We start from the raw sequence: 288358 nt of genomic DNA on the forward strand, positions 1-288358 counted from the left end.
ACTAAGATTAGTTATAAATGTTTTTATAAATCAGTCTGCTGAAGAAACGGTCAAGTGGTTTCGATCATTACTGAATTTCTCTGACAGGGTCTGCATTGCGGTTATATACTTGATGCTCCTTTAAACCACCATTTAGTCTTTACTTCACCTTTTCTGACCCTGCATCATGATATTAGTGTGCACAACAAACATGTGTATATACTAATGCTAACATGATATAATGTAAACCATATTTAAAATTGATTTTAGATATTTGCAAAGATAGATCATTTAAAACCGTTGTATGACATCCTTAGGTATAAGTTAAACCAGTTTCAAAAACACTTAAAAGATATCAACTTAGGAGAGTATTATAATCCAAATGTCATCTATGTTAGGGTTTCAAGCAGATCTGAAGCAAATATGAACTAACAATTATATGCAGATTTAAATACAAAAGATAAAGAAATAAAATAGGACACAGATAACACAGAGATTTAATGTGGTTCACCCAGAATGGGTTACATCCACCATACACAATCGTCCAGTCTTTCTTATTATCCAGCAAAAATAGTACATCAACCTTACAATGCCTTAAGCATCCCAGCCGCTTATAACATGCATTTTTAGGGAAACAAACAAAGTCGGCCTTTTTAGGGTTTTATTACAATGTCAGTTTTCATCAACGAAAAAACGATAATTTTTTTTTTCTCGGGGGCTACCGCCCCCGAACTCCTGCCTGGGGTTCGGCCCGGCCCTGGACCTCGGCAAGGATACGTGCTGAGTGTATAGTACTTTTTTGATCAGTCACCACATTTCAACAATCTAATCATAAGACCTAGGCAAGGTATTATATCAAAATTCTATCAAAATAGAGTCGTTATTTAGGCTCATCACTTACTATTTGAGACTAAACTAAAATCAGCAGAAGAAGAATGCAATGATCAAAACTGGATAAAGGAAATGAGAGAAGAGATAGATGAAATTGAGAAGAATCAAACATGTGAATTAGTTCGCAGACCAATAGACAAGAATGTAATTGGAACAAAATGGGTATTCTGGAACAAGTTGAATGAGGATGGAAAAGTTCTAAGAAATAAAGTAAGGTTGATTTGCAAAGGTTACACATAGGTTGAAGGTATTGACTTTGAGGATACCTATGCCCCAGTTGCCGAGATGGAGGCAATCAAGATGTTTCTTGCTTTTGCAACTTTTAAGGATTTTAAGGTTTATCAGATGGATGTAAAATTAACATTTTTGAATGGAGATTTGAAAGAAGAAGTTTACATTGAACAACAAGATGATTTAAGTTGAAAAATGATTAGAACATTTTTTGCAGATATAAAAGACCCTGCATGGATTGAAACAAGCTCCTAGAGCTTGGTATGGAAGGCTAGATAAGTATTTAATTGATCAAGGTTTTTTGAAGGGATTTGCTAACAGTAATTTATATTTCACAGCCGATTCAAGTAAAACCTCAATTGTTGTAGTTTATGTTGATGATATAATATTTGGAGGAAATGAAGGCATGTGCAGAAAGTTTGCTAATGAGATGTAGAAGGAATTTGAGATGCCTATGATCGGTGAGTTAATTTTCTTTCTTGGTTTGCAAGTAAATCAAAATAAAAAATGACATTTTCATTTCTCAGTCGAAATACATTAAGTAATTGTTGAAGAAGTTTGGGTTGGAGAATTCTAAATTGGTGTGTACACCTACGACCATCAGATGCAAGTTAACAAAAGATGATAAATCCCCTAAAGCTAATGCAAATCAATATAGATCAATGATTGGAGGACTGTTATACTTGATTGCTACCATACCGGATATCATGTATGTATTTTGTTTGGCAGCTAGATTTCACACTAACTCTTTGTCGGATTTTACAACACAATTTGTCTCAAATTTCCCTTTTTTTTAATCTTGCCTGCATTCGTCAGAATTTTGACAACAATAGTGTTTGTCGGAAGTCCTCATCAAAATTCCGATGAAAAAGGGATATGTTTTAAAAAAAATTTAATGTTTGTGCCTTCATTATACCTGGGAACGATGCAAAAATTGGGAGGAGGTAGGCACATGATGAGCATTTTTGAAAGTTTTTGAGATTGGGTAAGTTATGATCTCTTTCCATTGCCATTGTGTTATCTATTTTTTCACTACAAATCTGATTTACATTTTGTAGGTTCAGGGAATTCCAAGTGTCGACCCGGGTTTGATTCAAGCTTTAGACAGTTCACCATTGTTTTTCTCCTGGATTTCATTATACGTATACATTCTCAAATTATTTTCTACATATTAAAAACCCCAAATACTTTTTGCACAAAATAGTATGAACATTGAGAGGGATTTTTCCTGTACACGATCGAGCTCTGCATGGTCTGTAATCCTTGATTCACAATATTCTTATATAATCCTAAAAGAGTGAAATAATGAAAGATTTTACATTGAAAACTACCAACTCATGGAAGACTATACCATATACCATTATCCCCACAATCCCCTCAAGCAGCACCAACACAACTATCAAATAACTTGAAGAACCTTAGCAACACCATAAATCTATATACCCCCCATCCTAATACATACATGGACCATACATAATTAAAATGTAATTACATAAGATACAAGATGGTAGCCGTTTGATTACCCAGATCTACCAATTTTTCTATACTTGCATCTGACAACCAATTTTCCTTAGTATTCATCATCATCCTAAAGGGAGCCAAGTCACGATTGATTACCTTGATTCGGAATACCTCCCAAGACTCGGCCATGAATTTTTCTTTCCTCTTTCTCTCCACATTCAACCTTTCAATCTCCTCTTTCTCAGCTTCATGATCTTCTTCTTCATCTGAAAAGAAAACTGTAGGGTTAAAGTTGACACTCAGAATACTAGACCATTCCTCCTCCAGTTCCATAACAACACTCCCAACAACATCTACATTGACTTCTCTGACAAAGCCAACAATTTGATCAATGCATTTTTCCTTCGAGGCGAGGATGTCCACTGAAATTGTAAACACTGCTTCATACACATAACTGTCATAGCAATGCCTATTTCCAATCAGTACCTCCACCACCAACTCCCTAATTGCATCCTGTCCCTCCACATCAATGTCAAAAAGCCTTTCGCATTATTCATCCATCATTTCCTCCCTGCACATACAACTCAAACCAAAATAATGACCCATTCTAAAGCCAGCTTCGTTAAGCTCCATAGTCAAGAAACATTGCCCCACCTGCCTTAAATAGACTTTCTTACCACTAAAAGTTTCCTAGGAAATTCATAGATATCTAATCCTTATTCAAATCCAACCCCTCCCCCAAGAAACCATGATCTATGTCTAGATCGGGTTGATTTCACCCCATAGCCAAAGAATCCACTTTAGTCTCATCCTCAGATTTTCTCAGGATCTTCTTACAACGAATCTAATTGTTGTACATTCTAGTCGATACAAATTGTACTGCTCCCTTTGGAAATTCATCTCTTCCAGTTGCAAGAGATGATAACACCAACGCATGGGATGAACAAGACACCCATTCTAACAAAAGCTGCTACCTATATCTTATCCCAACAAAGCCCTTTGGTACCATTACTGCTACAAAGGCCAAGATGCTATTTGTATATGGTGAAAATGGATAACAATAATAAAAATATTGAAAGGCTAAATGAATTCAACCACCAAACCCTAGCCTAACAATCAACAAAGATCCACCATAACATATGAAGATTACCTAAGACAATGCAAATCAAATGAAATCACAAAGATTATACCATCACATGTCCAATAGGGTTTTGATCTCCATTCTTCCTATCTCCATTGATCTTGCTTGATATATTTGCTCTCAGATTTTATGTGCACAAGATCTCAACAAAGAACGGAATGTGGTTGCAAGTAGGATCATAGTATAGTCAAGTCCTTAAGATCAATGATTAGCATGCATAGAATGATTAGGAATGAATGATTAGAATGCATAGAATGATTAGGGTGATTGATTAGAATGCATAGAACGATTAGGGTTTGATAATGAAGGAAGCATCTCCTTATATAGAAGACACTATATGAAATGGAGGGATAAGATTGAGAGGTGTAAAAGGAGGTTGGCTATGATTAGAGGGTAGGTAAAAGAAATAATAAAATAATGAAAGGGGTAGGTAGTGTATGAATTAAGAGATGAATGACATGTGTCATGGGTAGAAAAGGTTAATGAATTAATTAAATAAATAAAGATTTATTTAATTAATAGAAGAAGTGGGATCAATTAAATAAATAAGATATTTATTTAATTTAGGAAAAGGATAATTTAAATAAATAAATGTATTTATTTAAATGAGAAATAAGGCTAGAAGAGGATAAATGAATTAATTAAATAAATAAAGATTTATTTAATTAATAGAAGAATTAAGCTTAGATAATTAAATAAATAAAATATTTATTTAATTAGACATGACAATTTTAGGTGTCTACACTATCAATATTGCTTGCTCTAAAAGGAATCTTGATGCACACTCGATTATCCAATTCCTTTCTCTACTGGAGTCTCTGCATCCCTAAAAAGAATATTCATGAAATATTGATCCAAATCGATGCTATTGTCAATTATCTAATCCAAAACTGCTTTGACCCCCTTATTTGCAAGCCAATCTGCCACCCTGTTGCCTTCTCTATATGTGTGTTGCATCCTATAATCCACTAAAGAACTCAATAGTTGTTTAATCCTGTGAGTCGACATCTAAAGTCTCCAATTAGGAAAACATCCTTTTGAAATCAAATTTCAATTACATTTATTTATAGGGGTAAATGCTCATCGTATGAGCTGCATCTAGAAAATTATAGATTCTCAATAAACTCTCTCTTGGAGGGGATATGAACAATAGTTGATAGAGCATATGATTGAAGTCCTATCTCCGTATACGTGGATGTTCACTCCACTGTAAACAATGAAGACTAATACAAATTTGTCAATCATTGAATAGATTTTCTTGCATGAGAAGTTACAATTTCAAGATCAATTTTTAACTATAGTTTTTGTGACAGAGATTTTACAAACAAGAGAAAGGATAATCACATTAGTTTCAATGAATATGACTACATAACTATAAACATATATATGCATGTGTGGTGCCACAATTTTTGAATAGTAGTAAAAGCACATCTTTGGGGAATACCAAGGAACTTTAATGTCATCTTGAAAATGTTTCATACATCTGTAATCTCAAAATTTGAAGAAGTGCTTATAATATCTTCTTCTTGTCTCTTTTTACACATAACAATTAATCTCCCTTTATAGAGAGTCAAATAGTTTGACACTGAAGGGACATGCCATTTCGAAAACACAACTAACTAACTGACAAACAACTATTGAATTCTTAACATAAACAAATTAAATAAACCAAGATGATGGATGTAATCATCACTACAGGAATATTGGAATTCGTTGGTCCATTTCCTCATGGCATTCTCCAGCGTGTAAGCCCAACCAACCACGTATCTCACAAAGGGTGCCATGTCTCCATTTTCATCAACTCACACCCTTGACCTGTCTAGGAATCCAATCAAATTTCCTCGATGGGTATTTCTCTTTTGAGTTGGATCAACATTAAACTCTTTTTACAAAAATATTTATTCTGGTGGCAGCAAGGAGGTTTCCTCAGGCACTTTCTGTCATGTGATTTTGGTAAGAAAACTTTTGTAGCTTCATTCCAAGGGTGATACAAAGGCTTGATGATGACAAATTTAGGTGGTGAAAATTTTGGTCATAACATGACCATCTATGGGTCCTTATTGGATTAAACAAGTGACAAAGGTGCCCCTGCACCACCTAGTTCAGACACTCCTATTCATAAGAATTTCCTACAATTGCAAAATAAAACTGGAATGAAGATCTATCATCTTGTCACTGACTTATTTCTCAAGCTTGTAATAAAAAAGGGAAGGTTACCGAATTCATTTCTACATGACCTTATTAGGTTACCTATTACATCTTCTAAGTGGCCTTATTAGGAGCTTACAAACATATTTCATTCTCAAACCCTTAATAACCATTAAACCCCAATAATGTCAAATAATGATATAAATATGTTTGCAAAGATAAAAAATGGAATGGTGAGTCAATGTAATCAGTTTTGATATCAATATAACATGGTTTTCTGCTCATTTTTCATGTTTTTGACAGTATAACAGTCTGATCACTTGAGTTTTCTATGTTAATACCTTGAATTTTTGGTTTATATTCTATTTTATTTGATGTGTCACTGAACAAACTTCAATTTGGTTTTTATTCTATTCAAATCCATCATTGTTTAGGCAAGATATTCAAGTTTTTGTCCAAATTACAAACCCTCGATCTAGGGTATCCAGTGACTGGTAAAAAACATAACAACTTTTGTTTTCACATGCATTAAGTTCCCAAATTTGGTAGTATAGAGCTGAAGGATGTGTACAATATGTGTTTAAGCTTGCAAGAGACCATGTACAGATTGGCACGTGTGTTGGTGGATGAAGATGACTAAAAAATCTATCTCTGACTGAGACAAAGCAGTGAAGTGGTAGTTTGATAAAGGTTTTGTGCATGCAGGTTGCTTGGAAGGGAAAGTGGTGGTTTGGAGAGATGTAATAGTGACTATTGAATGTGTCCAAGCATTTAAAAGGGTAAGGGACACTTGTTTAGGGTTGTGTTGGGTGACTGTCTCAGATAAAGGTATGACTGTCACAACTGACAGTGAATTCTTGTGTTGGAACTTAAGTTGCAGTCAAAGGTTGGATTGTTAGGTTGCATTGGGGAATAGTATTGAGTTGTGTTGAAGGTCTATTAATATGTGTGAGGATTCAAGAGTCCTAAGGTGTAAGGGTTTGTTTCAAACCAAGATTTGTTAAGGGTTGTTGAATTCTCAAGGTGAAAGTTTACGGGACAGTCACAACCATATAAGTTGTTTAATGTGTTGACAGAGGTTTGAAGTTGTTAATAAGCCATTGTGAGTGCTTTGGAGTATGGGGGTGGTTTGGTTGTGTGTAGGTGAGTCTAGGTTGTTACCACAAGAAGTGGAGCCTAGTTGTCAATACAAGATTGTTGAGTTGTCAATATGAAGGATGCTGTCATAGGAATGGGTATGTGTTCAAACAAAAGTTGTAGACCAGAGTATGTTATGACCAATAAGAGCATTGTTTGTGAGATCAAGTTTGGAGTGAAAGGTTAGCTAAGGGTGTTGAGGCCTAATTCATGAAGGCTTGACCATAGTGGTCATTTGAAGAAGCAAAGAGATTGTGAGTGAGTTATTAATGATGGTGGATCTTAGAGATAGGTCCTGATTGTGAGTTTGAAGGTGTTGTTACCAAACAAAGTTGGAACAATGAAGTGTTTCATTGAAATTGTTAAGAGGGACATGATGGTTCCTCATCATCACATGACCCTCCTTGTGTTCCTTTGGGGTTTAGGTGCTCTTGCACCACTTGTGACCTCTATTTCAAGAGTACAAGTTCTCCACCACTAGGCCAACTCAAGCTGTCTTCGAACTCATGCATTGCTACTACTTTGTAGGCATTGATATCATTGTTTCATAACATAGTAAACTATCAATATATATGCATCCATATTATCTTGGTTTATTTCTAACTTTGGGAGTCATGGTTGTTTATGGTGAAAATGGATACAACAATATAATATTGAAAGACTAAATGAATTCAACCACAAAACCCTAGCCTAACAACAACAAAGATCCACCATAACATATGAAGATTACCTAAGACAATGCAAATCAAATGAAATCACAAAGATTATAACATCACATGTCCAATAGGGTTTGAATCTCCATTCTTCCCATCTCCATTGGTCTTGCTTGATATATTTGCTCTCAGATTTTGTGTGCACAAGAGCTCAACAAAGAACGAAAATGTGGTTGCAAGTAGGATCGCATATGTTTAAAAGCGTAGTGTAGTCCAATAATCCACGAGGGTTTGATAACGAAGGAAGCATCTCCTTATATAGAAGACACTATATGAAATGGAGGGATAAGATTGAGAGGTGTAAAAGAGGTCGGCTATGATTAGAGGGTAGGTAAAGAAAATAATAAAATAATGAGAAGGTAGGTAGTGTAGGAATTAAGAGATGAATGACATGTGTCATAAGTAGAAAAGGTTAATGAATTAATTAAATAAATAAAGATTTATTTAATTAATAGAAGAAGTGAGATCAATTAAATAAATAAGATATTTATTTAATTTAGGAAAAAGGGTAATTTAAATAAATAAAAGTATTTATTTAAATGAGAAATAAGGCTAGAAGAGGATAAATGAATTAATTAAATAAATAAAGATTTATTTAATTAATAGAAGAAATAGGCTTAAAATAATTAAATAAATAAAAATATTTATTTAATTAGACTGGACAATTTTAGGTGTCTACATTTTGCCCCTCTTTGAGACAATGCGGCTTGTCACGTTGTTTCAAATAAGATAATATGAACTGATACAAAGTTGCCCCAAGATGGGAAAGATATGCCCCCTCGAGAGATTGGATGAAAAAATGTTTGAAAAGATTGCAGACAATCTTTCAATAAGAAAGAATGGCTAGAAAGGATTGACCGGATAGAGTGACAGAGTCACAGGATAATGAAGACTGACTCGGGAAATGAGGGCTAGGATAGTCTATAAGATTAGACCATGAGGGAAATATATCCTCATTGTCATCCACACATCTAAGAGATCAGAGTGCAGAGCAAGATAGAGTAGTAGCAATCAGCAGCGATGGCAATGGTTCACAGATTTGACTGCGTTCACCGATTTCAAAGGCCAGCAGAGGCAGGAGAGCTGGTAAGTACCACAAAACCTCCTTGTACTTTGTTGCATTTATTATTGTCATTAATGCATGCTAGATAGGGTAATAAATGCGCTCTAGGATAGGGTCCAAAAAAATGTCAAAAACATCCAGGCGCATTTGCGTTGGTGCCAAGCGCATCTATGCTCGCTAGGTGCGTCTGCGTTGGTGCCAGGCGCGTCTATGTTAGGAAAAATGTCTATGCAGAATGCGGTCGCATCTGTGTCATGTAGGCATGTTTGTGAAATTTAAGCACGTCTGTGGAAGGTAGGCGCGTCTGTGCTGAGCATAGGCACGTCTATGTTTTTTAGGCACGTCTGTGATAGAAAGGCACGTTTATGCAGTCTCTAAGTGCGTTTGTGTCCAAAAAAATGTGAATTTGTGTTTTCTAGGTCAAATCAGTAGTTCTGTGATGAACATACGCTGTCGATTAGATAAGCTGCTGAGAGGATACACTCAAGCAGGTCCTCTAGGGAAAACTAGGATAGCAAATAGGGCTAGAATTGACAATTCTGTGATAGAACATACATTGCCAATTAGGAAACTACTCAAGAGGATTCACTCAAGCAAAAGCCCTAGGATAGGATAGATCAAAGGCACTTTGTGATGAACAGTGAGTACCAAGACATAGTACTTTGTGATGAATAGGGAGTACCAATAGGAGCAGCACTTTGTGATGAACAGTGAGTGCAAACATGAGCAGCACTTTGTGATGAACGGGGAGTGCAAAAACACATAGTACTTTGTGATGAACAGGGAGTACCACTAGGATAGATAGCAACACTTTGTGATGAATAGTGAGTGTCACTAGGATAGAGCATCATATGTACATAGATAAAAAGTAGCATTTTGTGATGAACAGTGAATGCCACTATGACTGACATGATTGATTTGATTGACTGCAGGAGTATCTACCCATGCTAGAGTCACGGGAGAGATTCCCATCGATTCAGAGGTTGCGACCTGAGTTGACAGCTGAGGACCGAGCTGCGATTGAGGCTATGGGATTGAGACATATTCTGTATATGCCTGAGTTTCGGGTGAACATGGGATTGCTGACTGCACTAGCAGAGAGGTGGCACTCTGAGACTTGCACTTTTCATTTCCCGATGGGGGAGATGATAGTCACCCTGGAGGATGTATATAGGATACTACAGATACCGATTGATGGGGAGATGATTTTGTACGATCGAGATGGAGATAGGGATGCCCTGAGATGAGTGTTCCAGGATCCGGCATTGGAGATGAGGGCTGGACATGTTGCTTGGGATACCATGGCAGGGACAGGGTTAGCGCTACCAACGGTACTGGGAGGAGTGATTAGTGGGTTCTTGTGTCCAGACAGAGTGACACGAGGTTTGGTTGTGGGCTGGAGAGGTGCAGTCAAGACACTGGTGACTCAACACAGCAGATATGTCTGGGGATCGTGTGTGCTGGCACATTTATATTATGAGCTGCATCAGTTTGTGTACCACGGATCAGTGGGATTGGGCTGCGGAGTGACATTGCTATAGGTGTGGGCCTATGAGCATCTGCCAGTGACACAGTCGATACACTTCAGGGGTAGGGGCCATGGATGCAGTTTTGTGCATTTATACGATATGATCACCTCGTAGCCACGGATTGGCAGGTTGGAGTACTGGCGGTGGGCTATAGATGAGATTGATATGGTTATATGGAGGCCATACCTGGGATGTGAGCAGTGGGAGGATGATGCAGTAGAGCTACCCTACACCTTCTGGAGCAGGTATCTAATTTTGCGGATGCCCTATGTACTAGAGAGGCAGCTGGTTGACAGGGTTGGCAGATAGTTTGGCAGGATCCAGCGGATGCCACGGGGTTCAGGCATGTATGCGCGGACGGTCAGGGATCAAGTGCACTTTGGGCCATTGCTATCATATGATCAGGTCATTACACAGCTAGTGGAGATGATGCCCTTACCCTGGGATATGTGGCCAGAGATTGAGGATGCCGACATGGATGCAGAGTACACAACGTATTGGGCTGAGCATCCATTCCCATGCCTGACAGATCCAGGAGAGCCGTTAGACAGAGATGGTGGTGGGGATGGTGATGATGATGGAGATGATGGGGGTAGAGGCTGACGGAGGAGGCGGGGTGCAGTTGGAGAGAGGAGGGTGGCACCACGGAGGGAGGGTGGAGAGGACAGACAGGCTCAGATTGTGAGGGGTCATGGTGGATTGCTGCTACAAGTGCCAGCAACATAGGGTCCCAGACAAGTGCAGGGACAGGGACAGAGGCAAGTATAGGTATAGCCACCGGTACAGGCACAGGCATAGGGACAGGCACAGGGGGAGCCACAAGCAGAGGGGGCTAAGGAGGAGGAGGATGAGCTGGTTGAGCTAAGGGAGATCTGTCAGGGATAGGAAGATGAGATCCAGGAGCTGGAGAGGGAGAGGGATAGACTCAGGAGGTGGCTCAAAGATACTGAGCGGGAGCGGGACCAGGCCATTCAGCGCTATACAGAGGCTGAGACAACACTGAGGGCTGGGAGGCAGGCAGTAGAGGACACAGGGGCTGGATATGCCTATGTGCTATGGGTAGGAGAGGAGATAGGCTACTAGCAGGATCTATATTATGGTGCAGTGCCACCAGATCAACGGGCGAGGAGCTTCCATAGACCATCGTAGACAGTGACAACTACAGGAGGGAGCCAGAGGAGACATGCATCTAGCGGTGGGGTTATGGGTCCTCCACCACCAGAAGATAGAGGGGACAGGAGGGATGATCTTGAGGCGGGTCCTTCTAGAGCTCAGATTCCATCGAGGCTAGGTGGCTCCGAGGGAGGGAGTTCATCATAGTCATAGAGGGCTCCCTATGTATCATTATTGTACCATTTTGTATTATGATGTAGACACCTTTGGGTGATTGTAGCCATATGATTTTGACATCATTGTATCATGACACTTTATATATATATATATATATATATATATATATATATATATGAGATGATTCATCTTTGCGACAGCTATATGCATGTGTACCTATGTGATGAGATGTTCTTATGTGATGCTTATGATATGGATGTAAATACGTATATGATGCAATATTTTTGTTCTTTTATGTTTTTTTAATATTATGCCAATGCAAATAAATATGATAATGCAAATGATTATTTATATGATGAAAATGTAAAATGTGCTAATATGTGTTGTGTGTGGGATGTAATGCAATTGCGATATCTATATGTATGTATGAAATGCTTATATGTGGGAATGCAGGTGCAACTACATGAAATGCAAATATTTTTGGTGTGTCATTATACTCAATCATGTGATAGCAGGCTACGCGGACTCGAGAAGGACAATGGAAGTCAATCAAGAAATGGGAATGGAAGATAGAAGATATGAAAGTGAAAGAGCTTCTTGCACGTTATCATCATTGAGCTTTATTATGGCAAGTAGGTTATGACAATCGAGGCATATGTTCGACCCAGAAAGTCATTGTACCCATTTGCATGGAGATAAGACAGTTGCAAACAAGGAATGCCCCAGTTCATACTAGACTCTCAGTGTCCTCATATCCTTGGACAAGTCATAGCATTACTAAGAGACAATCCACAGACAGCAAAAGAAAAATAGGTGACGATACCCCATCCTCGCCTTTCTAGTCAAAGACATCTTGGAGATAAAATATCTAGTCAGAGACATCCTAGAAAAGCTAAAAGACATGTCACCAAAAAGATAAAATCAAAAGAAAATAAAGACTCGACACCAACATCCAATGTATTCCTCAAGTTTAGTGTCTCTTGTCACTTGTATAAGTCTTATTTGATTGTGGTCACAATGTTTACTTTCACAAAAATGATAGATAGCACTGAACCATATGTTGTCTGAGTCTGTTGAAAGATTTGATTTGTTGAAGTCCATTGTTGTTGTTGTGTCTCATCTGAAATTGTCTGAATCCATGAAACTAATACTTTATTGCAGAGAAAGTGAAAATTTATTGTGGATTGGCAATGCAAGTGTTGCTTTATTGCGGATTGTGTGTGGATAGACTGAAGAAAACTAGAAGAAACTGTACTCTGAACATATGATGCTCTTAGTTCCACACCCATCACTAGACGTAGGATTAGCCTTAGCCACAGATAGGATCTGATTTATTATGGAGGGAAAAGGGTGAAAAGGAAGATTATTATGAATGGCTAACCAATCTTAGGTAGATCTGTATATGGTGAAAATGGATAACAATAATAACGATATTGAAAGGCTAAATGAATTCAACCACAAAATCCTAGCCTAACAACAACAAAGATCCACCATAACATATGAAGATTACCTAAGACAATGCAAATCAAATGAAATCACAAAGATTATACCATCACATGTCCAATAGGGTTTGGATCTCCATTCTTCCTATCTCCATTGATCTTGTTTGATGTATTTGCTCTCAGATTTTATGTGCACAAGAGCTCAACAAAGAACGGAATGTGGTTGCAAGTAGGATCGCATATGCCAAGTAGTCAATTGATCAAGTAGTTAGATTGATTAGAATGATTGATTAGGGTTGGTAATGAAGGAAGCATCTCCTTATATAGAAAACACTATATGAAATGGAGGGATAAGATTGAGAGGTGTAAAAGGAGGTCGGCTATGATTAGAGGGTAGGTAAAAGAAATAATAAAATAATGAAAGGGGTAGGTAGTGTATGAATTAAGAGATGAATGACATGTGTCATGGGTAGAAAAGGTTAATGAATTAATTAAATAAATAAAGATTTATTTAATTAATAGGAGTGAGATCAATTAAATAAATAAGATATTTATTTAATTTAGGAAAAAGATAATTTAAATAAATAAATGTATTTATTTAAATGAGAAGGCTAGAAGAGAACAAATGAATTAATTAAATAAATAAAGATTTATTTAATTGATAGAAGAATTAGGCTTAGATAATTAAATGAATAAAATATTTATTTAATTAGACTGGACAATTTTGGGTGTCTACAAGATCAATAACAAGCCATGATGGGAATGGGTAAGTTTATTATGAATGAATAGCCCGTGAGTGTGTGCAAAGTGAAAGGATGAATTTGAATCCTGAAGGAGGGAGGAGCAATGTCTCTACACATGGTGCCGGTGACCCGGTTTTCACCATGGTACTTGCCCAGGGCGCCACCGAAGTGGTTTTCACCGTTGGACGGAATTATTTCTCTTTACTTTTTTTTATTTTTCAATGTTTTTTGTGTCACAAGGCACTTGTTTGCCAGGTTTTCACCAAGTAACGATTTTTTATTTTTTATGATTTTTTTTGTATTTTTTGAATTAGGATATTCTAAAGAGCTATGTGTAAAACCTGCGAAGGTGCATGTTGTTGATAGGATCCTCTAAAGGTTCACCCTTGATGGTTGAGAGCTGATATGCACCAGATCCATATGTTGTTGTAATGATGTAAGGACCAAGCCAGTTTGGTTCCAACTTGCCCTTCTTCTCTCTGTCTTGCTGATTTTTGGAGTTTTCTCTGAGAACCAAATCACCTACCTCAAATGTGTGAGGCTTGACTTTATGATTGTAGCTATGACTCATTCGTTGTTGATAAGCCTTGAGATGATTAAAAGCAGTTTGTCTTCGTTCATCCAATAGTTCAAGTTCTTCTAAGCGAGAGACTCTGTAGTCTTCATCACTGATAATGTTTCGTAATGAGACTCGTAAAGAGGGTACCTTGACCTCAATAGGCAAGATAGCTTTAGTTCCGTAGACAAGTGAATAGGGTGTAGCTCCTGTAGGTGTGCAGACACTTGTGTGTTAGGCCCAAAGTGCGGGATTAAGTTGGATATACCAATTACGGCCAGCGTCGTCGACTGTCTTTTTTAAGATTTTAAGGATTGTTTTATTAGTCACCTCAGCTTGACCATTACCTTGAGGGTAATAAGGTGTGGAGAAATGATGGGAAATATGGAAGCGATCACAGAGTTCACAAACATCCTGATTTTTTAAGGGACGCCCGTTATCGGTGATAATAGAAATAGGAATACCGTATCGACAAATGATTTAGTTGAGAATGAACGTAGCAATCTATTTTCCAGTGACTTGCATGAGAGGCATGAATTCAATCTATTTTGTGAAATACTTGGTGGCAGTGATAATGAATTTATGACCGTTGGAGGATGGAGGGTGAATCTTGCCTATGAGATCGAGTCCCCACTGACAAAAGGGCCAAGGAGTCACAATTGGTTGAAGTTCTTGTGCTGGTGCATGGATGAGGTCTCCATGAAGTTGACATTGCTTACATTTCTTGACAAACTGATATGAATCTTTTTCCATATTGGGCCAGTAATATCCAGTCCTGATAAGTTTCTTGGCTAAGGTAGGACCACTAGAATGTGGACCACATATCCCTTCATGTACTTCACGTAATGCAATTTGAGCTTCGTCACTTTCTAAACATCTAAGAAGAGTGCCATCTAGACCTCGACGGTATAGGATGTCGGCTAAAATGATGTATCGAGAAGATTGGCGAACGAAAGTGCGATGTTGGTTATTGGATAGATCAGGAGGTAGGGTATTATCACGAAGGTATGTGAAAATGGAACCATATAACTGGGATTCGGGACCGACGACACATATCATCTCAGTAGGAGTGATTTCATACGAAGGGACCAAAAGGTTATCCACCAAGAACTCATAGCGGGTCTCATTCGGAGGTAGATCGATCAGTGAAGCAATTGTAGCCATGGCATCTGCGGCTCGATTCTACTCTCTTGGTATCTGCTCAAAGTCTATCTTTGTGAATGTTGTTTCAGGTCATCCACCATTCTTTTGTAAGGCATTAATTTCTCATCCTTTGTTTGGTAATCATCAATTGCTTGACGGATTACAAGTTGAGAGTCCCCAAAAACACGAAGTTCCTGGATCTTCCACTGAACTGCTATTCGTAATCTAGTTGTTAATGCCTCATATTCCACTATGTTATTAGTGTAGGGAAATGATAATCGATATGATTTTGGTATAGAATCCCCTTGAGGAGTTATGAAGAGGATGCCAGCGCCTACCCCATGCTGTGTGTATGAGCCGTCAAAGTAAAGTTGCCACGACTTTGCGTGTGACACTGTGAAAATGGATTCATCTAGAAATTTTGAAATTAGAGGAACATCATCTATCATGGGGGCATCTGCTAACTGATATGTGATAGCTTGTCCTTTTATTGTTTTTCTGTCCACATACTCGATGTCGAATTCACTCAGGATCATTACCCATTTGGCTAGTCGCCCAGTAAGCGTTGCTTTATTGAGAAGGTATTTCAATAGATCGATCCTTGCAACCAACTTAGTCTTATGAGTTAGCATGTAATGTCATAATTTATGTGGAGCAAAGACCACGGAGAGACATGCACGCTCAATTGGTGTGTAGTTTAGCTCATATCCTACTAATGTGCAACTGATATAGTATTGCCTTTTCTTTGCCTTTAGCAACTTGTTGTGCTAAGAGTGCCCCCAGTGCTGTTGAAGTAGTTGATATGTATAGTAATAAAGGCTGATCTAGAACTGGTGGCATCAAAACTGGCGGATTCAGAAGATAATCTTTGAGTATCTGGAAAGCCTATTGGTAGTTATCATTCCATTTGAATTTGATGTTTTTATGTAGCAAGTGCTGAAAAGGATTACACTTATCTGCAAGTTGTGCTATGAATCTTCGTATGGGCTAGAGTCTCCCTTGTAAAGATCGAAGCTGACTGATGTTTCGTGGTGGTTGCGTCTCTAGGATGGCTTTGACTTTTGTTGGATCAGCTTCGATTCCTCTTTTTGATACAATGAATCCTAGGAGCTTCCCGGAGGTTACTCCAAAGACACATTTCTTGGGGTTTAATCTTATTTTGTATTTTTCCAACTGATCAAAGACGATTGAAAGTACATCCAGATGTGATTCTTTGTCGAGTGATTTACCCAAGAGGTCATCAACATAATCTTCCACAGTAACGTGCATGAGATCATGAAAGATAGTAGTCATGGCTCTTTGATATGTAGCACCTGCATTTTTTAGCCCGAAGGGCATGACATTCCAGCAGAAGGTTCCCCAAGGACAAGTAAATGCCATTTTGTGTTGATCCTCAGACACGATCTTTATTTGATTATAACCAGAGAATCCATCCATCAAAGATAACATCGCATGACCTGCTGTGAGATCAACAATCAAGTCAATATTTGGTAATGGAAAGTTATCCTTAGGACAAGCTTTGTTGATGTCTCTGAAATCTGTACATATTCTGATACTACGATTTGGTTTACTGATAGGCACTAAGTTGGAGATCCATTCAGGATAATCAATTGGGCGTATGAATCCGACATCCAATAATTTCTCAAGTTCTTCTTTGACTAGTAATACCACTTGTGGCTGCATCTTTCTTAATTTCTATTTCATTGGTTTTGCCCTCGGTTTAACTGTCAAATGATGCATTACCAAATCCGGATCCAATCCAGGCATATCAACGTATGACCATGCAAAGTTGATTTGTCGTTCTTTGAAGAAACTTATGAATTTTGACCTTTTTGACTCTGTCAAAGATTGGGCCAGGAATATGTTGTGTGGAACCTCTTCCGTACCAATATTGGTTTTGATAGTCTCCTCTACCAACATGGATGACTTTTCCTCATATGATGTTGGGAGAATGTCAAGCCTTCCATCTTCGGGTGCCTCAGAGAGGTTTTCACCCTCAGATACATCCTTTCTTTTTACTTTTTTGAGGTCAGATAGTGCCATAGTGTGGTTTTCGCCATAAGACCCTTGGTTTGTTTTTATTTTTATATTTTTCGACTAGAAGGCCTGACACCCTCACCGAAATATGCCACGCTATTGAGTTCTATAGTGTATCCCACTTTATGGTCCCCAGGGGGAAGATCATCTCGTATGCTAAGATAGTCAATAAAAGCTTCATCATTTTGGAATGTGTCAAACTATACAGGTCCTTCATGATCCCAGTCAATAAGTTGATGGTGAACAAGGGGAAGGCCTTTGATGTCTTTGAAGTTAGTGGGGCTAAGAGTGAAGATGCAGTTATATTCAGGTATGTCGAGGCATTTATCAAGGTCATCATTGGCACTCTCCTCATCAGTCTCGATCGTGAAAGAATCCAAATTATCATCACTAGTAGCGCATTCTGGGATAGGTGTTCTCATTCTATGTGATTTCGACCTAGAACCTAGAGACAAAGACTATATGGGTTCCTCTGGAGTTGTTTCTTGACCAACTTTGAATTTCCTATTAAATTTCTCTTCTTCTATTGGTTCATCTGGCTCTCAAAATGTCTTGGTGAGCTCATAGTCACTAGAGGATTTGTCTAAACCCCATTCCCATTCATTGGAGTCTGTGGAATAGCGATTTTCTTGTTGAATTTTGGTATCTTTGATTTGTAATGCTTCTTCTATCTTTTGAGTCACGAAACCAAGTCCCTTTGAGCGTTCCTTTTTGAATGTCAATTCAGGTTGTAAAGGTTCAATGATGCCTTCCTTTCTTAACCCAAGAGGGCTTTTGCCATCATGCCCAAATTTTTGTAGAATCTTGAACCCTTTGCCATACTTCTCACATGGTAAACTGATGTGATCTTGTGTATCATTTTCAAGGTCTTTGTAAAGCATTTTGTATAAGTCTTCTTCTTCCAGTTCACCCCATTTTTGGAAGATAGTAGGGTCCCATTTGAGTATAATGATAGATACCTGCTTATTAGGATGTGGTCTTCCATATTCTTTTGGTGAATTCATGCCTTGTTGTAAGTACATGGTCTGATTCAAAGTGTATTCGCCCATGCCTTTGTCCTAGAATTTGCCTTTAAGTTCACCTTGTTTTGATGTCGAAGGTTTTAATGACTCGGGATCAATATATACAGAAGAAGGAACAGCTTCGCGATTACTGGGAATGATGGTCTCAGTTTTTGGTCTCAAGTTATTGCAATATATGAATGGATTAGGATCACCATTAACTTTTATCTCAACTCCATTGTGAGGAAACTTGATGCATTGGTGATATGTAGATGGGACTACCCTCATTTCATGAATCCAAGGACGTCCTAGCAATATGTTGTATGTGAGATCAAGATCAAGTACTTGACAAACCACATCCTTTGTAACTGGCCCAACTCTGAGAGGTAAGGTGACTGTGCCCTTGGATGAATGCTCTTCATCATCATATGCTTTTATGGTGATTTTGTTTGTAGAATCCATAGCTTTGTCGGAATATCCCAATTGTTTAATAGTGCTCAATGTACAAATGTTTAGACCTGCTCCTTCATCTATCAGAACTCGTTTGATTCTATGTTTGTGTATGAAGGCTTCAATGTGTAATGGTGCATTATGTGGCTAACTTACGGAGGTGTCGTAAACTTCTGTGAATGTAAGACAGTGTGGAATGAAAAGGTATCCCACCATGGCTTGAAAATGGTCCATGTTTAGATTAGTAGGAATGACAGTGTCTCTCAAGATTTTGTCCAGAATAGCTTTATGTGCAAGGGATATGCGCAAGAGTTCAAGTATGGAGATGAGCGCGGGTGTCTTCCCTAACTGTTCTACAAGGTCATACTCAGGTTTGGTTGATGAGGAAGCGGTGTTTTTAGCTAGAGCACCTTGCAAAGTGAATTTACCTCGGTGGGTTGTAACATGAAATTCAAAGGTAGGTTCAAAAGAAGATCCAACACCTTTCAGAATGATCTTTGGTCTCTAGGTAGAATTCTCAGAGGTTTTGTCCTTGATGATAATGGTAGAGACATAATCATCCATTGAAATGTGATTGATAGTTGAATCATAGTTATAAGATGCTTTGGTATAGTTGGTTTGGTCATCTGTGGCTTTAGCTTTTCCCTTGTCATGCTTTGGGAATGGTTCCTTAAACATTTTGTGTTCTTGATTGGATGAGTGTCCTTCAATCTCAATGTCACCTCTATCAATGAGGTCTTGTATGATGTTCTTCAGTCGATGACTCTTATGAAATTCACAATACTCATCATCATTCCACCAATTTGGTTTCACCTTTGGCTCATATGGAGGAAAATTTGGAATTGTGATTACCTTGTTTGCCACTAGCTTTTTGAAAATTGACTCAAGTGGTTCTCCCAATGGAGTGTACTTCCTTCTTGATTTAGAAGTTGTTTGAGTATTCACCTGATTTGATTTGGAAAAAATGAATTTGGGTCGCACTGTATTGGCATCAACAATACCATCATTGACTGTATTCTTGTTTTTATTCCAAAATCTTGGCTTATCTTTTCCTTTAAAGTCATCTTTGTTTTCCTTGAATATCTTAATGACTCCTTGTTCAATTAGGACCTTTTCTGTCGCTAAGACTTTTTCAATGACGTCCTTGAAGGTGGACAAACAAGCTTTCCTTAGATCATAACCAATGTCTTTGTTAACATTTTGGGTGAACATCTCTACCATTTGTTTTTGTGGAATTTCACAAGAGCATCTTCTAGCTAGATTCCTCCATCTTTGTAAAAATGATGCAAAAGACTCTCCCTCTTTTTGCTTGGTGTTGCACAAAGTAGTGACTGATATGTCTGTCTCTATATTGTAGGAGAAATGTTGAATAAATGCCTCTGCTAAGTCACCCCATGACTTAATTTCAGGTGGAAGTTGGGAGAACCATTCCATAGCTTGATCGCCTAGGCTCCATGGGAATAATCTCATCAAATATGTCTCTTCTGCTGCTACATCAATGCAAGCTATGAAAAACTATCTTATGTGTGCCTTAGGATCCCCTTTTCCTCTATACTTATCAAACTTAGGCATCACAAAGTGTGTAGGAAAAGGAGGCATTGGAACGCTTTTGTCAAATGGATAAGGACATATGTCTCTCATTGTGTATGTTGGCTTCGGTGTATTTATGTCCTCCATTTTCTTTTGCAAGTCCCTGATTTGTTGCTCCAAATTGCTCTTAGGTGGAGATCAGCTTCTTGGACCATACCCCATGCTTGAGGCACCAATTGGAGGAGGAGCATGTTTCATATATGGATGATATTGATCATACACATGTTCATATGGAGGAGGTCTATAATGATGTTGCGTATATGGACCACTTGGTATAGCTTCATGTTGAGGAACGAAATATCTGCTTTGTCCATGTATACCATACTCTACATGCATGTCATGAGTTTGTTCTAGTGTGTTGTCCCCAAATTTGACGTGGGGTTTCCTTGTGTCCAAATTTTGAGCATGCCTTTGGATATCCAATTGCTTTGGTGGTTGATCCTTAGCATTGATACGTGATTGAGCATATTTCTCTACATAAGACTTCCATAATGGTCTGCGAAGGTGAGTATCATATGCTTGACCATGTGTGTATGGGACCTCTGGTTTTTGAAACAAAGATGATGGTGATTCAGGAACCATATGTGGTCCTCTATTGCCTCCACTATTAGGACTCCTTTGATCCATGTTGGAGTGAGGTTGTTGCAAAGGTCAATTTTCCATTATTTGAGACATGTCAAAATCATGAGGTATCTTGGCTCCACTTTGTGCCATCATTTGTAAGAAGTATTGTCTATCCCTCCTCATTATTTCCTTAACCAATCGATTGAAACGGGGATCCATAATGGATTCCTCCACATCTGCTAAATGTACTAAAAAGTTGTCCATATTGTCATTGTGTGTATCATTGTTGTTTGTAGTGTCCATGTCCTCAACATTTGGAATGTTTCTATAGGCATCCATGTCAGGTAATGTAGTATGATCAGAGTTGAAAAAGATATCATTGTCATACTCATAAGAACTCATGTTTGCGGACTCTTGAGCCTCTTTAGTTTCTCTCCTAGATTTTTGAAGACGGGTTTCAACCATGAACTAGGTATTGACCAAGATGTGTGAGACTAGATGAAAATGGAAAGATATGAAAGACCAAGAGTTGGATGGAATGTAAATGAATCTGAGGTTTACTTGCAATGACCAAAGTGTAAGACCAAGTATGTATGTAGTAGAGTAGGTGTGGCTTCCAGAGAGATGATAGTTTCTCTTGATGAGGTAAGTTGACCTTGACTCTAAGTAAGACCAAATGAGACCCAAAGGTGATAGACCTTGATGAGGGACCACTTAGCAAAATGTTGTTGTATGTAGTGTGTTGACAAAGTATGACGAGGACAAGCAAGTGACCTTTTGACTCAAGTTTAGACAAATGTGAATGTAATGTAAGGTGTAAAGCAATGATGGACTATGTGAGACCCAAAGACAGGTTGAATGCTAGATGAAAACCTAAAGAAATAACCTAGGAAGCTCAAGAATTCTGAAACTGACTGTGTTTGTTTGCTGGATTGTAAAAGTTTTTCAATACTGAACACAGACGCGTCTGTATACTACACAGACGCGATTTCCTGACACAGACGTGGTTTTGTTTAACACATACGTGTTTTTGAGATTTTTGTAAAAAGCAATGTTGATTCTGGAAACACAGACGCGTTTCTGCCCTTCACAGACATGGTTATAAGACACAGACGCTATTATGTCAGACATAGACACGGTTCTGCAAAATTTGTGCAATTTTTTTCCAATCTGTGAAGTTGTTTTGTTGTGACCAAATCTGACTGTTTGACTATTTTTCGTGACAAGAAGACACGGTGTTGATGAGGACTCAATGTTTGCAAGTGTCTAGACTCAAAAATATGACTCAAAGGAAGTGTGATGTTTGATGTAAAATTGTTTTGCATACACTTGAAGACACAAAAGACACAATGTTTTGTTGTTTGGTCTTGAATGTTTGATTGTTCAAAATAAGACAAGCACAATTCTTATGGCTGGCCAAGACAATAGTTGTTGATCCCACATTGGGTTTTGCCCCTGAGGCTATGCTATTCAGAGCAGATGCTTAGATGCTTGACCTCACTGGCTCCACCCTTAGTACTCACTTCTCAGGTCAGCCAAGCATCAGTCCCATGAAAACTCCTCGTGGTGAACTTTGTATCTCTACTAAGAACCGTATGTGTGTGGGCCGCTACCAGAGGTCCAACCTCCTGCCCCAACAACTAGAAGGATTTGGGCTTCTAAAACAAAAAGGTGCTAGTAAGGGCATCCACTCGTGTGGCCATACATGCGGCACTTTCAACTCTGTAAATACAAAAGGCTCCCAGCCTGTAGGGGTTACGCCCTACAAATGATCAAATAAATTTGATCAAACAAGTTTATGGGGAGACATAGTGTCGGTATGAACTAATCAACACACGTTATTCATAGTTTTCACCATGAATACAGTTATTTATAGTGGTTTGGAAGAAGATGGCTTTTCTTTTGCTACCACTTGGGTCGTTCTCTCCTCACTAGTAGTCCTAATGACCACACAGGGAGACAGGCCCTCTAAAGATTAAACAAAAAGAGCCTATTGCTCAAGACACAAAAGACAATGATTCAATTTTAATGCACCAATTGAAGTGTTTGCTAATCTATGAAAACAAGGCATACAATAAAAATAAAAATAAAAACCCTTGCCAAGGACCTGCAACAAAGATTTATTAGTAGTTTGGATTGTTTGAAATAATCACCCCTTCCTGCAAGCACACAAGTTAGGTAAATTTTAGATCCAAAAGACTTTGTGAAAATAGGGGTCTTCAACAAAATGATTTTGCTTTCAAGACAAGCTGCACCAATTTCATTAGCTAGATCTGAAGATGTTAGCTCAAAATAAACCAGATCTAATAAAACTGAATGACTAAAAACCGAATCAATAAAACTCCAAAAATGAAATCAATGCACACAGACATAGTTACCCCAAACACAGATGCAACTCTTTGACGCAGACACACTTTTGTGAAACATAGATACGGTTTCAGAATGTAAACGCGGCTTATGGGCAAAAATGCGCCTAAAAACACCAAAGATGCAGTTTTCAGAATCTGCACAAAAAAATAAATATTGTCGAGGATGTAGACGCAATCCAAGATGTCGCAAATGCGATAGAAAACCAAAAACGCAATCCGAAAGTATGCAGACGCGAAAATACCAAAATGTCATCGAAAATGTCAGATCTGCAACTTCAAAATACAATATCTGCAACAAGGATGTTAAATGCAAAAGGGACAAGGGTCCCACTGGGCGTGCCAAAATTTTAACGGTGAAAATGGATACAACAATATAATATTGAAAGACTAAATGAATTCAACCACAAAACCCTAGCCTAACAACAACAAAGATCCACCATAACATATGAAGATTACCTAAGACAATGCAAACCAAATGAAATCACAAAAATTATACCATCACATGTCCAATAGGGTTTGAATCTCCATTCTTCCTATCTCCATTGATCTTGCTTGATATATTTGCTCTCAGATTTTGTGTGCACAAGAGCTCAACAAAGAACGGAAATGTGGTTGCAAGTAGGATCGCATATGTTTAAAAGCGTAGTGTAGTCCAGTAATCCACGGGGGTTTGATAATGAAGGAAGCATCTCCTTATATAGAAGACACTATATGAAATGGAGGGATAAGATTGAGAGGTGTAAAAGAGGTCGGCTATGATTAGAGGTTAGGTAAAGAAAATAATAAAATAATGAGAAGGTAGGTAGTGTAGGAATTAAGAGATGAATGACGTGTCATAAGTAGAAAAGGTTAATGAATTAATTAAATAAATAAAGATTTATTTAATTAATAGAAGAAGTGAGATCAATTAAATAAATAAGATATTTATTTAATTTAGGAAAAAGGGTAATTTAAATATATAAAAGTATTTATTTAAATGAGAAATAAGGCTAGAAGAGGATAAATGAATTAATTAAATAAATAAAGATTTATTTAATTAATAGAAGAATTAGGCTTAAAATAATTAAATAAATAAAAATATTTATTTAATTAGACTAGACAATTTTAGGTGTCTACAATGGTGTTAAGTATTAATGGTGTCACTGTCCTCATACTATAGTGGTCACTACTTTGATCTTATCAGAGTGCTTTGACATTGTTGTAATATAACTGTTGCTCTTGTGATCAATCAATGACTGTTGTTCATGATGATAGTGATGCCTCCTGTTCTGGTCATGCCTAGGACAAAATATATACCTATTCTTTAAGTTTTTTTATTAGCGTGAAATTGGCATTATGTTTATCTCCACAAAACCTTGAATTAATTGTCCCTAGGACGTCCCCGCACCAGGTACTTGGATTACTTGAGTACTATGTTACTATGTTGAATGTTCAATGGTTTTGGTTCATTTTGCAATTTTTCTATGTTTAAGTATTTCAATTTGGTATATTATACTAAAACATCATTTCATAACTAACATTTCAAGTTCTTTATAACTATTTCTAAGAAGACTTCCGTACTTGCGACATTGTTTTGTTTAGTTTGTGAAGGTTATAGACTGAAGTTTCCATAGCCTAATTTTTTTGCCTGTGAAGAAAGATCATGTTAGATAATATCAACAAAGAACAAAATAAGGAGACAATTTCTAGATTGTGGTCTATCTTGAAAAGAAAAGGTGATGGAAAATGTTATTGTCCCTCCAAAAACTGTAAGGGCTTAAAGACTGGAAGAGTTCTAATCACAACAACCTGAGAAACATTGTAGGCAACATGGTCACATTGAAGGGGGGCATGATTATCGTCCATTGGTTAGTTGTTTATTATATCATTTTAACAATTTATATACATAACAAATCACTTGATGATGAGATCATGATCATGGTTTATTTATGTCGATCATTTTTAGAGTGCCCTAGGGCACATGATATGGACTGCCACAACTCAGAGAATGTGGTTTTCCAAGTGGAGGAACATGGAGGTGTGAATATCAAAGCTGAAGATAATGATCCTATGGAAGAAGATGATCATGCGGCAGAAAACATAATTGAAGATGATGAAACAAATACATTGATCCACGACACATTTAGTGCTAGCGCAACTAATCATGATGATCAAGATGACTTTGATGTTGTTCATGATGTACCTCTACTTGAGAAGGCATACGAGCCCCTTTACGAAGGCTCCCAAACAAATCTTCTCTCTATTGTATTGTTGTTGGTGAACTTGAAGGTTATGAACAATTTATCCAACATAACAATCTCAGGTATGTTAAGGTATGTCATATATGTCATCTTTTTTCATCTATTTTTGTTGTTATTTCATTATAGTTAATAAAGGGTGAAACATGCACCATTAAGATTCTTTATATTAACAAATTATATTTTGGTTGTAGATTGATAGATGAGTTTTTCTTACCACCATAAAATATTCTACCTCATACCGAGAATCGTTTCCCATTATGAAAGATATTGGAATGGAGTATCAAGCAATAGATTCATGTCCCAATGATCATATTATATATCATAAACAACATGAATTTGCAATAGAATGCCCTGGATGTCATATGAGTAGATATCAAACATATCAAATAACAAATAAGGTGCCTCACAAGGTTGTTTGTTATATTCCCATTATTCCACATTTGTAACGATTATATAGGTGTGAAAGCTTGGCGTAATTTATGGATTACCATGCACGCAATAGAAGTTTAGATGACATTATTCAAATGCCTGTAGATGGTTCTACATTTATGCACATAGATGAAAAGTGGCCACACTTTAAAGAAGAACCTTGTAATCTCATGCTTTCATTAGCAGCGGACGGTGTCAATCCATTTGGAGAGCTGAGATCTACTTACTCAGCATGGCCTGTTTTTGTTATCAACAATAACATTCATCCATGGATGTCAATAAAGAGGGAGCACATAATGCTGGCAATGATTGTTCCAGGTATTTTTCATTTAATAGTCATCTACATTAAATTATAAATATTGCCGCAAAATGGTCATAATAATTATGTAATGTTTTTGTTCATTCAACTAGGTAAGTACCAAGTTAAAGATATGAATGTATATATTGAGCCTCTTATCGATGAGTTGCTGGAGTTATGGAATGGTGTCACTATGTATGACATCTCTAGACCAATAGGATAAAGACAATTTCAATTCCATGCAATGCTTGTATGGACAATTCATGATGCCCCGGGGCTAACACATTTTTGTGGTATGTTATAGTGTTCAACTTGTGCATAATTATAAATATAAAAATTATCATATTTAATCCAATTATACATGATCTTGTAGGTCTTAAAACAAAGGGAAAATTTGCATGTCCAGTTTGTGGTCCAAAGATGAAATCTCGTCATTCAAAAAGTTTAGGAAAACAAGTGTTTGATGAGTATAGGCACTTCCTCCAAAAAAATCATGAGTATCAAAATACTGAAAAATATATTTTCAATGGGAAAGAAGAGACTACATCAAAGCCACGAAGAATGACACATTCCCTATGGAAGTTGGAATATAATAGAATTAATCATCAAGGTAATGTCATTCCATCTAATGGTTTATATTTGGAATTTATATTTTTACATTGTGTTTTGTTTACTAATGATGTAATTGATGATGATTGTTGTTGTTAACTTTTTAAACTTATATGCCTCATGAAGGTCGTCAAGGCATTAATGACCACCTTCCAAAGGGACTAAAAATTTATCCTAGACAATTTAGTAGGTTGCCCTACTACAAGAAGCTACAAATTGTGCATTTGTTTGATACTATGCATATTGGAAAGAATATAACAGAGACATTATGGAAAATTATGGATGGAAGGTGTGACAAAGAAAAAAATGTCAAAATTTGTAGTGACATTCAAGAATCCAATCATGCAATGAAAAATGTCATTCAATCAAATAGTGATGGAGACCAGATTAATATAAGTGACCTTCCTTGGTTATTAATGGAGCAACAAAGCAATTCTATAAAAGAAGTCATACGAAATTTTTTATTTCTCACAAGATTTGCTACGAACATAAACAATCTCATAACAAAAAAAAGTGAATTTGGGCCAAGGATGAAAATGCATGATTGGCATACCTTCATTAAGGTGATTCATGTTCTTGTGTATTTATTATATATTTGTATACTGCATGTACTTTTCATTGTATTATGTTAGAAAACAATGAAAAATATCATTTTATAATTGTTGCAGTATGTTCTACCTCTATCTCTCCTAGACCAATTCGACAATAATGTCAAGCAAGTTATATATGATCTTAGAAAATACATGAGGTAAGTAGTAATATTTGTTCAATTTATTTTATAAATATTATATTTGCAATTTTTTTTACTTGTTATGTAATATATTATATATTATTTTTGATAATATGATGAAACTATAAAGATCTGGTCAACTACTGAGAGGGGGAGTGAATAAATAGATAGAAAATAAACTTGAACTTTCACCAAACAAACTTTCAACTATGAATCAACTCATAAAGTATATCGATTTAGTCACTCAAACAAATTTGCAACTGCATTGTTAAAATTTACCAGTTGTCCTAATACTCAGTGACACAATGCACTAGATCTTGAAACTTAAATACCATTTGACAAAACCTTAAACCACTTCGCTAATACCAGTAAAAACATGTTTCAGATCATTTCTGGTCATTCAAATATATCTATATAGATTTACCAGTCATTCAAATCAACCATATCAAAAACACATCCACAAAATCATTCACCATTTGACACAATGATTTTTCACATGGAAACCCAAATGAGAAAAACCACAGTGGGGATGAATACCCACAAGTTTTTTGAACTCTTCTGAAGTTCAGCCTATTAGGAGCCAAGCCTTATTAGAAGCTTATATAATAATGTCTTGTTAGGATCAGATCTGGTTAAGGACCACCTGGTTAAGGGATTGACTACAAATACCTTGTTAAAGGTAACCTCATTGGAGGATTTCAAATACAAGCTAATGGATCACCTAGTTAGAGGAGTTTAACAACAAGCCTATTAAATCTTACCCGATTAAGGGATTTAATTATTGTAATGGTTAGAGAACAACAAGTTCTTGGCTGATATGGAAATAGCACTTCCTTGCTGAATCAATTCCTTCATCGCTCCTATCTGCCTTCACATCATTCTGTAGAGGCACCTCCTGGTTTGACAACAATCACTTCCACACTTAACCAAATTGCCAACACTTCATTGAAACAAATCATCGACCTTATAAGCAAATACATTAGGTCGGTAACACAACAAAAACCCTACAAATCTCATAGAGATTACAAACATATTAGTTCAATCTTGACCGTTAGATTACATGCAATCAACATTACATTCTTCTAGGCATCTATAACCGCTCCTGGATCACTGTACATTGAATCCTATAACACATCACATGTTTTTCACTTCATGGTATGCATTTGATCATTCCCAAGATAAACGGTTATCTCGTACGTGCCAAATCCATTTTAAAACTCATCACGTGCAACATGCTTACGTGGCATCTTCATCACCGATTGTCATTTGGTCATAGATCATCACAACCAATCTCCAAAATTCATCGGTTAGGGTTCTTCTTCTCAACTGGTTAGGGTTACCAGTTGATCTTCACTCCATCAACAACAGCTGCTTTACTGCATCATTATCGATACCAATACTTGTTTCATTACCAGTTACAATTGACATCAATGACAACACTATACTTTTCCAATGCAATCTTCATGCAATGCCAACAATTTTGTAAAAGCTCATTAATATATTTGCGTCTTGAATCTCTTGTAGGTGGTTTTCATCTAAAGAAATTCATAAGAAGATATAAAATATTGGAAGAGAAAAATTCCTCGTCTAATGTGTGGGATGCAAAAGTGTCTACCTTCAACTTTTTTCAATGCACAAGAACACTACCTCATACACCAAGTTGAGGATATTGAATTGTGTGGACTTGTACACACAAGGTCAATGTGGATGGTTGAGAGGCACTTGAAATTTTTTAAGTCTTTGGTTTGACAAAGAGCACATCCTGAGGGTTCTATTGTAGTTAATTTATTTTATATATATTGCAGTTGCTTGAGAGTGAGATGCACTACATTTGTATGTTGCAAACAATCTTGATTGGATGATGGTATGGATTCAATGATATCAACAATCTGGTTGCGCATTAACATGGGAAGGTGTGTCTTCATCGGTTAAAGAAGCTCACTGTAATGGAGATTCTAGTGTTACACAAAGGTAAATTGATTTAGCATATGGTTTAAGAGAAAAACATGTACGTATAAATATATTATTTACCCAGATTATTTATTTTTTCCCAATTGTAATGATGTACATGCTATATATGTTTGACATTTTGCAGGTGAAACACCACAAGGATATGTGGTGCAATGGTCATAAATTTCACATAAAAAAGTTGGATGACACAAAGAAAACTTGTGATTCTGGAATAAGTGCAATATTTCACGTGACTAATTTTTTTGTCTAGAAGCAACATACATCCTCGAGTCTCTGAAAATCGATACTATGAGATTTTGGATGATATACTTGAGTGTGACTTTAGGTCCTTCAAATTAGTTCTTTTCATCATCAAATGGTATAGGCTATGATTGGATGAAAATGATCCCGACAAAATTGTTATTGAACATGATAATGGATTTACAATGGTTAATACAAGGTCATTTGACCGAGCTAGAAATGAGCCCTATGTTCTTCCAAGCCAATGTGAGCAGGTATTTTACTCAGAGGTTCCTCATAAACCGGGTTGGTCATTTTTTGTTAGACATGATCCAAGAGGAAGGCCAATAAAGTATAATGTGATGGAAGAAGAAGATACCAAAGAAGTAGAAGATAATGTAGATGATGATCATGATCGATAGTTAGTTGATAATGTTCCTGACGGAAATGTTCATGAAGAAGAAGAAGAAGATGATGATGATGATGATGCTACTGATGATGATGATGATGATGATGATGATGATGATGATGATGATGATGATGATGATGCTACTGTTGATGATGATGATGATGATAATTATGGTGATGATGATGAGTTGGATGAAGAAAAAGATTAATGACATGAATGAAATGTATTGGTATGTGATTAGTATATTATCTAATGCCACCTGTAGGAGATGGAGATAGATAGAGTGTCGACTAGCCCTCATTTTGTGTGACATTTTTTGAAGTTTGTGTTTATTTATTGAATGTGGATTGTTTATTAGCTATGTGATGGATGGTGATTTATGATACATATGTGATAGATTACAACATGTTTATGATGATGCATATGTTTCTATTATTACTCATATATTTAATGTATTTATTGTTTATCAAATTATAAATGTAATGGTTATGATGCTTAATTGTTGGTGTTGATTACATGTATATATTTTATGTGATTCTGTCATCCTTGGTGGAAACTAGTAATTGACTACAGACATCGTCAACCCTTTTGTTGAGGATCTTGCACTTTCTAGATAAACGAAAGGTAAGGAATTAAAAAATATACAATGATTATGATGTCTGCATATTGTTCATGTTGTCTACTATGTAATTTTTAGCATATGTATCATGTAATGCTTATGATGCTTGATTGTTGGGGGTGATTACATGTATATATTTTGTGTGATTCTATCATTCTTGGTGGAAATAGGTAATTGACTACATACATCATCAACCCTTTTTTTGAGGACCCTGCACTTTCTAGATAAACAAAAGGTAAGGAATTAAAAAATATACAATGATTATGATGTTTGCATATTGTTCATGTTGTCTACTATGTAATTTTTAGCATACGTATCATGTAATGCTTATGATGCTCAATTGTTGGGGCTGATTACATGTATATATTTTGTGTGATTTCGTCATCCTTAGTGGAAACAGGTAATTGACTACAGACATCATCAACCCTTTTGTTAAGGACCCTGCACTTTCTAGATAAACGAAAGGTAAGGGAAAAAAATACAATGATTATGATGTCTGCATAGTGTTCATGTTGTCTGCTACGTGATTTTTAGCATACGTATCATGTAATTTTTAGCTAACATAAGATAAATGAATTACATATGCAGGAACCTAAACCCTTTTGACGAGGATCCTGCATAGTGTCATGGATCGACAGGTATAAGTCAATACACCCTATAGAAACCATTTATAAATTTCTTGCTTTCTCTTTATTAGCCACCTTTTGTCTCAAATGCACTTTATATTCTTCTAACTTGTAATTATAATAAAAAATCTCCACACAAGGATTTAAGATAACAACCACTTATTTTAAATGGTTATAACATAGAACTAATTTAAAAATAAAGAATCCACAACACAATTGAAAATAAGAAAACTAGGTTTCTTTGTATTATCTTGAAAATAAAGTCTTTTGAATTGAAACATAGAGATATACTTCAAAACTTTTTTCTGTAGCTATCTATTTCTATCTTCCAAAACTTGTTCTCATCAAATGATTACATTGAATATTATATAATATGCCAAAGGGTCATCCCTTTGATTGAAGTCTTTTGAGAATAGATGAAACCTACAAATAATCATCTAGTTAAGCATAAATGCACATTAGTTAAATGTGCTATATACTTCTCATTGTATCTAGTATCACAATCATGGATTGTGTCTCAAGCTTCCACCTCCATCAGGACCATGCTTTCCATGAAGTCCGCCACCTTATGAACATTTTGGTCTTTATCCACTTTCAGTGCACTTTTGAGTATATATTGACATTCACAGATCCATGCCATTTTCTCTTTCTGCTCTCCATATTTGTTGAGTAGGGATGGAATATTATTTGTGCTATAATGGAGGAAGGCTTATCCTTCTACTCTTAAATTTCTTAGGTATTCTTTGTGAGTTTTCATCAAATCCTCATAGTTTTGTATTACATCAGGCTGTGCTTCATCTCCATTTTGTAACTCCTGGGATCTCTCATGCAATCGCTTATCCAACCATTCATGTTCTTGAATAACAGTGTGGTTCTTGTTGTATATGTCCTAGTACTTATCAATCCATGTCATCATATTAGTGAACCTTCTTTGAATCAGTACTGACATGGTTTCATTTTGTGTCATTTTCAAGTGAGCCTGCAGTTGATAGTTTTCATCTTTCAATTTACCAATCTTGGTCTGGGGCTATGAGCTCTCACCCTGCATCAACAATATTTATGTCCCCTTTTGTTTTAACATTTCTTTCAAATGATCAACCTACATTCTCATCCTGAAAATTTCAAACTTGTTTGATTGATTCTCCTTCACCAAGAATTGAATCTGCACCTTGTTCAATTTGGCTATATTTACTCCCAAATTTGCTGTCATTATGGGATATGTCTCACCAACTTGTAAGGTCATGATGTGTCTGAAATATTTTTGAGTATCAATAACCATAGGTTTCTTACTTGGGGGATACATTGTCCATATTTGGATATAAAGTTTGTCAGGGGTATATAGTGATCCCATGTACACTTGGGTCACACCCTTAGGAGACAATTTGTGCTTGGCATCAATATCATGAAGAAAACTATCAAATATTAGGGCTGAATTCATATCCCATCCAGGAAAGATCAAAACATGTGCATCTTTGAAAAGCTTTCTTCCTCTTTGAGGGGTCTTCAGGGCCATTTCTTGTGCTACTTCATTTTCTAAGGTGGCTGATAATTGTTTTTCATTCGAGGCATTGACCTCATCAACACTCTCCTTGATTTATTTTTCTTTTATTGTATACAAGAATGACATAAATTCAGGAGAAGTTATAAAATCATCATCAGATATAAAAGTATCACAGGCCAATTGCCTTGGATCATCGTCTATTGAGATTCCTTCATTAGGATCCCTAACAAGTGACACATGTTCTTCAATCAATATCTTGGATAATTATTCAAATGAAAGCTCATCTTCTTTTGACTCATCCTCCTCCTCTGAAGATGATATATCTACAGTCTTCTTCTCCCTATCCTTTTGTTCAACATCTCTATTATGATCATCAATAGTCATTTCAGCGTCCTCCTCATCTAGATTCCTTATTAAATCATCCCTTAAATATGGGATGTGTTCATAATCACCCAATCTTTGCTTCTTCCTCACTAAATGAATATACCCTTTCGGGTCAAAGTTTTTCCTTGGAGCACCCAATTTCATGTTATAATGGAATAATTTGTTCCATGTGAGCTCCTGCCCCTCTCTCCCATTCACAACAAACTTGCCAACATATAGAGTCCCAGGCAGAAAGGATTGCTTATCATATGAAACGAAATGCATATAATTTGATTCTCCCATTTGCCTTGTGATCTCTAGATAAGCTATTCTGTTAGGAATCATTTTAGGCAGCAATAGTGGGGCACCCTCAAAGTTGTAAACCCTTATCATGGTTACATCAGAGAAGAACTACCAATCTCCCCAATTGTGTTTAACAGTATTTGGTACTCCAAAATCTACAGGCCTTAAGAATCTCTTTATATCTTTTGAAAGTGCGAAGTTGCAAGGGTAATTATAAAACCTGTAAAGTGTTTTAACAAAATAATCTTCAAAATGATTGTAATTTGACCTGACAAATCTGCAATCCCATATTGAAGTCCATAATTGGACTGGCAGAGAATGGTTGTCATCATCATATCTTCTTATCTTCATTTCATCAGGCCATAGACCCATCTCTTGCCCATAGAACAACACCATATGCATGAGCAGGGAATAGTGTGCAAAATGAATCTTTGAAGAGTCCTTCTGGATGGCTGTAAGTCCCATCACAAGTTTCTCTGCTACGAATGTGGCAAAATCAAACTCTCTGGCCTTTTGGGATTGAATGTCTTCCACAATAATCATGGATTTGACTCTCGTAAAGTATGCAGTATTCAACCCTAATACCTTACCAATTGAGTAATATGTGTATTTAAAATAATCCTTAAACAAGTTTACATGAAATGCCAAACCTTCCCCTCTTTCCAATGGTACCTTAGGATTTAGAAAATGAAAAGGTAACATCCACCCAACATAAGTGGTATCCAATCTTTTGTATTATTTCAACAAATTACCAAGGATGATAGGATGATCGTAAACTCTAGGCAAATAAAAAACCTTAAAAATTGCCTCTCGCGATACGAAGAAGCATCGGTTCTCGTCCCAAATGCATATTTCCCTTTTGTTTGGATCAAAGTTCTGTGCTAGCAACTTCAGGAGATCAACATTAACATACACATTTGGAACCACAAGTTTTCCCAGACTCAACTTCCATGGATTGCAAATGGGCTTTTTTTTCATGTCTGTGATAGTGAAACAAAAATAACTCATATCCCCTAACAGTTGTGTATACATCTCCTACATCAACATAATTATCTTCTAATTTCCACTATGTGGACCTCTTAGGTTTAGGGGTGGAACCTGACAATTGATCCAATAGGTCCTGATTTAGTTTTTTGTCCTCCCCCTTGGTTTTCAGACTTGTTTCATCTATTTTTTGTTTCTTTCCTTTACCCTTGCTTGTTTCCCCTCTTTCTCTCTTTGCAGAACCACTAGAGCTTTCAATTTTATAAACAATTCAACAGATTATTTGAAACAATCACAGGGGAATCGATCAAAGCACTTACTTTCTGCCTTCTATTGTATCTTCATCCTGCCTTAATGTCATTTTCAAGATCCTGTAATTCTAGGTGCAACGTCCTTCTATATATATTTCTTAGAGAATGTCATTCCTATAACAATAAACATGTCTTAATTCTGCAAATCAATGTGCTATCTCTTCAAAATTTGAATTTTTCTGATGATGTCTGACATTGGCTTTACTCCTTCCATCACTGTTCTAAATTTGGCACCTTCCTGACAATTTAGTCACTATAGATAAATATGGCTACATTAGTAATTGTCTACCTTTTGCGTCATTTCAACTTGAGCTATACCGACAAGTAACTGTTAACTTATTTTTTGATCTTCAGCTATTTATGTCGATAATGTCTTGAACGATGCCCATCAGTATTACTTTTAGTATCGGCATATCCAAAGATTGCTTTCCCAACTTTATGTCATTCCGATAAGGGTCTTATTTATTTTCTCCCTATCTCTGATCTCTTGCTAAATCAGGATAGTTCTCCCAACATCACTCCATTGATCAGGATAACTTCATCTATTGGGACATTGCTGATGCGTTATTTTGACTTTGCAAGCTATCCCGAACATCTCCTAGATTATGTTCATCGACATTACTTTCATTATAGGTGAAGCAAAAAGGTGTTCTCTTGTCTTCAAAAGTTATACTGGTAGAGGTTTTATCCTTGAATTCGTCATGATTCATCCTGACATGTGTATCCCAGTTCATGGTATGTTATCGGAGTAACTAATCGGACTAAGCTTCTTCAATGTTTATGTTTTTGGTTTGCAGACTTCTTTATCGAAATAGTTTTCCCGATATTACTTTATTCCCTGACTATTGGAATAGTTTCACTAGTCAGGATGTTCTTGATAGGTTACTCCGACCTAATAAGTTATTCCAATGAGCTTCAAAACTTTCTTCCATCAGGATGGTTTACACTGTCTGGATAGTCATCTGCTCCTACCCCGATGTTACATATTATTTCGATGGGCCCTGTATTTTTAAGTGATCCCTAGATGTGTATTGGGATAACCTTACTCTGTCGGCATTGTGAAATATTGCTATTCCACCCTTAGTAATTATTCTGATATAGATATCAATGTTTGCGCTCGGTATAGCTATGTCGATAACTATGTCCAACATTGACTTATCAGATCGGGTTAACTATCCCGATATAAAATGCTGCTTAATGTGGGTTATTTTGCTGATCTTTCTTAGGTCTACTAGGGATGATTTTAGGACATTGTGGTTACAGTATGTGAGGTTTTGTATTGAGTAAAAGAAAACTTATGTAGCTTCAACCTTTTGCCATGTTAAATATAAAATCTTTGTGATGACAAACATGCTAGGGGTATTAGGTGTTATTACTGGATTTTGTTATTAAGTTTTTTTGCTAATTCTTTTGGTTTCATTTCGCTAATTTTTTTTTATATTTAATCTTTTGTCATAGGGCGACATTCATCTGACACATACAGCGATGTAGCTCCCAACCCTTCTACTCAGCAAGTAAACCTCATTGTAATTGTACAAATTAGATATAAGAAAAATGTTATATTATTATGTTCTTTTTTTTATGGTTTTGGATTAATTTTGATAATGTTACTAATATTCTTGTCACAAATAGATGTTCGGGAAAGGCACCTGCATAACTTGATGACATCTATACAAAGCTGGACTCACTATTATGCGATGATGACATCTCATATTCCACAAACCTTGTCGAAATGATGAGAAAGATCCAAAAAAAAAATTAATAGAGAAATTCTTGCTTTGACATACCAAGTCCCTCAAAATGATGCAATAAAAGAGAGGGCACAACAATTGATGCAAAGAGCACAAAAATTGGAAGTAAGAAGTAATGAAATCTTTAATTATAACATAAGTTCAAAAATGGTTTATATTTTATACTCTTTTTATGTCATGAACTAAAATACGCACGTGTTGTTTTTATAGGAAATATTGCATCCTCATCGAGCTGGTGGCCATGATTAGGGTACTCTAGGTAGTTCAAGTGATGACCATGTTCCATACATTAAAATTACTTTGATGCTCTGATATATCCTTTATGTGTTCCCATTCTCCTTGTTATCAAAGATGTGACTACCATCACTTGTGTTTTGATATCTTTTCAGACCATATGTTTCCTCTTTTACCGATCATAGAACTATTCATTCTTCATAACAACCCCAATACTTCTTTTTTAACTAAGGTCTTTGTCTTGAATATTGATCTCTACTATTTTGATAGCATGATTCCTCTCATTGATGCAGAGACACCAAAGATTTATCACTTGGATCCTAATATGATACATTCAACCTTCCAATATAGGCTGCATTTCAGAGGCATTCTAAACCAATATCATGGAACTACCAACCTTCCAAGGATCCAAACTGATCCAATCTACCCTTTCAACATGTTCATCAACAATTTCAATATATATAAGAGGCACAATTCAAGTAGAAACTCTTCTAGATACACCAAGTGGATGGGTTTGAGACATCTAACAAGATTAATGTTTTGTATATTTAATGTATTGTATATTTAAAGTATATTTAATGTATATTTAATGTTTTGTATATTTAATATGTATTATTCTTCAGGTGATGCCCATGTTCATGTGCAAACACCGCCTCACCAAAGGCTATCATCCCCACCTATATTTCCAAATGCAATGTCGAAAACACACATCATACTGACCCCTGAGTTGGGAGATCCCTCTTTTGCTCTCTCTTTTGTTATGTGTTTATTTCCCTTGTAGTGTTCTTTCTTGGTGGCATTTCATAGTGGATTCATTTTCTATAGCATGACATGTACATGATGATGTAGAGGCCACTAGTGGTGATACCATAACAACATTTCCTAGATCTTCCTGTATTGCTAGTACAAGAACGTTGCTGGTCACATTTGTGGTGACCGAAGATTTGCTTCCCATAAAGATAGAGAAGGTTCCAAGTACTTAAAATTATTATTATATATAGTCTAATTGTAATTTACTTATTGATCACTCATTTTGGACTAATCATTCCATGATTTGTTTGTAGGAAATGCTATTTTTTATAAAAATCTTAATGAAATTACATTGGAGATCTTTGAGCCCACCATACGTAAACGGTGGAATGAACAAGAAAAAAGGTTAAAAGATGAACTCATAAACTGTTTGGTTGGGTTCTTCAGAAATGACACATTTGAGAAAAGCAAGGTCCTTGACCAAGCTGGCAAACATCTAAAGTATGTGAGGGACCAATATAGGACACATTTAGAGAAGAACAAAAAGTTCAAACATCCCCCATGATTCCAAAGAGGGAGTGGAAGGACCTTATTTTGGATGCAAAGGAGAGAGTTGCAAGGAAAAAAGAAAATACACCACCAGGCAGAAGAAGGTATGTGATACTATTAAGAATGTAATTATATACTGATTACTCTTTATATTTATATAATCTAACATGTTTCAAACTTTTCATAGACCGCTCAACACATCAAAGGCAACTAAGGATAGACTAGAAAAGAATGGGCAACATAAACTCGGCTCTGGTGGGTCATATGAAAGTTGCCGCACAAATTGTAAGTATCAATAAATGAAATATCGCATCGAAATAATAAATTGCAAATAATTTTTTTTAATCATTAAATAATACAAGCAAAATTCATGATATTAAGAAAAAATGCAGGGTTCTGAATTCAATAGAGTGCCCATAGAAGATGACATGAAAATTGCCTTCCAGCAAGGCTATGGAGCCATGGTTGGACGCCTAAGAGAATTGAGTGGGAAAACACAAGATTCAAATGCATATGTCACACAAGTAAATAAGCTAAATGAAAATGATTTAAAATTGAATACTTGAGCAATAATCTATTCGATGTTAATTTCCAACATAATGTGACTATATTTGTTTTAAATAATCAAGCAATCATAACAATGCGCATGACATTGGAATGTAGCCTAGATAGGGTGTAACACAACCTGCACGTTATGAAGGTTGTGGTATGCATCCTGGTACTAGAGGTATTCGTGTGCTAAACAATTTTTTTTATGTAATGATTAATATAATTAAACATCTTTAATTGAAATTGATGTAGTAACTAATGTAACCTTTTTTAATTTTATTTTAGAGCATGTAGACCATGGTGACCAAGTTGAGCATGATCTAGGTAGACAACATCAGGAACGTGATGGGACCCCACCAGGTAAAAAGAACCATTGGTATTCCTTTAAACAAATTTAATTGCAATTGGTGTATTGATTAATGTAACCTTTCGTGTTTAACACCAGAGGATTTAGAGGGTGTTCAGGATGTTGAGGATGAGGCTAGACAAAATGATCAGGAAGATGATGTGTCCCCATCAGGTTAAGAGCACCCTTGCAATTTTGTTTTGATTAATGAAATACTTGTAACAATAATAATAAAACTCATGATTTTAACCCATTTCTTTGTTATTGCAGCGGACCCCCCTTTGCATACACATCCTCATCGTGAGTACAAGACTAGGCATACATTAACTAGATCACGAGTAGAGGGTAGAAGAACTGAAGAGGGGACAAATGATGAAATCAACGATGGTCCAAGTAGTCTTTACCTCCAAGATTCAAAAATAAAGAAAAAAATGATTGTAATCTTATTATATGTTAACAACTGGATTTTATGTGTTAATGAATGTTAATGAATAATATGTGTTAATGAATATTGATGAATGTTAAGTGTTAATGAATGTTATGTGTTAATATTGAATGTTAGGTGATAATGAATGAATGTTATGTTTCATTAATGGATGAAATAATGTTAGACATTAACGGGGAATTTAGAGTGATATTAGGGCGGGGGGGGAAGGGGCCAAATGAGCTTCCACCTTCACGTGGTTGGCCCTATTAAGTAGAGAATATTAAACTATTATTGAAACAAAGAGAAGCTCAATAAGGTAACACACTTTTCAATATTTCATATGCTCCACTATTATTCTTATTGATGCTAAGCATCTTGTTTGCAGGTTACATATTCAGTGTTGCAGGTTGTGAACATGCTTCTATGAGACAATTCCCCATTACAAGTGAATGCATGCCTCATTGGTTTTGTGAGTTTATTTTGTTCTAGAATAGAGACACTTCCTTTGTTCCTTCCTTAACATTTGTTCATTTTGTTTTAGAATAAACACACTACCTCATTGGGATCTGTGCCAAGCTCTAACTCTCCATTGGACATTCATTCTCATAAAATGGAGTCTACTTATTGTAAGGTAAGTACATTTTTAAAATTATGTATGAACATGGATAACAAGTGTTGGGCCAGATACTAAATCACTATTTAAAATCTATATTGCATATAATGAAAGTATAAATGCTTCCTAGGTAACCTGATAAATGAAGATTTGGTGGGATGGAGATCATGATATATGTGTTTGGTCAACCCCTCTCTCTTCTCCTTTATTACCTCAGATAGTATATTTTATCAAGTATGTCTTCTGTATTGGAAACTTTTGCTTTAGCCTATGTATTTTTGTCTCATCGTTCATCTGTAGGTTGCTTGCTTTGTACCCAAACCCTTCTTTGACTGATCATTCATGTTCCCTATGACAACAAACTATTTCTTCTCACTACCAACTCAATCTAGGATTCATTTTATATCTTTATGATCTCTTCAAACACTTATCACTCATTCTAAGCCTCATCAAAACCTAAACAACTCTAACTCAAATCAAGTTTAATGTGTTTGATAAGGTCTCTAAGGTCTAAGGTGTCAAAAGCACAAAAAGTGGGAAAAAGTTGTAAAAAGTGCAAAAATGCAACTTTGATTTTTGCAAATGTTGCATATGAGTTCTTAGCCATTGGTTGAAAAGGGAGTGGTTAAAGTTTGTAACTGTCATATGGGCCTATAAATGCCTAAAGTTGGTCGAGATTGAGTAGAGAAGGTGATGTAGAGTGACCAATGGTTCTTCAAGTACTCTTAGGGTTTCTTTATGATACAAATCATCATGGGATTCCATCCAAGTGTCTTAGGAACCAACTGAGCCAATTCTTCATTTCAACATATCAATCATTCATTAGAGGCATTTCCCACATAAAAACACTCCTTAAGCATGGAATATGTTGGATCTCAAATCAACAAATTGGATATGTTCTGAGTAAATGCCAACACCTATCTTCAAACTCTCCAATTGATCTAGCCAACTTGTGGAGTGAACCAATTAAATTGCTAACTCCCTCACTTTAGGCTCTGCAGGACCTAGGCGGGTATACCTACTCACTAGTTGTTTCTTTTCACTAATTCTTTTTATAACAGATTCAATGTTTCACTTTGGTTTTCTCCATATCTCAGAATGGCATAAGGTCCCAAAATAGAGTGCTACTAATGAGTTCAAGATTGTTGTTGTAGAAGTTATTCGATCTTTATGCTTGAAGTCTATATATTCTTACATAATTTGTCTTATTTGTGTTATCTACTAACCTTCATATTGATCTCAATTTATTCCCTACTCTCTATCTACTGAAAGTAAAGTATTATTTTGAGTAAATAATTGAGTAATGATCAATGCCTATCCTTCTATTGGGTCGCAAAGTCTATGTCTTCCAGGATCCCACATATAACTCCTATGTGATAGTTTTTTAAATCCACCCTTCCAATGGATCTATCAATTTTCCAGCTCCCAAGTGTTTATAATTTGACTTCTTCCACTACAATTCGCTTAAATGAGTTTAACTTTCCTTCTGAAAGACCAATTAAGCAAGAAATATAAGGAACAATTATGTTTCACATACAATCTTGTTTTTTCAAATTAAAAATGAAAGCAACCAATTTTCCACACTGAGAAATTTTTAAAGCAACCTTATCTATTCCAGATAATAACATAAGAGAATAGGTTACTGAAACAACATTTATCCACAACACATGTAGAGGAAATGCAGATGCTTGTACTGATTAAAATTACATAAGTTGCAGAATAGTGGAAGCTCAGTTGCCCATTGTTACCAATCTATTAGTTCTCTCCTCAATCAACTAGTTATCTTTCGCATTCATCATCCTCCAAAAAGGAGGCAAATCACTATTGATAACCCCAATCTGAAAGGACCCCAAGATTCATCCAAAAAATTATCCTGCCTCTTTCTCTCCTCTTTCCGTCTTTCAATCTCCACATCATCAACATCAGAATATTCTTAGAAATCTGAAAAAATAACTGCAGGGTTAAAATAAACATTCAGAACACTAGCCCATTCCTTGTCCAATTCCATAACCGCACTACCAACAACATCTATATCAACATCTCTGATGAAGCCAACAAGTAGCTCAACACACTTCTCCTTGGAAGCAAGAATGTCAACCAAAATCGTGAGCATTACTTCGTACACATATCCGTTGCACCAATCTCTATCTCTGCTAAGTACCTCCTCCACCAGCCCCCTAATTGCCTCTTGTCCCTCCTCCATGTCAATATCAAATAATCTCTCACATTTCACTTCCAGTGTTTCCTCTCTACATAAGCAGCTTAGCCCAAAATAATGACCCATTGTTTGAATCTGCGATGATCCTCTCCTCTGTCAAAAAATTTAACATACACCTACCTAAAATAGCCTACCTTCCCCTAGAAGTTTCCAAAAATTTCAAGGATTTCTATGAATAATTCAAATCCGACTCCTTCCCAAAAAATTAGAACATCTCAGTGCTGCCAGAAAAACCACTTTAGTCCCATCCTAAATCTATTCAATATCTAAATTCTGCAAACTTCAATCGATGAGTTATACTGTCATGGCACTTTGTACCAATTCCCTCCTATTATATGACATAATTTACTAGTTTCTTCTGGGTGCAATATTTGTCAAGTACATCCATGTACTATGGACAAAAACCAATCAATGAACCATGAACTCTGCTGCTAAATCCAAACAACGATCATTCAATCTTGTTCTGAGGGAATTTTGAGAATGCCATCACCCTACAGGTTGTTTTGTGCATATTCCTACATCTTGTAAACTTACCTTATTGGGCTCCTGGGCTACTGGTTGTGAGTGTCCATGGACAATTCTAGTTCTAGTTATATTACTCTTGAGGAACCAACTAGTGGTGTTCCTTGAGATATTTTATGGTAGATCTAGTCAAGTACAAGTTTTATGTACCTTTGGATTTACAATGTTATAAGACCTATGTCAGGGTGGTGTATTTAATGTATACTTGCTTTTATGTTATAGGAGGCCAATATAAAACAACAACCAAAGGATAATTTTTCTGTTTTCCTGCATTTAAGGTTTTCATGCGTATTTCCATTCTAAGACTAGTCTATTTTTGAGATGCTTCAGTATTATAGAGTTTGTGTCCTCTATATCCTTTGAGATGGATTTAGTATTGATAAAAAAGTTTGTTTTTCATGTTGTTTGCAGGTTACATATTCAGTGTTACATCAAAGCTTGGCGAATTAATTCATTCAAAGGGAGTCAAATTTGGTATATATTGTGATGCTGGCATAAAATCCTAGGATCATTGTAGCTTCCATATAATATTGATTGTCTATGACTATCTTTATGTTTCTTTCAATCATCTCCATATCATCATAATCCAATGGAGATGCACTTCTGACTTGTTACGATGATCATCATTGCCTTGATGGTGTATTCTTCATCTTGAATTCTATCTTTCTAATGATATGACTTGTATTCGAATGTATTGGCTAATGGTATGGAAGAAGTTACTTCTTGATGAATCATTTATTAATCTCTTTAATCTTTAGTGTGATGGATATCTTCAAGGCCTTATCTTTAAGATCTTCCTTCCTTTAGGCATTCCATTAATATGATGGAGACACATGATATTCTATCTTGGTGGTGATCATCTCTTGGGTTCAACCCTTATTTACCTTATGAAATCATCTTATTTATAAGACTCGATCGTTTCCTCAGTTATTATTCTCTTACTAATATTTAGTTATATTTACTTCTAACAAAATTTACCAACTCCTAAATGCTAATGGTGTCCAAGGACTGTCACTCCTTGTCCACAAATGTACCTTATTACTTTAGTGGGAATAGTTCAAGAATGGGGATATTACACAGCTCTTGTATTTCACATGGCATTTCATTCAATGCATCAAAATCCTATAGTTGACCTACATCCCATATATATAGGGAAGTCAACCTGCATCAAAAAAAATCTATTTTTTTTTTTAAATGTTGGGGAATGTCGGAATTTCGACGAACACCACAAGACAACCGATGAGGTTGCCATACCTGTGACCTTCTTGTCATCGCAGTTTTCATCGGATTTCTGATGCACACAACCATTTATGCGACGAGGATACCATAGCTGCGACGACAAAAATGTCAAAAAAAGAGGAGATGTCCTACATCTCATCGCTGCACACACGTCAAAATTCCAATGTCTTCTTCTTGAAAAAAGAGGAGGGTGTCCTACATCTCATCATTGTACACACATCATAATTCCAATGTCTCCTCGTCAAAAAAACATGCCACTACTTCATAGAAATTTCCAACGTGGAGAAGTCGGATTTACGACATGCAACCCGTAGTTGGAATTTTTGATGAAAAAATAGCGATGAGGATTTTCTCCTGATGTCGTCGGAATTCTGGTGTTTTGTTGTCTAAACTCTGATGAACGCTCATCGGAAAACAGCCCCAAATGTACTAGTGTCAGTAATAATCAAAAGAATCACATGTTATGAAAGTAAAAACAATTTTCAGATATTTAAAAGGACATAAGAGTTTGTTTTGTGGTATCCAAGAAATTCAGATTTCTCTCTAACAACTTATACTGATGTAGATTGGGCAAGAAGTGTTGATGACAGCAAAAGTACAAGTGGTGGAGCATTCTTTCTTGGCTCCCTATTGGTTGCTTGGTCAAGCAAGAAGTAGAATTCGGTGTCTTTATCTACAACTGAAGCAAGATATATTGCAACATCTTCATGTTGCACACAAACTCTTTGGATGAAGTAGGCCTTGAAGGATATTGGTGTAATATTCAATGAACCCATCTCAATTATGTGTGATAACACTAGTGCAATAAACATTTTTAAGGATCCAATACAATATTACAGAACAAAGCATATATCTATTCAGTATCACTTCTTGAGGGAAAAAGTGTTGGATAATGAAGTAAAGCTTGAGTATGTACCTACAAAAGAGAAAATTGCAAATATCTTCACAAAGGAATTGTGTAAAGATACTTCTAAGTATTTTCGGCAGAAGTTAGGGGTATTACCCCTTCCTAACTTGAACTAATGTACATTTGGATGTGCATTGGTCCAGTGAACAACTTGCATATTATTATCTAGACTAATGCTTGGGTGCTTCCTCTTAGGAGGAGTAGGAGTGAGTTTCATAAGGGAGTTATACCGACCTTTATCATTATTGTCAAAAGGGGAGAGATGCAAAGATGTGTTGAGATTTTGATTTGATGATGTAGAGAGAATTATGTGTTTGTTGTTGATGAATGTTGCCATCAATGACAGAGGGGGAGGTCATTGCAAATGTGTTGATGATGTTTTTCATTAATGGTTATCATTGATGTCAAAATATGAGTTGGTGACTCCGAAGATGTGGTGATCCTGAAGACGTGTTCCCAGAATCTTTGGTGCTCCGGAAGATATGTTACAGTTGATATTTTGTTTGTTTGTGTTGATGGTAATCTTGATTTCTCTATTAACGGATATGGTATTGATCGATTATATTCATGAGTTTCTTGGTTCCATTCTTATTTATGTGTGTTGGGTAGTTTGTTTTGGGTCCAAATTAAGTCCAAAATTCAAGGATGAGTAACGATATTTGTGTAGCGTATGAGTCATGTTTTGCGTTTGGAATTTGTGATGGATGTAATGTGTTGATCTAACCATTAATGCATGGTGTGGTATGGTCTACTTCTCATTCCTACCCACCACCTAAATGTTTAGTGTTGACCTATTTCAAATCTTTGTCTTGGCCGACTTAGAAGATTATATTTCTCAAAGACAATATAAATATGTGGATGATTTGAATGTATCACATATGGAAGATGTGCAAGATCAAAATGGAAAAATCCAATTGATGTTAATAATTGAAGTGTGTTGGTGTTGAGGCACTGGAAATAGTTTCGATATTGCAGATTGTGTTACAGTGGTGGATTATCCTTTCTCTCTTCTTCCTTCAACAATGAACCTTTTCTGGGTAGTGAGCTCTCATGCAGTGAGCATTTTGGCAGTGAGCCACCTTTTGTAAAAATCACCATAACCAGTGTTATATATTGAGAACTAACATTCTTCGTGGTTTTTCCCTTCTTGGGTTTTCCAAATCATATTTGGTGTTCATTGTGTGATATGTTTTGTGTATATTCTTTCAAGTTATATCTGCTTTAATTAATTCGGTTAGTTATTCCAGATCTGAGAAAGTACTGAAGTTAAATTTATTAACAACTGATTCACCCCCCTCTTAGTTGCCTGAATATTTAACAAATAATACAAAGGCTATAGTTGCAATTGTCACTTGTTTGAATGGTGCAGTATTTAGCAAATTTATAGGCACAAAGTTAGCTAAAGAAATCTAGGAAAAGTTGAAGAGTGTATTTGAAGGTGATGAAAAGACAAAGCAAGCCAAGATTACAAATCTAAAGCACAAGTTTGAGAATGTGAGAATGTTTGATGATGAAAACATTGAATGAAGGATTTATTCACCATGTGAGTGAAATTATAAATGCTCCTAGAGGTGTTGGTAGAATGCTAGAAGAAAGTGAAGTTGTAAGAAAGATAAGGGAAACATTACCCAAAATCTATAAAGCCAAGAAGTATGTTATTGAGGAAATTACATTGTGGATCAGCTCCTTAATTCACTCTCTACCTTTGAGATTGTTGTATTGGATGACATAAAAAAGGAAAGGAAAGAAGTAACATTCAAAATTACAAAGAAGCCTTAAGAAGAACCAAAAGATAATGAAGACATGTATGAGATTGAAGAAAACTTTGTGAGAAGATTGAATAGAGGAATTGGAAAGTAAAAAGGTAAGTTACCCCTAAAATGTTTTAATTATGGAAGAATTGATCATTATGCTTCTAGATGCATGTTTAAAGGGGATTATGGTGGAAGACCTAATGATAATAACAAAGGAAAGGAGAACTACAAAGGTAATAATAGAAATATGAGAAGAGATGATAAAGATCAACAAAAGAAGAGTTTTTTGTTCAATGAAGACCTACTCATCTAAAGAAGAAGATGGTGATAACACAAATGAAGAATCTTTGTTCTTGGATATATAAGAAGAGAATATTGAGTAGTCCAAAAGTTTGGGTGTAAGGAACAATGAGAAACCAGTAAGTGTGAAGATTGCACTACATGCAAAAGTGGAACCAAAAGCGTGGATCATTGACTTCAAATGCTCAAATAGTATAACCGGTGATAGAGATAAGTTTATTAACTATAGCATCATAAATTATCATAGGCCAATTTACACCTCATGCTTGTGCCCCTACTTTAGCACGTCTCCTCCCCAAACCTTGATTTTGGTCCCTGATTGAGGAGGACCAGGGCACTACCAGTGCCTTGGTCCTAGACCAGAGTGCCCAACGCCCTCATTCCCCTCTTTGGGGTCCAATTTTAAAGGAGGGGGTGAGACCCATCTCTTCAACAGGAAATGAAGTTTGTGGCTCAATATGATCATTGGAGGTTGGCCCAATTAGTACTTTGACTTAGATCATCATATATTTAGACATTTGATCAACTTAATTTCATCCTAGGCATTCTATGACTATGAATTCGACCTAAAGAATTCAAGCATTGAAGTATTCATCATCAAGCATTTCGAGAGGTCTTCAATGCTTCATATTCTTCATTCAAGCATTGTCGAGAAAGTTACAACATTCATAAGAAAGCATATGTGTGATTAGGGTTTTTTCATGTTCATGCCATTTCATAAAACATATGTGATTACATTCAAGAAGCAAAGCATCAATATCAGTCATTGCAGATCTGAGGTCCATTATTTATTTTAGTATTTTCAATATTGCATTCAAGGTTAATTCCTAAATTGGGGGTTGACTTAGGAAAACCCCTATTTCCAACCTATTTACCCTTCTTTATGTGCGTAGGAAGCAGGTATGGAGCTGTGATCTTCAAGATAAGCTTTATTAATAGAGACAAATCGATCCACCATTGGAGTGTGAAAGGTGCAAAGGACCAAAGTGACCATCACACTGGTCTCAATAAATCAGGATCTCCTTCTAGGAACATGTCTGAGTCCTCTTAAAATCCTCAAATCCATGTTTGTGGCTCGATTCAACGACTGTAGCTCACTGTATGTGCATAGTTACATCAATTCCAACACATTTTCCCTAATTTTATCATCTTCAATAAATTAAATTCAACTCAAGGGAAAGAAGAGACACACCCAAACCCCTTGGAATTAGATCAACACTTAGACCTATTAGGTTTAGATTTATCTAATTCCTATCTTTCCCTAATGAAATGGTCCCCAAGTCATAAATTAGCGGCTTTCATACATCTAATGATGGAAACCCTAATTTTTCACCATTACATTTTGGTGAACCTGTTGTCTTACACCTTTATTTTTAATTTATATTCTTAGACCTGAGTATTTATGCAATTTAAAATTCAAATTTACATTTATAAGTTTAATTTCCAATTGAATTTAAAAAAATTAGAGGTTAAATTCACAAAACCATAATTTTTAAATTATAAAATTGAGCTTGTAGATTGTTTAAATTGCATTAATTATTCCAGATTTGATTTAGAAACATTTCAAAATTCAAATTCAAATTCATAGATATCATTTTAATCAAATTACATAAATTTAGAGGTTTAATTCATAAAAACCCTAATTTATTTTGATTAATTTGATTTGTGGGTTGCCTCATTTTTCAAATTAATTTTCAGATATGATTTTAAATATTAATAATGACACTTAATAGATCTATTTTATTATCTATTTCACATATGATTTCTTTTCTTTTCACTTATATTTATAACAATCATGTTTTGGATAATGGCTTCTTTCACTTTGCATTGCATCTTTTCATTCATAGCACTTTGGAATATTGCATTTTTAGAATGTCCAAATTTCTTCCTTTCAAACAACTAGATCTCAAAGCTTTCATTTATAGTGTATGTTGTTTTATTGTGATATTTTTAAGAAAATGCATTGCATATATAGATGGCATTAAAGCTTTTGTAGATTGTAATCCTAGAGATGTTCATGGAAAACCTAATACGTGTACCTCTCCTAGGGTATCTAATGTGACTGAAGAACAAGCTAATATTCCTACCACTAATCTCTCTAATGGAGAGAAATCATTGAAGAGAAAAATGACACCATCTTCTTCTCATACACATACCTTAGCACAAGGGGGGCAATATCAAAATATTGGTGTTTCTATATCTCTAGATCCTCCTTATTCTCCTAGAGCCTATCTCAGTCATTGAAAAATTTGTAGAGAAGATGATGTTATGCATTTTATTCATGACCTATCTCCCAAAATAACATTAAGCAAAGATGATGCCTTAGACGATAAGGATCGTCATTCCCAATCTACCAAAGAGGATATGCATAATGACAAAAAGGAAAATCCCCCTCCACAAGATATTTCTTCTTCATCTACTTGTCCCTTTGTTCCTTCAACACACTTACACTACAAATTTCAGGGAAAATTATTATAATGTTCCTATTTTTCAATTAAAATATTCTTACAGGAGTGGCTTTAACATTATATCGGAACAAAGTTTTAGAGGATGAGGACTTGAAAAATTTGAACAAGGAATTAGAGTCATTATAAACCCTCCTACACAAATTAGCACAGACGGCCTAGAACATTATCATAATTCTCCTATGGATTATCTCTTTAGGATTCAAGACTTCAAAGATCATCTTGCAAGATGATAAACTTTTCGTTCAACTAAAAGTGTTGCTTCTTTGAAAGCTCCTTTTTTCTCATATCACCAAACTAATGATCACACTACCAATGATTGTCATGATTTTCAAAATGAAGTGCAAGGAATCATTGATAGAGGCATAGTTAAAATCATAGATGACAATCCTTCTTCTTCTAACAATCTTAATTCTACATCACAAGAGACAAATCCTATTCCTATTGATGATCAAGAAAGGTTAACAACTAGAATCTTTTGGACAAGTAGTATGACGAGAATGTTCTTTTTCCTTTTGTAAAGTTCAGCAAAAAGCACAAAGAAGGTGATGAGCATTGTCTCTTTCATCGTAGCTATTGTCATTATCTTGTAAAATGTAAAGCATTTAAGGAATTTGTTCAAGAACAATTTGATAAGGCTCAAATAAACTTTCAACTAATATTGCTCTCCTTTTTTTGGTGAGAAATTAGTGCCTTAGCAACCTTCTCACTCTCCATGTTCCTCCTTACCCTATGACACAAGTAGTTAACTTAATTAGGGGCTCTTTGTCATAAGACTTGATTCTTTTTCAATTTCAAACATCTTGGGGCAGAAACATGGTTCATTCTTGCCTGTATACTTTGGGGGCAAGAACCTTTATCCTTTTATTTCTCCTTAAAGTATCACTATTCCCTTTAGGGGTTTCATTTTCATATTTTTGATATCCTTTCTTGCATGAAATGGTATGTCTCTTATGATAAATATCTCCTTGGGGGAGTTGGTGATCTTCATTCTATTATTTCTCTCTTTCTCTTTGAAGATTACCTCTTCTTTAGAGTTGCATTTTACATATATTAATGTATTTTCTTGCATGGAATATTGCTTCATATGAGTAAATTGTGCATTTTATTATGTCTAATCTCTCCTTAGAGGCAATGTAATTCTTCTCACTGTCCTTACACTTGGGGGGAAATGATTTCTTTTCCTTCCTCTCATTTCTAAGGTTCCACTTTTCCTTTGTTAAGTAGTGTTTTCTAATGATTTGATGTCATTCCTTATTGTAGTTTTTTTTCTCAAGGATTCTCTCTTATGTAAGAGGTGTATGTCCTTGGCTATAACCTCTTTTTTACTTGGAAATGCACATCCTATTATAAGATTACCCCTCACATTGGGTCAAAATTGTGTCATCCTTCATCAAGAATCCATTTCACCTAGTAATAGGGGGAAGGTATGCATTCTTGTTCTCCTTCCCTTCCTTTGGTAGAAGATGTTATGTTTGTTTTAAAAACCCCTCTTAGAGGTAGATGTATTTTGAGCAAAGATCTCTTCTCCTCCAAGGATCCATTTTACACTTGTTGCAAGATTTCTCTTTTTCAATTATCTTATCCTTTCTTGAAGAGTATTCCCTCTTTATCTTGGATTAATGACATTGTTGCCTAAAGGATATCTCCTTGGTGCTGAAGGCGGGTATCCTTGTTCTTAGCTTCCTTATGACATCAACATAGGGCTATGATGACATTTTAAGGGGGGGCACCCATATTGCCCTCTTTGTACCATATTGTACTATGTTTTTGCATGTCATTTTTGTGTGTCTAAATGGGGTGTTCATTCTTGAAACTAGAGAAATCAATCTCTTATATGAGATGCTTCATGCCCAAAACCAGATGTTGCATTTAATATGTGTATTAGACGAGATGCACATTCCCAAAACTAGAGAAAACAAACTCTTACACAAGATGTCCTCGAAACCAGACATGTATCTATCTTAAACGTGGTTACACATTCTTGAAACCAGAGAAAATAGACTCTTAAATTAAATATTCCCAAACCTAGACATTCGCCCCTTGGAATTTACATTTACATTATATGTCTTAAATAGGTTGAAGCACACTCAAAACTAGAGGAAACAGACTCTTATACGAGGTGCTATACACTTCAAACCATACATCACTTGCACACATGCATGAGGATGAGTGGAACTAGTAAAATGCAACTAAACTATTCCTACTCTCCTCCCCAACATGGTTTAACTAGAAAAACATATTTGGGGGCAAGTATCCATGTACTTTCTCATCATTCTTCTCATGGATCACACAAAAAACACATCTAGCATGAATCCATGCTCTATCTTTCCTTCTTTTCATGAACTCATATCTTTTCTATTGATGGTTCATGGATGATGCATGCTTTGCTCTTTTATATGATTAGTTGTGTTCTTGAGATGGCATTTTTCAAGAATGATATTAGTTGTTAAGACATTTTGGTATCGAGGTCTCTTTGGCTAGTTGAATTGAGGTCTTGTTTTTGGTTTTTAGCTTTTGTGTTGAGTGTCTTTTGTCATTTTATCTTTGTTTGTCTTTTGTTTGTCTTTTGTTTCCTTTTTTGATTATGTCTTGTCTTGTGTGCCCTTGCATGCATTTGAGTGAGTTAAGATCCTAAGATTGGGGGCTTGGTTCCTCAAAATTAGTGATGTCTTATAGTCCTTGTGATTGTGCTCCTCTCCTTCCCATATATTTTTCATCTACTTTATGGTGAGTATTTGCATAGTCTCATACTCTCGTTAAAGTGAGGGCTAAATGTAGTGTTGTAAATTGCCATTGGACCAATTTACAACTCATTCTTGTGCCCCTACTTTAGCACGTCTCCCCCTCACCTCCTATTTAGGTTTGTTCAGTGCCTTAACTCTAGGTTTGATGCCTCATGCACCTACCAAATGATTCTCTAGAGGTGTGTCCTCCTCCCTAGGTCTTGACTTTGGTCCCTAATTGAGGAGGACAAGTGCACCACGAGCGTCTTGGTCCCCCTCTTTGGGGCCCAATTTTCAAGGAGGGGTGAGACCCATCTCTTCGATGAGAAATAAAATTGGTGGCTCAATATGATCGTTGGAGGTTGGCCTAATCGATAAATTGACCTAGATCGTCATATATAAATACATTTGATCAGCTTAATTTCATCCTATGCATTCTATGACTCCATGCATTTGACCTAAAGCATTCAAGCATTGAAGTATTCATCATTAAGCATTTCCAGAGGTCTTCAAGGCTACATATTCTTCATATAATCATTGAGGCGCAAGTTACAACATTCGTATGCAACCATGTGTGTGTGATTAGGGTTTTGTCATGTTCATGCCATTGCATACAATATATATGATTACATTCAAAAAGCAAAGCATCATTATCAATCATTGCAGATCTGAGGTATATCCTTCTATTATTTATTTCAGTATTTGCAATATTTCATTCAAAGTTAATTCTTAAACTGGGGTTTACTTAGGAAAACCCCTATTTCCAACCTATTTCCCCATCTTTCTTTGTGTAGGAAGTAGGTATAGAGATATAATCTTCAGGTTAAGCTTTATTTATAGAGACGAATCGATCCCTCATTGGAGTGTGAAAAGTGTGGAGGACTAGAACGACTGTCACACTAGTCTCGACAAATCAAGAGCTCCTTCTAGGAACATGTCTGAATCCTCTTACAATCCTTAGATCTAGGTTCATGGCTCGATCTCTCGATTGTAGCTCACTGTATGTGGCTTGATCTCTCGACTGTAGCTCACTGTATGTGCATCTTCAATAAATCAAATTCAACTCAAGGGAAAGAAGAGGCACACCTAAACTCCATGGAAATCGATCAACAATTAGACCTCTTAAGTTTAGATCTATCTAATTCTTATCTTTCCATAATGTAATGGTCCCCAGGTCATAAATTAATGGTTTCCATACATCTAATGGTGGAAACCCTATTTTTTCACCATTACATTAACCTTGAGAAATACGATGGTGGAATAGTTAAGTTTGTAGGAGAGGAAATTGCACCTATTTGTGGAAAAGGAAGCATCTATATTGATGGTAAGCAAAAAACTGATGATGTTTATCTGTTGAGTGTGAGTCATATGTGTAGTAAATTTTATAAGGTCATATTTCATGGAGCCATATGTCAAATTAGAAAGGAGGGTCTGAAGGACTTGTTACGAAAAGTATTAGGATTAATGAAAATTATACCATGTGAGGGATAATAGTGGAGACAGTTTTTTGTTGGCACAAAGAAGTGAATGTTGGTTGTGGCACAAAAGAATGGAACATATCAACTTTGATAATATGGTTTAGATTAGCTCCAATTATTTTTTTATGGATTTACCAAGGATTATCAAAATGTTAATACTGTGTGTAGGGAATGTCAATTGGGAAAACAAACAAAGAGAAAATTCAGAAATGAGTATGCTGATGAATAATGATGAACATCAGATACCCCAACTAGTACTGAGAGGGGGGAGTGAATTAGTACAGATAAAAACTCTCCCAACAACTTATCTAGCTAAAAAATACCAACTAATTATCACCATTACTGAACTTAACCATGGCAATACCAGTTAAACATAGTAAGACACCAGACACCATAAATTGATAAGTTTGAACACTTCAGATACGATCAATAATTGACATCAAATTCACCCATAAACATATGCATGTGGCATACTAGAAATACGACAACCTATTAATTCTGCATGCATAATCTTTCAACCAAATACTTCATAAACATCACATGAAAAATGCATAACACATAACACACATATTTTTCACGTGGAAACCCAAATGGGAAAAACCATGATGGGGATGAATACCCACAAGCTTGTTTTTTAACTCTTTTGAAGCTCTCCCTGTTAGGAGCCTAGTCCAGTTAAAGACTTTACAATAAGGTTCTGCTAGGAACCGATCCTGTTAGAGATCACCTGGTTAAAGGATGGCTATATACCCTGTTAAAGGTTGAAATCCTGTTAAAGGTTACCTCGCTAGAGGATTTAAAGAACTCAATGATCTTGAGTCACCTGGTTACAGGTTTTACAATAAGCCTGTTAAAGCTAACTGGTAAAGGGATTTTCCAACTGTTGAAATGGTTAGAAGACAACAGGTAAAACTCTGATCAGATAACAACACTACATGCCAAAGCAGATCCTTTTCATTTCCTCTACTCTGTAACCACACTCTGTAGTTTTCCACTCATTGGTCTGGCAAGTATCTCATCACTCGGCTACACACACACAACATTTGCCAACAACTTTACAATAACAAACATCATCGACCTTATAGATAATAGTTAGGTTAGTAGCATAAACCCTAAACCCTAAGCATCTTGGGTTTACAACACAGGCAGTCCAATCCTGACCGTCCAAACACATTGCATAGAGTATTACAATTTCAAACAGATCACAAGACAATTTGCATCATTCATTCTTCACCGCACATGGGAATCAATAACCCATCATGCTTTCTTCTCATACCACTAAGAAGAATGATCATTCCCGAGGTAGACTTCAAACGCAGTCGATCTTCTCATGCAAGATCCTTCATGCACACAAGGCTGACGTGGCACCTCGATCTCATTCACATCTCTTAGCTAACTCATCACAGAGTATCATCGATTGCATCGCACAAGCTGGATCGCCAAACCGATAACCATAGAGCTGAGACTACCAACTGGTAGTCACACTAAGTGAAACCCTGACATCGGTTCACTACATCTCTTCATGCCTCTTCATACTAGTTCACTTGAACTTATTGACATCAATGACAACATACATTATCATCATATCAACATGCCTGTTCATCATATGCCAATGATATCCAAAAATCTCCCCCTTTGGCATTGATGGCATTACTCAATGTAGCATTGCAATTAAAAACATCATAGACCAGTGTATCAGCATCATCAGATATCTTCTACTCCACACATCAGATATCTTCTCCCCGTACATCAGATATATTCTCCCTATACATCAGATATCTTCTCCCCCTTTCAAAACAATGCCAAAGTGGAGACACAAGCTTTCAAAATCTAATATGTTGCTCCCCCTAAGGAGTAACATCCTTCAACACACCAATCTTGAAAGATTTGTCACTGTAGTACTTGACTGATGCCAAGAACACAACTTTAGTTGACTTCATGAAGGGGCAGAACCCCTAATTCACCTCTCAAATAGGTAAATGTAGTCTTTGATACAGGCTTAGTGAATATGTCTGCTAGCTGCTCCTTACTGGAAACATGTTGTAGTACATCCTCCTTATTCTAAACTTTCTCTCTCAAGAAGTGATATTAAGTTCAATGTGCTTAGTTCTAGCATGCAATACTAGGTTCTTGGAAATATTTATTGCACTTGTGTTATCACAAAATATATTCATCGGTTCGGATACAGGTACTTTGAAACCTTCCAATACATGCTTCATCCAAATTGCTTGAGTGTAGTTTATAAATGCTGCCACATATTTTGCTTCATCTGTAGACTAAGAAATACAACTCTGCTTCTTACTTGTCCATGATACTAATCTTCCTTTGAGAAAGAATGCTCCACCGGTTGTGCTCTTTCAGTCATCCACATTACCTCCCCAATCGACATCAATATATACCTTGAGATTATAGTCACCATTATATGGATACCACAATCCATAATCAACTGTTCCTTTCAGATATCTAAGAATCCTTTTGACAGCTACCAAGTGGGATTCTCTTGGACATTTCTGAAAATGAGCTACTATGCCTACTGCATGAGCAATATGTGGTCTGCTACGCACCACATAGTGTAGCTTACCGATCATTGACCGATACTCTTTTTCATTCACCAGTGCTGAATCATCTTCCTTGGTTAGTTTACAGCTAGTCACCATCAGTGTACCAACCAGTTTGCTTTCCTCCATACCAAAAGTCTTAAATACCTCTTTGACATACTTGGACTGGGTAATAAAGATACCCTCTTTCATTTGTTGAATCTGTAAATCAATGAAGAACTTTATCTCTCTTATTAAAGACATCTCCAACTCTTTCTTCATTTCATCTACAAACGCATGACTCATTTTATCATCTCCTCCAAAGATTATGTCATCCACAAACACTTCACAGATCAGAATCTGATCACCTTCTGATTTCAAGTAGATGTTGCTATCTTCACTTGTTCTCTGAAATCCAATATTCATAAGATGAGAGTGTAGTCTTTCATACCATGCCCTAGGTGCTTGTTTTAGTCCATATAGGGCTTTGTGTAATCTACACACCATGTCACTATCTTCTGATAAGGCAAACCCTTCTGGTTGCTCTATATACACTTCCTTTTCTAGGATTCCATTAAGAAAAGAAGACTTCACATCCATCTGATAAACCTTAAATGCTGCAAATGCAAGTAGCATTTGAACACCTTCTAGTCTAGCCACAAGAGCAAAGGTTTCTCCATAGTCTTCTCCCTCCTCCTGAGTGTATCCCTTGCATACAAGCCTAGCCTTGTTCCTTACAATTGTTCCTTCTTCATTCAACTTATTCCTGAAGACCCATTTGGTACCAATGACATTTTTATGTTCTAGTCTGGGCACCAAAGATCATGTCGCATTATTTTCTATCTGGTCTAGCCCCTCTTCCATTGCTTTAATCTAGTCTTCATCTGTAAGAGCTTCTCTGGAAGTCTTGGGGGTTCAAATTCAGAAATCATGCAAGAGTTCTCCTTCACTTTTCTTCTTGTGAGTATCCCTGCATCTTTATCTCCTATGATTTGCTTGGGATCATGATGCAGCTTCACATATCTAGGAATGATTCTAGCCTGATCTGCTAGCTTTTCTTCTTCTCTCACTACAACTTCTATCAATACAGGAACACTGAGATCTTTACAAGTTTCTTTCTTAATCGGTTCCCAGAAGGCTATACCTGGTTCATCTTCCACTTCTTCACTGCATGTTTCCTCAGGTTCCTCAGGGGATTCATCAACCCTGACATTGATACTTTCAACAATTTTCTAAGTTCTATTGTTGTAGTACTTGAGAGCTTTGCTCTTAGTGGAATATCCCAGAAATATTCCTTCATCACATTTTGCATCAAATTTGCTCAAATGATCACCTCTCTTGATATAGAACTTACTACCAAACACTTTAAAGTAACTCACAGTGGGAGTTTTCCTGGTCCAATACTCATAAGGGGTTTTATCTTTTCCTTTCTTGATGAGTACCCGATTCATAGTACAGACTGCAATGCTCACTGCTTCTCTCCAAAAAGTGTGAGCAACCTTTCCTTGGATCAGTATTGTTCAAGCTACTTCAACTACAATCCTGTTATTTCTTTCTGCTATGCCATTATGTTGTCGTGCCCTTGGGTAAGACAACTGCCTCTTGATACCGTTATCTTTACAGTACTTATTGAATTCATCAGAAGTGAATTCTCCTTGATCAGTTCTCAGGCATTTTATATTTTTACCACTTTCTTTCTCTACTAATGCTCTAAACGCTTTGAATTTTCCAAATGCTTCAGACTTATCTTTCAAGAATGTAATCCACATCATTCTTGAGCAGTCATCAGTAAGAATCATAAAATACCTATCTCCTTGAATACTTCTAGTTTTCATAGGACCACACAAATCAGTATGCACAAGATCAAGTAAATTTTCTGCTGAGAAAGACTTGCCTTTAAAAGTTGAGGAAGACATCTTCCCAAGTTGACATTCTCTGCACAAAGAATTCTCAGGTTTGTTCAGCAAAGGTAATCCTCTTACCGCCTTGATCTTACCAGCTTTAACAATGTTGTCAAAGTTCATATGATAGATTCTCCTATGTCATATCCAACTATCATCAAACTTAGCCATTAGACACTGACTTATCTTGGCATTCAACTATAATGGGTTACCTCTGGTCTGCTTACCAATCGCAATAACTTCACTACTCTTCCCAATTATATTGCAAATTCCACCATTGAATTTCAGAACTAATCCTTTGTCATTCAGCTAAGCAACACTCAACAGGTTATGCTTAAGACCTTCTACACAGTAGACATCATCTGCACTGCTCTTTCCATTCAGTGAGATGGATCCTTTACCTTTCACCAAGCATGGTGCATCATTTCCAAATCTGACAACACCTCCATCATATTCCTTCAGAGACAAAAATTTTCTCTGGTCGCCAGTCATGTGATGAGAACAACCACTATCAATTATCCACTCATTGGAGTTGTCAATGCGAGAGACAAGTTCTTTCTTGTCAGACACTTCTTCCTTTACTACTACAAACACTACGTCTTCATTTTCTTCATCATCTAATTCTTCATCAGTAGCACCTTTATCCACAACAACTAGACAATTTCTTATGTTTCCTCCTTTATACTTTCTAAACCTCTCCAGTTTATCCTTATTGTCATTGTTAGGACAATTAACAGCTATATGTCCTATCTTGTTGCAGGAAAAAAATTTCAAAGGAATTTTTCCTCTATACTTTCCAGTTCCCTTCAGAAGTCTTTTAGCAAGAAGAGCTTCGAACTCCATCAGAATCTCTTCATCATCCATATCTCTGCATTGTCTAGATTCATAACTGGTACTAGTTTCTTTTCTTTTTTTGGATGGTACAATAGATGCTTTAAAGGCTGACTTAGTCTTCTAAACACAACCATCATAGCTATTCAACTCATATGCAGTTAACTTTGCAATAATAGAATCTAAGAATACCTTGGTTTTATCAATAGACCTTAGTTCCTGGATAGCAACAACTCTGATTGTATAGATTGGTAACAATGATCTAAGGACTTTACTAACAACAATAGTATCATCAATAGTTCCACCAGCGCTTTTGATATCACCAACCACAGTCTTAATCCTAATGCCATACTGTTGAATGGTCTCACCTTCAACCATCCTCATATCCTCAAATTTACCTCTAAGGCTTTCTTCCTTAGCTTTCTTTACATGCTCATCACCACCATAGATGTTTTCCAGTGCATCCCATACATCCTTAAGTGTGTCCTTGTCTTGTACATCAATAAACTCAATGTCGGATAGGCTGTTGATAAGAGCTTCCATGACTTGCCCATTTTCCTAGATCTCTCTCTTTTGATCATCAGTCAGAGTGCCAGTGGGAGTAACATAGGCATTCTCAACATAGCTCCAGTGTTGAGCACCCATACTCTTGATGCAAATCTTCATTTTGTCCTTCCATATCTTAAAGTTATCTCTATTGAACTTAGGACCTTCCCTCTTCATCATTATAGTAGGACTTTTTACCTCAAGCGGTTAAGCTTATATCACCGAGGACCTGGAGGCGCTCTGATACCAATTGATGAATAATGATGAACAATAGATACCCCAATCAGTACTGAGAGGGGGGGGATGAATCAGTACAGATAAAAACTCTCCCAACAACTTATCTAGCTAAAGCAATACCAACTGGTTATCACCATTACTAAACTTAACCATGGCAATACCGGTTAAACATAGGAAGACACCAGACACCATAAACTGATAAGTCTGAACACTTCAGATACAATCAATACTTGACATCAACTTTACCCATAAACATATGCATGTGGTATACTAGAAATACCACAACCTATTAACTCTGCATGCATAATATTTCAACCAAATACTGCATAAACATCACATGAAAAATGCATAACACATAACACACAAATTTTTCATGTGGAAACCCAAATGGGAAAAACCACGGTGGGGATGAATACCCACAAGCTTGTTTTTTAACTCTTTTGAAGCTCACCCTATTAGGAGCCAAGTCCGGTTAAAGACTTTACAATAAGTTTCTGCTAGGAACCGATCCTGTTAGAGATCAACCGGTTAAGGGATGGCTATATACCCTGTTAAAGGTTGAAACCCTGTTAAAGGTTACCTCGCTAGAGGATTTAAAGAACTCAATGATCTTGAGTCACCTGGTTACAGGTTTTACAATAAGCCTGTTAAAGCTACCCGGTAAAGGGATTTTCCAATTGTTGAAATGCTTAGAAGACAACAGGTAAAACTCTGATCAGATAACAACACAACATGCCAAGGCAAATCCTTTTCATTTCCTCTACTCTGCAATCACACTCTGCAATTTTCCACTCATTGGTCCAGAAAGTATCTCATCACTCAGATACACACACACAACATTTGCCAACAACTTTACAATAACAAACATCATCGACCTTATAGACAATAGTTAGCTCGGTAGCATAAACCCTAAACCCTAAGCATCTTAGGTTTACAACACAGGCGGTCCAATCCTGACCATCCAAACACATTGCATAGAGTATTAAAATTTCAAACAGATCACAAGACAATCTGCATTGTTCATTCTTCACCACACATGGGAATTATTAACCCATCACGCTTTCTTCTCATACCACTAAGAAGAATGATCATTCCCAAGGTAGACTTCAAACGCAGTCGATCTTCTCATGCAAGATCCTTCACGCTCACAAGCCTGAAGTGACACCTCGATCTCATTCACATCTCCTAGCTAGCTCATCACAGAGTATCATCGGTTGCATCCTACACGCTGGATCGCCAAACTGATAACCATAGAGCTGAGACTACCAACCGGTAGTCACACTAAGTGAAACCCTAACACCGGTTCACTACATCTCTTCATGCCTCTTCATACCGGTTCACTTGAACTTATTGACATCAATGACAACATACATTATCATCATATCAAAATGTCAGTTCATCATATGCCAATGATATCCAACATATGCTACTTCATAGCCTTTGGAGTTAATTCATACAAATCTATGTGGAGCTACAAGGACAAGAGGACTAAGAGGAGGAAGGATTTTTATTTTACTTATTAACGATTTCTCTAGAATGACATGAGTTACTTTCTTGAGGGAAAAGTTTGAAGCATTAATTAGATTTAAAGTATTCAAATCAATGGTTGAGAATAAAATAGATGGTCTAATCAAATGTCTAATGATAGATATAGGAGGAGAGTACACATCAAATGAATTTGATAATTTTTGTGAAGAAAATGGTATCAGGAGATAATTTTCTGCTCCGAGAACTCAACAAAATGGTGTAGTTGAAAGGAAAAATAGGACTATTGTCGAAGTGGCTAGAACTATGTTGAAAGATGTTAACCTACCTAATGTGTATTGGAAATAAGTTGTGCATACTATTGTTTATCTTCCTAACACATTACAAATCAGAGTAAATAACACAGACACCTTATGAGCTCTGTAATGGAAGAGCTCCTACAATTATGTACTTTAGATTATTTGGAAGCAAGTGCTACATTTAGAGAGATGATGAATATCTAGGAAAGTTTGATGCAAGATAAAGTGAAGGAATATTTTTAAGATATTATACAAATAGTAAGGCTTATCGATGTTATAATAAGAGGCTACAAAATATTGTAGAAACTACAAATGTGATTTTAAAAAAAAAATAGAATTAGACTAAGGTTGCATCTAAACCTAAGACTGAGATATTAATTATGTCGGTTGCTCCATTAAAGAAAGTTGATCTGAAAAAGGAGGAAACTAATATAAAAGAACAAGAACCTAAGATAACTCCTAAAACACTAGCAAAGTATGTACGAAAGAATCACTCATAAGATCAGATTATTGGAGATAAAAGTAAATATGTTCAAATAAGAAGACTTGCAAAATCCAGTGAACAAGAAAATTACTATTTCCTATCTCAAGTTGAGCCAAAGACCTCTGTGGAAGCTAATAAAGATGAGAGCTGGATAAAAGCAATGGAAGAAGAGCTAAGTCAAATAGAAAAGAATTAGACATGAGAACTAGTACCTAGAGCCATGGACAAAAATATGATAAGAACCAAGTGGGTGTTCTGGAACATGTTGAATGAAGATGGAAAAGTCACTAGAAACAAGACATGATTGGTCTACAAAGGTTATTTACAACTTGAAGGGATAGATTTTGAGGAGACATTTTCTCTAGTAGCAAGGATGGAAGAGATGAGGATGTTTCTCACATTTGCAGCTCACAAAAACTTTAAAGGTATATCAGATGGATGTTAAGTCATCTTTCTTGATTGGAGAACTTGATAAAAATTATACATTAAACAACTGGATAGGTTCAAGTTGTCAAAGATCCAAATATGGTTTGCAAATTGAAGAAGGCTTTGCATGGACTCAAAAAAGATCCTAGAGCTTGGTATGCAAGGTTAGATAGGTATTTGTTGCAACAAAACTTCAAAAAAGGTACTACAAATCTTAAATCTTTACTTTAAATTTGAAAGTGATAAACTATTTATTATTATTGTATATGTTGATGATATCATATTTGAAGGAGATGATAATATATGTATAAAGTTTGAAAAAGAGATGCAAAAGGAATTTGAAATGTCTATGATAGGTGAACTATCATTTTTCCTTCATCTACAAGTTACTCAATTAGAAAAGGGCATTTTTATATCTTAGGCCAAATATATCAAGGAGATGTTGAAGACATTAGGTATGGAGAATTCTAAACCATTGCAACCCCCATGGATACTAGTTGTAAGTTAAGCAAGGATGATGGATCTCTGGATGTTGATCAAAAGAGGTATATATCTACAATTGGAGGATTGTTGTATTTGATAGCTTCAAGAGTAGATATTGTGCAAGATGTTTGTTTGGTGGCTAGATATCATGTTTGTCCTAAGAAATCACATGATCAAATAGTGAAGAGGATATTTAGATATTTGAAAGGGACTTCGGATTCTGGGTTATGGTATAATAAGGCAGATGATTTCACACTAAAAGCATATACAAATGTTGATTGACCCAAATGTGTAGATGACAAAAGAAGTACAAGTGGTGGTGCATTTTTTCTTGGGAGATAGATTTGTCTCTTGGTTGAGTAAGAAACATGATTTAATATTATTAACTATTGTAGAGGCAGGATACATTGTAGTAGGATCTTGCTATACTCAGCTCATGTACTAGATGAAAAAGCCTCTAAAATATATCAAGGTAGTGTATAATGAATAAATTCTTATTTTGTGTGGTAATTCAAGTGTTATTAACATTTCAAAGAATTTGATAATGCAATCAAGGATTAAACATATTGCAACTGGTATTATTTCTTAAGAGAGAAGGTTGCAGAAAAGAAAGTTAGATTGGAGTTTTACCTACTAAAGATAGATTGGAGATATCTTTACTAAGGCGTTGGAGAAGGATACCTTTGAGAATCTCTAACAAAAGCTGGGGTCATTTGCTCTCCTTTTAAAAAACTAGACGCATTCAGACAGTGTATCTATCCAAGGGGAGTTCTAAAGTTCATCTTTCTCTCATAGATTGACGTGGAGACTTCTCTTAGAGGAGTAGTGAGTATTGCAGTTATTAGAGATTATCAATAAGGGAGAAAATGAATTTAACAATGTGCCCTTCATCTTTGATGTCAAAGGAGAAGAGAGATATAGATTGGGAGAAATATTGGAGAGACATTAGTTGTATGTGTCTGCTCTTTGTTGTTGGTGGTGTTGTCATCAATGACAAAGGGGGAGAATGTTATAAACTTGAGTTGTTGTGGTGTGTTTGTCATTAATGTCAACTTGTCTTATGTTGTCATTGATGTCACTTTGTTTTGTAGATGGTTAGGAAGTGAGTGGCCTGGTATTGTTGAGTGGACTGGTGATGATGTTGAGGTGTTTTTAAAAGGTTGGTGTAGTGGAAGTTTCAATATGTAGGAAAGAGTATTTAATATCCCAATGGAAGAATGTTTTGCTTTATTCTTGTATGTGAAGATTATGTGTTGTGGTTGTAGATATAATGTTTCATTTCATGTATATTGTACTATCAACTTTGCAGGTCCTCTTGCTTCGATGGTAGATTTAGTAGTTTTCACTTTTGATAGTAAGGTTGTTTGTCAGAATTGGTCCGAAGAATGCTTTGTGGATTTCAAATATGTGGATTCAACTAATATGGTTTGGAGGAAATGCTTATGTGGTTTGGTTTGTGTTCCATCTCAATTTTCAGGTGATGATTTGATTGGCAAGTAGAGTCATGATGTTCCTAAGTTCAACGTTGTTAGCTATTCTAGTTTCTAGTTGACTGTGGTGATGTAACCTACTTGGATAATATTCTTTTGGTTCAGATTTTCTTTGGAGAATGAGTTTGATTAGTGTTTTGGGTCTCACCATGGCATGTATAGATTTGCATTGTGTAATTTGCATTGAACATAAGTTTTGGATCGATTACTTAATGTGCTTTAAATTTTATCTACATGTTTCATTTGATGTTGATCTTAGAGGATGTGTTAGTGTGTGCAGTTCACTGGAATCACTTGGAAATGATGTATTGTGATGTTTTTGGGTCCTCTCTATCTTGTGGAGTGGACCAAAATAGGTATTTTAGGCCGAGGTGGCCAAATTTATGTAATATTATTTATTTTATTTGTGGCGAACCTAGTCAAGGGTTTGATGATCAATATTGTAAATAAAGGAGTGTAGATGTATGAGGGAAGGTATGGAATGCCTGTGAATTGACAAGTAGTGGATGCGAACAATTTGCAAGTAGATTTGATGTAAGATATGTGTGAAAGTCAGTTGTGAAGAGCTTTGATGATGATATCTTCAATGTGACAGTGTTCTGAGACAGTATTTGATGTTACATGTGTTTGTCATGATATTGATCACTTGAAACAGTGGTTCAATTACAATTACATCATCAAAAGATCTTATTCTTTTCAATTCAGCTATTCCATTTCTTTGTCGAAAGATAGTGAGTCCCTTGGTAGTTTTCTATATGTTGCTATGACACAATGAATCTTAGTTCTACAAGTAATTTGTACCTTGCCCTAAGGTTGTGCACTTTATTTTTGCAAGTCGCCTCAAGAGCAATGGGTTCCAAAGGCAACATTGTAACACATTATATTCATATTGTGGGTGTGATTCTCACCGTGATTTTTCCCTACTTAGGGTTTTCCATGTAAATTTGGTGTTCATGTGTGTGTTGTGTGTTGTGTATTGTGTGTTGTGTGTTGTGTGTTGTGTGTTGTGATTTCATGATTTTTTAGTGTTGTAATTATATAATTGTGGTTTGAACTTTAAAGATAAAAAATTAAGTATTTTGAGGTCTGAATTGATTCACCCCCCAATCCTATGGTGTGTTCAACAAGGGTCCTTGTAGATTTGGTATATTCCACATACTTTTTGAAGTATTTTTAATGTGGATTTTAAGGAACACTAGTTTTGTGTTAGATTAGATGAGGTGGAAGCGAGATTGCTAAAATTAACATAGGATGTGGATGTAGTGTAAATAAATTTAAGAAGCTTCAAAAGTTTACAAAATGTGGGATTTGTTGTATTGTCTTTCAACATTTTTTATTGAAAGGTGTGAAATCAATAATTATAATCACTTATACACCATTGAATGAGAACTTGACATATTGGTGGCAAGTGGATGGGATGGCTTTCATAGTTTGGATCCATGGTTGGTCTAAAAATAGATTATAAGGAAGGTCTAGGTTTAACACAACATAAGATTTGTTGCAATAGGAATCTTACCTTAATAGGATCAACATTGTCATATACTTTGATGTAAATATCTTATAAATTGAATGGTTCTACCATATAACCCAATTTCTATACCAACTAGAGTGTACAATGTTTAGGCTAGACTTATTATCTATTACCAAATGCTTGATTTTTTTCTTGAATATGATAATTCCAATGTCAAGGGGTGATTGTGTGAAGGGTTGATGGAAATAATACCACTAATATTGAAGGTGGTCTATTGGTATATGGAGAGGTGGTTGATAAGGGCTTGGAAGTGTGATGGGTCAATGCCATTAAGAACTTGAGATTCTTTAAGGATTTGTTTCAACATTTTCTCATGTGTAGGAGATGTGCAAAAGATTTCAATGATTGAGATTTGAGTGGATGTTCACTCAAGGTGATCAATGAGGTCGTTTTCTTTTTTAAATTAGTTAGATTGGAGCCTTGGATGGTGACTCTATTATGTCATGTAGTTAGCAGAGTCGAAGGATTTGATTTTGATAAAACGAACTTGTTCATTGGATTGCTTGAAATGGCCAATGAGAGAATCATATTTATGAGTGGTTTTATGATTGTGGACATTATGGGTAAAAGAGTTGTGAACTAATTTTTTCTTATTAGAGGTATGTTATTGACTATCTTTAAGGAATAGAGTTTGGTTTATCCCAATGTCTTGATTAGGAGATGAGTTATATGATCCTTGGATCTCAATTTGGCCTCAATCAATAAATTCTTGTATATAATGTTTAATCTCATGCATTTTCGCATGACATGACCTTTGATTCTATGGTAGTCATTATCCATCCTCCTTGTATCAGGAGGGTTTTGGTTGGTTCTTGTTGGAATTTGCATGAAGATTACATTAATGAAATGTTATGTTGTCATTGATGTCAATTAACCGGTAATGATGTTGTAATGATATTGTTATAATATTGTTTTGCAACTAGTAGGGAGAGATAGTAAAGGGAACTGCAACCAGTAAGTGAGTTTGTGGAGGAAACCAGTATTGCTTATGAAATGGAAAGATGAACCAGTAAACCCTACCTATTGATATGCTAAACCCTAACCGATGAAGTTTGGTGAATCAGTTGTATTGGTTTATGATCTAATGGTGAGCAGTAATGATTATGGCATGTATGCATGTTGTATGAGAAGAGTTTCAAATGGGTTTTGATGTCAAGAGATAATGGTTTTTATCTTGGGAATGAGCCAGTTTATTGCATGTAATGTAAACTACGTGATGAGTTATAGTGTTTGATGAAGCGGTGATCAAGGAGTGGTCGAGGTTATCTTAAATGATGTGCAGTGATTGTTATGTAATCCAACGGTCATACTTGAATCGATTTTTTTGTAATATCTATGAGATAATTAGGTTTGTGATGTGTTACCAACCTATTGTTTTGTTTATAAGGTCGATGAGTTGTTTTGTTGTATTGTTGGCAATTTTTGGTTGAATGTAAGAGTGATTAGTTGCCGAACCAGGAGATGTATCTCCAATATGTGTAAAGGCAGATAGGAGCATGAAAAGGATCTGAACAATCAAGTGTAGTACTATTCAAATAGATCAACAAACCCCTGTTATTTTTTAACAATTACAATAGTCAAATCCCCTAACCGGGTAAGCTCTAACAAGCTTAGTGTTATCTAAATCCTCTAACCAAGTGGTCCATTAGCTTGGATTTCAAATCATGTACCAAGGTTACTCCTAATAGGGTATTAGTTCTAATAGGGCATTATAGTCAATCCCTTAACTGGGTGCTCCCTAACAAGATTTGTTCTTAAAAGGACTTTTTGTAAAGCTTTAACAGGCTAGGCTCCTAACAGGGTGAACTTCAGAAGAGTTCAAAATACTTGTGGGTATTCATCCCCATCTTGGTTTTTCCCATTTGGGTTTCCACGTCAAAATCATCGTGTCAAGTGGTGAATATATTTGTGTTTATGTTTGATATATTTGATTAACAGCTAAATCCACTTAGATATGATATGATGACCGACAACAATCTGAAATGAGCTTTTACTTTGGTCTATAAAGTATTTAGATATTTTGGTTAAAAGGTTTTGATAGTTTTAGAGTTGCTTTACTATTATTCTATTATGACAGTCAACCGGTTTAACTTGTCAATAATATTGCATTTGAAGTTCAGTGTTTAAACCAGTTAGTTTAGAGTTTTCTTTGAGAGGTTGATTTTGAGTTTGGTGAAAGTCTATACAGTTTTTTATCTACTGATTCACCCCCCCTCTCAGTAGTTGATTGGATCCTTATTGATTCATCATACCATCAATTGGTATCAGAGCATTTAAGGTCCTCTAAGGTCTAAGCCTAACAGCTTGAGGTAAAGATCTTGAAGAACATGATGAAGAAAGACGGTCCGAAGTTTAATAGAGAAAACTACAGGATATGGAGTGATAGAATGAAAATCTATATCAAGAGTCTAGGAAGTCAATACTAGGAACATGTTGGTACTCAATATGTTATACCCAGTGGGATTATGACTGATGATCAGAAGAAAGAGCAACAAGAAAATAATCAAGCATTGGAGGCCATTATCAGTTCTTTGTCTGATGTAGAGTATGTTGATGTCCATGGTCTGGAGACTTATTATGAGGTATGGAGGAAAATTGAAGAGATCTATAGTGGTGATGTGCATGTGAAGATTGCCAAAGAAGAGAGTCTGAGAGGAAAATTTGATGACATGCGGATGGCTGAAGGTGAGAATATACAATAGTATGGTCAGAGGGTCAAAGAGATGGTGAGATCAAGAGTGTTGGTGGTAAAGTGGAAGATGCCACAGCGGTTAGTAAGGTGTTGAGAACCCTTCTACCGGTCTACGCTATCCGAGTTGCAGCCATTCAGGAGCTAAAGTCTATTGATAAAACTAAGGTAACCCTTGACTCCATCATTGGTAATCTTACTACATTTGAATTAAATGGTTATGATGGTAGTGTTCAGAAATTTGAATCTACATTTAGAGCTTTAGTTTCTAGCCCATCTATTAGGAAAAGTAGAGATGTTAGCCATAGTTATGAATCTAGATCCAGCTAAGAAGTTGATGATGAAGACAGTCTGGTTGAGCTTGAATCATTGTTGGTCAAGTGGTTTCCCAGAGGTACCGGTAAGTATAGAGGTAAATTATCTTTGAAATGCTTTGCATGTAACAAGATTGGACACATTGCAACTAACTATCCTAATGGTGATAATGAGCACAAGTGTAAGAAGTTCAAGAAGTACAAAGGAAAAGGCAAAAGAGATTGTCTCATTGCAGTTGATGGTGGTATCACTGATGAGGAATCTGAGGGAGATGCTAATGAAGGCATTGTTTTTGTAGCCACTAAAGAGGACACATCTGATCAAAAGGCATTAGTTTCTCACATGGATAATTCTAATGATTGGATCATTGATAGTATTTTTTCACACCACATGACCGGTGACTGGAGTAAATTTCTTACTTTGAAGAAGTTTGATGGAGGAGTTGTGAGATTTGGAAATGATTCACCCTGCATGGTAAAAGGAAAGGGAACTATATCTTTTAATGGAAAAAGAAGTGCAGATGATGTCTACTGGGTTGAAGGATTAAAGCATAATCTTTTGAGTGTTGCACAACTCAATGACAAAGGTTCTCCATTGGAATTTAAGAATGGAATGTGGAAAATCTATGGGAGCAAAGGTGAACTAATTGCAACCAACAAGCAAACTAAAGGTAACCCGTTTCACCTAAATCCTAAAGTCAACAATTGTTTAATTGCTAAAATAGATGATAGTTGGCTTTGGCATAGGAGATTTTGTCAGATAAATTTTAATAACATTGTCAAAGTGAGTAAGTCCAAGTCAGTGAGAGGTTTGCAACAGTTGGACAAACCGGTTAATGCTCTATGTAAAGAATGCCAGTTGGGAAAGATGACCCTCAAATTTTAAGAGAAAATCTTTTTTAGCAGAACATTTGTCAAATCTGGTTCATACAGATCTTTGTGGACCCATAAGGACTAAAAGTATTCAAGGTGACAAATATTCTATGATCTTCACTGATGATTGATCAAGAATAATGTGGGTCACATTCCTGAAGGATAAGTCAGAAGATTTTGGTAAGTTGAAGGCATTAAGGGCCTTAGTTGAAAAGGAAAGTGGTAAGAAGATAAAGTGTATGAGGACTGATCAAGGTGGTGAATTCACTTATGAGGAATTCACTAGATATTGTGAAGAAAATGGTATCAAAAGGCAGCTTTCTACACCAAGGACACCATAGCAAAATGGTATTGCAAAGAGGAACAACCGGTCACTTGTTGAAGCCACTAGAACAATGTTGATACAAGAAGGTGTGGCAAAAACTTTCTGGAGAGAAACTGTCAGCACAACTGTTTACACTATAAACCAGATACTGGTAAAAAGAGGTAAGGATAAAACTCCTTATGAATACTGGTATGGTAGATCACCTAATGTCAGTTATTTTAAGATATTTGGTAGTAAATGTTTTATTAAGAGAGGTGACTATGTTAGAAAGTTTGAGGCTAAAAGTGATGAAGGCATATTTCTTGGTTACTCCACCAAGAGTAAGGCCTACAAATGTTACAACAACCGAACACAGAGAATCAGTGAAAGTGTTGATGTTCGAGTGGATGAGTATCCTGAAGTCTTAGGGGAAACCAGTGTGGAGAAAAAGGAAGAAGATCCTTGCATTCTGTTTTTGGAACTAGAACCAGTGAAACCTGAAACTGGTAAAGAGAATGTTGTAGTACCAGTTCAATCGGAACATGTAGATTCAGAAGAAGATGTTGATAATGAAGAAGAAGAACTTGAAGATAATTATCATATTATTCCAAGGTATGTGAGACTCAATCATAATCCTGACCAGATTATTGGAGATAAGGATGCTGGAGTGTTAACCAAAAGAATAATTAGAGAGAATTCTTGCATGATCTCCACTATTGAGCCTAGAACTGCTAAGGAAGCATTTGGAGATGATCACTGGATCAAAGCTATGGAGGAGGAGCTTGATCAAATTGAGAAGAACAACACATGGACCCTAGTACCTAGACCGATGAATAAAAATATGATAGGTACTAAATGGGTATTCGGGAATAAACTGAATGAAGATGGAGTAGTAGTCCGAAACAAAGCTAAATTGGTATGCAAAGGTTATGCACAGGAAGAAAGAGAAGACTATGGTGAGAGTTTTGCACCAGTTGCTAGACTGGAAGGTTTCAGGACTTTACTTGCTTTTGCAGCACATAAGGGATTCAAAGTATATCATATGGATGTGAAGTCAGCATTTCTAAGTGGAATACTGGAAGAAGTATACATTGAGTAGCCAGATGGTTATGCTTTGACTGATGAAAAGGATATGGTGTGTAAATTGCACAAGGCACTATATAGTTTTAAGAAAGCATCGAGAGCATGGTATGAAAGGTTACATTCACACCTGATGAAAATAGGTTTTCAGAGAACCAGTGAAGACAACAACATATATCTCAAATCTGAAGGAGGTAAGATACTCGTTAGTGAAGTGTTTGTAGATGATATCATATTTGGAGGCAATGATGACATGAGTGATGACTTTGCAAATGAGATGATAAATGAATTTGAAATGTCTCTAGTGGGAGAGATAAAATTCTTCATAGGTTTGCAAATCCAGCAGATGAAGAGTCGTATTTTTATCACACAGTCTAAGTATGTGAAAGAGGTATTGAAGAGATTTGGAATGAGTGATTGTAAACCAATTGGGACACCAATGGTTATAGGTTGTAAATTGTCTAAGGAGGATGAAGCCACATATGTTGATGAAAAGGAGTACAGGTCAATGATAGGGAAATTGCATTATGGTGTTCACAGCAAACCGAATATTGCTCATGCAGTTGGTCTAGTTGCCAGATTTCAAAAGAATCCAAAAGAAACACATTTGATAGCAACCAAGAGAATATTCAGATATTTGAAAGGTACTATTGACTATGGTTTATGGTATCCATATGAAGGTAACTTTGATTTGAAGGTTTATACGGATGCAGATTGGGCAGGTAATGTTGATGATAGGAAGAGCACAACCAGTGGTGCATTCTTTCTTGGAGGAAGACTTGTATCTTGGAGTAGAAAGAAGCAGAGTTGTATATCTCAGTCTACTACTGAAGCTGAGTATGTTGCAGCTTATATGAATTGTACCCAAGCTATCTAGATGAAACACATTCTGGAAGGATTCAAGCTGAAGTTTATAGAACCGATAAAGATCTTATGCGACAACACTAGTGCCATAAATATTTCAAAGAACCCGGTGATGCATGCTAGAAACAAGCATATTGAATTGAAGTATCATTTCTTGAGTGAAAAAGTGCAGAGTAAAGATGTGATATTGGATCATGTTTCTACCAAGGAGCAGCTTGCAGATATCTTTACTAAACCTCTGCCTAAGACTACTTTTGAGTATCTTAGAAGTCAGCTAGGGGTCGTACCCCTACATGAAGTCAATTGAGCATGATGTGGAATACATTAGTCCCAAAGCTACTTGCAGAATTTTATAGCAGGATTGGTGTAGGAGTGGAAGTTATTCCACGGGGGGAGCATCAAGTTGCAGGTTGATGATGTTGAACAATGAAGTTTGACATTGCATGTTTTACTTTCACTTTGGCATTGTTGTCAAAGGGGGAGAAGAACTATAAGACTATGAGGAGAATTGTATGATTGTAATAAAATGTAAACCAAGATTCCTATACACATCATCACAATCAAGGGTATTGATACTTGTATTGTCATCAATGCCAAAGGGGGAGATTGTTGACATTTGCATGAAGATTGCATTAATGAAATGTTATGTTGTCATTGATGTCAAGTAACCGGTAATGATATTGTTATAATATTGTTTTGCAACTGATAAGAAGAGATAGTAAAGGGAACTGCAACCGGTAAGTGATTTTATGGAGGAAACTGGTATTGCTTATGAAATGGAGAGATGAACCGGTAAACCCTACCTGTTGATATGCTAAACCCTGACCGATGAAGTTTGGTGAATCGGTTGTATTGGTTTAAGTTCTAATGGTGAGAGGTAATGATTATGGCACGTATGCATGTTGTATGAGAAGAGTTTCAAATGGTTTTTGGTGTGAAGAGATAATGGTTTTTGTCTTGGGAATGAGCTAGTTCATTGCATGTAATGGAAACCGAGTAATGAGTTACAGTGTTCGATGAAACGGTGATCAAGGAGCGGTCGAGGTTATCTTGAATGATGTGCAGTGATTGTTATGTAATCTAACGATCATACTTGAACCGATTTGTTTGTAATCTCTATGAGATAATTAGGTTTGTGATGTGTTACCAACCTATTGTTTTGTTTATAAGGTCGATGAGTTGTTTTGTTGTAGTGTTGGCAATTTTTGGTTGAATATAAGAGTGATTGGTTGTCGAACCAGGAGATGTATCTGCAGTATGTGTAAAGGTAGATAGGAGCATGAGAAGGATCTGAAAAAGAAAGTGTAGTATTATTCAAACAGATCAGCAAAGCCCTGTTGTTTTCTAACAATTACAATAGTCAAATCCCCTAATCGGGTAAGATCTAACAAGCTTAGTGTTATCTAAATCCTATAACTAGGTGGTCCATTAGATTGGATTTGAAATCCTTTACCGAGGTTACTCCTAATAGGGTATTGCTTCTAATAGGGCATTATAGTCAATCCCTTAATCGGGTGGTCCCTAATAGGATTTGTTCTTAGCAAGACTTTTTGTAAAGCTTTAACAGGCTAGGTTCCTAACAGGGTGAACTTCAGAAGAGTTCAGAATACTTGTGGGTATTCATCCCCACCATGGTTTTTCCCATTTGGGTTTCCACGTCAAAATCATTGTGTCAAGTGGTGAATTTTTTTGTGGTTATGTTTGATATATTTGCTTAACAACTAAATCCACTTAGATATGATATGATGACCGACAACAATATGAAATGAGCTTTTACTTTGGTCAATAAATTATTTAGATATTTTGGTTAAAAGGTTTTGAGAGTTTCAGAGTTGTTTTACTATTATTCTGTTATGACAGTCAATCGGTTTAACTTGTCAATAATATTGCATTTTAAGTTCAGTGTTTAAACCAGTCAGTTTAGAGTTTGCTTTGAGAGGTTGATTTTGAGTTTGGTGAAAGTCTATACAGATTTTTTATCTACTGATTCACACCCCCCCCCTCTGAGTAGTTGACCGGATCCTTATTGATTCATCATACCATCAGTTCTTGTGAGGGGACATTATACAATATTGTTTGTGAAAGGCCACCACAATAATTTCCACTATTTGAGTGAATTGTCTCATATTTTTTGGTTTAGATGGCTCAGAGGGAATAGTGGCAAAAGGGTGGGATCCAATTGTCAACTACATTTTAGTTTTTGCTAAAAAAGTTGGGTTTATCATTAGAGAATTTTAATTTCTTGTTTTGATTTTGGTCTTTGGAATAAAATTTGATTAATCCCTTAGCAATAAGGGTTTTCTCAATGTGATTCCCCTCTCAATTAATTCATCAAATGTGATTATAGATTGTACATAGTGGAATGTGATTTCCAAATTAATTTTAGAAACAAATACATGTACTAGTTATTTCTCCAAAATCAACCAAGGTTGTAAACTAGCCAAATCTCTCTACCATTGAAGGAATGAATGAGAAGCTTTCCCTTGTTTTTTGTTTAGACTTTCAAAGGTCTATCATAGTTAGTTCATTTTTCATGTTATAGGAAATGTTGTTTCAATTTTTTTGTAAGGTCACCAAAGGTGGTGATAAAACCTTTGGGTTGGCATAAGAACCCTTATAATGTTTGTTCTCTTAAGCTACAAGAGAGAAGACAAATAAATTACATCTTTGTAAGCCACTTCTTTGCTAACAATTAGGAATTATGTGATGTGTTCCCTAGTGTCATCCTTCCCTTTGTACTTATCACATATTGGATTTCAAAGAAGTGGGAACAAAATTTGTGAGATGGAGAATTAAAAAAGATACCAACATAGTTCATCAAATGTATATGGTTTATGATGCATTTTTTCTTGTAGTTCTTTGACAACATTCTTCATGGCTTGTTTCTCAAGGTTAGAAGATATGCTCGAAGGTGATGGTGGAGGACAACAATTGTGTTGATGGATGTGATGTTGGATCTAGTAGTTCTTTAAGAAGGTAAAATGTTGATTTTTGCTTGTGCTACCTAATGTCTAAGATTGTCATGTTAGAAGTCAAAACCTAAGAGGTTGGCGGATCAGAAATTAGGATGGAGATATATTCTACTTGGGAAAAATAGTATGTATCTCTAGTAAGAGGTCAATGGTGGGGGCAACTTGACTAGTTAATGGAGGATTTTCAAAACCATTTTGATAAGATGTTCATGTCATATATTGGATTGATTCCTCTTGGGTGTTCTCTCTTTTAATGATTAATGATAAAGGACTACTTGGTTTGGGATGTGGTGTTACGATTAGAAAAAAGGGTTGGTATGGTCATGGATTTGATCTATAGTATCATTACTAGTGGGTAGATGTTTTTCAAGGGAACAATCATGATCAAGGGGATCAAGGTGCACTATATTGTTTAGGTTGGAGAAGTCATAGTCATGTGGTAATTTAGCCCCTTACTAAAAAAGGATATAGCCTTAAGTAGCCTTTTGGTTGACTTTTTTTGGGATAATATGGGTAGATGAATTGGATGAATCATAAGATTTAGACTATGAAACATTTCAAACTTTAAATCTTAAGGATGTTTATAAATTGATTGGATTTTGGAACCCATCAATAGTTGTAAGTTTCCCATGATAAATTTGGGCCTTTAGGATGATTAAGGGTTCCAAGGATGAATTTTAGGCCCTAGGGATGATTAAGGATCCTAAGGATAGATAGATGCTTTCATTTACGGAAACCAAAAGAAAAATTTAAAATGTCCAGGAATTTCCTTTAACATGGAGTTTGGATGGAGATGGACAAGTTGGAGTGGGACTTGTTTGTTGTTTGGGATGAATTTAGTTTGATGATGTTGTTGGATTTAGATTGATTTGGATGGTAGTTGTGGACTATGGATCCAAGGATTAAATTCGGTTTGATGTTCGAAGGATAGCTTAAGTTTAGGAGGGATTGGATATTAAATGTTCTAGAAATAAACTAAAGTTTTGTGAAAATAGATGGGTGGTGATTAGGACAAAAGCTTTAGGGATTGGTTTATTTTGTGATGGTGGATAAGCTTGGATTTGGATGGGAGATAAGATTTGATTTAGTAATTTAGAAGTAGATTAAGAATCAGATTGAATTAACTTGAATTGTAAGATATTGACTAAGGTTAGAGGAGTTGCATTTTTATTTGAGTATGGATAACAATTAAAATTGGATTTGGATGGCTAAGTTTAATTTGATTTTGAAATTGGACTTAGGGTTGGGGAAATTGTATTTATTTGGATGGGTAATTAAAACAAAAGCTTCATGATTTGTTTGATTTTGGATTGGATTTGGATCGGGATTATGGTTTGATTTGGCGATTTGGGAGTGACTTAAGGTTTGTATTAGATTAACTTGGTTTGAATGGGAGATTAGGCTTGACTTAATGGTCAGCTCGAATGGATTAAGGTTTAATTTGGATATAGGTCATGGAATAAGGTTGGAAGGATTGGATTTTTGGTTTGAGTATGGATATGGACTACATTTAGAAGGAGACAAGTTCATTTGGTTGGGAGACTAAAGTCAAGACAATTGATGGAAGGATGAAACAGATTGGGGCTAAGTGTAGGTGAACGTCTCAAGGATGGATTTAGGTAGGGTTATTTTATGACTAGATTTCACTTTAAATGTTGCTTAGGAGTACCACTTTAGATGTGTATTTTCAAAAGTTGGTTTGGCTTAAGGCTTTAAATCAAGTATAAGTTTAACATAATAACATGTAGGTAGATCAACAATCCTAAATTAATCACATAAAGCGCATGTGAGTATAAAGCCACCAATATGCCTTGTCTTGGCATAATGTATACGGTTTATGTTTTGGAACTAACCACTTTTGATCACCCAAAATCACTCAAAAATTACAATTGGGAGGATACACGGCCTATACATCCATTTCAAGAGGCACAAAGTGAGTATCTTCCTAAAATAATCTATGTTCGACACATCATACTCAACCTTGACCAAAAGTCTTTGCTAGGCTAAACAAGGCTCTCTAGGGGTATCCTTGAAATGCTATAAGGGTATGTTAATCCATGTCTATGAAATAGAGTGTTGTATAAGGCATGTGATTGCTCACTTTACCCTAGTCAACAAGCCAAAATGGACCAATGACAACTCCTCCTTTAAGGTACCACTTTTATTTCCCTCCTTTATATACCTCATCAAATCTTGTGGTTGAGGTCATCACCTATGATGATGAAATCCTTAAACAGGCCTCTTAAAAAAAGTAGTTCTTATTTTTTATCCCCAAGATCACTTTAAGGTGTGAGCCAAGAGCATATAAAAATGCTACTTTGAGATAAAAGACATGCCTTTATTTTAAATCACAAAGCTAAATGTCTAATAAAGCAAGCAAATAAATTATTTTTATCCTTAAATCGAAATACTTGACCAAACATGCATATGAACAAACACACACAAAAAAGAAAAGGTTTGATGAAATCAACTTTGTATATTGAATCTCCATGAAACTCATTGATAGTTTGAATAATATCTTTGACCAACATAAATGCTTGCAAACTTTTAAACTACGAGGATGAGATCATAGGCATAGAGACATTCATCTTATTAGTCAAAAATTTATATTTGCAAATGATTTAGAAAATAAAGATTTAGACCATTTTAATCACTTAAATTCAAAGAATTAGACAAGTCAAACTCAAAGATTTAAACAATTTATATTAAAAAAATTGAGCAATTGATTCTAACATTTAAACAAATTGCATTTAAAGTTTTAGATGATTGTCACCCAACAAATTTAATAACTTAAACTCAACATGTAAAATGATTTTCATTCAGCAAAAATAGATGATTACACATAGGAAAACATAATTTTCGCTGAAAAATCAAATTGGAAACATAAATAATTTTTTTTTTTGCTATTATTGGCTCTTGATCTTTATGCTTACTCAAAAGATGTTAAAGGGGTGAAAGAGAATAGACATACAGTGAGCTCAAATGCAATAGCTTACATGGTGATCTTTAGTCTTTGCGTGCTTCACATAGAATCAATAAAGTCACACAACATTCCACATTAGTAGTAAACAAATAAGACCTCCTTCATGTTGTGCAATAATCATCCATCTTACATCGATTCCTTAAGCCTACAATAACGTTATACTAAGCATTGTTATGCACCTTGTTATAGCTTGCCAAAATTCCTCGGGTTTTAAGTCTATTTTGTGTTTTCAAAGTTTAAAATTCTTTATGCCCTAAACCCTTAAGCCTTTTCTTGGCTATGTGTTATGTTTTCTCACTGACCGGCTATCCTCAATTACCATTTGCATTAGTCACAACTTAAGCCTTTCAAGCCATCATCATGATCAACACCTTGGGCCTAGGAAATGCCCATTTCCTAGTTATCCAATGTTTCCTAAGTCCTGTGTCTTTGAGTTTTCACCATTGATGTCCCCTTGTCCCCTAAGTGGCCTCTTATTCCTAGTAATCAAAATAAGTCTTCACGTACGTTATATCATGGAGATTAGGATTGGCAAGACTAGTAGTGCCCAATAATACCCTAAAAAATATGTTCCTAAGAAGAAGATCATCTATACTAGAAAAGGAAAACCAGTTATTTAACTGACGAGGGAATACATTTGTAAAGTTTCCAATCTTGAACCTTATGCTCAAATGCCAATTGATATGGGATCATTCATTGGGGAATATGAAAGGTTACAATATGATTATAGGGTTAAGTGGGCTCCCTAGTAACAGGCCAAAGGTAAATGATAAACATCCTAAATTCAAAGACGCTAATAAAGAGCCTTTCAGTTATGACATGTTAGAAGATTATTTGCCAAGTCCTTGGATTTGATGCCAAGGTTTTCATGCCAATAAATCTTATGGTGTTGACAATAGATGTCCAAAGTTGGGACAATAATAGGCATTTTGACTATGTCTCTTCCTTGGAGAAAAGCATCAAGAAGGCCATGGGGGATGTGAATAAAGATAATTCCATTGTGCATTTTAAGTGGTATTCCCTGATGTGTCATATCTTACTATTCAGATGTATGGAGTTGAAGGTATGGAAGCCCTCCGTTGAGGTTGAGAGTATTGGATAAGCAACAAAAGTGGCCCCTGGTCCGAATGGGCATACCTTTGGGACAATTGTTGCCCTCAGGCTAATTATTTGTATTTTGAAGAACTCTTTGCCAAAGAGGTTTACAGAGGTCTTGACGTTATATCATGGATATTAGGATTGGCAAGACTAGTAGTGTCCAATAATACCCTAAAAAATATGTTCCTAAGAAGAAGATCATCTATACTAGAAAAGAAAAACCAGTTATTTAACTGACGAGGGAATACATTTGTAAAGTTTCCAATCTTGAACCTTATGCTCAAATGCCAATTGATATGGGATCATTCATTGGGGAATATGAAAGGTTACAATATGATTATAGGGTTAAGTGGGCTCCCTAGTAACAGGCCAAAGGTAAATGATAAACATCCTAAATTCAAAGACGCTAATAAAGAGCCTTTCAGTTATGACATGTTAGAAGATTATTTGCCAAGTCCTTGGATTTGATGCCAAGGTTTTCATGCCTATAAATCTTATGGTTGACAATAGATGTCCAAAGTTGGGACAATAATAGGCATTTTGACTATGTCTCTTCCTTGGAGAAAAGCATCAAGAAGGCCATGGGGGATGTGAATAAAGATAATTCCATTGTGCATTTTAAGTGGTATTCCCTGATGTGTCATATCTTACTGTTCAGATGTATGGAGTTGAAGGTATGGAAGCCCTCCGTTGAGGTTGAGAGTATTGGATAAGCAACAAAAGTGGCCCCTGGTCCAAGAATGGGCATACCTTTGGGACAATTGTTGCCCTCAGGCTAATTATTTGTATTTTGAAGAACTCTTTGCCAAAGAGGTTTACAGAGGTCTTGACGTTATATCATGGAGATTAGGATTGGCAAGACTAGTAGTGCCCAATAATACCCTAAAAAATATGTTCCTAAGAAGAAGATCATCTATACTAGAAAAGGAAAACTAGTTATTTAACTGACGAGGGAATACATTTGTAAAGTTTCCAATCGAGAACCTTATGCTCAAATGCCAATTGATATGGGATCATTCATTGGGGAATATGAAAGGTTACAATATGATTATAGGGTTAAGTGGGCTCCCTAGTAACAGGCCAAAGGTAAATGATAAACATCCTAAATTCAAAGATGCTAATAAAGAGCCTTTCAGTTATGACATGTTAGAAGATTATTTGCCAAGTCCTTGGATTTGATGCCAAGGTTTTCATGCCTATAAATCTTATGGTTGACAATAGATGTCCAAAGTTGGGACAATAATAGGCATTTTGACTATGTCTCTTCCTTGGAGAAAAGCATCAAGAAGGCCATGGGGGATGTGAATAAAGATAATTCCATTGTGCATTTTAAGTGGTATTCCTTGATGTGTCATATCTTACTGTTCAGATGTATGGAGTTGAAGGTATGGAAGCCCTCCGTTGAGGTTGAGAGTATTGGATAAGCAACAAAAGTGGCCCCTGGTCCAAGAATGGGCATACCTTTGGGACAATTGTTGCCCTCAGGCTAATTATTTGTATTTTGAAGAACTCTTTGCCAAAGAGGTTTACAGAGGTCTTGACGTTATATCATGGAGATTAGGATTGGCAAGACTAGTAGTGCCCAATAATACCCTAAAAAATATGTTCCTAAGAATAAGATCATCTATACTAGAAAAGGAAAACTAGTTATTTAACTGACGAGGGAACACATTTGTAAAGTTTCCAATCGAGAACCTTATGCTCAAATGCCAATTGATATGGGATCATTCATTGGGGAATATGAAAGGTTACAATATGATTATAGGGTTAAGTGGGCTCCATAGTAACAGGCCAAAGGTAAATGATAAACATCCTAAATTCAAAGACGCTAATAAAGAGCCTTTCAGTTATGACATGTTAGAAGATTATTTGCCAAGTCCTTGGATTTGATGCCAAGGTTTTCATGCCAATAAATCTTATGGTGTTGACAATAGATGTCCAAAGTTGGGACAATAATAGGCATTTTGACTATGTCTCTTCCTTGGAGAAAAGCATCAAGAAGGCCATGGGGGATGTGAATAAAGATAATTCCATTGTGCATTTTAAGTGGTATTCCCTGATGTGTCATATCTTACTGTTCAGATGTATGGAGTTGAAGGTATGGAAGCCCTCCGCTGAGGTTGAGAGTATTGGATAAGCAACAAAAGTGGCCCCTGGTCCAAGAATGGGCATACCTTTGGGGCAATTGTTGCCCTCAGGCTAATTATTTGTATTTTGAAGAACTCTTTGCCAAAGAGGTTTACAGAGGTCTTGACGACTCGTCAAATTGGAGACTGTATAAGATAGTGATGATATTCTTGAGGCCATTAGATATGCAACCAAATTTTAACAAAAACCATAATTGGGGAGATTGCTACATCTTTCAAGGTGTCACCATTATCAAAGTTTATGGATTTGAGGGTGCCATTATGGAAATTGTGTGGCAGATGAATAAATAAGACAATATGCATTTCAGAAAGGATAAGAAGGGTTCTTTTGTTTCTTTCTACTCTTACCTTTTGTGATTTTCAAGTCACCTCCAAGGAGGGTTTTGAGCTCATTAAGTCAAAGTTCAACTTGCCATTGGGCAGAGGAAGAATGTTTGACCTAGAGCATTTTATATATGATGCCAAATTAGCCAACAAATTTGAGGCCTATGGGCATGGATTCTCTCTTCCTAAAGAATTGATAAGAAATTGTATTGGTGAGACCCAAGTGGAGGGGAAGATGTGACTATATGAAATGATTCTAGTGGTGGAAAAGATATGGAAGTAGACCTCTCCTATGAAGGAGCTTTCTTGGATATTGAGGATCTAGTCGAGAAGGTTAGAGTGATTTATTAAATGAAGCAAGATTGCTATCTAATGTGCCTAGAAGAGGTCCCAATGCTCCTCCTGCTTCTGCCCCCTCCACATTAGGACAAGCTACGAGGACAAAGATCCTAAGGTGTATCACACCTCTTAATTAGTTATCTCCTTAGCCCTCTCATTAGAGGTTATGCAAGTTCCCAAATTTGTAGAGGCAAAACCTCTAATGGGTAAATTGATAATTAGTTTTAAGACTTCAAACCACCTCTCAAATGATGTAAGGATATCGGCTAGTGCCATATTTATGGATGATAATACCTTCATCACTACTTGAGAATTCAAAGACTTTGTTTACAAAGTCAAAGGTGAAGAAATTCCAAAGAAGGTGAGAGAAATCACCCTTGAAAATAAACAGCATGCAATTGTTGACTTCGAAAAAGAATTTAGACAAGAGATGGAAGGAATGACTCAAGAGTGGTTGTATGCTATTTTACCTGGATGAGAGATATCCTCTGCCATTACTTTTGACATAATCGAAATGCATGAGGGGATTGATTTGAAGATCAATGAAGAAAGAGAACCAAATATACTTTGGATCAGCATTTGATCCAAATACAAATGCCTTGGTCATTTGGGCCATTTCTCCAATAAAAAACAAGCCATTGGTTATTGAGGACCCCAACAAAATAGTAAGAAATCTTGTGGTACACAATTTAGAAGACACCAGTCTTATTGAAGCAGCTAGTTTGACAACACATTCAACCATGTTCACAAAGACAATAATAAGAAAAATGGTGGCTGAGAATAAGAGATTGACTAGAGAAATCTTGTCATTGAATGAAAGGTTCAGTGTTGCTATAGGTGCTATGCCTTTCAATATCACTCCCATTGCCCTCAAGAGAGGAAAGGAGATTGCATAAAGAATTAAATGAGAGTAGAGATAGGGAGGAGAAGCTCATTGAAGAATTGAAGCAGTGAAAGCTTAACTTAGTCACAAGCTTATTAGACAATAATATAAAAAAGGTAAAGGTGTTTCTTGACAAGATTTAGGAAATTAAAATGCATTGAGAAGCAAGTTCATTAAGCACATATGAGTATACATGAAATTTAAGTGCTAGAACAATAATGTATGATCAAAGTTTTTGATTTTCTTTTAAAAGCAATCATGTTTTGATTCAGATTCTTTGAAGCATATTACAAAAATTTGTGGTACCTTTGAGACTATTAACGAGATGAGTGTGAATCACAAAAAGTTTTATGATTTCATTATTAGGGAGTCGAATCTTTTTTAAAGAATGTAAAGTCTCCTCATGCCACAATTCTTGAAAGAAGATGGCACCATGAAGAGAAAAGTAGAATGGAAAGAAGATTTCTCACAAATCACCACTTCTATGGTTTTGGCTGTCAACAAAAATGGCAAGAGTATGATAGAGAATTTGAACAAAAATTTGGATGAGCTCTCAATGTTGGAATATGAAATGATGACAATTAATGCATCCATTGATCTATGTAGTAATAAGGACTTTAATGAGCATATAGAAAATATTAATAAATTATTGCCTCCGGACAATTGAGCAAAGAAAGCAAATGCAAATCTGATTTGCATTTAAGTTTGTCATTTTGCAGATCTTTTGTCATGTCATCAACTCACGGGTACCAACAATTTTGGGAAAGGAAATGAGATCAAATGAAAATGTGTTTGATTTGCATTTCAATCGATCCTCCCATTGGAATTACACGTCATCTTGGCAGTCATGTGCTTCCTTCATGTAGTTGCACCAATTTTGCTTTAACCGATATTAGTTTAGAATATGGATCATCACCCTTGAAAACTGTGCTTGTTTTTGCAACTCCAACATTCCTTAAGTGGTGCTAAGTTTGTTTTGTCTCTTGTGCTTCAAACATGCCTTTGGCATATTTGAATGTTTGTCAAATGAACACATGACACTTGTACATGGCTCGATGCTTGTTGCTCATTTATTCTATAAAAGGGATTTCAAGGCCATTTCAAAGGGTTCTAAATTTCATATTTTGATTGGGCAGTATTGGTACAGTGTTCAGTTTAGAGTCTTACAATAGAATTTCAAATTGTAATTATTTAAATTCATAAAGCAAATGTCAAACTACTTTCTAAATATCAATAGAAGCATTGCAATTTTTCTCCATATTGTACATTCGAATTCATATGAATACAATGTATCAAATATATTTTGAATTTGTCACTATAGTGCTCTTGTAGTTGTGTTATTTGTTTATAGCTATCTTTCAAGGAAATAATCAAAATGCTTTAATTGATTCACTGTGAATTTGAATGCATGATTTGGATCTATAAGAAGGATTTTATAATAGCATAAGAGGATTCATTAATGTAAGGCATTAACGTGTATGGTTTGAGTTAATTTGTTAGATGAATACTTTTATTCTTTGTGATCTGACTCTATTACCCTAGATTAGGCATCACCCTATTGAGTTACTCAACTCTTGGTTCATAAACAATTTAAAAGGGAAAATCCATTTTAATTTCCTTCTTATTTTAGGAGTAGATCGGGTTTCAACTTGTTCTCAATCATTGGTAATAGTCTAATTTTCGAGAATGAAGCTAATTTGAAAGAAATTACATATTTCCTTCATATATTTTTATTGAGAACCCATTTGCTTTTTGCAATATCAAGTTAAAACATGTTAAAATCTTTAGATATTGTCAACTAATACACCCCTGGGTTTTCCATAGCCTGAAGTGTTGAAGATAACAATCTTGTGAATGTTACTTGTCAATTGGCCACCAATCCAAGAGCTTTATCATTGAACTTGGCTAATTCAGAGTTTCTTGGGCAATTAGTTGGAACAACCAACACACCTCACTTTGGATCTTCTCCATTGCACAGATTACCATTACACTAAGTTTTGCTATGTACCTTGCTTTGGATCTTTTTCATCACACATGATTTTTGCAATAGTACCACCATTGCAAAAAATAGAGAAAAAAATAAACAAAAAACATTTGGTACCACCACCAACCTTATAGAGCACAGTAAACAGAAAGAAATGATAAAAACAAAGACTTGTAAACAATTAATAATTAAGTAGCTTCTCCTCTGCAAATGAAAAATGTTTTTTTCAATAAAAATGTATCTTCTCAACAACTGGTTAGAGGTAAAATGCATCCAAACACAAGCAAACTAACAATGAAATAAGGACGGTGTTTTTTTCAAAAACTTGCAAAAAGGAGACGGATTAATCAACTAGTAACTAAGCTGTTTTTAAGTCAACAATGCTAGACTATCTGTTATTTTTTTGTCTACAAAAGGCTTATTATTGGGACTCCATGTAACTCCAGTATGTAGGAGACACCTGATTGTGCTTCAAATATGCAGCAAAATGTTAAGGAGGAATTAATTAGGCTACTCAATTGATTAAGCATGTATTAATATATTGATTGATTAAACGAATTGGAAGCTAAAATTAATTAATTAATTTTAAGGTGTAACAAGGAATTAATTAATGATTAATTGTTTAAATTTATTGATGATGAATGGTTAACTGTTAGAGTGTATAAATAGCTATTAATTAATGCACAGGAAATTAGTACAAAAAAATAGAAGTGAATTTGGGGTGTCTTCACCCACAAACACGGCAAGAGTTTACAATGATAGGTCCATTAACTTGACAGTGTTAAACTATAGAAAGAGACGGATAAAGAGTTGAAATTATTCTCAACCATTCGCCTAAGGCAAAGAATATTGAAGATGGAGATAAGGGTCCTTGTAGGGCTCTTCTATCATATCCTCAAAATACCAAGTTTACATATTTTGATTAAGACCCACTCCAATGTATTTCAAGCAAGGTATAGGTGCTTGACCCCCAAACTCTTCATGCTTGGAGGAAAACAGCATGCCAAGAGTCATAATGCTTTTAATATCAAGCCCAAAAGCCACATTAATTTGGTATTACAGGAGGCAATGTGATAAGTTATATAATTATGCAACAGCAGAATAAAGACAATTTCCAAAAAAAATCTTTGAGCACAAAGCTGCACTTTCCAAAAACCAAATTGAGGTCAATTTAGGCAGCACACCTAATTTCTAACATGAAGTGGATATCAACATTAAATTTGCCAATCCAAATGCTTGAAACTAATTTTATTGTTTAAAATTTGCAGAAGCAAGCTTAATCAAACAGAAGGAAGGCTGTGAAATCTTAAAGAAGTGCTATGACTCATTGGGAAAATAGAAGACTGCAGAAAGAGTTAGCATGACTAAGATCTGTTAGGCCATGGTGGCAAACATCCAATTGCCTCTGGCAACTCTAAGCATGTGTCCTTGTCAAAACAAGGATCCTGGGAATATATAAGAATGAGAAAAGGCACCCATAAGAGAATCGATGTGTAAAAATTTTCTGCAAGCAAGAGGTCAAAGGCATGGGACAGCTGGTGCACACTCTTTTCTGTTTGAATGTGTATATGTATACACACACACACACACACACGTGTAAGGTGCAGATTAAATAGCCAACAATAATATTGTATTCTATTCCAGCACTCTGATGATTTTCCGGCAGCATTCTACCAGTAATGAGCCTATTGCCTAAAAATGCATATATGTTCAAACACTTCAAAAGAATATCCAATCAAACAACAAACAAAAATCACTGAAGAGCATCCTGGACACATAATCACGTAACTTGGCAATATACATAAAGGGAGATGAAGACCCCAGTATGGATCTACAGAACTGAATTACACCAGCCTTGACAGAAAGAAAACTAATCTGCTTTACTACAATAAGATAATTGTAAAAGTACCTTAAAATGTGATTTACAGAGACCCATCCATAAACTACAACAGCTTTACTAATCACATTTTGGCGTTTCGCCTCTCCAGAAAATATTGATAGCATTTTATCAAGGCTTGGCATCATGATGGTTGTCTGGTTACAAAGAAGATAGCTGCAACTAGAACCCTTTTCAATTCTCATCTCTTTTCACTTTAACCCTAGGCTAACATCCACAATGTGGTATTGTGATTTTTAGCAATGTTTTAGAGACCACTGTGGTATTTATTGAAAAAAACATAAATACAAAAAAAATTCAGAAATCCAATCTATATCAGACTTCAGTTCACCATGACATCAGAAGTGCCAAACTCCTCCAAAGAATTCCCTACAGTCAGATTAAAGAAACTCTCAAGTACAAGTCATACAAATGAAAATCACAACAATCATATCTCCATTCTATCTTTGTATGCCCAAAATCTAGTACAACTTACAGTGGCATATGAACTGAACATCTTGATTCCTCCCGATTCTCCCAGCATCTTCTCCACTTGGAATACAGCGAGGGTGTCTTCAGCAATGCTCAACTCAGTTTTGAGACAAGGCCCAGAAACCTATAACCATAAAATCAAAAGCATCAGTATGACACACAAATTTAAGTTACCCGTAATGTAAACCTATTTGTGACCACAGCTTTTTTTGTATAATCTTGTAGAATCAAATCATAGAACCATAAATAAAAGAAACTTGAGGTACTATTTTAAGGGAGGTACCCCAAAATATAGGAAGGCTTAGTTGAAAAGAAACCAGGACATCTGTCTGGAGATCTTCATTTTGTATGATGCATATTTTCATTTTATATTTATCAACACCATAAAATTTTGATCCAATAAAGAAAATTGAAGTATTCATTCTGTCCATTGAGCATATCAGGCATCTACCTACTACAAATCCATGGCAGATAATCTGTGTCGACCTCGCAAGCACCTTTGTTGACCACATACCACATATTATGATTATTTTTAGCTCTAGCAAAAATGACATGTACGTTGGAAGCCAAACATGGTCTCTCTTTGAACATCATACTATGCAACCATAAGTTGAAAGCCTCCTCTAATTGAGCAAATCTCTTCAAAAAAATTCTCACTCAAAGCTGCTTCCTTCCGAGAACAGAGACATGATCAAGCACTTGGTTGCATGGCAGGGAAGGCTATCATCTCCCCATCTCCCAGCCCGACCTTCAAATTGGCCATCTCCAGACACAGTCCTGTCCCAACCAAGGAAGAATTTCTCAAGTTTTTGTATTATCAGGGTCAGAGATCAGACTCCAAGCCATCCTTCCTTGCAGGAAAGGAAAATGTCGGTTACTTGAAAATGGAATAGGCTAGTAGAGTAACTTTCACAAGAAGTTGAAAAACACCTTTGGTTTCTCAAGGAAAAGATTCTCATCTGCAGATATATCGGGGCATATCCTACACTGAAAAACCTAAAATTTTGGATTAATGAGTAATGCACATCTGCTGGATCACTGAACATCCTGAAGATGTCTACGCTGTATTTCATAACTGTTCTTCCTTCCAAAGATGGGAAGCATGCAACTTTCCAGAGTGGAAAATGGCTCATAAATAAGGCAGGGTTATTTCAGAAGCCTCAAACCTATCTTCTAACTCAATAGATAACCTTCAAAGAATGGTCCATAAGTGAACTAGGCTCTGTTACAACCCTGCAGAAATTTCTAGGAAAACATGTAAAATTCAGAATCTGGGCCAACCTGATCTTTTAGCTTAAGCAGGGCTGACCTGATTTGATTCAAAACACTTCAAGTGTTCATGTATTCAAAAACTTAGGACTTGTCTTTTTTCCCACAATCATCCTTTACAGCATTCGAAGAGCAGAGTAAATAAGCAATGAACAGCAGGGATTAGGGCCGACTAGTATGCAATCCAGCACAGTATTAGTGCCAGAACCCTTCAAAATGCCGTCAAGTTTCAGAACTTGGGTCATAGCCTTTTTTCTATGGTCATTATAATATTCTAAGGACTGGTGAAGTTACCTATGAGTTGGAGTTGTCAAAGGGAAGTAAGCTTCATAATGTGTTCCCTGTATCTTGTCTCAAAAAGGTACTTGTAAACATATTGTACCATCAGAAAAGTTACCTCTGATGAGTCTTTTTACTGCATTTTAATTAGCCATTTGATCTTTACTTCCTCTAAGACTGTTGAACTTTTACATGAACTACATAATACTTTCCCAAGTTTATGATATTAATTTGGATCAAAGAAGTCTTGTGGCGCTTTGGGATTTCAGTCCTTCAGAAGTGCCCTCAAGATTCAAAGCAAACAATTATTTCAGAATCACAGATGGCATTGATGCCTCTTATTGCTATTTTTAGCAAATCTCTATCTGGGATCGTGTTCAATTTCTGCACAAGGATGAGGACCTATTTTTAGCCCTGTTTTATTTTATTAGTCTTTAGGCGTAGTGTTGCTGTAAACTTCATTTCTTTCTGTTATTTTAGCACTTTCAGATTAATCTAAACTCAGAAAATCAGAATTTAATTACTAATTAAATTGATTAGATGAAGGGTTTGTAAATTTCCAGATTTAAGCATAACGAAGAAAAGAACAAAATAAGCACAAGACAAGGTTACCCTGGGAAAACCTCCTAGGAGGAAAAACCCAGCCAAAAGATCCTCAGATCTGATTATGAATTATGTTCATATGAAGGTTACAACACTTATCTCAAGTACTTGAAGGTGTTTGATAATGTCTTCCACAAGACTGCACTTTCACAAGCATCAAGTAGTCACATCTGCACCTTTAACCCTTCCAACAGCAATCAGGTCCAAACCCTAGGTTGGTAATGAAGTCTGTTCTTTGATTGACTGCAACTTCAGTTTTCTCTCCTTCAACACCAGTGCGCTCTTCACATGAATGAATTTCACAGTTTAATTGGCAGAAGTAGTTCGCTGATGTAACTGAGGTATTTCGCTGTGATGGCAGATCTAATACACTTCCTTTAGCTCGCAATGGCAGACATATATTTATTCCTCCTTAACTCGCAAATGGCAGACATATATTTCGCATAGGATCAAAATGAATAATGAATGTGTATGATTGAGGTGGGAAGCATCTTTATTTATATGGTGCATTGTTCATATATGTCGGCTTATACTTGAGTCGGCTTTATCCTTTAATTTACATTGTTTTCCTTTAATCCGAAATGCATTGATTATGGGGTTGGACCTTTGCATGTGGCGTGGAGTAGCGTGGGGGTTCTTAAGGATGTGCCATGAAGTATAGGGCCCAGCCCTACACGCTAGAGAAGGGACCAGACCCTTAGGCGGATTCCAATGTTGCCTAAGGCAATTGGAATCCGCCATCCCTAATTACAACCAACACTTTCCAGTTTAGCTTATAGAGCATTTGCATCATGAAACGATGATTTTGGGATAATTATTATTTTTAATCCTGAAGTATTTATTCTTTGTAACTTATAAATAAGTCCTCTGAGCACATGACATCAAGAATGATAATTGATGCTGCCAAAGCATCATTTCATTGTTTACTGTGTCTACATTTAATGTTTTGAAAATTCCATCAAATAAATTGAGAGCAGATTGTAACGAGTCAAGCTTTGTATTATCAATTATGACATTGTCTGCTTAAGTTGTCGCTTTGTATACAACATAGCTATTTCTTTCTTGAAATCATATGTAGATGATCCAGTTATTATTCCTTGAAACCTTGTTTGCAACGGATTATTGATCTTTGATTAAGCTAGTAGCAATTCATTGTGTTTGTTTGTAATTGGATAGTTTGTTTTCATTCTTAGATTTGAAAATCTCACTTGCAAGTAATGTGTTAGTCTAGCGACTGTATCCAAGGCAAAAGCAGGCTACTTAAAGATACAACTTTAGGAATTTCCTATGCATGGACCACCCGAGAAAACTAAATATCGATTGTAAATAGCCTAAGACAAGCATATATTATTCAGATTAGGTTAGTTTTTGTTACGATGAGCTTCTCCTTTAAATTTGAGGAATATTTCTACCACACACATGGTTTTTTTTGTCACACTTTAAAATGCTAACAGCTTTGGAAAGAAATGAGCCACTTTCAAATCAAAAACACAAACTAGAAACAATAAGTGAAAAGGTATGCTTTTCATAAGTTGTCCAATGCCAACATAAAATTAAAAATAAATGGTTCCTTAAGTGAAAAAGAGCACTCCACTCCACTCCACTCCACTGAGTGGGCAATGTCAAGTGAAAATTAAAACAAATAGTGGACATGTAGTGTACTGGAGCACTCCTCATTAAAAGATTTCCAACTCAACTGAAAATCAAAACATATAATGGGACACTTAGTTGCACTCCTTTGCATTGAATGGACAAATTACATGCAAAAGAAATCAGGAAGGCGTCAAAGCTATGTCTTCATTAGAAAGCTTTGGATGTTTATCTTCTTCCATTTTTTCCAAGCTCCATTGAAGACACTTTTTGTTCACTTTCAGCAAGGTTTTCAGCTAATTCATAGCAGGTTTTCAAGTGCTCTGCCTTTGGTCAATGACAGCACATTATTTGGCAGTCATTTGCAGCAGTTACCATGTGTGTTCACTCATCACATATACAGCAGTTTGATAGGATATTCAATGTCACATCATTGCCTTCACTCTTCATTCAAGGCATTTAAAAAATCAATAGTCTAGTTTGCATCAAAGGAGAACAGGAGATGACGATCATATAGTCTAGTTTGCACCAAAGGAGAACAAGAGATGACCATCATGCCTCGTTTTAATATATTTCAAAGGTCAGGTTTGACCGGATCTCAAGCTTCAGTTCACTGTGTTGTATGTTTTCAAAAGCAGTGAGGGAGTCCAAGCACATTCTTGGGAAAGGATCAGAGTCAAGTCCCCAACCTAGTATAGTAATAATGGTGTTTTCAAAAGATTCATTGTGATCAAAATGAGGAAATTGCATCTGAATCATTAAGAAAGGAGATTACCATCAAACGAGATTTAGTCATTGCTATTTTATAGAAGAGAGCTATTCTTAGATAGCCTTCTACAAGGTTTATCATAGGACATGATATCCTTAGTCAAAGTTAGCTGAGGATTTTGTATTTTGAGTTTGCTTTGATTGCAAATTTGCAAGAAAAAAAAATTTAGCATAGGAACTTCAATATGCTCTTTGTTTATCTTTAATAAATTGCATGCAAAACCTTTGTTAAAAATATTTAAATTAAGTGCTTTATGCACTTTGATTTTTGGAATCGAATGGTAATATTATGCCTACTTGCTACCAGAATGATTGTCCATGCTCCTTGCTCTATCTTATGTATTGACATAGCATATTGAATAGAAAATACTGATTGTTACAGGCATTGTATTGCACTTTTTCATTAATGTGGGTATTCCAACTTTGCAGGCAACTTCCATAATTCAATAATTTAATTTATTAGGCCTTGTCTACTGTTATCAATCTAATTCAATCCTCGTGTTGCACTCCTTTTTTATCTTTTGTTTTAGCCAAAATGAGTGAGAATGCGGTTAGCTATCACAGATAAAGTCGTTTGCATCTGTCAAAAAGATATAAAATCTCTCGTTCATTTGTAGAAGCATTGATTAGCCTTGTGCCCATACCTTAGAGCCAAAAGATATACAATTTCTTTAGTTTTTTTGCATTGCATGCCCAAATTCTAAAAATTTAATTTGTACATATTGTAAAAATCTGAAATCATTTCCTTAAGTTCTAGGGTTTAGTTTATTTTTTCTGTTACAACTTATCTTCCCCTTCTAATATAAAGAAAGGTTTATCCTTGCATGTAATTCTGTTTTGTGTTGTATTGAAAGGAACAAACTAAAATGCTAGCATGAGCAAACCCCTTCTAGAAGAAAACAATTCCCCTCTACAGATTCTCATCGTCCTTCAGATTTTACCAACGGCACTGCTAATTGGGATGATAACATTTGGCACAACAGCATCCCCCTAGTTTCAGCTTACATTTGCAATCTAAGCATATCAAACAACATTTTGTTACATGTAGTTACTTCCTGACCTTCATAACTTAATTAGCATTCTCAATTTAATATAATGCCTTTTCCAAATTAACATCAGGGATAGGTAAAAGGGTTTCATCATCATTGCTTTAGTTCCTCTTACTGCACTGTGTCTCAAACTCCCCTATCTGTTTACTCAACCTCCTTTTAAGTTCCTCATCCTTATAGTTGGATGGAATCTACTTACTTCATTTGGGGAGATTTTGAATTCTTTCAACACATTAGAAACTTGAAAACAATCTCCAATAGCAGACACCTCAAAATGGAAAACAAAAAATGAAGGTTAGGAACCTTAATTAATAGTTTATTTTATCAATAAATTTCACAAACTTGTATTGAAAAGGTAAAAATACATCAACAAAATTCTAGAAAGCTTTTGTAAAACGATAATTGGTGAAACAATGACAAGTAGGAGGAGAGGTCCTACCCAATGGAGCGACTAAGGTTTGGGAAATAGAAGATGATTCTCAGTCATTGGTTTTCTTATTTGGTTGTTACTATATGGATTTGCTCCATTCTTAAGATCCTCAAGTTGGAGCCTCATTAAATTCTTATCCAAATAAATCTTATTCAAAATTCAGAGGAGTTGTTTCTTGGCCATCAAAACTCGTAGATAACTTATGGTAGGGAAGACCAGACCACCATGGAATAAATCCAAGGTCACAAACACTCTATTGAGTGTGATGCCTTTCAAGTGCTGGGTTACATATGTGAATGGTGGATCATCTTGCCATGGATTAGTTGGCTTAGTTGCAATTCATCATATGAATTGTGCTTAGCCTTTTTTCTAGCAAAGTTTTTGTCAAATCAAAGTACAATCATGCCTTGAGTAGTTCATAACCTTTATAATTGGAAATGTTTTCAATAAATTCTATGCCCAAAGTCTTTTAAGTACTTTTATACAAGTTATTTAAGGGATGTGATTTAAAAAACAAAATGACAACATGGACATTTTATTTTATTTTTTTATTTTTTGCTCGTCCTTAAAAAAGTCTTTGATTAAATTTACCCAAAAAATTGTGAGACTCTTCCATTTACACATCTAAAAAACTGAGTAAATTAGTAATATTGTGAAGCATTATGATATTGTTATGAGCCATTTTTGACTCTCAATGCCTTTTAATATCTTTGGAAGTACAAATGGATCTTGCAGGGATTTGTTATATCCATAACTTTGCTTGCCATCTACATTGATGAGTCTAAGGAGTTCTAGGTAGACTAATGTTGGTTATTCTACACATAAGCATGTTCTGCATTGAAAACATGTTTTTAACCAATCACTAAATATTCTGCTGAGATATTAAACCATCACCATGCAAATGAGTAGTTATCATTATACTAAACTTCATGCAGGAGTTCGATAAACTATCAAAACCTACTATGGCCTTTCAAACTTTGGCTGATTTTTTATGTACTCACAGCCTTCAACAACTATCCAATGACTGCTATAATGGATTCATGGTGCCAAATCTTTTGTAGCAGACAGAGAGATCCAGTCTTCTACAATAGAGGATATACAGTGAATGCAATATATGCTACACAGCAGACCATTGGCAAAGAACAGTAATAAAAGACAGGCTACATCATTATCTAAAACTCTATTCAATAAATATTGCCTCTGAAAACATACCTCTCTATCAATATGACAAAATATAAAACATGGCATTTGAAATGTGGTTTGCTTGGCACGGTGTAATGTCCCTTTTTGGGATATTCCTTATTTTTGCCCTAAAACAATAATTCCAACTTAAGATAAGACTTGCATTATACTTTTAAACCGAGTTACTGGGTTCGGCCCTCCTATGCCCCGTGCCTAGACTGGATCCGTGCGGGTTTGGGTTCGCACTTGGGTACGTATTGGGTGTGCCCCAGGGGCCCCAGGTTCTTTGTGGGTCCATGTGTGCGAAACCACAGAGAACCTGAGGCACACCCAGGCCACACCTGGGCGAACCCAAGTGCGAACCCGAGCAAATCCAGGAGTGCTACCGGCAAGTCACCTAAAAGTGACTTAAAAACACCTCTTTTTTGCCTTTTTTAAAATAAAACCGTAATCCACCACCCTATAACATCATTTCAACCTATAATATGCTCATTTTCTCATTCATTCTCTCTTGTTTTCATTTTGGCATTTTGAAGGGCAGGTGATTATTTTCGAAGGAGATTGTTCATGGAATGCTTGAGGAAGGAGAAGAGCTTGCACAAAGAAGATTCAAGCATCTAAGGTAAGCATTTCACCCTATTATTTGGTCTTTTAACGATTTTTTTCAAGTTTTTGATGAATTTTTTAAGTTTTTAGAAAAAGATAAACAAGTTCTACTATTTTTTATAATGTTTTTTCATACTTTCATTAGCTTTTACGTTATAATCTTGCATTTTTTAATTTTTTTCTAATTTAAAAATGTTTAATTTCTTATAATAGCAAAAAATCAAAATGGCAACAAGTTCAAGTTCAGTGGGTAGCGGTTACAAGACTCAAAACCAGAAGTTCAAAGTTGACAAGTTTCTCAGTAGACTTGCCATTGAAACAAATTGCAGACCCTTGATAAAACCTAACTTTGGATTTTTTTTTCTATCATTTTTGTCTTCAATAATTTGGATCTCAGTGACATGAATTGGTTGTTGAGTGATTGAAGGATTTATCAATGGTTGGTTAAAAACGATAAAATTATGAATAATGGCATGAAATTGTAAAGATGAAGATCTCTATGGATAGATTGTGTCATTTATATTGATGGGCTGTTCTATTACTCATTGTTCAATTGTGTCCTTATAATATTTGATATTAAAGAATGATTGTGATTTTCCTTGGTTGAGATCTTGGATATGAGGAAGCGGTTATGATGCTTAACTTAGAAGGTAGTTCTGTAAAGTTCTAATGCCAAAGACTAACAAGATGAGAGAGGGGGGGGGTGAATCATACAAACTTAATCCTCTTTAAAATCAACAGATTCAACCTCAGTAACTTATACTTCAGCAATATAACCAAAAACTACTAAACATGCAAACTCATAAACACATAATCATCATAACACATATAACACCAGATTTAACGTGGAAACCCAAATAGGGAAAAACCACTGTGGGATTTCGGACCCACTAAGAAATATACTCTTCTAGAGTATGCTCGGTTAAAAGCAAATCCTGTTAAAGATTACAAACACATTGCTAGATGTGACCCGATTAAGGGATTTCCCTCAGATCTGTTAGGATCTTCACTTTGTTAGAAGTGACCTTGTCAAAGGATTTCAAACACTCATTTAGAATGTTACCTTGCTAAAGGGTTTACAAATAAGACTGTTAAGTCCACTCGGTTAAGAGATTTTATGTCACTTACAAAATAACAGTGATAAAAATATATCTGCAACTTCACATCTAAAATGCTAAAGCAGATTCTATTTGCTCAAAACAATCTTGTCATAGGACTTATCTTGTCCCTCTAATGGGCTCCCTATTTTGTTATTCAAACAAGTCTTCAAGCTTCTGTGCTCGGTAATCACTATGTAGCATCCCTGTGCTTACACTTGCCCGCATACATTGTTTATCAACAATTCCTTATTTATAAACAATTTGCTAACCGCTTAATCTCCTTGATCACATTTCCCATGATCAATCTTAGCCATCAGATCTTCGATCTTGAATAGGTTCAATGTATCCTTCGATCTGAAAACGTTTTACCTCGCCTTGGAACTTGTATATCTTCCTAGGAACTTGTGCTAGGTTATTGCGGTTCAATCTACGCTGTAGATCTTCCTCCTGATTTTCCATTGCCGTAGATCCTTAACAAACTTCATGCGCGGCATACCAATCATTTATTCATCTCCAGCTCATCAGCATCCTTCATTAAATAATGTTTTTATCCATCCAATGCGATCTGTCATAACTCGGTTGCAACTCGGTAAATACTAAACTTTACTCGGTAGACATTCCGCCTTCATTAACTGATATTGATAACCTTAGGGTTTACCGACTAGGTTCTTTGCTCGGTGACATAGTATAGTATTAACCTTACAATTAACAACATATGTAGGATATCAAAACAATCTAAACATCATGATCTCATCAATGTCTAACTCGGTAATAGTTGCCCATTGAATAACTAATTTCTCCCCTTACTTATCACATTCTTTCTGTGTCTTTTACCGACATCTTAATTCTCTTCAAATCAATCTTCTCAAGATATGGCAACATCATACTGAATCAGGAAATCAATTTCTTGACATCAATGACAAAATAATGTTATAAAGATAGTTATCATCCTTTTTCAGTTATATCAAATAATCTTCAACAACCTTCTCCATATCCTTAATGAATATCAACAATCTCCTTCTATTGAAATGCCAACAATCTCCCCCTTTGGCATTGATGGCAAAACCAACAATTAAATGGTAATACCAACAAGATATTCAAATTGATTCGGATTCAGATTGTTGTTAGACTTCTCCTGTTATCCTTGAGCTGTTAAAATCTTCTGAAGTCTTCTCCCTTTTTCATTAGGCTTCTGAGTTGTTGTCTTGCATTTAGTCTTCTCCCCTTTGTAATCTTCTCCCCCTGTCATTAGTTTTCTGTTATCTTCTTCATTTAGGGCTTTACCATTCAGTCAACCATTTAGTCTTCTCCCCCTTTGACAACAATGCCAAAAAGTAAAAACTAATTCATGATTTCTTCCCCTATGAAGTGATTTGCCTTGCTATGTATCATCTCAGTCTCGGTCAGAGCAACTTGTCTCTATTCACTATTTCCTGCACACCTTTAGAAAACCTTCTAAAGTGCATAAGTCAGCATCAATCCATACATAATATTTTGTAGATTCATCGAATTGATGCTTTCACCGAACTCTGTCAGTGAGTAGAAGATAGGGGTAGGACCCCTAACTTGCTTTTGAGATACTCAAAAGTGTCCCTTGGCAGTGGCTTTGTGAACTGATATATTCCAGCACAACTTTCTTTTCTTGAACTTCTTCTCTGAGATAATGATACTTTATAGAAATATGTTTTGTCTTAGAGTGCATTACTGGATTCTTTGAAATGTTAATGGCACTTGTATTATCACAGAATATAGTTACTGGCTCGATAACTTTCTCATTTATACCTTCTAACAGTTGCTTGATCCATGCTATATTGGTACAATTCAATGCTGCAGCAACATATTCAACTTTTGTTGTTGACTGTGAGATACATCCTTGTTTCTTACTAAGCCAACTTACTAGTCTTTCTCCTAAAAAGAAAGCTCCACCACTTGTGCTTTTCCTATCATCAATGTTGCCTGCCCAATCAGCATCAGTATAAACTTTTAAATCAAAATCATTCCTCTTTTCATATACTAAGCCATAGTCTTCAGTGCCTCTCAGGTATCTGAAAATTCTCTTGATTGTTGTCATATGGGTTTCCTTGGGATCTACAGAGAATCTTGCAACAATACCTACTGCACGTGCTATATCCGGTCTACTGTGCACAACATATTGCAACTTCCCAATCATAGATCGATAAAGTGTCTCATCAACAGAAGCAGATTCATCATTCTTTGATAGTTTACAGTTAGTAGTCATAGCAGTACTTACTGGTTTAGAATCCTCCATTCCAAATTTCTTCAAGATTTCCTTTATGTACTTGGATTGAGTAATGAAAATCTCATCTTTCATTTGCAGTATCTGTAAACCTATAAAATACTTTATCTCACCGATTAATGACATCTCAAATTCTTTGCACATTTCATTTCCAAAGTTCTTGCATAAGGAGTCATTACCACAAAAAATAATATCATCAACAAATATGGCTGAGATCAGTATTCCATTGTCCTCATCATTCTTCATGTACATATTGTTGTTTTCACTTGTCCTTATAAAACCAATCTTGATCAAATAAGAGTGCAGTCTTTCATAACATGCTCTAGGTGCTTGTTTCAGACCATATAAAGCTTTGTTTAGTTTACATACCTGATCTTTATTCTTGTCTTCAACAAATCCTTCAGGTTGTTCAATATAGACTTCTTCTTCTAGTATACCATTAAAAAATGCAGATTTAACATCCATTTGATATACCTTGAAATTTTTGAAAGCAGCATATGCCAACAATGTTCTTACTCCCTCAAGTCTAGCCACATGTGCAAAAGTCTCACCATAATCTATTCCTTCTTCTTGAGCATAACCTTTGCAAACTAGTCTTGCTTTGTTGCGAATGACCTCACCTTTTTCATTTAGCTTGTTTCTGAAAATCCACTTTGTACCGATTACATTTTTGTCCTTCGGTCTTGGGATCAATGTCCATGTGTCATTCTTCTTGATTTGATCAATCTCTTCTGTCATAGCATTTGCCCAATCTTCACTGTTAAATGCCTCTTTTACTATTCTCGGTTCAAATTCAGATATTAGACATGTGTTCTGTCTCAGTTTGTTCCTTGTCATCACGAGATCATCCTTATCTCCTATAATCTGGCTTGATGCATGATGTCTTCTGACATATTTGGCTAATATAGGCTCGGTAGGCTCTGCATGATCTTCTTCATCACTCGGTAACTGGACATTATCTTCATTTTCTTCAGCAGCTTTCTCAGTAGAACTTCTCGGTTGAACATAAACAAATTCTTCATAATCTTCTGGTTCTTTGGAATTTCCTTCATCATTTCTTTATGCAAATTCATCAATTTTCACATTTGCACTTTCTACTATTTTGTTAGATGATTTGATCAGACATTTAAATGCTTTACTTCTAGAAGAATAACCAAGAAATGTTCCTTCCTCGCTTTTCTAATCAAACTTTCCATTTCTGTCATCTTTGTGAACATAGCATCTACTTCCAAAGATTTTAAAATAACTTACATTAGGTTTCTTGTCATACCAGATCTCATATGGTGTCTTCATAGTTGCTTTCTTCAGTTGAACTCAGTTCAGGGTGTAAACTACAGTGCTGATTGCTTCTCTCCAAAATGTTTGAGGTACCCTATTTTCTATCATCAGGGTTTTGGCACAATCTACAATTGATTTGTTTCTTCTCTCGGCTATCCCATTTTGTTGAGGTGTTCTCGGTGCAGATACTTGCCTTTTTATACCATGATCATTGCAGAATAAGTTAAATTCATCAGAAGTGAATTCTCCTCCTCTATCAGATCTAAGACATTTCAGCTGTCTTCCTGTTTCATTTTCAACTCTTGCCTTGTACGATTTAAACATTTGAAAAACTTCTGATTTTTCTTTTAAAAACATAACTGACATCATCCTTGAGTAATCATCCACAAATAATATGAAATATTTATCACCATAATAACTTTGAACTTTCATGGGACCACAAAGATCAGTATGTACTAGATCTAAAATTCCTTTAGAAGTGTAGGACTTACTTGTAAAGCTAGATCTTGTCATCTTACCCATCTGGCATCCTCGGCACATAGCATTCTCAGGTTTTTCCAGACTCGATAGACCTCTTACTCGGTGCTTCTTGCTTATTTTGATCAGATTATCAAAATCTACATGACAAAACCTTTTATGCCATAACCAGGTATCATCTATCTTTGCATAAAGACACTTGTTCCGAGTTGAGTTAAGAAGAAATGTATTACCTTTTGTTTGTGTCCCGGTAGCAGCTAACTTTCCATGCTTGTCATGAACTTTGACACATCCGTTCTGGAATTCTATTCAGTATCTTGTATTGTTTAACTGTGCTACACTCAACAAATTGTATTTCAAACCTTCAACCCAGTATACATCATCACATTTAGCATTGTCGATAAGTGTTATAGATCCTTTACCTTTCACCGGACATGGTGCATCATTGCCAAATCTTACATAACCTCCATCATAGTCTTCTAATTTAACAAACTTGTGTTTATCACCTGTCATGTGATGTGAGCATCCACTGTCTATGATCCAAGAATCATTATTATTTATGTGAGATATTAGGGCTTTTTCTTCATACCTTTCTTCATCAGATCCATCTTTAATAGCCACATAAACAACTTCCTCTATATCAGTTTCATCAGATTTGTCATCGTTGGATTCTTCATCAGCTACTAGGCATGTCTTTCTGTCTCTCCTTCTGAAGTCTCAGTGTCCTCTATATTGGTTGTCTTTCTGCCTATTATCTCGGTATTCTCTCTTTTCACTAGATTCTTTGTCAGGGCAATTAGAAGCCATATGTCCTATTTTATCACAATTGAAACATTTTAAAGGTAGCTTTCCTTTATACTTACCTTTTCCTCTCGGTAACCTTCTGGCTAATAATGCTTCAAACTCTTCTTGCTTCTTGATTTCCTCATACAGTTTGTGCACTTCTTCCATGTTCTTGCGAAATCATTGTGATTCCCTTCAGAGTACTTACTCATTCTATCATTGTAATCATCAGATTCACCAATATGAAAAGAACTGAATGCAGATTCTACTTTATTTACCGAAGACCCACTGTTATCAAAATTACTTAACTCAAATGCATGTAGCTTACCAATAGTAGCATCCAAAGAAACTGGCATGTTAGGTACAGACCTTAGTTCATTGATTGCAGAGACTTGAATGGCATAAGCAAGTAGAAGGGTTTTGAACAACTTACTTGTTACATCCTTTTCTTCAATAGTTCCTCCTGCTCCTTTAATTTGATTGACAGTCTCCTTTAACCTTGTACTGTATTGGATTATGTTCTCACCTTCATTCATTCTCATGGATTCAAGTTGTCCTCTTAGACTATCTACTTTTTCTCTTTGAACATGTTCATCACCACCATACACAGATATGAGTTTGGTCCACATTGCTTTTGCATCATTGTAGCCTTCTAGATCATTAAACTCTGAGTCGGTCATTGCTGATGTTATTTCAATCATAGCTTGAATATGTTCTTGCTTTGCCTTTATCTCTTCCAAGGTCATCGGGTTGGTGCTTGGTGGTATGTAATCATTCTCCAAATAATATGTTGCATATTCTCCAATTCCTGATAAATGCAGCTTCATCATTTTCTGCCATGTGGAGAAACTTGACTTGTTCAGCTTTGGTGCATCCCTTTTATACATCTTCGGATCTTTGCCTCAAGTACCTTTAAACTTTTCTTCCGAAGTCCAAAGCTCTGATACCAATTGTAAAGTTCTGATGCCAAAGACTAACAAGATGAGAGGGGGGGGGGGTGAATCATACAAACTTAATCCTCCTTAAAATCAACAGATTCAACCTCGGTAACTTATACTTCAGCAATATAACCAAAAACTGCTAAACATGCAAACTCATACTGAATCAGGAAATCAATTTCTTGACATCAATGACAAAATAATGTTATAAAGATAGTTATCATCATTTTTCAGCTATATCAAATAATCTTCAACAACCTTCTCAATATCCTTAATGAATATCAACAATCTCCTTCTATTGAAATGCCAACAAGTTCTTGCATGGATTCTTTAGTCTATGTATTTCTTTACTTATTGTTGATCTTATGGTTGATTTAATGGGTCACTTATGAGTCAACATCATGCTTTACTTATAGTTGAACTTGATATTATAATTGTCTTATTCGTGATATCATGGACTAACTTCTTGTTGATATCAGTAATTTTGTTATTGTTGATACCATGATTAAACTATGGAATCCACTGTTAATTTTATGATTTGTTTGTGGTGTGGTGAATTCACCATCTTCTACATTATGATTCCAAAAAATCCACTAGCATTGAGATCTTATGACCTCCTGTGGATGTCTACTTCCTTTCTTTGACAAGGTTGTGGTGAGGGAGTTTACATCCATCCCTCCCTCTTATCATTGAATATGCTCATGTTTGGCTTTGATGTGTTTGGACTGCTCTTAGTTTTAAGTTGTGATCAACTTTCACATCAAGATCACCAACATTGGTGTCACAACCCTAAGTGTGACCCGGCCCTAAATTTTGTGCCCTAGATATTGTAATTATATATTTGAACACGAAACTAATTCCGTGCCCTAGATATTGTAATAACATGCTTGTATATTCTATTTGGATATGAAACTTAACCATTATAACAATTAGCCCTAATTCTTTTTGGTAATGATATCATTGTATATGTCTAAAAACTGCTTTAACGATATGGAGAATGTGGTAGTCATGGCAGTTATGAATGAGTTTCCTTTTGTGATTTCCCAAATAATTATGCGATCAGTTTTTATACAGAATTGTTAATATTGTGGATAATCATCTTCTTTCTTTTATTCGATTCGGACTTACTTTATTCTTGATATTGGAGTGTGACAGGACAGCTACACACTCTCACCAAAGAGAGAGTATCATCGGGAAGAGGATTCTAGCCATCCGAGGGCAATTTGGGTGAGAATATACACACACAAGCACTTGCTCTTACACACAAATACGTCAAACATACCAAATCTCTGAACCTCCATTCTTCTCAAAAATAAAATAAATCAATTGCTCTTTCCTACACCTGCCTCTAATGTTACTTCCCACTCCAAAAAACTAAAATGCATGCCCAGTAACCATCTCTACAGACTTATGCCTACATGGCTGGTACAATATACTTAATTATTTCATTGGTGTCCAATCTTTCCAGAAAGAAGCTCCACATCCTTTCACATGCAAGAAGAGAGTTGATGTTTTGATACCATATTGATAAAATGGTAGAGCGAATAAGAAATTCGAAAGGCTAAACATGGTAAGAGATGTTTATTCATATAAAATTTCATCAGAGTTGCATTTGCATTCATTGCATATGCTTATAAAGCAATGCTTTCCTATACTAACTTCTTGACTTCCTTACCCAACTCAACTACTACTTTACTGGAAACAATAACATCCAAATAACAACTAACAATTATACTAATACCCACTTATTTATTTTCTTACCTAACATATGTATTAACCATAGATCAAAAAATCTTTTAAAAATCGCCAAAATCGCGATAAATCGCGACTCAATATTGCAAAAAGATTAAATCGCTATTTAAATCAGAAGCGATTTTTTTTTTTTTAAATCGCAACTTTCAAGCGAAGAAAATCACAATTTAAATGTGAAAAATCTCATTTTAAAAAGGCGGAAAAAAAAGTCGCAACCCTAAATGCGTCTTCGGCTTGGTTTGGGTAAAAAGGTCGTGCGAAAATAAAACACGTGATTTCAGCTCGGTTTGCCAAAGCGCGCGACAGCTTCCTCCACAACTGACGCCCGACCACATTCATATAGCTCCAGCCTCCAAGTTTGTCTCTTTTTCCTCTCTGTGATTTAATGATTCCTTGTAAGATTAATGATTCTGGATTCTAATTTCTGGGTAGGTACCTTACACAAAAGCAATAGATTTAGATCTTCTGGAGCTCAATTGTTGTTTGCAAACTTGTAACTAAGACCGAATATAAGTATATAACTGCAGAATATATATTTAGTTGCAACCAAAGATAGTAACTTACACATTTTAGTTGCACAATAGTATAAGCTTCTTATAATATAAATATATAATTAAAATCTGTTCTGCTGCAAATAGCAGATTCTGATTAATTGTTCATAACTTCATAGTTCATACTTCAAGTTCATATTAGTAATTAGTAATTTATAGACTGAACTTGAAGTGTTTATTGCAAAGATGAATTTGTTTTTTGATATATGGAATGTATTTGACTCAAACTATGATTTATATATGATGGAAACCAGTAATATGTTATTGTGTTCTATATATTTAGTGTATATGTGTGTTTTTTTTACAATATTTTAAGAAATTGTATATTTTCAAATGTTTGAGAAATATGCCAATTTATTGCCCGATTTTTTGCCGATTCCCGATTTCTTTTAAAATTTTGGCCAAAAGATTTATTGCCAATTAAGAGTTTTTCATCTTTGGTATTAACAAATGATGTGATATAAAATCTCCAACAAAAACAAACCTTTTTTTTTAGGATCATTAAAACATTTGTACTGTAATGATGAATTATGTAATGTCCCCGCTCTTCTAGTCACCATTCAAGAAGTTGGATTTGCCTGTTAGCCATCTCCGCAGGCAAATGGTGAGGTTAGGAGATGATTGACTAACCAAGAGGAGCTATACTTAGTCAAATTTTGGTAATTGGTGAAAAGAAATTCAAGAAAGCTTATAATAAGAGTTTATAAGTTACTTTATTCTATAAATAGCAACTTTATAAAGCTAAAACATGATATCTACCCCTCAGTTCGACTTCCTAGACATAATTTTAGAAAGTGGTGACTTTATCATGTTGAGCTCACCCTCAAGATTGGACGCCTTATTGGAGAAGATTCCTTGGAAGTTGGAATCTTTAATTTATGCCCTTTGAGGATCAATTTAGGGTTGGATGCATAAAAGAGCATTTGGGCGATCATTTTTGGCATGGAGTTGTTTTATTTTTGAGAGAATATTATCTTCTGCAGGTCTGCAACGAGTTTGGCAGAGTTCTGGAGAGGATTTGGAGACGAAAACCTCCATTTCTTGGTGAAAGGACGAAACCCCTCTCACTTCTAATCATATCGATGTGCTTGGAATGCTTGAATTTGGCCAAGAAGGGTTAAAATCAGTGATTTAACAGAAGCAACAGCAACTTATCAGTCTGGAATTCAGATCCGGGCAGGAATTAAACTAATTTCAATGAAATTTGTGCATTTTGGAGCTAGCCATACTTTTCCCAGTTAGGTCGTACCATCCCTTTTGCCTGGAAGTGAAATAAAAAATAAATATTGAGGGTATTGTTGTGACCATTTCACACATCACCCCATTAGAATGGGGACCCCCTCTTTTTCGCTTCTGTTTTGCCTGTTCTTCTCTCTGCTTTTAGGGTTTTGGGTGAGTGAATTGTCTGCCTGGGCTAGGGCTAAACCTTAGGGGTTTCTTTTGGATGTTATCCAAGCTGAGTCCAATCAAATTTTGAAAGTTGTTAAGCGTCCTCCCGAGGATTGAGATTGTTGAAATGAGGTAAGCCTGTCAGGAGAGTCAGATAGGTCTCAGGCTAAGTCTAGATTGAGGGTCTTCAGGGTAAAATCCAGTTTTGACTAAGTGTTAGCATTTTGAAGGTGAAATTGTGTGTTTTTGCATAGGTGAGTTTTGATCAATTTTTTGAAGTAAGATGATGCTTGAAACACAAAAATCGCTCCTGACCCTTACTAAGGGTCCAGGGCGAAATTCATCCTGAGTGCAAATTCTTGTTTTGAGAAGGCTTGCTAACTGGTTCCTGGCCTTGAGAATGACCTAACTCTACCTTGTGAAGTGATTGGAGACTTAAATTTTGAATAATTTAGCTAGAAAGGGTGAAATCGCTCCTGACCCTCTCTCAGGGTCCAGGGCGAAAATGTTATCTAAGGCATATTTGTCACTGACTTTTCTAAATTGTTTGTGCAGGGTCTCCAGGAGGGATGATTGAACGTGGTTTGATGCTTCTGAAGATTTGAAGGCATGAAAAATGGTGAATTTTGAAGGCTAAGGGAAAAATCGCTCCTGTCCCCTGCTGAGGGCCCAGGGCGAAATTTTGATTTCCCTCATCTGGCAGTGAAAGAGGACAAAGTGGTGAACATGAATGGAAAACAATTGACTTTCTCCACCCACCTGAAGGAGTTTTAACTTGAGATGATGAAGGATCTTATTGGAATCATCAAATTCGCTCCTGTCCCTTGCTGAAGGTCCAAGGCGAAAAAACGTATTAGAGTCATTCCTGACCTTGTTTGGTCAAATTGAGATATCAAAGGCGTGGTGGAAGACAAAATGAGCATGATGAAGCATCCAGACTTGATTGAAGATAATGAAATGATGGAGTTTTGCCCAAGAAGGGTAATTTCGCTCTTGACCCTCACTGAAGGTCCAGAGCGAAATTTTCAAATGGCACAATTTTTTGCAAAGTCAAAATGATTTTTACAATTGGAATATTAAAAGGCAAGTGTGTTTTACCCATTGAATATAATTTGGACGATCAACAAGGAGGCAATCAAGCCAGGTTTGCAAAGTCGCTCCTAACCCTCTCTGAAGGTCCAGGGCGAATTTCTAAGTTTCTCTCCTTTCTTTGAAGAATTAAGACAAAATCTTGCTTGAATGAGTGAGGAAGGGTGTGTTTTGACCGTTGAAGATAATTTGGAGGGCTAGCAAAAGATGGATAAACTTGAATTTGCAAAATCGCTCCTGACCTTCACTGAAGGCCCAGGGAGAAAAACCTAATATCCAACCTTTTCCTCCAAAATTAAATGAAGCTAAGCCTTCACACAAGTTTGAAACGATGTTTGAAATGCCTTGAGGTGGAATTGAGATGCTAAGATTACAAATTTTGATGACAATGGGGAAAATCGCTCCTGACCCTCTCCAAGGGTCCAGGGCGAAATTTCCCAGTATGCCCACTTTCCTTGCATTTCGAGATGATACTTTTATTTCCAAGACTCAAAAGGGAGTGGAGAATGATGTTCTACGCCTTAAGAGTAATTTGAAGTTGGAATGATCAAGAATTTGTGCAAAAGACTCAAATTCGTTCCTGACCCTCACTGAAGGTCCAGGGCGATTTTTACAAAACCAACAACTTCCCTCCAAGATTACGCTAAGGCAAGGTTGTGCAAAGGTGGAAAAGGCCTTCTAAAGCGTGGTGAACAAAGATTTGACTTCAAAACTTGATAATCCTAGGCTAAAATACAAAAGTCGCCCCTGTCCCTCACTGGAGGCCCAGAGCGAAAATCTTTGGGCCACCTATTTTGCCTTGCAAAAGCAAATTAAGCATGCATGGAATGAGTGAAGGAGATCATCGCTTATCCCACAAGGAGAATTGGCAAATAAAAGGATGAAGGATTGAGAGCAAAAGTGAAAAATCGCTCCTGACCCTCTCTAAGGGTCCAAGGTGAAAAAAATCCTAATAGCACTTTCCTCCTAGAGATCAAGTGAAATTAAATTCAAAACTCCAATAAGAAATGCCATTTAAATGCCTAAATGAACTCTTGGACAAGAAAAATGAGGAATGCAAGGCCTAAATTGAAAGTTCGCTCCTTCCGGCTGGCAACACTTCCGGATGGCGTGATCGACACTCAAGGCTTTAAATGCTCCAACAGTTTTGGTGACTTATGCACCTTTTTTTTTTGTGGAGCCACAGGGGTGCATTTAATGTTTTTGGCAAAATTTCCATCAAGGGAGGTACGGGGCCATGCTTGGTGACTTGTGTCATGACTGCATACTCTGACTTTGGAAGGTCAGTCAATCCACCTTCTTAGGATTGCCTTTGGTGGTATGACTAGGTTGCTTGTATGTACAAGCCAAGTGCATGCACTTCCCTGCACTTCCAGACTGACATGCAAGGGTCATGATCACCCTTGTGACCATTTTCTATATAATGGCTTTTAAGCCTCATTGTAAAGGGTTCTCTCCCTGCTGCCTTGAGCTTTCTTATGCTTTTCTCTTCTCTTGAAGACTTGTAATTATTTTTGCATTTCTGCAACTGTAAGATTGGCTTTTGGCCTTATGATTAATTGAAAATCTCCATTCTTGCCTCCCTTCAACTTATGTATGATGTGTATGTGTTCTTACCTCCATTATAAGTGTATGTTTGTGGTTTCTTTTCACATGTATGCTGTGTTAACTTGTTTTTTGAGTGACTTTGTGGGAATCCTTCTCCCCTCTTGACACTTAGAAAAGTCTAACCTCCACACATGCATTTGGGTCACTCATGCAATTGAAGTTTGTGTATCTCTTGGGCTTTTCAGTTGATTCCTTGTGCCATTTCGGGTGGGGAGAGGAACTATCTCTTCTTGGTGCATCACCTCCTTTCATTTTAAGCAATTCTCTCTTCCTTTTCCTCTGCAAGTTGTTAGGATAGGCTTAGGAGTTAGTTTTTAAGTGTTGAGTTGGTTCAACACCTGCACCTGGACAGAGAAAGAAGTCGGCCTTCTCCGGAGATTCAACCCCCTTGCGCAAGGTCCCACACTTCGAGGTTGTTTCCATGTTTCACAAGGTTGCTGAGTCGATAGCTCAGCAAGGGTGCAAGCTTTTGTAATAACAAGAACTTTGATCTATAATCAGGAAATCAGACATGGCTTAAATAATCAGCTTTTGAGATCAAGGAGAATTACATCCACATCTAAGGCAGAAGCAGAGTAGATCAGTTAAAAGAAGAAATAGCAGATGGAATAGAAAGGATTCACACGCACACACACACACACACATATATATGACCATAAGCAGCAGATCAGATTGATATAAACAGAAGATCTGTGCATTTACAAGGTGCTTGGGTAAAAATATAGGAATATCCCAAAAGGGGACATTACAACCTCCTAAAAAAAATCATTTTTATATAAACAAAAATGTGCCAAATACCTAATTACACCATTAAGCGATAAAAAAGTGAAAATGGCATGCACCATGAAGGTTTGTGTGGTTTCAAAGCCTTTAACTTGTGCTGTCACTCAGCCCCACTAGGGGCAATGACCCCCATGAGGGCTGCTGCCCCTCAACCCCATTGGGGTCTCCACTCCTAGCCCCTACTATTTATTGGATCTCGTCACATAAGAAACTTGATTACAATGAGGGAGTTTGGGAGTGAAGACCAAAACTAACAACTTCAACAATTATCTTTACGACTATCATAATGCCATTGACCAATGATGAAGTATCATTCTATCAAAATATTGAAATATCAATTTTATTATAAAATACAACATTATGCGAAATATCATTTTTTTCATGTGCACACACACATATATATTACAGCCATACACAAAAAAGAAAAATTGCCATGACAGCATGCCAAAAGCTTGTACCCATTACCCCTCCCATACTAGAACCAACAACTTAGTTTTGGAAAAAAAAAAAAAAAAAGCATCTATTTTTTGTGTTTGTTGTAAGAAACAGCCTAAAGTCTTTGGATTTTCCAAGAAGTCCTCAAACGGACCAGAAACGTGGGTTTAACCTTGGAGGGAACTCCATGGTTAAGCGCGCTTGAGTTGGAATAGTACTGGGATGGGTGACCTACCAGGAAGTCCCAATGCTTCACCCCTGTGAGCATCACCTAGATGCAACGAGTGCTAAGTCGACCATTCATTCTCATGAGAGATGGGTTCTTGTGAACCACTACTCATGAAACATGGGTCAATGAGTTTGACTCAAAAACTACACAGTTGAACCCTAGTAGCAATATCATAGTTTGACTTGCTGTGGAAAATACCTCCTACTTATCAATGAAGAGTGATTGTTCCATACCATTCTGGTTGCTTGATTTCACAATTTATTAAGATGTCATCGAGATCACAATCCATGTAAGTTGTAATTTGTGTGTATTTTTGGAAGTTTTATAATTCAATAAACTTAGCACTATAGATGATTCTATATATTTTCGTATTTCCTGTATCTTTACTATTTGCTATTTAAAATGAAATGAATTTATGTCTGTATTGATCCATATCAAAAGTTAAATGCCATGAATGCAATTTTCATGCCAGCTTTTGTGCCATTTGATTTTAGTTCCAATATTCTCTTTGACCCTTTTAGAAATTTGAAGTCCACCCTCTGTCTTCAGCATGGCAAATCATTTTGAAGCATCATTATGGTTTCTTCCAAAACACATCATTACAAACATGTGTTTTCCAGCATTACTATTCTAATAGTTTCCATGAATATTCTATCTTTCTCTAGCTTATTCTAAGATATAAGTTTGACTGAGAAGGTAAAACAAATACAAAAAGGTAGGACTGGATCATGTTTGAATCATGTTTTAGGATTCTACAACATAAAGGCCATTAAAGCTCCCAATAGACCATCAATAAAAAACAGCTGAATAGTAATGTGCAGACTACAGTTGAAGATTACCTTATTTAATGGAGAATGTTTGGTTTTTTATGCAGCTGAAGCAACCAATCCTTACATGTCCGATATGATGCTGCCATGCTGGACGAATTTACTTGGACTGCTTATATTCTCTGAATTGATCATAAAGACTCGTGCAAATATTTGTAGACAGTCCAAATGAAGAAAGACAGCAACTGAACTTCAGAGGTCTGTGATAAATGCACTTTCTAGAACATCATATAATAGGTATATCAATCAGCCTGAAATGAAATACACCTTCTCACAAAAATTCTTGTTTGAGGCATCATATCCAGGGTGTCCAACCCTCATACATGTTGCACAAGTTGTCAATGCTTGTAGCCTGACGAATAAGATGGTCCACTTGTTCTGAAACAGTAAATTGTCTGCGCAAACAATATAAAAGGATTTTACTAAATATTACTACAAAAAAATAAGTGGACTAGACCTATTTTATCAAATAATCAGAAATCCAGTAATAAATAACCTTTTCCCATCAATGTCTCGGCCTTCCAGCCTTGCCTCAACACGTTTTAGCACTGATACTGCATAAGCATTCTTACCTGGCAATGAAATGCATGTCAAAACTTGTCGACATCAAAAACTTTTAATCAGAATACATGATAGATAAATGCAATTTCATACCCCTAAAAGTGTGACTTCTTTGTTCTGTCTTCATAGATGAAAATAAAGTAGATAAATCATTGTAGCTTCCAACCCCGCCTTTATCTGTTGTTAAATGAAGCTGTTTCTGCTTCATTCCCTGTTGTAACTCTCCAGTCTGATGTTTTTCAGTAGCATTCAAATAGCTAATCCCTATTTCTGACACATTTATGTGTGTACTGCTTAGGATTTCAGAACTAGCCTTTGTCAAACTTACCGATGCCTGTGAGCCCTCTGGCTTCTGATTTGTGCCCTTTGAAAAGTGAATTTGATTGCTGCCTGTACAAACCTGATTATTCCCCATGTAAGGAACTTCAAATTTGCCATCTGTTCCAATAATTGGAACCATTGCAGGATCTTCCTGGCTGTTTGCAATGAAGGATGGAGAAGTAAAAAGAATATCCTCATTTACTGTATATCTTGAGGCATCTTCCAACTCTCCTCCACTAAACCTAATCATGTCAGCTCCACTTACATGAGATTCCCAGTCATTAAAGATACCCACAGGTTCTTCCTGATTTTGGTAGATGGTGCTCTGTGAGGAATTACCATCAGATTCAGACCCACTGGTTTCTAAGCTGTCAGGTGGTGAAATCCAGGACTCTTCATCAGCTTGAAGAAGAATTTCTTCATCAGTTACTGACTCTCTTCTATGCTCATCATTGTCCCTAACTGCTTCTGCAAGATTTCTATCTTGATTTATGTTAAGCACTTCATCTCCATCAAGTTCAGGCCCAACCAAATCTAATTCTTGTGATCGTGCTTCCTGACTTTCCCCAACACCTTCAAGAGCCTGTGATAACAGTGAATACAACTGGCATTAGACATTATTTTATTTTGATCATAACTCTAACATAATATATAGTATCAAAAGAGTAATGACTATAGGATATAGAATTACTTTATGAAGCACACCAGCATCAAAGCTTGCAGTGCGTGCGAGTCTTGTCAAAGCTATATGTAACTCTTTCACAGTGTTCAGAAGTACTGGAACAGCAGTTGTCAAAATGGGTCGAACTTCTCCAAGATTTGAATGAAGAGACTGGAATATTGCTTGGCCCTGTCCTGGAAAGACTTCCAGCTTCTGTCCTCCCTCTCTGTTGATGATACCAATTATTGCACTTGATGCAGAAGCCAATGTAGACTCCAGAGGAAGAAGTAAAAAGGTGACCTATCAATACCACTCATGATGTTACAAAAATCCAAGTTCCAGAACATTAACATTCTTAACACATAAACATTCCTTAAGTACAGGGCTACTATGTTTAAAGACTTCAATAAAGGTTTTAATTCGGTTACTATGTGTGACCTATTGCACATTTTGACACTGCTGATTTTACGAAATTGCCCATTGAGGATCACAAAGGCACTGCCACAAAGCTATACAGCAGAATCCAAACTGAACACGTTAATCCTAGAATATTCATCAAAAAATGAATTTGATATAACTTTAAATAGTAGAAAACAAAACACATGAAGACCAACAGCAGTTTCAAGATTTTATATGCCAACCAAAAAAATAATAGAAAAAAACTTCATTCAGCATTAACATTATCAATACCACTCATGATGTTACAAAAATCAAGTTCCACAACGTTAACATTCTGAATACATAAACATTCCTCAAGTACAGGGCTACTATGTTTAAAGACTTCAATTAAGGTTTTAATTCAGTTACTCTGTGTGACCTATTGCACATTTTGACAGTGTTGATTTTACGGGATTGCCCATTGAGGATCACAAAGGTTCTGCCACAAAGCTATACAGCAGAACCCAAACTGAAGTTTGAACACATTAATCCTAGAATATCCACCAAAAAATGAATTTGATGTAACTTTATATGGTAGAAAACAAAACACATAAATGATAGCCAACAGCAATTTCACCATTTAATATGCCAACCAAAAACATAATAGCAAAAAAACTTCATTCAGCAATCATGAGTCACATCTACTTATTAATTAATAATGAGTAAAACCCACAAATAATGTCAAGGCAACCAGCAGTTTAGCAATCTGAAATTCATATTATGATTATCTTACCACCTATATGTAACAACGAAGTATTGGAGTATAGACATGCCCAAAAACAATAAACTTGACCAAAAGTGCTTCTAATACAAATAAAAAGGAAACATTCTAGTACTTTTAAGTGATATCAAACAAATGGGCAAAATAGATAATTCATATTATGATTATCTTACCACCTATACAGTGCTGCAAGAAATTCTTGCTTTGTTTTGTCTTCTAATAATTATAAATGAATTGCCACAATAGCAATTCTGTTATGATTTTGGATCCACTTTTTGATTGATTGAAAACACTTCAGAGAATAAACCATGATGTTCAATCCAAACTCAAAGCAATGTGATTGAAGGGTTACATTGATCGGTAGCAAACATTGTGTATATGTTTTTATATCTATTATACTCATTTGTATATTTCTAGAAATTTATTATTTATAGCAGGATTATAACAGCTAAACTTTTATTTAGATCTTCCTGACTTTTGCACATTTGCCAAAGGTACTAGGAAGTAAGTGCTAATGCTTACCCATCTAGAAGTTCTGAATTTTGGATTTGAAGAATCTTAGATTCTCACTTCCATTCATGCAATTTTCATATGATACTCCAACTTGTTGTGCAAGTGTAATGTTTTCTTCAATTCCATAATTGGTATGTGATCAGGTAAGATTCTTACAACATAAACCATTCAGCAATCATTGTCTGGGAAAGAAATTTTCATCACACTGCTAGTAGCCTAAGACATGTCAACAATTTCTTGCAATGTAGAATTACTATTACCTGGACATGAAAATTATTTAAGCATTGGAGGGTCTGTCAACTATAGTGAAACTACAGTGCCAGAAAACAAGGTTGAAGGTCTTTATGGGCCTATGAAAGGTTGGATTTAGGCTTTTGATCCCCCTACCTTGCAAGAAGCTATGAGGAAGGTGTGTAGCATGGAACTTACCGCTCCTCGTAGTAAGTTTACTCCACACAACTCAAAACCATCCTCATCATTTAATGACAGCAAGTCTGATCAAAAGAAATCAGAAAATGTGGACCAAGAGAGGAAGTTTGCAGCACCTTTGGATACAGAAATACTTAATGATTTGCGTAGATGGAAGTTGTGTTTTCATTGTAAGGGCCCTTATGATCAAAACCATGATTGTCCCCTCAAGCCTAAGGGTCAAAATAGGAATATGGAGTGGTTTTATGGGGGAGAAAACATGACTGATAACACAGACCAGCAAGCTAATCAAGATAATTTCGAGACTGAAAATTTAGAAAAAGGAGTTGAAAATGAAGGAGAATTCGATCTACGGGAAGCTCATATGTCTAGCATGCAAGGAGAAGGGTCTTTTAGGTTGCATGGACTCTTGACTGGTCAAAGAGTCATTTCTCTACTTGATATAGGTGCAACTCATAATTTACTAGATGCACGGTTGGTGGAGAAGCGTGGGATTCAAACTCAAGAGTTTGAAGGCATAAGGGTGAAAGTTGTTGATGGTAATGTGCTGACTTGTGATAGAATGATTTCAGACTTACCCATGAAACTCAATAATTATGAATTCAAAGCTGATTTTTATGTGGTTAACATGGGAAACATGGATGTGGTCCTTGGCATGACGTGGCTTCATGCAATAGGTGACTTTACACTCAACCTTAGAGATATGGAGATGAAATTCAAGGTTGATGGGACTAATCATGTTCTTAAAGCTATCAAGGCCAGCAACTTAAAATTAATCACTCTTAAAAGAATGGAGAGACTTATCAGACATGACATGGTGGATTGGGCAGTAGAGTGTAAACTAATGCCTACTTATGAGGAGCAGCATAAAACACCTTACCATTCAAATATTCAAGAGCTTAGAGTTAAGCATACAAAGGTGTTTAGTGACATACCTTCTGGTAGGCCTCCTGATAGAGGCATAGAGCACATCATTGAGCTTGAAGAGGGCACCAAACCCATCATGATTACACTTTACCGGCACCCCAAGTGGTTGAAAGATGAAATTGAGAAAACCATCAAAGAACTTCTAGCAATGGGACACATAAGGCTGAGTAAGTCTCCTTTCGCTTCATCAGTTGTTTTAGTGAAGAAGAAAGATGGCACACTCAGAATGTGCATTGATTACCGTATGCTGAATAGAAGGACTATAAAGAACAAGTATCCCATTCCTCACATCGATGAGTTGTTAGATGAGCTTCACGGAGCTTGTTATTTCTCCAAGATTGACTTGAGGACAAGTTATCATCAGATCAGTGGCAGGGAGCAGGATATTGAGAAGACTGCATTCAGATGTCATTGTGAACACTATGAGTTTTTGGTTATGCCTTTTATGTTGACCAACGCACCAGCCACCTTTCAGTCCACTATGAACAGGGTCTTCCAGTCTCAGTTGAGGAGATTTGTTCTAGTTTTCTTTGATGACATTTTGGTTTACAGTAGAACTTGGGAGGAGCACCTGGTTCACTTGGATATTGTTTTAGGCATACTTGATAGGGAGTCCTTTTACGCCAAAGAGTCCAAGTGTGCATTGGGAATGGCAGAACTTTTTTATTTGGGTCACATAATCAGCAGAGAGGGAGTTCGCATGGATTCTGATAAGGTTCGTGCCATTGTTGTGGCCTACGCCTGAAAACTTGACTCAGCTCAGGGGATTTGTTGGTTTATGTGCCTTCTACCGTCGGTTTGTTAGTGGTTTTTCATAGCATGCTGCACCACTTACTGATTTGACCAAGAAGGGTGCTTTTGTTTGGACACCTCTCGCACAAGAGTGTTTTGAGAAGTTCAAGCAATTGATGACTACATGTCCAATTCTTGCTTTACCCAATTTCACCAAACCTTTTGAGCTTCATTGTGATGCATGTGGAGAGGGTATTGGTGCAGTAATTATGCAGGATCGTCATCCTATAGCTTATGAGAGCAGGAAGCTTCGAGGTCCGGAGAGGAGCTATAGTATTTATGATAAAGAAATGTTGGCCATCATGCATGCAATGGCCAAATTTAGGCAATATTTCGTTGGCAGCAAGTTTTGTGTCAAAACTGATCATAATAGCTTGAAACATTTCCTTGGACAGCGAGATCTAAATGAGCATCAACAGAAGTGGGTCAGCAAGTTACAGTCTTATGATTTTGACATCTCGTATATCAAAGGGACTCATAACATTGTTGTTGATGCTTTATCTCGCCGTCCCCATTTGAGCTCTATGGTAGCCGTTTCCGAAGATTGGAAACACTTGATTATAGCATAGTATGCCAAGAATCCATGGGCCTCTGTTGGCGGCAATATTGTACATGAAAATAAAACTAGTTAATTAAGTTGTAATTGTCTTGGTTAGTTGGCAACCGCGGGGTGGTAGTTGCGGTGCGACGGTTGGCGCTCGCACCCCCTCGGTACCTTTAAATACTTCCGAATGTAACTTGTGAAAAAAACAATTATGAAAGGAATAACATCTCTTATACTTGTCTGATATCTATGGCGTTATTATTCTGCATTATGTGCCTTATGTTTTAAGTTATTCACTCGAGAGGGCAAACATTTGGCGCCGTTGCCTAGACGTACTCGGGAACGGAAGACGCGGATGGTGCACGGACACGATGGGCCTACCCATTGGTGAGATAAACCCAGAGGCCAACGACGTGTGAATAGAACTTTACACGGGAGAAGACACCGCAACGAGAGAATTTCAATTCTGCTCCAAGTAGCCATCCAGACCTACGTCCGACAAGAGGCGACGGAGGTGGAAATCCCACCAAGTGGCGTGTGGACAGCGTTGGAGGTGAGCCTGGCAGTAAATCGGTTGATGAACCATCTTCTCCGGTTGCTTGCACAGGCATCACTGGCACAACAAGCTCGCCTGGAGGAGATTGCCCAGGAAGAGCGACGCCAACAGATCCTTCAACAGTACGAAGATAGGGAAGCAGAACGGGATGGCGCCAGGCCAGGAAGGAATTGAACCTTGAATCTTCTATATTCAAATAAAAGTGTCATTGACACGAGTTGTATTTGAGGAAACGAATTAATAAAGACGTGTTTTGATTTATGTATTGTGAGTTATGGAAATGTGCGACAATTAATGCCCAAGCTATTGAATAAAGATAGAAATAAAAAAGCAGAAACGGACGAGTGGGAGGCCATGCAGAGGGCCTTGATTCTGGAGCAGCAAGTAGAACGTAGACGGAGGCTGAAGCAACTTGCCGAAGGACGACCTGCCGAAGGGTGGTGCAAGGGGAACCAAGGAGGTGTCACGGAGGGTGCAGAAGCCGACAGAAATTTCTACGCGTCGCCAGAACACCGTAGGGTGCGGAGCCACGAAGAGTTTCTAGAGGAAACAAGGTTAAGGAGAGATCTAGTCGAAGAGACTCGGGATCGGTTCAGAAACTTATCCCTTACACCACAAAGTGAGGATCACCAAAGGGAAGCAAGGAGTGGGCGCAGGTGACAACGAAGGGGAGGATAACCGTACGGTAGGTGCCACACTCGGCAGGCAAAACACCGTACCTCCAGTCACCCACGTAGGACACACCACCGGCACTGGAGGGAGTGACACAAGGGCCCAGACACAGCCACAACCACCTCCAGGAAGACGACCCCCATCGATGGGGAGTAAATAGAAACTGCCAAAGTTCAATGGCGGCGGGAAGGAAGATCCTGTCCGCCATTGTTGAACATGCGAAACCATATGGTCAGCGAACGGTGTTACCAACCAAGACGAATGGGTAACACAGTTCCCAACAACCTTGAGAGGAGTGGCCATAGACTGTTACTCAGATATGGACAAGGCCAAAGTCGGCACATGGCCCGACCTGAAGGAGTTTGGGATAGAGTTCCGCCTCCTGAGAGATGACAACGAAATAGTCGCCAAGATCTATGGAACGAAGCATAACAAGAACGAGACTGTCTGAGCCTATAGTCGACGGCTGAAGGAACTATTCGGAAAAATGGAGAGTCAACCAGCAGATGGGTTGAAAAAGCGATGGTTCCTGGAGGGACTAAAGCATTCCCTCCGAAAGAAGATGAAAATCGTTCCACCTATATCATACGAAGACGCATACAATAGAGCGATGGATCTCGAGAGTGAGACCAAGACATTGAAGAAAAAGGAGGAGGATAGCTCGTCACAGGAAAGCAGCAGCGACAGCGAGGCTAGCAAACGGGTGCAAGCGCTCCAGAAAGACATGGAGCGAATGAGGAGGGAATTCAAAACAATGAGAAGCACTGGTCGGACCGAAGGGGGCATATGGTGCACTGAGTGCAAAGAGGAGGGGCACACAAAGGGTACTTGCCCGAAGAAGGCATTCTGCGAGATTTGCCAAGTGATGGGACACTCCACCAAGGAGTGCCCATACAACATGAAAACCCAGAATACGCAAATGAACCACGTGTTGTTCACGGAGCAGGCCACAACGTCCGCACCAACGGGTACGGGCCAACAAGCGAATAACAATGCAACCTCGGGAGGCTACTGAGATAACCGGTGGGGAGGACGAAACAACAATAACAACACAAGGAGCCGGATCCAATACGACTCCAAAGGTCGACCGATGGTACAATGCAGAGCGTGCAGCCAATGGGGGCACTTCGCCCGAGACTGCCCAAAGGGAGAGGCCACACAATATTTGTGCAAATGGTGCGGACCGCGAGACCACGAAGACGCCACCTGCCCGAAGTCTAGCGTCGACTTGCTCGATGTCGAGAAAACCAAAGAAGAGAAAGTGTTGGCCGTAACCCGCGCCCAAGCCAGACATGCAATGTGCCTAGACCCGGAGATGGAGAAGCGAAGGGCACGGGAAGCACGGGAAGAAATTGAGAAAGAGATACGAGAAAGGGCGAAGGCAAAGGGTACGGTGAGTACTTCCATCCGACCAGAGGCGGAGGATGCTATACTAAATCAAATTTTAAAATTAAAACTGGAGGTGCCTGTGAAGGTACACGACCTCCTCCAGACGATGCCTCAATTACGAATGGCATTGTTGAATAATCTCTCCCAACCATGCACCAATACCAACCACCGCACAGATGTTCCTGGGGGGTCTGCAATAGACCCCATGTTGCTGGAAGTTAACACTGGAAGGAACCCGGCCATTGTGGAGATGGGTATCCTTGGCACCATTCTAACCAATACCATCGTCGATGGTGGATCAGGAGTGAATGTTCTTCTAGAAGAAACCTAGCGGAAGCTAGGGAAGCCGACGTTGTGGCCATCTACATTCAATCTGCTCAAAGCAAATCAGCATGGAATCAAACCCATCAGAACACTGATGGGCCAACAAGTTACCATTGGGACGCAACCCTTCATATTGGACTTCGTGGTAATCCCACTAAAGAAAAAAGGGTATGATGCGATCTTAGGGAGAGGGTGGCTGGTGGCAGCCAAGGCCATCCACAACTGGAAGAAGAACACTCTGTCTACGAAGAATGGAGGAAGGAAGTTTATCATAGACCTCAGGACACAGTTAGTTAGTGAGGAACTGGCATCATCTTTGGAATCGGAGGGTCAAGGAGAAGGCAACCTGAGGAATGAAGGACGAGGCTGCAGGGAGCTCAATGACGAAGGGACTCTCATTCTAGGAGAGTGCTCCGAGGATGAGACAGGGTCATTGAACAGGCTCTTCCATTGGCAGATGGAGGATTACGAAATGTTCCAAAGCTACAGGCTCGAAGTAGAGGAACCAGAGCAAGCAACAGAGGAGGTGTACCTGCCGGAATACAGAGAATATTGGAAGGGAGACGCCCCAAACCTCGATGACGTAGATAATCCCAAGATTATTGGCAACGATTGGAACCCTGTGTATGGATGGCCATTGAAAATAGACTTGCCACCCAAGGGTCCAAATTGAAACCCTACCACGCGAAGCGCGCAGGGGACCCGAGAGGCCGAAAGGACACCCGAGAGGCCGGAGGGGCACCCGAGAGGATGGAAGGGGACTCGAGAGGCCGGGCAGGTGACTTGAGAGGCACGGGACCAATGCGGGAGACTCTTGGGCGAGGAAAACCAAGAAGGATGAAGGGCGATCCCAGAGACAGGGGACCCAAGCCGACAACTCTCTAGACAACTAAATTAGGAGATTGGATAAAAAAAATTTTAAAAAAACGTACGGTCGTATAATGGACCGTATGGTCCGAAAAAAAAAAAAAAGTCAAAAAGTCACTGCGGAACACGTGCGGTGGCAACACCGACGGTGGACCACCGGCGGTGGGCACCATCGTGTGGTGGACACCGCTGCGGGTTAAAGCCACGCAAACTAAAAGGAAGAAATAAAAACCCTGCACAAAGAAAGCAAGCAGCCCACGCCAAACGAAAAAATGGACGAAGAGAAAAAAAGGAGAGATGCGCACAGCAACGTAGCCATACACGCAGCCCCCGCACAAACAAACACATAGCCGTACAGTGCAGGGGTGTTGACCGCACGGGAAGGTGGTCGTACGACTGGAGGTGTCAGTGTTGTTGACCATACGGGGAGGATGTATGGCCGGGGTGCCATCGGGGACATTACAGTGGAAAACAAAAAAAAAAAATGACTAGATTTAAAATCATTCAATGGAGTCTGGAGCCAGGACATTGGAAAATTAGAGTGGAGAAGAAGGGTTTTTGCATCTTAAAATATCACATAAATGATGTGCGCCATGGACTTTCCTATGGTTCTGAGGGTTGTAAATTGGTGTTGGCGGCGGGGGCACACCTAGGGCGCTGCCCCAGGACCCTGCGAGGGGCGCTGCCCCTCGACCCCGCTGGGGCGCTGTTGTGACCATTTCACACATCGCCCCATTAGAATGGGGACCCCCTCTTTTCACTTTTGTTTTGCCTGTTCTTCTCTCTGCTTTTAGGGTTTTGAGTGAGTGAGTGGTCTGTCTGGGTTAGGGCTAAACCTTAGGGGTTTCTTTTGGATATTATTCAAACTGAGTCCAAACAAATTTTGGAATTTGTTAAGCATCCTCCCGAAGATGAGGATTGTCAAAGTAAGGTAAGTCTGTCAGGAAAGTCAGATAGGTCCCAGGTTAGGTCTAGTCAGGGTTTTTTGAGGGAAAATCCAAATTTTGTCTAAGTGTTAGCATTTTGAAGATGAAATTGTGTATGGTTGCCTAGGTAAATTTTCATCATTTTTCAGAGGCAAGATGATGCTTGAAACGCAAAGTTCGCTCCTGTCCTTCACTGGAGGCCCAGGGCGAAATTTATTCTGTCTACAATTTCTTGTTTTGTGAGGGCTTGCTAACTGATTCCAGGCCTTGAAGATGACCTAACTCTGCCTTGTGAAGTGATTGAAGACTTGAATTTTGAATATTTTAGCCAAAAAAGACAAAAGGCGCTCCTGTCCCTCTCCCAGGGACCAGGGCGAAAATGTTATTTTTTGCATATTTGTCGCTGACTTTTCTATTTTGTTTTGTGCAAGGTCTCCAGGAAAGAGAATTGGACATGACTTGATACTTTTGAAGATTTTGAAGGCACGAAAATGGTGAATTTTGAAGGTTAAAGGGGAAAAAGCGCTCCTGTCCCTCTCCAAGGGTCCAGGGCGAAATTTTGAATTTCCTCATCTTGCAGTGAAAATAGGCTAAGTGTTGGATATGAATGGAAAACAAGCGATTTTCTCCACCCACCTGAAGAGGTTTTAGCTTGGAAAGGTGAAGGATTTTGTTTGAATCATCAAAAGTGCTCCTATCCCTCACTGAGGGACTAGGGCGAAAAAACCTATTTGAGTCATTCCTGGCCTTGTTTGGTCAAATTGAAACATCAAAGACATGGTGGACGGCGAAATGAACATGATAAAGCATCCAAACTTGATTGAAAGCAATGAAATGATGGAGTTTTTGCCTAGAAGGTCAAAAGTGCTCCTGTTCCTCACTGAAGGACCAGAGCAATTTTCTTTATATGCACAATTTTAGACCTTTTTTGGGCATTAACTTTTATTCGTAGCGTGAAGTAAGATGAAATCTTCCCTAGCAAAGGAATTTCGAGATGAAAAATGAGACAATTTGGCTTAGAAGGCAAAAAGTGCTCCTATCCCTCACTAAAGGACCGGAGCTTGAATTTCAAATTTGCACCATTTTTGCAAGATTAAAGTGATTTTAAGATTAGAAGAGGTCAAGGGAAGCATGTTTTGTCCATTGAATATAATTCAAGAGGTCCACAAAGGAGTAAATCAACCCAAATGACAATAGGCGCTCCTGTCCCTCTCCAAGGGACCATGGCGTTTTTTCAAGTTTCTCCTCTTCGTTTGATATTTTATGGCAAAACTTGACTTGGATGGGAAGGACGAATGATGTTTTATGCCTTAGATGCGATTGAAGGTTTAAAAGACAAGGAAATATACCATGAAGGCAAAAAAAGGCGCTCCTCTCCCTCTCCAAGGGTCCAGAGCGATTTTCTAAAAAGTGCAAATTTCCTGCAAGGCCAAGGCAAGTTTGTGATTGAAATGAATGGAAGAAGACATGATTAACCCATTGAAGATAATTTGGAAGGTTAGCAAAGGACAGACAAGCTTGAATTTGCAAAAAGTGCTCCTGTCCCTCACCAAGGGACCAGGGCGAAAAACATGTTATCTAGCTTTTCTCTCCAAATTTGGACAAGTCTAGCCCAAGGCGCAAGTTTGAAATAACGTTTAAAATGCTTCGAGGTGGAATTGAGATGCAAGAGTTGCAAATTTTGATGACAATTGGCAAAAGTGCTCCTGTCCTTCACAGAAGGACCAGGGTGAAATCTCCAAAATGCCCATTTACCTTACATTTTGAAATGCTATTTTTGTTTCCAGGACTCAAGAAGGAGTGGGGAATGATGTTCTACGCCTTGAGGGTGGTTTGAAGTTGATGTGATCAAGAATTTGTGCAATGGACTCAAAAGCGCTCCTGTCCCTCACTGAAGGACCAGGGCGATTTTTATGAAATCAACAATTTCCCTCCGAGATTATGCTAAGGCAAGGTTGTGCGAGATGGGAAGGATCTTCTAAAGCATTGTGAACAAAGATTTGACTTCAAAATTTGAGAATCCTAGCCTAAAATACAAAAAGTGCTCCTGTCCCTCTCCAAGGGACCAGGGCGAAAATCTTTGGAAAATCAATTTTGCCTTGCAAAAACGAGTTAGGTATGCATGGAACAAGAAAAAGAGATCATTGCTTACTCCACAACGAGAATCGACAAATGAAAGATGAAGGATTGAGGACAAAAGTGAAAAAGTGCTCCTGTCCCTCACTAAGGGACCAGGGCGAAAATGCCTTAAAGGCACATTCCTTCTAAAGATCAAGTGAATTAAACACAAGACTCCAATCAAAAACGCCATTTTAAAATGCCTAGATGAAGTTTTGAACGTGAAAATGAGGAATGCAAGGCCTAGATTGAGAAAAGCGCTCTTGTCCCTCTCCAAGGGACCAGAGCGAAGTCTTTGGCATTCATTATTTTTTACCTTATTTCAACGTTAAAATCGCATTAGATGCCAAAATTGCCAACTTTGAAATATTTAAAAAAATTAATTAAATTGGCATTTAATAAAGACGCATGGGCATTTAATAAATTAATTTTGAGCCTCAAAAAATCGAAATTCCTATTAAAAAGGCATTTAAAATTATTTTTTATTAAATTAAAATTAAAAGATAGGGCGCTTGAGGTATTATTTTTATTCACTTTATTAAGTCGGCCTCTCTTTTTTTGCAAATTTATTTATTTTTTGGCCTATTTTTATCAAGTCGGCCTATGGGGAGGTGAACTGATGAGCGCCCTATATAATAGGGGTGTTTTGAGCAATTTTTAACAATCATTTACTCATTACTTCAAGTGCGATTTGGAGAACAAGAAGAAAGTGCGAAATCTGGTCTAGTTGGAGCGAATTTACCTCAACTGTTGAAGACTAAAGGTGATGGAGTTGATGCCTGCGAAGACTAAAGGAGGCACATTTTGCTAAAAGGACTTCAATCTACATTTTGCCTAGCCAAAATTCAACTTATTTTTTGCATCATTTTTTAGAATTAATTCTCAAGTGGAGGTATGGCAAGATCATCCTAGTCCCAATGTTGAAGTTTCGAATTTTGAACTTTAAGTTTTTGAAAATTTGCGTAGTTAATTAGGAAATGATAACTCAAGATTTATCATGAAGTTTCCTAATTAATATCTTTTGTCTTCCTTTTGAGTCTTCCTTGTTACTCTCTTAGATATGTTACTCATTATGAAATGTTGTGTAGGTGTCAAGATGGCGACTCCAAAGGCAGGAGCATCCACTAGTCATCCAGCTCTCATGAAGGAAGATCAAAGGAATGAAGAATTGGAGACCAAGATCGTGTCCAAGTGGAGCAACATTGGAGATACCAACTTGGGAAACTTCAGTATGAAGTAGTTTCGAGAGGTCCCTTACATTGGCAAGCCATCACCTGTCGCAAAGAGGATAATTGAAAGTGGCATCATCAAGGCGGCCGGTTTCCCTCCAGCAGTCCAGTGCCATGAGCTTATGATCGAGTGTGCTTGCCATTATGACCCACAGTCAAGATCAATCGTATCCAAGGAAGGGAACAATTTGGCGTACCTTTCAGAGGAGGCTACAAGTGAGGCTCTCCATCTTCCAGAGCATAAAGATATGATTTACAAAAGCTTAGAAGGAGCCAGGTCAATGTATGAAGATGATCCAGACACTTGCTTGAGCATCATCAATAAGAATTGGTTACTCAAAAGTCGTCCTCACCTGAGCAAGATTCCCAATACACCACATAGGATCGACTTTCAGGAGGAATACAGAGATTTGATAACTTTGCTCAATCGAGTTACAGGGGCTCCTCAAGCCTTCTATTTTGAGAAGTGGATGTTCTACTTCATCCAGGCGATAGTTCAAGGAAAAGGAACGATTCATTGGGCTAGAATTATTAGCCATTGCTTGGACGTGCAGTTGAGAAGACTAAAGCCTACCAAGTCATTCCACATGAGCTCATACGTCATATATGCCTTGATCAGGAGTTTCGAATGTGCAGGACTACCTCACAGAGGAGTGATCGGAAGAGGACCCGGAGAAGTGAGAGTTTGTGACTCTTATGTTCATTTGCATCATCCACCAGGAAGTGACTACAAGTTAGTCAATGATACTTTCACAATGAACATCACTAGGATATTGCAAGGCGAGATTCACAATCGACTATCTCCGGATGCGCAAGAGCTTGTAAAGAGGTATGGTGCTTGGTTCATCCAGTTTCCAAAGTTTACATATATCAGAGTTCATGGGTGTCCTTCACCTCCCTACATGTTGCCAAGGTATCCGACAGATAGGATAGTACTACTTGAGGTGACTAGGCAGTTGGCAGACTATGCGAAGGCATTCAGACACAGGCATAGAAATGGAATTCTCGTGCCCATCATATTGGGGAATTCAGTTGAGGTATGTCCTAATGCTCTATCCTTGGATGATCCAGAGAGAGACTTGGCCTCATATTCATTCACATTCTTTGCCTTAAGGGAGAATTTTGATCCTTATGGGTATATAGAAGAGACATATGGTAGAAAGCACAAGCACGAATTTCAAGTAGAAGACTTTTCGATGAATCTCTCAAGTGATTTAGAAGTGAAAAGAAAGATGCATTCCAAATTACCTTTAGATTTCATCAGGAAATGCAAAATTTACAGAATAGCCGATCAAGCTCAGGACAGTGGCAGACATCTCCAGTCATCCTATGACAGAGAGGACAAGACAGTGAAGATAGATTGGAACAAGCCTGAGATTACTGTCTTGAGAGCTTTGATGGCTCCAGTTTTGTCATGTACTCGCAAATGGGTGGATGTACAACATCAAAAGTTAAGAGAACAGAACGTACCAATGACTTTCACTTTAGAGGAAAGACCTGAAGAAGGAGGAGCAAGTGCAAGTGAAGACAATTCTCATCCTAGAGGCGCGAAGAGGAAAGAAAGACCTGAGAAAAGGGAACCCTCCAAGAAGAAGCAAGAGGCCAATCGAGATCGCTCAAGTACATCATCTCGACATGAGAAAAGGACAAGTCAAGTTGAAGGACAAGAGATGACGATGCCTGAGGTGGATGAATCTATGGAGTCAATAGTACAGAATGATAAACCTGAAAAGGGTAAGGCACCTCAGCATTTGTCAGGTCAATCTCCCCAAGTCAATGAGCTACATGAAGAGAAGAATGATGATGAAGTGACATCTCCTCTCCGAGAAGACGAACCATTGCCTAAAGAAATACAAGTTAGAGAGACGAGATCTGCCATTCCAGATTGGTTGAAGGAGAGACTCGCAAGGGTGATTGTGATTGAGGATGAAGATAATGTAATTGACTTAGAGAGCCTTGTAGGAAATTCTCAGGAAGTAGCGGAGAAGAAGAAGGCCACCAAGATGTCCAAGATGATCAGAGATGAGACAAGGTCCAGGAAGTTGCAGATAGCTACACCACCAGTGGACAAGTATGAAGGTGAAATTCTCGCAGAAGAGTATGATGTAGAAACATTTGAGCTTGGTCCACCCACTGCTGAGCAGGCACTGGATGAGGCAACCGATTCATTTGAAGTACTTAAAGACAAGCTTAAGGAAGAAATGGAAAAGAATAGAAAGCTTGAAAGAGAGGTCAGTGCTTGGAGAGGCTACTTTAGCCATCTCAATCAGCCCCTGGGACGTCAGGATCCGGCAGTGTCTCCTGTGCAAGCACTTCCCCTTGAATCATTTGGCGAGGCAGAGAGAGTCAAGAGCTTGGTTCAGCTTATGAGATCTTGGATTGACAAATCCCACACAGTTGCCGTTGAATTCACAACAAGAATGATGCAGACAATTCACCGAGCTATCTAGGTCCTTGAGATCATCCACAACCTAATGATAACGGTAGCCGCTTTCGCTCACACTAGAGATGTTATCATTCCTGTTCTGCAAGTAATCAGGCAAACACCAAGGAAGATCCTGGCACAAGAAAAGATAATGGATGGAGGAGCTCATAATTTACTCCAGTGGTCAACTCTACTTCAGATGAAGGAGGTTCTTTTCGAAGACATTAGTACCAAATGCAATCAAGTTGAGAGCGTTATCCATCCAATTCAGGATAAGGTGTTTGAAGTGTTGTGTACCATTCTTGGCAGAAGGATCGAAGTTGAGACAGATGTGGACCTTCAAGAGTTGGAAGAAAGAATCAAGGTCATCTTTTGCAAAGATGAGAATGTCATCACAGATGAGCAACAGGATCTAATGTTCGCTACTATGCTCCTGATTGAGAAGATCAAAGAACTCGAACCTGGATGGGATACGGCTCTCCTCAAGGCCTTTGATCAGGTTATCCACTTGGAGGAACGAATGAGGAATCTTCCTGAGATTCCTATTGCTGAGATTGAAGGAATTGTGTCCAAATTCATTGCATATGCTAAGAAAGAGCATTGGAAAGGGAATAAGGTTCTAGAAGAGAGGTGGTTGTAGATGATGTGGCACCTTAATTATCATTGGTCTATGTTTCCTAGATTTTTGTGCCAATTAAATATTTGGCTATGCATTTAATAATGTTCAACTAAAAAGGGAACTTTTTGTAACAAACCCTAATTAGGGTTTAGGTATCAGAATCTCAGCCGTTGATCTTCTTTTGATCTAGGCCGTTCATTGTAATTGAGGATGCTATATATACCCTCACTCATTTTCATTTTGTAATTAGCAATTAGATATTAGAGAGAAGCAGTTAGAAGTTAGAAGATTAGAGCTTTTTGAGAGAAGAAAGTTATTTTGTAGCAAGATTGAGCATTGAAGAAAGAATTTCAAGCAATTGTTGTCTATTTTGGCTTTGAGATCAATAAAATATTGAAGTTATGGTGTTTTATTGCAATTCTTGTGGCTACTTTCATGGTTGTTTACTTTCTTGAATCATTCTCAGTCGAAGTAGGTATTTAAGTTTGAAAAACTAAGTGTTGGGCTTGATTTTTGGTGAGATTCACATTCCAAACCACTAGCTTCTTACTGATTGTAAGAACGCCTTGTGTGGTCAACTGGAGATATTTGGATTGTTTGAACCTTCAATCATTATTGAACTATTGATATATACCTTTATGGTAGTGTCTATAATTCTTGATGATTCGAAAAATCACTAATCACCTTAGAAGATCGCATCAATTCCAGTAGAGTTGTAATTCCTTGGCAATACTGAAATTGGTAGAATCTTACCAAATCTAGCCTACATTAAGTCATTCTTAGGATTAGATTAGAATTCATCTCTTGCAAACCCTACCTTTTGATCTTTTTTGAGAACTTGTTAGTTTTAGGAAAATTTTGTTCCTGCAATTCGAAAACGTAAGGCCCCTTGAAGAAACAGCATTTACAACGACCACTGGTGCTTATCCACACGTAGAGATCCTACAACGAAGAACCTTGAAGTCACCCTGATTGATCCTTTCTCGCGATATCTTCAACATTCAGAGGCTTTATTCAAGAGAGGATTGTTAATGCATGGTAGCTTATGCAAGATAAGATCTTCCTAACCTTCCTTGTTCTGTTATTTACATGCTTCATGTCAGATTTATATTGCATATGATTATCGGATTGTACAAACATCACTTATCATTATGCTATCGGGCTAACAACCCGATAGCATATTAATGTCAATTATTAATTGGCATTAATATGCTATGGGGGTATTAACCCGATAGCATATTAAATGCTATAAGTCATCGGGTTATTAGCCGATACATACTTGCTATCGGGTGCATAACCATTGGCACCGGTTCACATCTGTTATCAGGCGTAATTATATCGGGCATATTTGTTATCGGGTTTAATGAATACACCGCTTCATTTGGAATTAACATTAGTTAACAACTGCACCGGTTGGATTACATACATCGTGCACTTTGAATCATCGGTGTTTATATGAACCGATTCATTACATTGATCAGTCATTATATTATGATATTACAATATGCTATCCAGTGTTTTGAACCGATAATCAGCATTGTGTTAATGGTATAATTACAAAGGCACCGATCAATGGGTGCATTGATCGGTCATGCCTAAAAGGCATGACCAGTCAATACACCAATTGACCGGTTGCCTAAATGATATATATGCCAATTGAATTCATTTGGAGTAGACATAGAAAATATTAAATGATCTCTCTCCTTCAGACCTGCAGATAAAATCAGAATTATCAGACATTGACATAATTCCTCATATCCATTTATAGCATACATAGTTCATAACTTGTTCTTTAATTGAAATTGAAATAACTTTACATGGTATCAGAGCCAAGGTAATCGAACCTAAGGCTATTCAATTTTGATAAAATTCAAGGATTAAGTTACAAACTACATCACATTTCCATAATGGCCAACGCTATCAGATTCGAAGATAGACTCGGAGGTAGCGAAGATTTTTCAGCTTGGAAGTTTAGAATCAAAATGATTTTAAGAGAAAACAAAGTTGATTCATATGTCCAAACTGAAAGTGCACAACCAGAAGATGAAACCGAGAAATCCACATGAATCGAGGGAAATGATAAGGCCATTAAAATAATAGTGGATGGGGTAAGAAATAATATAATGCCCATCATTAGAAAGCAGGAGACGGCTTTTAAAATGTTCAAGTCACTTGAAAAGACATTTGAGATATCAAATGCAAGTCGCACTCTAGCACTAAAACGAGAAATAAATCATATCACCATGAACAAAGGGGAGACAATCAACGCCTACTTCATGCGGATATCGGTTCTAAAAGATGAACTTGCAACTCTGGACTACGAGATCCGAGGCAAAGAACTAACACTCATTGCTTTAGATGGGTTGCCTAGTGGATGGAGCACATTCGTCCAAGGCATCAGTGCAAGGTCTAAATATCCTAAGTTTCAGAGACTAAGAGATGACTGTCTACAAGAAGAATCCCAATTGAACAAGGTAGGAATAAAACAGAAGAATATAGATGAAGACTTGCAAGTCCTAAATACAAACATCAATAAAAAAAAATACAAAAAGAAGCAATTCAGGAAAAGAAAAGCTAAACAAGGCAAGAACACTTCTAAGAAAGACCTATCACATGTTCAATGTTATAGGTGTGACAAATTCGGACACTATATTGCAAACTGTCCGGAGAAAGGGAAGCAAGCCACATTTGCAAAAGTGAAGAAATCTAGAAAAGAAAATGACTCCGAGAACTATGTCCTCTACTCAGCACTTACAAGCCATACTTCAAACAAATCTAACTCATGGGTGATCGACAGTGATTCATCCAGACACATCACCGGCTTTAGAGAAATACTAGACTCCATGATAGAGAAAGATGATGAGGAAGTAACCATCGGAGACTATTCTTCACATCCAGTCAGAGGAATTGGAACCTGCACCATCAAACTAAAGTCAGGCATGTCACTACAACTTGAAGAAATACTATATGTTCCAGGCATCAAAAGAAATCTAATCTCCATATCAGCACTAGAAGATCAAGGATACAGAGTGACCTTCATGGAAAACAAGGTGTTGGCTTGGCCAAAGAGATCCTCCATCAAAGACGCTAAGGTCATTGGTCGAAGACAAGGTTATTTGTATGAGCTATGTATAGAGCCCAATCTAGCATTGATCCATGAAGCAACTAATGCAAATGAAGCATGGCACAGGAGATTAGGTCATCTAAATTATAGAGCTTTGTCAACCATGGGAAACCTTGTCACAGGTCTACCTAAGTTGAAGCAATATCATTCAGAGGCATGCAAAGGGTGTGCCTTAGGTAAAAATACCAAAAAATGCATTTCAGAATAGTACTAGGAAAACTAGCAAAGTTTTGGAGTTAATTCATTCTGATGTATGTGGACCTATGTCCGTACCCTCGCTAGGGGGATTTTTGTACTATGTAATTTTTGTTGATGACTACTCTAGGAAGACATGGATCTACTTTCTGAAATATAAAGAATCAGAAGAGATCCTAAGTAGGTTCAAAGAGTTTAAAACATTAACAGAAAATCTCTCTGAAAACAAAATTAAAACCTTAAGAACTGACAATGGGGGGGAATACACATCAGAACTATTTAAAGACTTTTGTAAAAATTCTGGGATTAAGAGGGAGTTGACAATACCTTATAATCCACAACAAAATGGAGTAGCTGAAAGGAAAAGTAGGACCATAGTAGAAGCTGCCAAAGCCATGATACTAAATCAAAATCTAAACTTGAACCTTTGGGCAGAAGCAACTAACACTGTTGTGTACATACAAAATAGATGTCCTCATTCACACCTTGAAGATAAAACTCCTGAGGAAGTCTTTACCAAAACAAAACCAGATATCAGCCATCTTAGGATATTTGGGTGTCCGGTCTATATTCATGTACCTAAAGAGAAAAGACTAAAACTAGAACCCTCTGGAAAAAGGGGAATACTTGTAGGATACAGTGAAACTTCTAAAGCCTACAGAATCTATGTACAAGGGCAGAGAAATATTGAACTCCGTAGGGATGTAATCTTCGAAGAAGATTTAGCCTTCAAAAGGGCCCAAAATACAATAGAACCTGAAATTCATAATCCTACTCCTAACCTAGAAGAAGAACCTACTCCTGAGCTTCAGAGGGAGTATCTTGAGGAAACTATAAGTGAAACACAAGACCCACCTATAGATAATCGCAAGAAAAGACCTCTATGGGCCACCAAAACTATAGTAGAAGCTCAGAAGTTCGCTGCTCCTTCAGGAACCTTCAGGGAAAGCAAGAGGCCTAATAAATTCATCAACTATGTTGCACTTATGAATGATCTATCTAAAGCTGAACCTAACAATGTTTCAGATGCACTCAAACATCAAGTATGGATAGATGCCATGACTGAAGAATATCAGTCCATTATGAAGAATGATGTTTGGGAGATTGTTCCTAGGCCAACCAAGAAGTCTGTCGTGTCTTCTAAATGGTTGTTTAAAATCAAGCATGCTGCAGATGGCAGTATTGAAAAACACAAGGCCAGATTTGTAGCTAGAGGGTTCTCACAGAAGGAAGGAATAGATTACGAAGAAACATTTGCACCTATTGCCAGGTACACATCAGTAAGAGCTGTCCTAGCCATTGCAGCAACAAAGGGGTGGAAGGTACATCAGATGGATGTTAAGACAGCATTCCTAAATGGCGAGATCGTGGAAGAAGTCTACTTAGAGCAACCTGAAGGGTTTGAAATTCATGATGCAAAGTCTCATGTGTGTAGACTCAAGAAAGCTCTTTATGGGCTCAAACAGGCTCCCAGAGTTTGGTATGAAATAATTGACACCTATCTCTCAAAGCTAGGTTTCTCTAAGAATGATGCAGATCCTAATCTCTATCTCAAAAGAAATAAAGGTGATATGTTAATATTAATTTTATATGTTGATGACTTATTAATTACAGGAGATAATCACCTAATAGATCAATGCAAGAAAGATCTATCCACAGAATTTGATATGAAAGACTTGGGGCTTCCTCATTACTTCCTAGGATTGGAAGTATGGCAGAATTTTGATAATATTGTACTGAACCAAGGGAAGTACACCTTGGACATATTGACAAGATTTAGAATGCTAAACTGCAGACCCATGACCTCTCCTATGGAAACCAACTTCCATAAACTTAAAGAAACAGCAGCAGAATCAAGACCTACTGACCCCACTCAATACAGGCAGATGATTGGGTCCCTGATGTATCTAGTAAATACAAGGCCAGATATCTGCTATGCTGTTAATGCCTTAAGTCAGTTCATGTGTGAACCTAAGGAGATACACTTGGTTGCAGTAAAGCATATAATGAGATATCTACAAGGTACCCTAAAGCTTGGTCTTAAATATGAAAAGGTTGACATAGATCTACATGGATTTACAGATTCAGATTGGGCTGGCAGTGTGACTGACAGAAAGAGCACTTCAGGGTGCTGCTTCAGTTTAGGGTCAGCAATGATATCCTGGATCAGCAGAAAACAATCTTCAGTAGCTCAGAGTTCCACAGAGGCTGAATATATTGCAGCTTCAATGGCTGCCCGAGAAGCAGTATGGCTAAGGAAATTGCTCGTGGGATTATTTGGAGAACCTATGAAACCTACAGTCATTCAGTGTGATAATCAAAGCTGTATAAAACTTTCTATAAATCCAGTATTTCATGACAGGTCCAAACATATTGAGATCCCATATCACTATGTACGAGATATGGTTGACAGGAATGTGATAAAGTTAGAATATGTGTGTACAGGAGATCAGACTGCAGATATTCTAACCAAACCACTTTCCAAAGTGAAGGTTGATCACTTCAGAAAGGGTTTAGGTATGATAGAAAGGTAATCTGCTTTGTAATCTATACTTACATATATTTAAGATGTTTAATGTGTAAACTTCTTTGTCATGTCTGGACTATCTCTTGGCTTCTTGCCACCTGTGTTCATATCTAAGAGGTGACGATCTCTTAGACACTGAACACTTGTATATAGACATCATAAGGTGACGATCTTATGATAGTCAAACCAGTAATCATGTTGGATCACTGGTAAGTCATGGATGTGTCATGACTATGTTGTGATACAACATTTGTACAAATGTTATTGCATTATCACAATTTGGATATAATGAGAACTTAAACACTTCTCATATGGTTATCCTTGTATTGCGTGTTAAGCAATACTGATATCACATGTAGGTGATATCTCAACCATTGATCATGATTGGATCTCTGGTAAGTCATGGATTTGCCATGACTATGTTGTGATAAACATTTATAAATGTTATTGCACTTATCACAAGTTGGATATGATGAGAAACTAACCTTTCTCATAGACTTATCCTTAAGTATTGCGTGTTAGGCAATACTAATGTCATGTGTTAGGTGATATCTTGATGAATCTTACAGATCACATGTTTTGATGATTTCTCACATGATCAGGTGATGATTCTCTTACTTTTATCACATGTTAAAATAATACTTTATGTCACATGCTCAGGTGATGTTCTTCTATTTTGTATCATATGTCTTGATGGTACTTCTCATGTATAAATGATTTTTTGCTGACTGACATTATCTTAGTTATGAAAAGGAAATGTGATGCAGGTTGCCTTATCTATCTTCCAAAGCTAAGAGGGAGTGTTAATGCATGGTAGCTTATGCAAGATAAGATCTTCCTAACCTTCCTTGTTCTGTTATTTACATGCTTCATGTCAAATTTATATTGCATATGATTATCGGATTGTACAAACATCACTTATCATTATGCTATCGGGCTAACAACCCGATAGCATATTAATGTCAATTATTAATTGGCATTAATATGCTATCGGGGTATTAACCCGATAGCATATTAAATGCTATAAGTCATCGGGTTATTAGCCGATACATACTTGCTATCGGGTGCATAACCATTGGCACCGGTTCACATCTGTTATCAGGCGTAATTATATCGGGCATATTTGTTATCGGGTTTAATGAATACACCGCTTCATTTGGAATTAACATTAGTTAACAACTGCACCGGTTGGATTACATACATCGTGCACTTTGAATCATCGGTGTTTATATGAACCGATTCATTACATTGATCAGTCATTATATTATGATATTACAATATGCTATCCAGTGTTTTGAACCGATAATCAGCATTGTGTTAATGGTATAATTACAAAGGCACCGATCAATGGGTGCATTGATCGGTCATGCCTAAAAGGCATGACCAGTCAATACACCAATTGACCGGTTGCCTAAATGATATATATGCCAATTGAATTCATTTGGAGTAGACATAGAAAATATTAAATGATCTCTCTCCTTCAGACCTGCAGATAAAATCAGAATTATCAGACATTGACATAATTCCTCATATCCATTTATAGCATACATAGTTCATAACTTGTTCTTTAATTGAAATTGAAATAACTTTACAAGGATAAGGTACCCTTGGGTATTTTATTCTGTGTTTGATAGTGTACAAAATACACGTCAACAGGCACTGCCTTAGACCCTGCTGCGGGCACTGCCCCAGACCCCAATTTATTTTTGAGCTACAGTACACTTGTTGGAGTTGGGCAAAGGGCATTAAAGATGTCACGGGAAGTGTTGTAGTTGTCCGTACTGTGAGAAAGAAGCCTGCAGCTAAGCATTAGCGAGGAAGCCATAAACCGTAGAGGGAGACGGATTTGGAGGTTGGGAACAAACAGAGTTTGAGGGAAGGCATTGCAAGTTCGCGCAGTTGTATGACACCAAGGAGTTATTCAGTTCAGTTATTAGCCTTTGGGGAGTGTGATGGAGGATTTGAGGTGTCTCCTAGCCTTTGTGCCAGCGGGTTGTGGCCACCTCCAGGCAAGACTGGTACGCTTTGAGGAACTTGGAGTATGTCTCGGCTGGACGTGTGGTTGCCTTGGTGGATGCATAGAGGGCTCGGGAGGAGCTGACCACAAGGTTGGAGGCAGGAGTAGCGTGAGACTTAGCTCAACGTACCCAAGAGTTGGATGCCGAGAGGGCAGCGCGGGTGGCTATTGAGGACAAATTGGCTAGGGAGACAGTATCATTTGAGTAGCAGTTGGTGGAGGCTGAGACTGAAATGCGTGTTTTGCAAACAAGTTTGGTTTAGGCACAGGAGGATTGTGATGTCAAAGGAAGCACTAATGGTGAAATCTGCACTTGAGCATAGGATGGTAGCAAAAAAGGGTTTTTAAGCGAGGATGCAGCAGGTGTATAAGTTCTGGGCTCGACTGGCATCAACAGTTTTGTTTAATGTCATCTCTATTTTGTATTAAGTCGTCCAGAGACGACTTCTTTTCTTTTGGGGGGGATGATGTTGGCAGCAATATTGTACATGAAAATAAAACTAGTTAATTAAGTTGTAATTGTCTTGGTTAGTTAGCAACCGCGGGGTGGTAGTTGCGGTGCGACGGTTGGCACTCGCACCCCCTCGGTACCTTTAAATACTTCTGAATGTAACTTGTGAAAAACACAATTATGAAGGGAATAACATCTCTTATACTCGTCTGATATCTATGGCGTTATTATTCTGCATTACGTGCTTTATGTTTTAAGTTATTCACCCGAGAGGGCAAACAGCCTCTAGTATTATTGATGGGACAGTACAGGACAACAGGTACTCTCTTGTGAATGACCTCATCATTTACAAAGAGAAGATATTTCTAGTCCCAAGTTCTGAGGTGAAGTGCATAGTATTGAGGACTTTCCATAATTCACCTATAGCTGGAATCCCGGTTACTTTAAGACCTATAGGAAGGTACGGGAGAGATTCTTTTGGAAGGGTCTCAAGTCTGATGTTCTACAGTACGTCAGAGAGTGTTTTGTCTACCAGCAGAACGAGCAAGAGCACAACTTTCCTACAGGGTTACTTCAGCCACTTCCTAATCCTGACAGGAAGTGGGAACGCGTGTCTATGGACTTTATTACGAGCTTGCCGAAAGCTCAAGGGAGAGACAACATTTATGTGGTAGTTGATCGGTTGACTAAGTATGCACATTTCTTTCCGATCACGACTACTTATCCAGCTGGACAGGTGGCTGATCTTTTCTTCCATGAGGTATTTAGATTGCATGGTTTAACTTGGAGTATTGTCAGTTATAGGGACAGCAGGTTCATGGGTCACTTCTGGTAGGAGTTATTCAGACTTTGCGGGACAGAGCTCACTCTAAGTACTAGTTACCACCCCCAGACTGATGGACAGACAGAGATTGTCAACAAATGGGTGGAAGGACACCTACGGAACTACTACATTTCAGGGCAGAAGAAGGCTTGGGTGAAGTGGTTACATTTGTGCGAGTATTGTTATAATTCCACTCACCACATGACTATTCAAATGACACCTTTCAGAGCTTTGTATGGATATGATGCTCCTAGTTTTGTGGATTTATTGATGAGCGATTGCAGAGTACCGAGTGTTGGGAATTTGTTACAGGAGAACCAAGATATTATGAGAGCACTTTGTGATAATATTCAGAAGGCTCAGAATCAGCAAAAGCAATATGTTGATCAGAGGAGGGTTGAGCGATTTTTTGAGATTGGGGATATGGTGTATCTGATGCTACATCCCTATAGACAGTCCTCTCTTAGGAAGAAGGGCTCAGAGAAACTCAAGCCACGTTATTATGGTCCTTTCAGGATTACCAGGCGAGTTGGCCAAGTGGCTTATGAGTTAGATTTACCTGTTGATAGTAAGGTTCATAATGTGTTCCATGTGTCACGCCTTAAGAAGGCATTGGGACAACAGATAGTTCCTTCTGCAGTTTTACCACCTCTAGATGATGGGGGAAAGTTAGTGCTAGTACCTGAGGCCATTCTGGAGTTCAGAGAGCGTCATTTGCGAAGAATTGTCATCAAGGAATTTTTGATTAAATGGAAGGATCTGTCGATAGAGGATGCTACTTGGGAGTGAGATAGCATTTTACAGCATCCAACATTGAGTTTGCTTGAGGACAAGCAAATTTTGGGAGGGCGGACTGTAATGTCCCCATCCTAGTCAGGGACAGTGGTTTGAAAAGTTAGCCTATTTTTGGACCCTTGTAGGCTAACAAGGTATGAATAAAGGGGTGAATGATGCAGTATCTTGAGGAGTGGTTTGTCTATTTGTTCTAATTCAGTGTTGAGTTCAGTTTTGGTCTTCGTTTCATTAGATTCTGACATAAATGAGGATTTCCTAATTTTACGGGAAAAACTGCTAAAAATAGACATGGTCCTATTTTCATTGGCATGGTGAACTATGGCCCCAGCTTCTGACAGATTCAGTTTCTGAGCAATAATGAGGGAGATATGAATTTTTAAGTGATTCCCACAGGCAATTAATGTTTTAATGAAATATTAAAATAAAACCACAAAGTGCAGCACTTAAATTTATTTAAGTGAAAATTTAATATCTCCTAAGTTGGGTGTTGCTTTTAGGGTTAAGTTGGGAACCCTAAAAGCAAGTTATGATTTTTAAAAACCTAATTGCCAAAAATGATACTTTTTGGGTATTTAGGCAGCCAAGATGAAATTAAACCTCATTCATTGATATTGAGCATTTGACATTTCTTCTGAGCACTTGGCTATGGCGGCTAGAGTTTGGACCTGTTTTGGAGAGTGTGCATTCTTCAGAATTCAGTAGCTTTGAGATTGTGAAAGATCAATCGAATTGTTGCAGCTTGGTTGGCTTCATTCAAAAATCAAAATGAATTAAATTGGGGCAGATTTGGCTTCTTACAAGGCAGATTTGTTGTAGGTTTCCTATTTACCATTTTGCTGTTAATTTTTCTGTGGTTTGGAGGTTGTTTTTCCCAAACACACAGCTTGCTCATTTATTGGCGCCATCTTCCACTGTTTGGGTGCCTTGGTATTAAATAAGAGCAGATCTGAATTCTTTCAGAATAAAAAATCAGAACTTTATAAGTTGCTGATTGAATTCTTTTAATTTAATAAATTGGCTAAGGACCTACGGATATGCTTCTAAATTCTCCAGTTTATTGCTTTAGTTGATTAATTTCATGTATTCTTTCAATATGTGTTGAGAATTAAAGAAACCCTTCTGCAACTTCTGTCTGATACTGAAAGACCATCTCTAATATTTAAAACACAAAAAAAAGAATAATAAATTACAGCAGGTTGAAGGATTGAACCAGCAAGGGTTCATCACAAAAACTCTAACTTTCAAAGTGCACATATAAAAATACAACCTTTTCCAACAAATGATAATAAGTAGAACATAATTAAAATTTGACAAAGAGACATTAAAAAGTAATAAAAGAAAAATATTTGTCTGTAGCCACCTTAAAACTTGGTAATAGAAAACTAACCTTGTTAAGTTCAGACATTAAATTACTATGTTGCACAGAAACATCTTTGGCCAACCTATACACATCATGCGCACCTTCTGCCCCTTCTGTTATTGCTAGAACCTGCAAAGTAATAGGTTAAAGTCTGTAAACCTAAATCTACATCTACTGATGCATACATGAAGATTACTTTTACTAAACAAAATTCCAAAAAGTACAACCAGGAATCAAGATTCATTAATCTATTTTAGGATGTAAGCTACTGATAAAGTTTACCTCTTCAAGCATAGATCCAGTCTCAGTTGTTAGAGCAGAATTGCTCCTTGCCACACGACAAAATGCAGACAGCTCCTCGCTCGCTTTAACTACCCAATCCCGCATGCTTGAAAGTGTAGCTTGAAGCTCACCTGTGTTTAACACATCATAAATGCTATTATACATATTTTGACAACAACTTACTATTGTATTGAGGATCAGCTATCCCATAAAAGAATCATATACCAACACTAATCTGTTTTACAGAAGCAAATCAATAACCTGAAGTAGATTTCGACTTCATAGATACAAGACGCAAATCATTTGTAGCAGTGGATAGGCTTGCAGTAGCTGCTTCCATGCTCTTTTGTGCTAGGTGCCACTCATGGTCCGCACCTAAAGAGTATGAACAGACAAGAAAAGTTAGTAGAAAGCATTTTCCCATTCTAAACATTCTAGCTCCTTTTCTACGACCAAGCACTCGTTAGATTTGTATGCAGTGCTTTTCAAAATAAAGCATTTTAAGTACTACTCATGCAGCTAAAATTATGAAATAAAAAATTGTAAAAATGCAATTTCAGATGACCCAAATTTGGGCTCAAAGATTGTTGCACCCCTACAAAACTTTCAATAATAAGCCCTTTTGTTATATTGTCTTGTGTTCATACATCCAAGGATTGCATATAGAAGCCACATGTTATGATCTCACCCATGATCTATTTTATCACTTGCTCTGTTCTGGAAAATAGCTGTCCTGCTTGAAGTTCTTTCATCTGTTGATCAAATTCCAAATGAAAGCAAAGAACAATGAAAAGCAGATGAGGAGTTTGATGAAAGGCACCTTAGGCATATGAGAACTGGTTTAAAATGGCAAAATGGGAACTTGAGAAGAAGAATAAGGCAGAGAATCGAGAAGCATGAACAAGCACAAGTCCAACACAGCATGCTTACTAGCGTAATGGACAGCAGAAATAGGCATCTAATACACCCTTACGTGCCAGGGATGACTTAATTAGGTGCCTGAAAGGTCATGATTCCATGAAAGAGTATTAAGTAACAAGAACATCAAACTGGCATGCTTAGGAAGAAAAGACGTGTTTGGAGTGATATGGAAAACTGATATGCACACTTCAGGGGTACCATACAGAAATTTAAGTGACAGTTGCTGGAAATAAGCCCCTAAGTGTGAGGCGTGGCTAATTAGTGACAAAGGTGACTAAAATAGGTGCATTAGCAGGTGAAAATGAATGCTACAGGACATGCATGTCTGATCTAAACGCCCACATGAGATGTAAGTGGCATGATAGATCTATAGGCATGCCTATTGACAGTAAAGATCAGATTTTAGGTAACAGAACTGAGCAATTGGCACACTTGGAAGGAAATAAATAAAAAGTTTAACTGGTCCAATCGCTGTTTCAGTGCACCTGGGTGTTACAAACTAAATTTAAGTGACAATAGCGACAAGAAAGTGTTCCTGGTGCTGTTTGAAGTGAAAAAGGATGCTAAAGAGGGTGCTTGGATGCTTTTAAGTGATAAAGCACATCATATGGCATGCCTGGACAAATAAACATATATTTCAAGTCATTCTAGTGGACCAAAATGTTGTCTGGACAGTGGATAAGAAGGTCAAGTGACAAGGTCACCTATATGATAAGAAGCACACTTAGCATATTGATAGGGAGGTAGGGCAAGGGGGTTGCCCAATTAGGCTTGTATTTTCACTAAGTGATAGGTCCTTTGCTAGTTTCAAGGTGTAGTCACCAAAATCAGATTGCAAAAAGCTTATAGGCAACCTAGCAACTCTCCTTGATCCACCTCCCTAAGTCAAACACTCCTTGGTTGCTCAAGGGTTTCAACTCCATTGTTTAGGCTTTGTAGTCTAACACCTTACCCTCTCATTTGGAATTCATTTCCTCTATCCCTGACCTGTTCTCTGACTACACAAGGTCTCCTCTTGATGAATTACAAGTTTGTGTCAAGTTCTACCTCCTTGGGTGTCTTTGGTCTTCTATGGTTTGGAGCATAGTAATCCTTCACAAGTGCTACAAACCGACTTATGGAGTCTAACTCACCAAATGTGTTAAATGCATGCAAGGTTAACTTGTTTCAACTTGTTTTGATGGGTTTTATGCTTTACAACCTTCCTTTGTGTACCCGATTTGACAAAAAACCATATTTTAAGCCTAAAACGGGCTACAAGGAATTAGCCCTCTTTTTGGGGTTTTGTGTTCACCCTGCTCCAACGATGGACTCCCAAACAAAAAGAACCTTATATTCGGATACCCTTTTGGAAGTTCTTGAGGATTTTCTAAGTTTTAGGGTCCATTAGGCCTCCTCCATGACTGTCCCAAAAATGGGTGCAAAAAGAAGGGTTTGCAAGGGTTTTGGTGGCAAGAATCAACTTGCAAGCTAGAAACCTTCAACATGAATCACGCAACCTTAGTTCTATCATGTCACATACTAATTAGGCCAAAATGAAGTAGTTTTACACCTTCAAAGGTTAGAGAACAAGGTTTTACAAAAGATGCTCATAAGGAATGTGCAACATTTACAACTTTTCCTTTTCTTGCTTTCCACAAACACATTAATGCATGAGTACCAATTACATTCAAAACATGTAAACATGTCTTCCATTAGTGACAAAGGAGAACCACATTAGCCCTGCACAAAAAGGCATTAGGCAATTTACAAACAAATAATTCATTCACTGTCAAAGCTTATTGTCACTGCACTTTGCCTCCTTCACTGCATTTTCACTTCAACCTGCATTTACCACTGTCAAAAACTCATTTTCAAAGGTCTATCTGATACTTTTAATCAATGCTCTGCCTTTTAACATTTGTTGACCTTCATACCTGCTATTTGGAAGATGAAGATTACAAAAATAACTCAACTAAAATGCAAAAATCAGTCATAATTGACTGTTGCTGCCAGCTGGGCATTACAACTTTGCCTAAAGGATCATTAATTGATCTTGGCAATCTCAAAACCCAAGGGCAGGGTCAAAGACCACTCCTTGTTCTTGTTTGTAAGCAAATAAAATAAGATACAAGGTTTTACAAACACCAATATATAGTGGAGAGTAAGCAAATGAGTAGAAACCAATACCAAAACAGTGACTCACTGTTTTTTTCACAATTTTCATAAACTAAAAGAAAATGCAACCATGCTTATCATGGCTTAGGAAGCCTCTTTGCTTTCCCATACAACTTGGACAACAAGACAGGTCTGTCCACCTGATGAATGCATTTGCTATGGAAGAGCAAAGCATCAAACCTCTTCAAAGACCCTAGCCAAATGGGACACTTGCCTAGGGCTCCATGGCCACAAAACTTCTTGCACCTGCATTTTTGAAATCAGAACATGTATTTACATATCTTACAAGTTGACCAACTGGTTCTTGGGAAGCCATGAACATTTGTTGCTTCAAGAAGCCAAGTTGGTCAAGCATCTTTGCCAAATTTCTAGACAAGGCAGTGAAACTGTCAAAACCAAATAATTTTGCTTAGAACTCAAAACTTAATGAAATTTGATGCCACCAAAGGGAAAAGCTTTAGTCCGCATAAAAGAATCTGAAAATGTAAAAACAGTACGGCCACGTACAACAGGTGTACGGACTGCTGCTCACATGGAGCTAAAACATAGAGAAAAACAAGGTAAAAATAGTGCAAACTTCCAAAATGCTTGATATCTCCAAATGATCAACCCTTACAATGGTTAAAGCAGGAGAATAAATACCTCTACAAATCAGTTATCCTCCTGTACGGACAGGTACATGTCCAAGAGCACTCAAATTTGACATTTTCATGTCTAAAACGACAACTTTTAATGCCTAGATAATGCAAGGTTGATCTCAAAGACTACTCACACCTAAAAACCAAGCACAAAGCATGTCTAAAAAATTTTCCAAACAAAAACACATTGAAAACTCACTTTTTCCAACATTTTGCCAGGCAACTCCAAACTGGCAATTTTGAGCAAAAAGATGAAAACAGAAAACATGACCACACAATGAGTTCAAAACTCATCCAAACAACTTAGAACAACTCAAAAACATCTTAGACAAACTTTCCAACTCAAAACTAATAAAAATCAAATCTGCTATCAAACCTGTGATGAAATGAAGCTAGGTGCTCCTACACCACATATGTAAAGAGTGCCTTGAGTGGCACTAGCTGGCTATAGTCGCACCAGGTAAGCAAATCAGAATTTCGTGTGTCATTGATGCCATAAAGTGGCACATAAGTTTTTTTGGCTTGGAGTACAGGGATGGCACCTATGACAGGTTTTTCAGCTTCTTACAGCAGCGAAAGACATCATTTTAGACATATATGGTAGCAGCTTTGAAAGCTTTCACTACATCCGTGTTTCCAGACATGAATCAGTGGCTAGACAGTCCAAAGTTAGATAATGGAGCTATGATCTTTCTAATATCATACCTTTCGACCAACCGAACAAGAAGAAACAATGGCAGCATTCATGCCAGTTTTGCAGGGTTAGGGTTTGCTTGACTTGCCATAGCTATCAGCTATTAACTTATAGAATGAAATCTAGCTGGGATAAGCATCAGTTTTCAGCATTTTTAGAAGGATTCAACAGTGGCCCTTCAAACATATTTCATAACACATTTTTGTTAATGAATTCTCCAAGTATGTTTTCTGCTGGGGTTTGCAAGAGGTGAATGGGCATATGTAGCCATTTAAGAATTTGTGTTGTAAAACAAATTTGTGGTTGAAATCCTGAGGTTTGCCCATATTTTGCAAACATTCTCAACCTTATCAAACCCTCTGGAGCATCAGAGAGAAAAGCTTCTTTGGAATCTCAAAGTGCATTCATGCATCAATTTGTTATTTTTAGTAATGGCTATTGATAACAGTTTCATTTTCTGGTTGTCCTACTTCTACACACGGGTAGGGCATATTGTTAGCTCATTAGATAGCTTTTTATGTATTCCTCGTTTATATTAGTTTTTCTTTAAAGTTCTTTCTTTTCTGCTTCTCAGGAGCTTCAAGCATTTGTGCTTTGAAGCATTGATTTTTGAGATAAAGTAATGTTTATCCTAAGTCCCAAAAAAATTGAGCATCTTGCAACCCATAAAAAAGGTATTTTGAGCTTAGAATATTCTTAAGAATAGTTGATACTATGCTCATGGTGATGAAATTGTTATTCAAGCTGGTCAATTGTGTTCATTATTTGATTGATTAAAACTAAATAATAGCATCAATCTTTGTAGTAAAGTTATTTATTAACCTACGCAGTAGCCTTACATATAGTTTAGATATTTGGTTCATGGAATCATGTGTCATCTTGTGTAGCAGTTGTTATTCCTTTCAAAATCTTGTTTGCACTAAATTGCTGATATCTGCTTTAGCTAGTAAGAAGGTGCTGTCCTTTCATGTGTTTAGATAAGTTGTTTAAATCCAATATCATAAAAATATCGCTAGTGAGGCAAGAGTTGTTAACAGTCTTGTGCTCATATCTGGCAGGTAGTTATGTATTTTATACAAAACCCCTAGAAGAAACAGTGTATAGTGTTTAAAATTGTATATTTTGTCTATAATTTAGTGTCTAAAGTTAGTTTACATCTAAAGAAGCTCCCCCATATAATTTGAAGATAGGTTTTAACTCACATACTATTCCAGCTTGCGTTGTTTTGAAAAGGACAAATTATAAGGCTAACAAAGAGTAAGATCTATCTAAAAAAATCTGAGTAAATAAGTAGTTAAGAATGAGAAGAAAACATCTACAAAAGAATTTTAAAGGGCAATAGCCATCAAGGGTCACAAACATTCCAAGCCCTACAGAACTTGCACCTCAAATTTTGCAGTCTAATGAATGGCAGAGGCAACTTCTATTTCTTGGACCTATAATATGGCCACCATCTGTGGCTGCTCAAGGGTGTTGCCACCAGCTTGGCTTCCTTTCATAGTTCTTAATGACCGAAAATGGAGGAAATCTCAATGGAAACCAACTTATTATTTATTTATGTTTTGTTATTATAAAATTTGAAAGAATTAAGTATGCTCAAGAAAAATATTGAAAGAAAGCTATCATGTCCTAAAGTCAGGAACTTACGAGTAAATGAATGGTAAGAATGATCCAATCTTGAAACAATATTCAGAAATCCTTGCTGCCAAGCTTTACCATCACTTAAAGATCCACCCGGTGTTACATCTGAAAGTGGCCTTAGGAAGCCATCCCTAGAATCTTCAAAGTCTGAAACAGCAGCACAGAGCTTCAGTATACCTGAAGCTTGTTCTTTTCCTGCTAATAACAAATGCTTCCTGCGACGAAGATGCTCATGAAATTCAGGTGGAATTCCCATCCCTCTACTTGAATTGTTTGAGCCACCACCAGTACTGGGACCTGCACATGCCCATCCCATGGCCCTTTCAAGTTGTTCTTCAGTGGAAATGGCAGACCTCTCACAACTTCGTAGATCTTCAGTAGCCCTATTTATAGCAGACATTGCAGATCGAATGTTGTCTAACAAGTTTCTTCGGTTAAGCATGATAAAGCTGGGTGGCAGTTTATCTTCATTTGCACAACCCTGTGTAAGGATGCTACCTTTCTCTGGAAGAGGGAGTATATAGTCATGCAGCCACTCTAATTGTGCAGCCTCAAGTTTTGCTTTTTGAAGATCCTGACTCAGCTCCCTCACTTGTAATTTCATTGCAGAAGCCGCTGCTTTTGCAGCACGTGCAGTTTCATGTGCATTACTATATTCAACAAGAAGACCTTGAGCCCGTTTCACAGCTTCAAATTCTTTCTTTGCTATATTAGATTCAAGCTCTCTATTTTCCTGTAAAATGTGCTTCAATGAATCTTCTTCTTTTTCCAGGCATTCAAGAAAAATCGGTGCAAGTCTTTCCCGGAGATACTGATCTAGGTAGTATTCAATTTGTATTTCAAGCTTCCTCTTCTGAATGCTAACTATTTGGTCAAATCCCAAGGTATTATGATCTATGGCAGATGCCACATTACGAATACATGAATCAAGTGAAGCATCAATGATACCAACTTTCCACACAAAAAAGGTATGATCTTTTAACATGTTAGTAGCCTTCCAGACTGACTGAAACCCAGAAAAGCCAGAGCTTACAATCTCTATTTGATTGGATGAACTCTTCTTTGAGGACTCGTGTCCAAATGCAGCCAACTTTTGATCAAAGGACTCTAGCTCCGAAAACGGCCTAGCAAATGTTGCAAGTAAAAGATATCCCCTTGTAGGATGCATGTCTCCATCACATTCAAAGGTCACAAGAGACTCGAACCGTTGTTCTGCTGCTACTAAAGCACCTTGTGCACTTAGCTCTCTCCTAGCAAGTGCGGAAGTTTGGATGTCCCGTTGTTCCCATGCATTTCTCAGTTTATCTAGCTGGGCTCGATAAGTTTCTACTTGACTTGCAAGCTCTTCTGCTTCTTCCCAAGACAAGTGATCCCTACCCTCTTCAATAGCCATTTCAAGTGATGCTTTCTTTTTGGTTATTTCTTCAACATTTTCATGGTAAGTTTTCTCTAGTTCTATCAAGGAAGATCTCTGTATTTCTATTTCAGCCAACTGTTCCAGTGCTGTATCTACTGCCCCTCTTATCTGTGAAAGTGAACCAAATGCCTCCATAATAGCAGGGTTCTGAGAAAGAACTGATTTCATTGCTTCTGGAAGTGCAAGTCCTGTCATTTGGCTCACCAAGCTATGGCTTGCAGTTAAACAACCTTGAATGCTCAAGTTCCAGTTATCATCACCAGAACCTGTTGTATCCCACAAAAGTGAGCCACGTTGGATAAAGTTTTGCCCACTCAGTTGCTGAACTTCATTGACAATATTTATAACCAGTGCACATCTCCCAATTTGCTCTTCCAAATCAGGTAAACACCATTTCCAATTTTGGGAGCCTATATCTTCTCCTGGTCCTAAGGTAATTCTATCTGTCAAAGAGTTGCAAATGTTAAATATTTTCCCTTTGATCTCACAATACAGAGAAGCTGCAGCAACATGCAAAACTGTTAGTACTTTAACCCTCTTTTCATCAAGGTTTGCAAAACCCATATCACGTTCCTTCATTTCATCCTGTCTGTTATATCCTGAGACCCTAGTAAATGTATCATCATCTTTCCCAAAATGGACATTAGGCTGCAAATGCTTTGTGAAAATGGCCAGTAATCGGTCCTTAGCTTTATATTCATTTTCTGACTCAATTGATGCCTCTAGTTCAGAACAGTCCTCTTGAATTTTTCTTATTTCTTTATCAACCATGTCAATTTTTATGCAAAGTGTTTCATAATTCTGACGTATAATGTCTGCATGCTCACCCTGGCCCTTTCCAACAAGATCAGATGCTTGTCTTCTGGAAAGTGCAAGTACTTCAGGTGAAAGTTGCCTCACACATAATTGCAAAACTTGTGCCCAACTATGCATCTGACTACTAGCAATATAATTTCCTCGAAGAAGACATTGTAAAGCCACAGAATAAGACTGCAATGCCTTTGCTGCTTGCACAACAGCTTTATGGAGTTCTTTTGTAAGGCATTCAACCTCCTTATCAACCTCTTGGCAATGCACTTGGGTAGGCTCAGGAACAATTGTTAATGGAACTCCAGCAGCCAAGACAGCAGATGTTAGAGACAAAGCCTCTGCTGCACTAGATGTTTTCCCAATAACCTGAAGCTCTGGAGCAGAACCATTACGCAATGCATCGAGAACCCTACTATGTTGTTCAATCCATGTAGAAGCCTTTTGGGCAGTTTCAGTGAGTAGTGCCTTTGCCTGAGCGAATTCATGTGCTTGTAATTCATAAGCTAACCGAACTTTCTCAAGATTGCCTGCTGCCTCTATTAAAATTGACTTTGCAGATGCTTCAGCCATAACACATTTTGACCTCTCTTGCTCAGCATGACCAAACAAAGTGGATATTGTCTCATATCGATCAAGCACATCTGCTAAATTCTGGAGAATCCATTACATAATGAGTATGATATTTTTTGTCGTGCAGTTAAATGAGAAATGCAAGTACATGAAACAAAGTAGTACCTGAAGTGCTGATGAAGATGCAGGAAGGGTTCCTAACAGCAGATCATGATGCTCCTGCTCACAAAAAAAAAGTGACAATTTGATCAATTCTAAGTAGATCAAAGAAAAATATATTTCTATAATATAGAAATGGAGATTTCTGTAAAAATAAAAAAGCCAACAGATAAGAAAGAGGAAGTTCAAAAGAATCAAAACCCAAATAAGACAGAATTGTAATAATACTAAAATTGCATACAGAAGTGATCACAATAACATGTTAATACAAGAAAAAGAACTGACTGTATAAGGAAATCTAAATGGAAGGAATAAATTTATGAAATAGGAATAGATACAACTAATCCAAAGCACATCCGTTTAACCACACACACTTATATGGACATCCAATCTGCAGATATAATTGATATTAGACATCACAAAGACAAAATGCTGGATGATTACCTGAAGTGGTACTCTGATTTCTTGAAACCGAGAAGCAAACAAGCTTAAACTGACTGCCAGCTCCATACCTTTCCGTTCCTCTCCACCAATTGTTGCTTCATCGTGGCCATCTCCACGCATCCACTCAATCAATGGGTCCCATACAAATACTTCTAGAAGCATCAAGATTATGTCTTTGTTTTTCCGTAAAATATCAATCACCATTTCACAGTTTGCTCTGAATGTACCCTCTATTCCTGTAAGTCCTAAAGCTGCCTGCATAGTCTGAGTAAGGCGAAATGGTACTATCTCAGGAATCTTCAATCTAAGTCCTTTGTCAAAACACACGTTGTAATCTATATGAACAACATCACCAGTGCTGAAGTCCATTAAAATATTGTCCAAATGTCTGTCACCTAAACCCAAAATGTGCCCCACCATGCTCATTGCAGCTACAGTTCCAGAAAACCTGACATCAGATCAACCAAGACTTAGATACAAATAATAATCAGGAGTTTCAAAAAACGGGATGAACAACGAAAGAAAATGATATATGAAGCTGAAGTTATCTCAAAATAATCTACTCTAGCTGCAATTGAGTATGTAACTTTGTTTTCCAGGTGGATTACTTATCACCTCTCATCAAGCAAGATTCCAGAAGCATGATTTTGGAAGCATTTGAAGCCATTTCTACTCAAAGACTTGCCTAACCAATATGTCAAGCCTCAAAACCAGCCCTTATAATATAACTCATCAATACAAAGAAGTTGCTGGTCCTTTCTATATACTCAATGATACATGAAAGAGACTGTTACGCCCCTAACCCCATGGAGTGTATTGTGTTATGAGTAGTTGGCTTGTAGCTACTTTTTTGGAATCATTTGAAGCCATTTCTACTCAAAGACTTGCCTAACCAATATGTCAAGCCTAAAAACCAGCCCTTACAATATAACCAGCCATTTCTCTTGAGTAGTTGGCTTGTGGCTACTTTAACTCTTAAATAAGATAAATAATCAATATTATAATCATATATATGTATTTAGGTCATCCTAGGAGTTATACTCAAAAATCTAAGTTGTCCTAGGTGGTATCCAAGGCATGTGTATGGTATATGTAAGAGGTATAGGCTAGTTATTATCATCATGTTGAGTATTAAAGTTCCTAATGAAGAATATTGGAGTTATCTCCTTGAAGTGGATTAGGAGTGTTACAAAAAGCAGTGAAAGAAGGATCTCAAAAACAAATACCTTTAGATTGTTATATAGGTGGGTCAGGTAGGCAACGTAAAGGCAGAGTTCTATTAAAATTCAGAGGGGGAAGTATAAGAGGGGGACTCCTCGAATTGTTAGAAAATAATTAATTTCTCTTGAAATATAAGGCGCTTGGGTTCAAAATTAGTAAAACTAACTCTTCAAAGCAAGATTTAGGATTTGCAAACTCATTATTTTTCTTCCAGAAATAAAACTTTCAAACGACGACATTTTACAAATGTAAGAACTTTGAAACAATAACAAGTTTAGGGTTGAGTGCATTGGTTCTAAGGGCCAATATAGAGGAATTGAAAATAGCAGAAACAGAAACTAATCATAATGATAATTCATGGATCAGAATTACTTTTGAATTCCAAACTTCTGAAAAAACCTTTCACCTCAAAAATATTTATGGTTCTTATCTTCACTCCTTGTGCTAAAGAGTGCTGGCAAGAATTCTGGTGATGGATCCTCAAATGGTCTAGGTTGTTGCTAGCGGCTTCAATTTCACTCTAAAAACATAGGAGAATTAAGGGGAAATTATATATGAATATTTTATGAAGAAAGAAACCTTGTTGACATAGTTCCTAAAAATGGTACTTTCACATGATCAAATATAAGGAAAGGAAAATCTTTGATTAGAGAGAGATTAGATAGATTTCTTGTTGATGAACATTTGCTTGGCTAAAATGATGAGACTAAATTCTTCATTTTTTCCAATGCCAGATCTAATCACGCCCTGTCCTTCTAAAACTTTGGGGCTTCGAACCTCCTAGATAAGCCCCATTCAAATTTAATCCTCACCAATTGAAGCATAGTGAAATCGATATAAGAAAAATTAAAATGGTGGAATAATATAAACGCTGATGGGACTCAAATATATAAGTTGCATGCAAAACTGAAATATACCAAAGCAAGGTAAAAAGGGAGGCATAGTAGAACTGTGAAATTTAAGTGTAAGCTGAGACAAAATATTTGAGAGAGATTGGAAGAAGTATTATGGCACAAAATGGCTCACAATCTGATGCCAGTAGTCTTAGAAAATGATTCTCTCTAAGTTGAAAAGTTATGGGAAAGAGATAATTTCTTAATGTGCCTCAAAAACAATATTCTCTAAATGATGCAAACTCCAAATTCTTTCACAAAGTAGTCGTGGCAAATCAGAGGAGAAATATTTTTTTGTTATAAAAAAATGGTGAGGAAGATATTTATAATGATAACTACATAATAGATGTTGCAGAGGACTATCTCCAAACTCTTCCTTTTGAGGATGACTGTCACAGGAGTATGACCTAACATGACTTCATCGAGCTCATACCATCTCTTGTTTCTAATGAAATGAATGAGTAATTGATTAAACAAATATCAAACCAAAAATATGGTCATCTGTTTCCAACTTGACAAGATGCCTAGTCCAGATAATTTCTAGGCAAATTTCCTTTGTGGTGCTTGGGAGTCATGGTTGAAGAATCTATAACTTAAAGTAAGCTGTTACAAGCTCTCGATCCTACTATCCTTGTTTCAATCCCAAAATATGATAATGCTTGCAAATTTGACAGGTTTATGGCCTTAAGGGTGCATTGTTTTGGAGAAACAAGTTGGAGTTGTCAAAAAACGGACAAATCCTTGAAGAAGTGACAATTGATCAGGAAGCAATCCATTGTGCAATCAGCACTTAAAGGAAAAAAGTGATGATTAAAATTGATTCAGCTACTGCCTATTAGTTATTATCATCTTCGCAAAAGACTTCTCTTTATGGTGATTTGGGAATTGGGTCTTTGTTAAACTATGTGAAAGAGTGCATTAGTTCAAGCTCCTCTATTTTTGTTAATCCCAAACCAACTAAACCTTTTAGGGCCACAAGACAAATCAAACAAGGTTGTCCTCTATCACCAGCATTGTATCACCTTATGGTGTGTTCGCACCCCATTTTAATGTTTAACATTTTCTCTTTTCCTTAGATGAAATTAGCTCTTTTAGTTTCTTGGAAGCTTCAAGGACATTGGAACATGTCCCAATTCCCCAAACTTCCTCATGGGTGAAAAATAAATTTAGTCTTGAGTTTGCAACTTTAAGGGTCAAAATTTTCATAATATACATGTGTGATTTATATTCTCTACCTTAAAGTTCATGTGGTACCATCAAATTTGTATGTGAAATTGGCAAGTCCCATGTTCTTTGATGATTTTCCAAACTTTCAGGGGATGTTGGTACCTTAGCACCAAGTTTCACCATGGCAAGTCTAACCCAAACCCCAAACCCCAACCGTCTCCACTTCTTGTCCCAAGGGTCCCTGCTTCTTGACACCCCCCTCCCTAAGTCTCGTGTTCCCTTTTCCTCCCTAAGCCCAAACCTTGAAACCCTTCCTTCATCCAAAAGCACAAACATTTGTAGACTTCATGCACATTTCCACTTTTCCTCAAGTTCATCAACCCCTCAACTTCCCAAGACCTCGTGCTCCTTCATTCCAGAGTTCCTACTTTCTCCCACCCCCCAAACTCATTATTACCTCTTTCCACCCAAACCTTTGGGAGCTCATTGCACATTTTGACATGATCCATTGATACTCATTCCTTCCAACTTCCAAATCCCCATACTCCCAACCCTCTCCCTTCTTTCTCCCACCCCCCAAACTCATTATTACCTCTTGCCACCCAAACCTTTGGGAGCTCATTGCACATTTTGACATGATTTGTTGATACTCATTCCTTCCAACTCCCAAATCCCCATACTCCCAACCCTCTCCCTTCTTTGTGGTAGACTCTTGGACCTCTCCTTCACTTTGGCACATGTCCTTAGGTTTCACAAAGACTCTTAACTCAAACAAATCATAATTGACATTAATACTCAAGGTGATTTGCAGATAAGAGAATATTCCTCCATACTTCCCATGATACATACAACCAGCATAGTTAATGTGGTTGTGTGCCACAATACTCAAAGAATGACACCCATGAGGTATGGTTGCCCCCTACTATTCTTGCAAATTCTAAACCTCCAAGATTTTTTTCAAATCATAATTTTGAGATTTTCGATAGAGTTTGTACTTCCATCTTTTTGGCTATGACTTGCAATGAGGGTATATGACTCAAAAATGTTAATGTTCAAGGGGGGCATAAAAATTGTAAAAACAGGAGTACAACAGAAGAAGAAATTCGCGCAACAAAAACTGGGGTTTTCAACTTCCAGCATTCTCTAAAGAACAAGTTTAAAGCATAGAATCCACCTTGATTTAGTGTATCCATGTGCATTCTATTCATTTCTGGATGTATTTTTTATTAGATGGCCAGTCAGACAACCGTAAGTCCTCTCAGAGCTTTAGCAGGGTATCTTTTCAAGATAACCAAGGAAATTGTTCAGGTCTGTCCATGGATTAATAAGTAGACTCATTTAATATTTTGCAAATTCTGTTAGCATTTTGAGTGAGTGTATGTGTAGATACTAATTTGCTTATTTATTATAGAAGATATAGTCTTCAATGACACCTTCATTAAGGTTTCATAAAACGGTTGTAATCAATGCATCTTTATATGAATTTAGTGACTATGTTGCCCATCTAGATATAGGTACCTATATACTTGAGGCTCCACCTCCCATCGTACCAACACACCCAAAACAATTAATTTCAAACATTTTTCAGTTTGTATCAGTGTTCCACGGGCGTTGGGGACGGGGGGATGGGGGGGACGCGTTTCCGGGACGGGGGGACGGGGGGGGACGGGCGGGACGCGTTTCCGGGATGGGGGGACCAAGGGCCTAAATTTGGGGACGGCGGCGGGACGGCAGCGGGGGGGGTGGCGGGGTGGTGGTGCTCATATACTTATACATATGCATATAGTACTTGAAAAACTAGTTTTGAAAAGATGTATGACAGTATTACAGTGTAAGAATTACATTTCAAATGAGACTATAGGAAATTTGAAATACTAAATCTAAATACCAAGATTTCTAAGTTGTGTTGTTATATGGAGCCTAATCAAACTCAGAGGTTAGATTTTCCCTACTTCTATCGGCGCGGTTTCCCCCTATATTTTTCAACGGGGGTTTGGGGGCAGCGCCCCCAAGTTGGGGTCAAGGGGCAGCGCCCCTTGCGCATTCCCGAGTGTTATTTTTCTATTGGCCCACGTCCAATTAGAGTTACCCCTTAACCCTCAAAAAACTTTAAAACTCACTTTTTTTAAAAATTTTAATTTTAAACATTGCATATAAGTGGGGGCGATAGGAGACGTCTGAGCGTCTCCCCGTCCTTGGAGAGACGTCTGCACGTCTCTTGAAGGACGGGGAGACGCCCAAACGTCTCCCAAGGAGACGTGGAGGCGTCTCCATGTCTCTCTGGGAGACGCCCAGACGTCTCCCAAGGAGACGTCTCCACGTCTCCACGTCTCCCTGGGAGACACGGGGACGCGGGGACGTCTCCGCGTCCCGGCGGCGCTTGGGTGGCAGTGGCGGGACGGCGGGGGACGCCGCGTCCCTGTCCCCCCGTCCCCGAGACGTTTCTGACGGGGGGACGTGCCCAAAAAGGGGGGGGACGCATCCCCGTGGAACACTGGTTTGTACTCATCCAATGTGTTTGAGCTACCATGTCTAAATGTGCATCAAAGGGCTATCATAAATAACATTCTTGGACAATTTGTGTGGTAGTTTCCACCTCCCATCATCCCAGCACACCCAAAATAATCAATTTTAAACATCTTTTCAGTTTGTACTCATCCAATGTGTTTGAGCTACAATGTGTAAATGTGCATCACAGCAGAAGGGGATATCATAAATAACATTCTAAAACAATATGTGCCGTAGTTTATCTATTTTGTGAAGGTGCTTGATGTTGAATGTTCAAACCAGCATATAGATATTACGTGACAACCAGAATAGGGGTATACAATGTGTTAGGCATGGCTTGTGTCAAGGTAGGTGTTTGTTCCCTATAGTTATATCTGTTACAACACCTTAGGGAAGGCCTCCTTGGTTTAGCAGAGCTAGAAATTAAACAACGTTTTATCCACCTTAGCAATTAGTCCTCAATTGCCCAACCTAATCATAAGTTTGACACCCTTGACTCTTAGGAAAAGATCCAACTTTAGGGATTTCTGACCCACAATTCCAATCACTGTAATGGTCACCACTATTTTATTTTATTGATGGATGAAAAATTGTTCATAAATATACAAAACAGTGTATACACTTTTATTCTATCAGATGGGACGCTCGAAAACGGTTGGAATGGTTAAATAGGAGGAATACTATGACTGTAGCCCTTGGAAAATCTTCCAAAGAGGAAAAAACTTTATTTGATATTATGACTATAGCCTGCTAATAGTTTAGCACATTCTTTCATGCTATTATGGGGTTCGGAAGCACAGAGAGATTTTACTCGTTGGTCAATTAGGTGGTCTATGGACTTCCATTTCTCTTCATGGTGTTTTTGGTCTAATAGGCTTCATGCTACACCAATTTGAACTGGCTCGATCTGTACAATTACAGCCTTATAATGCAATTGTGTTCTCTGCTCCAATTGCTGTTTTTGTTTCTGTATTCTTGATCTATCCATTAGGCCAATCTGGTTGGTTTTTTGTGCCTAGTTTCAACGTAGCAGCTATTTTCTGATTTATCCTCTTTTTTCAAGGTTTTCATAATTGGACCTTGAATCCATTTCATATGATGGGAGTTGCCGGAGTATTGGGTGCTGATATGTGCTATTCAAAGTGCTACCATGAAAAAAACTTTATTTGAAGACAGTGATGGTGCAAATACATCTCGTGCTTTTAACCCAACTCAAGCCAAAGAGACTTATTCTATGGCCGCTGCAAACCATTTCTAGTCCCAAATTTTTGGGGCTGCTTTTTCCAATAAACGTTGGTTACATTTCTTCATGTAATTTGTGTCGGTGACCGGTTTATGGATTAGTGCCATTGGAGTAGTTGACCTAGCTCTAAACTTACATGCTTACGATTTTGTTTCCTAGGAAATTTGTGCAACAAAAGATCTTGAATTTGAGAGTTTTTATAAAAAAAATATTCTTTTGAATGAAGGTATTCATTCTTGGATGGCGGTTCAGTATCAAACTCATGAAAACCTTCTATTCTCTGAGGAGGTTCTACCCCATGGAAATGCTCTTTAATGGAACTCAAACTTTAGCCGGTCATGACCAAAAAACCATTGGTTTCGTTTGGTGGGCTATTAATGCCCAACTTATTAATTTGTCACGCAAATTACTTGGGGCTCATGTGGCTCATACCGAATTAATTGCATTATGCGCTAGAGCAATGAATCTATTTGAAGTGGCTCATTTTGTACCGGAAAAACCTATGTATGAACAAGGATTGATTTGACTTCCCCATCTAGCTACTCTAGGATTGGGAGTTGGTCAAGGTGGGAAAATCATGGACACTTTTTCCTATTTGTATCTAGGGTACTTCACTTAATTTCTTCTACAGTTTTAGGCTTTAGTTGTATTTATCATGCACTAATTGAACTCAAAACTTTAGAAGAATCTTTTCAATTTTTTGGTTATGTATGGAAAGATAGGAACAAAATGATCACAACATTAGGTATTCACCTAACCTTGCTAGGTGTTGGTGCTTTTCTCCTAGTGTTTAAGGCTTTGTATTTTGGTGGAATATATGATACCTGGGCTCTCGGCAATGGAGATGCAAGAAAAATTACAAACCTTATACTTAACCCAAGTTCTATATTTGGTTATTTACTCAAATCCCCTTTTAGAGGGGAGGGATGGATTGTTAGCATGGACAACCTAGAAGATCTAATTGGAGGACATGTGTGGTTAGGTTCCATTCGTATCTTCGGTGGTATCTGCCACATCTTAACAAAACCTTTTGTGTGGGCTCGTCGCTCGCTTGTATGGTCCAAAGAAGCTTCCTATAGCGTTGTAAATTTTCACCAAGCCAATTTACACCTCATGTTTGTGCCCCTACTTTAGCATGTCCCCTCCTCATCTCTTATCTAGGTCCGTTTTCTGCCCAATCTCCAGTTTTGATGCCATGTACAACACCCACTAATGAACTTCCTAGAGGGGTGTCCTTCTCCCTAGGGCCTAATTGTGGTTCCTTACAAGGACTAGGGCACCCACGCCTTGGTCCTGGACTAGAGCGCCCAACACCCTAGTCCATCTTAGTTGGGCCCAATTTTGAAATGGGGTAGGGGTCCTATCTCTTCGGCAGAAATTCAATTCCATGGCTCTACATGACTGTTGGAGGTCGGCCTAATCGGTAAATGACCTAGAATCTAGATACACCTATATAAAAACACTTGAACAACCTAATTTCATCTATCCATTCTTAGTGTCCATCCTCAAGCATTCTTGCATCCGTGAAATGTTCATTATCAAGCATTTTTAAAGATCTTCAAGGCTGCATATTCTTCATTCAACCATTGTGGAGCAAAATTACATCGTTCATATGCAAGCATGTGTGTGATTAGGGTTTTGTCATGTTCATGCCATTTCATACAACATATGTGATTAAATTCAAGAAGCCAAGCATCATCATCAACAATTGCATATCTGAGGTATATCTTTCCAACATTTATTTCAGTATTTGTATTATTTCATTCAAAATTAATTCCTAAACTAGGGTTTGACTTAGGCAACCCCTATTCCCAACAATTTCCCCTCTTTTTGTGTGTAGGAAACAAATATAGAGTTGTAATTTTCAGAATCAACATTATTTGCAAAGACGAACAGGTTCCCTTTTGGATGGCGAAATGTTCAAAGGACCAGAGCGACCGGCATTCTAGTCCCGACAATTCAGATCAACCTTCTGGGAATAGATCCGAACATTCACATATTTCTCTGATCCAAGTTTGTGGCTCCATTTGATGATTGTAGCTCACTATTTATGCATAATTGCTTCACTTTACATATATTTACCCTAATTTCAGCATATTCAACAAATTTAAATTAATTCAACTCAATGGAAAGAAGAGGTCCATCTGAAACCCCTAGAATCTAATTAGAATCTAGATTTATTAGATTTAGCTCTATCAAATTCCTAGCTTTCCCTAATGTAATTGGTCCCTAAGCAAAATTAGTGGTTTTACTACACCTAGTGGTCGAAACCCTAATTTTCACCACATTACATTTTGGTGAACCCGACGTCTTACACCCTTATTTCTGATTTTTGTTCTCAGATCTGATTGTTTATGCATTTTTCAAATTTATATTTACACTTACAAGTTTAATTTTCAATTGAATTACATAAATTTAAAGGTTAAATTCACACAAACCCTAATTTATAATTCTAAAATTGAGCTTGTGGGTTGCTTAATTTGGATTAATTATTTCAGATCTGATTGTTTATGCAATTTAAAATTCAAATTTGCACTCATAGATCTCATTTTCAATTGAATTACATATATTTAGAGGTTGATTTCACAAAAACCCTAATTTATAATTCTAAAATTTATTTGTGGGTTGCATAATTTTTCAAATCCATTTTCAGATCTGATCTTTATGATGTAGAGGCATTTATCTTTCAAATTCACAAATTGTGTTGCTTAATTAATTGGTTAATCAATCACTTTTACAAAATTTTGCATTGTTTAATCACAATCTTCAATTTGTGCATTCAAATTTCCTTCCTTTATTCAATTCTGTTTTCAGATCTGATTTTGCATAATTCAAGATATGCAATCATTCGTTCTAGGTTGGTATGAGAAGCTGAAAGTGGATCTCCTACTAAACATTATTCTGCAAAAAATCAAAAACTTATGTGGGAGTTTGCGTTTCATTAGGTTCAATTATGTTAGAAGGAATTTCAATCCACTTACTGATTCTCTAGCTAAAGGCAGTGTTAAGCTAATTCAGCGAGTTCTTGTTATCAAAAAGAGCTAATTTTCTTGTAACTCTACACTACATTTCTGTTCTTTGTTGCTGTTTGTAGTTTTTTCCCTTCCAATTAAGTCAACCTTTTTGGGTCAAGGTTGGTTCTATTTCTTATTTTTGTTTAACAAAATTAGTAATTTTTGGTTTTAAAAAAAAACTGGCCTACATAAGCTAGTTGATCCTATTACATTCATTTTGCATGCATTAGTTCTGGATAAAAATACTAGTATTCTTTTTGCATGAGAAATACGAACATCTTCATCTTTGATGCTTAGCCAATTAAGAAAAAACAACTCAGTTCATTCAAAGGGGGCTTTGGATTTCATTCATTCAAAACTATGCAAGCCATCCTAGAAATCATCTTTTGTTGGTTAATGGTTTGAACAGGAAACTATCAATATACTTTTTTAAGCAACTTGATTGGTTTGGTTCCCTTGACAAATCCAAAGAATTAGTTGAGAACCAAACAAGTAGATGGATCAAAATTTGTAACCATTAGTGAGAGTGAATTCACTTCCAAACAATTTCAATACAACAACAAGAAGGCACTCTAAGACATTTGACAGCCCCTAACACCCTGAACAAAATGGGGCAGTCTTAGCATTTTAATCTGTCTCTTCTGAGACAACTCAGAACACAATAGTATATGAGAACTAACTGTTTTTCAAATTATAAGGGGGAGCTTCCTGAGAACCCTAGATACTAAGCTATAGACAATTTAATATACAATTCTCCACACTATACAATGTTTACTGGAGGGTTTTCCACGAATGATATAACTGCCTGTCTTTTTGGCTAGCTAAAGAAAAGACCAACACCCAGATGCACACAAGCTTTAAAAGCGATAACTACTTCAACACGACAACATACGATGACACGAACTAAATAGCTAAGCCCTATACACAACCTAGATGAACAAATAACTGCAATAGAAACCTTAATGTTATCATTCAATTTCAATTTAATTACTGAAATCACAAACACAATATAGCAAACACAAGGATAACAGTTTGAACAATTTTTCAATAGGTGGCTCAGTGTAAGAAAAAGGAACCCGATGTATGCTATGGAAACCTAATTCATGATAATGTAAGGCAGTAGCTCTAGCTGAACCTACTCCAATCCCACAACATATCAATGATGGGAAATGTAGAGCATCATCAAGTTCATTCACAAAAGAAATATTAAAAAGTTATCTCTCGAGTGTGCACGCACTTAAAGAGCACTGTAATTACTCTATAAGGTCCAAATTTACTCATGTTTATTGCACTGCTTCAATCATAGCTTTTGGTATTGCTCTTCTTTCTTATCTGCCATCCATGGCACATAGGCATCAGGTTACGTATCTAATCATCATTTTTGGTATTGCTTTTCTTTGTTTTATGTCCCAGATTTCTAATGCATATTCTTCTCATGTTACACATCTTTGACCCTGAGCTGACACCCTTTACAACAAGTATACTACTATACTGTGATATGCTTTAATATAAATTTATCTGGAAGTGAGATAAATATGCAAATTATGGTTCTCAAATAATTCATCTAGTATGCTATATAAATTTTCCTACGAAAAATAATGATAGTACATTTGTCTTCAACAAAATAATCCAGAACATTCCCCATATATGTAGAAAGTACCATTAATGATTGAAGTTTCATTGCAGGTTGCAGCAGACAAACTTCATTTTTAAATTAACCTCAATAGTTCAAAACTTCAAATGGTAAAATCCTGTACAAAATTTATTTAAGAAATCTGGCATTCAACTATATGCATCTATCTGTGCATGTGCACAAGATTTTAATCTAATTATTATGTTTAAAACAAACAATTCTGGTTTAAGAGGCAAATATAATGAATAAAACATGTGGAGTTTAATAAAAGAACATAAATACTAAATAAAAACACAAATTTGGAGCTCACCTTCCTAACTTCAAACTGAAATTTTGCAACCCCTCACTTGAACACCAAATTTCCTTATAAAGTAGTTGACGAGGAGTCTCTTTCATAAGGTCCAGAAGCACCTTTCTTTTCACTTCTTGAGGCCAATCCCGGCGTGAGATAACTTTACGTAATCCTTTTTCTTTTAGTGCTGGAATAATCTTTCCATAGAACATGTCACTTGGACGTGGAACAGGTGGAATATTTGCTGCTGCAGTTCCACCAACAGTAGATGCAAACTGGGAATACTGCACTCTCTGTTGCCAGGCTTTGAATACACTGTACATACTTACAACATTGTCCACCCATTGGATTAAACCAGCCCGACCACTTATAGGAGTGACAGAATAGTAGCGAACAGCTAGCAAACGACTGCGCATATTTAAGCTTCCATTTAGCATTCCATTTATAGCATGCAAAAGCTGCATAATTCTCGCATCAAGTCGCAAATCTTCCCTGCCCTTGAGAAGGTAAGTATATCTTTGGCCATCTGAACCCAGGAAAACCAATTTCTTTGGCTTTGTCTTTGTTGCCAGAATAGTTACTTGTTCACTAAAAGAAGAAACTGTAACTGGGCACAGGTGATCACTGCCTTCAGCTTCAGAATCAGACATTAAAATCTGTTTCTCAAGGCCAGGCATTGGAGCATCAGAAGAAGACAGGTGTGCAAGTTTTGGAGCAATATCACCAAGAGAGACTGAAGGCTTCTTCTGATGGTTTGCCAAAGACGCGGCAATGATGTCAAAAGGTCGCCACACGTCAGCAAGTGAAGCAGCAGTTGAATGGGGTGTCTTAAAACTTGTTATGGCATCTTTGATTTGTTCACCATATTCATTTTGAAACCAAGCCTCATGAGCAGTTTCTGGCATCCGAGACGTTGAAGTTAGACGGCGTTCCAAGGCCACAGCAATTGGTGCCATCATGGCAGAATATTTAGCAGCATTGATTTTCACTTTCTCACTATGGGTTAGGGTCATGTTCTCTGCCACCCTTGAAACCTCTTCTTTCAGTGTAGCTATGCGTCTCATGACATCTGCAGCATAAATTCATGTAACTGTCAATTAAATCCCCCTTAAAAACTACAATTCTTCATTTTGAATCTAAGAAAAGGTATTTCACCAAATATATTAAAACAACCATTAAAATGCTAAACTCATACCAGAAATAAAAGAATGCAGAAATAAGAATCTGTTTCTGCTTTTACTATTTAGTGTGATTATATGGGATTTTGTGACTCTAATGCACTGAAAAGGACAATGGCATAAAATAAGTATATTACCATAGTCCATGTTTTGTATCTGCATGCCATTAGAGTTGGGAGAAAATATTAGAAACACAAAGATACTAATGCGAGAAGATGTATCTGTTTACACTTGCTTTTTTCTCATAGGGATAAAATGCTTGTGTGATGCTGCTGTCTATCAAAAAATCTCAGCACCTGACTAGAAATAACAATAAATCTATTGCAATCATTACGCTTTTTACTGGATCTCTTCATGGTGCAGTAAAATTTCAACTTTCAATAGTAAGAAATATTCTATGCCTACGCATGGGAACATTGGGAACGCCTTTTTGGAAAAAATAAAAGACAAGAATCTTTTCAGACGATAGTTCTAAGTGATATAAGTATTTTGCAACTTGAAATCTGTATGAAGCAACTCACCACACTTGGAATCTAATAGATAGTAATTTGTTAATTCTCTGTATATTTGAAGGATGCATCAATGACTTAATCCCTTCTGCTGGCATATTTAGATCAAGATTGATTTCTATTATCTGGAGTTCTTATGATAAATCTAATATGAAATCTCTAAAGTAATGGTGCCAAAGATTGCAGTATTGCACTGAAAACCAAATAAAAACCAAGATAAGGAGGATTATTAAATTTTGAAAGAGGGTCTCCCTTTGTATTGTTCCCATTTTCGGCCTAGGTTTGCGGAGAAGAAATAATCAAGTAATTAAATTAAGTTGTCTAAAATTAATGTTTTCCGACAACTTGTATCAATTAATTGTGTAATTATTGTGAATATTTCATTTTTTATAAAGTGGCTTATCCTATGTGGAAATTTGAGCAATGGTTCAACTATTCAGCCTAAGATGAAAACCCTAAGGCAGAAATTGGTTTTGTGGACGAAAACCCACTTAATCAATCCATCGAATTCGTACAGCATTCAAAGGTGTACAAATTGATTCAGGATATGCAAAGTTTGGAGCAATCATTTTATCTTTCAGATTCAAAAGTTTGACAGGTTTAAAGATATAATTTTATTGAAGATTTGTGAACAAATAATAAATTTATTTTGGTAGTGTGCAAATGAGAATATCAAGGGATATTGGTGTAATGTGTGCTATGGGTGCATGTGAAGCAGAGAAAATAAACTAACATCTGCTCTGGTTGAGTTTTAACCCAGTCAAACCCCTTACTCAGCCCATAATGAGAGTTGTACCATTTATCACTTACTTGTGAAGCGGTTGTACATTTATTAAGGCAAAGATAGGAGGGGCGATACACTTTAATAATTTTTTGAAACATTGTAAGGTCTGCCTCAGCCTTCCAAAGGCTATTAGAAGCCAGCGCCGGAGTCAAACAAAGGAGCTGCCACTTAATTTCAGGGAAGAACCATACCGCCCAAGAAGAATATCATACCAATTCATGGGAATTGTTTTTATGTTGATTTGGTCGCTGTCTACATTTGGAGACTTTGAAAGGTCAACAAACAATATTTGTGTAATTGCTGGGTTTTAAGTATTGATTTTCAATTGTTGCATGAATTTCTGTGTACCTAGAAATAAATTCTCTGACTTTATTGGGCAATAATATTGTGTATCGATGAAGTTATTTGCAATATATAAGTCTGGGTAGTTGATGCTATGAAAATATTTTACCATATTCTTTCAAAACATGAAAAAACTATCTCAAAACAACATGATGTAAACTGTTTGACAAAATGTCGGTAAGGCAAAAATAAAAAATATTGCAACCATGTGAGCAAAATTCCTAGTAGGTGTTCTTACACCCTTGGAGCATATATAATGTTCTACCATAAGGTTATAAACCTTATATATATTATATGCTTTATTAAGAATATACCAATGTACCATTTAAAATAATTATAGTATAATAACTATTAGATTATATATTATTTATAAATGGTAGTTTTCTCTTCAGGTTTTTTGCAACCCCTCTATATTTGAAGACGTTCTCTCACATTGAGAGTTTGTAAAAAATCAATATCAGGCAAGGTGGTGAATTTGTGTACAAGACTATAGAGGCCATGTGGAAGTAAAAAGTGATATCCCTAGGTTCTATCTATATTTATATAGACAAATTTGTAAGTATTTTAATATTAAAATGATGCGTTATGGAATTTTTCACCCGAAAGGGTTTTCCCTATGTATATATTGTGTAATGTGTTTAATCTGTGCATCTTGTAATTTTCATTTTATTTATTTTATATTTAAATTTTAAGTTGTGATGGTTAGTGTTGTGACCATTTCACACATCGCCCCATCGCAAATGGGGACCCCCTCTTTTTGCTTGTTTTTCGCTCGTTTTCGCTTTCGTTTTTAGGGTTTTGTTAGTCAGTTAGTTGTCTGGATTTAGGGCCAAGCCTTAAGGTTTTAAATTTTGCCTTTTCAAGCCAAAATCCAGTCGTTTTTTGAGAGCTTTTGAGCTTCCTTTTCTGGAATGCAAATTTTGAATGCAATAAATTCGCCAAAATGGTCTAATTCTCAATTGGAATGTTAATGCAGAGCTTAAATTTGTCTAAGTGTTGACCGTCAATGTGAATTTCTGTCCGATTGAATATTTTGACCAAATTTTGACTTTTTTGAATTTTGATCCTGGGCATTGGAATTGATTTGTTTTCGCCTCGTGAAGTGTTAAAATGTGAAAAATCTTGTTATTTTGGCCTGTAGGAGCAAAATCGCTCCTGTCCCTCAGTGAAGGACGGGAGCTCATTTTCAAATACCTCATCGTCCTTGCAGAGTCCAGACAAATTTTACGTTTGAAGTGATGGAGAACGACGAGATCTTTCTATTGAATATAAATTGAAGATTTTTATGAGCACAGAAATGCCTCCAGGAGGAAAATCGCTCCTGTCCCTCAGTGAAGGACCGGAGCTACAATTCAAATTTCGCCTTGTCCTTGCAAGATTTCGAGAGCTTAATGATTTGAGGACGTCCAAGGGAGGATGCTTTGCCAAATGAATATAATTTGATATGCAAAAACGAAGGAAAATGACCTATATTGACTAAATCGCTCCTGTCCCTCTCCAAGGGACCAGGGCGAGGTACCTTGTAGCTCTCGTCCCTCTCCCAGGGACCAGAGCGATTTCCTTCATTATGCAAAATCCAGACAAAGGTCAAGGCAAGTTTACGTTCAAAAACAAGGGAAAACATGAGATGAATGCGTTGAATATAAATTGAAGATTTTTGGGACGTCCATAACAGTGTTAAATGCCTAGTTCGCTCCTGTCCCTCAGGAAGGGACCAGAGCGATTTTTGATATAATTGCTTTTCTTGCAAAGTTACAAATGATGTCAAGGCATGGACGAATAGAGTGAAGAAGGACGAGTCCGTTGAATATAAACTTGGAACCTAGCAAAGTGAGATAGTGGCCACAAGGGAAGGATCGCTCCTGTCCCTCTCCAAGGGACCAGGGCGATACAATGATGATAATACTCCCTACGCAAGTTCAAGGTCGTTCCTCCAAAGTTCAAGGTCGACACAAGTCAAGACAAGGTGGCGAGGGACATTTCAAGGCATCTTCATCATGCGCAAACACTCAAGGGACGTTAAAATGAAGAAATTGACACCATATAACATAGATCGCTCCTGTCCCTCAGGAAGGGACCAGGGCGATGTTAGATGTATTGATCATTTTGAGCAAGATTTACGTAAGGACAAGATTTCGCAAGGTCTTAGAGGGTCCACGGAAAGGTAGAAAGGTGATGCATGAAGATTTCAAACGTTAAATAATCACCAAAATGGACCTAGGGACCATATCGCTCCTGTCCCTCTCCAAGGGACCAGGGCGATTTGCTTTGGATTCCTTGTTTTGCTTCAAGATCAAGCTAAGTCAAGACGTCTTAAGATAGCATATGGTCCAAGGCATCGTTTGAAGATAATTTGCAAGAGTGTTGAACGTCCAAACATCGCCAAATAATGTAAAAGCCTCACGTCGCTCCTGTCCTTTGGACAAGGACCAAGGCGATACTATCAAAAACACTCACGTTCCTTCAAGATCAAAGCGAAGCGAGGTTAGGAAGTGCGAAGGACGACGTTTGAAGGACATCGCAAAGGAGATCAAAGTGTAAAGTTGCCAAGGTCAAGGAGAAAACGTGGATCGCTCCTGTCCCTCTCCAAGGGACAAGGGCGATGGTCCCTTTAATACGTCCAAACACATAATGAAGACAAATGGAATAAGCGCGAAAGGAATGAGCATAGATGTTATTCGCCTTACAATGGAAGTTCGAAGGTCAAAGATACAAGATGAACGTGAAGACATGGAGATCGCTCCTGTCCCTCTCCAAGGGACAAGGGCGATGTTAGGCAAAACACATGATATTCTTTGAAAATCACGTTAAGACAAGGACACACAAGGTTTTAAATGGCATTTGGAAGATGATACAAGGAAAGGATCGTACCAAAATGGAGAATTTCAAGCAAAAACCTTAGGATCGCTCCTGTCCCTCTCCAAGGGACCAGGGCGATAATGGTCATGAGATGCACTTGCTCGCACAAGAAAGAAATTCAAATTCGAAGGACCACCAGATGATCGATTTGGAACGTGGAAATGAAGGAGTTGAACGTTGAAAACGCAAGAATCAAGACCAAAATCATGGATCGCTCCTGTCCCTCTCCAAGGGACCAGAGCGATGAGGTACGTCCCTTTATTTTCATATTTTTGGCGCCAAATTAAACAATTCAAATTTCCTTAAATGCTAAATCGATTTAAAATTTGAAAATCTTATTTATTTAGCATTTAATATGGCGTTAAACATTTATTAATTATTTTGCCTTTATTAGAATCAAAATTTGCAAATTAAAAAACGCAAGGCATTAATAATTAATTATTTAATTAATAAAAAATCGATTTGAGCGCTCAATTAGGCAAGTCGGCCTTGTCATTTCATTGCAAATCATTTAAAAAATGGTTTTATTTTTATCAAGTCGGCCTAAGGGGTGAAGGATGAACGCGCTATATAAGGGGGGTAAAAACTATCATTTCTACATCATTTTTACCTTTCTTCATGCGAATCAAGGGGAAGCGAATATAGTGCGAAGTGTGTTCAAAGGTGGTGCGAGTTTCATTCATCCAAGGGTGGTGCGCTTAGTTATCAAAGGGTGGTGCGAATCCAAACCAAAGGTGATGCGAAGTATATCATCAAGTATAGAGTGCGAATTACGTTGAAGACCAAGGGTGGTGCGAATTTGAAGACCACACCAAGTGCGAACTTGAGGGTACATTGAGGCGAATTTGCTAAGGACTTGGAGACCACACCAAGGCGAATTTGAAGATCCATTTGAGACCACGTCCAAGGCGATAATTGAAGATCACGTTCTCTCCGGAGGTGGCGAAGTCAATTTTGAGGAGATCATATTGAAGATTATTTTATACCTCAATTTTGCCTAGGCAAATTTTGTTTTTGCATTCTAGAGTTAGCTCTCTTTCGAGGTATGGCGATTTAATTGTTATTGCTTTATTCATTCATCGTCATATTTCAATTTTTTTGAATTTTTGATTCTTGAATTTCTCTTGGCTCAATCGTCGTATTTTAGGAAATGATGACTCTAGAGACTTATCATGAGGTTTCCTAAAATTTATCTCTCTTATTTACGTTATTTATTGCAAAATCTATTTCTTATAATGAAATGTTGTGTAGGTATGGCAACCCCAAAGGCGAGAGCATCCACTAGTCGCTCGGCTCTCATGAAAGAAGATCAGAAGACCGAAGAAGTGGAGACCAAGATCGTGTCTAAATGGAGCAACATTGGAGATACAAACTTGGGGAACTTTAGCACAAAGAAGTTCCGGGAGGTCCCTTACATCGGCAAGCCATCACCTGTCGCCCGGAGAATAATAGAGAGTGGCATCATTAAGGCGGCCGGTTTTCCTCCAGCCATTCAGTGCCACGAGTTGATGATCGAGTGTGCCCGTCACTACAATCCCCAGTCCAGGACAATTGTGTCCAATGAGGGAAGCACTTTGGCGTACCTTGCAGAGGAAGCCATAAGTGAAGCCTTCCATCTTCCAGAGCACAGGGACATGATATACAAGAGCATTGAAGGAGCCAGATCAGTGTACGATGATGATCCAGATGCTTGCCTAAGCATAATTAACAAGAACTGGCTACTTAAGAGTCGTCCCCGTCTGAGCAAAGTACCGAACACACCACACAGGATTGATTTCCAAGAGGAGTACAGAGATTTGATTACCATGCTCAACAGAGTTACAGGAGCACCTCATGCCTTCTATTTTGAGAAATGGATGTTTTACTTCATCCAGGTGATTGTTCAAGGAAAGGGTACAATACATTGGGCTAGGATAATTAGCCATTGCTTAGACGTACAGTTGAGAAGACTCAGGGCTACTAAGTCCTTCCACATGAGTTCATACGTCATCTATGCCTTAATCAGGAGCGTTGAGTACGCAGGACTACCTCACAGAGGAGTGATTGGAAGAGGACCCGGCGAGGTCAGAGTTTGTGAATCCTATACCTACTTGCATCATCCACCAGGGAAGAACTACAAGTTAATCAATGATACTTTCACGATGAACATCACAAGGACGTTGCAAGGAGGGATTCACAACAGATTATCTCAAGATGCCCAGGAATTCATCAAGAGGTACGGTGCTTGGTTCATTCAGTTTCCCAAGTTCACTTACATTAGAGTGTATGGATGTCCTTTACCTCCATACATGTTGCCGAGGTACCCAACAGACAGAATTGTGTTACTTGAAGTAACAAGGCAGTTGGCAGCATATGTGAAGGCATTCAGACACAGACATCAGAATGGAGTTCAGGTACCTATTATTTTGGGTAATTCAGTTGAGGTATGTCCTAATGTCTTAGCCATGGATGACGCAGAGAAGGAGTTAGCCTTGTATCCTTTTTCATCTTTTGCTTGGAGGAATAGTTTTGATCCACATGGACATTTAGAGGAGACGGTCGGTAGAAGATTTAGACATGAGTACCAAATTGAAGATTTTATGATGAATCTCCTAGACGATCTCGAAGTGAAACGAAAAATGCATTCTAGATTGCCTTTGGATTTCATCAGGAAATGTAAGATTTACAGAGTGGCCGACCAAGCTCAGGACAACGGCAGGCACATCCAATCTTCATATGATAGAGAAAGCAAAACAATAAGTTTGAATTGGAATGAGCCCGAGGCCGTGGATTTAGATGATTTGATGGCACCAGTCTTGTCTTGTACTCGCAGATGGGTAGACGTTCAGCATCAGAAGTTAAGAGAACAGGGCATAGCTATGTCTTTTACTTTGGAAGAAAAACCAGCTGAAGGTGGAGCCAGTGTTAGTGAAGGCAATCCTAATCCTAGGAATTCAGGTGAAGGTAACCTTCGATCTGCCAGTGAGGGCAATCTCCATTCGAGAGGTTCAAAAAGAAAGGAAAGATCGGAAAAGAAAGAGTCTTCCAAGAAAAAGCAAGGTGCTAACAAAGATCAAACACCAGGTACTTCTTCCAGACCAGAGGATAGAACAGTTCGAGTGGAAGAGTCCATGGAATCAATGGTACAGAATGATATACAGGAGGAAGGACAGGCACAGCATGTTTCATCCGATGGATCTCTCCAAGACTATGATTTAGATAATGATAATGAAGTAACATCTCCTCCCAGACAAGAAGAAATAGTACATAAAGAAATTCAAGTTCAAGAGACAAGATCAAATATCCCAGATTGGTTGAAGGAAAGATTGACTAAGGTGATCGTAATTGAGGACGAGGACAGTGCAATTGATTTAGAGAGCCTCGTGGGACGTTCACATATGACAACAGAGAAGAAGAAGGCTACAAAGATGTCCAAGATGATTCGAGATGAGACTGGATCTAGAAAACTGCAGATAGCTACACCGGCAGCAGACAAATATGAGGGTGAGATCCTAGCAGAAGACTATCATATACAGACTATTGAGTTAGGACCATCCACAGCAGAGCAGACTTTAGATGATGCCACCGACACATTTGAGGCATTGAAGGACAAGTTTAGAGAAGAAGTAGAAAAGAATAGAAAGCTTGAGAAAGAGGTCGGTGCATGGAGGACATATTTCAGTCACATCAATGAACCTTTGGGACGTCAGGATCCAGTTAGATCACCATTGCAGGCATTGCCCCTTCAATCAATCAATGAAGCAGAAAGATTCAGGAACCTGGTCCAGCGTGCATGTAGTTGGATGGATAGATCTCACACGGTGGCCATTGAGTTTGTTACAAGGATGTCGAAGATCACCCATCAGGCTATCCAAGTTCTTGAGATTATTCACAGATTGATGGCAACAGTAGCTGCATTTGCCCATACCAAGGACGTAGTCATCCCTGTCTTGAAAGTTATAAGACACACATCCAGAAGAATTTTACAACAAGAGAGGATCTTAGAAGGTGATTCTCACAGTTTGTTTCAGTGGTCAACCTTACTCCATATAAAGAGTGTTCTCTTCGAGGACATCAGTGTTAGATGTGGTCAAGTTGAGGAGGTGATCAATCCGATCCAGGACAGAGTATTTGAGGTACTTCGTACCATTCTTGGCAGAAGGATCGAGGTCGAGACGGATGTGGATTTACAAGAATTTGAGGATAGAATCAAGATCATCTTTCGCAAGGACGCAGATGTTACAGATGAGCAGTATGATCAGATGTATGCCACCATGCTCCTGATTGATAGAACAAAGGAACTTGAACCTACTTGGGACACGGCTCTTCTAGATGCATTTGATCAGGTTATCCACTTAGAAGAGAGTATCAAGAATCTTCCCGAGATTCCAAGCACAGAAATCGAAGGAATCGTGACAAAATTCATTGCATATGCTAAGAAAGAGAATTGGAAAGGGAATAAGATTCTAGATGAAAGGTTGTTACAGATGACATGACATCTTATTTCTCATTGGTTGATACCTCCTAGATTTTTGTGCCAAATTTAATATTTGGCTATGTATTTAATATTGTTCAGTAAAAAGGAGGTCATTTGTAACAAACCCTAATTAGGGTTTAGGTGTCATGATCTTGTCCATTGATTTACTTTCAATCTGGACCTTTCATTGTAACTGGGGATGCTATTTATACCCCCCATTTTTCATTTCATTTAATAATAGTTAATAGTGAATAAGTGTGAGAGATAATAGTTGATGTAATAGAGAGATTAGAGTTAGAAGCAATTTTTATTTTGTAGCAAGATTGAGTCTTGAAGAGAGAAATTCAAGCAATTGTTGTATATGATGACTTGGAAATCAATAAAATATTGAAGTTATGGTGTTTTGTTGCAAATTTCTTAAGTTATCTTCATGGTTGTTGGATGTACTTGAATCACGCTCAATCAAAGTAATTTGTTAATTTGAAAGACTAAGTGTGAGTTTTGATATTTGGTAGGATTCGCAATCCAAACCACTAGCTTCTTGCTGATTGTAGGAACGCCTTGCGTGGTCGACTGGAAAACATTTTGAGTCCTTAACCTTCAAGCATTTTCGTATCTAGGATATGTACCTTCGTAGTAGTGTCCTTGGTCTTTGATGCATTGAACACCATTATTACCTTAGAAGATCGCACTAATTTCAATTGAGTTGTTATCTTATGGCAAAATTGAAGTTGGTTGAGTCTTGCCAAATCTCATTCATGCTAAGTCGTTCATAGGGCTAGGCTAGATTAGACTTCCTTAAACCCTGTCCTTTTGCCATTTTTTGAAAGTTCCTTTTAGATTAGTAAAATCTTCGAGCCTTTGGAATCCGTAAGACGCCTTGGAGGAAACAGCAAATCACATCATACCACTAAAAAGCTTGTCCACACGTGGAGACCCCACTAAAAGAACCTTGGAGTCCATCTAACTGATCCTTTTTGCAGATCTTCAGCAGTTAGAGACTATTTTCTCAAGAGAGGATAAGATACCTATTGGTATTTTATTCTGTGTATGATTGTGTACAAAATACACGTCAACAGTTAGTAACCTAAGATCCTGCTTTCTAACATGGTATTAGAACAATTTAGGGTATGCTAATAGTTCCAAAGAACTTTCTTGATAATTTCAATGGTTGTTTTCACTACATTGATCTCTTCCTTTTCTCTTGTTTTCTATTTCTGACCCCTATAAGTTCTCGAGACCCAAAAGCATTATAGGATTTGCAGGTAAACAGATCTTCCGAGAAATTCCTAAACATGTTCTTGTGTGTAAGTCGTGCCATACATATTACACAGTCCAAATTTTAATGCATCCAACTGTGTGAAGCACAAGCTTAGTGCACACATCTATATTAAAAAGAAATAATTGTTGATTTGTAGTCTCATACTAGGTGTGGCAATGAAAGTGCCCTTGATAGAAGGTGGTAATTCATGTCCACAGTTTTTCTTTGATTACATCATTACTCCACATAGACAGTTTGTTTATTCTTGTTATAATTTGTTTTAGATTTGTTATTGTTTAATAGCATATTTAGGATATTATTTGTTATTTTGTTGAACCTGTAGATCACGGGGTTCATCATATTTCATTGTATGAATATGCATCTTGTAATGCAATAGGAATCAATCCGATCACTCTGCAATTGTCAATATGGTATCAGAGATTAAATCGTTTCTGGGCCGATCTGCAGTTTAAACTCCTCGCGATCATATTAGTGGTCTCGATCAAGGAATGGTTGATGAGCACGATATTATCAAATAGCGCAGCAGAAAGCATTCATAGGCATGTCTATTGACCGTTGAGATTGACACAATGGTGTGAGGGTCCTTCCACCTGCGATATTTAAAACCTTGCCTCTGCTGCGACTTTTGGAGATCGAAAACTGCAACAAATTGACAGAGTTGCCAGCCAAGTTGGGCAAGGAAGGAGCATTTCCAACTCGAGAAGAGGCCACAATTTGATCCTCAATAGTGGCGTCAATTATAGCACTTTACAATCGCGAGTTCTAGCATGCTTAGAGCCGACATAGATGATTGATGTCTTTAAAAGTTGGGTTTCTTTGTTGCAAGGAGGTTCTTGATGTATTTGATTGGCAACTTCTGTTTTGCCCGATCTCTATGGCATTTATAGGCTCGATTTGTGCCTCCATGCAGAATCCTTGAATGTGAAGGGTGTGGAGCGTTGAATCTGCAATGAGGAATTGCTCTTTTTCCTTGATAGACAACTTGCTTGGCCTTGTGCAAGGGAGTTTATTGGTCTGATTCAATATTATCAACTTCGTGTTTCTGCTTCCTTATCGTCGATATGTGGGCTTGCAGTGAGCTTGATGGATGATGTTGAGATACTAGCGATTTGCTGAAATAGAAATAGCAGGAGCCGATTCACCACTGTCATCACTAATAGCCAATGAACCAGTGATGGATATGGATTCAGCTTTAGCTGTGTACCCAAACAGTTTTGTGGCTCGTGACATTACATTTCAGAACATGGCTAGTCCAGCAGAAGAGGTGGGACTTGCACTTATGGTGGTCAAGGCGATGTAGTCCACTTGTCTCATAGTAGAGTACTTATTTTTTCATTTTTTATATTTGGATGGGATCTGTGTTTTTGTTTTTAATAGTTATATTATAAGTGTTACAATGTGTGAGTATACACTTCAAAGTTTCTTTTTTAAAATGTCCATTCTAGTCAGACAATAATACTCCAGGGGTATTTTATTTTTCATAAATTAATGGTTCGGGGGTGTTCATAATGAGATATACCAAGGAGAGACATATAATAAGTTGTTCTTTGAAACTTGTGTAATCTTCAATTCTTCAAAGGGGTGTTATTTTTCTTCCTTCTCTCAAAAAATGGCAGGCAGTTCTCCTAAATTTCTTCTTCCAAACTTTCAACTATTGCATGGAAATAACTATTCCGCATGGAAGACCAAACTCAAAACTCAATTGGAGTTTGAAGAATTTTGGGATGTGGTGAGTGGTACCACAACCAGAAATAAAACAGATGCTGATGTGCAGAAGAAATTTGATCAAGCCAATAGAAAGGTGAAATTGATCATTTTGTTCAGTGTGTCCGATGATGTCCAGCCCTTTATCTGCGACTCGTCCACAGCCAAAGACGCATGGGACAAGCTCAACACAGTGTATGAGGCGAAGAATCAAAATCAGATCCTGAATTTGCAGTCAGCTACACAACCTAAAGATGAGGAATGGAGAACAATTGGAATCCTTTCTCAAAATGATTGCAGAGTTGAAAGCTTCTTTACAAGAATTGGGAGAAAAGACTGAGATGCAGTTTTGGTGCCTATTGTTCTATAGGCACTACCGTCCAGATACAAGGTCTTTGTGACAACTTTGAATGTCACTGAGACGACCCCCACATTTGAGAAGCTAGTAAATCTACTCCAGAAAGACGAGTCCATCAGCCAAGAACATGATCAGGATGATCATGCCATGACCACACGCCATAAAGGCAAGAAGCCTATGAAGCAGTTCGATGGGCCTCCCAAATCTGGTAACTCATCCAAACTTTTGAAGGAGCATCCAATATGTGATAGAGTTGGATATGATATGAAAAATTGTTCGTACAACTCCTTCAACAAAGGATCATCGAACAAATCACATCAAAAGAAGCCATTTCGAAGCGGCAAACCACAATGGGAGCAAAAGAATAAGCGAAAACAACAAAGCAATGTTGCTGAAGCAGAAGATTCTCTTGATGAGGATTACATGCTGTCAGCTCACACTTCAGAAGATGGTTCACAATCAACCTCAATATGGCATGTGGACTCTAGTACTACAAAGCACATGACTGGACAGAAGGAGTGGTTTCTCACATTGAAACCCCATCATGGTACAGTCACTCTTGGAGATGATACCACCCATGAAATCAAAGGTATTGGTGGCATCTCTTTGAAGTTTGGCATTAATCGTTGCAAGATTACCAATGTTTTGTATGTGCCAAGACTTACCAAAAATCTCCTTTTTGTTTTTCATATTCTCTTGTCTTGTGAGTTAAGTACAATTTAGTAATTATTACAAGCTTTATATTGCACCCTTTATTAGAAGTAGTTTTGTAGATTTTTATACAAATCTTCATATTTAATTCATGGAAACATAAAATCTCTTGTCTACTGCAGAAATGTTGAATCACCTTGTGCCCTTGACTAAGAATAAAATGAGAGATGTTTATTTTAAGTTTGTTTGTATTGCTTACTTAAATCCCTAGTTTTTGGTTGGTAAAAAAAGTAGCTTTAGAATATACATACATGAGTTATTTTACATTTTCAGATACCGATGCTTAAAAGTAAAATCATCTATAAAGGAATCTTGTCCTAACTCCATTCCATACTTCTGACCTCATTTTTTGCAAGGGTAATTCATAGGCTTCAGAGTCCTAGAATGAGCTGGACAAATACAACCATGTATCTGTGTTCCATCTTTCATTTGATCAAGAATTAGATTATAACATATCAACTAAAAATGCCTATACAATAATACATATTAACTTTCCATATGCTAGGGCGACAACAGTAGAAATATGTACCAAGAAACCACATTGTTTGTAACTAGAAAAAATTAGACTCGAAAAGAAAATTTGACACAAGAAAGCCAATAACCAAGCATCAGGAGATATAACCAAAAATGCTACCTGCATGAAGATCTTGTAGTGTGCTAAGCCACTGCTCCTCCCAAAGAACAGTGATTGATCCAAGTTCCACAATCATTAGTTGTACATCCTGAACAAGCTTTGGATGAACTTTACCCTACATGCATAGTTAATTTTAAATTAAATTAACTCTCTCAAGGTATGAAATCTAAATTAAAAATTTGAAAATGAAGTTTCCAGCCCTTGAGTTTTGAGTGTTGGAAGAATTAAAGAATAAAGAAAACTACGCTATTGTAAAACATCACCAACGACAACCCCGGAAATTTGACCTACCAATAAGAGGTTGTAATTTCCAAGAAGAAAATAATGGCTGCAAGGCTACAGACTAAATCACAATTTATACAGTAAAACCAATATAGATAGATGTCCTTCATACAATGAAATAAAAAATGAAGCAAATTTTCTTCTAAAATGTCCTTCATACAATGGTATGAAACATTTATGCTTGTATTTCCAATAAGTAGCCTGATAATCATAAACCACAACATCAAAACAAAATTTAGCAATTTTATTTTAAATCTAAATGCACATCAAACAAATATTTAAACTGAGACGAGTTCAAAGCTAGTTAAGGTTGACATTAACAAAGACAATTCCAAGATCATGCTTCAGATCAAGGATAGAAGTGAGTGCATTGTCTTTATACTTTGATGGCTCCTAAAAACTGATTTGGTCTAAAGGACATTGAAATTCGTCATCGTCATCATCATATGGTTGGCTCTGTGACATGGATATGCACAAACTTTCTCAAGCATCTAGAATAATTAACAATTGTGTTGTAGAGGTGCTATAAATATAAAACATAAGAAATTTATCATACCAGACAATCTAATATACGCTGGAGCTCCTCTGATGGTTCACCCTCACAAGCATTAATATCAACAAGTGTAGGGTAGACTATAGCCCAGGGAGATAACTTAGCCAATGTCATCAATAAGTTTTCCAACTGTTTACGAACCTTTTTCTCAGGATGAGTACTCAACCGTGCAAATAGTTGGGGGATTATTTCCTAAAAAGTAAAATGGAAATTACAAAATCATTAGATGATTTGAAGAAAAGCAGATGCGTCAACAACATAAAGGTGACAAAAAAAAATCATCAGATACATTGAAATATACCTGCCATGGTACAGGGGACACTGTCATAAGACCTTGTTCTATTGCGTCTTCTAACTCAACTCCAAAATTCACAAGAATATGTAAGCCATACAAAGTTGCTTTGAGAATGTAGTCTTCCCTTACATGTTTTGAAAGTTCTAAATTACAGCTTTTCCGATTATGCTTTTCAATATGCATCCTATTTGATAGTGAAAGAAACTGTAAGAAGCCACGGGCTGCATGGCCAAACAGTGATACCCGTCGTCTCCTCAAAACCCACCAGATGTCCATCAAATCATTTATCAATGGCATGAAAACAGATGAATCTATCTCTTGATTGATTTTCAGCATTTCTCGATGAAGTTGAGAAAATAAAAGAGAAGATGCACTTTCTCCATCTGCATTTTCAACTCCTGCTGCCCCTGCAGCAGACTGCATGATATAAACAATGCGCTGTACCAATAGTTCTACAAAGTTTATGACTGAACTTTTCCTGTGTACTTCAGTGTCTGGCCAGTGTCGCATTTCCTCGCTAAGCGACATTGTTATCTCATTTTTCAAGAAGAATCTCATGATGATGGCTCGCACACTCATTACCTCTTCCTCAAGTAAAGAAGAGTCTGCAGAAGAAAGCTCCTGAACTAGAATCTGTGACAAATGGCATGACTTTAATACTGGGTGATCTCCAGAAAGTGATGCTTTGGCATGATCATAACACCACAAAGCATATGAAAGCCATGCCTTAGACATGTTTGGGCACAAAAGTGTGGATGTCTTTATAGAAGCACCCACAACCTCTTCAACAATCAATGTGTAACTGGTGACTGACATCAAGTTGGCTTCCCTTGAAGAGGATCCCTCCTCCACGTTTGATGTAAATTCACATGATTTGAACCAAAGGTTATCTAAATTCATCTTTGTAAGGAAGTTTGGCCAATGTATTTCTGAATAAGTTTGCTTTAACCAGGATGAGAGTTTCAGACAAGCCTTAGCTTTCATTGAGTTATCAAATGCAGAAACAACAGACGCTGGAGAAACTGGTATGTAAGAACGAACCAATGACCAAAGCTCTGATATGGATTCCTCTGAGTTCCCCTCTGCAAAAAGTAGTAGAATACGTTCATACTGTAAGCTTGACAAAATCCATTCACTAAATTTGCTATCATTACATTTTGAAACTCCATCCAACAACTGTCGATGCAACCGATGAGCCATTTTGAAATTGGTCTGTTTGCGAGCTAATCTAATCAGTTGTCGACAGAGATGTAAAGTTAACTTCGATTCTGGCAGCACAGTACGATAAACACGCAAGAGTTTCAACCACAAGAGACAATCTTGTTGCATCACATTCATTGGAACTTTAACTACTTGCTGTAAAGAACTAGACACTGAGGAAAAGTCCCCAAATTCATCCCGGCAAGCAACAAGCTTGCACCCAGCTTCAAAAGCATAAATACAATGAAATTGGGTAGCATATGCTACTGCTTCACGCATGCCATCAATTGACGAAACCAGCAAAGCTTCCTCCAGCATTGCCTTTGCCCTTTCTATTTCCATCTTTATCACATCTTCCTTGGAATCTCTATGAAGCATTGCCTGCAAGAGCATCTGTTCACTTCTTCGAATAGCCTGCCTTGGATCTACTGTAAGTTCACTACTACTCTGTGGTGTCAAGCCCAGGTATCCCCATGCATCTTGTACATCTCCCTCATCGAAGCTAGCTAGAGCATGGATTGCATTCATTTCATTGCCAGCTGTTGTTAATGCTCCAGAATAGGATTTTCCTGCATGCTTAGCACGCAGCAGTTGCAGTTCTTGCAGCCAGTGATCTAGAGACTTCCAATCTGCAAGAGCTACATAATTTTCAATTATACGTGCAATGACAAATTGAACTGCATCAGCTCCCATGGAACCAAGCGCATCTTCAGACTGGAGCAAATGTGTAAAATGAGCTGCAGCTTTTTCATATTGCCCCTTTGCTTGATGTACAAGCCCTGTCATCCATCCAAATAGTCCAGAGGTGTCCATGCTTTTCTGTCCAGGTGTACCATCATCTGTAGTAAGTGCACCAAATGTTGATGCTGCCCATGTCTGGAGACCCACTATGGCATCTGACTCATTAACTCTACAAAAGGCTAGTGATGCGTGGCGCAGGACTCGGAGCACATCATTTAACATTTTGGTTCTCAGTCCTTGTGAGTTATCCACCGTTTGGCTTCGTGCAATATCCTTTATTAGTGTTGTTGCAGCAGCATTTCTAAGATCTTGCAACCGTATTGCTGCATAATGAATTATACCAGAATTACATTGGATTGCCAAGCTAGCATTCATTAGTGCCTCACATATGCGAGCAAACCACTCCTCACAAACCTTTTTATTTCCACGAAAAAATATAACACTTTGGGAGGGTGCAGCTGGTAACACAGCTGAACCATCATATGCATTATAAATTTGTTTCTTCAAGGATTCCACAAATTCCAACAATAGCCTCATTGGTAATAAATGAACACTTGGGGAGCCTATGCCACTACTTGCTTCACGTCGCCCAGGATCAACTTGCAATAACTGGGCAACATCTAACAGCATTCGCTCCAATGCAGCAAATGTTTGAGTGGGTCGACCAAGATGAGTGCGAAGGCAAATGGTGATGCAGTGTCGAGCTGCTTCATGTATAGACCACCAGGCAGCAGCAAGATTGTTGGTGGAACATACTCTCTCAAGCATTTCACCATCTACATTACGGTCTATCCACAGGCCACCTACTTCAGAATTAGCTGAATCTTTATTTGATTTTGGAAGCCTGCTCTTTAAATTTCCACAATAGCTAAGAACAAGACGTTGGAGCCAACCAGAGGGAAAAACCTGCCACCGCTGGGAAATATAGTTCAAAACTGAGACAAGCTGCTGTGGTCGTGATGATTGTGAAAAGTGCTTGATTGCGAACACTTTCTTCCAGTGCCAGTATTTCTTTGTACCCATTTTGACACAAGCCATGCTTTTCTGGTAAGCAGTGTCCTCATCAATCTCAATACAACCTCCCAAATACATCGCAGAAATGACAACTAGTGAAAGAACTTTTCTAAAAGCAATTTGTAATGAGGAATCGGGGTCTCCAAGCTTTTCTAGGGCCACATCTGCAACTGCTGCTAAGTATACTGGATATATTAGTTTGGCTTGCAAAAGTTTCTCCAGCACTGATGCAACCCGAAATCTAACTTTCAACTCTCTGTCTGATGCTGCACTTAAAACTGCAAACAATATATTCCTGCTTAATCCAGTATGGCAACATGTTTGAAAATCTGCATTACCTTGATTGCAGAAACATTGAAAAGAATCATCATCACTGTTGATGGTCATCAAGCTCTCACAAAAGCTATTAATCCAGTCCAACGCTTCCAACTTGACAGAAAGACCAGATGAGATATTCAGAGCTTTGGCAATGCATGAGCCATAGACATTTATGTTATTGGATACTGCCATGCTTATTTCCTTCCTTCTCTGAGCTGATATCTGTGATCCTCCCTTATACTCAGAGGAAACCTCAAGCTTTTTAGCAAATGCCTCAATGATTGTATTTTTTCCACAAACAGTGAAATTAGAAAGCCTGTGTAAAGCCTGAATAAGTGCAAACTGGAGATCTGCATGACATGGAAATGGATTCCTGAAAGGATTCAGCTTTTCTAAGATAAAATAGCAAATTTCTTCTGCTTTTTTGAGCCTATAGTTGACTGCTGACATTGAATCAACAGGTCCTTTGCCTGTGTCCATCAAAGAATTAATTAAAACCATTAAATCAAACCTTATCAAGGCCGAAATTTCAAATTCTGAAAGAAACCTTCCAAACGAATAAACTGCAACTTGATCATAACTTCTCTCATTGGGTTCTTGTTGGACGCCAAGAATATCCTGGTTATCATTTCCTGGAGAGTGAGCATTCAAAAGCAAGCCTGTGAGCAATTCTAATTCTGATGTGATAGATAAAATAGCCTGTGACACTACATCATTGGACCCATGCTTTAGCAGAAAAATATAAGTAGCTGAAACCAACCCTGTTACAAGATGATTTGGATGCAAGCGTAAATATGCAAAAAATGAATCCACTTTAAGGACCATGTGAACTGATGATGATTCAAGAGCAAGTCTTTGTGAAGACATCAACTGAAGGTTGGTTTTTACCACTGCCTGAACTTTGCTGGATGAGAATACATTAGCACCAGAAACAACAGCACTCTTTGTTCCCAGACATTGGAGCAATACATCCATTGCAGCAGGGTAAAATTTTACAAACCGTTCCTTTAGTATATCAGCCAAAAGAATCAAGCACCTGGAAGATTCCTTCAGCCATCTAGCATCGCCAAAATTTTGGGCAACCATTAACAAGCACGTAAGCAGACGTGGAACCATTTCCTGAAGTGGCTCAATAATGTGTTCAAGCAAGTTCATTTCTAGCATGCCAGTTGCTGTGGCTTGTAAAACTATGACAAAGCAGGAAACAAGTGCAAGCAACCTTCGCAATTGTTGGGGAGTTCCAGGAGTAGCATCATGAGCCAGTACTTCCATATCTCCCAGAAACTTAGATAACAAGTTGGCCGAGAACTGCAAGTTGCCTGCCCAAAGCTTTTGAAACTGCAAAAATTTATCTGTAATTAAGCATCTATCTGTCTCAGAAAGATCTGGTACAAGGGCCCACCCAAGTAACAGATCTACAATATCTGCAAAATGAGACTGAAAATGACGTGTAAATTTCACTGAGAGAACTGTGAGCAAATTCAGAAGAGACCGAACAAGACTTAAGGAGGTTCTCTCATCTTCCAAAAGCTCTTTGCATGCTCTGATAACAGGTGAGGCATACCGCTCAATGCCATTTGCATCTCCTGCACTGAAAAACTCATGAAGCCCTGCCAGAGCCAACTCTACAGCAGCAGGATCAGCACTTCCTTCTCCAAGCTGAGGCAAAGCCCATCCAATGAATCTTTCAGCAGGACTCCCAGCCATGGCAGAAATTTATAGACCACTGGATGATGGTGGGCTAGAACTGAAAATTGCACATACATGAGCATATGCAATAACAGCTGCCTGTTTGACTGCATAGGACCTGCACAACCAGGAGCACAAGAAAATATTACTTTTTTGTTAAAACCAATTAAACAAGCAATATCATATATCAATGCCAGCTATCTTAGGACCTTAATGTAGACACGAGTACGATCCTCATTCAGTTTGTCCTCCCAGCTCTAGATCATCTTTTCCTGAACATTATCTCAAATTCTTAAATATTTTTTCCAATTTGGAATTTTTTTAGTTTTTCTGATCCTATCACCGCATGGTACACACAGATGCCCTATCACTGCACAATCTTACTGGTTATGGTAACCGAATTTGAACAATAACAATGCCAAAAATTTAGTACAGAGAAATGCAAAAAGCAAACTATTATAGACATGAAACCATATACTAGTACAGGAAAACATAGAGTAAACCAGATAAACATAACACAATATACAAACTTAGCATGAGAAGATTCCTATCAGAATGTCATGAACATAGAACATAAATTAGCCATGTGATGAGGGAATGACACTACTCTCATTCGGAACATATATAATGAGCAATGTCTCCATAATGCATGGGAATACAATATTAAACTAGCATACCCCTGCTTAGATAAATCTATGTAAAGGATGGAGAGAGATATCACTTTTTATTTTACTTTTTGATTTATTTTCACTAAAAAATCCTTTGATTTTAAACTTATGTTTCCAAAAATGAAAAATATAAAACTCAAAACAATAAAATAAAATAAAAAACTTGCCATACTCTCAATATTTTTTAGTAGTTGTTGATTTAAGTGGGGGCATGCTTTTGTTATAAATCTATAAAAAACTCAATACCATTGTTACTTTCTCACAAATTATTCAACAATTCAGTAAGAATCTGAGGAAAGGAAGTGCTAAAACTGAAGTGTTCTTGAAAAATGAGAATACTCACCCGGATACCATGTGAGCTTGCATACTCCAAACCACAAAAATGAAAATGTCAGGAATAGCAATGGTATAGTGTTAAAAATAGTTAGTTATAATCCAGGCATCTTTCCTTGGGAATGGAAGAATCGACACATGTTGCCACCCTGTACAGAATCTTACCTTGATTCGCTCATTGATTTTTCGGTGTTTTAAACAATTTAGTAGCTTAACTTTGAAGGCCATGTGGGGGTATTCAGGCATTTTTAGTGTAAAATATGATCTCAAAATTTCAGACAGAATGTTTCAAATGAAAGGACACGAGATTTCACACTGCTAAAACTTCTATATGATTATTGTAATATATATATTATTTTTATAATAAAACTAGCACTTGCACTTTAACGAGGTGCAATGGTTACAACGATAGGAAGATATATTTAGGGTAATATACATAGCAAAAATTGCAAGAAATGATTATTGTCTTTGTTAGGAGTAATTATTTAGAATGTAAGAAAATTATTAACTTAAGTGATAGATTATATTGAGTACATTTGTTGTTGATGGATATGTAGACTTGTTCATCTTATCTCTTGTCCTCTGAAATCTTAGGGTTAATGTTAGGGTTCATGATTAGAGTTAATGTTATTCACTTATTTATATACGCTATAAATCTTTCTTTCTTATTTGATTACAATCAAGTGCATGACACATGGTCATAAGTAGGGGAAGAACACCAATTACCATGCATGTTTCAATAACTATTCACTCCTTGCACACCCAACCCCCCAATTACTAACTTTAAAGAAACCAGGAAAAAATTTAAAGCCCATTAAAAAATTTCACATAAAGCAATAGCTACCCATTTTTTAGCATTTTTGGCCCATAATTTCACATGCGAAGACAACCAAAAAAAAACATTTTTAATCTATAAAAAACTCAAATTCACATTTTTTTTTTTTTTTAATTTATGTTCTCTCTAAAAATATTTTACCTTAAACTTCTGTTTCCAAAAGTCACACTTTCTAATTTTAAAACAAAATCCTAGGAATATTTGTTAGTTTTCAACTTTTTCATATTTTTATTTTTGGATTTCTATGTACTCGGGCTCTCACTTCCACCTCTACCTTGAGGAGTCAGTATATTTGTTACAAGGAAGAAATCGAGTTCCTTATGGAACAAGTCCTACTGTTGAGCAAGAAGCTTAAAAGCAGAAAGAATTGGAACCCTAGCCTTACTTTGGGTGCCTAGGTAAATAAAGATACTTCTTTTTACTGTCGGCCTTGTTATGGACAATTGATAATCTGAATTTATTCCTATCTGCAATCTGAGACGAAACCCTAGACTGCAACCTTATAAGGTAGGATGAAAATATTCCCTCAGCCTTCCTTCCATTTAACCTTACTTTGGGTGCCTAGGGAAATAAAGATACTTCTTTTTACTGTCGGCCTTGTTATGGACAATTGATAATCTGAATTTATTCCTATCTGCAATCTGAGACGAAACCTTAGACTGCAACCTTATAAGGTAGGATGAAAATATTCCCTCAGCCTTCCTTCCATTTAACCTAATTTCTTGGGCAGTTTGCAGGTCCAACTGTGTAATTTACTCACTTCCAGGACAGTGAACAAATTCACAGACAGCTCCAATCATTGGTCACCTACATTAGGAGGGTCTCCCTGAAAATTGGTTGCCAAGCAAATCAGCTCTCAGCACCTACACATCAGATCTTCATTAAACATCCTACGCTAGGGAAATCAGTTACCATACATCATTCAACAGAAGTTGGTTGTCTCACATTGGACTTGTGCCTGGGCAGTCATACCTGGAAGAAATCACTTGATTCATCTTCCTCCTCTAGCAACACACCCCTACCAAGCCAAATCTGCCTCACTCTCAGACATCTACAGCAAGGGACTGAGCACAGATTAATGCACACACACAGAAAAGGGCAGAAATCAGGTCTGAGTAAAGCCTGATCAGACTCAGGTTTGCAGCAAACAAGTCGGACAGTTTTCTCTCATCTGTTCACACCATAATAGGATAAGGATACTGGGGTAATCACCCAGCAACTCACCAGAACTGTAACAGGCATTGATCCTACCATGATCTGTGAGTGACTATCTGTTGACGTGCCTGAAATCGCATTGCTGCAAACTCCATACGGCCAACGCAGAATAGAATAGCCAACTGATCATCCTACTCTCTCTTGAGATAAGGAAGTCTCTAATGCTGTTTTCTAAGTTTGATCAAAGGAGACAACCTCAAGGTTTCTTTTGTCAGGTCTTGACTGCGGGATCTCTCAGTGGCTTGATGTGTTTTTGCTAGAAACACAAGGGGACTTACGATTTGCACCAAACTAGTCTGTTGTGATTCTCGAATTACGCAATAAAGAGCAAAAGGAAAGGGTTCAGGAAGCCTAAGGACGAGGATGATAATAGCTGATGCAGTGGGTAGACAGATTTCGATAAACCAGTTCTTGTTTCGCCAGAGATACCCTCACAACTAGACAAAAACGGTGCAAGCTCCAAGGGATGAAGGATTTTCAGACCGGAGACACCCGTTTTAGGCACCCAATTCTGGCGCAGCCTAAGACGAACACCTGCAGTTGAACTAAGCACAGTTTGGGTTTAGACTAACCATGCACGGTGACCTACAATCAGCAGACCCCCAATGGTATGAACCAGAAATGCATCAAATACCCCTCCACACTTCACCATTAAAATCCCTGTACTCTAAAATTAACCAGCTGAAAGAAACCATGCAAACAGACCAAAACAAAGACAACAAACACCATATTTCAATGTTCATATATTTGCTTCAACTGCCATTACAACAATTTCTGCAGCATCTCTGGGCTACTGCTAAGATCTAACCTATTCTAACCAACTATCTGACAAAAGTCTCCAACTATCTAACCCTTTACAAAAGAAAGGCCTCTTCCTTTTATAGATATTACAATTTTGAATCAGAGGCTAGGATGGACTGCATCCAAGGGTCCTGATCTGCCTTCCAGAAGCTGGCAGCTTTGACCCATGCCGAATTAATTCTCAGTTATCCAACTAGCAACTATCTCAACTACCTGCCACTATTTGGCTTCAATTCAGGTCTATCCAATCTTCTTGGTGGTTGGGAATAGTTATCCACAAAAATATCTTGCACGGGACCCATAGGCAGTTTACAATAAAGCAATTTCAGTTTTGAATCTGAATTTCTGGACTTAAATCCAGCTGTGTGCTTTTTCTTGAGAAGGCATAAACTTTGTGTTCTTTTACCTTTTGCCTTCAATTTCGCCGGTGGACTTTATCTTTGTTCAACGGCACGGTTCCCAATGCTCGGTTGTTCTCGCGCTCTTGCATCTTTTCTTTTTCCAATCTTCAGCGCCTGGCCTTGAATTGCGATCCTTCCTTGATTTGCGTTTGAGACCTTCTCCTAGTTCTTTGATGACGCCCTGCAATCAATCAACCAATTTCACTTCATTCAATTAATTTGAAAAATTAATTAATTAATTTAACAAATATTAAATTTAAGTACGACGTCTCGCTTGAGAAGCTCTTTGTGAGATGTATCTTGAAAATGCTTCTCCTTTCTCTTCGAATGTGAAATCTGATCCTTGGTCTTGATGTTTGGGCGATTTACTTCTGCGTGATTTTACCTTTGGAGTCTTGGGCGTTTTGAATGGGTTTATGGTGTTTTGAAAACTTCTTAAGCGCGATTCTGGAGGTTTGAAGAGCTTCTGCAAATTTTAAAGTCCCAACACTCATGCTTTTCTGGATTTCGGAGCATGGGGGGGGGTTTTATCAATTTCGAATTCCCTATATTGCTTCTTTGTGTTGCAGTTTCTGAAGTTTATGGCGAATTTCGGACCTTGGGGAGGTTTTGGCGATTTTGCAAATTTTAAACTCTTTATCTTAACTCTCCCGCAATACTCCCTTTTTAGCAATTTTCGGCACTCACAAGGAAATTGCGAACTTCGGATGTTTCGTGTTTTTTGCCAATTTCAACAAGTTTTTTATTTTGCCCTTAGGGTCCAAAATTTGGCCCTCTGGGCAATTTCACGATTTTAAAAATAAATTCAAACCTTTCCACGCTTTTGGTAAATCAAGGCATTTTCAGACTTTTCAACGTTTTTGTGAACTTAAAGTGCTTTCGGAGTTTTTAATGCCTTTGGATTTTCGGAGCTTTAAACATGTTTGCAAATTCATTTAAAAAATTCAGACCCTAGGCCCATGTTTGGAACTTCGCGACTTTTAACCTTCTGGCAAATTTTGGAGCGCTTGGGGTTTTCGTTCAAGCTGAAGGGTAATTTTCGAACCCTTGAACACTTCTTGCAACTTAAAGAAAACTTCGGACCAAATGGGAAACATCAAATTTTGAAATTTGTCCCAAGGTCCGAAATTCAGCCCCCTGGGCAATTTTAGCAACTTTTAACTTAGTGAAATTTTAACCCTTTTTGGCCTCTGGGTCCGAAATTCGGCCCATAAGGCAATTTAGAAAACTTACGTAAAACATCGGACCTCAGGCCAGTTTTCGCCAGATTTTACAAATTTAGATATTTGGAGGCATCGAACTCCCAAGGCATTCAGGCAAGTTTCGCGGCTTCAACATTTTGGTCAGGGAGCTTGACCCTTCATCATCAGGTGAAAATCATCCTTCATTCAAATCCTATGAACATTCGCGGGGATAAACCTTATGCAATCCGCCTCGTAGCTCTTGTGCGAAGAAACGGTGACTTTGGTCTTCATGCGACCTTTAGGCGCACTGCTCTTGCTTGGCGGGCTTCGCCAATTACTACTACCTTATGCCTGCCCAAGGCAATTTTTAAAACTTCGAACAAACTCTCGGCACTCACGCACGAGGGCTAGACTATCCGGGAGGATTCATCGGCTCATTTCTCTGACATCATCACTTTACGGATCAGTCGCGGACTCACTCGAAAAGACGCGAGACACTCTGCGCGAAACTCAGCAGGGCAAAGACGAAAAGCTCAAAACAGGAAGGGGGACTCTGTCGGCGACAGGGAGCGTGTGCAACGCACAACACTATCGAACTACATTTGATCCATGGGACATGTCTGATACCTTCTTGTAATAATGTCAGTCTCATTATGCACAACTACTCCATCTGGGGTAATCACCCAGCAACTCACCATAACTGTAACAGGCATTGATCCTACCATGAACTGAGTGACTATCGAACTGCATTTGATCCATGGGACATGTCTGATACCTTCTTGTAATAAAGTCGGTCTCATTATACATAACTGCTCCATAATATCAGAACCAACTGTTCTAATCTATTAGTGCCTATTTTTCTTCTTTTAATACTGCTTGTTTGTTGAATTAATTGTGTGATCGGCCATTAACCTAAATCAGTTAGATCAAAATTTTTGGTTGAGAAACCCTAGGGTTATTACAAGTACATGAGTTTGTACAGAAAAGGAGTTAACTTATGTGGCCATGCATAGAATTATGTGTGGAGCGGGCTAAAAAAGTACTCAGTGGGAAATCCAGAAAAGGGGGGATTATGTGGTATTTATTCTTTGGTATTGTACTGCTGATTTATTTGGTACATTATATTTTTTTGTTATTACTGGGTTAGAACTGTAATTTGATTGCAAGTAATTTTCTGTCTATCAGGATAAAATCTTTAATAAACCAGTATCGATCACCTTGACACTTTTGGGACTTGGCAATTTACTCTTGAAAAGAGAATGAAAACCAGGATAAGGGCCCTCCTTCACCAGACATGTGACTTTGTTAATGGAATAAAATGTCAAGAAGACTTATGAGCTTAACTTAAAAATAAAAAAAATCTTAAACCATACCCTATTTTGAAGATGGTAAAAGCCTTGGAATAAGAAGACTATGCATTATGGCATGTACACAAAATTCTCTCAAAAAGGGAAGTCTATTGCCAACATTCCAAACAGCCTCCACTCCCCCCTTTAACAGGTTGAACCTATATTCCTTGTTGATGAGAATATGGTGATCAGCATGAGTAGACAATAAAAAACCACAAAAGAGGATTAGAAAGGAACAAAATGGATAATGAGACAATGGAGGAACATAGTGAAAGACTGAAACTCCAAATGTATCACAAACTCTAGGAGGAGTTTTTCAAATTTGTTGGTAGCACCTTGACTCCAAGTGCCAATGACCACCCCAAAACATAAAGAAAGATAGCGATGGTTGACAAATATCTAAGAACAATGTTTGCGAAATTGTTTCAACTAGCAACCCTCAAGGTCAAATTGATATCATGTCATAAAATAGCATAAGATACATATCAAACTACATTAAATTATCACCTGTAAGACCTTCACACCTATGAAACTCCATCATTGGCTCCTTGATCAATTAAAGATTCCCAAAATGCCAATGTTTCAGTTTACTTTAGTAACTAGAAATCTAATATGTATTGAAATGGTTAAAGGAGAGCCTCCAATTAACACTAAAGGTGATGAAATCGTATCAGGAAAAACACTCAAGTGGGTGGCCATTTGAGGTAAGTCATCTAGTTTTCTGGAGATTACTGGTTTATGAAACTTAAAAAACACTTTGAAAGGGAAAGTAGCTTTGAAACTTAGGCCTACATACTACAAGTCTTACAATATTAAACTACCAATAGTAATAAATCCGATTGCATATATTCAAGGGTTTTCATCAAGAACCTGGGTGCATAATGCCCTGCTATCTAATGTTTGACGAATATGCCCCAACATACAGTGCAAATTCCAAAAATCTAACCACCCAAGATGATGAAGAATATATAGTTATGGTTAGAGTTATCTCATCCAAGGGAAGGATTTGCCCTTAAGACATGCCATGTGCAAACGCACAAACATGTCACAATATCAGCCACTTGTATTGCTTTGCAGGAAAAAAAATCAAGTATGGAATAGTTTTGTCAAGATGTCCAGACCATACAAATCAAATTAATATTTCTGGCTAAGAAAAAATATGCCGTGCACAAAATCATATAAATTAGAGAAACCCAATTTGGTGACAAAAACAATAGCAAAGCATTTAGGAGTTAAAAGTTGTATGGCAACCTCAAAATAAGAGAGAACGAAATTGAATTTGTTTGAATCATGTTTGTCACATAATATACATATATATTATATATACATTCTAAACACACAGGAGAATGAAAAACAGTAAAAATAAACTTTAAACTGACCTTTAACACTTATAGTAGAATATGTTTTTGAAGCAGGGATTACAAGGACACATACTTATTCCGAAGTCCCTCATTCCCATCCACACCTCTATCCCTGGAACATGGGGGCAATAGGGGCCATCCCCTGGCTGTCCCCTGTTCTTGTAATGCCCCTACCAGTTTTTTCAATAAACTTGCTAATGATGTCGACAGGCATTTCATGAAACAGTTGATGGCTAACTGAGATTTGTGTGTATTTCAAAAATGCTTGAAAAGCATTTACAAAATGCATAGGAATTTTATAGGAAATATGAGCAGAGATAGAGAAGCCTGAATAACTAAAAACAATATAGTACGTGCTCCATTCAAATACAAATTACATATTTATAGGTTTTCCATATCCTATTTTATAAAGAACAACCCAAACAAATTTCCTATTAATATTGAGTTGTTTTTTACAACTCAATACATACCACTATTCTAATAACCTACTTAACAGACCATGCGACATAATAAAATTAAGTTGATTCTCCACAACTTAATATTATAACACTTATCAACATAAACTATAATTTCTAACACCTATGTGAACACTAATTCCCAACAAATTTACTGTTCACTTACAAATTGGAAAAGTAAATGATATTATTCCTTTGCAGTGATTAAACATATTAGAATAATATTAATTTTTTAAAAGATAAGGCTCATAGTTGTAATAAAGCCACCTTAGTGGCAAAATAAATTTATGTGTACAAAAAAAGGGTACATCCACAAGCACAAAGGCATGTGGGAGGGTAGCGCGAGGAAGGAAGGAACAGAGCAAGGAAGTCAACGGGAGATGCCGGTTGTGGTATTGGATAGTAGGGCAGGATCGAATCATTAGACAAGGTGGATAGACCAGCGATCCCTCGCTTTGTAATAGGAGCTAATAGAATCTCGCTTGGCTCGTGCATGGAATACATAAAATGTAGGAGGAGGCCCAATTTTTTGTCGTCTCGACAATATAGGAAGAATCACTCGACAAGGCATTGGAGGGGCCGTATAAAAGGAAAACAAAGCTTTGGAAGCATTAGATCGAATACAGGGGTGCAAAAATCGTTGGGAAGAAAGGCAATAGTCTTTCCTAAGAAAACCCTAATGATGCAAGGCTTAAGGAAAGAGCTTTTTTCGCCAAATGGGTTGGCAACAACTAAGCAAATTCCAAGATTATCAATTGGTGGAAGGAGCAATGGGGGGAAGGAATGAAAGCATGCTGGTTGGCTAATGGATTTTTCATGATTGAGTGTTACTCGCAAGAGCAAAAGAAAGAGATCATGAGTGGAGGCCCGATTATGATGGACGATGTAGGGTTCTTCATTAAAGACTACAAAAAGGCTCTTTGATCCGTTCAAACCAAAAATAGGATTAACCCCAAGTTGGCCTAAAGCCTACCAAATATTGGAAACCAGAAGCCCTAAGACGCATTAGAGAAGAACTATAGTGTAGCAATGGGGAAGAATAGATCCTTTGCCAGGATATGCATGACTTGGATGGAGGATGTTGGGAAGAGTTGGAGACTCTGGCGAAGACCGAGACATGGATTTAGAAAATCATAATTGAAAAGCCTATAGCGAAAACAGATTCATCCCATTACAGACTGGACAAAGATGAAATCCCAGACAACAAAGAGGCTTCGAATGACAAGATCATGAATAACAAGGGAAAGTCAATTTTGACCTATATAGGGTGTTCTCTAACTAAATCTCTAGCTGCTTTGGACCTTAGGTCGGATTTGGAGGAGCCTCTTCTAGCAAACCTAACTTTCAAAATGTCAAGGGAAGGCGATTTAATGGACAGCGCTGATCCTTTGAAAGTAGACAGTTGCGGTTGGATCAAGGAGTTAAACACAAAAAACTACACGAGATCAAAGAAGATAGCATCCAAGTTTGAGTCTCTCACTATACTATTATGTCCAATAAACAATGATATAGCAAGAAAGCCATCCATAGTCCATGAGGAAGCGAAAAAGTATAGGTGTGTAGTTATTGAGGAATGTGGTTCCTAGAAAGTTGTTTTAGGAGAGGAGATTGTTCTTCAGGATCTCAGGGCAAGAGATTCAAATCTAGCAATGGACTTGTTTGGTATTACTAATCAACAACGGCTAGATGGTGAAAGTGCATATTGGTCCTCTTGTGACCTATTTCACACATCTCCCCATCGCAGATGGGGACCCCCTGTTTTTGTTTTTTAGGGTTTTGTCCTAGCTCTGCAGTTTCATAAATCCATTTTCTTAGGGAGTTTTGAGTTAGAGTTTTGAGGTCATCCCAAGCCAAATAGAGAAATCATGCTCAGATTTGTGTTTGAACGTTGTCAAAGTGCTTAGAAGCTTTTAAGGATGAAGATCGCAATTGCTTTGAGTCATTTCTGACAACTTTCTATTTTTAGGAATTTCTGCTTTTTTGCTTTTTGCTTTTTTCTAAAAATAGAAAGTTTGATTTTTTGGCACTTTGGGCACATTCCAAGAAGCAACTTTTTTGGCATGCTTTTTACTTTTTTCGCTTTTTTCTTTTTCCTACTTTTTTGAAAGTAGAACCTGGATTTTGTTCCTCATGTCATTTAATCACTACCCATGATGTCGGATTCGAAAAAAAATTTGCCTCTATGTACAAAAAGCAGGGTTATGTTTTTCTGCTTTTTTTTGAGATTAGGGTTTTGATCCTTAGGCCATATCATTACTACCCATGTTGTAAAAAGCAAGATGGAAACTCTAATTAGGGTTTTGTTCCAGAAGATTAGCCATATGATCAGTGCCCATGTCCTCAGATTTGAAAAATTACGTCTTTAAGTGCAAAAAGCAAAGTAAAACCCTAATTAGGGTTTTGTTCTAGATAGTCCAAATATGGACATGGCAGGTTATAACAGCAGCATGGAAGATCAAAATTCATGGTATAAAGGACAAATTCGCCCAAGGAGAGGAATGGCAGACAAAGGTTGAAGTTCGCCTTGCCTAGAAGCATGGAAGATGGCACACCAACAAAGATGTCCAAGCTCCTCTCAAGTCCCCCTAGGCAAGAAGCAAAGTTGGCATGCACATGGCAAACTCCTACCTTTAGTTAGCCAACTCATGGCAGAGGTTAATCAAACTCCTACCTTTGGTTAAGGTCAAGAAACAAAGATGGCAACCAAACTCCAAAGTTCGCCCTTGGCTAATGCACTCTCAAGTCTGCCCATGATAAAGTGGCAAGGGATTGATAAAGTCCACCTTGGATGAATGGCATTAGATGATCCAAGTCTGCCCTTGTCTAAGGCAAGCACAAGCTAAAGTCCGCCTTGGATAAAACATGGCACAAAGAAGTACAATGTTTGCCCATGCTAGTGTGGAAAGGGATTGTCAAAGTCTGCCCTCTAGGAGGAAGGTTAAAGGAAACATAAATTGGCTAGACACCTCCAAAGTCCGCCCTATACACATGATGAGATTAAGTTGGCAAGAGACATATCCAAGTTCGCTCAAGTTGATAAAGCAACATGGCAAAGAAAGGATGAAGTCCGCCCTATGAAGGATAGCACAAAAGAGACATGGCAAGGTGTCCTCAAGGTCCGCCTAAGACATAACATACAAGATGTCCAATGCACTTCAAACTCTGCCCTACCTTGGCTATACAACTCCAAAGTCCGCCCATGGCCAAGAACACTCAAAGTCTACCTAGGTTGAGGATGGCACAACTCTCTCCAAGTTCGCCCTTTTAATGGATGTCCAAACTTCTCCAAAGTCCACTAGGCATGTATAAAGAATGGCAAAGACTATCCAAAGTCCGCCTAGGCATAAAGGATATGTGCCAAAGAAGTCTAAACTCCGCCCATGAGATGAAAAGCAAATATTAAAACAAGGATGGCATGATAACTTCAAAATCCGCCCATGACTAAAGGCTCTCCAAGGTCGCCTGGATAATGAAGTAAAATACAAGTTGATCAAAGTGAAGATGGCATGACTTCTTCTAGGTCCGCCAAGAGCAAACACAAGTTGTCTAAAGGTGCTAGAGACAAGGCTTGGAAGTATGACTTTTAAGGACTGGAACCTGGGTTGGTAATATGCATTAAATGTGAAAAACTATTTCATGGAGGCATAAACCGGCTCAAATATCACCTTGCAAGCATTAGTAAGCATGATGCTAGGGGTTGTCCTGGGGCCACAAAGGAGGTAAAAAGAGAAATCAATACCTTACTTGCAGCTGAAGAAGAGAAAAAGTTGAAAAGGGAGAGGGCAAAACTAGCCATGAGAGCATTCATAGCTGAATCTCAAGGTGCTCCAATCGACCTTGAAGAAGAAGCAACACTTTAGGGTATAGTGAGCTCTCTTTGTGGCCCACGTATCCACAAATCCAACACTGCCTCAACCATCACTACTTCTAGGAGAGTACCAACTGCACCACCATCGGTGTCGCAATCTATAGGTGATTATTTTACGCACAGGAACGCACCTAGAGCACAGCCATCATTAGAGGCAACTTGGTGGAATAGGGAGGTGCATGAGCAAATAGACATTGCATGTGTTAATTTTTGGTACTTCAACAACATCCCATTCAATGTGGCAGACAATCCTTATTGGCTTAATTCGGTTACGGCATCAACAGTTTCGAGAAAAGGATACAAGGCCCTTCTCACAAGGACTTGGGTGGGAGGTTAGTAACTTAGTCCACTTGTTTTAATTTTTAAATGTTTTTCTTGTCTTTTTTATCAAAATTGGGTACTAAGACTAAATTTCACTTCATACTTCCAGGTTGCTCACAAATGCAGCTGATAAGGCAAGGCAAGTGGTGGAAGACCAAAATGGAAAAAATATGGCTGCACTATTGTTTCCGATGGGTGGACAAATGGCAAAAACCGCACCATCATTAATTTTTTGGTTGCTTGAAAGAATGATGTGGTTTTCTTAAAATTCGTGGATGCCTCTGATAATGTTAAAGCAAATTGTCATGGAGGTGGGAGTTGAAAATATGGTGCAAATTATAACGGATTATATAGCAGCATATGTGGCAGTGGGTAGAATCCTCCAAGAGAAACAACCCCCTCTTTTTTGGACACCTTGTGCAATGCATGTCCTTAACCTTCTTTTGGAGGACATAGGAAAACTTGATGGGGTGACACCAGTTGTAGAAGATGCAAGGAGGATCACAAAATACATCTACAACCACCCTTGAGTTCTTTACTTGATGAGAGAACACACCCAAGAGAAAGAGTTGGTAAGAGTGGGTGTCACAAGGTTTGCAACAATTTTCTTAACATTGAAAAGCATTCTTGGTGCATTTACGGCTTTGGAACAAATGTTTGTGAGTCAAGCATGGCTAGACTCAGCTTATTCAAAGAAGCCTGAAGAAGAGGGTGTTGCATGCATAGTCTTCAACAACCTATTTGCACAAAGAGTTGCAAAGATTGTGAAGGGTAACTTGAATATTTAATTTCTTTTGATTCAAGTCTCTCATTATTAATTTGTAACTTTAATGACTAATCTTCTTGTAATTTGTATTTTTCAATTGTAGGTGTCGGAGCCCTTGGTTAGAGTTCTCCACTTGGTAGATGGAGATCAAAACCCAATAGGGTATGTTTATGAGACATGGATAGGACCAAGGAGTCTATCAAAAATTACTTAAAGAAGGAAAGCCTCAAATTTGATCCTATCTGGGAAATTATTGATAGGAGGTGGAACAATCAACTCCACCAACCCATTCATGTAGCAAGATACTTCCTCAACCCTTGTTTTAAGTTCAAGGATTCCTACTCAGATCCCAATGGAGAGGTCATGGAGGGCCTCACTACATGCATTTAGAGGATGATACTTGAGGTTGAGGTGAGAGACCTCGTTGTTGCCAAATTCCAAATTTACGAGGAAGCAAGCCATAAACTATTCTCTTTAGAGCTAGCCAAGAGAGGAAGAACCACTCAAACTCCAGGTATAATATTTGGAGTCTTTCACATGTATCTTACAAGCTGAAAATTTCAAATTTACAAGTATACAAGTTTGCAAGTTACAAGTATACAAGTTTGCAAGTTTGCAAGATATGTTTTCGCTTTGCTTTCTAACTCTTCAATATTTTATTTTGCAGATGCTTGGTGGCGAAGTTGGGGTGGTGTTAACGTGTCTAAAATCGCTGAACTTGCGACTTCATCCGGCCAACGCAGAGTAGAATGAACTCGCTGAGTATCCTATCCTCTCTTGAGATAAGGAAATCCCTAATGCTGTTATGTTGATCAAAGGGGATGACCTCAGGGTTTTGATTGTCAGGTCTTGACTGCGGGATTACTCAGTGATTGATGTGATTTGCTGGGAGCACAAGGGGACTTACGATTGCAATGAGGTGGTCTGTTGTGATTCTCAGACTAGGAAATAAAATCAAAAGGGAAGGGATAGGAGATCTAAAACTAACAACACGGGTATGCGGGTAGACGGATTCAACATAACCAATTCCTGCTTGGCCAGAATAGCTCACAACCTTGCAGGAACGGTGCAATCTTCAAGGGGACTCAGAAGATTTTCAAACTGCAAACGCACGGCTAAGCACCCAATTCTGGTGCAGCTCAGACGAACACCTGCAATTGAACTAAGCACAATCAAAGGCTCAGGTTAACCATACAAAAGGATACACAATCAGTATATCCTCAATGGTATGAGCCTGAATCTATCAAATACCTGCACACCCAAAACAGAAAGATCTATCTAAAATGCTGAAAGAAACCATGCAAACAGGATGAAAACAAGACAATAAACACCAAATCAATGTCTATATATTGATTTCAGTTGCCTATTACAACAATTTCTGCAGCATCCCTATGCTACTGCTAAGATCTAACCTATTCTAACTTCTAAAATCTAACTCTCACCAAAGTCTAACTATCTAACAAAAATATCTAACTCTTTACAAAAGAAAGGCTTCTACCTTTTACAGATTTTACAATATTGAATAAAAGGCTAGGATTGACTGCATCCAAGGGCTGCAACCTGCCATCCAAAAGCTGGCAGCTTTAACCCATGCTCATTAAACTCTCAGTCATCCATTCAACCACAATCCCAACTACCTGCCACTATTTGGCTTTAGTTCGGTCAATCTAGCAATTAGACATAACTGTCCACAAAAATATCTTGCGCGGGACCCATAGGCAGTTTTAGAATAAAATAGTTTTAGTTTACAGAAACTAAACTTTTGGAATTAAATCCAGCTGTGCTCTTTTCCTGAGAACGCATGGTTGTTGCATTCGGAGTGTTCTTCGGTCTTTGGTTCCGGTAGTGGACTTTAACTTGTTGCCCGAGTGGCACGCTTCCCAATGCTCGGTTGCTCTCGCGTTCCCGCAATGTGTTCCTGCATCCTATTCTTCAACGTTCAATGCCTAGCTCCTTGACATTTCAGGCCTTCTCCTGGTTCTTCGATGACGTCCTGCAACCTGCAAACAACAATTTCATTTTAATAAATCAATTTGGAAAATTAAATAATTTAACTTAACAAATATTAAATTTTAACACCTGGCTCGAGAAGCTCGTTGTGAGATGTATCTTATTAAATGTTTTCACTTTTTCCTCTAGGAATTCAGGACTTTAGGCAAGTTGAAAGATTTGTTTTGAGGCTACTTCTTTTGAATTCATTAGGGTTTTAGGATTAAATTGTGTGGGTTCCCACTTGGTTGACCTCTTGGCAAAATTCGACTCTTTAGCCAAATTGTGAATGCTTTTAAAATACCTTTCCCCTCTACCTGGCAAAGTTCGGATTTAATAGGTGAAATTCAAGTTTATTCAAAATCACGATGCTTGCCCAATCAATTTCGGGCCGTAGGGGCCTTTAGGGAAAATTGCACGACTTAGGGTTTTGATTTTCGGCCCAAAGAAGTGTTTGCGTGATTTTATATCTTTCACTGCATTTTCGGCTTATGAGGTTATTTTGCAAACTTTAAAACTTTCACCCTTTGCCAACCTCAGGGTTATAGAGTCTTTTGAAAACTTAAAAATTTCACCCTTTGCGAAATTCAGCGGACTGTGAACTTTATGCAAACTTAGAACATCGCGATTTCGCCTCAGTCGCCGAACTTCGGCGATTTTAGCTCCTTTTCAAACTTTAAACTTTGCAATTTACGCCTTATTGGCGAATTTCGGCGGATTGAAAGTGATTGCAAGGTTTATAACTTTCGCGATTTCCCAGGGATGCTGAACTTCGGCATTTCGGCATGGTTTGAAAGCTTTACGAAAATAGAAAACTCCACGCTTTCACGCTACATGCGAATTTCGGGAATTTTAGGTGGTTTGCAAACTTTGGCATTTTCAAGGGGTTTTTCAAACTTTGGAACCTTTCGCATTTTCCCCTCATTGTGCGAACTTCGGCGCTTGGAGGCATTTTGCCAACTTCGGCATTTTAAGAGCTTTTGCAAGTTTCAAAAAAAATCGCGATTTTCCCTTGTATCTTGAATTTCGACTATTTGGGATGCTTTGAAAACTTCGGCACTTTTCAATGTTTTGTAAACTTTATTTATTTTTTTAATTTTTGTGCCTCTACCTCACATTTTCGGCATTTTCAATTTTCGGCCTTTAAGGCCATTTTGCAAAATTTAAAGTTAAAACGCTTTACCTGTCATCTTCCTCCTATGCGATTTTTGGCAGTTGAGCCGCTTTTGCAAGTTTCGGGTGGATTGGGGATCTCGCAAGTTTTAGGAAAGCCTTGAATGATTTTCGAGCAAATGGCGTATTTGCTAATTTTCAACTTCTGGAGTTTCGCGAACTTGAAGACTATGGACGATTTGATTTTAGCCATAGCAAACTCGGGTGATTTGGCTTTGAGGTATGAAAGGTGTTTGCAGAAGCATCCATTTCTCCCGCACAGGCAGACAAAATTTAGGGGGTCCCCTGTCAACTAACGGGGTGTGTGAGCGAGCACAACAGGTGGAAATACCCCAAATTTCCAAAAATTTTGCCCTTCAAATCTTATGTCAGCCTTGTAGTTCATCCAATTGAGTGCAATTAGAGCTTGTTCGAGGAAGAAAAGGACCAAGTTAGCTCAAAAACGCCTCAATGACCTTGTGCAATATAATCTTTGGTTGCGCACAAGAAAGGTGGAGGAAACACCAGCTGGTCCAATTGATTTGGATGATATAGATGCTTATAGTGATTGGACATCACAAGAGTAGCTTCCATTGTTTACTGAGGATGACATCTATGATTTGGAGAGACACGCTATGGAAGAGGACGGGGGTTGATTTAGATTCACACTAGATGACATTGAGGAGGATTAGGATGATGGAGTCATTGCCAGTGCCAAGAGCAGCTAGAGCTAAAACCAAGATGGAGGTTGAGCGACAACCAATCGTGCCAAGCGAGGAGGCATAGCCACAGTGGACTCCTAGGACTAGACCCTCCAGCTCTACCTCTCTCCTAGCTTTTAGTAGAGCTAGGAAGAGGAAGATGCAATTGCATTGATATATTTACTTTTAGTTTTACAAAAAAAATTCACTATTTTACTTCCAGCCATCAACATTCCACATGAGGATGCGATTTTGTACCCAATTTGCATTTAAATCAATTAAATATAGCTAGACTCAGCTTGTTTCTTTTGTGTACTCATTTATTGACTCATTGGATGCATCTCCTCATTGAATTTTGCCAAAAAAAATGCATTTCTAATTAAATTTAAGCAATTTTTTATGTTGCCGAGTTTTTTGTCGAGTTTTCACCTCGTTTTTTTCAAGCCTTGGCGAGTTTTCGCTTTTGGCAAGTAGTTCAACTATGTATATAGGTATTGTACATCACATCAAGATATACAAGCATACATACATACATATAAAGTTTCAAGTATATTGCATGTCAATTATTAGTTTACAGTCATATTAAAGTCAAGGCTAGAGGTTAGTACTTAGTATATTTATACACATGACTTGCTGTAGTATCCTAACTTGCATATCCTTGCAATTTCACCTATATTTTTGTGTCCACTTTAGTGAACATTACCTTAGCATTTGTGTGGGCTAATTTCAGCCCTTGCATCAGCCTTTTTCCCCTCAAGATGCTCAATATTCTTTTTAGCAACTACCAATTTGTGTCAATTTTGCATTAACCTGATGTTTCTCTTGTCACCTACCGTTTTTTAGTGTGATTTGTCTAGACACTAGCACCTAGTGTGGACATCCCTGCATAGTGCTAGTGTCCTGTAATATTTATTGTTCAAAGGTTGATCTGAGCATTTCACCACTTGTCACATGCTCGGGTCAATGGAAATGGCTCAAAATGACTCGTCATGGCTCACCAACCTCTTTCTTTCCCTCCTCTTCTCATTTGTAAACATATTCATTTATTCTAGCAAACTCTCTTGGATCTCTCTCTCACACTTGCACTCTCAAGCTTGCACAACTATATACAACTCAATACAACACTCTCACAACAATCTCAAAAAGCTATCTTGCTCTCTTAGCTGTCTCAAGCCTATCTGGTAATATCCTTTTAATTATCTTGTATCTTTGAGCATCTTGGGATTTATCAAATCTCTTATCTATCAAATCATTTATTACTTATCTATTTATATTTTATCTATTTATCTATCTAGTTGTTGTGGAGGTGGAAACACCAAAGCAGGGACTTGACTAAGGCAAGTCTCCAAGTAGCCTCCAAACATTTTCCTCTTCTATGTGTGTAGGTAGGCATTCAACCGCAAGGAGGTTTGCATACATTGCTCATTATTTGAATCTTATTGTTTGGTTTATTTCCGTATATTTCTTCTATATAGTGTTTGGTGTTGTGTTTCTCACTTCTGGGTTTTACAGGTGAACTAAATCGACGAGTTGGATCTTCACATTCCAAGTATTTTATGCCACAGTCCATACGAGATGACAATGCTACGTGCGGACTGTGTCACGCTGGTGTCCTTGGTCAGGACGTTCAGATTTGAACAGAACACTCTCTATCATCTACACATTTTATTCAGTTAGTTCGAAAATCATTTTTATTTATCTCTCTTTACATAGTTTCAATAGTTTATTTCTATTTTAAGCATTTTAATTAATTAATCTTATCTAAGTGTATGTGGTGAAATTGATTCTTAAAGGAACTGTGTTTTCCTTTCGCAATCACATTTCCTACGTTACATGTACATTACATCAAGATATATATATATGAAATTTAAAGTATATTGCATGTCAATTATTAAACTAAAGTTGTATTAAAGCCAAGGTTGGGGCATGGATGTTTGCTTTCATAAGACTCTTTTCTTTCTAAGAAGAGACTTCCCATGCAACCTAGTTATTAGATTAAAATTTTAATAGATCATTTTATCAAAGATTGGGTATGGATATCGATCAAAGCATAAAGGAAATTTAAAATATTATTGGTAAATGAAATGCAGGACATCAATAAACACATGGAATCATCATGTCCTGGATTCGCACCATGGTCATCATGCCCTGGAGTGCTCTTGAAAACCCGATGTAAACCCTCCATCTACATTATTTCAACTAACAAAAATGGCAGAAAGACGCCTATCAGTCGCGTGAAGAAGGTTGTGCCCTAGCTAGCATCGCGTGAAGGAGGTCGTGCCCTAGCTAGCAGTCTCATTTCAGAAAGAGGGCTCACATCGTTGAAAAGGGCAGAGTTTTTTAACAGCTTTCTGCAATTTTGCACTGTGATTTTTGGGGTAAAAATCGTTGCCGAGTTTATGCGCAAGTGACTCGCAGCCAACTAGGGTTCGCGAGTCTTTCAAAGATGCGCAGAGTTTTTCATCTATGCCTATGATGAAGAAGTTGATTTCAGTACTCAAAAATGTCCCTACAAATTGTTCTCAAGTGGCCTAATTTGAAGATGAGTAACTTGATGTCCTGTAATTGTCATACAAAACCACTCTAATATCATGTTCATGTGTTATCAGTAAGTGCCCATGTCCATTTTTAGCCCCTTTGGTCAGATCTGATATGTTTTCCAAGTACTAAATTTATAGGTTCTGAGAAAATTCACTGTCAACACCCTAATGTACTTGCTAGGTTAGCTAACTTCAAAGATCAATATTTTGGAGTCAGATGATTTTCATGGCAAACTTATTGTTTCCCACAATTGTCCCCATATTAATATGTTCCTATGTACATTTTAGAGCCCTAGCATCTCGTTTGATATTTTTTCCAAGTCAAAAGCAAATGCAGTTTGTTGAGATTTGTTGTGTGCACAATGTCAAGTTTGTCAGAGAGTTAACTTTGAGAGTTGATATTTTGAAGCTGGGCGATTGTCAAGTGGAATAAATTGATTCTTGTGATTCTTTGAAAGTTCAAAATACTACCTTGCACAATTGCAGAACTTTAGGATTCGATTTGGTATTTTTTCAGAGCCAAAATCAAAAGGAATTTATAAAGGATTGTTGACAGCATTTCCAGAAAGCTTCAGAGAGGTCCACTTTGACTGTTAATATCTTGCAGGAGAAATGGACTTAGGAGACACCCCTTGGCACACATTCTTATTGGAACTAAATGAACTAATCCCCCAAGTTGCAAATTCCTAGGATGATGTTTACTATTTTAACAAAGCGCATGGTTTGTGAGTTTTAGAAGGGTTTTGACTGTTAAATTTGAACCCGAATATAAAATATAATGAACAGAAACTTACAGAAGAAACAACAGAAGCACAAAAATCTTATCCTGGGAAAACCCTCCACCTGAGGGTAAAAAAACCCAGCCACAACAAAGTTGAATTTTATTTAAGAACAAATCTGATACAATGCTTCCACTTCAATAATCAACAGTATGTGCCAATAACTGCTGAAGAATATTGGCTTCTACCAAACATACAACACATGATCCTTCTTCAACATGAAGAGATCATACATCAATCGAACATACAGAGATAATAGGAGGAAATAAATCTGAAGTAGATATAATTCGCAGAAAAACTCTTCCTTCAATAAACACCAATGCAAAAATATATAAAATACTTCTTTTTGAAATACACGGCATTTATCTGTCTTTTTTTTTTACTCCACTCAAACACATACGACTGATATATACAACGCAGCAACAACAGAAAGATGATAATATATTTCGAAGGAAGGAGCAAAAGAATCGCCATAACTCCTCACGGAGGAAATACCAAAGGCCACGCACAGATAAGAAGTATGGTTACATGACCGACACAAGAGAAGGGCGATAACAGTAGAATTCCACATCAGAACAATAACAGCTGCCAGCACACCAAACACACACGAAGCAGCAAAGAGAAAACGCATACGTGAAGAGAAGTTTCGCACAAAGGAAATCGATACTTGCACCAAGTCTATAGTATCAACAACATAGGTGAATAAGAATTCGTGGCTTGAATGAAACACAGGATAGACTCTCTCACAGCTACGGGAACTTCAACATTGACAAGCGCGGTTTCATAAACAGCTAAGTGAGCAACTTTGACTGTTAATGTTTTGTGATTGTGATGACATAATGCAAAATTGTTTGGCAGTCAGATTTCCATAGCATCAATGAGCATGTCCATCAATTCTTGTGGCTTCAGGCACAGATTTGGTCATTTTTTGAAAGCAATTCCAGAGGTTATCCGGCTTGTTTTGAGCAGGATTCAAAAGTGTTAGAAATCAGATTTTATTGAATACCCTTCTTGCCTTGGGTGCATGCAATTGTGGTTTCAGAGCAGATTAGAAGTCAAGTTGTATCAGAACAAAAAAAAATAGGTGAGGCCCGCAATGGGACCCGGCATGCATCATTTTAGGTCTAAGTTGCACTCTTCATTTTATGGTATTGGTCAATGGAAATAGAAGGTAAAATTGGAAATACTTGTATTATTTTTCAAATGATTCAAATACATTTATAAGCCTTCAAGTTCTAGTGTGGGGCCCATGCTTAAGTTTTACATCGCAAATGGTTTGGTTAACAAGACAGCAATTTACAAGTCGATGGACCCCTTGTATCCTTCACGTGGCAAGATTTTTTGTGTTCATCAGCAAATCGAGGGAAAAGAGAAATGGTTCAATCGATATGGCAGTGTTCCATTGATGAGGGTCAAACCTAAGCCACAACGTAAAAACAAAGGTTGTAGGTGCTATCGATGGGTCGATGAAGGATCATATGTGTTCCAACGACAATGTGTAGTCTCATTGATAGGAAATATGGAACCCTAAACACCACATGTGCACAAAATGGATTTGGTGAAGAGACTTTAGAAACTTTCGAGAAAATGCAATTGCAGATGTAAAACCGAATTCTTATAACCGTTGCCAGGAATGTGCACAAAAAGAATATTGCAAATAAGTTCTCAAAATCATCAATTAATAAAGCATTTTGGAATGTCTCCTATCATTGTAAGCTTTTGTTGGTGCTCTACGTGCACACACTCATGACAGTTAGATTTGTTGAGTGGATCCTAAAAAACGCTGCAATTTATGTTATTCACCAAAACATCTATATGAAAGTGTGCAATTGCATCAAAGTGGAGAATTCATGCAAAGCCATTTGTGAACAATAAAAGGTTCAAATATTATAAGAAGATTGACATAGTTTTCAAATGCTTTGCAATGGGCATTAATGTTGTTTTAAAAGGCATTTGAGATTGATCTGGGGTCCTTTTGATATTACAAATCCAATGAAATGTTTGACAAAATTATGTGCAAAACGTTATTCTTATGGGGCCCATTCTCTATTTCCATATGACAAAGATGATAATCATCGGTGAGTTGTGGGAACCAAGGAGGACTTCCGCTGATGTGTATGTGGTCTCTTCAATGGGCCCGGTGTAAAGTGTTTGGTCAACAGGCAATTACCATTGATGGATCGATAGGATGTCGGGATAGTTCTGTCGACCCTTATGTCTCTTCGATGTGAAAGCATAGTTGTGCCCTAAACATGCCACGCAAGGAGAGTATTAGGGCTGCGGAGATTTCAAATAAATGAGTGCAAGGTCTGCAGAAAGTGGATCTGTTGAAAAGGCTTTAGCAGCTTTCAAGCAAACACAAATGGTAGGTGTAAAGCTGCATTCCACAACCTTTCCCAGCATCCTCTTACCCAAGCCAATCTGGAAGCTACGGGATTGCTCACATAATAAGAGCTGCTCATGTTGTATTATGGAATGCAATGATTGCATAGATATGCACAAAACAGATTCGTTAAAAAGGCTTTAGTGGCTTTCAAGCAAATGCAAGTGCAGGTGTAAAACAAAACTTCACAATCTTGCGACCACAATCCCAACCGCACTCAATATGGGAGCCTTCGAACAGGTCATGGATAGCCCTCCCAACATAATGGTAAGGAGGTTTTACAGATGCTATACTTGGAAAATGCTATCGTGGACACACATGCAAAGCATGAAAAGGCATGTGAATAGTATGCACAGTGTCATTTCACAATGAGGAAGTGCACACAAAGTTCATGAATTGTTTGGCCAAATGTCTCAAAGAGATATCATCTCATGGAACTACACAAAATTGATTCATTGAAAAGCCTTTAAAAGTTTTTAAGCAATTACAATTGGCAAGAATAAAGCCAGATGCCATGACCTTTGCCAGCGTTTTTCATGCCCTTGTCAGTGTGGGAATTTCTAAACAAAAAAATTTATATCAAATATTATAGTTGGAAATACTTTTGCAAACATGCATGCAAAATGTGGAATCCCAAATGTCCGGTGGAGTCTCCCACCAAGGGGCTGTCTAAAACTTAATTTCAACGGAGCCTCGAGAGGAATTTTGAGCCTCTCGAGAGCCGGATTTATCATCAGAAATGATATGGGGTCCCTGGTGTGGGCCGATTCTATTAAATTACCCGAAGCCACAAACAACAAGGCCGAGTTTGCCGCCCAGTTGGCGAGTTTGACATTGGTGAAGAAGGGAAGAGAAGCTTAGACATTGAGGGCGACTCAATGAATGTAGTGTGTGCAATTGCCACAGGAAATGCGCCCAATTGGAAGACTAAAATGTGGGTTGATGGGATCAAAGATTTCCTCAGATTTTTTGAGGAGTACACAATAAGGCATGTGTACAAAGAAGCTAACACTACAGAAACTCAGGATGGATAAGAGGAAGGAACTGTTTTTCACAGCCTTTCTATCTATTCGATCTGACAGAAAGATTGATTTGAGTTTCTCGAGGAAAATATGGCAGTGGACAAGATTGAAGTTAGGTCGAAGGCCAACTTGCGGAGGCTTTTAAACAGAGGTAGGGTGATGTTTGGGACACAAAGCAGGTTTTCACATAAGTAGGAGCGATGACAGAATTCTCAAATATCAGTATCCAAGGTGTCGAATGCCAGTGTGGTGATTCAATTGGGGAGGAGATGAAAGCATTGTTTGTAATCGATGGGGACGTGGAGGAGGGAGAGGTCCAAGCTATCTTAGGGGAGAAGATATTGAAAGGCCCTCATGTCCATAATGTTGCTATTTTGGAGAGGTTCACCTACACTATTGCCAAAACTACGGGAGATCATGAAGCGACAAAGAAGGCTGTAGTGAGAATCGTCGCACCCCAATTCAATCAACAAACAGTTGCAACCCTCAAGGAGATGGACATTGCAGCTTTCAAGGGTTTACTGGCAGATGCTTTAAACATTGAAGAGTTGCTGGGAAACAATGATATGTTTGATACAATCATGGTTCTGAGAGATGGTCTCAATAGAAATAATTTGGAGACCTTTGAGCATATGATGTATGTAAATGGGAATATGTTTCCCCCGACACAGATTGAGAGAGCACAGGAAGTCACTGAGGCTATCAGGACCTTGATGTTCTCTCACTGTGGCTCAAATGTAACTTTTCTTTTCTGAATGAATATAATGGTAGCTACCCCTAGGTAGCAATTTGCCCAAAAAAACGTGGAATCCCAGACAAAGGCATGCGAACCATTTGGCAAAATGTGCAATCTGTGATGGAGCCCTGTTGGTTATATGTTTGAATGATTTTGTTTGCTTCTATGATTGGGTGGAATGCCACATTGATGTTACTATAAAAAATATTTACTGGGTTGGCAATGGAGATCTTATTGCAATTGCCAGTGATAATTCGTTCTATATTCTGAAATACAATTATGATGTTGTTTCTACATGTTTGAATATTGTTTGGTGACAGAGATGGGAATTATTAGGAGTTCACACATCAAACAGCACACTACCTTTCAGAATAATTTTCAAGTAATCAAAGGGAGATATATTCATAAAGAAGATACACACTGTTTTGGGGAAGATAATATATTTTTCGTCAAAGGGTGGGATGTTGTTCACGAGAACTTTGGGCTAATAACTGTTTTTACATAAGTGAATATGTTCATGTGGATATGAAATGATTGAAAGTTAATAATAAAGTGATTAGTTATTTTTGTGTCTTTTGGTTTTTGGGTGGGCAGTTGAATAGTTTTTTGTTGGTAACTGAATGTAAATAGTCTGAAAGGCTCCCTTGTTTATAAAAGGGAAATTGGGACTGTATAAGGGGGCTGAAAAAATCTGTATTGGTCGGGGTAAAATAAAAATATTTTAAATAAATGTTGGATGAGAATGTGCAAATTGTGAATGCTTTCCTGAAGCAAGTGTCAACCAGACTTTGAGTTGTTTTCACATTATCATAGAATTGTCTCCAGAATGTGTAATCAGAACCATATGAATTCTAATATCAAGGATGTTTGGGATTTGTCATTACAGCTTCCCTGTAATTTTATTGTTTTGTTCTCTGCTCTTTTCAAAGAGAAGTTAAATATGCTTTGAACAAATAATTGTGATTTTGGTTAAATAATATGGATTGGTAAGTAGAATTCTATGGTTACACAAGAGGGTTTGTTGGTGTAAAGCGTCAACACAAAAAAAACTACTGGTTAGATGTTAATTATTGAAGCAATAATTTCATGGTCTCTGATAGTTGACTCCATACCCAAAGATAGGCACCGGTCTGATGCATATTCAGAAATCATTCAAATTGAAATCTTTTTTCATTTCTTGTTGTAGGATGTAGGGTTAGATTAGAATCCACTCCCAAGTGCTGATTAATTGTTCAATAGACCAAGAATTGAGCCAGTTCGAGGTTAAGATCAAAATTCCTTGACATATTTTTGCTGGAGATTTCTGCTTAATGTACAATATCTACAGCAGTTTGTGTTAAGTCTTTTGATATTGTAAGGTTTACCCACCTCAATCTAGCAGAGCCAGAAATGCAGGAGAAGTCAATCATTTTTAATTTTTTAGGATTGATTCTCATTCATTGGCCAAATCCACCCCAAGTCTGAACATAAGAAAGTGGCTCATCTTTAGGATTCGGTGGATCTGTTGATTTGGGAACCAATAGATTGACGACTCTGCTAGGGAGACAAGTGAACAATCCATTTGGGGAGAGTCTACAAGTTAAATGATCTGAAAGCTTGTTTCAGATATAGAAAGAATTGCAGACCTAGAAGTTTTGTTGCAGCATACATATAAAATTGATGAAGCGACTCTATTGTTGGAGAAGACCCAAAAGATTAAAATTTTGTCCTCTTTGAAAGAGGTGGCGACTCTGAGTGGAGAAACCGATAAAGTATGAAAAAGATCAGTTAAGAAGGAAAGAATTGCAACAGCTGTGACGGGTCCAGGTATTTTATATTTTCAGTTTTGAATAAAGTAAAGATATATTTGAAAATTCTTTGTCAAAAGTGTTAGATGATTCCCTATCAAGTGATTTAGCACTAAGAAAAAGGGAAAATGGTGCAGTGTTAACAAGAAGCATGTCTTATGTTCATAAACCATGTACTGTATGAATTCACCTCTTGCCGTAAGGGGAAGTTTGTAAAAGATACCCTGAGATGTATTAATCTGCATATCCATGCATGCTTCAAATGTAGCTATGCTATGTTATCAGCTCCAGCCATGTAACCAAAGAAGTTTCAGTTCTGGAAGGTACAAGGCTCTGAATTTCAGTGGCATCATTGGTTACCCAAACCATATCCCACCGGATATAAATACTAGTATACTTATATTTAAAAAATATATGTAAAATATGCCGAGAGATATCTTATAATAGAAGAGAATCATCTGTAAAATAAATTCTTCTAAAATACTAAACACCAAGAATACAAATCCATTAAAGTCCTGCATGCAAAAAATGGTGAATCTAGGTGGAGACAAGTCGCGAGTGTTCTATTTTATTTGGAGTAATAAAATAACACCTCCACAAAAGCTGAAAAGTGGCATATTTCATGCATTTACCTTGTCATTTGCATGTCCAATTTATTCAAAAATGGATTTTTATTTACGGACACTTTGATGTCATTGTAGATGCCTCTCGGCATTACCAATAGTCGGTGGTTCAAAGAATGAGTCAGCAGACAAACATTTGCAACGGTTCAGTGATATAATTGATGATTATGAGATTGACTTTGAGGATGTGATCATGTGGCTTTTCGACGTTTCATGCAATCCTCGAGGATAATGCATGAGAGTGGTTTTCAGATTTACAACCATGTTCTACTAGCTCATGGAGTGATTTCAAATCAGCTTTCATTGATCAATTTGGTGAAAGAATTGTTGAATCATTAGTGTGCAGAGAGTTCATGGACATTCACATTGGAGAAAATGAACTAGTTCCGGCCTTTAACCTCAGATTCATGAAGGCGTTGAAAAAAATTCCTGAAGACATCAGACCTTCTGATGCAATGGCTTTATGTGTTTACCTGAGTGCCTTACATAAAAAGATGAGCTACAGATTGCAAAGTGAGAACCCAGAAACTTTGCATGAGGCCTTCGAAATTGCCATGATTATTGAAAAGGTATTGAGTATGGAGTGAGCATGAACCTCAAGCCGGTAAGCAAAGCCTCCCATGCAAGCAAACAATAAAATCAAGAGGTTTGTAATGATGTCCCAAATTATGTCCCAAATTATTATCAGTTGGCTGCCCCAGCTTATGCTTTGTCCCATGATGCTGGTTATGTCTCTTCTAATATAAAATTTGAGCCAAAGAATGAAGCAGTTAGTATAGATGGAAGGAATGTGCTTCAAACTGAAGTTATACCTTGCAAGGTGTACATATATGAATATGGCTTCTCAAATGAATGCGAGCTTGCTGTCCCTAGTCAAAGATCATCCATCAATACGAATCAGATTGAGCCCGAAGTTTCTTATCAGCAAAATGCAAGCATTGTTGATCCAATGGCCAATGTTCAGACTTTGTATCACATAAGGAGGTATGCGGGAGAGTCGGGATGCTCTTAGTTTGCAAGATTTCTAGATGCTTTGTTGAAGATCCCTGATGATTTCAAACCTCGTGAGGTTGAATTCATTGATTTGTTTATTGAAATATATGATTCAAATTTGAGGCCATTGCCTGAAAGGTTAAAGCCACATAGCATTGCCCATGTTCTTGATTGGGTAATCATTGTTGAAAGTGTAAAGTGTCATGACGCAAGAGATATACCATCTCCAAGTGTTGGTCATGTTGATTCTGCTATTACAGATGAACAAAATGATGATACAATGCAAATAGAAGAGATGAATATGTTTCAAAAGGAGATGGCATCTGAAGATAGTGAAAGCATATTTATGATCAGCAGATAGAAGAGGTATGTGAATCTGAAAGTGGTTTTCAAATTTTTTGCATTACATCACAAGAGCTAGACGACAAAAAAAATAACAAAACAAAATTCCACAAACCCTTCCGAAAGAAACCACCACCATCTTCAGAACAACCTCATAAATATGATAACATAAATTGAAATTCAGAACAAAAAATTAACATCGAACTGACAAAATACAAAATCCGCATCGAACAACCTTATCCAGAAAATAATAATTAATTGCAAATTATAATATAATATTCTGATAAAGCACGAAAAGAAGAGCACAGAAGAGAAGAACAAAAAACTTACATTAATGGAAACTTGGACCTGAAAAACCCTCACGAGCGGAATATCGTATTTAAATCGAGTTGATAACGTGGGAAAGTCTAGAAGCAACCTTAGCAACTAGGGCACCTGCGAGTACCGTTTGCATGAAAGTTTCTAAGTCTGTTCAATAGACCCATTTTGCGCAGCTATTTGGCAATCAATTATCTTTTGTAGCATTCAGCACCAACAGTTCATGCATTGTCTATGGCTTCACATTTTGTAGACAAGCCTTGGTAGGGGCGTGGGAGAGTTTGGCGTCCCTTAGATCATGGCGGCCCTTCAACCTACTCGCAGCTGTGAAGGCACAAAAATGTATACATGTGTTGGAGATGTAAGGAATTCGTGAACTGAAGAATTCTGTAACAGTTTAAACGCTCAATAGAATGCTGAAAGGAGACCGTTTGAATAATTTCGGGGTTTCAGAGAGTTCGTAAACCTGTGAAGTGTCCGAAAAATAATGCAGTTCAAGAATTGTGCATATTTTTTAACTTAAAAAAAGTCATGAAATGTCCAGATTTTGAAGGGTTCGCGAACCCTTCAAATCTCAAAAGAAATAATATTTTAATGATTAGAGACTTCAATAAACTTTAAATTAGTGTCTATATTTTTTCTTAACTCTTTATTAAACTTTAAATTAGTGTCATAAATTATATACAAAATATGGAGAGATATCTTTGTCAATTTCTGAGCTGTGTCATAAATATGAACTCATGACATTGGACGTTTCTTTTTAAAACCTCGATCCACATTAATTAAATATTTGTTAATTTTTTTCTTTTCAATATTTGAAATATTTTTAAGATAATTCAAATATATTTTAGGATAAAATTAAATTGAAATATAATTTTTAGTTTTGTATGGAGAATTTTTCACAAGTTATTTTAGCTATTTTATAGGAAGCATAAATCTTAGGTTGAAGCCTTTTTGATTAAGAGTGAGGATTGAGGGATAGGTGGTAGACTTATTAAGAAATGTTCAACTTCACCAACAAACCAAGGGCTCGTTGACAAAAATAATGATAAATTTAAACAAAAAATGATTTAACTTTGATTGAAAATATTTTCAAACATTTTTTATATAAAGATAATTATCTTATTAGTACTTGTCGTTAGCCAAATACTATTGTAATGAGTTTTTCTTTTTTACAGTTAACTAGTTATTAAAAAATTTAATTTGAACCAATTACAAACAAGGTTTTATTTTTGTTTTTAAAAATATTTTTATTTTCTAAAGTTACTTGTGCAATTTTTAAGTTTACATATTATAAAAATTATTTTTTTGTATCCTGATTGGCCAATGCAACTTTTGTTGTTATAAGCGGATTTTTCGGAAATCTAAAACAAATAATGTTCGTGACAACCATTTAGGCGGGAATATAGGTATCGATTAATAATGTAATTTTTTATATTCCAGTAGTCCATCAATTGAAGCTGCTTCCAAAGGATTCCCCATAAAACAAAAATTTATAATATAAAAATTTGTCAATTAAAACATATCACAATGAGGGCAACCAGATTAATCATTCATTTTTTCTGGTAGCTCAATACCAAGCATATCAGTAGTTTGGTGTTAAATATTTAGATTAATTAGTTTTATTGATGTTTTTTATAAAAGTATTATCATATAAAATTTATTTTATTTAATTAATATACATAAAAAACTAAAAAGTCATGTCAATTAATCTTGAACTATGATCTATTAGGAATTATATATCATATATTTATAATATTAAATAAAAAATTCATATTGAAATTTTTGATAACAAAATTAATATAAAAAATAATAATTCAAATTATTTAAGATTTCAATAAAACTCAATTAAAAAATTAACAAAGGCAAGTACTCGCCACTATGTGGCACTTGTTCTATTTTCTAATATTTTTCTTATGAGAATAAAGCTAAAAGATAACGATTTATTTTTCTTCCTTTAAAATCTAAAAAAAAATCTTTATCCTCTATTTTCATCTATTTAATTTATAAATGTGAATTTAAGTTGTATTTAGTATTTTTGAATTTTTATGTACTCGAGTTTTCCACATATTTCTTGAGCCTAGTATAGCCTGAGTTGGCCTAGTGGTGGAGAACTTGTGCTCTTGAAAGAGAGGTCACAAGTTCAAATCCCATAGGAGGTAAGGTATATATGCCTCGTTTGTACTGCAGCTAGGTGTCTCCCGCAAGGAGTACGAGGTAGTCTCATATTGTTGTAAGCCATCTATAAACCCATATATAGATTGTCGGCATCGTGGACTATAAAAGATCCTTTCCTTTCCTTTTTATACAACTATAAAATGTCTTGTCATTAAAAATCTCCATAAAGAGTCGTATCAACTTCTTTTTTTCTTTAATGAGTCTGTCAACATGTTAATTTCTAACTATCATGATATTTTTGCTTGTAAGTGGATTGTCTTTGTTAATAATAACTACATAAGATCTTGTGTCAAATATTTTTTGGTCCATTCTTTATAGAACTTCAGATTTAATTATTTTTGTAAATTGTTAAAGAAAATTTATTATTTTAAATATATCGAATGGAAAGGATTTTCACCTCATAAACTTGCCACATCATGTGTGGTGAAGACATAATTGAATCCCTTAAAAACAATTTTATCCTAGCTTGAATAGATCTCCAGATTTAATTGTTTCTATGAATTCTAACTAAACTACACAATTGCTTCCAAGATATTCAATGAAACATAGAATGATCTTTTCTTCGAGCACTTAAAATTGATGCATAAATTGATTTAAGTATAATACAAAAATTTCACACAAACTTGACTAGGTACAATGTTCTTCAAGGCAAGTGATTACAACAACTACCATAAAAAACATGTGACGCTATCATTTTGCAAGAGAAGGCAACCTGATTTCTTGAGGATGATTAGAGCATTTTTTACTAAGACTAACTTGGTAGAGGTAATTAATACATGATAACACTCTCTGACTTGATATACAAAATTTAAATTTTGGCTAGGTCAAGACAAAGACGAACATATAGATATTGTGACATTTTAATTATTTATTGATGGTGCTTTTAAATTAGTAGAGCATTTCAGAGTTTCATATGTTATTCCTTGCGTGCATGTATATAAGTATTGTATATCTACATCATTGTCCTCCTACAATCTCCAAATCTAGGCCCTTGGTCTTCTCATCCTCAAGATTCATCCCCCTATCCCCCATTTGAAGACTCCATGAAGCATGGGATTATGTGTTACTACTTATCAAGTTGCCATTAGTTTTTATATCCAAAGTCATACTATATACTCTAGTCGGTTAACACTACCGAATCATGCAGTCGGTATACACAGAGAAGTCGGTTTGCACAGTCTAGTCGGTTATAGAAGAGAGCGGTCATAGAGCCTAGTATGCACCGAGTATCATTTCATTTCTACCAAGAAACAAAGTTAATACACCGAGATGATATACACCGAGTGAAACGTGTTACCAGATTCATTGAACTTGGACACACATATGAAAACGTGTTACAAGATCGAGGAACATAGAACTGTTATCACATTGGAAATTGCACTTAAAGATTGTGTATGGTTTTGATATCATCTAACCAATGAAATATTTTGTATAGTTATTCATTCGAGGAATCATGTTTGTAAGATCGAAGCAATGAATCAGATCACCGACATAAGAGATCTATTTATACAGCATGAATTTAGGGATAGAAAAATATATAAAGTGTATAAGAGAGACAAGGATATACACAAGAGTATGAAGGAACACATGTGCAATGCATGAGAAAGCACTAAGTGTTATGACTGTTACAGAGACACAGAGGTCACCAAGAAGGTTTTTAGAGAACAGTTAAAGAACAGAGTAAATAGAAGGGTTTACCAAGTTACTGTATAGGTTACCGAGGTATGCTATAAGCAAGAAAATCTTATTTTGAGCACATAGAATATGCTTCAGCATTCTTGATGTAAAGTTGCAGATAGTTGTAAAGATTTTATTGAACATTTTTGAAGTTGTAAGAGAAACCTTTAACAGGGTAAAAGACTCTAATCAAGTCTATAAATTGTAAAGCCTCTAACTAGGTACAGCATTCGTATTGAGTGTTGTAAAATCCTTTAGCAAGGTAGATCTAACAGATCTTTGTACTCCTAATAGGGTAAGCTATCAGAAATAGCTAAACATGTGGCTCTAACCGAGCATCTTTATTATTGCAGTAGTGAAGTTGTGGGTGCCATCCCCACCACAGTTTTTCTCTCTAACCAAGAGTTTCTGCGTAACCAAAATATATGTTTTATGGAGTGAATCATGTATGATTATTATTTATTTGTTTTAGCTTTATGTTATGTTACAGCAGTTGTTGGTTTATGCATGATAGTAAAGATATTGTTGTTAAAAGGATTTGAAGTATTGATTCACCCCTCCCCTCTCAGTACATTAGCTTTCCATATTGGGCCTAACAATTGGTATCAGAGCCTGAATCTTGGAAAAGGGTTTAACTGCCTAAAGAGAAAGATCTTATCAATGGAAGGCTATAAATAATCTCGGAGGGTTGTGTATCTGCAAGAAGAGCTGGATCATGCTAATCAAGTGATTGCAGACATGCAAAGGCAAATGCAAAAATCTTTGAAAGTGAGAAGAAGACTGTCTGATGATTTGCAGGATTCTCAAGAGTTAGTAGAACAAATTGAGACATCATCTGAGAACAGTATATCTGAAGAGACTGAAGAAATGATTGGAGTATTGAAAGAAAAGAACAAAACATTGGCTCATCAACTAAAAGCAATGAAAAGAGAACACGAACATTTTCAGCACTCAGATGTCTGAAAATCTTGATGCATTAAGGACAACCGAGGATAAAGTAAGAGATCTAGAAAGAAAGAGTCAACAACTTGAAGCTCTAGTATCTAATAAGAATGATGAAATCATAAGGTTGACTGGGATTCAACAAAATATGTCAGATCAACTAGGTTATGCACATCATGAAGCAAATCTGAAAGATGATGAGAATCAAGCATTGAAACTTGAAATATCAAGGTTGACCAATGAACTTGAAACAGAGAAGAAATCCAAAGAAACACTGAAGAAGAGATATGAAGCATCAAAGATGTTGGATGAGCAACTGAATACAAGAAGACCTTACAAAGATGCAGGACTCAGTTACAAAGGAAAAGACTCTACCGAGAAAGGAATCTGTACTACCGAGAGAGGAGAATCATCAAAGCAAGCTGGAATCAAAAAGAATATCAAAAGAAAGAAGCCTATTTGCAACTACTGCGGAAATCAAGGTCATACTGCCAACATGTGCCAAATCAAAAAAGGTAAGCAACCGAATATCACTAAGTCCAATGGTTATTATCACAATTGCAATAAATATGGTCACACATTTAACCAATGTAGGAGAAAGTCTGTTAACAATTATCAAAAGGCAAAATTCAAAGGGTTTTGTAAAAACTGCAATAGATATGGACATAGTACCGAGAAGTGTTGGTTTAAGCAAAAGAACTACATGTGGTTTGCACACTGAGCAAACACTAGAGGTTACCAAACTTACACAGATCCTTACCGACAATATGCAGCAGTACCATGGGATTACAATACAAGGATATGGTGTGAATGTTGTGGAATATATGGACATATAAGTGCCAACTATTTTATAAGGTTTGGAATGAATAACCGAAGATCATGGAGAAATCCTGGTATGGCATGTTTTCATTGTCACAAAGTTGGACACTTGGCTGGAGATTGCAGAGATCAACCTGGAAAAGACACTGAAGAAATAAAGAACAAATTACAGATGATTTGGAAAAGGAAAGAAATTGTGTCAAATGAAGAAAGCACCTTACCTACCGAGTTAGGTGTACCTATTCCAAATTAATCTGTAAAAGTATGAAGGGACTGCATTCTCTCAAAGTCAAATCTTAACAGTTCCTATTTTATTATGTACTCAATTCAAAATCTGCATAAGTTAAGATGTAGTAGTAAGTTTGAAATTCTATCAAAGTCTTTTGGAGCACTATACAGGAAACCTGTCAAGTCGGTGAATACAAGAAGCTTGTCTAATCGATAAATGAAGGAAATTTGGTTACTCGGTTAAAGCACGAAAAGGAAAGAAAGTTTAAGAGGAACCGAGTGCATTTAATGTTTTGACCTAACCTACACGGAGCCCGATAAGGTATATTGTGTACTTAAAAGCATTTTCACGGTCATTTTCATTCACCAAGTTTTCGAGAGAGCAGAGCAGAGCGATTTCAAGGTGATCAAACCTCCTACAAAGCAAATTTAAGGTATTTACATCAATCTCATCGCATTGTTAAGCTGGTTTACCGAACATATCAAGTTGTCATTATCTGTTGAGTGTGAAGCATCTGTCGTTTGAAAACTGTCAAGCCCTAAGGATCTTTTGGCTAAGTTTTATCTGAATTCTACCTATGGCACCTAAAATCCAAGATCCCATTGTTGTGAAGAACGTAGAGAAGCCCTCACTAAAATACTCTTCGACTCCTAAAGTTGCATCTGAACCGGATGACAAAACCGCCTTTTCACTCATCCCGGATTGTGTCTTGTTAGTCAAGGATGTGAGATTTTTCACCAAATGTCGTGTTGAAGAACTCGGTCGTGTTGAAATCAAAGACACTTATGATGAATTGTGCACCGATGGCAAACTGGATAGCAAGTATGAGCATATCAAGATCAAGGGATTAACTGAAGCCCTAACCTATCCCCGTGTGTTCAAACCCCAGTGGGTCAAGTTTGTTCTAAGCAGAGTTCATGATGATTTCATGTGGCTAGAAGAGCAACCATTTAAAATCACTAAGGAAATCATTCATGTGATCACCGGTTATCCTATCTATGATCATGCTCGAGCCCAAAAGATGATATCACAGAAAGAATTGATCAGTTTAACCAGAGTGGAATCAGATTACAGAGGACTAAAATTGAACAATGTCACTGATGCCAAACTTAAGTTTTCTATTAGAGTAATTGGCTACTATTTCTTCCAATCAGCAAGGGAAAATAGTGTACCCTGTGCAGCAGTTGACTTAGCTTATAAAATTGTGAAAAAAGGGATGAAAATTGACTTATGTGAAGTGTTATTGAAGAACTTGTTTGAAAATCTGAACACAATTAGAAAGTTGAAGAAGAACAACTCGGCTAATACACTGAAGTTTGGTTCACTTCTTGTGTGTATGTTTTTCTACTTTGAAAAATTCTTTCCATCATTCGTAAAGTTGTTTGGGAACTACACCGACCAATCACCCATTAGATCAATGACCTAATCAAGAAGCTAGGTGATAATTTCAATGATATAATGGATGACTATTTCAGCAAGTTTCAGGATAAGATGCACAACAGGTACCGAATTCCACCCCAGCTAGTAGAGAAATATAAAGATGACATATGTTTTGAGGTAGACACTGAATACTGTTATGTAAATGTTGTGGAACCGAGAACTCAATCTTTACCACCTATGGGTTACGAGATTGACCTTGACATCACACAACAACAAATCGATGCACTTCTAGCATTACCAAGACATGCTACCAAGCTGAGGTATGGAACCTATGAAGAAGTCAAGGAAAAAGTAAAAATGAGCATTGTAGTACCCAAAGCTACAAGAAAGGCCACTAAGATGATAAAGGCTCTAACAGAGAAATTCGGAGAAGATTCTTCCTCCACACTTGTCAAAGGCACTCTTGCCATCACCGAAGAAGAATCAGAAGCTCAAGAGGCAGCTATAACACTGAGCACCGAATTGCCTAAAGGTAAAGTGTTAAAAAGAAAGAAGAAGGATACATCAGAGGCCTCATCGACTCCACCTCCAAAGCGACCTAACACAAGAGCATCAGCAGCTCCACCGAGTAAGAAAACAAAGACTGTTGCCACACCTAAGGTAACTAAAACCTACAAGAAATCTACTCGGAGACTCATTTTGGCAAAAGAGTCTAGTGACACTGAATCTGAAGATGCGAGCAAATCTCAGATTGTCAAGAGCAAGAAGGTAGATGTACATAGTGTTGATAATTTTTGTACTAATCTCAAGGAATATGGTGGATTTGGTGGATTCCGATATGTCAAATATGAATCCAGATCTGCTGATGAAAAGAGACAAATAGAAGAAGTTGTCATTTGCACACTTCTAAAATTCTGAGTGGTCCCATTAGAGATTGCCAATTCTATTCCTAAGGAATTATATGCACATATTGATGACAGGTGGCAATATGCCCTGGACTCAGAAAAATAGATCAGAGAAAGAAGTCTTGTACATCTCTTTCTTGACATGTCGGTAGATGAGATCAAGGATCATCTAAAAAACTGCCAGACACAGTTTACAGTCAAACAAAAGGCCTTAAAATTGATGAATGGCTTATATATTGAAGTTGAAAAGGAAACAAAAGAGCAATGGCAGGAAATCTTTCGGAGAAGGGATGTCATTGAGCAAGCGGAAGTTGAAATTGTTGATGTCACCGAGTAGGATCCTGATGTCACCGAGCAAGACCCTGCTAACACCATACAAATAGATGAAGATATTATGGATGCAGAGGCACCGAAACAGGAGATGATAGAAGGCAATGCATATGCACAACTTGTATCTAGTGAATATGTTTTAGAACAAGTTCAGCCTTATCCACCGGTCAAGCAACCTATCTCAACCGAAGCTCCTCAAGATACAACACAAGGCACCGAAGGTCAGAAGGCTACAGTAGGAGAAGGTACTACTTTAGAACAAACCTCTCAAGCACCTTCAAGCACTGAAAATGTTGCAGCTAAGACACCAAGCACTAAGACACCAAAAGACACCGCTGAAGCTACAAGAACTGAGCAAAGTGTTGTCTCTATCGAGGGTTAGCAAGCTTCCCAAGCTATTGTCTTAGTCCAATCGGCCAAAGGTAAAGAGAAGAAGGTGAAAAAGAATAGATTTAAAATTGATTTGTCTAAACCAATAGTGTTGCCCAATGTGGATATATCAAAATTAAAGGGGAAAGCACTCATTGATTTCGGTGAACTATGCAAAGCAAAAGCTGAACAAGAAAAATAGATGGCAATACAAAAGAAGAATAAAGTACTTCAGAAAGTGAAGACATTGCTATCAGATATGCTACCTTCAGCTATAGTATCAACTGATGCAACCATCCATATTCAACTGGATGAACTCCTTAATCAAATGAAAACATCTGGAGTTGATGCATCTGAGTATTTGAGCAAGATAAAAGTTAAGGAGCTCACTGCAAAAATGATAGAAGAGGTACAAAAAGATATAGCTGTTGGCAAAGTCAAACTTGTCAAATTCATTGTTGAGTTGTCCCCTCAACTCAAGCATATTCTTTATTTATTTCAGAAACTCTGTACATTCTCTATATTCATTAAGGACATTAAGAATAAAACTGATGCTATTGAGAAAGAGATCACCGATCCCTCCGATAAGTTGACCCCAGAGCTCAATTCAGTTCAGAATTTTTATACCAAGCTTCAACAACTCATGGCTCAACAATTGGAACTCAGAAATGAAGAACACAAGATCAGGATGGATATAATGACACTTCAGACATTATTTCTTCCTCATCTTTCATCCGTTCAAGAACAGATTAACCGAGCCACACGCCTATCTACTACATAAGAGGGAAGCACTTTAGATGGCTTAATCTCATTATTAGCTGATATTCAAGCACATAATTCTTTAATGGAAAGTGTCAAGGATGCACTCTCTGTCGCACTCACCGAAGCCAAGACAAAGTATAAATCCATTTTTGATCAGTTGCCACCTTCAAATGGTAACTAAATTTTGATGTTTGTTAAAAAGGGGGAGTGTATAGTATTTCAAAGTATTCAAAGGGGGAGTGTATAGTATTCATAGTATCAACAACAAGAGTATAGTATATAGGGGGAGTATACCGAGCAGAGTATGCAGAGTATCCAAGTGCAGTGAACCGAGCAGTGAATAGAACAACAAGCACATAAACAGAGCAGCACACTGATCATTGATCATTGATCACCGAGCATACATAATCAAAAATTTTGAGCAGTATATTGATAAGGGGAGTATACCGGAATATACCATTTCATTGACTAATGTACATATTGTTTGCTTAGTCAAAATTTTGTAAAGTATATAGATTTTTGTGTTATGACTTTGAAAGTAGTTTTGTCAAACATCTCAACTAATGTCAAAAGGGGAGATTGTTACTACTTATCAAGTTGCCATTAGTTTTTATATCCAAAGTCATACTATATACTCTAGTCGGTTAACACTATTGAATCATGCAGTCGGTATGCATAGTCTAGTCGGTTATAGAAGAGAGCAGTCACAGAGCCCAGTATGCACCGAGATGTCTACCGAGTATCATTTCATTTCTACCGAGCAGCAAAGTTATTACACTAAGATGATATACACCGAGTGAAACGTGTTACCAGATTCATTGAACCTAGACACACATATGAAAACGTGTTACGAGATCGAGGAACATAGAACTGTTATCACATTGGAAATTGCACTTAAAGATTGTGTATGATTTTGATATCATCTAACCAATGAAATATTTTGTATAGTTATTCATTCGAGGAATGATGTTTGTAAGATCTAAGCAATGAATCAGATCACCGACATAAGAGATCTATTTATACAGCATGAATTCAGGGATAGAAAAATATATACAGTGTATAAGAGAGACAAGGATATACACAAGAGTATGAAGGAACACATGTGCAATGCATGAGAAAGCACTAAGTGTTATGACTGTTACAGAGACACAGAGGTCACCAAGAAGGTTTTTAGAGAACAGTTAAAGAACAGAGTAAACAGAAGGGTTTACCAAGCTACTGTATAGGTTACCGAGGTATGCTATAAGCAAGGTAATCTTATTTTGAGCACATAGAATCTGCTTCAGCATTCCTAATGTAAAGTTGCAGATAATTGTAAAGATTTTATTGAACATTTTTGAAGTTGTAAGAGAAACCTTTAACAGGATAAAAGACTCTAATCAAGTCTATAAATTGTAAAGCCTCTAACCAGGTACAACATTCATATTGAGTGTTGTAAAATCCTTTAGCAAGGTAGATCTAACAGATCTTTGTACTCCTAACAGGGTAAGCTATCAGAAATAGCTAAACATGTAGCTCTAACCGAGCATCTTTATTATTGTAGTAGTGAAGTTGTGGGTGCCATCCCCACCGCAGTCTTTCTCTCTAACCAAGAGTTTCTGTGTAACCAAAATATATGTGTTATGGAGTGAATCATGTATGATTGTTGTTTATTTGTTTTAGCTTTATGTTATGTTATAGCAGTTGTTTGTTTATGCATAACAGTAAAGATATTGTTGTTAAAAGGATTTGAAGTACTGATTCACCCCTCCCCTCTCAGTACATTAGCTTTCCATATTGGGCCTAACATTATGGTCTTGAGTGAGATTATATTTTGATAGCCTATGTGACGGTAGTCATGGTTGGTATGGTGTTGAGTAGAGGTCCTAAGTTAATTTCATATTCTTTGTTTGAGCATTTGGTCATCATCATATCTAGTTTAGAGACAATTATAACACAAATCATCCCTCTTATTTACCATGAAATCTATATTGGCTTGCATGCCAGTCTTGCTTAGACTTGGATTTTTCTTGCTCCATGGGACCATGACCGAATGAATTGGTTGCTTGATAGCTTTTTTTATATTAAAGATAGTAAAATTGAAAACGCTGCCTATAAAGCTCAACAAAACTCAAAAACATTACCTATAAACGAACCACACAAGGTCTTAGGCATAATTGAAATTTAACCTCTGACCCTTACACTAATTGCTTACTATGCCTAAAACATGACCAAACCTTACATCTTTAAAATTCACATTATTACTAATTGTTTTGTTGGTTGTCTTATATAAATGATAATATATTTGCAACATGTTGCCTTTGTTGTTACATAGTTTGGCATACCTAAAACTATTGTCTTTAATGTGAAACCTAGTTTTCTCTTTTGCATCGTCTTCTTTCATGTGCTTTAGAGGAGGCTACTGGTCATTATATCTCTTTTGAAATACTTAGTAAGCCCTTAAGAGGGTGGAGTGCTCAACTTTGTTAAAATGGCCAAGAAACTCCATATCTACTCTCAGTCTTGTTCCAATTGGCCATTCCAACTTCTAGTAGCTTTAAAAACTTGGATTTGGAAATCTCCATAGTGCTTGTTACCTACATTGCAACAATGTACAAAACGAGCCTCTTATAAAGCTTAGTAAGTTACCTTCTCTTACCCTGAAACTTTTCCTCATTCCTTGCAATCCAAATTAACCACAAGAATTTAGTAGACAAAATTAACCAAAACATATGACTTTGTTCAAATCATCTACCATAACCAATAAGATTTTAGAAGATTTAACATTGTCACTCCATACTTGAAGATTAAAAAAAAGTAAGTTCCAAATTCCCTTAGCATAGAAACAGTCAAAGAAGATATTTTTTATAGTTTCTAGATATCTACACATTGTACAAATTTCAGTATCATGGTGATTAAGCTTATAAGGCAATTTTTTAAGTAATAATAATCATTTGGAACATATTTTCTTAGGCTCTAAACTAGTAGACCAAAGTTGTTTAAACATGGTTTTCCATTGATTCTCACTTAAACACAAGTTCCATGTTATGTTGTGGTAATCTATAATAGAATTCCTAAAACTTAAGGATTTGTAAATTAGGTTAGAAGATATCTTTTGGATTTTAGTTTCATCACTCCATTTTAGTTGACTAACATTATTATTCTCATGAATAAATTCCTAAAACATAAGGATTTGTAAATTAGGTTAGAACATATCTTTTGGATTTTAGTTTCATCACTCCATTTTAGTTGACTAACATTATTATTCTCATGAATATAGATTTAAGGTAACTATAGATTCCTGCATGACTCCCTAAGAATGGAGCAAGTTCTCCCATTTGATTGAGGAAGGTTATACTCACTACTTGATGAAGCCTAATATTTTCATAGACCTTCTACCAAGATATCTTGAAAACTCCTAATTCCTTTCAAGGACCAAATTTTGGCATAACATCATTGAATCAATGCAAGGGGTTTATTATTTTTCTCTAGATTCCACTAGATGGATATGTAAGCATGAAACTTATTATTGCTTTACACTAAACCATTATTACTAATATGGCCTTTCACTGGCTCCCAAGCTTTCCAGATACTATTAAACATAGTAGATTATGTAGTAATAATTGGGAAGTTGCCAATAAGCAAATCACAAAAAGGGAGCAACTTTCAAGTTTTTGCTTACTTGGGGATAGAAAGCTTTATATCATTCCTAACTAACACCTTCCAAGGCTCATTTCCTTCAATGGCCATGAAAATCCACTTAGCAGCAAGTGTAATCCCATGAAGCTTTAGATCCTTCAATCCTAGGCCTCCATAAACTTTATCTAGGCAACACCAATCACATTTGACTGAATGTTTTTTCCTCTTTCCCTTATTATTCAGACACAATAATTTCCTAATTCTTTTATGAATCTCATTGACTTGATAATCGTTGAAGAGTCAAATAGGTGAATAATAAAGACTATAGGAAGATAAAATCTTCTGGAAAATCTAGAATCTTCCAACCAAAGATAAAAAACTATTTATTCCATTTATCAATTTTTCTCTTGATCTAGAGCCACATATCTTTTAAGTTTGGATCAATACCAAAAGGAATTCCAAGGTATCTAACTATCTTGGTGGGATCCCCCCATTGAAAGTCATGCTTGCTAAGCCACTTAGGAGGGGAATCATTTCAACCTAATAGAAAGGACTTTGAATTTGATAACCTTACTTTAGAATAAACACAAAAAATGTCTAATTTTTGTATAAGAAGCCCCACATTTTCTTCATCTAGATCCAAGAATAAAGAAATAATCAACAAATTTCATATTAAGGAGAGCCCCCTTGTTAGGGAGGGATAACCCCTAATCTTAGGAGATATAGAGGAATCTCTCAAAAGATAAAACAAGGCATCAAGTTCAATAACAAAAAGTTCTAAAGCAAGTGGACATCCCTATCTAATGGATCTCTCTAAAGTAAAAGTTTTAGATAAGGAACCATTTATATCAATTTGGGCAACAACATCCTTTAGTAGAGTTTTAACCATATTACAAAATTTATTAGGGAATTCAAAGGTTTCAAGATTCATTCTCAAGAATGACCACTCAACCCTATCATATGCTTTCTCAAAGTTAAGGAGAAACACAATTGTGTTCCGATTAGAGTGTTTAGCCCAATCCATGGCCTCCTAGATAGTTAGGAGATTTTTGAGAACGTACCTACCTTTGATGAAATAAGTTTAAGTATAAATGATTGTGATAGGAAGAATCTCAACTAACCTTAGAGAAAGAATCTTATCAAGGATTTTGTAAGAAATATTAAGCAAAGTGATTGGGTGCCATTTTTTACGTAGAGATCTATTACCATCTTTAGGAATCAACTCAATTGATACCTTATTAATATTGCTTCCAAGAGAACCTTTTTTCACATCTTCATTATACACTTGGAGCAAGTATGGACTTACCCAATCTATGTTTTTCTTATATAATTCCATAGGCAAGCCATCAACCCCAGGAGACTTATCATTCTTGAATACACTCATTGTCTTTTTAACTTCTTCTAGGGTGATCTCCTTGTTGGAGTAGTTTTAAGATAATTATCTAATTATTTATTAATTAGGCCCTTTAATTTTTTCACTTAAACTAAACTTAGGTGGTTTTAATTATCTAGAGTTTGCTTTTCTAGCTTTAGTTCTAGATGTAGTTGAGCTTAATTTAGCTCCTACATTGCATTTCTTTAGTTCTCCTAATTTTAGCATTATGGCTTGCACCTAGGGTTTCATTCATCATTTATAAGAATTCATTCATTCATTGTAATTGTATCTCCAATATTGTTTCATGTAATAATATAGATTTCTCTGGTTATTATAGAGCATACAATCTTTGCTTGATCTCTTTTGTGTGACAGGTGTTTTGCTTGCAAATGATTCTTGGCTCCTATGGCAGATCATCAACTTCTACATGGTATTAGAGCTTCAGATCTATCAAGTTCCTATACACATGCTTGAGGGATCCAACCTGAGGTGAATTTTCTATGTACTTTTGGCTTAAATGAAGGTTTTCATTGTGTCTACAACATCGAAAAATCTTAAGATTGACTATAATTTCATCAAATTAGAGAAATTGAAAAATCATGTCAAATTGGCTAAGGACATGAAAATTGAGGCAAAATCTAGGGGTGGCTAAAAAATCTGGGCACATTTGCGCTTAACAAAGATCACCAACTAGAATTTGGCCACAATGCTCGTTTCTTCCTACATGGGTGGAATCGCCCTATCTCAACTCTGTGGGTTCTCAGAAGACCCAAAAACTCTAAGATCGCCTATCAAATCATCAAAATCAAAGGTTAAAAAAAAATTGTTCACATTTTATAAGGCAAAAAATCCAAGTGATCGTACCACCTTTGTTGGCTTGTACTTGTGTCAAAAAAAAATCAAGTTCATGAAAATAATATTTTTTATTTTTTATTTTTTGCACATTGATTTAAAATAATTGCAAAAAGTTTTTTTTAATTAAAAAAGGGGGGTTTAAAAAAAAAGGTCAAAAGGGTTGTCCAATCTTGTACATGTTTAAGGAACACAATTCTTATACTAAATCTCACAATTAACTAACCACTCATAATTACAAAAATACAAAAATGAAAGATAATATCTCAATGTACCCAATTAAAGTCAATACATCTCACAATTAGGTAGTGCTTAATCAAGGTGTAAGCACATGTACAAGAGATAAAATAATAATTACATCGTAGGCCCTCATGCCCAAGAGATAACTCAATACAAGATATTATACAATATACAAGCACACAAAGAATAATAAAGAAATGAAAAGTAATCATGTGCCTTTGAGTGCCATCGACCACATCTATTATCCCCAAATCGAGAGATGAGAACATGGCTCAAGCGCTTTTCCACCTAACCATGAAACTTACGCTTCCCTAGAATCTTTCATAACACGAAAGATATCCATCCCTGCACGAAATGCCTAGCTACCTAGAAACAATAGGCAGGAGGGAAACCTGGTGCAACTTGATATACCTACATGCATTTGTTTATATGAAATGCAATGTCCTACTATATGTTGGCATTACAATAAGTTTGTTGGTATGAGGATATTGAGAATGTTGTTGGAGATTGATGATATAATTGATAAAGGATGATTACTGTCTTAATAATATTATTTTGTCATTGATGTCAAGCAATTGATTTTCTGATTCAGTATGATGTTGCCATATCTTAAAAGAGTATGTTTTGATGAGTATAAAGATGTCGGTAAGTGACAGAGAAAGAATGAGAAAATGAAGGGGAGTAATAAGTTATTCAATGGGCAACTATTACTGAGTTAGACAATGATGAGATTATGATATTTTGATCGTTGTGATATCCTATATATGTGTATTCGAAGACTGAATAAGAAGGAGAAAATATTTCATGCAATAGAATGAGTAAAGGTTTGATACTGTTCTATTTTACCGAGCAAGGAGCTAGTCGGTAAACACCAAGGTTATCGGTATCGGTTAAAGAAGGAAGAAGTCACTGAGTGTCGTCAGCAAGCAAAACTACCAAGACAGTGACCGAGACAAATATAGAATATCTACCGAGTAAAGTTTAGTATCAATCGAGCAGTAATATAATGCATTTGATGAATAAATACATTATTAAATGAAGGATGCCAATGAGTTGGAGATTTATAGAAGATTGTAATGTCATGCAAGAAGTTTGTTAAGGATCAACGACAATGAAAATTCAAGAGTTAGATCTATAGCACAGTTTGAACGGTCATGACTGAGCACAAGTACCAAGGAAGGAATACAAGTTTCAAGGCAAGATAAAACGTTTTTCAGTTCGAAGGATTCAATGAACCTAGTCAACTTTGATGATCTGATGGCTAAGATTAATCATGGGAAATGTGATTAAGGAGATTAAGCGGTTAGGAATTGCTTATAAATAAGGAAAAGTTGATGAACAAAGTATGCGGGCAAATAGAAGAGCAGTGATACTGCAGAGGTGATTACCGAGTACAGAAGATTGAAGATCTGATTGAAGAATAGATTGAGAAGCCCAGCAAGGAGGAAGATAAGTCTTATGACAAGATTATTTTGAGCACATAGAGTCTGCTTTAACATTTCAGATGTGAAGTTGCAGATATATTTTATTACTGTTATTTATTTTTGTAAGTGACAGGAAATCTCTTAACCGAGTGGACCTAACAGTCTTATTTGTAAATCCTCTAGCAAGGTAACATTCTGAATGAGTGTTTGAAATCCTTTGACAAGGTCACTTCTAACAAAGTGCAAGATTCTGATAAATCTGAGGGAAATCCCTTGACCGGGTCACATCTAGCAATGTGTTTATGTAATCTTTAACAGGATTGGCTTTTAACCGAGCATACTCTAGAAGAGTATATTTTCTTTGTGGGTCCGAAATCCCACAGTGGTTTTTCCCTATTTGGGTTTCCACGTAAAATCTGGTGTTAAATGTGTTTTGATGTTTCGAGTTTATTAGTTTATGAGTTTGAATGATTTACAGTCATAGTTGCATATCAAGTAAGTTCTACCGAGGTTGAATTTGATGAATATGTTGTATTGTGAGTTTATCTAATTCACCCCCCCCCCTCTCATCTAACTAACACTATCAAGATATGGCAGAGATATATATTAATAAATTTTGCTAGACTAATTCATCTCTTTCAATTAATACATGACTTTGGCCAAAGTACTTTAATATTTTGGGCAAGATCCTGAAAAAGAGGACTGACCTTCTCTGTTATTCCATATTTGGCATCCATTCTCAAAAGCATAAAATCGTAAGTCATAAAGAAAAAGAAAAATTCTCTCCTTAAAGGAAACACTCAAGCGAACATTTATTTTGCATAAATTCATTTGTTCAATAATGATATAATTATCAAATATGCATGTGACAGAAAGCTATCTCTCCTTTTGATGAGAATATAAATCTACATGCATCATTTTTCCTATTGTGAATCATGCACAATTTCTTAAAATGAATATTTCTTTTCATGCATAAGAGGATAAACTCAACTATCGTTCTTTCATGCTTTTAAGGAATCTGCATGGTTGTATGCATTTAATCATTTATAAGAATAGCTTAATTTATCCATCCTTATATACATATGTCAATCATATCCCATTAATACATGCATGTTAATTTTTATATCTATTGAAAAGTTTTTCAACTATAGAGCAACAAAACTAGTATGTGTCAAACAACATGAATGTTCATATGCATATATATATGGTTTTGTGTATATATTTCACCTCAAATAAAAGAAAGTATTCCACGTGTCTTTATGCTCTTATCTACAATAAATAATCCATTTTTCCAAGCAAGTTTGGTTATAAAATATAGTCACATAAATTTGAAAATAAAAATTTATGAGATTATTTTTCCATTCATTGTATATAATTGTAGATTTATAAGGAATTGTGTATTTCATTATCCTTCATAATGCTTGAAGCATCAAAGGTGCTTAGTTTCTTTTATGCACACATTTGTATATACTTAAATTTGGAAAAATAAAAACTAATGAATATTTATCCATAATTTTAGTTTTTTAATTTCAAACCATATTTCTATTCCAAAATGCAATAAATTCAAGAAAATAATAAGAAACAAGGGAGAAATTAACTTCTTACTGATTTGATATTTGTTGGAAGAGTGCCTAGAAGTTATGTTTCAGCTCCTTCAAAACCCCCAAACAACTAGTAAATAAATTCCCAAGCTGAAAACCAATACTCCCGATAAAAAACCCTTCAAGAATGCTTAAATATCTAATGTAAATAAACTCTAGAAAGTGCTACAAATTTTAGATAATACTGATGTAAAATCCTCAATCTATCCTTCTAAACCCAATAGAAAAAACCCTATCCAAAATAATGACTTTGCTGTGAAAAAGAAATATGATATTCGCATCCCCAAAATCTGCTCTCTCTCTCTCTCTGGTTTTATAAACATATGAGACTCTAATAATAAACCCACCCCTCGCTTCCCCCGCCCGCCCCCCCCAAATAAATATTGGTTGGATGCATGTATGTGAGTTGATTACTCATAAAGAAAGTACTGGTTTTTTTTTCTTTTACACACCATAAGTGCTTCTCACACTTAAAATGTTATTCTCTCACACTTAAAATACTTCTCCTCACACTTTAATTGTTCCTCACACTCAAAATATTTCTCTTCACATTTTAATTGCTGCTCACACACAAAAAAATACTTACTTTCTAACTTTCATTTGCTTTAAAAAATCTATTAAAATCTTTTAACTAAACTTTTATTTTATTTTTAATTAATAACTAATTTTTTTTTGAACTCAATTCATATTGACTTATTTAAACCAAACTAAACTCATAATAAAAACTTTGATTCTCATACTAAAAGAAAAAGAAATAAAATAATCATTATTTAACAAGTGCCACGTAGTGGCGAGTACTTACCATCATAGTATTGTAATAAAAATATTTGTTCTAATTTTTAATTATTATAATTTTGAATTGTAAAAAAATTATTTGAATTTTTAATTATTATAATTTTTTTTCATTGTTATTTTAAAATTATATTAGAATAATTATATTTATGTAAAATTAAATACAACTTTTATTTTAATAAAATAATATAAACTAGTAATTGCACTTTGGTGTGCAATGGGTATGCTAAAGAGGTGTGGAAGGTCAGTTGGGAAACAATTGGTCTATTTTTTGGATAAATTTGTGTAGTGCATGAGGTCAATTTGTGGCCATGATGTTGTTTGTACAACAAAGGAATTAATTAAGAGGCGATAGCTTAAAATCAACTATGCATCCACTTACAAGGATTCAATCATAACTAAAATGAAACCTTTGAATTGAGAAGATAATCAAATTTTATTAGCAACAGGGTGATATTATCTTTGCAATAGGGTGAGCGCAAGAATAAGGTTGAAATAGGGCTACAAAGAGGGATATATAGAAGGGTAAGAGTGAGGGAGGGATTGGTAAAGAGATAGACATTTAGATAAAGAAGAAGATGAAGATATAGTTGGAGTCGAAGATAGAGATGGAGAATTGGGAGAGGAAGATGGAGAGAAGGAGAGAGATATGAGAGAGACAGAGAGAGAGAGAGAGGGGAGAGAGGAATATATAGACATGGAAGAGAAAAATAGATAGTTGGAGAGAGATGAAGATATATAAAGATAAAGATAGAGATAGGAAGTGATATAGAGAGAGAGGGAGAGATATAGTGGTATAGAGAGATAGAGATAGAGGGATAGATGAAATAAGTGATAGCGAGAGATAGATATAGAGAGGAAAAGAGATATGGATATAGCGATCCAAAAAGAGGGAGAATGAGAGAGAGATGGATGGATAGAAGGAGGCATGTCTAGAGATCAGGGGGATAGATGAAGATAGAGCAAAAGCGGAGGGAAAAAAAGATAGAGCAAGGGAGAGGGGGAGATAGAGATAGAAAGAGAGGAGGTAGAGAGGTAGAGACAAAGAGGAAGAGATAGAGAGAGATATAAAGGAAGAGGGAGAGATGATATATATATATATATATATATATATATATATATATATATATATATATATATATATAATGAGATAGAACTAGAGAGTTAAAGATATATAGAGAGGGGAAGAGGGAGAGAGATAAATAAATGGATAAATAGAGCTAGAGAGAGGGTGAGAGAAATAAGGGACATAGATATATATTGGAAGAGAAAGAGAGAGATATAGAGATATACATGAAGAAAAAGGAAGAGAGGTAGAGATAAAGAGATAAATAGGGGGATAGGGAGGGAATGGGGGAGGGAGGGATGGGCTGAAATAGAGAGGAGGGTAAGATAAAGAGAGGGAAGGCCCAGAGAGAGAGAGTGGGGGAAAATTGATATAGATAGAGGAAAATATAGATAGATAGTGAGGGATAGAGAGAGGCAGAGAGATATATGTATAGAAAGTGATAGATAGAAAAGCTGAAAAGAGATGGAGAGAAATATAGAAAAATATATATTGTGCAAGAGATATGGAGAAAATGAGAGAGAGAGGGGGGCAAGAGTGAGAGAAAGGAGCTGACAAAGACAAGTAATAGAGAGAGAAATATTTAGACTTTAGAGAGAGGGAGAGAGATAACGAGGGGTAAAGATAGAGATAGAGAGATATAGAGAGAGAGGGAGACATATGGAGTGTGTGTATATACATTAGAGAGCAGAAGTAGAGAAATATAAAAAGAGGGAGTGATGGGGAGATAGGGAGAGATAAGATAGAAAGAGGGAGATTAGCTATATATAAGGATATAAAGAGATAGATATAGGGATAGAAAGGATCTAGAGAGTAAATATAACCTGTAAAATATAAAGGGAGTGAGCAAGAGGGAGAGATAGAAGGAGAGAAAAAGTGGGAGAGGAAGAAATAGAGATAGAAAAATGGTGAGAATTAGAGAGGGGGAGATAGAGATAGAAAGATAAAGATACATGAAGTGATATATGGAGAGGTAGAGATGGATACGGAGAGAGTGAGAGAGATGAAGAGGAGTGTATAATATGTAGATATAACTTGAGATAGAATAGAGATAGGGAGGGAGAAATAGGTTGGAGTGTGTGTTTGTGTGTGTGAGTGAGAGAGATATAGATATAAAGATGAGGGAGTAAGACAAAATGTGCAAGTAAAAGATATATTAAGATAGACATAAAGAGGAAGAAAGATATACAAAAAAATAGAGGGGGAGAGGGAGAGAGATGATATATATATATATATATATATATATATATATATATATATATATATATATATATATATATATATATATATATATATATATATATATATATATCGAGAGAGAGAGAGAGAGAGAGAGAGAGAGAGAGAGTAATCAAATGACATGCTACCATCAACACAACTCCCCAAAGACATATGCTATCCTTAAATTATTGGCATGAAATGAGTAATCAAAAGTTAGTTACTCTTTCTTTCTCTCTCGCTCTAAACATTTAATTTAGGTGTTAAGTTGAAATTTATTTTATTATATAAATTAGAATAAAATTCAAATATAATTATTATATAATAAATAAAATTTAAATAGGACAAAAAGTATCAATTCTAATATATTTTAATTATTATTTGTAATTCCATTAAAAACATAAATAATTAGAATACAACTTTAACTTAATTAAAAATCAACCCTTAAAAGAAGTGGGAGAATTAGAATAAATAAATAATAGAACATCTAATAAAAAGATATTATTAAAAGAAAATAGTAAGAAAAGCAAGATTTTAATTCCAAATATAATTACTCTATCATAATTAAAATTTTAACAAACAAATAATTATACATTAAATTATAATAATTTCTAATTATTATAAAAACACATAAATAATTAAAATAAATTTTAAACTTAATGAAAAATTAACTCCTAATAAATAATATTGAAATATATATATATATATATATATATATATATATATATATATATATATATATATATATATATATATATATATATATATATATATATATATATATTTCATTATTAAAAGATTTCTTTTTTAAAATTAATATAATTTAAGCGATTAATTCTATAGCCTTCATTCTTCTCCTCAATTTTAAACCATTGATTTCAATAAGTAGGTGGTTCACTTCATATAGGGAATGCTTCGACATAATAATTATAATATAATAAAAAATTTATAGTAAAAATATATATTTTTCTTAAAAGCATAATCCTAATTTAATTTAAAAAATTATATAATTGTAATTATAATAAATAAATTGTCCAAGGGGTTGAGCTTAACTAGTTAAAACATTGGGTTCTCACTGTAGAGACCCAAGTTCAATTCCCAATAGGGACATCTAAAGTGGAATTCTAAGTTGTGACTCTTGGCCTTCCATAATGGGGAAGGTCATGGGTCAATCTAATCAAACATAATAATAATAATAATAATTCAAAAAATATTAAGGCTTTGACCTATTACCTATCAAAAAAACAAACAAAAAAATTATAATAAATAAATTAATCTCAAATATAATTAATAATTTGTAGTATAATATTATATTATTTTTTATATAGATATTTTTTAAATAACTTAATGAAAAATATTTAAATTTATGAGTAAACCTTATTAAATTATTTTGTATATATTAAAATGATTAGAAAAATTATGATTTTCAAAAAGTATTAAAAAATAGAATGATTTCAAAAAAACATATAAAATATTATTATAAAGAATACAAATAATAATTAGGTTTATTTTTTAATAGAAATATTTGTATTTAATTTTTAATTTAATTTCATTTAAACTAAATGAAATCCTTATAATTGGTTTTATTATCTATATTTTGAAATAAAAATAGTTATTAAAATTTATATGTTATTTAGAAAAAATATTTTATTTACAATATTATAAATAATAAAAAATGAAAAAAACTATTTAAAATAGACATTTTAGTTTTTAAAATACAAAGAAATCCGAAAAAAAAAAACCTAAAAAATCTATCATCCCTAAAAATTTGGTCCTATAACACCAAAAATTTTAAACCAATCATAGTGTAGATAAGTAATTTTTATAATATCTTAAATTTAAAAATATAAATCTTAACTTTTTTTTTTTATATTGCATATAAGGAGAGAAGACTATTAGAAAAACATGAAGCGATTTTCTACCTGGACCGCAGGTCCAAACTTCACAAATTTAGCAGATTACTGTGAGTTATAAACAAAAATGTACAAATTTATACATATGATACTATAATGTTTAAATTCCAAAAGGAGCCACTATGCTCATATTTGCCAATCGGAATTGCCATGCCCATGTCATAGCAGTGTCTGCTCCTGAGCTACATCTATCCACGTAGTCCATCCCCCAGGACCCTCCATCCACACAACTTGCTTGCCTTCGAGTAATTCTGAGAGCAACTGAATCTAATCTTTAACAGGGTCTCTAACTTTGACAACCTCTATTCCAAGGCACTCCATTGCTAGGTCCACGTCTTGCTTTCCTCTTGTTGCATGCCTCCATTTGTATCCATTCTCCATCTCCTGAAGGTACATCTTTGCATTTCCATCCTTAATGAACCTAAGGAACTTATGATTCTCAATGATCATTGTCACAAAGACCTGCAAAAAAATGTGGTGAAGGGTGAGTCCACGAAAAGACTCAGTAAGGGCCCTACCTATGCCTTGAAACTCATCTTCATTTCTGATTTTCCATATATACCATAAAATTTCAGTGTAAAGAACATGCCAAAATAGATTAGTGTCTTTTTTCAGACCCTTAATATACCCAATTAGAACATCAAGCATAGTAAATTGGTTAGGAATAGAGATACCGAATAATAACCAAATTTCTCTAGCAATACTACATTAAAAAAAAATGTGTCTAATTGATTCAGGAACCCTGCACACATTGCAAATATCACAATTATTATGGTCTTTTCTGAAAGGCAACCTATTGATAATCATAAGCCATTTAAAACACTTTTCTTTGGGTGCTACAGAACTACTCCATATTCCTGAAAACACCTTTTGCCACTGTTTAACTAAAAAATCTGCAAGCCATAACTTGTTAACATGTAAAATAATGGATTCATCATATGTTAGAGTCTTGTATATATTGATAGCTTTAATATTAGACACAAGAATGGTATTATTCCACAAAAAATCCTTACAACAGTCATTAGCATTCTTGCACTTTTTGGGCAACTGAAGGTTACCACAAGCTTTATTCATCATGTTATAGGTTCGCTTGTGGGAATCTTGCAAGTCAAATCTATCTCTGAGGACTTCCCAACTAAGAAGCATGTCCTCCTCAATAATGTCTCTAAAGCAACAAATGCCTTTTGTTGCCTAGGCTTTAGCAGAGCACCCTTGCGTAAGGGCAAGAGGTCTAGAGGAGTGAAAGAGGTTCCACCAAATGGATCTACCCCCATGGATGAACTCATTGTTGTTGACCCTAGTATTGCTAATGAAGGGCCTAATACTTTCCTAGGCCTTCCAAATAGACTTGAAGCATAAATCTTAACTTTTAAAAAACCAAGTTTTTTTTTTAAGAAAAAATAATAATCACTTTTGATTGGTGCAAACTAATTGAATAAAGAAGAATGCAATAGTATTGCCTACGTCAAGTACTAATAAGGAAAGATAATATAACATTCTACTTAAAATGGATGTCTTTATTTTACCTTTTTGATTTGTTTTTATTATTTTGTTTTTTAAATATACTTTTATTTATATAAAAAATATAAGCATGCTATTTATTTTATTTAATATATTGTTTTATATATAAAGTTTAGTTTATGAAAATTATTATATTTATAATAAAATATGTATTTAGTATATATATATATATATAGTAAATAAAAATTATTTTTATAATAATATATTTTCAAATGGTCTGTTAAGGGGCTTTGTTGGGTTAATCCAGCTCCTTTGGAGGGTAAGATTGTAGCTTGGGAGAGACCCTCAAAAGGTTGGTGGAAGATCAACTTCGATGGAGCTTCGAAAGGGAATCCAGGACTATCAAGTGTTGGCTTTATTGCTAGGGATTGGGTTGACAACATTTTGGCATTGGGGGCAAAGAGATTGGAGATTGGGACAAATAACAATGTGGAAGCATCTACAACATTGGAAGTGGTAAGACTTGGCAAGAGGTTAGGTATTCCTAGAATTCTTTAGAAGGGGATTCATTGATAATTGTTCAAGCAATAATGAAGGGTAATATTGATGCATGGTACCTTCAAAATTTGATCTCTACTATAGTGGAGGAGTTGACAACCTTTAAAGGTTTTAGAATTATCCATGACAGAAGAACAGGAAATATGGAAGCAGATAAACTATCCAATTGGGTTTTAACGTTTGACAAAGTTGGTGAAATAAAATTAGAAGATTTTAGATTTCTTACCTTGGAAGAGGATGTTTAAAGATTTGATGACAGGTACGGAGCATTTATGTACATGCATTTATAATATCTTTTTTAAATGCATGTGAACATCTGCTAAATGCATTGAGATGGGCGGTGAAGGGATGTTTGTACAATGTATTAATGCTCAAGTCTGTGAAGGGACGTTTGTACAATGCATTTATGTGGAAGTTTGAATTCTTTGTTTTTTATGTGAGCCTGAGCCATTTCTCATTTATGTGTCTCTCAAATTTTTCTTAGCGTTGGAGTGGAGTTTTCTGCAGGTTTTAATGGGAATAAGGTGGTAGCATTGTAGTTACAGAGAGTCATGGAGGCCAATTTCACCCTAAAAATGAAGAAACAATTGTGTCCTTTCCTTGGGGCTGTAACGGAAAGTCGGTTGAAGAATTTGTTCTTATACAAGGATGAGAGGTTGTTGGAGTGTGTGAAGTTGCTCTTGGGAGAGAGATTCGGAGTGGTGACTCACAGGTATAGAACAAATATGGATGTCTATTCCCTTATTATGGCATGGGGATTAGAATTGGAAATCATACTAGACTCTGTTACGAGGGTGATGAAAGCGATTGTACCCAAGGAATTCCTCTTGGGAATGGGTTCGATCATGGAATGGGCAGTTTATGGTGCTAGGTTTGATATTTGTGAAGGAATTGAAAATTTTCATCAAGAGGTCCCTGTGAATTGTGTACCCTTTGTAAGGTGGCAAGAGGATGGTGTAAAGACGTGTTGCGGAGAGGAGGCAAGAAGGGGGTGGAAGGCCTTAAAAGTATTTGTGGATTTAATGGAGATTGAGGATGTTCTGCAATAGGCACATGAAGAGGTGAGATTGCTAGAGGGCAGATGGTTGCGACCAAGAAATCAGGTGTTGGGAGTTGAGCAAGCCATCAAAACAACTCTGAGTAACATCCAGTAAATTTGTTAAAGTTAATGGCCTCTGTGTTTTGTTTTTTTGTCAGGGTTTAACCCTAAATTTTTTGTAATCTAAAAAAAATGAATATGCTCAGGTGGTGTGTTAGTTTGATCTATGAATGTTATTGATGTATTGACCGATTTTTTGAAGCTCAGATAGTTTGTAAGGGGGGTTTGGGGATGACGGTTTTGGATGGTGGTTTTTGTTGGTGGTTTAAATTTAATGTTTTGTTGGGTGGTTTGGATGGTTAGATGTTTATCTATACTTGTCAATGTATTTTTTATTTTTTGATATAATAATACTTTTTTTTTTTTTTTTTTTTGATATAATAATACTTATTTTTTAAATTTTTTTTTAAAGGTAAGTGCTATCATTAGTGGGGATAGCTCCCTATATTGCATAATTTTAAGAAAAATTACATACTTTTTCCTACCTTAGACAAGATTAGCCTTGTCTACCTTATACTCCCACACATTTACATCACACTACTAGCCAATAACATCACACTACTAGCCAATAACATCACACTAATACAACCCATAGTTACATCTATCCATCAATAGCTTGGTATATCACTGCTGCATATTCACCAATGTTGATAGCATTATGGGTGGAGTTCTCCGGGAGCCACCGGTCATCAGATTCCGTCAATCTTCGGAAGGGCACCATGTTTCCATTAAACACCACACATCTAAACACTTCCCATGCATTCTCCCCAAATATCTTCAAGTGCTCACGTTCCTCCTTCCAAACTTCCCTTCTAGCCATCTCGCATATGGCGTCACTGTCAACAGAACACCACTATCCTCATCTTTAGAATCCACCTCTGTCTCTGAGGGTAAGTAGTTTTTGAACTGAAAATATACCTTCAGTATGCTTACTTTGACAGACTCCTCCAGATTTAATATGACATTAGCAACGTTGTCCGCAATAAATGGCTTTACAAATTGAGCAAAGAGTTCTATCATACGTTCCCCAGAGTCAATGACATCAACCAGAGGCAAGAGAACTGCCTCTAGCACAACTGCATCACACCAATGTCTTTCAAAGTTGAGAATGATGCCCATGAGCCCGCGAATTGCATCATACACATGATCTTCCGTGATGAACAGGTTCCTCAATTACACTCCCAACGTGCCTTCACAGTCGACACAACTAATCATTCCAAAATGAGCCATCAATCCCAACTCTGTCTCTGCAACACTACCAAAATGACACTTACTATCGCTGATTAAAACATCTTCTGGTGAGTCTTTATAGATTGGTGCGGCATGTAGATAGTAATCATTCCTGCTCTACCCATATCTAGTAGGATCTACCTCTGAACTGAAGCACATTCGATGTGATGATGTGTTTAGGAAACATTATGAACTGCTCAAGGGCAGACCACAACCATCCCATGTGATTCCACCGCCAAACTGGATGTTACTGTCTAATAAAATATATCTCCCATCCCAATAGTCAGAATCGTACTCATCCAAGGCTTACATCGGTGCCACCACAACGCCCAAGCAGGCATGTAGATCCAAATACTGCAGGCATGCTATCTGATACCCTGTCATGGAGATCCTTGGCAATCCATCAAACATTGTCTTTTAATATCCTTCGTAGCCGATGCTCTGCTAAAATAAATAGGGTCATCATTCCACCCAACTCCAAGATTCACAAGGTAATCGACCACATGATTGCCTTCTCTATAGACATGTCCAATCTCAAAGCACTCGATTGATTTTAGATGATCATTTATCATTGGTAACCATTTATTAAGTTTCCAATTTTGTAAACTTGACCGAATGATCCCATTTATTATAATCTGTGAATCGCCTTCTATTATGATTCGAGAGAGTCCCTGCCTAATACAAAGACGAAGTCCTGCCTCAAGTGCACGGATCTCAGTTTCATTGTTTGTGGCAACTCCAATGCCACCAAACAGACGATAAAGGATATTGCCCTGCTCATCACAGATTATGGCACCAATACCGGATTCACCAGGATTCCCCTTACTAGCACCGTCGAAATTTAATTTTGTCTAGTCCTTTTGGGGGGGGCAACCATCTGATTGTGTTTCTATCTACATGCTTTGTCGGGGGGACATATGAGTGAGGTTATTTAAGAGCCCACCATTTTTCCATTAGTGCATCCCAATTATTGTATAATTTAGGTCCACCTTTTAGTTTCTTTCCATTTAATACTTCCTCTATTGCAATTTTAATTTTGTCCACTAGCATGAGGTTTGACAGTGATGCTTCTTTGAAAATTCTTCTGTTCCTTTCCTTCCAGATGTGCCATACTATTATGGATGGTCCAATAGTCCATAGATCACTCCATTTTGACTTTTGTCTGGTAGGCCAAGAGAGAATGAAGTCAAAAAGTCTTTCATTTTTTATCGTAGCCCAATTTATTCTTTCAAGGAACCAATTCCAACAAAATTCTGCACTGGACAACTGAGTAGAAGATGATTTGTTGTTTCTTCATCTCCACAACACATAACACAATGATTGGGGCTCGAGATGCCAATAGTTTTGAGTCTATCACCCATTAGGATTCTACTATGAAGAGCAATCCACAAAAAAGCCCTAGCTTTTGGAAGTATTTTGTGATTCCAACAAAGTTTATGTGGCCAAGTATCATTGGAGCCCCTTTGTCTTTGAACTTCATATCCAAGTTTGGAGCTGTACTCCCCAGATTTTGATGCACACCAAAAGATGTTGTCTTCTACATCAGATACCGGTATTTTCTGTTCTTTTATTTCTTTCCATAGTAATTCACATAATGAGGGATTTCCAACATTGATTTTCCTCCATATTCTCAGACCATTCGTATTAGATTGGTTTTCCATGTAATCGCACACATGTTGCCCTATGAAATTTTCCACCATGTCTACCCACTCCTTATCTTCAAAGGATTCCGATAGAGTTGGAAACCCGTCCCATGAGTCTCTCCAAAATAGCGCAGTGCTACCTTTACCAATCTCCCATGAGATATGCTCTGTGATAATGTGTCTGCACTCCCATAAGAAGTTCCATGTAGCCGAGCCCCTTTCAATATTTGCCACAGTAAGAATTCGGTTAGTGTCTTCCGAATCTAGGTACTTCTTTTGGAACAACCTGCACCACATTTTTTGAGGCTCCTTGCACATTTTCCAGGACAACTTAGCACCAAGAGCAACATTTTGCAATTTCATTTTCCTAAGGCCAACACTCCCATCTTCCTTAAGGAGGCATAGAGTTTCCCAATTGATAAGCGGAATTTTCTCGTTGTCTTTAGCTCCATCCCACACAAATTTCTTCAGTAAATTGTTCAGACTTTTTCCAGCAGTGAATGACATTTTGAAACATGACATGCTATATATTGGAATGGTCGATAAAATTGATTTGATCATGGTAATTCTACCTGCTTGAGACAACCATCTATTTTTCCAATTTTCTGATTTAGATTTGCATGGTGTTATAACATCATCCCATATTTGGGATTGTCTGCATCCTTTGTTAATGCGAACCCCTAAGTACTTGATTGGAAGCTCTGCAATGTTTATGTCCATGAGTTGTGCAATTTTGCGCTGGGCCTGCCTATTGGTGTTAAAGAAAAACAGTTGGGATTTGCCTTTATTCATTACTTGGCTCGAGGTCATTGTGTACTCCTCAAGTGTGCACTTAATTCCTGTAGCTTCCCGGATGGAAGCTTCTCCAAATATGATGGTGTCATCAACAAATTGGGAATGTATAATTGCCTCAAATTGCTCATGAACTTTGATACCTTTCCAAATGCCTTCACTATGCCTCTTTTTTATAAGTCTCCCCAACACTTCCGCTATGAGAACAAATAATGAAGGAGATAAAAAATCCCCTTGTCATAGGCCATTTGTGGCTCCAAAAAACTCACTTAGGTTTCCATTAATAAGTATTGAAAATTTAAAAGTGTTAATGCAAAATTTTATGCATTCAATCCATTTATCTGGAAATCCAAATCTGACAAGAACATGGAAAATAAACTTCCAAATCACCTTATCATAAGCTTTGACGACATCTAGTTTAATAATCATACCTTTTAGCTTTTCTTTGTGGAGTGAGTGTATGACTTTCGATACCAGGATGATGCTATCCGCAATTTCCCTACCCGAAGTAAATCCATTCTGATTTTCAGAGATTAGCTTTGGAAGCAATACCTTCAATCTTTCAGCCATTGCCTTGGAAATTGTTTTGTAAATGGTGTTGCAAAGGGATATTGGGCGGTAATCAGACATGGTGTCGCAATCCATTTTTTTGGGAATAAGACAGATAATGGTGTGGTTAATCTCTTTCACGAACTTATGCTTTTTCTGAAATTCTTCAACCACATTCTATATATCTTTTCCCATGAAGTCCCATTATTTTTGAAAGAGCTCTGTCGTAATGCCATCCAGACCAGGTGCCTTGTGTGGATGGAGTGTGAAGGTGGCCTTTTTGATTTCCTCCAAAGAATAAGGAGCCAGGAGCATGTCACAATCAGAGTAGGAAATCAGGGGGTTAATGACTTCCTCAACAATTGGAATTGCACCCATGTTTCCTTCCTCATAGCTACCCAAGATCTTCTCAAAGTATTTAAGAGCAATTCACTCCAAATCAGTGTCCGAAGTTTTTAAATTCCCATTCTCATCCTTAATTGAGCATATCTTATTATTGATCCTTCTAGCTTTTGATGAAGCATGAAAAAATTTGGTGTTGAGATCCCCCTCAGCAATCCAAAGTTCCCATTGTCTTTCCAATATAGTTCTTCCCTCTTCAAAATTTCCAGATACTGTGCTTTCAGTGATTTCTCTAATTCGAGCTCCACATTGGTCATGCCATATTGCATTACTTTCCTATATCTTCTAGTTTTTCCTCAATTCTACCTTTCTCAACAAAAATATTTTTGAATGAATTCTTATTCCAGTCTTTAATTTTGTTTTTCAGGGATTGAATTCTTTTGATAAACTTAAAGCTAGGGGAGCCAGAGTATATATTGCCTTTCTGCCACCAGTGTTTCAGATTGTCATGAAATGTTTCATCCCTCTACCACATACTTAAGAATTTGAAGTAGTTCTTATGATTCTGATTTTCCTGAGCAATGGATAATGACAATGGTAGATGATCTGAGCCAATTTGAGGCACAATTTCAATTTTTAGAGAGTAGTCGCCATTAATCCACCATTTCCCCACCAGGAAGCGATCAAGCCTTTCTGATATATTGGCAAAGTTTAGTCTTCTGTTGGTCCAGGTGAATCTTCCATTCTTCGGTATGATATATACCAGTTTGCAATTAGAGACAAATTCTCAAAAATCATCCATCACTTTTGAGGGCTTCTAGATACCACCCACATTCTCATCAATGCCCAAAAGAGCATTGAAGTCACCAGCAACAATGACCCTACCACAGTCCAATTGGCTAGCTTGATTGAAGACCTCATTCCAAACTTTAAGTTTTTCCTCTGCTTTAATGGGACCATAAATGTTAAACAATGGATAGGAGATATCAGATTGCTTGTAGACAATAATGCATGCCATCCAGTGATCACATGAGGCAATGGGTTGTACATCTATTTTGGAGGAGTTCCACATGATTCCCAAGCCCCTAGCCAAGCCCCTGGCATCTTGAAAAATAACTTCCCACTTATAACAGTATTTAATGAATTCAACTGCCTTTTCCTTACTCAATTTTGTTTCCTGTAGAATAAAAACCTCTGAGTCAAGCTTGGCCAAAGTTCTTTTGACTAGGCATTTTTTTTTAGGAGTTGAGAGGCCCCTGACATTCCAGGAAGTAAGCCTCATCTTCCCCCAAGGGAGGGCTTGCCTCACTTGCTAGATTCAAGAATTTCATCATACTAACAATGCTCTTCTCATTTGCCCTATGTTCCCTAGCTGTTTTGTGACTTTTCCTCCCTCTTGTGCCTTTTTCTCTTCCAAGGATGATATTTGTAGATTGGCTGATGTATCTTGGGTCCACAATATTCAAACCGTCATCATCACTACCCGGCTCCGCTGTATCTGAATTCAACTCTTGCAAAACTTCCTCCGCAGCAGGATCTTCGATTGGATACACTATTGTGTCATTGTTTGAGTTAGGTTACCATCCAATGGGATGTTTTGATTGGGAGTTTCTGAACTTACATCTTGATTAGCACCACTTTTAATGAATTTATGGCCTTTTAAGAGTAGGGTTTTAGATTCCTGAATTTTTTCCTTAGCCTTCCATACCTGTTTTGGTTTTTTGTGAGGGCTCTTAAAGGCCTTTCTTATAAACAATCTGCATTTGTCGACGCTGTGAAATTTACTTCCACATCGAGAGAAAACCTCAATTTCTTTTTCAATTTCTATGTGTTGTTTCCAACCCCCATCCATAGTGAGAAGCGAAACCGAAGAGGGTATTGTTTTTATGGCTACTAGTTTGAGTCTAGCATATGTGTATAAGTCTCCCTCAACAATCTCTTTGTCAATTTCCAACAACATGCCAAGGGATCTTTCGATCATCTCCAAACACGCCTCGCTCCAATATTCTATTGGAAGGTTGTATAATCTGATCCATACTGGTTTATCATACATCGCCATTGATGTGGGGTCAAAGTTCGGAGCCCATGGCTGAATATACAAGGGATGCTTGTACCGGAGCCAGTTTTGAAGGTTAATGATGTGACCTCTATCATCTTCATTGGGAAATACGACAACAAAGAAGCCCTTGGGAAGAAATTTTATCATTATGTGCCTCCCCCAATGTTCCACTACCCAAGCGTGAATTTCCTTACTTGACAGTTTTGGCCCAATAAATTTTGCAATGATCGCATGTTGGTTGAAGATTGACTTCTCATTCTCGATACTTTCAGTTAGGTCAATTTCAATACTGCTTATAATAGAACCCTTTCTTGTATCCTTGCAACAGTTCACATTCCCGCCGATGTTATCATTGCTTTCTTCAAACTCAGCCTGTTTAACGCCATATTCATCCCAATCAACTTCCAGTGTTTGCCATTTGACAGGTTTTCTTGGGCTCGCGACCTCTGTATCACCCTTTTGCTTATCGCAAGCAGCCTTCTGCGTATCGCTCTCCATTTTTTTGGATGACTTTTATTTATTTATTATCTTTTTAAAATAATTGTATAATAATACTCTTATTACCAACCAAAAAAAAAAAAAAAATTCAAATAAAAGAATGTATTTAAAGTGTGTTTTTTAAACAAAGAAATTTTGTTATAAAATAATAAAATTTGTTTTGTCTAATATTCAATACATATTTTCACTAAGTAACAGTAAATATATACATATTCTTTATTTCAATTTTCTAACTTTATGGAGAATAATTTAGATTATAAGTATTTGATTTCATATATAACAATAACATTAATGCATAAAAGTAGCAATTTTGTAATCATGTGAAATTATGACGTATTCTAAAGGTGGCAATTTAATTTTTCTACCATATCATTTCAAAACAAAACATAACATAAACAAGGCATCTTCATAGTCAAGATTACCAAGAAAGCAAAATGCCATTAATGTAGAACTTAAACATCTCAAATGCAATTATGAATATACTATGTGAGTGTGTGCAAGTACATCGGGTTCCATCATGCATATTCTTACCAAGCGGCTAGGACACTTCTACCTCAACAGAGTTCTCATTTTCGGCATGTACCTGCACTAACTTGCACTCAAATTTGCATCAATGATAAATACCATAAACCATATTCAAAACATGTGTAAGATATTAAGCTCATAATCATAATTTAACCTCATTTTAATTTCAATTTCTATTTCCGTGCATTTGAATTTAACTATCTAATTTTACCAATCACACTCATGTTGAAAATTTAAATATCCAAACAACATGAATTATGTTTAATAGTCTATTAATTATATTAATAATATTGTAATAATAGGATTGAGATGTGACAACTTGCATTGGTACAGTGCTTACATTAGCTCTATCACCTCATGTTTTTTGGCCTATTTTTGGTTGCAACTCTAAATTTAGATCCCTCCCCTAAATTTAGCAACCTTTATTTTTGGTTGAAGATTTGGAACATTATCCATGTCTATCTCTCTAGATCTTATCTTTCATGTTGAGTCTTGCACAACACCCAATGAGATATGGACTACATTGGAGTCCCTATTTGGAAAGCAAAATGCATTGAGGGGTTTTTAGTTGGAGAACGACCTTATTGGATTGAATCTTAATGATTTGATAGCATCCAAGACTTCTTCACCAAACTCAAGTCTCTTAGATTGCAATTCAAGCAGTTCAAAATTGAGGACTTTTAATTGATTCTCTCTATCCTTTCCAAGCTTGATCTTGATTATTTAGTTTGTGTTTCTATATTTTATGCCACTAGATATGCTCTTGTTACTTGTTACACCATGCCTTCACTTTATGAGTTTTCTTTTCAACCCACACAAGAGCAAACAAAGTTAGTTCATATGGAGATTGACATCTTCCAAATCATAGGCTCTTGTTGCTTCCCAAAGTTCCACAAATCAAAAGGCTTCACATGGAAAATGAAAGAAACAAAATTGCAAGGATTCCAAGTCACATGAGAAGCCCAAGGACACACAATCACATGATTCTTCAAATTCTTCTTCCTCTTCCAAGAGGTCATCATCAAAGAAGGATAGCCAAAGTGTGCATATTGCACTAAGCCATGACATGATGAGCATCGATGTTATGCAAAGAATATTGATGAGCTGACACGTCTTCTACAAAAGCACAATATTCAACCAATTTCATCTATTGAATCTTCTTCTATCACTTTCAAGATCTTGACATTCTAGGTCTTTTCTATGGAACGTGGCGAAGACAAGATGAAGGGCCATGCTCTATTTGCATCAACACATTCTTAGTCCTCCAAGTGGCTTCTTGATTCAAGAGCTTCACATCATATGACATCATTAGAGGTATGTTCTCTTCTTTTGAGCATCATGTATTTCCATAGATTTTGATGGGTAATAACACTTACATGAGTATTAATGAGAGTGGTTCTATTGAGGTTTATAGTGGTACTTTAATAATGTTCTTTATGTCCTTGCATTATCTTACAACCTTTGTTCCATTTACCAGATTACTCACAATGAGATAGGCAAGACAATTGAGTTCACCCTTGATTCAATGCTCATCAGAGATATGCACAGTATAAAGATTTTTGTAGTTGGCAGTGTTGATCATGCATCCTACTTGTATGAGTTCTCACATTTTTCTCCCATCAAGCATGCAGTTCCATTGATTGGCCTTATCTCTCATGCATCAAGAGTAGATCATAAATTTGAGGAGAGTTTCAATCACTTGAACCTATGTGTGCTTCATTCATCCATAGTAGTTTATGAGACTTGTTTTGATCCTCCTCCACCTCTCGCTTCTTCAAAGGTTAGGTCAGTTCAACAGGCTGATTGTTCCCTTCTAGTTTCAATAGAGTGGGATGAGTTTTTGCTATATATCGTAGGGTTGTTTGATACATCACACACTCCAAAGATTAGGGACATGATATATGATATTTCATTCCTCTTTGATGGTAGTTTGAGCATTCTTGTCATCCCATCTTCCATGCCTTCAGAGATTTTTCATCAAGCATCTTCACAACTATTTGGATTTACTTCAGTTGATTTGGCATTTTTTTGATTTAGACAGTTGGTTAGTTGAGAAGTCTTTCATGTTACACATCCAAAGACTATTCCTTCCATCCCCTTTCATGGAGTTGTTTTAGCCTTGGCCACTTGAATTGTTTCTTCCTAAGGGGAGGAGTGTGGTTCACCACTCTTGGATCATCTTTGACATTGAATCTTCTTCATTATGGGGGGGATACATCATCTCTTCTTCTCTTTGTTATGGAGGGATATTTATTGTACTTCCATGACCTATTCAGTACTTGGGAGCCATCTTGTGTCCATCTTGGTCCCATGTAGTACCTTTTTTATTTTTCATTACATCTCTCATTTTTGGAGAGGGGTTTTTTCCCTTGTTCTTCATTTAGAGAGAACTCATTGGTGTGAGTTGCATTGGTTTGTATACGAGTACCTAATCAAGCCTAGTTGTCAGGGCTAATTCATGCATGCATTTTGCATTCTTTTTAGCTCTCTAGATTATCCCTAAGTTAATCGTAAGGTGGGGCATTGGAGTAATTTTAGGATAATTACCTAATTATTTATTAATTAGGTCTTTTAATTATTTTTTCACTTAAGCTAAACTTAAGTGATTTTTATTATCTAGAGTTTGCTCTTCTATCTTTAGTTCTAGATATAGTTGAGTTTAATTTAGCTCCTACTTTGCATTGATTTAGTTCACCTAATTTTAGCATCAAGGTTTCATTTATCCTTTGTAAGGATTCATCATTCATTATAATTATATCTCCAATATTGTTTTATGCAATAATACAAATTTATCTAGTTGTTATATAGCATACAATCTTTGCTTTTTCTCTTTTGTGTGATAGGTGTTTTTCTTGCAGATGATTCTTAGTTCATGTGGTTCATCATAAACTTCTACACTCCTTATTAGGATTCCAAGAATCCTGCAATGAAAGTTTTTTTGGGATGAGTTATCTACATAGGTCCCTTGCTCTTTGATTATCCATATTGCTTTCTTTAGAAGAGGAAAGATTATTATAGAAAGCAAAGAATTATTGTTTGATCTCCTCCTATCATATATCATTTTATCTTTTGCCCATATCGTATCTATCCTCTCTCTTATACCTTTATTTCTAATGTATCTAAAGAAAAACTTAGAACCTTTATCCCCATTCTTTAGCCAATTTGAATCTTGCTAGCTTGCATCCTCTTTAGAGAGTCTTTGATACCTATTAACATTTTCCAATTTGAATCTTGCTAGTTTGCAACCTCTTTAGAGAATCTTTGATACCTACTAACACTTCACTAAATGTTTTGTTAGTATGGTCACTTTGAAGTTGAGCTTCACTATATATGATCTTTTCAGTGGCATCCTCTTCCATCATTCTTCTATCCAAGGTTCTTTTCTTTCCAATGGTTTGATAGATTACTTTCCAACTATTACAATACCTTTCGATAGCTTATTTGTCTTTTAGAATCTATTTATTAACCTCTCTAAGAGAAAAGATAACATCATTGTAGTCTTCATCCATCAAAAGGTTGGTATTGACAATAAAGTAGTTTCTTTCATTCCCCCTCTTAGCCACCATACTATTAATCTTGAATATTATGAGAAACTTGAATTTGAATAAAGAGGGAATATTATGAGAAGCTTGAATTTGAATTTGCCTCCTTGAGGAAGAAAATGGAGAAATATAACATTGAACAAAATCTTGAAGTTTGAGAAGAGTATTGAGATTATAGATGAGGTAATAAATAGTCAGAGGTCACCATTCATCAATAAAAATCTTGGATTTGAAGAATGTCAAAATTTAAAGGCTAGAAAACCACCAAAGAAGAAAAATGTAGAAAATTCCAAAATCTACAAGGATGCACTCATAGGATCAAGTGTAGATACACTCAATGAAACTGATGATAGCAAGAAGAAAGAAGATGAATTTACCCATAAGACTAGCAATACTAACAAGGGATTCAAAAGATCGTTTCCTACAAGACAATCTCCTATGACCAGGTTCAAATATTTTTTTCTCCTATGACCAAGTTCAAATATTCTTTCTCTATGTATTAATTTTTTTGTGTAATCAATTTGGTTATAATGCAACAAGTTGTAGGAAAATGCAAAAAATAATTACTTGAGGAACAAAAACAAATACTAAGTAGGTTTCTTGAATATAAACTATGGTTGATTTATTCCTTTGTGGGATTACAATGTCATTTGTGATAAGTGCAACGGTTTTAATCACATGACAAGATTTTATAGAAGTAGTTTTGTGGAACCTCCCAAACAAGACAAAAAAGTGGATACCTTCACTGAGAAAAATATAGAACCTACAAAGGTATGGAAGAAGAAGAAAAAGCAAGAAAATCAAAAGATAAAAAAGTATATGCCTATGCAAATTGCCTTTCATGCACAAGTTGAAGGGAATGCATGGTACATTGATAGTGGATGTTTAAACCACATGATAGGAGATAAGATAAATTTTTTATCCTTGAAATAAAATGATTGAGGCATTGTGAAATTTGGAGATAATGAAACAACAAACATAATTGGAAAAAGGTCTCTTAGTCTTGACAATGGAAATGCAGATGCAAAAAATGTCTTGTATGTTGAAGGATTAAAACATAACCTTCTTAGTGTTAGTCAAATGTGTGATTAAGGACATAATTTCACATTCTATGATAAAGGATGTGAAATAATAAAGGAAAGTATAGAAAATTTGATTGTAGATGTATATAGGATAGTGGATAATCTTTACATCTTGAATGAGATTAAAGTAGAAAAATGTTGTATGGGACAAATTGATGAAATTTGGATATGACATAGAAGAATGGGTCATATGAACTTTGACGATCTTGTGAAGATCAATACCAAGTAAAAAGTGAGATACATGCCAAAGATTTCTAAGCCCTCAAATATTTCCTCCAAGAAGTGTCAATGTGGGAAACAAATATGAACTAACTCCAAGTTAATAGAGTATTCAACAATAAAGCCTATAGAACTAGTTTGAGTAGACCTTCATGGACCAACAAGAATGAAAAGTCTACAAGGTGAGAAGTACTTTATGTTACTTATTGATGATTTTTATAGAACGACATGAGTTACTTTATTAAATGAAAAACTTGAAGCATCTAAAAAGTTCAAAATCTTTTAGTTTATGGTTGAAAATGATTCTAGTTCAAAATCAAGTACTTAAGGTCAAATGAAGGTGGTGAGTTTACATCAAATAAGTTTGATTTTTTTTTTGTGATAAATATGGAATATAAAGACAATACTTAGCTACAAGGACTCCATAATAAAAAAGAGTTATATAAAAAAAGAATAGAACTATCCAGTAAATAGCGAGAACAATGTTGAATGAATCCAAGTTATCCAATATATTTTGGAGAGACGTTAACACAATTGTCTACATTTTGAATAGAAGACAAATTAGGGTCAACAATAGAAAAAATCCTTATTAACTATGGAAGGGCAAACCTACAATTGTCAAGTGCTTCAAGGTATTTGGAAGTAATTGCTATATTAGAAGAGATGATGAAGATTTGAGAAAATTTGATTCTACATCAGATGAAAGAATTTTCCTTGGATATTCATCAAAGAGAAAGGCTTATAAATGTAACAAAAAAACACCGTAAAAGATAGTTGAAAGTGCTAATACAAAAGTAGATGAAACGAGGCATTAAAAAGAGAGAATTCAAGATCAATCAAAGGAATTTGACAATACAGTAAAAGAAAATACAAAAAAAAAAGGAACAAAAGGAAAAAAAGACACCATCTAAATATGTTCAAAGAGGTCACTTAAAATTTTAAATCCTTGGTGATAAAAATGTTGGAGTTTAGGCTAGAAGAAGGTTAGCAAGTGCATTAGAACATGCAAAATTATATATTTTTTATCTAAGATAGAACCAAAGGAATTTTAATAGGTAAGTAAATACAAGCATTGGATTGATGCTAAGGAATGAATCTTGGGAACTTGTTTGAGGACCAAAAGACAACAATGTGATTGGAACCAAGTGGGTATTCATAAAAAAGTTAAATGAAGATGGGCAAGTGACAAGAAGCAAATTGAGGTTAGTCTACGAAGGCTATGCTCAAGTTGAAGGTATCAATTTTGAAGAAACTTTTTCTTTTGTTGTTAGATTAGAAGCTATTAGGATGTTTTTGGAATTTTCTATTTGCAAAAAAATTGAAGTTTATTAAATTGATCTCAAGTTTGCATTTCTTAATGTCAATTTAGTGTTGGGAAAGCAGAGTGTAGAAAATGCCTTCCAAATGTTAAATTAAAGGAGGAGAGAAGTAGGAATGAATTTAATTTCCAATTACAGTCATGAAGATGCACATAATAGAAAAATAGAGTAACATGAAAGATTTTCAAACATAGAGTGAACACCAAAGTTTCATGTGGGAAAACCCTTATGGGTGAAAAACCCACACACAAAGAAATGTCTTCTTGTATTCAAGTAAAACAAATTTACATACAAGATATAGATTCAAATGCTCTATTCTAGTCTCTGTTCAAACACCATATAGATATCAGATCAATTTTGATCTATATTGATTACGGGCATAATATTCTGCAATTCTACATTCAACAAAACACCAATCAATCAACCTCCAACTGATTAACCTACACCTGCAACTATTTCTTTAGATGTTTTATATCTCTACACAGAAAATAGTTCGTTTTAGTTTCCTCGTGTCTCCAACTGTCGAACTCTTCAGTTGTTGAAAAAACGATGTGTAATCTACACCAAATTCCAACTGCACTCCACAGACTCCAGCTTGGACCAATTATTGACATCCAATTCAGTAGGAAAAAAACTAGTCAAACATGGTCCCTACTGAATCCCAAAGACTATCGACATATGTTCCAACACGAAACAACCACCAGCTTCCAACTCAACACGTGAAGCCATATCAGTTGTGGTCCCCACCAAGGCCATCTCAAAGCTTATCGACATGGAATTGAGCATCGACATTAAAATGGATTTACTGAAAACTCAAGTTATATCGATAACACTTTTTCCCAACACTGAACAGTTTTATTGGAAAGATCTTTATCAAAGAGAAAAGTGTCTTATCGAACTCTAAGGTTACAAGGAAAAACCTTTTATGCTCGACGTCGCTAAGATTTACCTAAGGTTACATCAAAGTCGACCTTTATCAAGGAAGTAATATGACTTTGGCTAACAACTTAGATTGTCTTACTGAATTTGAATATTACATCGAAAAGAAGTTTCTCTTGCTATGTGTAAAACACAAAAGGTATTCAATTGCCTTTGGAGCTGGTCGTCAACACAATTTTTTTTTTTCACACAAACCTACTCACTGCAGAAAACTACAACGCAACCAAATGCCCAATTACATGACTTAGTCATATTATGAGATTTCAGCCAATAAGTTTGAGACACCCATTCTCAACATTTGGAAGAAGAGGCTTGCATTGAACAACCAAAAGGTTTTTAGTTATTAGAAAATCAACATCTTGTATGAAAGTTGAAGAAGGCACTTTATGGGCCAAAGAAAGCTCACAAAGCATGGTATTCAAGACTAGACAAGTATCTACAACGACAAGGCTTCAAAAGAGGAATCATCAGTAATAATCTATAAATCAAAATTGAAGATGGGCATTAATTAATAATTGTGCTCTATGTTGATGACATCATTTTTGGGAGTAACAATGATTAAATGTAAAAATAATTTATAGAAATTATGAAAAAGGAGTTTGAAATATCCATGCTTGGTGAGTTGCCATTCTTTTTAGGTTTAAAAGTGATCAATCTAACAAAGGAATATTCATTTCACAAACTAAGTACATCAAAGAGATGTTGAATAAATTCAAATTAGATGACTGAAAACTAGTGAATAAACCCATGGTCACAAGTTGTAAGTTAAGGAAAGATGATGAATCTTCTAAAGAAAATCAAGCTTTGTATAGATCTATGATTGGTATACTATTGTATGTAACAAAATTAGGGCTATATAGTGTACAAAAAATATGCATGGTGGTGATATTTCAAGCTACACCTAAATAAACTCATGTATAGGCAAACAAAATAATTTTTAAATACCTTAAAGGGACTATGGATTTTGGTTTATGGTATCCTAGACGTGAAGACTTCAATTTGACAACGTATATAAATGCATATTGGGCAAGAAGTGTTGATGATAGGAAAAGTACAAGTGGAGATGCATTTTTCTTTTGAAACAATCTCGTGCCTTGGCTACACAGGGGCTTCACTAGCTAGGCAATATTATATCATGTGCATTCATATTGGGGGGTTTAATATCCCCAAAATGAGGGTACAATATATTTCCTATCGGTGAAAATAGGGGTTTTTAAAATTCGAGCTATGAAAAAATGCAATATTTGGCGAAAATAGGGGGGCTTTTAATTTAGCTTGTGTATTGGGGGGGGGTGACAGAAAAGGAGTTTAGGGCAATAGTTTTTGAAAATAGGGGGATTCTTTAGTATGTCATGAACACAAGTGCTATAATCTAGGTTCACTAAGTGAAGCCTCTACGCTTGGCTAAGTAAGAATCAAGACTCTATGTTCTTATCTATAGCAAAAGAAGAGTACATTACAATACTGTCATGTTTCACCTAGGTTATTGGATGAAGTAGACCTAGAAGGACATGAACATAGAGTCTGATAAGACTATTTCACTTCTCTATGAGAATATGCACAATAAATATTTCTAAGAATCCAAACATACATTCAAGGAAAAAACATATTCCTATCAAGTATTATTTTGTGAGAGAGAAATTTGTTGATTACTAGATTAAGTTGGAATATGTTGCCAGAAAAGAGAAAATTGTAGAATTTTTTGTAAAACCCCTTCCAAAAGAAACACTTGAGTATCTTAGGTAGATATTGGGAGTGATATCTCCTTCTTCTTCTCTATAAATACTTAAGAAGAAGCATAGGTTTATGGGGAGCATTTCAATGCATTATTCTTCATCCCTAAAGTGTTACGGCTAAGGGGAAGAGATATATGACATCATGACTGATACAATCTAGGAGAGATATCCCTATGGGGAAGAGGAATAATACTTGGAGAGAGATTCAATCAATTTATTTAAAGAGGGAGAGATGCAGTTAGGTTGGACATGGTCAAATACACTCAAAGAAAAGAGTACAAGAAAAGGAACATAATCAAGTTAATAGAAAGAGTAATACACTTTATGTTGAACACACATGATACTCTGAGAGGGATGGGTGAATCAATATCTCTTAAAATTTTTTATGCTCCAACTATTTATTTAGATCTTTAAACTAATCAAAACCAATGAAAGATAAAGCAGTCAACACAAGTACATACACGAGAGAATATCAAATATACATGGAAAACCCTACAGGGGAAATATGATAGTGAGAAAAGTTTCTTGAAGGTACTGTCCAAATCCAACCTCACAATAATGAAATAGATTACAATTTGTTTTATGGTCTCACAAAAGGAATCCCATTGTTCCTTGAAGTCCATTGGACTTATAAAGACTTGCAGAAGAGGTTCGCTACCTTGAAGCAAGATGCAATGAAGAAATAACTTGAGTTATAATTGTCTTTGTCTCACTTCCTCCAACACACTACCACCACTTCAACTACCTTTGGCTCACCACCCCTACCAAAATAAAGTTACTTCTATGAATATTGCAACTTTTTGGTTCACTACCTCAAGCATGTTGTTGATGATCCACCTTGAACATTTGCATAAGCACACCTCTCATCCAATAAAATAATCTTCAAAATATACATCCTTCAATAATTGTTCTCCAAGTCTACAAGTGATGAGAAACATGAAATGTGCATTAGGTTGGCCCAGAACACCTTTATGGAGCAAACAAACCCATTGTGGTCCTATCCAAAACATAAATAAGACCAAGAACAACTTTGACACTCATTCCCAAGTAAGCACACCCATCCAAGCATTGGTGCAAATCACTCCAAGTCGACAACAAGGTAATGTGTTGATAAAACATGTAGCCCTTTACAAGTTGGCCCAGAAACACATCTATTAAGAGAGATTACACATTGCAGTTCACATCAAGACATAGCTAGGCCTAAAAAAATCTTTGCCACATCCTCCAAAAATAGTGAAAATACTTAGATACATGGTGCACATGAGAAATCAAGCCCTATTGACCAAATAGCCACAAATCTCCTAGAATATCAACATCAAATAAATTGTAGTCACATAGAGATAAAAATATGACATGCAAAACACATAGAAACATTCTATGAACTTACATCAACATTTCTATATACTCTTTTCATATTGTCATGCCAAATTAATGTTGGATATTAGAGTTGTTGGTGTTTATGGTAAAAATGGAAACAACAATATTGAAAGACTAAATAGATTCAACCACAAAACTATAGCCTAACAACAACAAAGATCCACCATAACATATGAATATTACCTAAGAAAATGCAAATCAACAAAAATCACGAAGATTATACCATCACATGTCCAATAGGGTTTGAATCTCCATCCTTCATATCTCCATTGATCTTGCTTGATATATTTGCTCTTAGATTTTATATGTGCACAAGAGCTCAACAAAGAACGGAAATGCGGTTGCAAGAAGGCTTGATCGCATATGAAAGTTCGAATGCTAGAATGCTTGGGAGGTTCTAGAATGAAAGAAGCATCCTCTTATATAGAAGAAATTGTAAGAAATGGAGGGATAAGATTAAGAGGGGTAAAAGATAGATGGTCGGCTAGGATTAAAGGGTAGGTAGAGGAAATAATAAAATAATGAGAGGGTAGGTAGTGTAGGAATTAAGAGATGAATGACATGTGTCATGGGTAGAAAAGGATAATGAATTAATTAAATAAATAAAGATTTATTTAATTAATAGAAGAAGTGAGATCAATTAAATAAATAAAATATTTATTTAATTTAGGAAAAGGATAATTTAAATAAATAAAAACATTTGTTTAAATGAGGAAAGAGGTTAGAAGGGGATAAATGAATTAATTAAATAAATAAAGATTTATTCAATTAATAGAAGAATTAGGTTTAAATAATTAAATAAATAAAAACATTTATTTAATTAGCAAGGACAATTTTAGGTGTCTACATTTTGCCCCTCTTTGAGACAATGCAGCTTGTCGCGTTGTTTCAAAGAAGATAAGATGAACTGATACAAAGTTGCCCCGAGACGGGAATGATATGCCCCCTCGAGAGATTGGATGAAAATGTCTAAAAAGATCGTAGGCAATCTCTCGATAAGAAAGAAAGGCTAGAAAGGACTGACAAGATAGGATAGAGTGACAGAGTCACGAGATAAAGAAGTCTGACTCGGGAAACTAGGGCTAGGGTAATCTATAAGATAGACTACGAGGGAAAACATCCTCATTATCATCCACACACCTAAGAGATCAGAGTGCAAAGAGAGCAGAGAGCAATCAACAACAATGACATTGGTGCACAGATTCGATCACGTTCGCTGATACTAGAGGCCAGCAGATGCAGGAGAGCCAATTAGTACCACAAAACCTCCTTGTACCTTGTTGCATTAATTATTATCATAAATGCATATTAGGTAGGGAAATAAATGTGCATTACGTATGTCTAAGAAACTGTCAAGCAGGTCAAAAGATGGGAAGGCGTGTCTGCGTTGGTGTGAGGCATGTTTGTGTCGAGTGTAACTGCGTCTATGGTTGGAAAAGCGTCTATGTCAAATGCAAGCGCGTTTGCGAAATGCAGGCGTGTCTATGCAAAGCAGGAACGTTTGTGCAAAACAAAGGCACGTCTGTGTAATCTAGGCGCGTCTGTGAAATTCAAAAACATTTGTGAAGTATGTAAGCACGTTTGTGTCATGAATGCATGTTTATGTCTTCAAGGTCGAATCGACAGTTTTGTGATAAATATATGTTGTTGATTGGATAAGTTGCTGAGAGGATTCACTCAAGCAGGTCCTCTAGGGAAGACTAGGATAACAGATATGGCTAGGATTGATAATTCTGTGATAGAACATACGTTGCCAATTAGGAAACTACTCAAGAGGATACACTCAAGCAGAGGCCCTAGGATAGGATAGAGCAAGGCACTTTGTGATGAATAGGGAGTACCATAGAAATTGATAATTCTATGATAGAACATACATTGTCAATTGGATTAGGTCAAAATTGATAATTCTGTGATAGAACATACGTTGTTAATTGGATAAGCTACTCAAGAGGATACACAAAAGTAGGGGCCCTAAAATATAAAAGCAACACTTTGTGATGAATAGTGAATGCTACTAGGATAGAGTGCCATATGATATATATAAGCACTAGGATTAAAAAGCAGCACTTTGTGATGAAAAATGATTACTACTAGGATAGAGTGCCATATGATAGATATAAGCACTAGGATAAAAAAGAAGCACTTTGTGATGAACAATGAGTACTACTAGGATTGACACAGTTGATTGGCTTGACTGCAGGAAGACCTACCGATGCTGGAGTCATGAGAGAGATTTCTTTCGACTCAAGGATTACGAGTAGAGATGACATTCGAGGATAGAGCAGCAATTGAGGCCATGGGATTGTGATACATTATGTATATGCCTGAGTTTCAAGCAAACATGGGATTGCTGACTGCATTAGCTAAGAGATGGCACTCAAAGAAATGCACTTTTCATTTGCCGATGGGTGAGATGACAGTTACCTTAGAGGATGTATACAGGATACTGAGGATACTGATTGTTGGGGAGTTAGTTCCTTATGATCGAGAGGGAGACAGGGATGCACTGAGATGAGTGTTTCAGGATCCAGGACTGGAGATGAGGGTAGGACATGTGGCTTGGGATACTATGATAGTGACAGGATTGGCACTACCGACGTTGCTGGAAGGAGTGATTAGTGGATTCCTCTATTCAGACAGGGCGACATGAGGGTTGGCTGTGGGATGCGGGAGGACTCTGGAGACATTTGTGACTGAGCACATGAGGTTTGCATGGGGGTCATGTCTGCTAGCACACTTGTATTATGAGCTGCATCAGTTTGTGTATCATGGATCAACAGGATTGGGGTGCAGAGTGACATTGTTGCAGGTATGGGCATATGAGCATCTTCTGATTACATGGTCGATACACTTTAGAGGTAGGGGACATGGGCATAGTTATGTGCATCTGTATGATATGATTACATCCTAGCCATGAATTGGGAGGCTAGAGTATTGGTGCCGAGTGGTCAATGAGGTAGATAATGTGATATGGAGGCCTTATTGAGATTGTGAGGAGTGGGAGGACGACACAGTGGAGCTTCTGTATGTATTCAGGAGTAGGTATCCGATTGGTCAGACACCATGTGTCATTGAGTGATAGTTCATAAATAGAGTGTGCAGGTAGTTTGGCAAGATACAATAGATGCCATGGGGTTCAGGGATGTATGCACAGACAGTGAGGGATCAAGTGCATTTAGGGCCATTATTGTCTTATGATCAGGCAGTGACACAGATGCTGGATATGGTTCCCATGCCTTGGGATATTTGGGCAGATGTAGAGATGCAGGGATGGATGTTAAGTACAATGCATATTGGGTAGAGCATCCATTTCCACGACTAATGGATCCAGGGGAGCCAATAGAGGATGATGGTGGAGATGGTGGAGATGATAGTGGGGATGGTGGAGGTAGAGGCTGACGATGAAGGCGAGGGGTAGTAGCAAAGAGGAGAGTGGCTCAGAGGAGAGATGGAGGAGAGGAGAAACAGGCTCATGTAGTTTGGGGTAGAGGTGGATTTCCTTTACAGGTGCCAGTAGTACAGGTTCCCAGATAGGTACAGGGATAGGGACAGCCACAGGAGCAGCCACAGGGACAGGGGGAGGTGGGAGGAGAGGAGGAGGATGAGCTACTATCCCTGAGAGAGATCTGCCAGGGATAGGCAGATGAGATCCAGTATCTAGAGCGAGATGGAGCTAGGCTCAGGAGACAGCTTCGAGACACTGAGCGAGAGAGAGATCAGGCTATTCAACGCTACATGAAGGTTAAGACAACACCGAGGGCAGGCAGACGGGCAACAAAGGACACAGGAGCCAGATACACCTATTTTCTACGGGCAGGGGAGGAGATAGCCTACTGGAGAGACTTGTATTATGGAGTGGTGCCATCAGATCAATGGGATAGGAGCTTCCAAAGACCATCGCGGACTACGACGACCATTGGAGGGAGAGATAGGAGACAGGCATCTAGTGGTGGGGTCACGGGTCCTCCACCACCACCAGATAGAGGGGGTAGGAGAGATGATCCTAGGTCAGGAACTTCTAGGACTCAAACTTCATCGAGGCTAGCTGGCTCCAAGGGAGGGAGTTCATCATAGCCTTAGAGGGCTCCCTATGTATCAGTTTTTTGTACCATTTTTGTATGATGATGTAGACACCTTCAGGTGATTTTGTAGCCATATGTATTTTGACATTATTGTATCATGACACTTATGATTTTTGATATATATATATATATGAGATGATTCATCCTTGCGACAGCTATATGCATGTGTACCTATATGATGTTGCTTCTATGTGATGCATGTGTCTATGATGCCTATGATATGGATACAATTATGTACATGATGGAATGCAATTTTTTTGTTGTAATTTTATGTTTTATATGTTTGTGCAAATGCAAATGTGAATGTATGAAATGTAGATGAATATGATAATGCAAATAACTATTTACATGATGAAAAATGTAAAATGTGCTAACATGTGTTGTGTGCAGGATATGGTGCAATTGTGATATCTATATGTATGTATGAAATGTGAATATGTGGTAATGTAGGTGCAAACTACATGAAATGCAAATATTTTTGGCATGTCATTATACTCAATCATGTGATAGCGGGATACATGGACTCAAGAAGGACGATGGAGGTCAATCAAGAAAGGGGGATGAAAGATAGAAGATATGGAAGTGAAAGAGCTTCTTGTGCTTTATCATCATTGAGATTCATTATGACAAATAGGTTATGACAATCCAGATATAGGTTTGACCCATAAATTCATTGTACCTATTTTGCATGGAGATCAGATAGTCGCAAACAAGGAATGCCCTAGTTCATACTAGACTCATAATGTCCTCATATCCTTGGACAAGTCATAACATTACTAAGAGACAATCCACATACAAGAAAGAAAAATAGGTGACGATACCCCATCCTCACCTTTCTAGTCAAAGACATGCTGGAGATAGAATCTTTAGTCAGAGACATCTCGAAAAAGATAAAAGACATGTCACCAAAAGATAAAATCAAAAGAAAACCAAGACTCGACACCAACATTTACTATAGTCCTCCAGTTTAGTGTCTCTTGTCACTTGTATAAGTCGATTTGATTTGTGGTCACAATGTTTTCATTCACTAAAGGATAGATAGCACTAAACCATAATGTTGTTTGAGTATGTTCATCCATGAAACTGATACTTTATTGTGGGGCAGACAAAACTTTATTGCGGATCTGTGATACAAGTGTTGCTTTATTGTGGATTGTGCGCGGATAGACTAAAGAAAATTTGGAAGAAACTGTACTCCTTAGAACGTGTGATGCTCTTAGTTCCACAACCTTCAATAGACTTAGGATTTTCCTTAGCCATAGATGGGAGATGATTTATTATGGATGGAAAAAGGGGGAAAAGGAAGAATTATTATAAATGGCTAACCAATCTTAGGTAGATCAATAACAAGCCATGATGGGAATGGGTAACTTTATTATGGATGGATAGGCTATGAGTGTGTGCAAAGGTGTAAAGATGAGATTGAATCCTGAAGGAGGGAGGAGCAATGTCTCTACACATGGTGTTGGTAACCTGGTTTTCACCATGGTACTTTCCCAGGGCACCACTGAAGTGGTTTTCACCGTTGGACGAATTTGTTTCTCTTTACTTTATTTTTTCGATTTTTCAATTTTTCAATTTTTTTGTATTTTTGATATTTTTTGATTTTTTTGTATTTTTGAATTAGGATATTCCGAAGAGTTATGTGTAAAACCTGTGAAGGTGCATGTTATTGATAGGATCTTCCAAAGTTTCACCATCTGGGGTTGAAAGCTGATATGCACCAGATCCATAGACTGCTGTGATGATGTAAGGACCAAGTCAATTCGGTTCAAACTTTCCCTTCTTCTCTCTGTCTTGCTTATTTTTGGGATTTTCCTTAAGAACTAAGTCACCCACCTCAAATGTGCAAGGCTTTACCTTGTGATTGTAACTGCGACTCATTCATTGTTGATAAGCTTTGAGGTGATTAAAAGCAGTTTGCCTTCGATCATCCAATAGTTCTAATTCTTGTAAGCGAGAGACCCTATAGTCTTCATCACTGATAATGTTGTGCAAAGAAACTCATAAAGATGGTAACTCGACCTCAATAGGAAGGATAGCTTTAGCGCCATAAACAAGTGAATAAGGTGTGGCTCTTGTAGGTGTGCAAACACTTATGCGATAAACCCAAAGTGCGGGATCAAGTTGGATATGCCAATTGTGGCCAACATCATCGACTGTCTTTTTGAGGATTCTAAGAATGGTTTTTTTAGATGCCTCAGCTTGACCATTACCTTGGGGGTAATAGGGAGTGGATAAATGATGGGTAATATGAAAGCGATCACAAAGTTCATGAACATCCTAGTTTTTGAAGGGACGTCCGTTATCGGTGATGATGGAAAGAGGAATACTGTACCAGCAAATGATATAGTTAATAATGAATGTAGCAATCTATTTTCCAGTGACTTTTGTAAGAGGCACAACTTCAATCCATTTTGTGAAATACTATGTGGCAGTGATAATGAATTTGTGGCTATTGGAAGAAGGAGGGTGAATCCTGCCTATGAGATTGAGTCCCCATTGACAAAAGGGCCAAGGAGTCACAATTGGTTGAAGTTCTTGTGCTGGCGCATGAATAAGGTCTCCATGAATTTGACATTGCTTACATGTCTTGACAAAGTGATATGAATCTTTTTCCGTACTGGGCCAGTAATATCTAGTCCTAATGAGTTTCTTGGCTAAGGTAGGACCACTAGAATGTGGACCACATATACCTTCATGAACTTCGTGTAATGCAATCTGAGCTTTTTCCCTAAACATCTAAGAAGAGTGCCATCTAGACCTCGATGGTATAGGATATCAGCTAAAATAACGTATTGGGAAGATTTACAAATGAAAGTGCGGAGTTGGTTGTTGGATAAGTCAGGAGGAAGGGTGTTGTTACGAAGGTATGTGAAAATGGAACCATATAACTGAGAATCAGGACCAACGACACATATCATCTCAGTAGGAGTAATCTCATACGAGGGAACCAAAAGGTTATCCACCAAGAACTCATAGCGGGCTTCATTCTGTGGTAGATCAATTAGTGAGGCAATAGTAGCCATGGCATCTCTGGTTCGATTCTGCTCTCTTGGTATCTTCTCAAAGGTTATCTTTATGAAATATTGCTTGAAATCATCTACCATTTTATTGTAAGGCATTAATTTTTCATCCTTTGTTTGGTAGTCATCGATTGATTGACGAATTACAAATTGAGAGTCCCCCAAAACATGAAGTTCCTGGATCTTCCACTGAATTGCAATTCATAATCTAGTTGTTAATGCCTCATATTCTACTATGTTATTAGTGCAAGAAAATGACAATCGGTATGATTTTGGAATGGAATCCCCTTGAGGTGTGATAAAGAGGATGCCAGCTCCTGCGCCATGCTGCGTGTATGAGCCATGAAAGTATAGTTGCCAAGGGCTCGTGTGTGATACCACCAGGATGGATTCATCTGGAAATTCTGAAATTAGAGGAGCATCATCTATCATGGGTGCATTTGCTAACTGATCTGTGATAGCTTGTCCCTTTATCGCCTTTTTTTCCACATATTCAATGTTGAATTCGCTCAAGATCATCACCCATTTGGCTAGTCTTCCAGTAAGCGTCACCTTATTGAGAAGATACTTCAATGGATCGATCTTTGCAACCAGCTTAGTTTTATGAGTTAGCATGTAATGTCATAATTTCTATGAAGAAAAGACCACAACGAGACACACATGCTCAATTGGTGTGTAGTTTAGCTCATAATTGAGCAAAGTATGACTGATGTAATATACTTTCTTTTCTTTGCCTTCAACATCTTGTTGTGCCAAGAGTGCCCCCAGTGTTGTTGGTGTAGCGGATATGTAGAGTAACATGGGTTGTTCTGGGACCAGTGGCATCAAGATTGGTGGATTCAGAATATAATCTTTGAGTATCCAAAAAGCCTGTTGACAGTTATCATCCCATTTGAATTTGATGTTTTTATGTAGCAAGTGCTGAAAAGGATCACATTTATCCGCAAGTTGTCCTATGAATCTTCGTATGGACTAGAGTCGTCCTTGTAAAGATCAAAGTTGACTGATATTTCTTGGTGGTGGCATTTCTAATATCGCTTTGACTTTTGCAGGATTGGCTTCAATTCCTCTTTTTGAAACAATGTATCCAAGGAGCTTCCCGGAGGTTACTCCAAAGACACATTTCTTGGGATTTAGTCACACTTTGTATTTTTCTAACCGATCAAAAATGACTGAAAGGATGTCCAAATGTGTGTCTCTGTCTACTAATTTTCCCAAGAGGTCATCAACATAATCTTCTACAGTTACATGCATAAGATCATGAAAAATAGTAGTCATGGCTCGTTGGTATGTAGCGTCTGCATTCTTTAGCCCAAAGGGCATGAAATTCCAGTAGAAAGTTCCCCAGGGACAAGTATACGCTCTTTTGTGCTGATCCTCGGATGCAATTTTTATTTGATTGTAGCCAGAGAATCCGTCCATCAAAGATAACTTCGCATGACCTACTTTGAGATCTACTATCAGGTCGATGTTTGGCAATGGAAAGTCATCCTTAGGACAAGCTTTGTTGATGTCTCTGAAATCTGTACATATTCTAATGCTGTGATCTAGCTTACTGACTGGTACTAAGTTGGAGATCCATTCAGGATAATCAATTGGTCGTATGAATCTGACATCCAATAATTTTTCAAGCTCCACCTTTACTAATATTGCCACTTGTGGATGCATCTTTCTTAATTTCCATTTCACTGGCTTTGCTCTTGGTTTAACCATCAAATGATGCATTACTAAATCCAGATCTATTCCAGGCATATCGACATATGACCATGCAAAATTGATTTGTCGCTTTGTGAAGAAACTTATGAACTTCGGTCTTTCTCTCTTTGTTAGAGATTGTGCCAGGAATATGTTATGTGAAATCTCTTCTGTACCAATGTTCGTTTTGACAGACTCCTCTACTAACATGGATTATTTTTCTTCGTATGATGCTAGGAGAATGTCGAGCCTTCCATCTTTAGGCGCCTCAAAGAGGTTTTCACCCTCATATACGTCCTTTCTTTTTACTTTTTTGGGGTCAGATAGTGCCACAATATGGTTTTTACCGTAAAACCCATGATTTTATTTTTATTTTTACTTTTTTATGACTGGAAGGCCCAACACCCTCACCAAAATATGTCACACTGTTGAGTTCTATAGTGTATCTTGCCTTATGGTCCCCAAGCAGAAGATCATCTCGTATGCCTAAATATTCGATGAAGGCCTCATCATTTTGGAATGTGTCGAATTGTACAGGTCCTTCATGGTCCCAATCAATGAGTTCATGGTGAACAAGGGGAAGGCCTTCAATGTTTTCAAAGTCAGCGGGAGTAAGGGTGAAGATACAGTTATATTCAGGTATATCAAGGTAGTTTTTGAGGTCATCGCTGGCACTCTCCTCATCTGTCTTGATTGTGAACGAGTCCAAATTGTCATCACTAAAGCGCATTCAGGAATGGGTGTCCTCATTCTTCGTGATTTTGACCTAGAACCTAAAAAAAAGACTATGTGGGGTCCTCAGGGGTTGTTTCTTGATCAACTCTGAATTTTCTATAAAATTTCTCTTCTTCTGTGGGTTCACCCGGTTCTCTGAATGTCTCGGTGAGTTCATAATCATTAGAGGATTTGTTTGAACCCCATTCCCATTCATTAGAGTCGACGGAATAATGACTCTCTTGTTGATTTTTGGAAACCTTGATTTGTAATGCTTCTTCTGATTTGCGAGTGTTTACCCTAGAAGATATGAAACCAAGCCCTTTCGAGCACTGATTTTTAAATGTCAATTCTGGTTGCAAAGGTTGAGTGATACCTTATTTTCTTAAGCCAAGAAGACTTTTACCATCATACCCAAACTTTTGTAGGATCTTGAATCCTTAGCCATATTTTTCACATGGTATCTTGATGCGATCTTGTGTATCATCTTCAAGGTCTTTGTAAAGCATTTTGTATAAGTCTTCCTTTTCCATTTCACCCCACTTTTGGAATATAGTAGGATCCCATTTTAGTGTAATGATAGATACCCATTTAGAAGGATGTGGTCATTCATATTCTTTTGGTGAACTCATAACTTGCGATAAGCACATGGTTTGATTTAGAGTGTATTCACCCATGCCTTTATCCTGATATTTCCCTTTAAGCTCACCTTGCTTTGATGTTGAAGGTTTTAAAGATTCAGGGTCAATATATGCAGAAGATGGGATAGACTCTCTATTAATTGGAATTATTATCTCGGCTTTTGGCCTCAAATTATTGCAGTATATAAATGGATTAGGATTACCATTAACTGTTACTTCAAATCTATTAGGAGGAAACTTAATGCATTGATGGTACATAGATGGGACTGCTCTCATCTCATGAATCCATGAACGTCCTAGCAATATGTTTTATGTGAGATCGAGGTCTAGGACTTGACAAACCACATCCTTTGTAACCAGGCCTACTCTGAGAGGTAAGGTGACTGTGCCCTTGGATGAATGCTCTTCATCATCATATACCTTAATGGTAATTTTGTTTGTAGCATTCAGAGCTTTATCTAAATATCCCAATTATATTATTGTGTTTAAAGTACATATGTTGAGACCAACTCCTCCATCTATCAGGAATCATTTTATTTGATTTTGTGTGTAGGAAGGCTTCAATGTGTAAAGGTGCATTATGCGGTTGGCTTACAGATGCGTCGTTAGCTTCGATGAATGTAAGGGAATGTGGAATGGAAAGGTATCCCACCATGGCTTGAAACTGGTTCACATTCAGATTAGTGGGTATCAAGGTTTCTCTGAAAGTTTTATCAAGGATGGCTTTATGTGCGGGGGATATGCGTAAAAGCTCAAGGATGGAGATAAGCGCGGGTGTCTTCCCTAACTGTTCTACTAGGTCGTACTTAGGTTTGGCTAATGAAGAAGCGGTGGTTTTAGCTGGAGCACCTTGCAAAGTGACCTTACCTCGATGAGTTGTGACATTACATTTGGAGGTAGATTCGGAAGAAGGTCCAATGCCTTTTACGAAAACTTTGGCTCTTTGGGTAGAACTTTCAAGCATTTTGTATTTTATGATAATAGTAGAAACATAGTTGTCCATCGAAATGTGATTAACAGTTGAATCGTAGTTATAGGATGATTTGGTATAGTTGGTTTGCTCATCTGTGGCTTTGGCTTTTCCCTTGTCATGTTTAGGGAATGGTTCCTTAAACATCTCATGTTCTTGATTGGATGTATGTCCTTCGATCTCAATGTCACCTCTATCAATAAGATCATGTATAATGTTCTTCAAGCGATGGCAATTTCCTGTTTTATGTCCCCTGCTCTTGTGATATTCACAATACTCATCGTCATTCCACCAATTTGGTTTGACTTTTGGTTCATATGGAGGATTGTCTAGAATTGTTATTATTTTGTTTGCCACTAGCTTCCTAAAAGTTGAATCAAGTGGTTCTCCCAATGGGGTGTATTTCTTTCGTGGTTTTGAAGTTGCTTGAGTATTTACTTGATTGTTTGTAAAGGTACCTGATCCCGAGAGAATGATTTTTGGTCTCACTGTGTTAGCATCAACAATGCCATCATTTACTATGTTCTTGTTCTTGTTCCAAAATCGTGGCTTGTCCTTTCCTTTAAAGTCCTCTTTATTTTCTTTGAATATCTTAATGACTCCTTGCTCAATTAAGACCTTCTTTGTTGCTAAGTCTTTCTTAATGACGTCCTTGAAGGTGGAAAAACAAGCTTTCCTCAAGTCATAACCAATTTCTCTATTGACATTTTGTGTAAACATCTGTACCATTTGTTTTTGTGGAATTTCACAAGAGCATCTGCTAGCTAAATTCCTCCATCTATGTAAGAATGATGAAAATGACTCCCCATCTTTTTGTTTGGTATTGCACAAAGTGGCAACTGATATATCTGTCTCTATGTTATATGAGAAATGTTGTATGAAATCTTCTGTTAGATCATCCCATGACTTAATTCCAGGTGGAAGTTGGGAGAATCATTCCATAGCTTGATCACCTAAGCATTGTGGGAACAATCTCATCGAGTACGTTTCTTCCGCTGCTACCTCAATGCAAGCTATGAAAAATTGTCTTATATGTGCCTTAGGGTCTCCTTTTCCTCTATATTTATCAAACTTTGGTGTCACAAAATGTGTAGGAAATGGAGGCATTGGAACGCTTTTATGAAATGGATAGGGACATATATCTCTCATTGTGTAAGCTGGTTTTGGTGTATTGATGTCCTCCATCTTCTTTTGTAAGTCCTTTATCTGCTGTTCCAAATTGTTTTTGGGTGGAGACCGACTTCTTGGACCATATCTAGTGCTTGAGCCACCAAGTGGAGGAGGATACTGCATATATGGATGGTATTGATCGTAAACATGTTCATATGGAGGAGGTCTATAATGATACTGCATATAGGAACCACCTGGTATAGAGTCATAACGAGGAATGGAATATCTGCTTTGTCCATGCATATCATATTCTATAGGCATGTCATGAGTTTGTTCTTGTGTAGTGCCCCCAAATTTGACACGGGGTTTTCTTGTGTCCAAATATTGAGCATGCCTCTAGATATCCAATTGTTTTGGAGGTTGGTCCTTAACATTGGTATGCAATTGACTGTATTTATCCACATAAGATTTTCATAAGGGTCTGCGTAGACAGAGTTGTTCATGAGATGTTCTTTCGTGAGTATCATTAGCTTGACCATGTGTATTTGGGACCTTAGGTTTTTTGCATAGGTTGATTTTCCACTATTTGAGACATGTCAAAATCATGAGGTATCTTAGCTCCACTTTATGCCATCACTTGTAGGAAATATTGTCTATCTCTTCTCATGATCTCTTCAACCAATCTATGAAAATGGGGATCCATGATGGTGTCTTCCACTTCTGCTGAATGTACTGAAATGTTGTCCATATTGTCATTTTGTGCATCATTGTTGTTTGTATTATCCATGTTCTCAACATTCTAAATGTTTCTATATATATCCATGTCAAGTAATGTGGTATGATCATAATTGAAAAAGATATCATTGTCATACTCATAGCCACTCATGTTTGCGGACTCTTGAGCCTCTTTAGCTTCTCTCCTAGATTTTTAGGAATGGGTTTCAACCATGAACTAGGTCTTGACCAAGATGTGTGAGACTAGATGAAAATGGAAATAGTATGGAAGACCAAGAGTTGAATGGAATGTAAATGAATCCAAAGTGTACTTGCAATGTCCCAAGTGTAAGACCAAGTATGTATGTAGTAGAGTAGATGTGACTTCCAAATAGATGATAGATTCTCTTGATGAGGTAAGTTGACCTTGACTCTAAGTAAGACCAAATGAGATCCAAAGGCGATAGACCTTTATGAGGGACCACTTAGCAAAATGTTGTTGTATGTATTGTGTTGACAAAGTAAGATGAGGACAAGCAAGTGACCTTTTGACTCAAGTTTAGACAAATGTGAATGTAATGTAAGGTGTAAAGAAATGATGAACTTTGTGAGACCCAAAATAGGTTGAATGCTAGATGAAAACCCAAAGAAATAACCTAGGAAGCTCAAGATTTCCGAAATTGATTGCTCTTGTTTTGCTGGACTGTAAGTTTTCCCAATACTGAACATAGAAGTTCTTGTATACTTCATAGACACGGTTACCCAACATAGACGTGATTAGACACTGCACAGACGCATTTATGAGGATTTTATGAATGCAATTTGCTATGATAACATAGACACATTTTTGTCCTACACAGACGCGGTTACAGGACACATACGTGTTTCTGTCAGATACAGACGCGTTTCTGTCAGACACAGACGTGTTTCTAGAATCTGAGTGCAATTTTTCCAATTTGTGAAGTTGCCGTTGTGACCAAATTTGAAATTTTGACTGTTTTCATGACAAGAGGACCCAATATTGATGACTCAATGTTTGCAGGTGTTTGGACCCAAAATGACTCAAAGAAAGTGTGTTGTTTGATGTAAAAATGTTTTGGATACACTTGAAGACACAAAAGATACAATGTTTTGATGTTTGATCTTGAATGTTTAAAAGAAGACAAGCACAATTCTTATGGTTGGCTAGGACAATAGTTGTTGATCCCACATGGGGTTTCCCCTGAGGCTATGCTATTCAAAGCGGATACTTAGATGCTTGACCCCAGTGGCTCCACCCTCGACACTCACTTCTCCAGGGCAGCCAAGCACTAGTCCCCATGAAAACTCCCTGTGGTGAACTTTGTATCTCTACTAAGAACCGTATGTGTGTGGGCCGCTCCAGAGGTCCGACCTCCTGCCCCAACAACTAGAAGTATTTTGGCTTTCTAAAACAAAAAGGTGCTAGTAAGGGCATCCGCTCGTGTGGCCATATATGCGACACTTTTAGCTTTGTAAATATAGAAGGCTCCCAACCGGTAGGGGTTACGCCCTACTATTGATCAAACAGGTTTATGGGGAGACATAGTATTAGTATGAAACAATCATCACATGTTACCCATAGCTTTCACCATGGATACAGTTATTTATAGTGGTTCGGAAGAGGGGGGTATTGCCTCGCTACTACTTGGGTCGTTCCCTCCTCACTAGTAGTACTAATGACCACATGGGGAGGTAGACACTCTAAAGATAAACACAAAAGAGCCTATTGCCCAAGAAAAAAAAGACACTGGTTCAATTTTAGTGCACCAATTGAAGTGTTTGCTAATCTATGAAAACAAAGCACACAATGAAGATCAAAAGAAAACCTTTGCCAAAGTTCTGCAACAAAGATTTGTTAGTAGTTTTGCAATAATACCCCTCCTGCAAGCACACAAGTTAGGTAAATTTTAGATCCAAAAGACTATGAAAAAGGGGCCTTTGACAATGCGATTTGCTTCAAGGACAAGCTGCACCAATTTGTTAGCTAGATCACAAGATATTAGCTTGAATAAACTAGATCTGAAATCAAAATGATGAAATAAAACCCTAAAACTAAAAAAAACCAAAAGTTGTAAGAACCAAACACAAACGCAATTAGATTCCACACAAATGCGGTTCGACAACATAGACATGCCTTTAAACACCACAGACATGGTTCCAAAACACAGACGTGACTCCACAACATTGACAAGATTAAAATAATCACAAACGCGATTCGAGAACACAGACGTGGCTCGACAATCTGAAAAAAAATGTAAAATATTATCGACGACACAGACGCGATTTCAGAGATCATAGATGCAACAGAAAAACAAAAACGTGGTTCCAGAATGCGCAGACATGAAAATGTTGAAATATTGTCGAAAAAAGTTAGATCTGCAACTTAAAAAAAAAACACAAAATCTGCAACAAAAGATGTTAAATGCAAAAGGGACAAGATTCCCACCGAGGGTGCCAAAATGTTTATGGTAAAAATGGAAACAACAATATTGAAAGACTAAATAGATTCAACCACAAAACCCTAGCCTAACAACAACAAAGATCCACCATAACATATGAAGATTACCTAACACAATGCAAATCAACAAAAATCACAAAGATTATACCATCACATGTTCAATAGGGTTTGAATCTCCATTCTTCCTATCTCCATTGATCTTGCTTGATATATTTGCTCTCAGATTTTATGTGTGCACAAGAGCTCAACAAAGAACGAAAATATGGTTGCAAGTAGACTTGATCGCATATGAAAGTTCGAATTCTAGAATGTTAGAATGCTTGGGAGGTTCTAGAATGAAAGAGCATCCTCTTATATAGAAGACATTGTAAGAAATGGAGGGATAAGGTTAAGAGGTGTAAAAGATAGATGGCCGACTAGGATTAAAGGGTAGCTAGAGGAAATAATAAAATAATAAGAGGGTAGGTAGTGTAGGAATTAAGAGATGAATGACATGTGTCATGGGTAGAAAAGACTAATGAATTAATTAAATAAATAAAGATTTATTGAATTAATAGAAGAAGTGGGATCAATTAAATAAATAAAATATTTATTTAATTTAGGAAAAAGGATTACTTAAATAAATAAAAGTATTTATTTAAATGAGGAAAGAGGCTAGAAGAGGATAAATGAATTAATTAAATAAATAAATATTTATTCAATTAATAGAAGAATTAGACTTAAATATTTAAATAAATAAAAATATTTATTTAATTAGACAGGACAATTTTAGGTGTCTACAGTTGGAATGTGTTGTTGTCATTGATGTCAACATATTCCTGTGTTTGTTGTGCTTCGATGTTGCATAGAGTTGGTTTGGTTGCAGATGTGTTGATGAGGATTAATGGGTTTTGAGATACTTATCTCTAGTTGATTCAGTATGAGTTTCAGTGTTCTGGAAGGTGATTTGATCGAGTAATGTGATCTAGTGTGATGATTGGTTTTTCTATTGGTTTTGTATTCCAAAGTATTGTTATTCCTGGTTCGTATTGCTTTGGAATTGATTCTTTATGTTGAGCGGATTTTGGAGAGTGTTTGGGACATTCATGTGTGTCCTCAGTTCAGGTGGATCATGATTTGGAACTTCACAAGTGTATCTTTTAGTTTGTGAGTAAGTTATGTTGGTGTTCTTGAGCTCCATAAGGGAAATGATGATGATTCTTGTTATCTGAGTTATTGTGGAGGAATTCACGTTGCTTTTTGATGTTCTTCGATAGTGTTCTATGCATTTTGGTGGTCAAGATTGGTCGTGGTGCACGTTATTGAAGATTTTATTGGTCCGGTGGTATTCTTTGTGTTATATGATTTTCTGGCTGACCCGATGGTTGTTGCATGTTGAGGATGATCTTGGTGAGATATTCAGTGGTGTTGTGTGTTCGAGGTTTTGATTTGGGTCCATGCTATGTCGTTTACGACATTGTATTGGTCTGCATATTGATTTATGTATCGTGTGATGTAATTTTGTAATTAGGTCTTATGAGTTGAGCCAACCTTGAGGTTACGGTTGATGAATTGTATAAATATATGTAATATTCATTTGAGAGAGATATCTACATGTGCGGATATTTTTTTGATCCTTCAGTAGCAAATGAGAAAATAAAATAAGTGTGAAAGAGTGTGCTGAAGTGTGAAGAGCAGAGTTTGAGTATATGTGCTTAATCAGAATTGTGATTAGGCATTTGGAGATGCTATTCTTTTAGTTCATGTGATCCAGATTGTTGTCTGATATTTGTAAGGTAGTGAGCCTTCCCAGGGTTGTAGCCCTTTGTTGTTTTTGAGAAGTGAGCTCTAGGCAGTGTGCTTGAATGTATGTGTATTCCATGTGCATTCCCCATTGTAATATTTACACATACTACTGTAGAGTATCATCATATTGTGGGTAGGTTCCCACCATGGTTTTTCCCTTAACCAGTTTTCCACGTCAAAAATTTGTGTGTTATGTGTGTTGTTGATGTGGTGTTTATCTTTGTTATTGTTGGTCTTTATCAGATCTGAAGTTGAGGTTAATTTGTTTAAGTTTTGTGAAAATTGATTTACCCCCTCTCAATTTTTAGGCATTGTTGTTGCCAACAATTGGTATCAAATCCAGATCCTTTGGAAGAAGCTTGACTGCTTGAGGAGATTCACAATGACAACTGTTATTTTCAAGAAGGAGAGTTTGAGATTTGATGGAACCAATTACACTATATCAAAGGACTGGATGAAGCGTCACTTGAAATCTCTTGCAGAAGATTATTGGAAGATCACAAAGAATGTCTACAATGTTCCTCAGAATGGTCCTATTAATGCAGCTGAGATCAAGGATGCTAAACATAATATAAGAGATAAAGAAGAATTATTGAGTTCCCTAAATAATGCAGAGATAACTAATGTGATGGGATTGCAAACTGCTCATGAGATTTGGGAAAGCTAGAAACCTTATATGAAGGAGATAAACATGTGAAAGTTGCTAAATTGTAGAGCTTGAAAGGAGAGTATGAGTTGCTGAGAATGAGAGAATATGAGAATATTTCATCCTTTATGGCTAAAGTGAATGATCTTGTGTTGAATATCAGATGTGCTAGTGGAGTCTTTGAAGAAGATGAGATTGTAGCTAAAGTGTTGAGATCCTTGCATCATGCTTATAAACACAAAGTTGCTGCTATTGATGAGATCTGGATTGTGAGAACTGTGACAAGAGACATGTTGGTTGGTAAGCTTGCTGCTTTTGATTTTAGAGAACTTGGTGAATCACATGGAAAAGTTGAGACTGCATTTAAAGATACTATATCTGGGAAGCAGAAGTATGATTCGAAAGAGAGTTCAACTAGGGTTTCCAGATATGAAAGGGAAATGAGAGAGATGAAAGAACATGAAAGATAATTGGAAGAGCTTGAAGCACTTATTTCTAGAAGATTGCCTAAGGGAGCTAGTAAGTATGAAGGAAGTTACCTTTGAAAGTTTTTTCATGCAATAAGATAGGTCATTTTGCTTCTAGGTGTCCTAAAAGAGCGAAAAGAGTGTCAAAGTATGATAAGCCTTACAATCCTAATTGCAAGAATAGATATCAGAAGAAGTGTTCTTATGTTTGTTGATGAAGGTGTGACAAATGATGAGTCTGAAAAATGGAACTCAGAAGATGAATTTGTGTTCATTTCTATCAAGGAAGATGATCTGGTACCTGTTGATTCTACAAGTTACATTGTTGAAGAGAAAGCCTTGGCTACTAAGATTGAAGAGAAAGATGAATGGGTGATTGAAAGTGGTTGTTCACATCACATGATAGGTGATAAAGGTAAATTTGTGAATATAGAGAAGTATGATGGTGATGTAGTAATATTTGGAGACAACAAAGCTTGTGTAATCCTGTGGTAGAGGTTCTATTTCTCTTGATGGTAAGCATAATATTGATGATGTTTTATATGTTGAAATTTTGAAGAATAATATTTTAAGTGTTGTACAGATGGTTGATAAGGGATATGATTTACAATTCAAGAATGGGAAGTGAAAGATCTTGAATAGCTCTGGTATAGAAATTGCATCAGGAACTAAAACTAAAGGTAATATCTTTCATCTAAATGTTGGTGAGAAAAGTTATTGATTTCTCAAATTGATGAGAGTTGGTTGTGACATAGGAGAATGTGTCATGTTAACTTTGATTGCATGATTAAGATAAGTTCTACCCAAGCTGTTAGAGATTTTCCTAAGTTAGTGAAGCCTACTAATCTAGTATGTAAAGAATGTCAATTGGGAAAGCAAACAAGAATTTCATTCAAGAGCAAACTGTATACATCTAATGGGTTATTAGATCTTGTGCATACTAATTTATGTGGACCTTCTAGGGTAAGAAGCTTGTAGGGTGAAATATACTTTATGTTGTTGATTGATGACTATTCTAGAATGATGTGGGTCACTTTTCTAAAGGAGAAATGTAAAGCACTGGAGAAATTCAAAATATTCAAAGCTAGAGTAGAGACAGAGACAAGATTGAAGCTGAAGTGTCTAAGATTTGACAAAGGAGGAGAATTCACTTCCGGTGAGTTTAATTCCTTTTGTGAAGAGAATGGAACCTGGAGATAGTTATCTGCTCCACAAACTCCTCAACAGAATGGAGTTGTTGAGAGGAAGAACAAAACTATTTTGGATGTTGCTAGGACTATGATGATTGAAGGAAATGTTCTGCATATCTATTGGAGAGAAGATGTTATCATTGTTGTGTACACATTCAACTGGGTGCATATAAAAGGTGATTCTGGTAAGACCCCTTATGAGTTATGGTTTGGTTGTGTTCCTATAGTTAGATATTTCAGAATCTTTGAAATTAAATGTTATATCAAAAGAGATGAGGATATAGGAAAAATTGATGCAAGATGTGATGAAGGAATATTTTTAGGATATTCTACTAAGAGCAAGACCTATCGGTGTTATGTTAGGATTAATGATAGTCCCAAATATACTGAGAGGGGGGGGGGGTGAATCAATATCTAACTGGTTTACAGATTCTTTAACCTTATTAAGTATTTTGCATTCCAAAATAGTGTACTGGTAAATAAGAATTAATGCAGTAAATAGGAACAATAAAGACAACATAGAAAACACACCATAACACAAGATGTTTAATGAGGAAACTTGGTGTGGGAAAAACCTTGGTGGGATTTGTGACCCATAATATTCACTCATTGGACAATGAATGGATATTACTTACAATGTGGTGCCTGCACATGCAGGAAGGCCAACTGCCTAGAGCTCACTGCTCAATCTACAAAATGGAAGTCTCACTGACTTACAAAATGGATTATGAGAATCCAATATAATGTACCGATACAATTCAACATCTGCTATGCCAGGTTTAGTACCGGTTTAAGCTCATATTATAACCATAAACCTTATACAAAATTTGCCTTAATATTCGCTCATCACTTCTACCTTATCCATCATATGTCCATCATTATAAAATTATTTACAAGATCTCATACATATATGAGTCTATTACAATATATTATGTCGAATTTAAAAAAGATATTTACAATTAAATACAATAAACATAAGTTTGTTCCTATCGGTTGGGGTGCCGGTATACATTGTTGTTGCTGCCGGTGAAGTGTCTGCTGGTGCCGGTGTGTGCCGGTGTCTTTACCAGATGAATGTCAGGTGGTTGCCTGAAGGTTTCCGGTAGGTTGCCATCAATGACAACACCATCATTTCTCACTAGTGTAGAATGCCAACATGTTACAACAAAAGACTGAGAAAAATAGTGGAAAGTGTGAATGTGAAGGTTTATGAGTGTCATGAGAAGCAAACTAGAACATGCGGATATGAATCTGATGATCAAGATGTTACCTTAAAGAAAGTGCAGACTCCAAGCATGAAACAGAGTGATCTAGAAGAGTTAGTAAATCCAAATGCTGCTGGCGGTGAAGAAGTTCAAGGGATTGAAAACTAGAACAATCAAAAGATCCCCAGGTATGTAAGATGAAATCATTAAGAGAATCATATTATTGGTGATAAAAATAAAGGTGTGATGACTAGGATAAGAATTGTTGCTAAAGAGACATGTTTGATTGCTAAGATTGAGCCTAAAGATGTTGTTGAAGCTTGTAAAGATGAAAATTGGGTAAAAGCCATGGAAGAAGAGTTAAATCAGATTAAGAAGAACAATACATGGGAACTTGTTCCGAGACCTAAAGGAAAGAGTGTAATTGGTACTAAATGGGTGTGCCAGAATAAACTGAATGAAGATGGAGAAGTTGTTAGAAACAAAGCAAGATTGGTATGTAAAGGATATTCACAAATGGAAGGTATTGATTTTGAGGAGACTTTTGCTCTGGTAGCTAGAATTGAAGCTATTAGATTATTTCTTGCATATGTTGCTCATAAGAAATTCAAGGTATATCAAATAGATGTGAAGTCAACCTTTTTGAATGGTGAATTGGAAGAGGAAGACTACATTGAGAAACCAGATGGATTTTCATTGACAGATGAAGGAGATATGGTATGCAGATTGAAGAAAGCATTGTATAGACTTAAACAATCCCCTAGAGCTTGGTACGCTAGATTGGACAGGTATTTGATGAAGTTGGGATTCTATAAAGGTACTGCTAATAGTAACCGGTACCAAAAAACTGTCTTGGAAATGGGAATCGATAACTTGCCAGAAAATGATCCAAATGCTTCACGGTTTAGGAATAAGGAATATGATCAAGTCCTCAAGAAAAATCCAACTCCTCAAGATCCAGTGAGCCAATGCTAGAAAATGCAGAATGAAATGCTGAAACTACAAAATAGAAAGCAAAACAGAAAGGAAATATTTTTGGTTGATGCAAGATTGCCAAGAATTGAAGATGCTCTTGCATCAGGAAACTTGTAATGTTTCAAGTTTAACATATATCAAAGGTCATCATATTCTCCTACATAGCCTTCATCCAATAATCATGCTCATCTAAAGAGGGATATTCCTTAGAATATCTATGCTTGCAATCAATACATGACATAAAAACACACATTAAAAAGCTAGTGGGATATACCTATTCACTAAGTTCCCTTGTCTTCCAAATTATCTCAAGAGTGAAGTAAGGGATTTAAACTCTCACCTAAATCCTCTTTTTATTTGCCATCGTCAAATTCATTATTCTATTCTTCCACATGTGCATCTTCCTAGTTCTTATATCTAGTTTCAAAATGTACTATTTTGGATCTAAATACTCTAAGTCACCTAAAAATTCTATCCTTAAAATTAATTATTTTTAAGGTTAGATGATTCCAAATATTATAAACATTTACACACTCACCATAACCAATGAAGATGCATTTTTAAGCCTCAGATTTTGGCTTATATCACCTTTCTCTAGTCACATTGATATAATTATCATATCCAATTACCCCTAAGTGTAGAATAGAGGGTTTGTTAATTATCCAAACCTCATAAGGAGTTTTATTAACAAGAGCTAAACAAGATATATTAATCAACTACTAGGCAATACTCACATATTCTACCCAATAACACTAATATAATTATGTATCCATTTGTAGTATTGTAAATCATCGCCACTTACAATTTCACACTAGGTTCACTTATTTTGGTGGTTGTGCATGTTTTTATGTGAATGTTCATGTCTTATGTCCAGAATGAAAATCCTGGTCACACCCCCCAGTTCCCAACCATTTGAACAACCAAATAAGGTAGGACAATAGTGTCCAACATTAGTGTCCCACCAATTTGGCTCCAAATTCAAAAGTTCAAATGTTGGCTTTGGGCTCCTAACTATTATGACCTTGTTGTTAGCCTTTACCAAATAGTTATTTACAAAAATGTACAAAACACATATAAACATGACTCTCCTCCTCATTTGAAAAGTTTAATGAAATTCCATCTAATGATCAGTATAGCAATTTTTTGATCTCTACTAAGTACAAAAGATTGGTGTAGTAACTCAATTCACTCTCTTTATTGGAAAACTAATCCCACATGGAGTAGCCTAATGTCCTAAAGTAGAGGCTCATTTAATTATCAACTATGAACATGTCTTCTTGGATTATGCCAACACTATATGTGAACTAAGGAAGCCTTCTAGGTTGTTTTATCGATTTGTGTAGCAAATTAACTAAAAGCAACAAATTGAATTGAAAAGATAACAATGTTAGCAATAAATCTAGGTACACAACAATGGTTGCATGTTGACTATTCTAAAACTATTAGAATTAAATATTATACCAAAAAAGCTATCCTAAACAAGTCACTAATACTAGTATCTTGAATAATGAACAATAACCTAAACTACTATAGAGTCATAGTACCTCAAGTGGATTTTGCTTGAGTGGCTACAATCTTGGTTATTAGCATTCGGTATGCAATATACAAGCTTCATTTTCACAAATCATCTTCTTATTACAAGTCAAAGAGAATACATGGACTCATAATAGACTTGTTGATTGAACAAAGACACTATGAACAAAATCTAGCACTAATTGGTTACTCTCCTCCTTCTCAACTCAACAAGATCTCATATTTATACATGAGGTATAAGAGTTGAATTAATTACAAACTCTAATCAACTTGTAATAAATGTCAATTCTCCCACAAAAAAAGGATGACTTATTCCTCAACAAACTGATAATAAAAAATTGTCTAATAAGAGTGGATGGTGTCACAATCCCAATCAAACACTTACACCATCATGAACTATTACAACTGAAAGCATGTATAAACATGGTATAATAATTTATGAATCATGATCTATTGTTTTCACAAGTTTCTGTATTGTTACCCAACTTCAATATCTCCAAATACACAAGATCAACAAGAGGTGGAAGAGTCTAAATTGAACTAGAACTCATTCTTTAACTGTTGTCTCCAATCCTACCACTTTTTTCCCAATCAACTTCTAGTGAATACTACCCCTTAACTATTGCAAATCTCTCCAAACAATTTTGGGTCAATTTCTCCTTTATATTTTTGAAAATCATTTTGAAGATATAAATTATTTTAAGAAACAACAAAGATATGTCCATTTTATTGAAACTGGGTTTTTGACTTTTTATGCACTTTCCAACAACTATATCTGTCAATTTCTAATGTGTTTCTTCTTCTTTCCAGCTGCATGAATGGCTCAAATATCTCACAAACATGTTAATCCTTCCAAAATACTTGACATTTAATAATAACCATTCATCAAATATATTACCATTATTTAGCCTTCACTAACTAGACATGCAATTGCAAGTCAATAATCTTTATCATAGTTAATGCTTCATATGATCAAGGTAATCTATTGGAAACATATAAGAATTGCATTATAAACATGTATTAGAGTGTCATAAATAATGACATAATCATAATAATTTACAAGCTCATCGACAATCCAATTATAGATCCTTCAAGTTTACTCAAGCTAAGATGTCTAAAGCTATCACCAACCATATAGTGATATGCTATCATTTATTGTTTATTTCTTATTTTCTATTGTTATGAACATGCACTAACATCTTGTACGACTTCAAGAGAGCAAGTCATCATCACCTTACATGAGATCCAAGCAAGAGTTTAATGCCTAAGGTATACCATTTTCATTTATGTTATTTGTTTGCCTCTGCTCCTCTCGGAGAATGAAATGGTTATCATCATCACTATTGTTGTTGTGGAGGCAAGAACATCAACATGGGGTTTGACTAAACAAATCCCTTATACAATACAACATTTCCCCTTTTTCATGTGTACATGTGTATATCTAAAGGATTCAAACTATGTTAGTGGCATTAATGGATAAATCAGTCTATGATGAATAGTTTTGAGCTTTAAATGACCAAAAAATCTAGGATTATAGCACCCAACACTCGTGTTCTTCTATTTTGGCTCTAGATTTTAAGGAAAGCTGCCTAAATCCCTACTCAAACCATCCTTGATATCTACTCCTGTCTATATAGTGCTTGGAAAATAGTGCCTAGTATTGGAGTCCTACTTAGTTTACGCCATATTTTAGTCACAAGTTATTTTCTACACCTCATTTCTAGATCTTCTTTCCTCTTCTATACTTTTGATCTATATTTTATGCGTTATGTAAAACTTGTTCAATTTAAAATTCTTTAGCCTAGTTCATTACACACATTCAATCAATCTCAATCATGTATAACCCCAACATAAAAGGGTGCCAATCCAAAAAATCTTAACTCCACCTTGAGGATTGTAGACAAGCCCATTCACACCCATCTAATGATTTGCATGTGGAAAAATTGATTCTAGGTTAATGCACATGTTAGTGTATGATTAATTTTCAATGTAATCACTATTATTATATTTTTGGCTTTTTCTATCAAGTTTTAGTTTATCTTATGAGAAACCCACTCTATTATGGGGTGTAAAAAATTATCTTCTTTCATATAATATCCACACATCTATAGAAATCATTAAATCATAGTAGAGTAATATTCATCGTCATTATCAAATCTCAATACCTTTTATCTTCCTATTTGATTATTTCTCAACTAAACCCTAAAAATGCTAATAACTTAGATAAAGTTTAAAATTTAGATCTAAGAAAACAAACACAAGTGTTTATTGAGTAGTTATGAATAAATAAAACATAACAACATTATTTGCCAAAAGAACCCACATTTTCTAGATGAAATATTTTTGAAGAATGAATCCTAAAACACTTTTTTTTGCTTATACTTATAGTAAGAGAAAAAATTATTTTTCTTTAAAAACATATGATTCTCATTGAAATTAAACTCATAAGAATAATGTGAATAAAAATCAACCGTATTATTTTATTAATAATGGTTTGAATATCTTTTTCACTATGTGACCCACATATTGGTGCTACAACACACATGCATTTTTATAAGTTCTAGTTAAACTAGTATAATTACAAAATATAGAGGGCTCAAGCCTGAATAGATTCCCACACAATGAGCCTCTTGCTTTTACTAGATTTACTTTATCAATTTACAATGGAACTTGTCAAATATAAAAATCTCTCCAAAATTATTAAAATTATATACAAAAAATATTTATTTCTAGTCCCATAGTATATAAAATACCATTATAAGTTTTCACTCTCCCATGATTGAAACATGACTATACCTTCCCTCATCAATGATCTAATTTGAACTATTTTTAACAAGAACAAATTCTACTCCATCATATAATCTTAGTAAACTGAGAACCACTCCTTATGAGGAGTTATATGGTAGGAGAACCTGAATCAATGAACCAATAGTCATCACGATCAATGTTAGTAGAAATGAATGAAGTGTTATTATAACTATCATTAGAGGATTTCTCAACGAAAGGATTATCATATTAATGATATCAAATTTCCACAATCTATATTGTTTGTTGATGTTGTTTCTAGATTTAATTGTGTATATTTTTTGCATCAACGTTTCATATCATAAAGTTTGATCCATAATTAAGATGTTAGAGATATCAAGGAGTAGAATGATAGGTTGTTGCAGACCTAAAAAGACTAAAAAAATGTGTGACAAGGGGTAGAAGAGAGAGGTTGTACACAAAACAATCAACAATGATGATACATTGAAGGAATTATTAAAAATGATTTAAAACATTAAGAGAGAAAGATAAAACTAAATTAAAAAACATAATATGTTTAAATTTTTAATTACTAAATCCATAGTCTAGTTGAAATTGCTACGTTAACTATACGATACAACTATAAAATTAAAAGAAAAAATTGTTGTCATTTCAATAAGTTTGTTGGTATGAGGATATTGAGAAGGTTGTTGGAGATTGTTGATATAATTGATAAAGGATAATTACTGTCTTAATAATATTATTTTGTCATTGATGTCAAGCAATTGATTTTCTAATTCAGTATGATGTTGCCATATCTTAAAGAGTATGTTTTGATTAGTATAAAGATGTCGGTAAGTGACACAGAAAGAATGTGAAAATGAAGGGGAGTAATAAGTTATTCAATGGGCAACTATTACTGAGTTAGACAGTGATGAGATTATGATATTTTGATTGTTGTGATATCCTATATATGAGTATTCGAAGACTGAATATGAAGGAGAAAAGATTTCAAGCAATTGAATGAGTAAAGGTTTGATACTGTTCTATGTTACAGAGCAAGGAGCTAGTCGGTAAACACCAAGGTTATCGATATCGGTTAAAGAAGGCAGAATGTCTATCGAGTAAAGTTCAGTATTAACCGAGCAGTAACATAATGCATTGGATGAATAAATATATTATTAAATGAAGGATGCCAATGAGATGGAGATTTATAGATGATTGGTATGTCGTGCAAGAAGTTTGTTGAGGATCTACGACAATGAAAATACAAGAGTTAGATCTACAATGCAAATTGAGCGGTCATATCTGAGCACAAGTACCAAGGAAGGAATACAAGTTTCAAGGTGAGATAAAACATTTTTCAGATCGAAAGATTCAGTGAACCTAGTCAAGTTTGATGATCTGATGGCTAAGATTAATCATGGGAAATGTGATTAAGGAGATTAAGTGGTTAGGAATTGTTTATAAATAAGGAAAAGTTGATGAACAAAGTATGCAGGCAAATAGAAGAGCAGTGATACTGCAAAGGTGATTACCAAGTACAAAATATTGAAGATCTGATCAAAGAAAAGATTGAGAAGCCCAACAAGGATGAAGATAAGTCTTATGACAAGATTATTTTGAGCACATAGAGTCCGCTTTAACATTTCAGATGTGAAGTTGCAGATATATTTTATTACTGTTATTTATTTCTGTAAGTGACAGGAAATCTCTTAACCGAGTGGACCTAATAGTCTTATTTGTAAATCCTCTAGCAAGGTAACATTCTGAATGAGTATTTGAAATCCTTTGACAAGGTCACTTCTAACAAAGTGCAAGATTCTGATAAATCTGAGGGAAATCCCTTGACCGGGTCACATCTAGCAATGTGTTTATGTAATCTTTAACAGGATTGGCTTTTAACCGAGCATACTCTAGAAGAGTATATTTTCTTTGTGGGTCCGAAATCCCACAGTGGTTTTTCCCTATTTGGTTTTCCACGTTAAATCTGGTGTTAAATGTGTTATGATGTTTTAAGTTTATCTCTTTATGAGTTTGAATGATTTACAGTCATAGTTGCATATCAAGTAAGTTATACTGAGGTTGAATCTGCTGTGTATGTTGAATTGTGAGTTTATCTGATTCACCCCCCCTCATCTAACTAACAAAAATAGCTAACATAACAATGTTAATTAAACTATGTATTTAAATATATATTAATTAAAAATATAAATACATTTAAAATAGCATAAGAATACTTATGCATACATGAACTAATTACAACATGCTAATATAAGAAAAATATATCCTTAAATATTTTAGATTTACGAATTTAATATAAGTAGATGTACTTTTTTTTTTGAATAAAAGGGTAAAAACTTTATTAATAATCAGGAACCAACATTACACAAGAAAGCCAGAGCCACAAGGCTCCAGAAGAGAACAATAAACCCAACCAGAAATCGACCAGCTTCATAACTATCCATATCCTCATTAAAGATCTTATGCAAGTACTGACAATAATCAGAGGAAAGATTCTCCCAACCCTCAGCTTTCCAAACATCACCATGTTTTGAACCCCACTTAGCCAAACAATCCGCAACTCTATTCCACTCATGAGGAATGTGGATGAAAGACACCCTCTCCATCATAGCACTAATTTGCAAAATCTGGTGTACAATCCCTGCCAGCTGCCAATTAATCCCACTCACCTTCTACTCAATCAACAGATTAACAATAATATGTGAATCTGATTCACAGATAACCTTACACCACCCCAGCTCATATGTACGCTCCAGGGCATAGAAAATTGCTAGTCCCTCCATAAAATTATTAGATTGCTTCCCTTTATGAACTAAAAGAAGAAAACCACATCCCCCATACAATCCCTACCAACACCCCCAATCCCAGCAGGACCCGAATTACCCTGAGAGGAGCCATCGGTGTTAATCTTAATGAAATCATCCTGAGGGGGCAACCATTTTCCCACCCTTTGAACCTTCTGCTTAGCACATCTACCTCTCTCGACATAAGCTGAGACAAGAGACATCTCTTGCAAACCCAATCTACTCACAATATCAGCCTCTCCTCTATCCAGAGGAAAATTCACCTCACATTTAGCTTCCACCATCTCCTGGATCATGCCAATGATTCTATTCCACACTTGTTGAACTAGCAGTCTGATTTACCTAAAAATCCTCCTATTCTTCTCTAGCTAGATCCGCCAAAGTATGAAAAATGGGCCCAATGTGTTAGACAGTTTGGAGAAAAGTAGACAAAATAGGAGGCTTGCCTAAACAACTCCAAAAATCCATGAAAGAATTCACGTGAACACAGGGGTGCTTCCACACCCATCACTAGTAATGCCAGAGTAGCAATGAGAAAGGGCATCTGAAGAACAGGTGAGAGGAATTGTCCTCCCCATTACCACACAAAACACAGATGGAAGGCTCGTGGAACCCACACTTACGAATATTGTCCTAGGTTAGACATCTATTCAAAGCCAAAGTCCAAGCAAAACAGTTACACTTCGGCCAAGAGAAATTGTTCCAAACATATTTCCACTAGTACACCTTCCTCCCCTCCAAGCAACGGAACAACAACTCCTGGTATCCACTGGCAACAGTAAAAACACCCTTAGTATTCGGGGACCAAGCAAGTCTATCCCTATCCTTGAGGGAACTACAGTGTCTACTAGCCAAAATGCCATGAAGCTCAGTGCAGTCTTCCTCCATATTAATAACTGATCATTCATTAGGAACCTTCCACCGCACCATCTCCAGTTGCCCACACCTATAAACAGACTTAAAGTTGCTCACTCTAGACCATCTTGCCTTTAGGAACCTCTAGCAAAGATTCACTAAATTAGGAAACTGATCAATAATGGGGGGATAGCCATCCCAAGAATCAAACCAAAAAAGAACATCTTCCCCCTCTTACAGATCCAAAAAAGACCCTCTTTTATCAGTGTAGCCCCTCTCTTGAGAGTACTCCAAATCGTAGAGCCTTTTCCTGCAAGCATATATCTTGGGATTTCCTTCTTCGGGATCCTATGCATATACTTGAAAGACAAAATCCTAGCCCAACCTCTATCATGCTCAACACACCACCTCCAGTACAATTTAGCCACCAAAACCTCCCCAAATAATGAAGACCGCCTTAAGCCAAGCCCACCCAACTGCTTCGGGCTGCACACCAAGTCCCATTTGACAAGACACTATTTATAGGAGGACAGTTTACCTACCCATAAGAATTGTCTTGCCAAAGAATCCAATTCCTTCACAAACCACTTTGGGGCCACTAGGAGCATACGCCTATAAATCAAAAGAGCATGGACCACTGACTGGATCAGTTGAACCTGCCCAGCAAAGGATAACCATCTATGAGTCCAATGTTCAACCTTCATGCATAATTTGTCTAGAATACCTTGCCAAGAGTCCCTGAAGGATTACCAACAGAGATAGGAATACCTAGGTAAGTCAAGGGAAGAGAACTGACTTGGAATATCAAGATATGAGCAATCCTCAACTAAATAGTTCTAAGTGTGTTGAAGAACATAATGGAAGATTTATCCTCATTGATCAACTGGCCAGAAACAACAAGATATACATCCAAGATTTTATGCAGATTTATAGCTTCTTTGACCCTAGCCAGTCCCATCAGGGTCATATCATCCACAAATTGCAAATGGGACTGAGGAGGTATGTTATTACCCCAACTCCAACTATGAATAATACCCAGTCCCACATTATACTTAATCAATCTCCCTAGACCCTCAGCTAGAAGAATGAATAAGTACGAGGAAAGAGGGTCCCTCTGATGAAGACCCCTAGATGCACCAAATAACTCAATATGATCTCCATTAATTAGCATAGAGAATGAGGTAGACGAATCACAACTCATAACCCATTGGATCCATTCTTTAGCAAAACCAAAGGCCCTAAGAATCTTCAGGAGAAAGGACCATCAGACTCTATCATAAGCCTTTGCCATGTCCAACTTGATAAACCTTTTTCTTTGGAGGCTGCCATAGAATGAATGGTCTCAGTAGCAATGACCACTCCATCCAAGATTTGATGGCCCTGCACAAACCCACTCTACTCTTCAGAAATGACCCCCCATGCCAATTCTTCAACCTTTCTACTATCAGCTTAGAAATAATCTATAAATTACATTACAAAGAGAAATAGGATGGAATTGGCCTAACTGGTCAGCCCCATCACACTTGGGGATGAGCGCAATGAAAGTTGCATTCAAAGCCCGAAGCATCTGCTTACTCATCTGGGACTCTCGGACCACCTCCAATAAGTCCAATTTGATAATAAACCAGAATTCTTGATAGAACTCAATCGGAAACCCATCCGGTCCAGGAGCCTTCCCCTTCTTCATGTGAAAAACAATCTTCTCAAGTTCATCCAACAAAATAGGTCCCATAAGTTTCTCATTCATCTCCCTAGTAACTAGAGAAGGAATACAAGCAAGAACCTAATTTTCCTCTTCCGATTCCCCCTGAGAATCCTCACTAAAAAGGGAGAGGAAATACTACATAGACTCCCTATAAATCCCCTGCAAGGATAAACATTGCTCACCTCTATCATTAACCAAAACAAGGATGGAATTGCCATGTCTTCTTGCTTTCACTAAATTGAAAAAGAACGCAGTATTCTTATCCCTCGCTTGAAGCCAATCAATACGAGCTCTCTTTTTCTAGTAGATTTCCTCCCTAAGCTCCCACTCCTCTAGATCCTTGATTGCCTTGACTTCCTCCCTAAGCAAGGCTTCTGATAATCCATGCTCTCTAATCTCTCTTGTAATGCAATTCAACTCTAATTGAGCAGTTGTCTTAGCATGAAAAATATTACCAAAACACGTGATTCCACCATTTAAGATAAAACTTAACAAATTGCAGTTGCTTGGCAAAAGAGTACATGGCAGTGCCAAAGACTGGCCTCCCTTTCTTCCACCACTCTGCAACATGAACATGCAAAGAATAATATTGCAACCACATAAGATAGAATTTGAATGAAGGAATGCAAGTGACTCGAGTAGAAGAGGACACCAATTTGATGGGACAGTGGTCCGAACCTTTCCAGTCTAAAATCTTGGAGCATGTGGACCATCCCCCACCAACCCAAAAACTAGAAACTAGAAAGTGATCCAGCCTCTCCGCAATCTAATACTCCCCTGGTCTCCTATTGTTCCAAGTGAACAAACCATTACTGGGCTTGATGTCAACAAGATTCAAGGTTGATATACCATCCTGAAGAAGGAAGGAAGAAGGCTCCAACCACATAACACCACCCTTCTTGTCACTCAACTCTAAGATGGCATTGAAATCACTGGCCATAATCCACTAATGAAAAGGAAAAAACCCACACATAAAAGTAATATGAGACCACAAATTCTATTTACCCTGAAGATCAGTGGGGGCATAAATGTTAGGAAGCAAGATATATTCCCCAGTCTCAAGACTAGAGGCAAACCGGGATAAAGAAGATCTGGAAGAAACCCACCATATAGGACGAAACCTCAAGGGATTCCAAAGACAAGCCACACCTCCAGATGAGCCAAATGCCCCAATACACTAACATTCATCTCTCCCCCATAGCTTAGGCACCAGACCCAACATACTTTCCATAGATAATTTGGTTTCCTGGAAGAAAAGGACATCAGGAGAATGACTTCTAATCAATTCCTGAACAAATTTTTGTCTAGAAAAATGAGAATCTAGAGTCTTTACTGACCCTGACTCAACCAACTTCTCTCCCATCAATTTGATCTTATCCAAGTCCTTGTTTTTGCGAACCTTTGAACTCTTCTCCACTGCACCTTTCTGAATGTCTTTCTAAAGAAGACACAGGTGTAAAGAGATCTTATTACTTTTAACCCCAATAGAATCCAACTTTTGTGTTGCATGAGAAACATCCCCACTAGCCATCTTCACTTCAACACTAGAGATGGGACCCTTCTGAGCCAATCCCTGCTGATCCATCTCCATCTGTTGACTTCCAACCTCCTGTAGACCCTAGGTAGGATCCAAGTTCACACTATCAGGCATCAACCCAAAGGAATCATCCCTAGATTCACCTCCTGCTGGCTAAGGTCATCCAAGGCTTCAAATCTGTTAAAGGTATCCTCCTTCTGACTCTCCTGCAAAGACCTCTTTTGACCTTGATTCCTATTCTTTGTCTTAACTGGGACAAAACCATCAACATCCAT

At 36.8% G+C, this 288358-nt stretch overlaps 1 protein-coding gene across 2 annotated transcripts; it reads right to left on the reverse strand.

Moving 5' to 3' along the window:
- Window positions 1–86877: 86877 nt before the first annotated feature.
- LOC131052623 (uncharacterized) lies at window positions 86878–211059 on the reverse strand. Of its 2 annotated transcripts, XM_059212039.1 has the most exons (18): window positions 210534–211059; window positions 181809–181871; window positions 176644–181717; window positions 176346–176534; window positions 175508–175622; window positions 160709–161759; window positions 148720–149167; window positions 148282–148335; window positions 145326–148197; window positions 139530–139643; window positions 139269–139399; window positions 139014–139115; window positions 112236–112505; window positions 111317–112127; window positions 111159–111234; window positions 110675–111057; window positions 87395–87514; window positions 86878–87288 (listed from the first exon to the last, which is right to left on the reverse strand). In XM_059212039.1, the coding sequence occupies exons 3-16, from the start codon at window positions 181615–181617 to the stop codon at window positions 110958–110960; spliced, it is 11307 nt and encodes a 3768-aa protein (XP_059068022.1). In that variant the 5' UTR covers window positions 181618–181717; window positions 181809–181871; window positions 210534–211059; the 3' UTR covers window positions 86878–87288; window positions 87395–87514; window positions 110675–110957. The 2 variants fall into 2 exon arrangements, with proteins under 2 accessions (XP_059068022.1, XP_059068021.1); XM_059212038.1 differs by lacking the exon at window positions 181809–181871.
- Window positions 211060–288358: the final 77299 nt, after the last annotated feature.

Source organism: Cryptomeria japonica, chromosome 10 (assembly GCF_030272615.1).
Source record: "Cryptomeria japonica chromosome 10, Sugi_1.0, whole genome shotgun sequence".
NCBI classification, from domain to species: domain Eukaryota; kingdom Viridiplantae; phylum Streptophyta; class Pinopsida; order Cupressales; family Cupressaceae; genus Cryptomeria; species Cryptomeria japonica.

What these genes read in the sequence shown, in the direction of transcription:
- LOC131052623 (XM_059212038.1), bottom strand. Translation starts at nt 181,617, where the DNA reads ATGGCTGGGAGTCCTGCTGAAAGATTCATTGGATGGGCTTTGCCTCAG. An exon ending in AAATCAGAGTACCACTTCAG is followed by an intron (nt 148,336 to 148,719) that starts GTAATCATCCAG and finishes TTTTGTGAGCAG; the next exon opens with GAGCATCATGATCTGCTGTT. An exon ending in GAAGTCGAAATCTACTTCAG is followed by an intron (nt 139,400 to 139,529) that starts GTTATTGATTTG and finishes TGTTAAACACAG; the next exon opens with GTGAGCTTCAAGCTACACTT.